We start from the raw sequence: 225989 nt of genomic DNA, 5'->3' as shown, positions 1-225989 counted from the left end.
AATTAGGTTCCCTCAGGCTTTCCTGAGCATTTTTTTTTTTTTTTTTTTTTTTTGGCAGTTCCAGGAAACGCAGGTTTTTGTTACATCACAGGGTGCTCCGCGCGGTGTTCCTGGCATTACTGGGAAGCTGCGCTCCCCACCTCTGGCTGCTCTCCCTCAGGCCCAGAGGAGCGCATCTCTGTGCAGCACCCGCGGAGCTGAAGGCAGCAAAAGCCCCAGATACCGAACCAGCCCCTCACTCCTTCCACGGCCGCGCTGCTCCGGCCTCGCCAACGACACCGCCCGTGCTCATCTCCTACCCCGGCAGGTTGCTGCGGCCGCTGGTCCCCAAGCAGGGCAGGGCTGCAATCCACAGCACCACTGCCCTGTGGCTCCTGGGGCAGGAGGGGAGGGCAAACGAGTGCTCTGTCCCCCTGCCCGCCGGCTCTGCCCTGCCAGCGCAAGCCCAGCCCCACGCGAGCGGCCCAGGGGAGGCCCGGGACCCTCCCGCACAGAGCGCAGCTTTCAGCTGCTTCCATCACACGCTGCCCCATCCCCGGTCAGGCTCCACACACCTGCGCTGAACAGCCCATAGTGTTCGGGCCTAGGGAGTGTCTACCTGGGCTTGCGGTTCCTGAATTTGCTGAATTAAATTTCTGAGGCACATTCTTCTTCGCAGCAAAATGCCCCAAAGCCCCATTTCCTGCTCCCCTCTAGCACGTAGTGTTTACTGACACACCCTGAACAGCCCAGACCTCAGGCCTACCCACACCTCAGGGCACCACCAGCCTCTGAAGCTTCACGGGTCTTTCCTACTCACTCAGAAGCTGCTTAACGCAGCGGCAGCAGGTCACAGAAACTCTTAATGTGCAGCAGCTCCACAGTCCCCACCCTGTAAGGGACTCTCATTTCTTTCCGGCACTGTCTACGGTAACGCAGGGCTTCTTTCCCTGGACTTTGCAAATTAAATGCAGCTTAGCGGCGCTCGCTCACTCGACTACTGCAGCCAAGGAACTCGAACCCATGACTGAAATTAGGTATTTGAGATGGGTATTTTTTTTTTTTTTTTTTTTCTTTTTAAGTAACTGGCTCAACCTTCTCCCAGCAAACGAGCCTTTGAGGGGGCGCAGTGATACCCCAGGCCTAAGGCTGCTCTCACAGCCTCCTCCAATGCGCTCTGGCCATCTGTGGCCGTGTTGGCTCTGGAGGGGCACTTCCCTGGCGAAAGCAGGGATTCTGCAGCGAGCTCGGCCTGCAGAGACACTGGGATTCAGGAGCCGTCTCTGGAGGGTTTCATCGAGGAGCAGAGGACTGGGTTCATCCTTCCCACAACTGGGCTTGAAGTACCCTAATAAGCACTTTAAAACATTTGCTCAAAAAGGATGAAAAGGTGAGGTGCTGCCAGCACCCCGTGCCGTGGCACCCCTAACAACGCACCAGGTGTCATCGGTCTAGGGTTAAATACGCCAACACTGCCATGGTCTGCAAGAGATAAAATGACAGTTCAGAGAAAGAGGCGTCCCCGCTTCTACTCTAAGCAAAAAAAGTGCTTCCTTAAAACGCAAAACAACCCCCAATTTGCCATTAATACTGCACTCTTTATCTCAGCAGCAAAGGATTTGCTTCCTAGACAAGGCATTAATACCTGAAGCAAACAAGATGAGTAAATTGCTACAAAATGCTTTCCCTCACCAGAGTTCACAAAACGTAAGCCAGCTGCCTCACCATCTTTCTAAGCAAAATCCTTGTTTTTTTTCCATAAAAAAAAATCACATCACCTCACTTTCAGTCAAGTTCAGGATTATAACATCAGCTACTTAAAAAAATAAAAATGATCTGGATTGTTATCCCCCTGAATGCACTCGAGTCAGAGTCACTGGCGTACGGGCCTCGGCGCCGGGAGGAGAGGCTGCGTGTGGCTGCATCTCCCCCCGCCCTTAGGATTTTTTTCCTACAACTGAGCTTTGTGGTAATTTCCCTTCCAATCCATCTGCTGAAATATTTGAGGTTAGTGTTGTGTTGGAGGTATGGGCCACCAGCCCTTGTGTTTTAAAATAGATGATATAAAATACTGGCAGGACAATTCCGATCAGGAGCATAATAAAAACTGCGTTCCACCACTGGATGCCACAGTCTGCACCATTACTGCTCTCCCGCTTCCCTGACTCGGGCAGCGGCCTCTCCGGTGTTTCCACGCAAAACTCCGCATTTAGCCGAACCTCCGCCTGCACCGCGTCCTGAATGCTCTTGTCAATCCCCTTGAAGTAGTCGCTCAGGTGTCCACCGTCAGCAGAGCTGCTGGCACCCTCATCAGGCTCCGGTAAGTCCACGAGCGTCAGGCCGCTCTGGGAGGGCGCAGTCGGGAGCGGCCTTAGTTCTCCGCCATTCTCCGTTAACAGCCCGTGGGTCTTCACGGGGATCTTGATGGACTTCAACGCGTACAAGTCCTGTTCCCGGATGAAGTTGTTGACGCGTTTGATATCCGCAACCTACAGAATCCAAAAAGGACACGAATATTACTGTCGGACAGCCCAGTACAGAAGCAGGCAGCAGCTACAAAAGCAGTGTGCAAGGAGCAGCCACAAAATAAAAGCAAGCCCCGGCTGCAAGTCGCTCAGTGTTTTGCAGAGATTTCCCAGCTGCTCCAGGGATGCTCCGGGTCCTGCAGGATAGAGACGGTCCCCGATTAAACCAGTCTATAACCTCCTCTAGTGCTCTCGTACCTCACAGGCTGTATTTCTCTCAATACTGGTTTTCCTTCCTTTTGCTTGCTTTACCCTTCTCTCACTTACTTTCTAATTCAAGTTAAGGCAAGAAGAGTCTTTATAGCAGATCCTTTTTAAAACAGTTTCCGTACCTTAAACAATGCACGAGTGTTTACGGTGAGAGGACAACGGCAGTACGAACAGGCAAAACCCTCCCCCTGCTCTGGAAGCGATTTCAGAGTGAACAGAGCTCTGTCTTCAGAGCGTACGGCAGCTTTGAAAGCAAGATCACAGCCTGGCAGAGCAGGCGAGCACCTCTCCCACACAGGCACCAGCACCCTTTGCTGGTGTTCCCGAGCACCCCCCCTCGTCTGCCCGACACCAGCCCCAAACAGCTCATTTCTCCACAGTCGGTAAATGCTCCTGCTGAAGGCATTCTTACGGCAACAATCTCTGTGCATCCGTGGTCACCTCTGGTGGTTCGTGTGTAGGGTCTCCATCTGTGACCAGCATTCCCTCCCAGCTCGGTGATGCAAACAGCAGTGAGAACAGCAAGAAAGAACAAACCATACATACGGTGCGAGTCACAAGGACAGCTGGTATCAAAGAAAAGACAAAGGCGAGGCAGCATTTCTTTATTTTATGTTAAATAAAGAGAAGACAGCTGAATACAGTGGGCACTGGCATCAAGTAAGTTCATGCGCTTCTCAGCTGTCCTAAATCCTCTGTCAAAGAAAATGAACAGGACCGTCAACGTGTGCGAGGAGCTCTCCAAAGCAGCCAAGGAGACATGAAAGAACCTCGAGGGAAAGGCTGGAGGATGCAAAACAAAGAAAAACAGCAGGACCCCAGACCAAAGAGAAAGGCCACACAAAAAGGTTAACCACCCCTGATACAGAAGAGACACAGTATGAGGACTGGGCTCGCAGAGGAGGTTTGATTTGTTCTTTCAGGAATCTCGTAAATGACTGTATGAACTGCACTCACAAGCTTGGGGCTACCAGTGAAACTGGGGAACTAAGAACTAGAAACCACTTTACTTCCCAAGCAAACACGTAAGTGCCATCAGTGGCAACATCATTGACAGTTCAGGGCAAAGATCTCCTTGTAAAAGCTAACACACCGGTACACCGGAAGGGAGCTGAACACCTCCTGTGCCATTCCAACAAACGTTCAGGGCTACTTGCAGGTTGTGCTGCTGCCAGCTGGCTGCCAGGAGCGGGCAGGCACCACCCCAGCAGCAGAGGAGGTGCCCAGGAGAAGGACATCCTCCTTCCCTGCAGGGAACTCCCATGGGAATTCCCAGCGGCTGCCTCTTTCCCTGCATCCCCCCTCCAGCCCCCCACGGGCTGTCAGGGAACCACACATCAAGCTCCTCTACCCTGCAGTCCCCAAAAGGTGCCACGTCTGCTATGTCCCAGCCAGGGAGCAAGACTCCGCTGAAGGGCAGAGATGAGCCAAATGCCTGAACCTCACACTTACCCTGCAAAGCCTGAGAAATTGGAAAATGGGACGTTTAATTTAGATCCTAATCTGGTGCCCCTGAGGCGAAGGGAATCCTCAGCTGCTGGTTCAGACTCCTCACAGCTTGCCCCAGCCTAACATCAGGACTTAAACCCTGCAAAATTATTTAGTTATGAAATAACAATCTCACCCAAAGCCTTCCAACTGAGGTGGTGCTTCAAGTTTTGGTTTTGTTCCAATGAAAGCAAATTATTGGGACAGTAAATATCCCCTGCAGTGTCTGCAATCAAACGCTGCAATGTTGTGCTAAGGCTCTAGAAACAGAAAGTGGAGCAGCGCTCACAGAAACAGCAAACAAAGCTGATGGGAAGAATGCAAGAGCACTCGGCTGCACAAACCATTTAGGCTTATTTTCTGTACTCATTTTTTTTGGCTGCAGTGAGCTCCTCTTGTCCCAGCTAAGAATGATGCCAAAAGCAGGCCAGGACTATAAATGGTCAAGAGTAAAAATGAGAATTTTAAAGTGCGTTGCATCTCTGCCAAGTTATCTGTGGCACACACAAAGCTAGTTGTTGCCCTGTTTTAATACTCCCACCCCAAATAGGCCCTGGCAATTTTGAAACCAATGATAAGTTCTCACTGATTTCAAGGAGGAGCTCATCCTGGATGTTTTCAAACACGGTCGCATATATTTATGGCTACAAATCTTCCTCACTGATGTCCTGGTAGCCTTTCAAGAGCTGCTTAATTGTGCAAGTAAAACAAAATACATTAAAATTGATCAGTGCCAGTCTGTCAACAGACAAATACGCAGACCTCCAATAACAAGGATTTCTGGACCTCTTCAATTTAACTGGAACAAGTCAGAGGTGCCCTTTCTGGAAGGGAGGGAGGCAGCAGGACAGTTTTTATCCCGTGGGAGGAGAACACTGACTACCTGGTCCCTCCCCATCAGCTTGCCTTCCCCACTGGGCAAGCCCAGTGCCCTTCATCAGGGCAGGCAGAGTAGATCTACCTGCACTCGCTGGGGCCGATGGGCTCCGGGCGCGGGGCAGCAGATGAACAGTCATGGCAGGGGCAGGACCAAGTCCTCCCGAGTTACAGTACAGGGGGCACAGCAGGATTTTTCATGCCATAAACCAAAAGAGTTGCTCAAAATCTTCCTCCTCTGAGTTCACCGAACTGCTGTGATTTGACATAAGTAGCAATAATGATGCAATTGCTCCTGCTTAGAGCTGAGCATATAGTCGTGACTACAAAGTCAACTGCTGCAGCTCTGAGTTTTCACGTTCTACCGGTGCCAATCAAGGCCTATTCAAGTCCTACCAGACTCGCTTCTTCACACGCATCAGGCTCGTCAGCAGAACCTCGAAGGGTTTCTTTTTTGTTTTGTTTTTGTTTCTAAGGGAATGGGAGGGGAGGAATTGTCGCAATTCCTCTAAGCCCTCTTGCTTCAGCTGCACCACACAGCTGTGTGGTTGAGCAAGACAGACTGCAATGGTATTGCAGCAGTTGAGCCAGTACCGTATCATTATCCCCATCCAGGTCACTGTCCAATGGTTTGCATCATGGAACTTTTTAATCACACTCTAGCTTGCAGATAAAGGAGGCTCTAAAAATACAGCTTTTACTGCTAAACAACAGGGTACTTCTAACGTTCAGATCAGGTAATTAAACTTTTCAACAGTTTTTCCATAAATTTCTCTGCTTTGGGACAAAGAAAAACGTATTTTGTAGTATGTTCCAACTCCAGAGAAAATTCTCTGTGCACACACGCTCCCTGCTGCCTGCGGATGGCTGAACCACACACATCTGGGTACGACAGCAATCAAACCCCACATACACCTGGACTCTGTGACCTGAATTTTAGCATTTCTCCTTCTCTAAGTCCACCTCTGTTAGACTTAGACCCTCCTTGCAATATCTAAGAGCATACCTTTAAAAAAATAAACACACACCCCCCAAACCAGACCTCATCAGACTGGCGCTTCTTTGCACTGTTCAGTTTGCTTCAAAAGCTGTATGATCCTTGAGAGCAGGGGGCTCTCACTCTCTTCTCTGTACTCCGGCTTCCTACTCTTTGCCGTCACTTAAATAATCAAGTACAAAGCATGACTGCTAAACTGCACTTAGTCACTCAAATTAAACAGGAAAGCAGGTCGTGCAGGGTGTGGGGTTGACAATATCTTCCTAGGCTGTGAGCTGAAGAACTCTTTGTTGTTGTTGTTGTTGTGAGTTTTTTTGCCTGTCTCCAGCTCATTTTTACCCAGATATTGACCATGGATGAAATATACAGGGACAACACTTTTCTAGTGTCAAAACTGTTAGCCAACAGCACACCCTCCTGTAATCCTGGAAACTAAGCTACACGTAAAACAACTCTAAAGTAATTAAAAACAGAGATAACTCTTACTTTACAACCATACTGCAGGGCTAGCTTGTTAAGATTATCCTCCTCTGTAATCTCTCGTTCCAGAAGTACCACATCTCCAACTCTGTCCCGAGAAGTGCTGCATCGCTGCTGCTCCTTGCCTCTCGGTCGCAATTCCATAACATTGAGTTCCTCCTCTGATGACTCCTCTGAATCAGATCGGCCATTGGGAAACACGTACACCTGCCTGCCTGGATAGTTGTGGATGGTGACAGGAGCCTGGAAGGATCTTGTCCGGCTCTCATTCAGCCTCATCTTTTATACCGGCACCTGGAACAAAACCGAGACAATTTCCTTAATACCAGTGTTTATTTCTTAGATCTAAGATTTGGGAGAATGGACAAAAAGCACGGTAGTTGCACGCATGCACACACACACACACAAAGCTTTCCTTCCACCCAGATCTTCTGAGGGGCAAACCCAAAAGATGCCACTCTAGCAATGACAGAACTACTAGAGACCTTATGAACACAAGCTTCAACAATGGGTAGATTATTTTCAAAGCTTTTTTTTTTTTTTGTCTACCTGTGGACAAACCACTATATAACACTACTTTGCTACATATCTTAAATATTATTTTTTATAACATAATAAAAAAAGCATTAAGGAGTCCCTTGAGCCAAATGTCTTTCATTATGGTAAAAAAAATAAATCCATGAACCACATCAGTTCTCCTACCAATAAGCATTAAAAACTGACCAAAATTATCCTTTATGTCACCTTTCCAGAAGTCCTTAGTTCTCTACACTTGTAAGAAGCCACATTTTAATTTCACGGGAGTGGACCTTTCTTTTTTTTCTTTAAAATACGGACAGCTCAAGCCACACTTAACTTCAACCTGAATGACAAGGTCATTTTGTTGTATAAAGGCAAGAACCTGCCTGAGCACTTTGTTTTAATTATTCCTAGGCCTACAGCAGCAAGTTGTCAGGGGCAGGCATAGCTAAGGAACCCCTCCATTCTCACACAACCCCATTGATCTTAGTATTTTCAGTCTACCCATCAGGGATTCTTATGGTGAAACCACTACCATTTTATGGGGTTTTATTAGTATTCAGCGCAGCACCCACGGGCTACCGGCATGGTCACATCTGTGCTAGAAGAGCTTAAAACTGAAGACCACGGTCTCCCTGGACGCTCCTGTGGGACACCTCTGCCCTTCGGGAAGCTGTAAACCAAGGGTGCATGGGGTGCTCTCCTGACGCTCTTCCCTTATGGCTTCTCCCCAGGGAAGGCCAAAACTCTTCCCCAGCCCGGTTCTGGCCGCCCCACACAACCCCACCCCCCCCGCCCAGCAGCCCTGGGTCGGTCGCCCCGGGTCCCGCCCCGCACCGACACACGTGGCGAACCGGGTGCCGGTAACCACCGGGAGGCAGGAGTCCTCCTCCCCGCGCCCCCCCCCCAACCCCGGGATCGGCGCTCCGCTGCCGGGCCCGACGGCGGCGCCTCCGCAGGGCACAGGGAGGCGGCGGCCCGCACGCAGCCCCGCTCGGGGTCGGCGCGTCGCTCCCCTCATCGCCTCAGGCGCCCCCGATCCCCCACAGCGCCTCAGGGGGGGCCCGATTCCCCTCAGCGGCCCCCGACCCCCCTCAGCGCCTCAGGGGCTTCCGCTCCCCTCATCGCCTCAGGAGGCCCCGACCCCCCTCAGCGCCTCAGGGGGTCCCGCTCCCCTCAGCGCCTCGAGGGGCCCCGACCTCCACCAGGCCCCGCTCCCCTCAGTGCCGGAGGGATCCGGGCCCCTGTTACACGCCGAGCCCGGCCCTGCCCCGCTCCCCTCAGCCCCGCGCCCCGAGAGGCGGCCGGGCCCTGTCCCCAGCCCCCCGCACTGACCCGCCGCTCGCCGGCCATCGGCCACACGCACCAACCTAGCCCCGGCTCTCGACCAGCTCTCCTCCCATTGGCTAGCAGCGCCGGAAGGCGGGACCTTCATCCCCCTCTGGCCAATGAGCGACGGGAATGAGTCGTAGAGCACGGTTGGTTGAGCGGTCAGCGCCGGGGCCTGTTGGCTGGAGGGCGGGCCCCTCTTAAAGGGCCCGCGCCCCCGTTCCGGGCGGGACCTCCCGGAGCGCTCGCGGGGAGACAATCCAGGTCTGCGGATGGTATCGTCGTAATTAGATACCTTATACTGAGGTTACATACAGCTATAATAAAGTTTCGGTTATCACCTTGTCAGCATGTTGATCACACACACACACACGCACACGCACGCGTGTATCCCATCCATGGTAAACTTGGGCCAGTGTTGGGAGCGTGAGGAGCTGCTGGGAGGTCAGCCCGGCCCTGGGGTGCTCGGCGGGACTGGCGAGGGACTGTGGGCACCATTCCTTTCCCCTTCCCCTTTCCTTTCCCCTTCCCCTTCCCCTTTCCTTTCCCCTTCCCCTTCCCCTTCCCCTTCCCTTTCCCCTTCTCCTTCCCGCACTGGTGTTTGGTGAGGCCGGTGCCTGCGGAGCGGCTGCCGGAGCTGGCGAGGGGCATTCTGCACTGGTATGTTTTCCTTGGCCCCTCCTGACTCGTGGCTTATGTTTAAAAAACAAACTCAGGACAAGCCTTTAACAAGTTCCACATGCAAAGCTTTGCTGGGGTGGGGGGAGAGGGGAAATATTTCCCCATAGCTGGCTGCAGGAATTAACCGGGCACCGCTCGCCCCAAGGGCTGGCGTGAAGGTCTCCTGGGAGGGACAGCCCTGGGGCTTCGCTCGGCAGCACGAAGGGCTGGTGGGTGCTCTTTGCCCCAAAGGAGATGGACAAACCTACTTCTAAATTAAATTAAAGCTGAGCGCAGTTGCTGGCTATCCCTTTGCCTTCTCTCCTGCAATCTGGGTGCCGGAGGCAGGGAAGGCAAGAGGGGAGAGTATTTCCTCTCCAGCTCTTGGGTCGGATGCAACATCAGTTGGGAAATGTCACACACTCCAGAGGAAGGAAGGCTCCCCCAGCTTGGACGTTTTTTTTTTAAGCAACAGCCATTGCTTCCTCACGGCTCTCGCTTGCCCACACGTCTTCGTGGGGCTGAGTGATGTCGGCAGGGCTGGAAGGGCGGTGGGAGAGCGGCCAGGCAGGACTGTGGCTGAGCCCAGCTCCTCCCAGCAGCCAGGACGCCATCCCCACGCAGGTATTATGATTTCCATCCCTCTAGCCCTGGGCCAGATTGTCTTCTCGTGAGCAGATGATTTTGGGGCTCAGCCAGCTTACGTACTTTTCTGACCCAACAGACGATGGATTTACTGTGCTGGAGAGGGCTCTACAAGCGTGGGGACTAGATGAGACGTGCCAAAATGCCTTCCCTGAGCCACTTATAATCTCTCTGTGACTACTGAGGTTCAAAAGTCACAAGCAATAATCACACTTTGTCAAACAAATACAGATTACTCAGGGTAACCTGCTCAAACCTGGAAAATACTGCTAAGGTGATCTGGAAACGGGGGGGAAACAACCAGACTTTGCTGACAGAGCTAAGTCTGGGTTGGCTTACTTTACCTAATTGTCATTTACTGCCTATTATTCTTCTAACTTTTAAATTATCAGGAAGAATTATTAATTAATCTCATAGGAAGATACCAGGAAATGTAGATGGGAAATTGCTTCATCCTCCAGCTGAAAGATCCTTACAGAATCCTTATGAAAAGGCAGTTTTCCCCCAACTGTTGGGGTGAAACAGCTGGTAAGAAAATCAAGCAAAAAAGTTTTTAATAGTCAGACTCAAAATCATTTCCCTTCTCAGATCTGTCTACACACATCGTAAACATGAAGCACTCGACCGGCATCAATTGATTGGGAACGGGTAATCTGTCACCGAGATTTAAACATCCCCGCACAGACAAATCTGGAGGTTTCTCTCTGTCTCTGACACGTACTGACCTCTTTCCTGTCTGTCCAGAACGTCTTCCAGCGGTCCTAAGGGAGAAAGAATTCAAGCCTTAGAACAAAACCTGCCAATTTAGAGCCTTCCAGGCCTTCGTTATCAAGTGGAAAGGACAGAAGAAAGGCCTGTTTCAGTTCTTTTTTTTGCCTTCATGGGCATTTACACTGCCAATTTGCTTCCTGCCTTTCATGGGAAATTCAAACAGCTCAGGACTTTTTTCTAACCGTCTGTGAAAGATTGTGCAGGGACCAATTCTGCACTACTTCATGGAAAGGTCCTTCACCTTACTTACTTCCAGGAACCTGACATACAACTCTAGTGGTGCCTAAATAGGACCTGGATGGATCTTGACAAATCCACTTCAAGTAGGACACGGAGAAGGTCCCAGTCTATTTTCTGGTGGTTTCTAGACTTAAGGCATTACATGGACATAAATCACCCCAGCACACTGTTTGCCTGGAGCAGTGGGACCCCAGGGACCTGCTGCTGTTGCGGTCCCATGAAATGACTCTGCTCTCCCTCCCAGCAGCGTGTCTGCAATAAATCTGTGCTGCAAAAGGATCACAGTCCCTGCGAGAATTTACAGCTTTAAATATGTATCGTTCTTGAGCTATAGGGCTTTACAAGATTCCCTTTATCTTGGCCTAAAATTCAAGTGGCCAATGTGATATGTTTTACCAGGAAAAACAATAGGGAAATGACTGAATTAGTGTCCATTCACTGGGTGCAGCCCTGCCCCTTCTGCCCTCTGGGACCTTCAAAACATCATCTTTTACCTTAAAATATTAAACTTGTTCTCACCTCAGCAAGAAAAGTGCTTCTAACAGAGTGTGATAATTTTACTATTAGGTAGTTAATCCAACAAGGATTTAATACACTGGAAAAAGCACCACAACGGGAAGCTTTTCAAAATGTTTTAGGTACCTATCTGCTTTTTCCAGGCTTTTTCAGTGTGAGCATCCCCCGCGGATCTTTCCAGTTGCAACAGCTGAAGTTCAGCCTTGTGTCACTTCCCGGCAGCTTTTGCTGACTCCCCGGCCTTTCCCGAACCACTTCACTGCGCAGCAGAATAGCTCAACTCCGCACCTCCGAACAGCTTATCCCTCCTGGTCCTCCAAGCTCAACTGCCAGGTTTGTTCAAACCAAAGTAGAGAGACGCGGTGGCACGTGAGCAATCAGCAGATAACATCATTTCAGACCTGGTTCCCACCTGAACTGAGGGACGCGTCTGCTCAGTGGCTTTGTTACTGCAAACGTTACTCCTTTCCAGTGGCCTTGCCGTGCCGCAGCTCCATTGATGCAAACTCTGGTCAGGACGAAGAATATGAGAATTCTTAACAAGAAATAAATGTCCGTTTTGTAGGGGAGCGGACGTTGGCTCTGGGCCAGCTGCATGGATGATGTAATCATTCCAAATAATTGGCATATTTTTGTTGTTAGCAGATAGGTTGTGAGAGCTGCAAAGCCCCGAACAACTGAAGTCTGTCTGGGAGCTGAATGGTTCAGTCATTACACACACTCAACCAACATAAGGGTCATACGTCCCCTGAATTTCAGGAAGAAGTCCCCCTAACCCTGACTTAATATCAACGCACAGGGCAAAAGAACTGAGAAAATCCATTCATTTTCACATAATCCAAAGCTGCAATGTGTCCAGTCAGCATTCACATGGATGCAAACTCCTTCCCAGGGAACATCAGAGTTAATCACTTTGTCATAAAGAGACAAAACTTTAATGAAGGTCTTGGTTTGGGCTTTCCAAAGAGGACATGATCTAGAACAGGGCTCTCCTCTTCTATCCCTGTGAATTCTCTTGCTCAGATCCAGAACTGTGGTTCTCTTCATCACTTTGGTTTTGCCCTTTTTTCAGGCTCACTTCAGAAGAGTTGCAAGTGTCAGACACATATTCCTTGTGCCTTTCTTTGCTTCTCTTTAAGCAGCCTTCTAAGCTCTGCAGTAAAATCTAATAGTTGGATTTCCGATCACTCAGTGATAGTCTGCTTTCCACCCTTGGGAAACTACTAACTTCATGTGCAACTCATAGAAGGCATTTCCAGTCTCTCTTGCACTGGTATTCAATTAACTCCCCTGCCCGGAGATGGGCCGTTTCACACATCCACGCACACGTTGCTCATCGGTGCCAACTGATGCTCAGGCTACAGCTGCTCAGGCTGGAATCTGATGGTTCCCAACTGTCCAGGACTAGCAGGAGTAAAAATCGCAATTCATAAATCACCAGGGCAATCATTAATTGTGACTTGATCCGTGATCTGGGATTAATAAAAGCAAGACAGAGTAAAATCATTCACCTGCTTCCTTTACCATATGGGCTATTAACAATAAAAATGTAGAATGTACAGTCAATAAAGGGTGAAGAAGAGGACCCTCACAAGTAGCGAACTGCCATCCTGACACTACAAACGGCACAAGTTAAAAAAATACTTCTTGAGCATCTGCTTCTTAGACCAACCAATTATGCCTGTTTAATTTAGCATATACAGGGGAAGGCTCCTAAGCACTGTGAGGCAATAGGAATCTGCTGATTTTTCTGATACTGCCGAATTATATATAAAAAAGGAAAAAGATGAGTATTCCTTTCCATCTTTATTTCGGTGTTTCCTAGTGGGAGACTGGGAAGGCAGCGGTAGAAAACCACATCCATGTTCAGGACATGGCATTATAGAAATTGCCTCTATTGCAAATAATTTATAAATGCTGGGCTTTGCTCTCATTTTTGGACTAATGTAGCATAACCAATTTCAGTGAAGTTACCCCCTGTGCTAAGGCAGAAGTATGAGCCAAATATAACAAAATAATACTCTCCCTGGTGTCTGCAGTGACTAATCTTATGTGGGTACTGTGTGTACATTTGATTGAATTATATACACAGCAATAAGTTTAAGAGGTTGATACAGTAGGCACACAACGCGGGGAAGAAAGCCTCAGTTAAATTAAATTAATTATAGGCATATACTTAATATAGTTAATTGAGCTATGGAGGTTACTCTGAGTGCACATTCGGTAGCATTGGGTTACACCTTGCCACTTCTAATGGTTTCTCCTGCTGGAAGCAGGATTGTCTTGCTCAGCAGGTTCCAAACTCAGCCATGGGCAAGTCCATAGAGGAGCGCTACCTGACTGCTCTGGAAGGGTTTTGGGCTGAAACTTAACACTCTCAGGAAAGAGCGTACGGTTTAGGTGGTCACGTCTGGGAAGAAGCACAAAGGAGCAGCCCCGAGACCCGGCCGACAGCCAGCTTCACATCTTACCTGCGGGGGCATCGCTGGCTCAGGGGTGACCCAACCTGGATATGGCCTATGCCTTCCTTATTCAAGGGTAACCCCCAATGTGACACCCAGCCCAGCAGCCCCCACCTAGCCCAGCTTTCCAAATGGCCACAGCATGTGGCAGACACTGTGGCTTCTGGCTCTCCCCAGGTAGGACCCTCTTGTTGCCTGCAACGAGAAGAAGGGTTTGTCATCCCTCTGAGTTGGTGTGTGAGGTGCTGGGTACCCTGTACCCCTGACTTCTTCCACAGCAGAAGCACAGCCCTGGCCTCCACCCTCGCAAGCTTTTCCTCCTGTTTGTAACACATCAGGTGTTATAATAAAGACGCAGCTTCATCATTCGTCTCCAGCTCAGACATCAAATTACTCCCACCTACGAGGACTACATTTGCAACGCTCTCACGTACGCTGCGACTCTTGGGAATGAGACTTTTATCTCAGGAACCAGAATGCAGATCTGAGCAGCGCTGCTGTCTCCTGGAGGAGATAACGTGTCTTTGCTCAGAGACCTAGTTCTGTGCTCGCCTTCTATCACGCAGCACCATTTGGCAAGGGCTGCCTGGTTTATGCGACAGCAGACACTGAATTACTTCAGAAAAATGGAGACTTATTCTTTATATAAAAACGAATGACTAATTAAAAGTGGTTTTAAAAATTTGCAGTTCACATTTTCTTGGGATTGTGCCAAATTCTGGAGCCCATACTCCACACCCTGTCCTTCTGGAGGAATTTGGCTGGGGAAAGCACTGTAAGATTTGTTCCCTTTCCTCTCCCTTACTCTTAAAAATCCCTCCCCCTGCCTTCTCCCTTCCTGCAACTGGTAAATTGTGAAGAACAGGAATGTTCCTGGGAAGAAACCCAGGCAGAATCGCATTCAGAACAAGTCAAAGATTTCTTGCATAGCTGAAGCATGTGTTTGCAATCCCCAATTGCCGGAGCACGTAAGCCCTGCCAGCGCATGTTGTTCCTTTCAGATGTTCTCAGAGAGCTCTAGGCAGCGTCCAGGGCACTCTGTGGACAACGTTTAGCTGAGGCATTGCTCCCTGGCCCATCTGTTAATGGTGCCAGAGCCAAAACGGCTCTCGGTGAAAGGACAGCAAACAGCCAACCCCACCTTTCCAAGAAGCTGTGTTAGCGATGTTCAGAGCCATTGGTCTGCACGACCCCCCTGAGCCACAAACTCCATTTGGGCCAGTGAGAGTTTGGTCACTGCTACCAACCTATCACCCCAGGCTTCGGGCAGCTTCCAGGACTGATGAACTCCGGAATAATTAGCATGTGCAGACCCAACAAAGTACTGCCCAACCAATAGATGTCCAAAAGGGAAATTATAACTGTTGGGAAGCAGCAGATATAGTAACTATAGCCTGTTCTCCCTTCTGCTGGACAGGTGCCGCTGATCCAGAGGGAATGTAACTCTTCCAAGAGGTGCCATTTAATGGTTCAAAACTGGAACCTGACAGGGCCAAGAAGGATAGGCGATTGGGGCTGGGACACTGGTTAGAAAAACACAGCTTCTATGTATTTGTGAGGAAGCTTTTGTCCTTGGCACCACGCGGAGCGCGGTACATTACAGGAGCACAAAGTGAGTTCTTGCTCAAGCTGGTGCTGATACTGGGGAAAGGCAGGTTGATGAAAGCATCACTTGTCTTTCCAATGACCTTATCATGTGAGCTCAGCCTGCCAAGAGCTGTCTTTTGCTCTGTGCTCCTCGTGGTCTGAGCCAACAAGCCTGAACGCGCTGTGCTGATATCTGATATCGTTCAGCGTTGCATGGCAGCCTCTGAGTGCTGCACACGCATCCTTTTGGAACGGGACGATGACGCCTCCGTGCTTTGCTGCGTATCGCATGCCTCCATGCTGTCTCCAGCTTGTCTCACTTCCAAACATGTCCAATCTGAATTTGCAATTTTTTGAATATAAGGTGCCCCAGGGAAGGCCCTGAGCTTGAGGGAGGATCAGAAGAGCCAGAAGGGTCTTCCAATGCAAGATCTTTGATCTCAGTAGTGGAGATGCCGTGCTGTGCTTGGCCTGGCTCTCCTTCACTCCCAGATAGGGTTCCCACATCTTTACCAGTGCTTGGCAACAATAATGAGCAAGTAACACGTGGGGGCAGCAGCAGGCTTTGCTTTCTTGTCAATCTGGGAGCCTGTGGTTGTAGCATCCTTGCAAAGGTCTTGCAGAACTGAGGTGCTCCAAGATTTGAGGGTCACTGCCCTGGGCACAAGCCCAGAGTGACAGCTACAGCTGATCAAACTATGGGAAAAGCATGTCGTAGGAGAGAGGGGCTTTGGGGCCCCATGGGACAGGATGTCAGCCCTGAAACCTGTGCTTTTGTCATTGCATCTGGTCCTTCTCCAGTTCCTGCAGTCCCAGCCTAAGCAGTCCTGCGCTCATGTTACAAAGCCCATTAAACAGGCAGACAGTTACAGCATTGTCTGCAATAGCAAATATGGCTGGAGTGAAAATCCCAGGTCTCAGTTCAGATTCCACTGCATCCCACTGGACAAGCCTTGCTGCACTTGATGCACTACAGGCAGGACGGAGCCCTGCATGTCCCTGTCAGCGAGGGGAAATGAGAAAAGATGCTCTTATCTGACTGAACCGTGAAGAAAGATGCAGGGTTCATCTAATATCATTTCTTCTCTTGGAGACTCTGAATGTTCAGGTAGTGGGAAAAAGCCTTGATAGCTTGGCTGTGAAGGTCTTAAAAGCCAAGTTTTCAGAGTAGGAACATTTCAGTCAGGGAAGTGGCCATAATTTACACAGCAAGGCTCTGCGATTTTCTGGCAGGACTATTTCCAGAACAGGGTGTCTTTTTTCCTGCTCTGGGTGAGCAGAACTTCAGGAGTTACTTGTGTACCTAATATTTGCCTGGTCGCTCACATCCATACTCTCCATTGTGTCAATAATCTGGCATCTGAGTGGTATTGGCCCAAGCTGATGCTGGAAATGGCAAGAAATAAAAAAAAAGCCAAACAGCAAAAGCCAGCACAGTCACCACCACTGATGATGGATTAATTATAATAAGAGATGGGAAACAAAACAGCCCTGTGTGCCATGAGTAATTAAAAAAAAAAGTCAGATAAATGCCCAGATAGGAAAAGGATTTTTCTGTAACTGAGGCTGCTACTTTAATTGGAAAATGCTGTTAACACAACTGCCTGACCGAGACGAGTGCAATAACACAGCAGGGCTGTTGCAGATCTGCAAGTAAACAGCCGAATTGCATCTCTCAGCTTCAATCTGTGGATTTCTGAACCCAAAAGAACAGCTTTAAATTTAAAACTTCTGTTGGAGCTCATGCTTCAATTGGGCTAGGTGCCAGAGCATGCAAAGTCTTAGGGCATTAAGAGTCTCATGTAGATGAAAAGACAGTGGGGAGTCATTTGAGTTGGCTGGTGAAGCACTAATCTATAGCAGGATCTGCCTTCATCCCCTTTAAACCAACTTGTGGGAAGGAAAATTGGGAAAACCGACATTTTCTCACTTGTAATTGTTACAGCAAAAGCTAAGGCTAAGCATGGCCCTGAGCGAACACCTGTGTCCTGCACACACCCCGAGCTGGCTCTGCCCTTTCAGTAACTGGGCTGTGAGGTAGCTCCTGAAAATGCCCAAACCCACTAACTGACCACCATTAAGGACATCCAAGCTGCTCTGTTGGCAGTTGTTTTCCATTCACTTCAAACCATAATCTCAGGCAACCTTTAACCACGGGAAAACAGGACAGGTTTGCACTTAACCTTGTTCTTCCAAGGACCTTCCAAGTGCTTTATAAAGCTGTAGCCAAGCAAGGCCATAATGGCACCTCTGCTACTACACAGTGGTTCCCTGAGTTACAGGGAAGTGAACTGATTCACCCAAGGCTGCACGATGTGTTGGCATGTTTGGCACAGCTCAGAATCCCAGCTTTCTGGGAAGCTGGGGTGAGCACGCATTAAGCGAAGAAAGATGTGTCTGGCTGTCAGTAAAGACTTAGAAAAGCTGCAATTGCAAACTGTGAACAGTAGCAAAGTCACACAAACAGTAGGAGCATAATCACCAGGTACCAAACAAAGCACAACTAGCCAATTCAGTTTCTTGCAAGGAAAAGGAAGAAGAGCAGAACAATGTCTTTTACTATATGGGTTGTGTCCCTGCTGGTTAATGCTGCAGCTCCCTGTGCAGGCAGGCCTTAGATGGACAGGCTGAGAGTAATTACCAGGAGTCTATGCAATTCTTTTCTGGGACTCTTCACTGCCAGAAGCTGCTTTACAATATTCCCATCCATTTCCCTAAGTATCCAACAGATTTGACAAAATTAAAGAAACATGGGTCTTGGGCTTCAAGGCCACTGGGAATTCACTAATCAGGTTCCCAGCTGAGCTGAATACAAGAACATTGTCAGCAATAAACACAGACGTATCTTCTCGAATTGGAGCCATGGAATGGGTATGTGCTGGTGGGGAAACCTTCGCCTTCCCTCTGGATCTAATGGAGGTGTCCCTGCCCATGACAGGGGGGTTGGAACTCGATGATCTTTAAGGTCCCTTCCAACTCTAACTATTCTATGATTCTATGATCTTGTTCACCATAAGAAGGGCCCCAGTGGGCAGTGGGGGCTTTTATCATAGTGCCAGGGAGGACAGAGCTGGCCCTCAGTGGCTGCGGGAGCCCTTGCCCTCTGCATGCCCACACAGGTGGTGGGCAGGCAGCCTGAGGAGCTGCAGAGGTCCTCTCTGAGGCCAGGCTCACGGGCCCATGGACCAGTCTCACCACGTAGACACCAACCTCGAAGGGAAGACTTTGTAGGTCCATGGCCTGGATGTAAGAAGGGAGTTTCACCATAGTCTCCTTCATGAGAAGTTGATTCTGGGGTCATGCCCACGAGGAGACTCTCAATGTGGTATGTAGGTGCATGGGAGCATGTTGGCCACGATGCCTGGCCTTTAAATCTGCCAGGATCCTGGGAAAGCTGTGCCAGGACCTTGTGCTGCCTCCTGGAGTGCTAAAATCAGAGCAAGTGAAACAGAAAAAAAAAAAAAATAAAAAGAAGGGGGAAGAGGAACTATTAGAATTAAAGAGACAAATGAGCAGATGAAAGGTACAAGGTGTCATCGTTCTTTCGTGCTCCCAGGTGGGACTTGACCAGCAAAAGAATGAGTATCACAGACAACCAGGTGGCAGTGGATCAGGTAACCCCCCCTTGCCCCACTCCTTAAAATTCAAAACACGCAAATGCTGAGGTCTTGCTAAAAGCAACTGACTGTCCCCTTATCTCATCGTTTCGTGTAGCCCAGAGCCTGTGGATAGCAGCCACAGTGAATTAACATGAGCAAAAGTAGCTAGTTTGAATTTGCTAACGGGGTAAAAAAATTACAGGCATATCGTTAAGAAAGAATGAGCACTAATTCTCTCTGTTTATTCTGATTCATTTTGTTTAATTGTGTTTGTCTAGGAAATATGAGAGCTGGCGGGGATCATATTAGCCAAGAAAATGGAAGAGGAACAAGTCGATAGTTTAGAGTTCATGCAAACATTGTGCCAGTCACTGAACCAGAAAAAAGAAGTTGGCTCAGAGGCAGTCACTAAGTTAAGAAAGGATCTATTGATAAGATACTCTTGGGGAACACTCTCAGAATGATGTGAAAGGTAGATGGGAAATGGTGCTGCAGAGCTCAGCTAAGCAATCAGAAGAGAATACTGCATCGTTTGGGTCTTCTTCTTTGCTTTCATCCCCATTCTTCGCCCTTTATTACTAGAAAAAAGAGTATTTTTGCCTCTAAAAATCTTTGTGCCTAAAGAGGTAACACTGGAGTGCGCTCCTGCACCAGTGCTGAACTTCTGGGTAGCTTTGTTTCAGCTTGCTGGAGAAAATCATAGTAAAACTATTAGCTATGGACCTCTATTTAATCAACATTATCTTGACTTTAAGCATCTACACTTACAAACTCCTTGCTTATGGGAAAAAAATATATCACAATGGTTTCAACTTACCAGAAAGCCTCTCCCACCAGCTACTCTTTGTGGAAATATCAAAGGAACGAGATCAAGTTGCAGATGGCCAGAGAACACAAGCTATGGCTAGCCAGGGGGAGAAGATGCTGTCAAACGTGGCATCTGGAGAGGTGAGAAAAGCCAGGGCAGCTTCTTGGTCCAGGAGATAAACCTTCATGCCTTTTTTTTTATAGATGTGATGCATTTATAGATATTCCCAGAAAGGGGCAGTAGAGACCAAACCCATACAATGAATAGAAAGAGATGTCCTGATCAGGGAGAAATATAAATAACAAGTAAGAATTATTTGCAATGTTTCTTTTCCTTGGCATACAGAGGCTCCACCATGTGTCCATTCAAATAAAAACAACGGGACCTGTATAGGCCAAAATGGGGCTGCTTGGTATAACCCAATAATTTCAATCCACTCTGAGATGACTTCCTTACCTGCTTTTCAGAAGAAGGCACTAACCCTGCCCAACCATGGACACTGTGTGAGTTGCAAGAGCTGGCACAAGGGTGTGTAACGCATCGGGGAGCACTATATCATGCACTACTGAACACTTCTGTCACTACAGCAGCATGTCGACCTTTGAGTTGGCTTATTAGCAAGGGGAACAATAATAATTTGGGAAAGGTTTACTACCAGGCTCACGAGTACCTAAACCACAGCTCACACTAACCAATTTGGCTTCCATCTAACCTTGAAAGAGAGGAGACAAGAGAAAAAGGGGTGCTTATAGCATCAAGATTTTCAACAGTTCATGTTGGTATTAGGGTGTAAAGCAGGGAAGATCAACTTTACAATCTCTTCAGGCTCTCTTGAACCACTCAGAGTTAATTCTAGAGCTGATTCAAGCTGCTGCCCGAAGGAAAAGGCACAGTTATTTACCTGGAGCAAATCCCATGTGTTTTACTTCATTTAAACCACTTACCCCAGCCCTGTGCTTTATGCCATTCTCTTGCCCTGCTGATAATCCACAATGAAGGGGATGATTTTGCTGGTGGGGATGTCCCCGGAGCTCCAGTCATGGGACAATATAACAGGCATAAACCGTGCAGCCAGTCTGTTTCTCAAAGAGTTTCTGGCCTAAGAATAAGATTTGAAAAACATGAAAGCAAAAGGGGGCAATGTGAGGTGAGAAACCAGCTATCTGCAGCAGAGGCGCTGAGGCAGTAACAGCTTTATCAGGAAACCAAGGACCCTTTCTGGTCCTGCTCTCAGCTTAGCTCAACACACCAGCAAATCTGGCTGCAGAGTGAAATCTTGGCTTCCCCTGAAGCCAATGGCAAACATCCCACTGGCTTCAATGGGAGCAGGACTTCATGCCAGATCTCGTGCTTCCCATTCCTTTGCCGTAGCCATGAGAGCAAACTTCCCTTCCAAGGCTGTGTCTGCAGCTAGGGCCTTCAGGAGCAGAAGAATGGCTCTCCTTGCAACCTGAGAAGTATCAATGGGAAATGAAAGGCTTCTTTTTAACAGAAATGGCGATTGCCGAAGTGAACAACTTGCTTAGAGTTATGGGGCTCTCTGGAGCCCCATTTCTTTCTCTCTGAAATCTTTCCTTTAGGCTTTAACTGCCCACAGGGTGCACAGCAGCTCAAGCACACAGCTTTTGGCTGTGACGAAATCACAAGTGAGAGAAATGGTTTGAGCTGGGTTATGCAGCAACAATCTTTCCCAGTCTTAACATCCCTCATTCGATACCTGCTCATGTAGCAGGACCTATACATAGGGTGACTTACCGCAACACAGCAAACAGGCAGGAGAAGACTTCATTGTCCCACTTCTGCTTTTATCACAAGGGAGCTGATGCCTGTTGGAGGAGGTAAAGAAAGGGATGCTGGAAGAGCTGTGCACTGACCACACAGGGCTCGACGTTTGCTCTGGCACGAGTATCTCTGCTGAGATGAGCATCTTGAGATCTCCAAGCTATTTGTGAGGTGGTAAGGTCATGGCTCTCATTTCCTGCAAAACTTTGCTTTCCTTGGCAAAAAACGAGAATTTTGTTAGGGAAGTCTTGGTGAGTGTTTTGTGATCAGTCAAGCACAGCAGATTACATTACTGGAGGGTGTACACAGGACCTCCCGTCTTCTAGACATAGTAAAATGAGTCTGTTTGCTCCAGAAATTCAGGAGTCACCAGCATGGTGCTGACCACCTGTATTATTTCTTAGCTCACACGGCATGTCTACTGGACAGATTGATGTCTGTACAGCTGACTGTTTGCATATCAATTCTAGAGGCAAAGGAAATTCTTCAAATCCCAGAGCACAAATGTGCACTGCTACAGAAAAGCAGGTGGAGATGTGCCAAGTTACAGCTCCTCAGTTGCTACCCCTGTAAAGAATGCCCTGCAAGGAAAACTGGAAAATATTTCATGAAAGAGCAAAGATAACACAAGACTATCTGGCAAAGGGTAGAATTTAATATTAATGGCTTTCCTTTAGTCACTCTATTTCCTGTTCCTAACTTAACCCTCTACAATCAGCAATGGTCAGAGAAGGGCTATAAGCCTTTGCACATCTACAAGGCCTTTCATTGAAAGATCTCAGAGCACTTTGCAAATATTAGGGACTGTTGAGGGATGGCTATCCCCTGAGGAGACTGCACGTGTAGCCAACGGGCAGATGCTCCTTTGGCTGCAGAGGCCAACACTGAAATTTGGCTTCTGCCCACCTCTGCAGGAACACCTTCCTGCTTTGTCTGCCACTTCATCACAGGAACTCACAAAATGGTAGGAGCTGGGCTCCCCTGGAATTCCCATTCCAGACTCAGTGTGAAAAAGCCCTTCCCCGTGGACAGATGGGTAATAGACACACAGCAGTGATGTGACTGGTGTCATTTCAGCCCTTCAGCCGCTTCAGGATCTTGTCCCTGGAGGTCCTGAGGGTTACATGGAGAGTGCTCATGGCTGTGCGTGGCTCAGCTGGTGGTGTATTTCAACATTTCCACTAAGCAACAGCACACTGAAGCTTGCTTTGAAAGTGAGCTGGACTAGCCCCTTTTCCCCATCCTTCCCTGCCAACTGGGAACCTGGAGGGGTCCAAGTATTAGCCAACATGGATAAGAGATGTACAACGCCGCTCCTCTGAGTCCCACGGTCCTTTGGTCAGAGGAGATCCTTCTGTGCCACCCACATCTTCCTTTAACCTGGCAAGGTACCTGAATTGCTGAACTGACTTGCCAGGAGAGATTTAGGCTGGAAACATCTCTAGAAAGATGGCTCTCATTAAAGGCTGAGGCCTGCAAAAACAATGCTGGCGGGGGCACAGAGCTGGGGAGAGAAGCGTTAGTCATCGCCTGCCTCGTGTTCGGCCCTTCGGACAGTCTCCTCTTTTGGAAGATGCACTCTTTTGCCCGTGTGACTGTTAGCAGAAACTAAACGAGCAGAGCTGGTTGAAAATTTTCCATCAAAACAATATTTCTGTTTTGCCAGAAGATAGTTCAAAAATTAAGTGGAAAAATTAGAGAAAAGAGCCTGGGTTTTGGCTGACGTTGTTGGTCAAAAAAATCCCAAACTTGAGATTTTTCAGCCAAAAATGGAAGTATTTAGGGTAAAGCAGTGGAGGAGTCTGGCAAGTGCTAACGATATCCTGAAAAACATCTAAGAAAATTTTGACAAATAGGAGGATGTTCTTGTCAATTTTTTTCCATAGTGAAAGACACTTCTGCTTTTAGAACCATCCTGTGGGGAGGCTGGAAAACAAACAAGCAAATATGCTTTTTCTTTCTTATACATATGGCTATAGATAATCCATAGCTTGTAGTATAAGCATAGGCAGTAATTCCTCTAGAGATACCTAAGAAAGAGCAGGTCTCTTGTAGGATCTGCCCAAGACCTACTACCCCAAAAACTGTAGTTCTCAGAAAGGGACACACACAGAGCTGATTCTGCTGTGAGTTTGTACAGCTGATGGAAAGCCTCGATAACCTCGCAGTTGCCTTGCATACAAATAAACCCGAGCCATGGGGACAGCCAGGGAAAAGGCATTGCTTGCGAAGGAAGGTACTGTGCACACAGCTGTTGCAAAACCATCCGTACTCAATAGTCAGCCAGCCACAGGCAATGTTGTTGCTAATAACATTGCAGAGAGAATGGCACATAAATACCTGGGAACCCGCAGAAAGCTGTTTTCCATCTTGCTTACACAATAATGTGGTTTTTCTTTTTCCCCTTTAAAATTGTTTCTTCAGCAAAACATGGTTGGGAAAATAAACAGCTGGAATCTTCCTTACCCTTTGGGAAATGCGACTGACAGCATTTCTTGGGCTCAGTGTCACCGACCCCTCCTCAAGGTATTGTTGGCCAGTATTGTGAAACGATGGGGGGAAGAAGCTGTGAGCGAGAGCTTGCCAATGTCTGAAGAGAGCAGCAGTCTGTCAGCTCAAGCAGGGCCCTCCTTCCTTGACACAAAACCGGGCATCAAGCAGATCTGATGGTGCTGAAGCCAACGCTGCACAAGCGGCAAAGGAGGTGAATCAGCTCTGTGAGAAAACCGAGATGCGACGTGATGTTATTAGGCAGTGGGGAGCAGGGTAGGTTCGAATTATAGTGATTTCCTAAGGAATTAGACCAAGATTCTGGACACGATTTATATTTTAGACAACACTTAATTTTTTTAAAGGTCGAATTCAGTCTAGATGTGGATTTCATACCTTTTCCTTAACGAGAGCAGCACTGGGGGAAGCACGCTCAGAAGTACTGACGTGTCCTGGCAGGGGCTCCGACTGCTGCAACTCGCCTTGCTGACAGCCTGAGCTTGACTCTCGTCCCACGACAGCCCGGGGTTACAGTCCCAGCGACTTCCACCACAAGCAGCCCTGGCTTAGAGCCGCCGAAGTGATAAAAGACTTCTTGTGCGATCATCTCAGGAGGAAAGTTTGGTGCCAAACAAAGCTGCAGTCTGGTTGGGTCTTTTTGCCATTAGAGACAAAATCAAGGGGAAAAATACAGAGCTGGGGAAAAAGATGGAAGCTGCAAAACGTTCAAATAATGCCTTTTCCAAGAAAATGAAAAAAAAAAAAACCACCCAAGAATGGCTTGTCTGGCTTTGCTGGCCAGGCCATGGTTGCACTGATATTTGTACAACCTAAAGGCCCTGTTAGAGGATACCCCTTTTTCACCGATTCATCAGCAGTCTGAATAGTTTCAGTGCCTGTCTCCAGGACGGCTGCACAATGATGCTGGAGTGTGCAGTGACCTTACAGAAACTGTCGGTGATCTTTCAGCAGCTGATGCTTTTTGGGGTAGCGGAGCCAGCCCTACAGACTGGTGTGCTACCGGTGCTCTCCTCCTGCTGAACAAATGAGCATTTCCCTCTCTGCCAGCCCACACTTTGAGCAGTATCCAGGCTTGGGGCTGGATCTTGCAGCCCCGTTTCTGCAAGGGGCACCTCCGAAGTGATGTGAATTTTACCCTTTGCTACTTCCAATAATAAAAAGTGTGTATGAGGATACAAAACCAGTGGGGAATATCCCTTTCCCTCCCCTGCCAGTGTGGTAACCGCAGTACAGGCTCACTCACTCGGTTCAGAAGCAGCCTCTGGTCATCTCCGTGCCTTTCCAGACTGCTGCTGCCAATAAATCTAGCAGCATCAGCCTTTTCCCCAGGACCACCTCTGGTCTGCAAGCTCTTGGGAGAAGGACCATTTCTTTGGGCATAGTCTTCCAGCATCCTCATGTCTGGGTGTAGCTTCTAAATGCTGCTGCACAAAGAACATTCAATCATTATAAAAGACCTCAGAACAAAACCCAGCCAGAAAGCAACAGGGAGGGGAGACATAAGGCTACTACAAGAGTACGATGAGAAAAATATTTTTCTTCAGAGGGCTGAGGGAGGAGATGAAATCTGCTTGAGCAGATGAGGGGAGGTATTTTGTATAGACTGCAAAGGTGGTAAAGCTTCTGGTGGGTACAAAGCAAGTTTGTGGGAGACAAAGCAGCCGCAAGCAGAGCAAGAGGGGAAAGGGACAATGATCATGCAGGGAAGGGAAGGCCATGAAGCGTGTCTGTGGGGAAGAGAGGAGGAAGGACAAGGCAAGCATCTCTTGAGTTACACTGAGACTGCTATAAATCCCTGAGGCTTGGGAGAGGCTGGAGATGCCAAAGATGCAAGGGCTCACCTGGAGACTGAGTTGTGCCAGCAGCCGGCCCCACACACAGACGTCTTGTAGGTTCCACCACGGTGAGCGTGCAGAGTTGCTCTCTCCCGAGGTCGAGGAGGATGCCAAGGCCTGTGCCATGACCCAGACAAGTCACACTGGAGGCTCCAACTCCACCCAGGCCACAGAGGGATGAAAGGATGAAACACCCAAACAGGAGCCTTTCACAGCCAAACAAGAGGAGCCGAGGGAAACCACAACTTTCAAGAAAGCCCAGCTGCTTCTCTCCAGCCCAGCGGCCGAGGTGGATACCTACCCCAGGCCATGTGGACCCAGCCAGCGTCTCGGCTGTGGTAACACGCAGGGAACATATATGCAAGCTCCAGACATCAGCTGCAGGACTCTGTTAATTGGGAAAGTCTGTCTGAGTGTCTGGCCACCATTTGGCAGACACAGCAGCTCTGACAAAATAATGAATGTGGTACAGTGCAGCCTCCAGGCACTCTTCGTGGGGTCTGTCACATGAAAGTGGCATGAAAGGAGACGACACGATGCAAGACACATGGAGGTCAGCTTTGGAGACTCTTCAATTACCTTTGGGGTAGTTACTGCTAAGGGGAGTTTGTGGTCGCTCTCTGCTTACTCTCCTGCTTAAACTCTCCTTTTATAAACCGACAGTTCTTCCCATGCAAAGTGAAGGTGCTTCAGTCCTGTTTGTCCAAGGCAGTTACGCTGTTAGAAAGTCTCTCTCCAGGCAGACCAGCCCATTTCTAAAGAGTGTGAAGAGAAGCCATCATAAAAGGACAAAAAAAAATGCACACAGAAAAGATAACTGGTCTTTGTGCATAAGTAGTATTTGAGGAACTCCTGTCTTCCTACTGACCTGCCTCCAAATCAAGATAAACAGAAGGATGCTGAAGTGCAAGTTGTATGGAGAAGTATTATCAAGCATGTTCAGCACAGGTCCAAGTATTTGCAGAAGAAATACTGTTCAGGAGCAGTTCCCATAGCCTGCCTGTTTCTGGGTGCACTATATTCATACAACAGCAGGACAACAAGTGAGGCAAGTAACTTGCCAGCAAGTAGGCAACCAGGGCTTCCTTTCTTACACCATCAGAAGTGTGAGTGCATTGAAGGTGAGTGCATCTGGCAGGATTCTTCTCTGCCTGGAACTCCACAGCATATTGGTGTTTGTGCTGACACTCTTCAATAAGAAGAAAACATACTTTTCCTAGTGGACCATGTGGCATTGGGGAAAGCACAAAGGAACTTGCAGTTTTCACTCCACCAACAGAGCAAGGTCCTCCAACATGGTGATGGCACAGGGTTGACGCCGGGGTATAGTAATCCATGTTGAGCTTTTTTGGAAAGAAATTTCCTTCCAGAGAAAGCAGGGTCCTGCTAGCTTGCTGCAAGGGACCAAGAGACAGCTAAGGCTGCTGTGTACACCAGGACTTGTAAGGTGGAACCAGGTGGAGTTGGTGGAAGTAGAACTGAACTCTAAGCAGCTGAGGAGAGATTATACTTTCCTTCTGATACTCCTATGCCAGAGCACCAGAGCCATCTGACCCCACCTGGCTTTAACGATCTTGGCTGAGGTGTCTTGAATAAAAAGACAACTCAGATGACAGGGAAGGACAACAGCTTCAAATCATCTGGTTTCTTGGTTAGAAGATGGGGATTAGGAATAAGAGAAAACCAGCAAACTGCTACATGCAAAATAGGCAAACTAAGTATATAAGCCTACTGGATTTATAGAAGAGATATTGGAACATACCAGGAAAATTTCAAGCCAAATGTATGACAACATTCCTTACACCCCTCCCACCCATTGCCATATCCCAGCTTAATGTAAAGCCTTTTGGCTTCCAAAGGCTTACAGCTATGTTTTATTGTTTAAACAGGTCAACAATTGCAATCATATGTCGACTCCAGGCAATACACAAACACGATGATGTGTTAATACACAGCAACACTTGGATGGAGTTTCTACAATTTTGCCGCTGTTAACGGTACGATGGCAGCTGGGCTGGTATCTCCTAAGGCTGCCTCTGAAAACTAGGAAGCCTATCAGTGTTGTGCCATTGCCAGAAGCCAGCGTGAGACCAGTAAACGACCTCTATTTTTAGTATAAACTCCCTTTCTGGAAATCATTTGGAGAGAAGGACTCTCACACCAACCGTACTTAAGGCTGCTTTAGAAAGGTGCTGCTCCCATCTCCAGGAAGTGTCCTTTTAACAAGAATTGAGCTGGAATGGGATACGGATGATGGCATCTTTGTAAGACAGGATGGGAGAGGATCCTACAGGCATATCTGCAAAAAACAGCTTCACCATACTGAAAGGAGAATTAAATAGTACAAAGATTCTGGCTAGTGCCTACAACAAAGACATCCAAAACACTTGGCTCTGAAGTAATTCTGTTTATTTCACACCAGGGAAGTGTGCAGCTAGGTTATGTCGATACCTTTCCAATGGATGGGATAATTTTGCTCCAATATAAATTTCCACATGCTCAGCAGCCTTTATCGTCAGGTTGCGCCTGTGGAGCAGCTACCATTAAACATAAAGCAAGCTGTCACTTCATCTCAGCTCCAACATACATTGAAAGCAACCTTTCTCAAAAGCACTTGCAAAATGTCCCTCCTGCCATGCATAAGCTTTATCTTCCCGCAGCCTGCTCAGGCAGCGATACCTCAAACAGAGCCCGGCTCACATTTTCCAGACAGGCATTTTCTACTGTTGTGTCACTGACCACAGACCTTGCAAGGCATTAATCAGGTATTAACATTCCCTGCGCTTTATTTTGCAACCCGACCGGGACAAGACCCATCATTTCTTGATTTGTTAGCACACTGGGAATTCTGAGATGCCAGAATTTTAGTGACAAATGACCCTTTACACCTACCACAGCTATCAAACAGTTGGCCTAGACTTAACCGAATCCCAGTCTCAGTCCGGTATTAGACAGATGCATAATGTACTACTTACAGCTTAACTCCTTTCTCTTAGTTTTCATACTAGCTATTTTGTCCTTTGTATTTTTTTTCAAGTTCAGAAACCTTATTAAAGTTGTTATGGAAAAAATAAATTTATTATTCAACATACTCAATTTTTTCAAAATGGAATGATCCTCTTTTGTTCTTTTTTTTTTTTTTTTTTTTGGTTTTCATTTACAACTGGTTCCATTCAGTTTGACTGTTTTTATCTTTTCTATTTATAACCAGCACCAAAAAGAAAATTACCATGGATACAGTACATATGCAAATTAGCTAATGGAAAAATATATACATTTCACTCTGTAATGAAAAACTTAAATGATATTATTGCCATGGAGAATATATCCCTGTATTATAATAAAATATCAAGCAATAATCGACTGCTAAGATTCTTTTCCACCAACAAAAAATAGCACCATACATGAGATAGTGAGAATCTACACTCAAATAACACAATTGTGCAACTAGAAATGTACAGTACTTTAGTAACAGTACAGAGTATTGTTTACAATATGGAAATACCACCACTGTAATCAAAAGAGCGTCAATCTCTTACGAACAACTAAAAAAAGTATTGTCATAGATACACGGAAACAAACAGCTTTCTTTTCACCAGTATGTAGTAACTGAGGGCAGAGCATAGCTGTAAATTCATAGTAAAGCTCCTATAAAATAAAACAGAAGTGCAGGAGTATTGAACAGAATTAAACTTTTTTATTATTGTTATTTTTCTGGCTATTATAAAATGGGAAGGTTGTCACCATATGAAGTAAGAGAATGTAATAAAGTGGAGCTGTGTCGTGCCATTGGTTTTTAATTAACGTTGGTTTCTGATTATAAAAAAGAAAAAGGATGATGCACGCTAATCTGTGGGCTGTGAGAGCAAGCGAAGGGGTTTTTTTCAGTGCTCAGACATTCAAAAGAATTCCTTGTAAATTCATGTTTCCTTAGGTAGGACCGAGAACTTGGACTCAAATGTCTTTAAATCCATGACCTAGCATACTGGGACAGGCCACAGGTCTAACTAGCCTAGTATTCTGTTCTGGACAGTGGCCAGTAGTGAATTATTAGTGAAAACCATAAGAATTAAAATCCTTCCTCTCCTATGCACCTTTCTAGGAGCCCACATTTTGCCTAGAGAGGGTGACAGATCAGCACCAGAAGGAAAAATGAGCCCTGCTATTTAAAAGCACCTTTGATTCCCATTAATAATAAATGCACATACTAGTCTTCCAAGATAAGAGAGAAGCGCGGTGGCAAATCCTTCAACAGCCCAACGTCACTATTAGTAACGCCAAAAATGATCAGGAAGGGGGTGGCATTTCATCAGGCCAGGCCACTTCATGGGCAAGAGTTGCCCGTTAAAAGAAAAACAGCAAACTCCAAACAAGCGAAGGACGTAAGGGGACTCATCTCAGTCAAACTGCTGGGAGGTGGTGTGGTGGTAGGGAGGCAGCAAGGACAGTCGCAGCCCCGCTGTACAGGGTGTCACTGTGGTATTGGCTACATCTTCCCTGTCCCCCCTGCCAGCAATATTTTCCATTGATTACTTGCTAAGTAGTTACACAACCTCTGCGTTTGGACTACAGGGTGGGAATAACAGGAGGAGGAGGTTTGATCCTGACTACAAGATGCCAAAAGAACAGCCAGTATAACAAAAATACCAAGTTGGAATCATTTCCCTGATAGAGAAAATCATCTGGGGCGCTGGAAAGCAGATCCGTTTGAGACAGGCACTTGAGAAAAGGTTGTGTGCAAATGTGCCTTTGTGCACACAGGCCAGCCCTTGTGTGCACACAGGCCAGCCCTTGTGTGCACACACGCTCAATTTGCACTACTAAACACAGATGCGGATGTGGAGCCCACACAGTCTGTTGATGAACGTTAGCTCCTTGTGCTTGAAAAACTTAGCCCTTAATAAAATGCTAATGAGTTATTCCAGTGAGGTCCTGGATATTGAAAGGATTGTAATAAGCAAAAAGTTGCTTTAAATCTATGTTAGGTACTAAGAGTCTTTATCCCTCCTTGCATTGAAAAAAAAAAAAAAGAGGCAACAGCAACAAAGACAACTTGAGGACAGGTATGAGCTGCAACCCAGACTGGCCCGGGGACTGGGGGCAGTAGCTGGGGCTCGTCCCGTGCTCATCTCCAAAGAATAAAACAGTAACACGCAGTTCTAGAGCGAGTACAAAGCTGCAATTCATCCAAACGGCTCTGTTCGTATCATGAAGAGTGGGCTGTAACTTAACCACTGCACAACTGGCCTTGGACCCTGGCAAGGAAAATGATACGTGTTGGAGCAAGATATGATAGAGAGACATTGATCTGTAGGACTAATGGAGGGGACAAACTCTGCCCTGGGTAGAGCTCCCGTTTCAAGTCTCACATCTCAGAGAGGAGTTTGGTTTAAAGTGCAGAGACGTGGAAGGGAGTATCATCTACGCAGCACTTGCTAAGTGCTCTGATAGCACCAATCTGATAGCACCAAACCTGATAGCACCACGGAAGTAAGACAGGAAACATTAAAATACAGCGAGTAAAATCCTAACCCTTACTGAAGGCGATGGAAGGCTTAGCCTTATGGCTTCAACAAGCTCAAGATTACACTTTGAATGTCTTGTATCCCTGACTACTTTTGACTCAAAAGGCTACATAACCTCAGATGTATGCAAGAGCCAAGAGAGAGGAAACCCCTGTTCTGCTCTCCACTCTGTCCTTCATACAAAGGCTGTTCCAAATCCTGTTTCTGTACCAACCCTATCCAGTTTCATGGTCCTCTTAAATAAACCACATTCAGTCTCATTATCAGATTGACTTCTAAAAACTGTAGAGAGATCAGACCAAGCGATCCCTCAGTAAGCTCTACTGGATGAAATGATTTCTGGCTTCTCACATCTCATGTAAATGGTTCTTGCTTAAAAATAACTATCTACCGCTGTTAATAAGCTTTCATTTCATTAAGCTCAGATAAAAATTAAGTTTCATAAAAGAAACTATATTATTCTGGGGAAAAGAGAGAGAAGATCATTATTTTAAATCAGAAAGAAGAGCAGTCCCTATTAGTTGCTCTAAAAATACGACTTGGAATGTTGGATATAATTGTACTGAGTTTTCTGCAGGAATTTCAGAGATGTCCATTCTCTGCTATCAGTTTTCACAAGCTTTTAACAGCAAATCCTCTCTTTAAATTAAGCCTTTCATTTATGTGTCACTCCAAGCCCACTCCACAGTGGGAGAACTGCTGGGAATTGAAAACATCAGATGAAAGCCAAGATTAAAAGATTGAGTAATGTCTCTACCTTTGCTGAATTATTTTGCCAGAGGCCTTCCTCCATGGAGGTACCCATAACCTTAGTCACTGTAATCACTTTGCAACTCTTGTCCTGTAATGGTAGCAAGCCATCCAGTGGCTGGTGATTTAATATATTAAAGTAAAAAGCATTAATGAAAAATGTAAGGATGTCGAAATACGATAAAATGATTGGCTCCTTGAGATGACTCTTTCTGTTTGGTTTGGTTTTTGGTTTTTTTTTGTTTGGTTTGTTTTTTGTTTTTGTTTTTTTTTTTTAAGGTGGATGAGTGGATTACTTTGGTATCCAGTCTGTAGAATTAGTTTCAAGTCTTATTAGGTATGCTTTGGAATCCACCACATTGTAGCAACTCATGAAGTTCCAGTACTCAGACCTACTAGTCCGTGATTTACATACAAATAGCTGTAACACCCTAAGAAGTAGCACAGGTTCATTAACTCTTCTGCTGCATCTTGTTTGCATAAAAGTCTCTGCAAGTCTGGCAACAGCGCTGATACCACCGCATGTCTTGGCACAGATTCTTCTCCCGGATCACCCTGCAGTACACTGTCCACTGGTCGCCTGTGCACTTGTACGTGAGAGCAGCTTTGGACGAGAAAAGAAAGGAGAAACTAGCAGATTAGCCAGAGAACAGCATTGCGGGTGTGATCAAAATCACTGCATATGAGGGAAGAAAGGGCCAATCTCGCTGTCAGCACTGGAGATCAGATGATGTTCTTCCTACCGAAAATACCAGGCTCCTGGAAGTGCTTTCTGCAAGGGTGTAGCTGGACATGGCGGGGGAGCGCAAATCTCCTCATGTTGTACTTATTTTGCCTCAGTGACAAACAGGCCCAGATGAATAAAATCTCTAAGGCATCGGCCTAGATTTAAGCACACGAACAGCTCACAGCGATCAATGGGAAGCTGCGTGCTCCCAGGGAGAGCACTCGCGCTGTGCTGAGGAGTAGCAACCATCCTCTCGGGGAAAAAAGCTTTTACAGAGGAGCAAAATCAAACCCAGTTTGATGGAGGTGAAGCTAAATTAATAGTAGAAATAATACTTCTTAGTGTAGCAAAAAGAGTAGGACAAGAATTAGTTATTGGGAGGGAGGAATGGACAGCAGAAGCTGCCTCAGACTGACAAAAGGTTTGTGCAGGGTGAGAAAGCAGCACGAAGACACTGGTGCGGAATTCGTTGACAACATCATTAAAGGGTCACAGATGCTTTTATAAAAAAGTCATGGTAGCGAAACCGTGCACTTGATAAAAATGCACACATACAGTGAGTGCTTTTTATGGTGTGTGATTTATAAACTGTATGCAGGATTCTTAGAAATGCTGTGGTAACTGGAAAATCTTTTCAGTTAATATTGTGGCCTCTGAGTTTGGGAAAAATGGTCTAATTGAAGAACATCAAAAGGTGCTGGCCCAGCAGCATCCTGAGTCCCCTGTTCTTCATCTCTGCCTGATGAAACCGGGAAAGGCTCTTATCCTGTATTTAGCTGTGAGTCTCAGTGCCAAGCACCAGAAAATGATGGCAGCAAAACTGGTAGGTTTGTCACTTCATTCAGTTGGACAAGAAACAAAAGTTTGACAGAATCTGATGAAATGAAGTTGCACTGTCCCAGAAAAAAAAAGGAACATTAAGCCAATTTAAAAAAGCTGATAGGGAGAAAAAAACCTTTGAGTGGAAGCGACCATCCTAAATGGGAGGAGGGTAGAGCTGCTTCTGAGTCTGCCAGCAGTGGAAGGGTTATTTGAGGGGGTCTGATCTGCAGCACCCCCCACTAGCTATGGTTCCAGCCAGGCACAGCATTCAGAAAACGTGATGCAGGTGAATAAATCACACATCTTGCAAGAACAGCTAAGACAGACCTTATGAATCTGAGATGAGAGGCTTTATATAATAGAAAGACACTGAGCCACAGCCAAGGCTAGGCCTCCAGTATTTCAGAGGTCCAAGGTCCCTCATGGGTTGTGAAGTAAGATATGTAGGAGTAAGACATGTAGACTTACATGAAGTAAGCATGTCTAGGAAACGACATGGGTCAGGTGCCTGAGGAACAGAATAAACCCTCTCTGAATTTGTCACCGCTGAGGGATGCTGGACACAGATGTAAAAGCCAGTTGAGGTGAACCCCACACTTACATACTTCTGAAAATGTTACCTGGGATGAAAAACATTCCGGAGTGGACAAGGCAGCATGGGTTTTGTAGACTACTGGAATTTTTTTCAGTATAATTTTTTTTGGTGAGGTTTCCATTGCAGAAAACAGAAAATTTTGTTTAGAGATAATCCAATGAGAATTTGTTTATAAGCAGGAAGAACAAAACACTCAATGATACATCTTTCTGCTAATATTAAATATCATTGTTTCTGGCCCTGGTAATTCCAAACCCAGTTTAGAAACAAAAGCATCCCAAATTACTTGCAGATTACTTTCAGCAGGGACTTGAGCCTCCTCAGTCTTCTAAACACGTGAGCTTTTTATTGCTTTGTCCTAAAATGTGAATTAGGATGGATTTCTTGTCTCATCAGTGTATCAAGGGCTTACATCTCAAATGAAATGTTTTCCTTGCACTATGCTCTTAGTGCAAAAATATCTGGGAAGTACTCTCATATGTTCTTTAAACAAAAGAGGTTAGAAGCTCCCCAGTACTTCTTGCATTTGCAAGAATAAAATTTCCCATATTCTTCTAAACATCTGTTAAACTTTTGGGAAACATATTTCAGTTCAGAAGCTTCAAGTCCAGTCCTAGTTGGAGTGTTATTTAATACTGGACAGTGCTATTAGAAAATGGTTCTCTATTACTTAGCAACTCTGCCTTTTCACGTGTATTAGAGGCTTCTTAGCCTACAAGACTGGCTCTTCTGGGAGGGCGGAGGCTGTTCTTTCTGCTAAGCTCTTAGAAGCATTGTTTACAACCCAGTCTCTTGTACTGGAAAGTAATGGGAGGCACCGATGAGGCTGTCAGTGTAGCTGATGGCTTAGTTTAGCTTCATCTTACTGGTGATGATGTGTGAAATGTAAAGAAACCAGCTTGGTTCTTGGAGCTGTGGCTGAAAACACAGGGCTGAAGTTTGGAAAAATGTATTTATATCCCCTTATAAACTGAACAAATATGATGTGGAAAATCATGGATTCCCACAATTTTGTATTAACAGGAGTATTCTTAACTAGAGCCATTTCTTAAATACAGTGTTAAGGTGTTTCAGGAAACAGGTGGCTTATCACCATACTCTCATCTCAGCCAGGTACACAGGGGATGCAAGGAGGGTGAGGAGGACAGTGACAGAAAATCAAAGGTTCACAGAGGCTGGATGCTCTCTTCCCACCCTGGACAAATTAATTCATCAAACCACATTCTTGTGGCAGCAAATGAAAAGAAAAAAGGAAAACCAAACAGCGATGCTCTACTTGTCAAGGTCATGTACTTTTCTTGGGGCACAGATGAATAAATTATCACTTTACACTGGCCACAGTGAAAACAGGGTGTGAAGGTGTTTGTGACAGCAAAAGATAGGCCTGGCAGCTCCCTCACCTCGCTGATCAATCAATCAATTACCCACCCACCATTTGTGTGCTCCTGTTGGTCTCTGAGTTGCTGCTCCAGCTTGGACACTCTGAGGCAGAGACTGATGGATAAGAGAGGACCTATCCACACTAGACTCTTAGTCTAGAGTCTGACTTGGGAGGGGTGGGTCTGCTAATTTCTGGCCCTGGGCAATGCTCCGAAGCCCCACTTTTATCACACTGGGCACACTGGGACCCTGGGCTTTATCTGGTTCTTTGCAGGTGGCATCTTCCCCTCTCCCCCCCTCCCCGGCACCCCTCACTCACCAAGTCTGGGCGAGGTAATTGTGTTGACATTTATCTTCTCATTGCAGACCTCTTGGTGGCACTGCCTGTAGGCCGCTGGCTTGGACAGGACAGGACACTCATTGCCGTGGCGCCCGGTGACTTTGTGCATACACTGGACCACGCGTGACTGGAGGCCCTTCCCACAGGTTGAGGAGCACTAGAGGAGAGAAGGCACTGAGACGTGGTCCAAGCAGAGTAGCTTCGAAATCACATACAAACATACACCCGAAAAATCACTGCTGGAGCTGAAGTCTGCAGCAGGCTGGCAGCTCACTGTGGTGCTGAGGACTCAACAACAGGCACATCATGTCAGCCAAGGACTCTTCCTACAGCTGTTGCACTTGTCCATGATGATTTTGCTGTGAGCAGAGGAACTGTCCTGTTGTCTTTCTGTCTGGACTTGCCCTGAGTTCATCTATACTGACTGTCCTTGTGGATATCCACGAGGTTCAAGCAGGCAAAAATGCAATTCCCTCCACAAAGAGGCAAAGCTGGAAAACGTATACTGCTTAATTATGGACGAGCAGCTTCCACCTCCTTCTATGTGAGGAACCCAGTGGTCCTGGTTGCCTTGTTTTAAAAGCTCTCTCCGAGTCTTGGGTGGTCTAACAAGGCTTCCTCCACAGACAAGATGACCACTGCCAGGCACTGATAGAAGATAAAACCAAGGATTACAGCAGAGGCAGGCAGCTTCTACTGTATGCCCAGACCTCTAGAGAAGCTCTGTTCCAGTATTCGGGAGAACACATCAGGTATTCAAGTATTCACTCTCATCTATCCCTGCTAACTGTCTGGCACTTGTCTGTCCTCCTGGGAGCAATTGCAAATCGTACTCCACGAGTTTTGGCTTCTATTAGCCAGGAGGCCCTGCCTGTTCATATGCTCTCTTTGTTGTCATACAATTGGAGTCCCTATCTCTCCCTCCCTCTTCCTCTGGCCCAGTCGCTTGTGATTTACAATGTCCTACTTGCAAGCTGTTCAATTTTAATAAAGCAAACACAGTGAACACAGTGAGGTGCACCAGCTGGAGTTAATAAAAGAACCTTGTATTTAAAATAAAGAAACAATGGGTTGCAGGACTTTGGTAAGGTTCCTATTTCTGCTAAAGCCACACACAAGCTGTGTGTGGGGAGAGGAGGAGGTGGAGGAAAACTCAGGAGATATAATTAGGATGATGTCAAAAAGATCATGTTTTCTCTCCTCTGCTGTTCCTGAACAAAGTCAGGGCAGTGGAGTTCTCTCCCTGAAAAACACTATCGCCTCAGAGCGGTACTTCTTAAAAACAGCAGGCCAAGCATGGAAGAGGCTCAAAAGATGTGTACCACCAAGGTTGGACTGAAGTCCTAGTACTAAGGAGGTGTATGAAGTGTGGATGCTTGTAAGACTGGGACCCAGGGGCGAAAGAACTCATGGATGTACATAGGCCTCCACCTCTCCCATCTATGGGTGAAAGCACAGCAAAGATGTGGTCATTTTGTTCTGGAAGTCACAAAAAAACCTGCTGCTTCTCAAAGATCATCTGATACAAGAAGTATCTTTATTTCCCCCCTATACTCCACCTGCTCTGTATTCCTATTCTTTCTCCTAGTGCCTTTCTCTAGGACTGAACTTCTCCATTCAGAACCACCTCTGGATCAGATTCCTTCTGGACTTTGCCACTGAGCCACCCTGGTGTGCAGTTTACCTCTGTGTTTCCAGCTACGCAGCCCCTCCCCGACCCGATTATTGTATTCTGAAGGTAGCAGTCATGCTATATTAATATTTTACATGTATTTTGGAACTTTTTTTTTTCAAATAAATAAGTGGGTTTTTCCTTTCCATCCTTCTTATTTCCACACACTAGTTTACGACAGATTTTTTGCATTTTTTCAGATGTTGACTTTACATCAAAACTTGGTCACTGTCTATTAATACCTCAACAATGGTTATGGTATTTAGGACTATGCTGAACGAGCCCTTCCCTTGTATGCCCTCCAGTGAGCTATTTCAAAAAGTTCCTTATTTAAACCCCCTTTATAACTTGAGCTCCTGCAGTGAAATGTAGGCATTTCATTAGTCTTGGGTGTCCCTCTGCTCTCCCCAGCACCATGTGCCCTCAGTGACTTCTACCAGCCTGGAAACCAGTCAGGCATGGCCATTACATTTGGATTTAAAGTTAAAAATTTTTATCCTGATAAATGCAACTATTAGGCCCTTCCACTTCACCAGTCATACGCAACCTCTAATCCTCAGGATTTCAAGGGCACTTTTAGTCTTTGGAGTGCTTTACTAATCTTAATCCTCACAAAACTCCTTGCAAGGGGACTGAATTGTACATCCATTTCATGAACAGAACAGCTCTTATCACACAGACATAAAATAACCCATTCAGGCCATGGGGTTCCTTCACGTGATTGTAATATAGCGAGTCTGAAACCTCTGCCTCTGCCTTTTAGGCACTCCTTGTGCTTATGAATGCTCTTAAGAGAGAGGAAAAAATAAAAAAAAAAAGAAAAAAAAAAAGAAGGAAAGGAAGAAAAAAGCATTTTTCTCAGAAGGTCAATAAGGTTTTCAGATACCAATATACAAACACTCACCTACCTTTGTCTGTGTTCCTGTCTCTGCATTTGTTAACCAGCAAGGAGGGCAAACAATGAAACTTTTTCCACAGACACTGCCAACTCCAATCCTTAGACAAATAACAGCAGAGTTTTTGCCCGAAGCAGTTTTATTCCTTCTCCTGGGAGACTGGGATCATCACCTATGCTATGCAATTAGTTTTTCACAGCCAGGAAGACAGATTTTAACATCTTTCTTGAACTCTTTTGGGCTTGGCAGCTAAAGGAAGGTTGGACATCTGGCTTATTTTAAGACGAAATTTTCAACTCTGTACTTGGATAGCCTCTTTCCTAGGAATTTCAATAGGAAATAGGAATAGATACAAAATACATACAAAGGGGGAATTGTTACTCACGCTGCACTATGAAGAAAGGACATCATTAAAAGAGGCATAAAAATCAAACTCCAACTGAACAGCAAATTCCCATAAATACCTTTCCTCCTGCTCTGGACAGCTAAATGCATTGCTATGGCCTCTCTGCTCTCAAATATTTTTGGAGCAAGTAAGTATATCTATGGAACAGTTTTCAGGGCTAGGTTCACTCTGTGCCCTCTGATATAGGACCCTCAGGCTTGGACCCAGGTTATGAGTCATAGAATCATAGAATCATTCAGGTTGGAAAAGACCCTTGGGATCATCGAGTCCAACCATCTACCCTACTCTACAAAGTTTTGCCCTGCACCATATCCCCCAACACCACATCTAAACGACTCTTAAACTCATCCAAGGACGGTGAACTCAACCACCTCCCTGGGCAGCCCGTTCCAGTGTCTGATCACTCTTACTGTGAAGAACTCTTCCTAATGTCCAGTCTAAACCTACCCTGTTGCAACTTGAAGCCATTCCCTCTTGTTCTATCGCTATTCGCTTGTGAGAAGAGACCAGCACCAACCTCGTTTCAGTAAGGAAAGGTGCTGGGGCCTTCTTGCAAACAGAGGAACTTCCTGGCAGCCAACACTGCCAGAGGGAATGTGTCGCTTGTGGCAGAGCTGGGGGGGCAAGACATATCAGCTTGTGGGCTGTGGGGGTAAAAATAACGTTACAGCCCAGCACCTCATCCAGCTTCTCCATAGCTGGTACGGTTTCACTGTGCAGAACACCAGGAGGCTCCAGTGCCACGTGGTGAAACTGCACTGGTTGTATTTGAAATGCTGTTGATGGAAAACTGACTTTTTTGGGGCAAATATTCACTTGTTGCATTGGTATTAACAAAAATACTCTGAAAATTGCAAGAGCCTTTACAAGTATTGATGTAACTCTCAAGATACGCCCATGTTTTGATGCCACGATGGGGTGAAGTGATCTGGGAATGTGGAGGACCGGGTTTGGAACCTGGTTCGGAGCTGCGTGGATCTCTGCCTGCCGCCTGAGCTGCTACGCAAGTACTGAGAGAAAACCCACAGGCCACTGGCCTACTTTTGGGGAGCTTCTCCAAGCTGGGGACTCAGAGAAGTTGGGAGAAGCTCGGAGAAGCTGGTTCAATAGAGACACCGGTGTCAAACAAAGAAGTGGGTTTTTTTTCCCTTCCACCCGGCATTGCCAGTGATATCACTATCAGAAAAATGCATACGCAAAATTCATGTAGTTTAACTATAATGCACTAAACTGACAATATAGCCATTGTATATTGGAAATCCACCCCCATGCACAGATCAAAGGATTGTTCAGCACTGTAAAAAAGAGGGGGTTAATGAACAGTTACAAAAAGTGACCCTAATGAGAGCCTTTGTAACTCCCAGTTCAAACACTGCTCGAGAAGGCAAAAGGAAGACAAAAATGCCTCCATTCACATTCTTTGGCAGTAACATGCAAGCCGGTGGGGATATCCAGAAGGAAATAAACTCACAAATTGTCAAGGCAGCAGCTGCATTCATCAGCTTAAAGAAGATTTACTTACTGAAAAACTCCAACCTTAAGACCAAGCTATGATTTTTCAACTGGAATGCTATTTCCACCTTAGGATACTGATAGGAAAGCTTGAAATCTACCAAAGCTGCTGACAGATGTCTAATTGCTTTGAAAGCAAATGCCTCAGGAGAATATAAGGTATTAAAATAGAATGAATTTACAGTAAGTGCTGAGATCTGTCAGGGTCTTCATCAACTCCTGATCTACAAAAGATAGCCAGAGAAAGAGAGGGGAATAAGAATGAATGAAGCCAGGGCAGGGCTGCCGTTGGGCAGCAGGAGAAATGCATAAGAGAGACCAGTCCAAAGAATCCCTGCGCTGAGGGCTTAATGGGGACAGAGAAAGGTACAGATTTACCACTGCAGAGGACAGGCTGTGATCTGTACAGGACTGAATGGGATAATGAAGCATTTCTTTTGCTTTAGCTGAGGGCTGCTGGCTGGGCATGGATGCATTCCGACCACGTCACCTTTAAAAACGTCACTTTTCTAACCTCTAAGAGATAGATGTTAGTCTTTTTCGTAAGAGACTTGCTTTTTCCAGCAGAAGGTCATAGCATCCCTTCAGCCGATCCTCAAAGTACTCCAATATTTAGAAGGCTGATCTGTTGGAGGGAGATATAGTTCAAGATGACTGTCATAACTAAGCTGAAGGCAAGATGTTTTTTTTCTTGATTCATCGGCCTGCAGTCATCTGATGTTTAGAGATACTGGTTTGTCCCCAATTTGCTGAAAGTTGCTGAAGCCAAGGATAACACTATGGCTAAAGCTCCAATATTCAGAGACAGAGTCCTGCTTTACTGACTTCAGAATTCAAGTATTTCAAGGCGTTAGGATAGGGTAGAGTGTTTTTTTCCCCCCAGGGGTCTTATTTTTTGCCTCTATGAAAGTCAGAAAGAAAGCAAGATAAGTTTCTATTAATAACATTCTAACACAGCATCTGAGATGAATGACAAATGTCCTGTAATTGCTCCATTCCTGAGACCTTAATAGTATACATGTGTGCGCTCTGAAAGTCAGTGCTCCGCACACCTTAACATCAGGCTTTTTATGAGCATCACTAATTTAAACTCTATAGCTCTAGCTGAAAAGCAGCATGCAATATGCTTTCATAAACACCAGGTCAATTTTCACCATGGCATCATGCTAAAGAAAGAAATTTGTGTCTTTTCACTGATAAGATCTAATTAGCCCAAAGCAAACCGTAGGCTGTTTTTCAAGCTTCCTTGTTCTTTTCTTTTCTTTCTTTCTTTTTTTTTTTTTTTTCCTTTTTTCTTCTTTTTGAACCCCAGATCTGTAAAGAGAACATATCTGGTCTTGCTTACAACAATCTTTCATTTGGAAACTTTTGTGAAATGACTGATTTGTTTAATTTGGCCAAGAAAAAATGCATACCCTTCTGACTCAGTATGGGAAGAAACAATAAATTAGAGCAGAAAATGCTCATGGCTGATATGACAGTATCTTAGACGGAAAAGAGAAAAGCAATCCTTGCAAACTGCCTACAGCTGTGCTTTCAAACAGCATGACCCTAAGGAACAAGACCTGACCAGTACATCCAGCATGTCTCACTGCATAATTAAGCTTGACTTTGCTATTCTGAAAAGTTCCATTGTGTACAGAGAGTTCAGAGATTAAGAGCTGAATACATGAATATTCTGGGTAGTGACAGTACCCCTAAGTACTTGTGCAATGCAGCCCAGGTGGATGCTAATGAAGAAATGCCATTTAATTCATTATACCAATCAGGCAGAATTTACTTCTCACAAGCTTTCAAACTGGATTTCAAGAACAGGATCAAGCAGAGACATGAAACGATATGGTATTGCCTATAGGGTATGATATTCTAGCATGGCACCTATAGCACATGGGCAATGTTTTCATCTGTGGCAGGTACAAAAGGGAAATACTCCATATTATTTATCCCACCCAAAAAACTGCATGGAAATGATACTGACTCCTGTCGCAGATGTTAGCCTGAAAGAGTATCTTGGGAACTGAAGCTCCACTGAACACATATTTTAGTTATTCATCAGTTAACGATCAATGCTACCTAAATGCAATTTATTAAAAAAAGTAATTAAACTAAGGACTCCATTAGGATTAATTAACTTCAGCAAGAGGCTGCTCATCTCCGTTATCTCAGTCCTGCCTTCTCTAGACAGGGAGCTACTCAGCTTTGAAATGCATGATGCTGAACTAACACTGCATTTCATCTCTGCACAGTCAAACAAGGGACCACCAACAGGCTGATACTAATTGCTCTTTAAAGATGTTCTGGAAAATTGTCACCTTAAAGCCTCAGTAGTCATTATAAATCTCAAAAGGCTATTGGAAAGACTGCAAAATTATAGCAGTCCCTGCTAGTGATACATATTGCATGTCATAAGGATTCAAGGGGCTAAAACCTCTTCAGATGAGTAGTACAAACTTTGAATGGTGTATTAGCTACCGTTAATATTTTTAAAAACATGATCCTAGACACTGTAACATCTCAGAGTAACTCAGAGAAAATGATGCCAATATTTGAACAGGCTTGTCTTTCATGCTTTCTTCTTTTTCACATTGAAAAAAAAAAAGAGTAAAATAGTCACGATGGAATTCCATTTCCAATCCACTGATCTTGGTGGGAGGCTTTAATTCTCCATCAAAAAACCCTGCACTTAATGAACAAGGCTTTTAAATAAAAAATATCAAAAAGGAAAAGTTATTCTTCCAATTAATAGGATCACTGGAGGCTGTATTGGAACACGAGACAATAACACTGTGACAGAACATGCTCCACTTCAAACAAAACACTGATGAATATGGTCTTTTTGCAGCACATTCTCCTCTACTAAGGAACCATCAAAGTAACTCGTACTATGGAAGTTCCCAGAAACTCCAGCAGACATGAGCTGTGCAAATTGTTGTGCAAACAAGGAGCAGTCATTGCCTCAAGGGCATGAGCAGGACTTGGTTTCTGTAGCTTACAGTCCCCAGGGTTATGACACGGCCAGACAGCGCTGTAGTCAGCATCTCTTCACTTTCCATGCCTAGGTTTCCAACTACGGTTGCATCGACCGGGGCTGGCAGTTACCTCAAGTCTAGGTAGAGGCTCAACCTTGTTTTAGTGCCATGATACAGTATTTACACCTCTGCCCATAGCCAAAGACATTTCACAGATGGGACAGAGACACAAAGAGCAAAAGGGATGGGATTCATCTTACTGAAGTAGCCCTGTTAGGTTCTCTTTGCAGTCAGCAGAGAGAGATCACCACTTCAAAGGCAATTCAGCCTTTCCTAAGGAAAGGACATAAAACTACTACCTGGAGCTGCTTGTGTTACAGTAACTATAAATGGAGCCTAACAACTACCTCAAACAAGGTACCTCCCTGTCAGATGGCAAGGACTCAGTGAAACAAATTCAATTAAGTGATGGACACATGACCATAGAGAAGCCAGTAGTTAATTACAAGCTGAACTCATAGGAATTTTCCTTTCCTTCCTAAAATGCGTATTTCCAGTGGAGGTATGAAAACTGTATTTCTAAGTTTGTCTACAACAGAGCAATCAGTTCAACTTGGCGGTGGCAAGACCATCCATGACTTAGACCAGGGAACTCTTTGATTGTAACTCTTGAAGGATGCATTACCCTGGCAGATTTTCATTCTTAAATCTGTAATTACCTTAAAGAGATGGAGATTCCACAAAAAAAAAGATACGCAGTTCTCAGCTCAGGAAACGGCTAGCATTTCAATTAAGAGACAACTTTCCTAAAAAATTCTTACGTAAAAGCTGTTCTTAAAGCATACATTTAAGAGCAAGGGATTACCTAAAAGTGATGCCCTGAGTACAACAAACATTCCTAGAAGCATCCAACCTCTTTTTGACATGCCACTTCATCAGCAAGGCAGTAGGAGGGCCTTGGGCTGGGCTTTAAGCAGCCCAAGGTGATAGATTTGGCAGCAGGAAGATGGAGATGTCTCCCCCCACGTTTCCCCTTCTGAGGCTTTTATTTCAACGATCCAAGTCTTTTTCTCAGAACCCTCATTCTGCGTTTAGGATGGTTCATTTCTCTTTCACTTCAGTTTGTGGAATAAACAGAACAGAGAAAAAAACAGAGAGAAAACAGAGGGGACAGAGAAAACTCCAGGATGCCTTGCAATGACAGTGAAGATGACAAAAAAACAACCAATAGCCTTGGAGCTCTGTCATGTGTAAACTGCAAGCCATGTGCCAGAATCTTCATTTTATGCTGAAATCCTTAACTCACTGAAGTCATTGGGAGTTGGCCATTGACTTTGGTGGGTCAGTGATTTGGCCCATAGCATTATAAACAAAATTAATCTCACTGCCGCAGAAGAGAGGGGTGGTTTCTGCTTCATGAAACAAACACTAGCTTTTTCTCACACAGAGATCTATTTTATTCCATGCGTTTCCTCAACGGAGGTTAAACTAAAGGCGATGGTTTTAGCTCATTGTAACTCAAGAGGGTACCATTCTACTTCAGAAATGCAGGGCTATGACTTTTCATCTTCCTTTCTAAAGGGCTGCATAAAATTTTTACTAGGATACTGGCAACAACTTTGCCAAATCGAGGAATGTGATATAACTGATATAACCCAGCTGATATAACTAACTTTGCGCCATTTGTTCTCATCTCTGTAGCCAGGGGTATTTTGAGATTAGCTGTTGGCAAGAAAGGCTGTGGTTTGCACACCAGAGATCACGCACCAGAGGAACAAGCCATGGAGAACCACAACTATCAGTACAACTTAGAGCGGTCCACTTAGAGCAGTAGTTAATTATAGGACACTCTGATGCTCTGGCTCCGGGGTCATGCCCAGGACCAGAGAAGCAGAGGGTCTGAACACTAAAGCTTGTTGGGTCCTCTCCTGTCACATCCAGCTCTGTCACCTCTGGGAGAACAACTTATTTGCATTGGTGAGGCCCGTAGACAATTTTCCACACCAGTTTCCAGCTACGGTGCTGAATGCGCACGAGCAGCCATAAATCATGAAGTTGTTGGCTGAGCCAAAGTGAGTAAGCGGCAGGAAAGGGTCTGTCAGCTGTGACGTGCGACTGCAGTTTTAAGTGACCATCCCTCCCGCAGAGTTTTCTCTCAACTCAGCAAAAAAAATTTATTTTCTCCAAGGTAGAAGAAGATGAACTTAGTTATGACCTTTATGAAGAATTAACAAGTTGTCCATATTTTATCATAAACAGATGGCGGGTCAAGCCATGAATTTGTAATGAATGTTAGAACAAAGGACAGTTTGCTTCTATATTTATAACAGCTCTGAATATACCTCTCAAACCACAGCTGTCCTTGATTTACTCTTCTTATCATGTAATGTGAATTAATCATTAAAACTGAGGCGTATAAAGGATTTTGTTGATGTTCCCAAACACTTGGAACTCGGAAAACACGCCTTCCTGGCACTGGAAGATTATAGAGTATTTTTTGAAAAAAAACCCACAACCAAACCCCAAAAAACAACCCCAACAATCTGCTGTAATCCTGCCAAAACAATTAATTTGCAATTACAAAATCCTTGTTACCACCCATTGTGATGAATGACTGCTGATCTTCAGTATGAAACACCTCAATGTCTGGCACAAACCCAGTATTTTTCTTGTAGGAAATTAGATTTTTTTCCTCCCCATTGTTAATATTCTCCTGGGATGAGGACCCATAGCCAGCACTTCATAGGCTGAGCGAAAGACTGTAAAAAAATTGGCAACTATCGATGTCCGGGGAGGGCAGGTGGCTATAGGTAATTTTTCAGATGTGCTTTATCACTACTGACAGTATTTGGCAACAAGAATATTGTTTAACATCACACTTTGCCAAGCTGATCCTTACGAGTACTTTCCAGTTCCTGGAGTGTACAATCTTTCTGGATCCAGTGAAAGTTGTGCCAGGTGGTTATACAAGATGTAAAATGATAGGAAAAGATTTCTCCTCTACTTTCTCTCCAAGCTGAAGCCCAGCTTGACATGTCATATAATTCTGTTTTCACCTGAGAACATGAATCTGTGATGGTTCCTACACAAGACCCAAAGATCTTGCGCAGTCCAGCAGGTCAGATTCTGATCTGCATGGCATTGGCATTAGCCTGCATTAACTTAAGTGGCTGAATTAATCTGGATTTACACTGACGTAAGAGAGACTGATACCCGACCCACTGTGCTGAGTGAGATCCTTGGCTTGTGGCCAGCGGGTTGTAGGGAAGAATGAAAGACAGTTACCCTGGCTTTACACCGGGTTATCCGAGATTAATATAGGCCTTAGTATTTACAGAGCATCTACTGTAACTGCAAAGAAAAAATATGGCAAAGCCAATATATTACAAGGCTTCTATGTATCTTTCTTCTTCTAAAAATCTTTTCATGGGGCTATGTAATATAATAGGTTAATGAGCTAAATTGTTGCCTGAGGACAGAAGTTGCATGTTTAAACTTCTACCCAGAAAGCTGAAAATGCACCCTTGTGAAAATCAGCACTAATGATGGAGCTAGTGTATCTTGCCTGTAATTCTACCTTCCTTGATATAATACCAGTTAAAAGGAGAATAGTGAAAAAAAAAGGAAACTGGGAACTCTGAACTGTGCTATTGGATAGAAATACAGTACTTCAGTCACAGGACAGAAACACAGTATGTCGAGGCATATAAAATAGTGAAACAATTAAGTAAAACTGGAAGTGAAGAAAGATCCATAAAAATCTTGTGGAGAATTGCTCCTGCTATAGAATCTTGCCTCTTCAATTACACCCTAGAAGAGTCCAAAAGCCAGTTGGAGAAAAGGAACTCAAACAATACAGCCTTGGCCGTATTTTGCACCTGAGTGCTTTCCCTGCTGGATTAATACCAGAGCAGAAGGGGAGAGAGCTGAGGACATGGGGGGAACCGTGGGTAGCTAAAAAGAAGTCCCTAGTGCTGTTCACCTTCAAGCACATCTGATCTCCATCACCACCATTGCTAGCCCATACATTAAGCCTGCATGTCCCTGCAGCAGGCCCGCAGTGCACCCCCCCCCATCATTTGGGCCATATGTTTTCACCTGTGTGAGTCACAGCAGACTTCAGGGGAAAGCCGGAGTTCCGCAGCTTTCCCGCAGCTGATCCCTTCGAGTGCAGCCCAGAGCAGGCGAATGGTATGGACTCGGGCTGCCTGTCCTGGAACCCTCCCGGGGAGCCACACACATAAAGACACATTCTGTTCACAAGCTGCCCGCATTCTTCACAGGAATGTAATCCTTGACATGAAGTTTGTCAGCAAAATACAATTCATCATGAAAGAATGAACTACTGTCTTGCTAAAGCATCGAGAGGCATATTTTCAACAGCCTAGGAGTCTGAGGCAAGCATTGGGAAACTGGGCGACCTATGTTTGTTCTTTCCCCTAGCACAACTACAACAAAAATGTAAAAACGTTTCCAGTGCTAGAACGCTTAACAGCTCAGATTTCAAACAAGGAGGAACTATTTCAAAGTACAAAGAGTGTATGAGTTGTTTGTTTCTTTAACTGAATGCAAACTGGATGTGGAATTTCCTTTTGGAAGAAAGGACTGAATGGGAGATGGCTTGGATTCCCATTTGTATATTGCATCATATATAAAAAAGGATGATATAATGAGTTGCAATTCTCAAGAATCCAGGCAACAATAAAATAGGATTTCAGGTTAACACACCTTGAGTGGGTCTCTCGCTGTGCAATCTGTTTTTCTCCAAGGTTTGAAGACTCCTGGGCCAGGAATAGCTTAGTTATGTATCTCATAATACCAGTGCTGCGTTTGTTTTAAATGCTAAAAATAATAATTACATCCCTTTAAGATAAGGGGTTTAAAAGAGAAGTTGCAGTAGTGCAGGGAGGTTGCAAGTTTAATAGCGGTGGTAACGGAGGTTCCACGCGGTTATGAGTAACAGAACAATATTACAGTACAAAGTCTGTAAAACTCAAGCACTGGACTAACAAAGGTAACTTCAAAGACATTTAAAATAACTTTACAGACCTGGCCCTATGTGTTTGCAAAGTGAATTAAATAGATCCGTTCCTCATGCAACACTTGAAATATGCTGCAAATACATTGGGAATACAGAAATATCACAGCCAAGATTACGCAATTAGCTCCAAATGCTTTCCACAGCTACAATATGCAGTAAGGAGCATCTCTGACTAAACTTGACAGAAAATGGAACAAAATCCCATGTCTTCAGAGCATGGACAGGTAACGGGGAGCCATTTCTAAGGCCAGTGGACAAGGTTTTGGCTGGTAGATGCGGGTTAAAGATCAGCACGGCCGTGTGTCCAGCCCTCGCCTCTTCTACACAGAGGTGGATCCAGGGTCTGAGAATATAGAACCACAACTTGCCTGGCACAGATCTGGAGCTTTTACTGCTGCCCACTCTTGTACCTTCTGAATGCAACAGGATCCAAGATCTTATCTAGGATAACCATGTACATTGCTGTCAGATGCAAGGTGAGTTATTTATATAGGGCTGGGAGCTCTTTAGGGATGTGATCTGTCTTCTCATGCACAGAGTCCACGTATTCTATAAATACTACTACTAAGAATATAAACAGAAGTCTGCCATTACCACCCAAACAGCCTGTTCTATTTATGAGTTGTATCTGGAACTTGACTTTTTAAATGAGGTTTTGCCTCTTTCTTACATGACTTCCTGGTATCTTCAAACGATCTTGGTTTGGGAAATTAAGGATGGGAGGCCAAGTCACCATGCAAGCTGTTTGCACATAAAGCATCAAAGCCCCTTGTTTTAATCTGTGATAATTACTACTGTTGGTTAAATCTTGCTTCCCTGATGATTCTTAGCAATAAGTAACAAATGCACAACGCATTAATTGCAAAAAGTTGTTGCTTGTTCTGAGATCAATTTGCATTAATAGAAAAAGTTTCCATCTTAATCAGCATAAAGCTCTCTCACAGGGATTTTTACAGCACCGGCAACAAATGTTTTACAATGGAATTTTACCCTGGAAGTATGAATTTTAAAGAGTTCACTATAATCTAACTGCCGCAGACTTCGTGTTTCTGCTTAAAGGAGGAACTGTTTAAAGCCGGACACCACCAGAGAGTAGGTGCTGATAGCTGTAAAGGCTCTCCACCTAAGCCTAAGCCTTGCATTAAAGCTTCTGGATTCTCATGATGAAAATCCTTTGCTCAGGATTTGTGAAGAATTGAATTCCACACCAAACATTTCAGCTATCTGGGCTTCTGAGACAATACATTTTCTTCTAAAAATTGGATCTGCCCATACCCTTTTCTAGCATTCCAGTGGTGCCTTTTGTTTACCCCCTCTACTCGGAGAATAAGAAGCTAATTGTGTGATCTAAGTGTCCAGTCAGAATTAACCAATACGTCTAGAATTTTAAATGCTCATTATAAACCAAATCTAAGTCCAAGAACATCCTGCTGGACTCGCACAGGGTGAAATTCTTGGGAAGCAGAGAGCTGGCACAAGCTCTCTGCAGACAGAAGCAGGCCACATATGCCGCACACAAGCTTTTGTGCCCTTCTGCACAGGGAGGATCCTGAGCCCGAGTTAAGAATTGCAAATAACAAGTGATTTTGCACTGATCCTGTCCCGTTCACATGCAGACACTAAATCCATCAACAACACTATTTATTGTGGCCAATGTATGATTGCAGCCTTTTTAGCAGCGAGCCAACATCTTTATCAGATTGGAACCATTCACACAATACTGAACTTTCAATCCATGTAATCAGTGAATACACAATTATTTCATATTCCTCCCTATAATGAGAATCCGGGTCAATTTGCATGCCAAAATGTTTTAAAATTCCACAAATAAATAAATAATGTTATTTCACCTGTTAACACACGGCAATTGTTTGTTTTGGCCAGCTTGCGTGGACTCTATGTGCCAGGTTATGAATAAAATAATGTTCAATACTCTAAACATTCTGTGATACAAATTCCTGGCTCAGCTTAAATACAGACCTTTTGTATGTGGCAGGTTCTTAATGCATTCCCCAGCACTGACACCATTAAATTAATGTATCTATGACAGAGTATATCTATAAATATTTGTAATTCCTAATCATAATGTAAAAAAAAAATAAAAATGCAATCCCAGATAAGCCAATTTGCCCATTATGGGCCTCTATTTCACTGGATTTTGTTTGCTGGAGTTTGGGTTTTTGGAAAGCAAAATGCAACTACCGTATCCCAGCGGTTTCTGCACATGCCGTACATTCCAGAACACAAAGTAGGCTTTCTGTTTAAAGCACAGTACAGTTACAAAGATAAGATAAAACTAAACTGGAATATAATATTCCTGGGAAATTTTAGTTCTTTATGCAAACGTGAAGTCAGTAATGTAAAGGATGCTTTATGAACAACACTGCCAAAGGCTGAGTTTCTCACACTGCCAAGCCTCCTTCCCAAGCAAAACTACCTGTTACTTTAAGATCAGAATGCAAATACAGAGCAGACTCTGCTCTGGTTTAATCCACTGCATTGAGGAATTAATTCCACTGATGTCACTGGAGAAACGAAGTTCAGACAGGCCTAAGTGAAGGTAAAATCCAGCCCAGAGGAAGGGACTGATGGTTTTGGCTCTGCTTTTAAATTCATGACTTGCTTTCCTTTCAGGTGGCTGGAATAAGTCTAGGAGTGCACTATGCTGTGTAGGTCTCAGGCTAGCATGAAATTCAGCTGCACAGCTCTAGTCTTACATCTGGGGTAATAAAACAGTGTGCTGTCAGACTCTGCATGCAGGACCCTCACGAGGCAGAGGAACAGAATTCAGCTGTGAGTGCTCTCAATTACCCTCGGTTTCTGTGCGAGTCTGTTAGGGCTTCCTCGTGCTTTCCCCCTGGTAGTATTCAGTTTAACAGCAGTTCTCCCAAACCTTCAGATTGACCACCTGTGGGATAAGAAGACTAAGGTCCAGCTCTCTTCTCAGCTCCATATTGATGCATTGAGGGAGACACCACAGCCCCTTTGTGAGATTTCCCTTTTTCTCAGTGACTAGGTTCCTAACTTGAAGTGCAAATTTTTAACACATATTTACTCTCAAGGAAAACAATCTTCTGCTATTTTCTTTTTAGCTTGCCCAGGCTGGGCATGGGACACTTCCTTAGTTCTCTGCACTCCTGGGAGACACTGCTAATGAACTCTTTTCTGTAGAATTCAACCTGCTAGCCAGAACTGTTCAGTTTGCTTTTTGAAATACAGGAAGCGCTTCAGCATCGTTTATAAAGTAGCTTTTTGACAACAAGAGTCCACCTGTGGTGGGAATCTTGTGTAGGTTTTGTCTTTGGATGGTTAAGCTGTCAATTAATACTCATTTCTATCCTGTTTGGAATACACCTCTCTAAAACTTGCTGGGTCATATCCATAAGCCTGTGTTGCAATGTTTGGGTTATAAATGGCACAAGGGGAGTTTAAATCTCAGCAAAAACTCCAATCAAAACCCATTAAACCATTCACTTCCAAATAACTAAACTGCAAATTAACACAGACAGCGCAGAGAAGCGCCGGACTCTGAACATCTTTGCACTTAGAAAGAAAACACCGTGTAGCGTTCACTGTTACCTTAGACCAATCGCCTGTTTTCCATTCGTAACAGCCTGTGTGATCCTCACACTCTTCCTCGTCTCTTGGCCTGGTGGCTGCATCGCATTTTCCTTGAGAATTTGTACACGTCACTGTTCTTTTCTGAATCCCCTTGCCACAGTCTGCTGAGCACTGCAAAACAACAAGGAGTTGTTTTCTGTTACACGATGCCTAGAAATGATAACTTTTATCTTGGTAACGTACCTAAAAGGAAAAGCTGATTGTATGAACACAGAGAAAAACTGATAACCCTAATTATTCTCCCAATAATTTAAGCTCCTTTCAAACATGACAGAGTAATTTGAGAAGTATAATATTTGCTTGTGAAATAGTCTACTTAGAAAAAATGGCAATTCTGAAAATTAACCTTCTTTGAAAAATATCAGCTGGCATTTTGCTAGAATTGGTGTTACAGATGAAAAAAATACTAACTCTTGTATTTAAGAGGTCATCCTTCATACTGAAAAAGGACAGACCGACATTCACAACACAGAACTGCCACATCCCTTGATGTATCATAGGAGTAAAATAGTGGCGATAAATGCATTTTTACATCACAGTGGCATGAGAGCACTGTTACAAACACATTTCTGCAGGACAGTTTGCATGTACCATGGCAAAGTCACAGTTCTCACACATGTTCTCATGTGAAACACATACATGACCCTCACTCTTTGTTTTGCTGTATCCTCATCACTATGTTAGTTCTGAAGAACTTCAAAGGCACAAAGGGCATAGCTCAGGAGAGGCAGTATTCAGTGAGCCATGGTGGTGTGATCAGCTTCCAGCCATGGCCAGCCAGCTAGCCACAGACATCAGCAGGGATGAAACGTAGACTTCTCAACACCAAAAGCATAAGCAGGGACTGTCTGAAGTCCTGTGAGGAAGCAGCAGGCTACTGGAGCTGCTACAATCAGTTGCTGAAGGAAGACTTGATTCAAACATTTGGGTGATCTAACAAATGTTCATGTGAGTGAGCACAAATTGCCCACAAATGTTTTTGTGCCTGGGGACTATGAAGGTAGCTTCTAAAGAGTAGGGGTATCTGGTCACCCGTCTGTTATCTCTACCCATGGTTGACTAGGAATTCCATTTTACTGGAGAATTTGTCCTGATTTCATTGACTGTACGAGGTGGGAAAGGGACACTGGCATGAACTGAAATAAGATTTCTGTTTTAAATAACTAGTTCAGTAAAAGAGTACCAGATCTGCTGATGCTGTCACAGCCATCTAAGTGCGTGCCACTACACAACAGCATAGTTAGTCTCTCTGCTCTTCATTTTCGTGCCATTGCAGTGGTTAAGAATGAGAAATTTTCTTGAAGAGCCACTGGGGACAGGTGGGTGGAAAAATGATATATGTACCAACTGAGATAAAAACTAACCTCCTCTAGCATGTCAAGTTCTCCCCTTCAGGGGATCAGCGTGCAAAAGACAGTTGATTTGACACTGAATAAATAGAGAAGATATGAGATATTCTGTGAGGTCTTTTGAACATATTCCAAGAAGCTTCTCCATCCAGGGGGTCTATGCTGAAAACAAGCGTCAGCTTGATATAAATTACATCAAATGGACAAATCTCAGCATGCCTGTCTAACTGTCTTAAAAACACAATCCAGGCAGTTCTGACCTGCTGGCCTTGTTAAGGACATGAATGACAAGCGTTTATGAGCTGGCAAGCAAACAGACATGCCTTTAAATACTTCAGAGCACTACAAAGTGACTTCTTGAAAATCTGGGAAACCTTCCACTTAATTTACTATGTGCTGCTCATGGCGTGACCTCCTTATGGATGTAACATCTTTGTAACAAGCACAATTGTATAGTTCTGCTAGATACAGGGATGAATTCTTCCAGGCTTTGCAGAATTGCAGAAACTGCTTTGCTGGACTCCTCAGAGCACAAGACTTGCCAGAGATCCCAGGCTGGAGCTCCCTAAATGGTACCTAAAAGCCATGAATTTGCCCCAAGTTGTATAGACTTTCCCAAATTATATATCATTTTCCTCAGTCCTCGGGGTGGACTCCTCAGGGCTGCACTTGTTCATTTCAAACTACAAAGCACAATATATAAAATCTTTCAAACGGTCCAATTTACTCAGAGTAAATCAAACTGAAGTGGGAGTATTTTTCACAGTAGGAGAAATCTCTAGGTGGGTTTTACAAGCAAGTCTGGGAAAAACACCAACTGTTTGTTCTTCCCACAAGCTTTCAAGTCATTCACAGATTAATACTGCATATACTTTCCTAGACAAAACAGCATTTGCAAAAGTTTTCCAACAGATCTTTGGTGGTCACATATAAATCAACCTCTTTAAGAGTTTTTTTTCTTTCCTCAAGTCCTCTGTTTTCATGAAGAATTTCTTAACACACAGATTTTACAGAGATTCTACAACAAAGCAGTCTGCTAAATAACATGCGCATTCCCTGAGTGTCCAGCTGAGATCATTAGGTCTTATTTTATTAACGAATTACTTAGTCAAATCCCACAAGGTTTTGTAAAGGAGCAACACAACTTTGCAGTTAAGATACAGCTCCTTTATTTGAAGGAAATCCATATTTTTTTCTACTCTAGTTCCCCAACAGTCGAAACATTCACCTTTTGCTGACAGTCTCTATTTTTGTCTTTAAAAATGGGTTGAGCAGTACTTTGTTCAAAACAATCTCAAGTGTTTGGCAATAAAAGGGGAACTTAATTTTTTCCACAATGAAGATTGTATTGGAATTTGCTTTGAAAACACACATTTTTGATTGGGGACCAGACATCAATGTGGTCAACTGTTTTTTGCTGTATAACAAAAAAGTTAAAAAACATACATGAGAAAATTGATTTATAAAATGATATCACTACTGTGATATTTATTCCACAACATGAGATTAAAATGCTACGGATTAAAGTGATTACCACTAAAGAAAGTCCTAGTTAGGAGCAGTGTTCAAACTGGCAGAGCACCAATGTGTCCTGGAGTCAACTGTGCTACATAATAGCAGAAATGTGCCAGAACAAGAATGAATTTAAAATCACGAGTGGGCAATTACAGACATGACAAAAGGTAAATAAATTTATCAAAGGAAAAGTAAACCAGGTATTGAAAAGATATTATGTATTTGCAAATGAGTTATGTGGTCACAGATATGGAAAATTTCCACTCTGGAAAAAGTCTTCTGTAACTTGACTTACTCCATTTCACAGAAAGGAGAGAGAAGCACCTGGGATTGTTAACAAAAGACCCCATGTAAAACTTCCCTGTGCAAAACAGGTAGGAATTGTGTCATAAGAACCGTCTCAGCTGTAAAGAGTTCAGCTGGTGCAGCTATAAGAAATAAAGGCCATCATCTGAAAGGATTATTTCTATAATAAACAAAAGACCTATCAGACAACTTATTAAAACTTTGGTGTGTTTCTCCACATCTTTTGAAACAAAAGAACTCAGAAAGAAAAGGAATCTCATGCAGTAGTGACCAGATACGGTGTCCTACTGAAAGGAAACACGACTCTCACTTAACTATCATCTCACTTGCCAAAGATTTCCTGTTCAAAAGGCAGACAATGGAATCACACTGTGTTTGTTAAGAGACTCTGTTCCTCAGTGCAAGATCTCTTGTATCTTGAGCTGCTGGGACTTTTAAGCACACTTCTAACAATAATATTTTGCAAAAGCTCTTTGACAATGTTTTAAACAGGAGCTCACTGTTTCAAAATAGAGATGAGTAACAAGGAAAGATCCTTCCTACAGAAATGACTGTTGCTGGACAGTCCCATAACACAGCCAGGCTGGAGTGAGACTGGTAGAGCTGTAAGCATTGCACCAAGAGGGAAAGGATCATCATTCAGATGAGCCTAGCACACACAATATTAAAATTAACACGGACATCCTATTAGGACTGTTACTCACAAGGTGCAGACAAAGTTGCCCTCCATTAGCTGGTCGTGATCTGTAGGCATACTCCCAGTTTACTCTGTCGCTAAACAAAATGCAGGCTGTCTAGGCCACACATCATTTATATCTGAAATGCATTTATAATATCTGAGAATAGTTTCTTAACTCTCTGCAGCTACATGGAGATCACCTTTCATACAAAGTATAACCAGCTTTTCCATATTCCTGGAATTACACAAAAGAAGGCTGGACAAGGCCCTAAGATTGTACATTGTCTGTAACATGCAGATGCTTGGTAAATCTGGTATTTGTTTCATACTGCATTTAAATGGAGCCAGAAGCCCTGATGGGTTACTGTGCTTCTGGCCTCAGGTCACTGAAATGTTTTTCCTTGCTGGTCAGAGATTTCAGACGGAAAGATACAGTTTCTATAGCATGATATCTGAAACACGCCTTAATTACTCATCTGGTATGAAATACAAACCTCAGTTTTAAACTGATTATCTCGACAAATGACAGTCCAACCCAGTGGCACTGATTATGCTGACTGTGACAACATTCTTAATTTTAAGCATTTAGCTGGATAAGGGAAAGTGTATCCAGAGCCGTGCGCAGTCTGGTTCCTTTCTCGAATCAAGTTCTTACCTTTGACCACTCTGATGCTTCCCAGATAGAAAGGCAGTCCCGTCCTTCACAGCTTTGTACCGTTGTTGGTTTGTTGCCAAGGCAGTAGAGGTCTCTTGTGTTAACGTAGGTGCCATTTTGCAGCTGATAAACACAAGTCACTTCCCGGTGCTGGACACCTTTCTCACAAGTAGCAGAGCAGGGACTCCAATGGCCAGTCACCCACCTGGGAAGGAGGCAGAGAAGGAATGGTAAAAAAACTGGTGAGATAAAACATTATGCTTCATTTTACTGCCAAGGCTCAAGTACTCAAAAAAGACAAGATTTCCCCTATAGAACGGATTCTACAATGTTGTTTCAAAGCTGCCGTAGCTCACAAGGATGTGCCATAACCCAGTCTGGATGTGGTCAGGGGGTATTTCCCTACACCCATCGTTCCTCTGAGCCTTCGGGATTCGTTTACTTTGTAAGCACGTATCAGTTGCCATTTCCTTCCCCTTTGATCAAAGTGTGCTGGGAACACATACATGGCCTTTTTTGCTGTTGTTTGCTTTGCTATGTCTTTAAAGGCTCTTTGGCAAACACCCAGCACAACGTTGTGAGATGTTGGGGTTCCTCCAAAGTAGGGAACGCACTGCTGCTGCGAGCACTCCCTGGCTGTGGACAGGCGAGGGAAATGAAGCTGTCTCACCCCACTGCCTTCTAGCTCGGTGTAAGGCCAACTGAAAGGCTCCTCCTGACTCCAGCAAGTTCTGGAAGCACCGCTGTGGTCAGAGCTACAAAGCAGTGAATAAAAAGTCTTAAGAAGAATCTGAAGGAGGAGGTATGCAGGGAGGGACATTTATTTTTTCCTAAAGACAAACTGCATCGATCTTTACGCTTCCTGCAATCTGTCAATGAGGAACGTGTTCTCTGTAATTATAGGCATTCCTGGATGGAGTGAAAGATTGGAACAATAACTGTGTAGGCGCTGTGCACCGGAAGGCTCTCATGCCTTTCTCACCAGGTAATTGACCTTCTAGCCTGTTATTCAGGACTATCATTTAGATCAGTACCCTTACACCATGAATCTTTTACTTGTCACCCAATCCCAGGTTGTCTATTATGATAAGTGGCTCAAACAAGGCTTCTCAAAACCAAGTCTGCTCAGAAATACTATTTCCTTTTGCTGAAGGCTCCCCTAGTCCAGGCAGAGCACCATACACGCCAACTTATTAACCACATTTCTTTTGAAGTTGCTGTGTAATTCTCCTAAACAAATCAAACAACTGTTTCCCGTCTTCCCATTCCCGAACAGGGAAAAATCAGTTCAGCACAATTTGTAGGAACATCTTCACTCGGTGCAATTGTCATGAATTCATTTGCCAAATGCTTTGACGGGTGACCTGGTGTGACAGCACTGATGACTGCATTGACAGTGAAGGCAGAAGCCAGTTGGTTTGAGCGGCACGGGATGGGGCAGACTGGCCAGCTGTCTTTTGTGGAACAAGGCCCCGCTCAAATGCTTCTGTGCATTAAAGCAGTTGACACATCTGTGAATTTCCGCTGGCTAAAACAGCTGGCAAGACACCAAACCTGTTTCTCTAGATAGTAGTTTTGGTGCATCTCTGTGGCTGAGTGCTTGGTATTTTGCTTATGGAATGGGAAAATGCCAGCTGGGTAATCGAATACTGGGACTGAACGGCTGACAAAAATAGCCTTGAAGTGCAGAAATCAGTGTTCATGAAAATTAATAGCCGGGCTCCCTTGATATCAGCTGGGCTCTGCCCTGTCAGAGCAAATGCGGAGCGAGTTGTCTATCTGGGTGAAGGAATCGCTCAACAAGGGCACGGAGGGGGAAAGGGTGAGTTTGCTTTATGAGCTGGATCTGAGTCACAGGGCCGGGAACGGTTTCTGTACAGGCTCCGCTGAACTAATATTCACTTCAGCACTGTACTCTCACTGTGATCTACAGCTACTGGCAAAAGAAAAAGGGAAAGGGACTGAAAGCAAAGGAGAAAGATAAAAATACATTCTTGGCAGAGGCTGTCCGTGAGGCTGCATTTAGGATGGGTAGCACGCAGCATGCCAACTGTTTCCAAGATGCCTTAAGAATTAAGGTTTGACTTTCCTTTCAGGAAGGAAAATACCTTTTTTTTTTTGGTTGCTCTGGTGGAGGGGAGAAATCACCTCATTTCTACGCTGTTTGGTGGTCTCTAGTTAGTGCCAGCACTGATAGGAGAGAGTGTAACTGGAAAACTGGCACAGAAAAAAAATATAATTGTCATCATCGTGAGAAGAATGATTGCACAGGGCACGAGCCAAAACCCAGGGAATCAACACAAAGTGGTGCCTGTGATGAAAACGCAGTCTCCAGCTTTTTGGTCAGAGTGGTATCTATATGGCCAGCTTCAGCTACTGACCCACTACATCCGCCCCTGATCCGAGCCCAATGGTTAAAATAAGATGGGGCTATACTGTACTGTAAGGGATCTCTGAAACCTCACAGCCCACTCTCTCCAACTTCTGACAACTGCTGCTAACACGGATCCAAAATACTTAGAAATTAAAGGCTATTTGTAGTAGTTATAGTTTCATACCCAAGAGACAAGTGACAGATTAAATGTTTGAATAATAATAATATCCGTAAAGTACAATACTTCAAAGGTGTGTAGGGGGATAATCGCTTTGACCACAAAACTTTGTCCTCTCAGTGAAGTCTCTGCTTGGTTCAACGACTCGTTAAAATAATCTGGCAAACAAGTAAATGTGAGTGCAATACCAGCAGTGCCCTCATCTGTCCCCAGTTTTGAACCCCCTTCCTAGGCAGCTGTAAGACACAGAATTTGCAACTATATTTCAACAACATAATATACAACCCAAGTGGAAAGACAAAGGACTTATGGATAAAGTGATTAAATATGAAAATTCCTGCCAGTTCCATATTTGGTAATGTGCAGGAGGTATTAGCATAATTACTATCTGTAAGTAATACACACAGGGAAGAAAAATGTGTTGCGCAAATAGCATCACATTACGGAATCACGGAATTGTTGGAGTTGGAAGGGACCTTCTAGAGATCATCTAGTCCAACTCCCCTGCCAAAGCAGGGTTGCCCAGAGCACATCACTCAGGACTGCATCCAGGCAGGTCTTGAAGATCTCCAGAGAAGGGGACTCCACAACCTCCCTGGGCAGCCTGTTCCAGGGCTCTGCCACCCTCAACGTAAAGAAGTTTTTCCTCCTATTTGAATGGAACTTCCTGTGTTCCAGTTTGTGCCCGTTGTCCCTCGTCCTGTCACTGGGAACCACTGAAAAGAGTCTGGCTCCATCCTCCTTCAACCCACCCTTTAGATACTTATAAGCATTAATAAGTTACGGTTACTATTACCGTAACCATTATGGTTACTATTAAATTACACTACAGACAGATTTTACTCTACACTGTCATCACACCTTTTGAAAACACCTGGATGTGTTTAAGAATGAGACTTACTTTAATTTTTTTTTTTAAATGGCAAATATGTTTCTTATGACAATGTAAAAAATAATTCCAGTGTTCTAACTCAAAACCCCAAGCCAGCTCTGTATTATTAACTAAGCTAATTAACTTGTACACTATGCCCTGTGTATATTGTATAGAACATTTGGCTTCCAGTTATGTTTTAAGCCTGTAAACTGATCGTAGGGATTGCTTGACACCACAGTTCTTTTCAGTTTGGTCTTTCCCTCCCAGGTTATAACCCATCTTCTTTTGGCCCACGTGAGTGCTTTAGCTGGAGTCCCTGGAGAGCCTCTCATTTTTCCAACAAGTCCTGATTTATGTGACAAACACACTCATCTTTCTCACAACCATAGGGATGGCTTTATCCAGGGTATTATTTTTTGTAATCTTACCTCTATAGAAGATTCAAGAGCCAGATGATTCCTGCTGGCGGTAAGATTTAGGAAGAAAGTGATAAGATTTTAAGCACAGATTTTTTAACCCAATCAGTGGCTGTCTTTCCAGCTAAAAAATGCCCAGAAGGGTGTATTTTAATATAGCCTCAAAAAGCTGGGATGGGTAGCACATGCAATCTGAGAGGGCTGTTTTAAATCTTTGTCTTCTGAGTCTTCCTCAACCTCTGACCTCTCAGTATCTCTGCTGAGGAATTGGGAGTTCTTCTTCTAATCTTCTTTGGCAACACTCATCTGGCAGGCCCCTGGAGCAAACTTGAAATATCTTTCAGAGGTTCAGTTCATCATTTGATCTTTCTATGGTCTGGATTAGTCATTAACCTTGAATTATCCACTCTACCTACTTGCCTAAGACTCCCACATTTTCTAGGAAAAAAAATGGTCTACAGCACTATGTACATAAACCCAGGGGAGATGAATGTCTGCAAATGAAGACTTGTAGCTAAGGATTTGGGAAAAAATGCTACAAAGATAAAATGGGTCAAGGCTGAAGGATGGGGTGGAGGAGTGCAATCAAAAGACATGAGGTCACTTTTCAGAGATTTGTAGCCTCTTATAACATAAAGCCATTACATGTTCTAGGGTAAATATTGCAGCCCATTAAATTTCACCTGGTTATTTCTGCCTCGAGCCCTGCAGAAGATCGGTGCCTGCAGGTTGGTTCTGTTCCACTAACTAAACATCCATGATTCACGCTCCTGCTATCTACAGGCACTGTGTTACTTTTTTGTTCCCTTCCCGATTCCCTGCTTTCACAATAATAGCTTGGATGTGACCAAAGACACATTTGTAACAACTCAAGTTTTTCTGGTTTTATTAAACCTGTTTTTTTAAGAACTGTCTGAAAAAAGCACTTGTGGCAGAACCTCACCTAAAGCAGTGTAATCTGAGGGTTCTGTTTCTAATAGATTGTATTGCATACCGTTTGGTTTAACATACATCGCTGCAGTAATGTACAGGTGAGGATAACTCCATATCTAGTTACCACTGGTTGTCTTTAGCACCAGTTTGTGATGCAAAATCATGTCAAAATTGCTCTTAGTTTTCTGAGGCACCTGGGTGAAACCGTGGCTCTACCGACGTTAGGCAAAACTCAGAGGAACTTGCAGAGGGGCCAGGATTTCACATTGGATAAGTTTAGCAAGGAGAACTGGAAAAGATTTCTGAGAATCAGTCGTGTGGAATTGACAGTCAGATATTTTTTGCTTACAGCTATCAAACGAAGTTCATGCTTGAATACGTAGAAGGAAGAAAACACTGTTTACAAATGGACTCCTGATTCCCATGCAATACCCACACTCTGCTATCATTATCTTTCTCTCCTTACACGCTTCTGAAACTCTCCGCCACACCTCTGCCATACTGGGGTCAAAATAATCAGGTGAATCTTGACTTTTGGGAACAGGTTGTGCCACACCCAGTCACTAGAAGGTGGGGGTTTTTTTTCGGGAAAAAAGTACAAGGAATCTAGTAGAATAATACAGCTGCTGATGTCGAAAGTCGGACTCCAAGACTAACATTCCTGTCTGATTGCCTTTATAAACAGTGCTCAGTAATTTTCCAGTACAGTAGTCATTCTGCTAACAGACTTGCCAACTTTCACTCACACAGGTTTCTTTTTCTCTTTAGTGATTATCATTTTGACAGCTTTATTTTTTTTAATTTCCCACCAATTGTAAGATCAACCACAGGACACTTTTATAATTTACACACAACTTGGGAAGTTTTTTTTTCAAATGGATAACTTTGTATTTTCCCTCCTCCCTCCCCGAAATTGAGCAGATCACTCCGTTTTGGAGGACTCGGTGTGGTGTTGGTGTGAGTAGGTGGCCTTCTTCCTGGCAGCTGCCTCGCTACACTACGGCACAGAATATCAGCACTCTCAGAGCCCTTTTGCAGCGCGTTACCCCTACCCTGATCCATGGCTGGTGGAACTTTGATGGGGCAACTGGTGTTCAGCTCCGTTCCCTGCCTTTCAAGGAAGGCAGCGCCTTTTCCTCAGCTCACACCACAGGATGCAAAGAGTGTGAAGGGCATTACAGCAGGCAGCAGTAGGAGCGAATTTCATGATTAAATATTTTGCTAGATTATCCTGCTAATCCTTCTCTGTGGGTAAAGACTGCGCTTGGCCTGAAGAACCTCAAACCAAAGAAGCACAGATCATTTAACGTTTTAAAACAAGGAAACGTCCAACCATAAGGCTGTTGAGTCAAACATTATAAATGGAAGAACTGTGATGTAAGCTGGCCTGGAGGATCACACCAAAGCTAAGAAACCTGTGTCATGACTTCACGTGAAAACTAATACCAAATTAACTTCTGCTTGAGCAAGTCATCTTGAATTATTTGATGTAAATGCATTTAGCAGTAGCCAATAAGACCTCCTCATTGTACTCTCTGCCTGTTCCCAAACCTTTTCTTACTTATCTTCCAGAATTGCTTCATTGAGTTGAGTTGCTGGATTTGCTTGAAAATATCTTCTTGTCTTCCAGTAGCTAATTACCTTCTGACTGCCTGTCGCTGTGCTTGATGAACTGCCTACAACCTGGAATGCATGTGATTTTGTCTCCTTCTAGTGGAGGGTGATAACCAGACGTGCCCACAACAGGACATCACAAAGGTGTCCAGAAGAGTCGCAGACCTCCTGGTCTACAGCATTTGGCTTCTCCTCCTTCAAGACCTGCCAGAGACCTGCTGCAGCCACCCACCGCCGGCAGCCCAGGATGGTCTCCCTGAAGAGCAGCCACCAGGGCGCAGCATTGCCCGCTCGCTCAGCCGCCTGCAGCCACCGTGTCTTGCACAGTGTCCAGCACAGTCCTGGCAAATTCATTAAGCTCAAACTGATTCTAGAGATCCCAACTCCAGTTTTGGGAAGTACTTCAAAATGAGCTCTTACGTGGTGCCTCCTTGGATCAGAGGGTGCTAACATTGCTATTTATGCCAGATTTCCAGACTAAAATGATTTGAAACCCTCCCCATGGCTGTTCCTTCTTTTCTTTTTTCATGTAACCAAATTCAAAACACACCAAAGGAGATGTTTCTTAGCACAAGGCACAGATAAGGTTTTGAACTCGTTGCCATTGGACCTTATGGACGATAAACATTCGTACAGGTTCCAAAAGAGTCTGACTGCATTAATGAAAGGACATACCCATTTGGAACCATTAAACGTCTAGCTCAGTCCCTTCAGTTAACAGACACTCCCAACACATCCCTCCAGTTTAGTACAATTTCCATACAGCCCTGCAAGTAATTTGCTAACATTCTTAAGGAGTTTTCCATCATACTGCTCCCCCTCAAATTCTACTATTCGCAAGACTTTCACATCACAAAATAAATTCAAAACTGTTCTGCTCCTTACCTCCCTGTGATGATAACACAAATAAACATGGTGCAACCAGAGCAGAATCAGGGAGACAGGGAGATTTCTCTATTCTTGGACTGTCCAGCAGAGCACGGTCACAGGTATATGGCGGAGTGTAGAGGGAGAGGTGGACTCTCAGACAGCAAGGGTCATACAGATAAGCACCGTGAGCCTAAATCAGACCAGGAATCAAAGCAATGGGCACTATCAACCTTCGCACACTGAGGCACCATGCTTTGAGTGGTCACTAGCCTTTTGGGCACGCCTGTAAGGTGCTGAGCCAGCTGGGGCCTTGGCTGACTCTTACAACTGGCTTTATTTTCTCCCCAGTGGGCATTACTGTGGTGTGTGAGCCCTTGGAGAGCACAGTGTTGGGTTCCAGTCCATGGATGGAAAAGTGAAAGGGGAATAGAAGAACGGAACAAAGAAGCAATCCATGTAACCACAAACCTGACCTCAACAGCGTGCCAGATTTAGAAGGAGACAATAATCAAGGACATAGTGGTAAATGGATGCAACATTGGTTTCCTCCAGGCAAAACTCATTTCTTTGATTAAAATAACTGCTTTTCCAGTCAAAGTAAATGTGGTAGATTTAATCTATTTAGTTATTAGTAAAGAGCTCCTTTTGCTGCACTGGAAATATGTAAGTTGGAGAAACTGGTGATATGCTGGGAAACAAGGATATCAATGCATAAATTGTGTGGTAGGCGAGAGCTGGCCACAGCTAGTGCTGTAAAGGACCATCAGGTATGAACGGAATGTAGGTTAGTTACGGGTGGACTTCCTGAAAGATCTGTCTTGCATTTGGTCTAATTTAGTATTTTCATTTATGACCTTGGCACAAAAAGAAAAAAAACTGCTGAAAAATGAGGAAAAATTCTGACAATACGACGTCTAAAAGCATTGTCAATGCAATGAAGGATTAGGATGTCATACAGGAAGAGCTGAATAACCTCGAGTACTGCAATAACAGAGAGAGAATGAAAATTAATAGCATGCAGTGCAAGGTTGGGTGCTTAGGGACTAATAACAAGCATTTCTGTTTTAAAGTAGGATTCATATGTTGAAACAAATGAGGAGGAAAACATCTAGCATGACTGTAAGCCACAAATACGATGCAGCCATGAAAAAAGCAAAGCACGTATCTGGAGAGTTACTGCCAATGAAGACGGAAGAGTACGAACCCAGAGAAACCAGGTTTCTCCATAAAATTCTGGTCACCTATGCACTCAAATTATGAATTTAAATAACAGAAATTAGAACACCGGTAGAGAAGGAGACCAAGGGAATGAAAAATCGATGCACAATCTCTGATCCAATAAAAAGTTAAAGAAAAGCAATGGATTTAGCCCAGCAAAATGACGGAAGGAGGAGAGACATTGGTTTGCTGTATCATATGGCACTTAGCCCAAGGCAAAGAGCTAGGGAGGGAAAATACTGTATAAGCAAAGGAACAGAGCTGATGCAAGAACAAATGGCTGAAACATGACAATGAATAATTAAGGCTAGAAATAAAAGATCCTGACCCAGATGAACAGCAAGGTCACAGAGGGGCCTTCCAGTGAGGGAAGGAGATTGTGGAGCAAACAAGAGTCTAAGACACGCTGCTGGTAGTAGCAGAAAACTAACCCTTGGACTCAGGAGATACTTTCAAGTCCTAAACAGTGAAAATAAGGGCTCAGGTCTCCTGTGGTTTGCTGTAGATGAAGGCAGGGATTTCTGGCTTTTATGCTGCTGTTAAGCATCTGTGTAGGAACATCACATATTCAGCAGGTCCCTGAAAGAACTCAACCTCTACTAAAATCTCTTACAGCAAAGAGGAGGAAAATTAACAGTGTTTGCATACAGACCATTACAAGTCTAACAGTTGGGAAAATTCACATGTTTTTGGTTCTCTTCCTGCATTAGAGGGGAGCAGATTCATATTCATAGACCCAACCATGCATGTTGAAGTGTGTGGCCACTGGCCGACCTATGTTTTCAGTAATAACAGCTGATGTGATCTGTGATTTCTGAGTCTTGTGCCAACATGAGTGCTGGGTTTGCCTATATATTTGGGTTGGTGTTCAGTGCGCTGGAAACAACCCATACGCACCGCATGCAAGAATCCAGATTCCATCTGGTTACAGCAGGGTTTTGTAAAAAATATCTAAAGAGCTAGGCAAAGGATTAGAATAAAGAGGTGCTAATAGGGTGCAGTTGGGACAGGAAAGGAAGCTGTAAAGAATTTAATGGAAAAAGAGGGTCAAGGAACATAAAAAATAAAATAGGAAGAAAAAGAGGCATTTTTTTAAAAGGTGAAAGAGTAACAATAATAAAGAATGAAAGATTCTTTTATTTTTGCCAGTTTCAACAAAACCTTTAAGAAAATTCTCTTCTCTGACGTTTAATTTTAAAACATGTCAGTGTATCCAACCCTTTTTTCAATCCTGCTTTGTTTTTTTCAGATGCTGGGTTGCAGTTGCAGAGCTCTAATCTTCTCCTTGGCCTCAAGAAAATACTGTCCCCTGCCCCACGTTATTTGGCTCTCCCAAGAGGTGGCTGAAGTTCAAAGGGATATATAATTTGCAAAGCACTTTGGGATCGTGCTGGAAGAAACACACTGTTATTAATATCATACCCTTTTTATTTTTTTTCTCCAGATCACTTTATATATATATAACGTGGGTTATTATTTTTTTATTTTCATTACAATCTCGACAGCAATAGCCTCCTCCTCTTTCTCCATTTATACAATATGATCTCACCCCATCCCAAAGAGTTTGCAATTCAGATAACACACGGATTGAGAGAGGAAGCAAAGGGACAGTGTGGGACAGTGAGTTAAAGTCACACAACCCATCCAAAAGAGAAACAGAGACTGAGTGTCCTACGACCCAGTCCTGTGCTGGCCATAAGACCCTTCCCTAGAGATAAATTCTCTGTAAGGTGATTCTTTTAAGTTTTGAGTAAAAGTATAAATGTAGGTTAAAACACACAAAACAGAGCAGGTTTACTACAGAAAGGAAAGCATTGTTCTTTCTTCTGCACTCAGGTGAAGGGCTTAGGTCTGAGTGGAAACGGGAAAGGACCTTATTGTAACAAGATGCTACAATAATTTTACTTGAAACCCTAAAACAAATTCAGGGCTCATAAAAAAGCATTGACATGGTGAAAGAGAACGGTTTCTTTAAGATGTTCTTGGTCAGAGAATATGCTAAGCATGCATTTCTAATATCTGGGTGGGCAAACGCAAGTGGAAATTTAAATTCTACAGAGGCACAGAGAATGTGCTTCTGAAAATGTTTCCAGTCAAAAGCATGTTAAGTGTGAAAGTGTGGTCTACACGGAGGGAGTGAGAGAGTGTGGTCTATCAGATCATCAGCAAGGATTTTGTGGCCTTTCCGGGTACTAAGCACATTTGGTGTTTGCTGTCATTGCTCTGACAAAGAAATGGACCAATGTGAGTGTCACTGTGCCACTGCTAATTACTCCTGGGGACCACTGTGGTAAATTGTGGTTATAAATTGCCTGGTAACTCCATACACAAGAAGAGAGATCTTAGAATAACATTAAGGGCTGGACCTGAATCCACAAAAGAACACAACCTGGATATAGGAAGAGAATATTCTGTTCTCAGAAGGTTTCGTGTGATTTAACCTAACCCACTGTCACTGCCCTGGACAGGTAACAATGTCATTGTGAAAATGTGCAACAAAAAGGAGACTTCAACCAGGGTTCAGGATCATGGAGATCCCATGGAGAAACAGCACTGCGGGTCTTACGGGTCTAATAGACTTGATGGCCAAGACGTCCCTTTGTTGCTCGCAACTAGGAGAGAGCAACAGGTCAGAAGGCAGAAGCTGACTACTTCTTCCAGAGCTTTGTAAGTTCCACCTGGAACCCCTCCATATACCTGCCTGGGCTCACTCCAGTCTCCTCCCAATGGCGTCACAAAAGGTCTAGAATAAATATTTCAAGCAGATGGTCCTTGTTTCTGTCTTTCTGAGAGAATGGCATGGCAGAAATCCCAGAATCACTGAATTTAGGAAACTTCCTCACGGAAATAAGAGCTGTTTCCTTGAAGTCACTGGGAGTTTGGCTCCCCTTACCCCACGTGCTTCTAGGTGTGTATCTCATTATACCTTTCCATACCCCTGAAAGCAGTATGGCCACAATATTGTACAGCAGCAATAACAGGCAGCGCAGACAGAAAACGAAACCTGAAACAGCCTGGCCCTACTGATGGATTACCTGACACTGGATTTCCCCGCTTCAGGGCACTTTGATTAAAGTGCAGATCTAATTAGAAGGAAGCAAGTTGTTTCTCATTTTCCCCATTGTTTCTGCCAGCAGGATTAGCTTTTTAGGTATGTTTCCCTGGCTTGTCTGATTATACAAGATGCAACTGCACAGGTTATTTTGAATATGCTTTTTTAGATATTGTTGAGCTTTATCCTAAATTGATGTTATGTTCTAAGTACTATCAAAAGTGGAGCGTCCACATTATTCCACAATGCAAAGTGAGAGCAAACTTTTTTGTTCGCAAACAAACTGAGCAAATTAATTTGCCTTTATGTGTTTTGTTATTTTGCCCAGAAATGTCTTTTTTTATATAATGTAGATCAAAATTAATTCAGCTAAAAGTGCTTGCCAAATTGAAGACAAAGCTTTCTATTATTTTTAGAACTTATTACTATTAGATTTCTAATTACTCCTATTGATGCAGAAAAGCACCCTTACTGAGGAAAGCATCTAAAATAAGTTTCATCATAATTTCTTGACTTCAGTGAGATCCAGGTATGTTTCCAAAACTATACAGGTGTTGCCAGACACTGTACAAACTGCACACGAAGAAGAGACACTTCTCGCCAAGAGATGCCCAGTCAGAACTACGCTAATACAGCTCAGGCACGGAACACAGCAGGTCAGCTGTAGGAACTTAAAGGTTGTGGGTCGTTTGTGAAGTTTTTTGTAGCACTGTTTGACAATTAATCAGACCCTACTCTGTGCTGATTAAAAAAAAAAAAAAAAAAGGGTTAGATATGCAGTCACTGAGTCACTGCACCCTTCTTTAGCTTTATACTGCAAGTTGCTCTGTCACCCAGGAGGCACCCAAGGGGAAAAAACCACCATCCCAGCTTGCATGGAATCTGGCCTTACTGGCCACAAATTAAATGGACTCAGAGGTAATGAAAATCTGACCTGCTCAACAAAAGGAAATGAATATTACAGCTGGTTATTACGGCTAACAATGTGTTCCAATACTTTTAGACATTTTCACCGTGTTCACCAGATGGAGGCTTTGGAAATGGGCGATTTGTGAAAGAAAAGGATATTGGGTTTTATTATTTTTTAACTCCTTACCGTGACTGGCAGGGGTGTGTGTTACATTTCCTGACCTGGGGCTCGGGGCGATTCGCTCGTTGGCAGTCACTATCATTCACCAGTGTCATGGTCTTGTTAATAATTCGAGTACAGGACACAATGGTTTTCCGTTCACCTACAAGTCAAATAAAAAACAACTCTGAGAAAGGAAACCAGTGGCTAAGAACAAAACTATGTCAACTCATTAACCAAAACTCAAAACCTAAGAGCTCCCTACTGTCTCTAAAAGTTGTGATCTACATAGACCTACCACCTCTGTAAGCAATCTTATTTCCCACTTCTGTCTTACCTTCACACTGTTCCTTTGAGTGTTTTTCAGAAAAGCTACAAATCTTTCCCCAATAATTGTGAAATTGACTGTTTCACAGGAACAACAGGCTGGGCTTTCTCTTTCTAATGTTTAATGTGAAAACGATCTTGAAAACAATTTGCTTTCATTTCTGGTTCCTCCTCCACATGTAGCTGTGCCCTGTAATCACCTAGGACAGATGCTCCAGCTATGTAAGCTGAAGCCACACAACTGTCCACCCCTCAGTGACTGATAGCGACAGGAGAGCTGCCTCTTGCTGCTCCCAGTTCAGAAAGAGTCAGGTTGAAAAGGAGTCACCAGGGTTTAAGAGTGACGAACTGGGTTTGTTTATATTTCACAAAGAGGTGAAATTGAGCCACCAAAATAAATTATTTCTTATCTTCTGGTCCTGCAGATATACTACCTTAAAAACCCTGCCAAGTAGGAGACATCTCAGGAGTAGTCAGCACTTCTTGGAGTTTCACCGAGATGCAGCAGTGTGGCCCTCAGGGTTCAGCCTTCCACTGTGTGACATCAGGAAAGCTGTGCCACAGGGTGGCATGACAATGACCAGATGTGACAAAGAAAATGCCACCCCTGCACCATGACTTTGCCTTACTGCTAAATATTTTGTTTCTCAGATCCTCTTCTTAACCTTGACTCTGCATCAAATTGAGTTTATGCATGATCTGCAGCAGATAATAATAAATAACTCAAATTCTGTTAATAAAAGAAATTATAAAAGTCTGTATGGAAAGGAAAAGGCTGTTCCCAACTTGGATAAGTAGTAAAATGTTGACAATGAAAATATAAGAGATCAATTGCCATCCAAGGTGCTACCGGTGGGAGCCATGTTGCCAGGTAGTGATTTGATTCCTGTATGTGGCTTGCAACACAAATCAAAAGAGTCACAAACAAGTTTCCTACTCGTTCATGTGAGGGTTTAATGGCTCTAAGAAATTATTGTTCTAAAACACGAGTAAAAGTAAGTGTCCCTTTTAAAATGAGACATATTTACAGAAAAAAATAAATCCATGTCAGTACACTGAGGGCAGTGAGCCTTCAAATGGGAAGGTGAGCACTCTTTGTGTCATATAATATGATAAATAATTTGGTCTGCTGGTGAAGAAAGACTGGCCAGAACACATGGAAATGATCCCTTTTCCTCAGGGAAAAAAACCTCCTTCTTGCAGCCCTGAAAATTCAATGGCCAGTGGCTGACAAACCAGTCTCTGGTTTCACAGACATCAATTCCCCCTCGGGTTTCAGCAAATCTGCCTCAGCACATCCTAGGGATCATCTGGAAAGCGTGATTTGCAGCGTGCTGGTGTGCTCCCAGAAAGCCCACCCCACATTAAGAGCGCCTGACGCAATCTCCAGGAGTTGTCACAGCAGCACTGCCCCCGTTTCATCCCTGGGGAAGGAACTGTCTTTCAGTGAACATGCCTGAACACCTGTGAAAACTCTGCTCCAAGAATGTGACGGAGCCTTGAGATATGGGGCTGCACACAGCGCCTTGAGCCATCCGTGGAGCACTAATCCAGGTGCAGTTCCAGCCTACGGTAACGAGCCGACAAAGCGGTGTCCCTGCCAAAATGCTGGGTGAAAATTAACTGTGGGGATGTGGATGATAGCTGGGAGAGCTGGTGAGAATGAGCTCTCATTTGAGTTCATTACAGCAACATCCATTCCCATGGCCAGTTTCCTTTATGCTTTGGCAACACTGTCTTCTGCAGGCACCTCTCTAATGGCTGGTGTCTGCAAACACCGTCCAGCAAGTCCCACCAAGCTTCCAAACGGCCTTACCTCCTCCACACTGCACGCTGCACCCTTCCCATCCGCTGTGCGTCCAGATGTACAAAGAATCCTGTTGCTTTTCTGGCTCGCTTCTGTTTTCAGCAGTATAGTTTACAGGAATGGTGTATTCATAATGAATTCCATAATTCTGGTCATGAAATAACAGCACCTGGTTCAGCAGGAAAAGAAAGGCTGTTACAACACACCGTGTACTGGGAAAGCCAACAGACTGCAGAGACAGTAACGCTGGAAATGCTGTCTCGGGCCAATTATTTCTAAAATATAAGTACCTTGTGAAAGGCAACCAAACCTTTATCTAGAAACCTGAAATTACAGTGGTATTGGTAAAACAGGGCATCTGCAGGAGCAATAACTGCCTATGATTTGTGAATATTTAAAACAGTCATGGAGATGTCTAAACCTGGAATTTGATGCATAACTTTGTTTAAGCCTCAAATGTGATGAGCAGGCCACTGGCTATCTAAACAGAAACAGTAAGACAACAGGAAGGATTAAATCAGCAGTTTTCATATAATAACTATTTTAATTAGCATCTAGAGTTAAAAAGTCACTCATCATACCTGTCCTACCCTTGTTTTCTAGAAAACAAGTCGTCTGCAAGCCTCATGCAGAGACTCAGGCTTGTGATTGGAGACCTTTGTAGAGAATAGGGAAGTTCTGGGTTAACACTGTGCCGTTTATGGACCACGGTCCTGGGCAGCCTGCTCTTTGCTGTCCTGCCTGAGCAGGGAGTTTGGAAGTGGCAACCTCCAGAGGTCCCCTTCCACTTCAACCATTCGGTGATCCTGTGAGCTGCAGCATTTACTGTTGCATTTGAGTTGGGTTGCAGCAGTCCATAGTTTGAAGGCAGAAAAGTTTATTAACACACCTGATGGAACAAGGTGATCCTTCTCAAAGCAAAAATAACTAATGCAAAAAAAAAAAAGTCATGTGCCTCCTGGGAAATGTGGCACTCAAAGTGAGGGTGACTTCCTGCTGACAAGCTGTAGGAGCAGGATTTTATTGTCTCAGAAACCTGAGGATGACAAGGAAGAGCCATATCATACAGCTGCTGTCAACATATATATTTTCATACGCTACATATTGCTAGAGGAAGGTGAAACCTGCTTCCAACAGCAGGCTGATTATTTCCCATGGAGTCACGTGTGATGTCTCTAGTGTTATTACTCCAAAATTCACTTACTATTAACAAAGACAGAGGAACAAAGAAAAATGCTTATTTTTTCACCACAGGCAGATGACAGTTCTGGTCCTGTTTAGATTTACATGTTGTGTTTCATTTGGCCCTCACTTTCACCAGCTTGAGTGGGAAGTGTCTAGAAGATACCCAATGGAGTATGAGGTCCATGGAATCTGAGTAATCACACTATGAACAAATGCCATAGAATTACTACTGTAATGCTGATGGTGTGGCTTTAGACTTACTTATACTTATTATCCCATAATCTCAGCAGCATTAGACAGGTGAATTCTGCTGACTCTTGTCACCTACTGAAATAGGAACAGCCCCTTATCAAATAAATTATTTTGAGTAGGGCTATCATAAGCAAAGCAAGCTGCCGCCTGATTAAAAGCAAATCTGCAAATGCTCTTTTCTCGCAACAATAATTGTTTCCCATTCAGATTTGCAGAAATCACTCCTACTTAATGAATAAACTCACTAAAGCTGTCATAAGCTCATTTAACCAAAAAAATAGCCCTATGTGCTGAAAGAAGGGGTCCATCTTGCGGCCACTGAGATCCTGGAGGTCTGTGAAGTAAACACTGTGGGGCTACACAAACTCAGCACCCATGAGTTGCTCTGCACAGTGCATAACCCTGGGCAGAAAAGCACTGTCCAGAAGATGAGGGGAACAGAGATATGATCTTGCTTCAGCTACAGAGGGAGCCTTACTTCCAGAACTCAATACCAAGGCTGAAACTAGCCAGCCAGCATTACAGCTTCAAAGATGAATGTTGTTTTTTTTTTAAACACAATTTGAAATACCAGGCAGTCAGAGGCAAAGAGCTCAAGTCCTGCTCTGGCTTTGTTTATGTGCATGAGAGACGAACAGCTTGTTCTACAGAATTGATCAATCAGTCTTGCCTAAAGCATCATTATGCTCTGGGAGTGTTTGGTTGTCCTCTGTTGCCGAGAGGAGGTCTAGCACAGGCCTAGTTACACAAACATTAATTTCTCCAAGAAATATACTTACAGCAATGCACTTGGAGAAATGCCTCAACTATTAAAAACCAGCTCCTAAAAAGAAATCCTTATTATCTCAATATGGGTGCAAGACTAGTGAATCTAAAGGCCCATATGAAACCAATTTCATGCAATTTCGTAGCCATATATAATTGGGGTGTGTGTGTATGTGTGTATAATTGGTTTCAAATGCAGGTCACAATGGATTGACTGAAGCTTCTGGCTCTTTGTCAGTCCAGTGTATTCCACCACTGTTTGAACAACAGTTTTCTATTTAGAGGTAACGGGTAACCATCCTGCCTCTCTGGCGTTGAAAGAATGAAACCCACTACCCCGTAACAAGGAAAAGATTAATATCTGATTTGAAGAAAAGACTTCACGTGTACTTTGTTTATGACTGGCAGTGATTTTAAGCCACATGTTTTTTTTTTTTAATGATCTGGTAACTTTTACTTTCCTCCTATTTAATCATTTCTGGGGGGAAGGTGAAGAAAGAAAATTTCCTCTGCTCATAAGTGCTGAAAATGCCAGTCTGTACGTGAAAAGGATACTCATGGAGAACCTCATAATCACTAGTTTCCCATGCTAGTTGCTTACTCCTTAATGAAGGGGAAATGAGTATTTCTTTAAAAACAAAGCTCTACTGATGCTGAAGGTCGCAAACTCTGGTACCAGATTTTCCTGCAGTTCACCTCAACGAAGTAATGCCCTGGAAGGTTCCAAGAGCTGGCAAAGGAACCCTACGCAGCATCTTCACAAGTGGTACCAGAGCAACTCCTTTTTCTTACACGAGGTTAGGAAGACCTTGCCAGTACAGGATAGTTCATCAGAGCCCTGGTTTCAGGAGGGAAGATGTGTGTTAAGGCCAAAGTCAAGCAGAAGCTGACTTTTCTGATCATGAAGATGGCTCCTGTATACACTTCCTTTGTGTGGGCAGACCTTGAATTACATGGTTGAGTCAGGAAGGTGCCGGCGTGCACAAACCTGCACCACTGACTATTTCAGTAGTAACCTCTTTGACTCCAGATTTACAGTGGTCTTTATGTGAACCTGGTAAACTCACTCATCTGTCTGAGAAAGCAAAGAAAAAACACCTCATGTTCCTATGCAGCATATTTTCACACAGGGAAAGTCCTGGCAACTGGAGCTTGTATTAGTTTTTGCATGTGTGTGAAAAGTTCAAGCAACTTTTGCGCTTTTCAAACTGGGCCATGAAACGTTGCACAATGAACAGCAGCAAGCCAAAAAATTCAGGTGAGAAAAGGGAGAGACTTCTGATTTTTAGGATTGCTTACAGATAGCCTTCAGTGAACAGACGTGGCAAAAAGTCACAAGGAAAAGAAACAGTACACACAAAAATGTAATTGGATAAAACAGTTACAGGAAACAATGCATACATTAAAATACTCTATGTTTGTACGCAAACCTCACTATAGAAACTGTAAAGATTTCTGCAGACTTTCAACTAGTAACACATATATGAGACAGGCATTATTACAGCTATCTTACAGATAGAAACTCTAAGGTTACCAGCAACGTTAAGGGACTGGCCTGTGAGTCACCCCATCACCCATTAGCGACAGGACTGGGACTCCAGTCCTGTTCTTCTCACCCTTGTGAACTTCTCCCTCATGTTCTCATATAGCAGCCATATGACCTCTTATAAAATGACATACCTGGCTAACAGGACTATGTGGAACATTAGGAAAAACTTTCAAGAACACCTTAAGATACATAAAATTAAAAAAACAATATAAAGAAAACACAGAACATTTCCATGTGCAACTAAGTCACTACAGAGTGTCAAATTCAAATGTAGCATCTGTACATCCCAAATCTACATCTCTTCTGCTACAGCAACAGTGTATTTAAATACAGAATATGCTCTGGCACCAGCTGAGAAAATTTTTCAGCAAATATGCTTTCCTGTGTGAGAGCAGGTATGTCCATGAAATAAAGAAGACCCCTGAAAACCTATGTCCACTAGAATGGACCTGTCACATTGTCTGTAACACACTACAGGAGTATCCTGTACTGGACACGAGCCTACTGGTACACTGCATGTTCTCCCACAATACAGCATCATTTATTTTTACACAGGGAGCTGGGTTTCTCCAGCCTTTGCGATGCTGCAAAAGAATGCAAAGAGAGGCACTACAGCAGTTTAAAAAACTCTGGTCAATAACCAAACAATCAAAATTTAACTTTCAGCTAGGATATAAACCCTTTATGTTGCATCACTTAAGAAACACAAACAAAGGATATAAAGTTACCATCAAGTGCAGTGGTATTTTAGTTGGTCCTTTGGCAGAGATTTTCTCCCACAGACCCCTTCGCACGTACCGGACAGTAGTGCCTGCGATCTGAAACTCACCAGGAAGCTCAATTTTCCAGTCGCTGTTAATGGATCTCTTACTGGAATCTTTTAAAGCTGGAATGAATCAAACACCATGGAATGAAATGTTAAGCAAATTTGTAAATACAATATACAGAGCTTCTGTCTCAGCCCACCTGAAGTACAAGATGCAGTAGCCTTGTAACGGACATGAGTTTAAAAGAAAAAAATTGGACTTAAAAGTAATACTTTTAGAAGTAATACTAAAATACTACAAGATAACAAGCAAGAACCATAGAGTAGAAGAGACTGACTAGGAAAGTGCAAAACTTACTAGCCCGTTTTCCTTATCCAAGCTGAGCGGAGCGCGGATTGTAAACAGAGAGCATAATTAGAGAACAATCAGTTAGAGCCAGAATTCTTCCTGGAATAATCTAAATAGTATTTGTCAAAGGTTACATGGGAAACATGTAGACATGTATGTAAAATGAACATGCCTGGAATATCTGGTATACTGGAAATTAAAACTTAGATCGCTTCAAGGATTATTCTCAAATCTAACTATTTAGATTTTCATCTTAGAAAAACGGAGGGTACCATGAGCTTGGACACATATACCAAATTGGCAGACATGGTGTAAGAATCTATTACCACAAAGTAGCTGCTTGAGTATGACCTGAAAATACTTCTGGTAAAACACTTAAATACTTGCAGTGTTACACTCTTACAGCTATTAAAACTGGTACTTGGAGTGAAACAGTATGATAGCAGCAGTGGCTGTAAACTGAAGTCTGGTTTGCAAGGCAGGATCTGTATATTTTTATGTAGACTGCTCATCCCAAGGCTGACTGAAGTCTGGCAGCAGTTGGGTTCAAAGATTCTCATTCAGATAGTATATAAAGAAACCTATGGTGATTGTCAAGCATTAACATAAAATTCATAGATCATTTACCTCTAAACTCTCCTTCCAAACGTAGCAAAACAACCCTCCTTTTTTTTTTTTTTTTTAATTTCCAACCAGAACCAGGCTTTTGAAACTGTATTTTCCTAAACTTTTCTTGAGAAAAAGATTGATCAAATCTTGACACACACACGAAGAATTGCGTGTGCAAAACAAAACTGTTCCTGAGTTTTTGTGCGCTCCATAATGCAAACATCAAACAAGTTAACATTTAGCTTTCATAGTTATAAAGAGAAGACAAGTTACAAAGCAGAGACTGGTCAGTGGACAGAATGTGACCTTGGCAGATCAGCTTAATGCCCCCTTGTGCTCAAGCCTGGAGGGCAGAATATTCCAACCAGCAATCAATACCTACAGGCACAACACTAAGGGAACCTGTGTGTTGTTAAAATGGTCCCTAGCACACCTTATGGCCCAGGTGAGCTTGAATTCTCCCAAACAACTTCTAGCATGGTCAGGATCCAGGACTATCCAGGGTCCCTTCTCAATAAGAAGTAGCCAGGCAGCCCCCCTCCACTGGGGCCCGAGAGCCCATACACAAGATGCTCCGTGACCTTGGTGCCCAGGAATATTTCAGGGCACATTCATTTTACCAACTGAGCATCATTTGTAGTGTTTAACCTCTGGGGAAGTCTGGAGCAGGTGGAGGTCACAATGTCCTCTGCATCTGTGTGTGCCTTTCTGAGGATCTGTATCCTGGGCAGTTACTGGAGAAAGGTGGAACATCCTTCTGTCGTGCTGCACACAACCTTCCCGACAGCTCTTATGGTCCCATTAGTGGCTCCAAAATCAGGGCGCAGGGAAACTGTAGGCATGGTTTCCCCAGGAGGAGTGGGATGTGTGTGTGTGAGTGTTTTTTTCTGAGGGAATTTCTCTTTGGCACACAGACTAGGCGTATGATAGCATCCTGGCATTTGCATGCTACAGGAATATAACTCTGTCTGCAGCTTACTTCTCTTCCTGCTTTGTTCCTCAATCTACAAAGTACCTTCTGCAAACTTCAGACAAAATTCTGAAGCGGGATTGCTTTCCTTTGCCAAAGCCTAGTGGCTTCCAGGCAGATCAAAGCAGCCATCACACTGGCTTTGAGGAGCCGTGAACATGACTAATCAAGGCTGTCAATGAGATAAAACTAACTCCATGCAGTATGGCTGCCTAGTAAAGATATCAAGGCACATGCTCAAAAACAGCGTATAAGAGCTTGAATGACTAAACCTGTGCTCTGGTTCCAGCTCATCATCAAAGGAAGATAGCTTGCTGATGAAAAGCAAAATGTTTAATCTTTGTGGACCTCTTCTCTGGGAAAGGTTTGATTTTGATTGCTGCAGGCACCGCTCCCTTAGTGACCGAGGAGACAGAGAGTTTGGAACAGCTCTGTTCCCAAAGGTGCTCCTTGAGGATTGCAGGAATTACACTGCAGACTCAGCAGAGTATGTGGGTCAAAGACCTTTTGCCACTGTTTGTCTTCATCGCACGCCAGTGTCCCATTGGTAGGGGTCATTGCTGCAGCTATAAAACCCCCGTGTCTCTTAGACACAGGGTACAGCTCCTTCTCCAATGGCTTTTGTCACACACAGCTCTTGCAGGTCTGGCCCTGCCAAGAGCCAGAGGAGATACTACTGAATTCAGTGGGGTGAATAGAGCCTTTTGCTCTTATTGAATGCCGTGCTCTCCATCCAAGCATTGCAGAACCACTTTGCAAGACTGCAAGTATCTTTACTGCCCTTTTAGAGAATAAGCAAAGCACGCAACAAAGAACACTTTCCCAACCTCCCTGAAAGCTCAGTGGTAGGAGCTGAGGAGACCACGATATATGCAGGATATATCTCTGAGAAAACTTGTCTAACTGTGGTGGAAAAGCCCATACAGTAAAGCAGTTGTGAGCCCTTTCTGCCAAACGGTCCTCACTGATTTAAGCTAGCACTCACAGGATTTATTCTGCCTTGGACAGCTGGTTGCAGTTCTCCTGGGACCCTATGCCTCAAATAGGGTAGCAAAGCATAGCTTTTTCTCTTCTCCCCACTCTGGGTGCATTTAGGCAGTAGCAAGAATCCACTGTTACATCTCTAAGCTTTTTCTGGCTCAAAGTAGAAGAGCAAAATAAAAAGGAACCCCAGCAACAACCCATACACCTTCTTTTTTTCTTGTTGGCTGGAAGACAGGAACTGACCAATCTATTTCTAAACCTGGCATCTACTCAGATCTTTATTTCCACCTTGGGTCCCTCCAGCTTGCTTCCCAGCCTGTGGACACAAACTGCCAAGGCATTTCCTGTTAAAGGTGGTTTTTAAGTGTTACAGCCAGCCAAAGCAGCCAGCGTGGGTTGCCTGTAGGTGGAGGGAAATTCTTCAGGCACTGCTCCCAGCACATGGAATAATGATTCCAAATTATGCTGGGCTCATTTCCAAAGTGCTGTACCCGGTTCTGAGTGGAAATAGGACCTGATTGGAGTCACCTTTGTCAGTGTAATTGAAATAGAAAATCCTTCCGTACTCAGACCTGGATTTACAATGCATTATGAGGCCTATCAGAGTGATGGGGTTTTCTTGGTCATCTTGTTTGTCCTATTGGAACACTCCTGCTCCCATTCTTCTGCTCAGGTTAGTGAGACATTGAGTTATCTTTTCTTTGTGTCCAGTTGTCCTTGATAGAGAAAACCCTGGAAAGCTTAGAGAGGTTCTGCTGGCTCCTGACCATGAAACAAAGAGCTAATAGCACTCAGAAGCTTTAAAATAGCCAGATTTCTATCTATCTTTATGTGATGCACACAGGACCAAGTCCTGCTGTCAAATACACACAGTCCTAATCTTCACCACCCAGTGGGAAAGTATCTGCTTTAGTTAAGGTTATGTGGTCACAATGAAGGGCAGTCACTAGCTCCACATAAGACTCTCGGTGCTGCAGATATCTGCCAAAGCCCAAGCCCCGGACAAATACCCTGTGCAAATCCCACCAAGACAAACAAAGAGGCTGGCTTCCAGAAGGCAGAGTATTTGCAAGACCCAAGGAAACACTGGCTCTCATTGTTCCACCAGTGCTTTGCTATGTCAAATATCTTACGTGTAGGCGTAATCCTCTCCCAACAAGCTGGATGCAGCATTAGAGGAAATACTAGCAATAGTGATACGTGCTTCCTATCAAGAAGTGGCACAAATGCCAGTGTTTTTGACCTAAAGGCAGCTGAATGACATGATTTACCCTCTTTTTTCCCCCTGAATCTGCAATGAAAGACAGAGAACAAAAGCATCTTTTCCAGTGATATTGCTGACTTTGGTAGCATCTCAAGACAGAAAACCAGTGGCAATAGACCTGAAATCCTAAGACACAATCACCATATAAATGTTTTCAGCGGCATCCTATACCCCAGTACTGGATGTTAATGTCTCCTTTCAGCTGCGGAGATGGAAGATTATAAGAAAAAGACATGGAAATCAGAAAACAAGGGTCCTGGTCCGAGATTTGCTACTGACTCCCTGCATAGCCACAAGCAAGTTGCAACACCTCAGTCTCCCCTTTCACAAAACAGAGAGCGACAGGCTTCGTAATTCTCTCAGAGTTCCTACCACAGGCTTTATAGACCTCTGGAAGCAAGTCCATCTTTCAGAGTAGGCTTTTCTATCCTAAAACCTCGTAGTGTCTCCGCTCTGAGAAGCTCACTTTGAGAGAACCAAGTGAGAACAGTACCCAATACTTCCCAGGCTAAGGCACAGCTGGAACACGCACCTCTTCCAACCACTGCAATGAGAATATCAGCACGTGGAAGGGCTGAAACACTGATATGGAAGGACAAAAATCATGTGTTAATAAGCTCATCAACAGCAAGAAGAGCTTAGGTTCGAAAATGCAGGGACCCATAAACTGCAAAAGTTCACTGAACGAAGGAGGAAGTTTGGGATTTTCTCTTTTTCTTTTGTTTTCCCACACAGCCTAAAGAACTTAAGAGAGACAGAAGAATTCCCCCATTTATACATGGCCATGCAGCTCTGAGTGTGCAAAGGATGTTTCAGTGTGCTGGGTATTCTTTCAGGCCTTGGACAATTTTCCTTCAGACAAACTCCCTGCTCTGCCCCAGACTTGCTGTGTGAATTCAGGGCAATGGGGCATTAGCACTCCTGTGACTCGGTCTCCCCAGGAGGAGATGGGAGATAAAGCCCTTCATCCATTGCACAGTAACGAAACAAAAAGAAACACCACTAACACTGGGGAGAAGAGATAAAAGACCAGACTGACATGTACATCATAGCTGACAGCTTTACAAATGCCCTTCCAATCTTTAATCTAAGCAATTAGTAACTGGACAACAAATGTATCGACAGACTCTGCCCTACAACAACCTCACATACAAATCTGACCCAACACCCATGTCTCAAACTTTGTTTCCAACATGGAAAAGAGGAGAGGAAGCCTGTTCCCCTCAAAATCAATGCAAAAGTAGAAATGACAAGTAGATTAAACAAATAGTTTGGCCTGAGAAAATAGAGGCAGGTGGACTAGAGGTTGCGGGTAGCCCATCTCAGACTGCAGGATCAGGTCTTGAGCACAGCGTCAAGTGAAAACCTGTTGCTGCAGGAACTGGCATGGGCAACCTCACGGTCAGGTTGTTGAGGGATATCAGTTACCCTGTCCTGCCTCTGCTTCAGTCTGAGCTGAGCGCCTTCCTATCTGTATCTGCGTCATTCCTTTCTCTAAATGCACTCTTCTCTTTCCCACTCTCTCCCAAAGCGTTCTGTGCTCCTGGCATCTATGTTCAACCCAGTGCCAAGTTTTGTTCAGGAGCTCTTCTGTCTATATAAAAGTATTTTCTGGTCCTCTCAGGTTGCACCGGGCCTGTAAGTGTCACATACTGTCACACGAAGCAAACGTCATGAAACGAAGACATGAAAGCAGAGAGAGATTGCAACAAGAATGAAATCAACAGCTGCTTCCTGGCAACAACAAACCTTTCATCTTACAGGTCATTTCGAGAAAGGTCATTTTAACAGAAAACAGAGCTCAGTTTTGAATTAAAACTTTTTTTTTTTCTTTTGTCTTTTTACCCAGAAAACTGTGAGCAGGTTTATCCTCAACCACTCGGATCCGTCGGGCACCTGCAGGGATCACAGCTGCTTCGATGTAACCTATGGCAACAAAAGAGCAGATGGATGAGAGCACGCCCCAGCCAGCCAGAGGTATCCATCATTCAGTGTCTCACCGTGAAAAATCAACTCCTGCCAGGTTGGGGAACGGGTGGGAAACACTTCAAATGAGATCCCTGAGTTGGCAGCCAAGTTTCACTGCTGTGACATGCATGGCGATGACTAACATTTCAGCCTGAGAAGAGGGAGAGAAATGCACGTGCGCTGCTTAATTGTGACTTAAGGCTTGCGCTTGGGCCTAATTAGATTTTCTTCCTTGGAATCACCCTGGTTCTCCCACGGTACTGACAGGGATGCATGAGGAGTGTTCCTGAGCTGACGCAAAGGGTCACTGTCGGAAGCAACACTGCACATCGCAAAACAGACCTCTGCGATTTGAAATGAAGTTTCCAATAGATGCTCCCACTTTCCCCTCCAAAAATAACCCTGCTCGAGGCTGTGGTACGTATCAGAAAGGACTCACTTCCACAAAACATTTTGGTGATTCTAAAACTAAACAAAGGGAATTAGTGGGACAACCTGGGGGAAAAAAATTTGTTTTGACTTACACTTCAGCTTTATACAAAAAATCTGGAGGATATAACGGTAACAGCCTCCTTGTATCGGGCTGCTAAACAGAATTCCACAGCTCAGATTTAATGCAACAACAGAGCTTAAAAGTTTCTCAAATACTGATCCCCAGTCACCTCTAAACACTGCCCGCAGCCACACAGGCCAAATTAGACCATCTGAGCATCTGACATGGCAGGGAAGTTTTTACAGTGCCCCATCATATTTTTATAGAATTCTCTTGTTTTTTAATCTTTCTGAAACTCTCTCCTTCTTTTTATGCTTCCTTCAACAACCAGAAATACGACACAATTATACCACTTCTGACTAACAGAGTAATAGAATAATTAGGAGCTACGAGGAAACATAGCCTATTTTCCCACACCACGGAGCCATGTGGAGTTACGGGGTGGAAGTGGTGCCTTTAAACTATAAAGCTGAGGAACATTAGGGCCCATTTCAGAGGTCTGGGAGCTAGGCAGAGTTTTTCCACTGACTTCATTGGAATCTGAATCAGGCCCCTGTAAATGACACTAATCTCATCACAACCATGACTTGATTCCTTCTAATTGGCCACCCAGTTTACTCTGCAGTGTATAACTTGGCACCTCTTTTTGGGTGATTGCTCTCCCCTTTCTTTTAGATGTTAAGTAGCTTATCCTGTGTGTTCTCTCATCCTCTTTTTTGTTTTAAAGGGCTGTGTGAAGCTGTTCTGTTTCAGCCCTGCCTTTAGGGAAATTGTGGGCCGTGTAGAGCACTGGGTTGGAGAAGTCCTGGCATAAAGAGCAGTGACTCCTCTAGCATTCAGCAATGTTTGGGGAGCTATTTTAGGGACAAATGCAGCTGAATGGCCACGCTTCTGCTACACTGATACAGGGAGCTCAAAGGAGGATGCTGACAGCCTCGTGCATCTCGGGACTAAGTGATCCTGTTACCACTGTGACATGGAGTGAGACAGAGATTTGGGGTCTCAGATTGGGGATTCGTTTCTACCTGTCTGAACCAGCGGAGTGCCCAACGCCTTTGCTGTGCTACAAATACGGCTTGAGCTCTTCGGTTTTATGAGGTGCATCGGGTGGGTTCAGCTCAGTTCTTTTTGCACTTGTTCCACCTTATTTAATTCTCCTTTACTCAGGATATCTCAGAAATGGTCAGTCATCCCTTGCAGGAAAAAGAGAAAGAGGGACAGCAGAGCTGCAAACCGTGCCTGTGTACAGCAGCCAGAGCAGTGGCTCTCCCACCTGCTATTACAGAGTGGGTTTCTCTGGGAAAAATCATTACTTCCAGGGTCAATTTTTTTAAGGCAACACTGAAATCTGTTATGAAATCAAAGCAAACAGATGTTGGATTTTATTCTAGACACTGCCAGGAGTTGGTTTTTCCTCAGCTGAGATACCAAATTACAGTCAAAACAGAGTGTTTCAGAAATCAAACATCCTCACTGCACCCCATGCATCTGCATATAAACCCAACCGACAATTACCACCAGACGTGAGCACACAGCAAAGGTGTGATTAATGACAGTCCGTCATGGGGAAACAGGCCCTATGACACACCTGAACACCCCTGTTAGGAAGCCAGTTTGGAACATGCCCAAGTTTCAGGTAATTTAATGTACCTACCGGAGGACTATTTCCTTATTTATTTTTTTAAATCACATGCCAGATACAAATGCCCAGAGTTAAATCATACTGGGGTTGGATACAAAGTTACACTGAATTTAGGGAAAAGCCAGTCACTAACTTCAGGGAACTCTGGATCCGTCCCCTGACCCAGCAGCAGCCAGGAGTGTGTCACACTGCTTCAGAGGTGAGCGAGCTGTGGAGCCGTGCTTGAGGTTCAGCTAGTGCCATAAATACACTCTCATTTCATCACTGTGCCATGAGAGAAACACCACGTGGAAAAGTTGACTTTTATGTTACTTTTTACAATAGTAAATAGCGGAGAGTAAGCTATTAATACCGTATTAGATCTGGAGACCGTTTAGTTTGGTCTTATACCAGATTTTTCTCCTCATGTAATTTCTAATCCTGATTGATGACTTTGGGGGGTTGCATTCACAGCTCCTGAATAAGAAGAAACATACTGTGCTACCTCACTGAGATCATGTGGCACAAACCTGACTCCTGACCTTCGCTCTTCGGCCAGTGAGCTGCGAATCACTTTGCAGTTGTATCTGACCTGTCCTTTCAGAGATGGTGCAGAATTCTTGGGTATGTCCCACCTGGAGTGTCTTGACACTCTCATTCATTATTTCCGGCAATATTGCGTGAGTTAGTGGTCAAATCCTATTGCAAACATACTATGGAACACCCATGCAAATTTCCCACAGGTAAAAACTACTACCACTCCAGTCTGATCCTTAAAGCTAACACGAGGCTTCTGGTCACAGAATATTCCTGATCTTTGAGATAAGTGCACCAGAAAACACCTCCATTGTTTTCCAGGCACATTTTATTAAGCAAGCTGTAACTGCAGATTGCCAGAAAGATTATCAAGTGTCAGCTAGTAAGACCAAAAAAAGTCTCAGAGTTGGCCCCGAGTCAAGGACTCTCAAAGATCTGTTAGGTCTTAGGATAATTGTCTGCAGTGCAGGGGTTTGCAAGGTTGGGCTTAAAGTTCTGCTTAAAATGAGGAACTGGTTAAAGACTGATGAGATTTGGCAACTATCAGGCAGTATTTCTAGTAATTTCACCCATAAATCAGCCTGTTAAGATGAAGCTTTGAAAGTACAACAGGAGAACTTCATTATTTGATAATTTATAGTGCTGTATGTAGTATACTCCACCTTGGGAACAGTTACTTTGGCACGCACCAATCTTTCTGGATAATCTGCATTACATCAGTGTCTCAGGAATGTAAGACTGTGATTGAAGCAAATCCTAGATACAAATTATATGGTGTAACTTGTATTAGGAGAGACACCAGAACAAAGAGGTGGCTTTGTCATCAAGGAGATTAATATGTGAACAGTGGCTACTGTATCTTCGTTTAAATGCTGGAGAGATTTGCAAGAGGAAAGCAGCTCACACAAGCAAATCCATTGTTAGCCATTGTTATTATTCCCAGAAAGAACAGAAAGTTTAGTGTGAACTTCAGAACTCCACTGGTCTACTACAAAACTGTTTTCCTGGTTCACATTGCAATGACAGACGGACTGCAAGGTAAAGGAAAAATTATCCCATGGCTGAAAGCACTGATCTGTGGGCACTGTACCTTCATATCTTATCCCTGTATACACCTGAAACTTAGGTGTGACAAAGTCAACAGTGCTCATCCCATTATCAAACTTCCCAAAAGTGCTTTGAACAAAGAGCTCGGGGTAGAAGCCATGGAAATCAGACTGCCCTGCCTACCTGCTGGTTAGGGCCAGCACAGCTTCCTTAGTATTTTAGGGATAAGTACCAGCCGGGCATCTGTTTCCATGACCCTTCCCACCTTGCACCTTTTGCTGAGTGCTAGTTGTTCCAGTGGAGTGGAAATACGTCCAGTGGTAACTACGTGTCCATCTTCTGAATGGTTGTGATGATTCTCACTTGCTATTAGCTTGAGAGTAATTCCTCCATCGGCACCTGTCCACTTCCAGCCATGGGATAGCTCATTTGGAAGAAAATCATTTCACTGGGGAGCCATGGATAGATTTCAAAGCCTCCTACTATTGCTGTGAAGTTGGTTTCTGGGACTTCTAACTTGTAAACATCCCTGAGTTAGCCCTAGGGTTCAATTTTCTCATCATTTAGATGTACACCCTATTGACAAAAAAAAGCGTTTCTTGTGTTGGCTAAAGATGCTCCTAGACAGCACTACAGGACAAATACCCTTTCTTTCTTTTAAATATGTGCTGGACAAGTAACATACACAATAAAAAGGCTGTTTTTTCACCATCTTAAAAAGAAAAATTCCTAGTAAAGATACACTCTTCATTTGACAAAATGATGGTTACAACAACTGGTATATTTCACCTTATTATGTTCTGCCATTAAAAAAAATCCAAGTATCTGTGGTCCTTGATATGGAAAGCTTGATATGACAGAAAAAAATCAAGAGAGACAAGTGTAGGTCTCATTCTCAATCCAGGTCTCTGAGCGTTACAGGCACAGCTTTGGAGTCTGGACAGGAGCGAGTGATAGAACAGCTACCCAACAGGTACGAGCCAAAGAGCTGTCCTTTATTTCTAGGCTCCCTGTACAGTGGCAGGGAGACAGAGAGGGACTTCAGAACAAGTCTGTGTTTGTTTTTGAAAAATTATTTTGTAGAAATAGGTACAGGGCATGCTGCCAGTCAAAAGTAAACCTCAGTACATTCAGTTGGCCTGCTGAAGACAGCCAGCTGCACACAAGTGTATGTGACGTTTAGCATCACAAATAAAGACTTTTGACCTCCTCCCCCAAAAAGAAATGGAATCCATTTATAGCTGGATCACACGTGGCAAGACCTGAACTGCTGGACCTCCTATGAGGCACTCTGAATGTTCCACCATCATGCCCCACCATGGTGGCAGAATCTCATCTGTGACATTAAGGTTGGAACAAAAAAGAAATAGGCCTGGTTCTTTTTACTTGATTAATGAAATTTGGCTTTCTTTCATGCAGATAGATTTTCTAAAAGGAAAGAATCTGTACTTGATACCTTTGACAAACCAAGCTAAACAGTAAAAGGACTTGAAATTTATCCATGGCTTTTGATACCAATCTCCCCATCTAATCCAACCAAAAGAAGACAAAGAACCAACACCAAAGGATGTCACCAACACCCACTGACACTGCAAACAGCATTCAAGTATCTTACACGAGAAACACTTGGGAACAGCCTTTGCCTTTGCCATCACACATGTGGAAACCTTCTTACAATGACTATTGGTTACTAAGAAACAGAAAGGAGTTGGCATGGATTTAGTTCAGTTAATAGGGCTTGACAACATAGTTTGCAAACACAGGACATTTGGGGACCAATCCCACAGTCAATGGAGTCCCACGTGCAGAGCAGTTGAGGATCTGGCCCAAAAGTCGCAGCTGCAATTCCCAAAATAGATACCAATCCAAAACAATCAATGTCTTGATATTTGAAGTGTATTCTCTTCTGAAATAATAAATCAACACACTTGACTCAGTGTGTTGGCCTTGACTTTGATTGCAGCAAGTTCATGGGGATTTGCCACCGATCTGTGGAATCACTTAGATATCCAAACCCCGAATCTGGTACAGAAGTCATATTGTGTATTGCCCCAACTTTTCTCAGATCTTGGTACATATTTGCTTAAGTGTCAATTTAAAGAAAAAAAGCCAATTATTTTCTTGTGTAACCTCATGTTCACTTGTGATACCTCAAACCCAACCCTGGGGCCTTGCCTGCTGCATAAGATTCAGTAAGTTAACCTGAGGACCTGATTCTGCAAAACAGGAATATATGAATAGAAATTGATGGGAGTAACTCACAATGCAGAAAATATTTGCAGAATTGGGGCTGGGAATCAACAAGTTTGTTTCAGTGTCTAACATAAAAGCAGGAGAGAACATGAAGACCATTCCCATTTTAGTCAGCTAGGATGCTCATTAAAAGAGCATAATTTACAAAACCAAAAAGCGAGGATGATTTTCAACTGCGGATGTCACTTTTTGAAGCTATTCCTACATAAAATTTAATTCCCTTTAAAGTTAATAAATCAAAACATCTAATAAACGTTTATAAGATTATAATTGTATAAATAATTATCTTATAGATTAAGTGAGATCAGTAAAGATGGAAACATTGCATTAACAAAGGACCTTTTTGACAGATTTGTGCTTCTGAGATGATCAGCAAAGTAAAAGGATCAATAAATGCTTGAACACTACAATTCAGCCGTCTCTTCTTATGAGGTTACAGGGCGCTGGGGGTGAAAACCCCCTGTAGTATCCTGGCAGCCAAACAACCAGTTAAGGCTGAAACTGTTCTGTTCCTACAGCCTTGTAAAGTTACCACCCTCAAGCAGCCTGTCTAGTTGGAACCGGGTACAACCTCCTGGCAGCGACCCAGAAATCTCTTATTTATCTGCACAAGATGTTCTGTAGTCTCAATGGAAAAGATAAAAGATAGTAACTCTTCAGGAGCAATTAAGAAGTTCATGAACAGCTATAAAATCCACCACAGAAATGGAGAATAGTTTTTTTCAATGGAAATGAGAAACTTTTCCCATCATTTCCATCAAAAGCAAATGCCTCGACATAAGTGGGTGGAAAATAACTGGGACAAAAGAGTCAAAGGCAAGAATGCAGGAAATCATTCAAGAGGTTGGCCTAGCGATGCAACGGCACAAACATGCTCCAGAAAGATGTGGTTGCAGGTGGGAAATCCCACCTGCATCCGAGAGGAGGTGACAGATCACATTTGGCTCCACAGATAAGGAGGAGGAGGGGGCAGGGGAATTGGTCAACGAACAAAATCAGAGCCTCAGACTTCAGCGCTGAGACCTTGATTCAAGAAAGTTGCTAAGCGCTGGTGCTGCTTTAGTAACTAAACAGAATTGAAGTGTGTGCTTAAAGGGAATCTTTATGTGCTTTGCTGAACTCTGTCCTGGAGAAGCACATGTTGAATATATTTTTCCATACAGAAATGGCAATTCTATATTCACTGAATGTGAAATAATTTTTTCTGGACAATTAATTCCTCTTGGAGCAGCTTGCAAGTGCTGAATCTGGCTTTCTCTCCTTTTGCCTGATTAGGATGTGCGATAACAGGTTTCTCAGAAGTGCAATACAGAAACTCTGGAACAAAGACTAATTCAAATACCAAGCTGTATATACATTAATGTTTAACAAGACAGGGGAAAGTCTTAACTCTGACCGGAAGCTCTTGTATCCTATACTGGATATTATTGCTGGCAAGGAATCAGTAAAAATATTCAGAGGGGAGTGCTCTTTCATTTAGCTGAAATAACCTGATTATAACATGAATCACGTGCAACATGCAACATTCTGAGCTCTCAAAGAGTTCAAAGATGGTGCTGAAATAAGACTTCCCTCTCACTGGAAAAGATACTGTGATTTTGTCTCTTATTTAAAATCAACAGCACCGGTAGCATTCAAAATGAGAAACAACTTCATTTTGAATTTCAGACAGAGGCAATGGCTGGTATCTGGGCAACTGAATAAGAAGCAGACAGAATACCACATTTGAATTGAGTTGGGTTTTGTTTTGTGCTTCTTATGTGTTTACTAGAGCAGATGAGTCCAATGCTATCCAAGAAGAGCTATTACTACCACTCTTTAACTCTCCTCAAGCAGTTAAGAGAACCTTCACTCCACTAAAATGCTGCTGAGGGTTACTCACCCATCCCCTTGGTGTGGTTGAAGTCGCCTTTCACCACTTTACAGGTTTTGCCATCACCACTGCAGATTCCACAGCGATCCTCTTTGGCAGCTGAGCCAATGATTCCATCGCAGCCAATTTTCTAATGACAACAACCAGAGGTCCCCATTATTTTGTTTGCAAGGTTAAAGTATCTCTAAACATTGAAGTCAAGACTAAGATAGACATCTGACTGAAAACCTGAATGGGAAGAGAACACTGTGAATCGGGGGAGCGCTCACTTGGAACCCCCTTCTCTAACACTAAGAGCATGAACTTTGATTCAGAAGATTTAACTGAAGAGAATTTCACAAACACTTGTTATTCCAGATATCATCACAGATTTCATACTAACCCACTCTAACTTCCTTCAAACACAACAGATTAAAACAATGTTTCACATTTGTATAGCAAAGTAGCATGTTTGTGTGCTGCTCCATGAATGAGCTCTGCTTCAGACTGGGATCTCAACGGGGAGCGTAACGTTCAGTTCTGATTACATTTTGCAATACCTGAAAAAAGACCTCATTAATCAAATGGCTCAAGAAACCTTAAATGCAAAACTACTTCAATAGAAGCAGGTTAGGTTCGTATTTGGCCAATCTGTACCATATGATTGTTTACACAATTATGAAATTTCCCAGATATTAAGCTTAGACATTCAATTGTAAAAAAAAAAAACAAAAAACAAAAAACAAAACCCCTAACAATTTCACCTAAAGCTTCATTTTAAATGGTATTTTTACAATTTTCTATACCTTCCTAAACTTTTTCCAGTAAAAATCTGCAGCTTTGCTTCTGCAGACAGGTATTACTAGAACAGTCACAGTATTCTCCCTGCAGCTATAGGGGCTGCCGTGGTAGTGTTCCTTATTTCCAGGTTATGATGGTGACCATTGCACATTGGTAGAACTTGAGGTTGATGAGACTTATTGTCATTAGTCTATGTAAATTGTTTTCTGTCCATGTAAGACCCTCAAAATAATCAGCAATTCAATCTTAAAACATAAATTTCTACTGCAATAAGAGTTGTCATTATGCAAGTTATTAGCAGAGATTCTACTATTAAAAATAAGTTGAAGATTTATTCTCCATAGATAAACAGTTTCTTGGCAAATGAGTTAGCAGGACTGTCACTAATAATACTTAGTTGAATGAGGCTGTTGGGTCTCTCCCTTCCTTGCCTTCTTATAATAAAGCCAGAGGAAAGTTGGAGAGATATCTTAGGGAACAATCAAAACAGCAAACATTTTGAAAAATAGGGTAAGCAGGGAAATATTAAGAGAACTCAGGCTGTTTATCTGAGACTGTCTGCATGTAAGCAAAGTAATTTGGACCTGAACTCAAACTTTCCCCTTGTTTCAGAAGACACTGGCCACTGCCTAAGTCCAGATGTATTACAGGCATCAAAGATTGCCAGCGCTCAGACGTGTTCTGATGCAGTGTTTGTCCGGGTAAATCATTAGAGAAAGACACATGCTAAGAAAGGGTTATCATCCTAACACACAGAAGGGAAAAGCTGCTCATTAAGTAGAACAGCATGTAAGCTGGTGGACGAGAACTAGAGGAAAAAACCTTTATAAATAAGAGTTAAAGGAAGGTACGAAGAAGAGCATGGAGTTTCTGGCAGTTAAAATTCTCAAGCCTAAACTTCACACCCATGTCCAAGAAATAATAATGGGATATTGAACGTGATTCTGTCCCCAAAACAGAAGGATGTCGCAGCAGTCCTCCTTCCAGGAAAATAAATATGATTTATTAATGGGGTTGCTGAAAGGCAGCTGGAAATATATGCCTGCCTGCCACCCTGCTGCGATACTGGAAAGGCTGCATTTAATTTAAGATTCTAGTGCTATCTTTTATTGTACTCCATTGTTATTAGCACTATGTGAGTGCACAAATGAATAAAGGGAATATAATGAGTGCTGAACCGCACTTATTCCCAGTGCTACATGAGGAGTCTGTAGGACTATAATGGAGGCAGGCAAAGAATGGGGAGTTAGCAATCACATGCTTTACATTTACGCTATAGTTTCTCAGATAATGTAAACCACCGCAAGCCAGCAAAGCCTCTGAAAGAATCAGTCCCCCCTTTTCTGACACTGAGGGTCAAGACAAGCTGTTTCCTCCCACATTTACTAGGTTACTGACAGACTTTTACTTGAGAGACCCTTTCTGATGGCATGAAAAGAACACGCACTGAATCCACAAATATACCTCCCAAAACCTTTGATGTTTTTTACCTTTTATCTTCACCCTATGAGTGGAGGAACTGGGAATGGCCCTTGCAGCCTTTCCTTCAATGGCACCATCCCTCCCATCCACAGGGCAGACCTTCCCTTCAGAGTCCAGGGCTTGAGAACTAAAGCCCCCATCGGATGTGGGCCAGGAAATGGCTTCTTACAAAGGAAAATCTTTAAGAGAATAAACCAGTTTTCTTTCTTGGCTTTAAGATGAAAATTGGTGTGTTCTTGCCACTTTCTGGGGGAAAAATACCTTGGAAGCACTTTACTCTCAGCTACATAAACATTAGGGTCCATTTCCCCCTCCCCAAGTCTTCCAATCATTTCTGAAGTAAAAGAGTATTTAATAACAGTACATAATGAAACAGCTTTTGTTAAGATTTGACAATTGATTCCAAAAGCTGCAAAGTCATTTAGAAACACATTACAGTGACCACCTCGGTCGCTCGGATCCTGTGAAAACTCCCCACGCTGAAAATACTGCCTCTCTTCAAAAAAGTGGCAAAGGGAAAGAGAGAGGACTGGAAGGGCGAGGAAGCAAAAGACAGTGAGCATCACCCTTCTTAGGAGGAAAGCATCTGCCAGCCATCCTTGGACTGTTAATTGAGAAATATGTCCAACTTTCTCCAAGGTGAGAAAGCCTCCGAGATTCCAGCACTGGGTGTCAGAGGCTTAAGCCTGAGCCCTACCAGACCAGAGGGAAGAGTCTGTACATCAGCAGCTTCTCATGGACATCGTGCTTTACGCTCTACGTATTACACCATCGGTTGTTAAAGTAGAGCTGTCCTCAACCTCCAGAAAGCTTTCCAAAAAAGTGAGGGCTTAATTAACTGTATGCGAAGGGAAAATCCCAAGTTTCACTGCTCAAAAGTCAAGTTTTCATAGTGCAGAAACAAAGCCGTAAAACCAAATAGTTCAAGTGTGTTATTTGATCTTTACCATCTCTAACTTTTTTTGTGCTGCTTCCTGTACAGTCCAGCACACCAACCAGGGTAAGGTGATTTTTTTAATTAAGAAGCAGAAAGGCAGAAAGGGGGAGCTTTACATTCTGAGGAAAGACAGACCTTGCAAATAACATCCTGTGTGTTTTCTGACCCAAGAGTTATCCTGCAGGTGAGCAGAATGAGTCCATGGACCATTCCGCCCAGCAACAGCTGGATACTTTCAGTTTCATCAGTCTTGAATGGTCCGGTGAGAAGGGAAGCAGTTTTGTATTTTTACCAAGATGTTCCATTAAGGAGTAAGCAGGGCACTTGGAGCTCGTCTGTCTTCAGAAGGAAGAATAAAAAGTAAAAAGCCAGCCTGGAGTTACCACTACCCTGTTAAGTAGTCTGTGGGAGTATTCGCCACCATCAGCCCTGTTTTTGGACTCTTGGAGCTTCCCTGTACCATCCAACATGGACTTGGACAGTGATATCCATAACTTTGGCAAAGGGACTGATGTTAACACCACCCAGGAGTTCCACCTCCTGCCTGTACTAGCTGTTGAAAGCCTGCAGTGCTGCATCACTGCTATTAACGGCATCAATTGGACAAAGAGGAAGTGGATTTTAACCAAAGCCAGACCCTCGCCCATACTAAAACATGGGAATGCTGGCAAGAAGCTTCTAGACAGTCTTTTGGGACTTCAAGTCCTCAGCATGGACAGTCACAACTATATCCACAGGTTTCTTAATGATCTTCAGCGCAGGCAGTCTCCTACCCTGACACCATTATTTTGGAACTACCCATGACCCTTTAAATTGGCAGGTAACTGCAGGTTTGCTGAGCCAAAGGCCTGAAATTCATTCTCTCTGAGCTGATATCTCAGTTCACCCTTCCTTCTCTCCCTCCCCCTTCTTCTCATTTTTATAATTAAACATCTGAAAATACTGCTTGTTGGGTGGTATTTCCAGCTTCAGTCACTGCTGGCTCCAGCATAGGAAAACTCCTCTTCTCTTCTGAATACACATCATTTGAATTCTTCTGTGTGAACTATTTTCTGTACTGCTGGGATATTTTTTAATGATATTTTTATTTGTATTTTCAATGGCTGTGCAAGAGCTCAATTGATACAGTCTGCGTGAGTATGTTTTGCTACATAAACACAATTATTTTTGCTATATACACCCACCCTGTGCAAAAAATGACATTGTAGGCTCACAAAACTGTAATGCTTCCCATATGCTGAACTAACTAGCTGTCTCAATGGATCAAATATAAATATTGATGCAATGTGTGCCATTTTACAAATTAATCATGTACAGAGCATGCTGGTTATGACAGATTCATCTACACTGCCAATTTTTTGTCCATAATATCCAGTGTCCATTGATACCTCCAGGGATGGACCACATGAAACAGGAATGTACATATGTGAGCAACTGACATTCAGATCTGAGGGTAAGACAATTCTTATTTCTTTGTTTTAAATACAACTGCCCTTGTAGAGGATTATGGGTGTCCATCAGGATTTGTACACAAGGGTGAGCCTAGATCCCTAATCAAGTAGTTCATCTCTCTTCCACAACAAATTTTGTGTGATGGATTGAAGTCCATGTAGAACTTAGTTCAGCAAATATCATGTCATTTCCCAAGCCTTCAGATTTTATCTGAACCAGAGCAGCTCTGCTCAAACAGGAGATATGCACAGCCTATTCTAAATTAGCGTTACTTATCTGCATTAGATATGCAATAACACTTGCCCATTGTCTTTGTGTTTAGAACCCTTAGCAGTTCATGGAGATGCTATATACAAATATTTTTGATAACCACTTCTTCTCACATAGAGCTTGAAGGTTATGTGTCACCACCCCTGTGTTCTGGCAGCAGAGCAGGCTGTACGAGCAAACTTGCAAATAGTACAAAGCCTTTTCCCACTCCAGTAAGTCCTTTGCCTCTGTTCTTTGGTTGCTTTCTGCAGCTACCCCTTTCTGATCCTTCCAAACCAGCTTCATCTGAATTGACATCCCTGACCTGATTCCACCATGCCTCTGCCCTGGTTTGTACAAATGCCAACAGGCTGCAGATACCAGGGGGTTTTATATCAAGCGCCCTTCATCAAAAGAGACACCTATCATGTCAGTTCTGGATGTGAAAATAATATGTATTTATCAGTATATGATATATCTCTAGCCTCCCTTCCGGTCGACTCTTGGCCGCCCAAGCCACACGAAAAATCTAAAAGCCTCCAAGGCAGACACCATCAATTTTCTATGTTCTCCATGGGTTAACATAGAAGAAAAATAGGGGGAAACAGCATGATTTTTTTTTTCATATCCCACTGTAAAGTATACTAAAAGGTAGTAAGATACCAACAGATTCTTGTGTTTTGTTGCTATGCCTTACTCATCAAAAGCCCTGATACTCTTTTTAGGCCTCAGATTACATTGCTACAGACCCAGAAATGGAACAAAAGGTAGTTATACAACAGGTTTTTGTAGTTCAAATAATCCTTCTGGATTTTGTGCACATATACTATATAATTTATCAAACTACAGTGCTAAGCCAAGTTGTTGTATGGAGACAAGCTACCCAGTCTGGAACATCTTGTACCACGGTTTGTAATGCAGGAATATGAATAATACATGGAAAATACTCAAGTGAGGAGGCAAAGCCAGAACTGAATGCATCAATCAAATGCAAAAAGTGGGTACTGAGTACATAGAAAACTGTTTGCCAGCAATAGGTCCAGTAGACAACTGCAATTTATCCTCTGCCACTTGTGGCCCCCTCCTGACACTCTGCCTATCCAATTTGCCAAAACTATTTTTGAAAATGTGTCCATTTTCAAACTTGTGCTCCCCTTTCATACTGTATGACAATCGCTTTTGGAAGGAAGTCGTTCTATAATATTTTTGTTCTGCCAGGACAGCCTAATGTGTGGCTTGTCATCATTGAATGTACTGTGGATTCATCAGCAAGTTAAAAGCTGTGACACGACAAAACATTCATGAGAAACCTGTAGATAGATAGAGCCAAAACATCTTCACCTCTTAAATTGTTAAATCACAGCAAAAACTGCCCTTGATCTCTAGCTTGGTTCCACCATACAGAAGGCCTCTCTTTTCAAAGAGACCTTAGATTACATGCTGAAGTACAATCTGTAGTCCCCACTGGAAAGTTCTCATGCTGTCCTGCATCTCAGATTAATCCTCCTTTGAGAAAAGCCAGCACAAAGTCATGTGCGTCACAAGAGTCAGCTGAGCAGCTTGTCTTCTCCCCACACCACTGCTGTGTGACATCTGACACCTTCTTTAGCTCTACTTCTGCCAGCAGATTTCTATTAACATCAGCAGCACAGTGAAGAACTGTAGGAGATTAGAAAGTGCACTGCTTCCCTGAGTGTTGACTCATGAAACATACACCAAAAAGTCTTGAGGAAGAACAAAACCCTCAGGGAATCCTCTCTCTGAAAGCCACTTGTCACTTGAAGAGAAATATGAGAAGATAAAAGCAATCTGAGCTGCAGGTTGCACATCTTCACCATGACCGCAATGTCCATGCTAGAGAAAGCAAACTGTGGAAGTAGGCAAGAGAGAGAGGCTGCAAAGCCCAGATGAGCACTCACCCTCCTCCTCCTCAGGTGCATCAGACTGCTCCAGCCTGCTACAGATTTTCTGTCTCTGAAAAATCGCAGGAGAAAAGAAGTTCTCCTTGCTAGATGACTATGTGAATGTCAAGAAGAAAAGACCGAAGACCTACACACACATTGAACAAGTAATCTAGTTTTGCTCAGAAGATGGTAAGGATAAGCACATTTGTTATTACTCCACAATGTTTCTTCTAAAGGCATAACTTTATAACACGCTCTTCTATATTTGACACCAACTACTGAAGCTTTTACATAGCTTTTATTTTGTCCTCATTCTGGCAAACTTCTATCACTATCAAGAATGAAATGTTCAGCCTCAAAAACAACTCTAATAAACAAGGGCAGGACAAAATTGAATGAAGACCTTATGATTAGTCTCAAAGACAAGAAGTAAGATTATTAAAAGTTTTATTTAGCATAAACCCCCTATGCTAAATTTAGGGCTGACTTTGCTCTCTGGTACTTCTATGCATGACCAAAGTTTTAACCAATTTTACTCACGCCAGGTGTTTTCATGTGTAAGTGATAAATACAGGGATGCTGCTGTTTATTATGATTTTGTTTCAAGGATAGTGAGGCTGACACCAAAAAACTTCATTCACGCTGGTTAGATTGGAGCTCAGCTCATGGCTTTAAAATGAAATAATAAGTTCAGAAAGTACAACTGAAGGAAGACTCTCCTCCCTCAGCGCCCAAATGCAGTTAGGGTATTTTGAGGCTTCAAAGAATCTGTTCCTGCTTATCTTCTCAAAACCCTCCATCTCCTTGCAAGAACAGTTTTTTTTCTTTGTCACGTTCATCTACATTCATTCATCATGCAACAAGGATGCATGTTTCATTTAGGAGCATCTACTGCCGAAGGGAACAGAGCTATTACATTTCCTGGACTAGATGTTCACAGGCAATGGTTACTGCTAATTTGTCTGTTACACTGTCAGTGTGTCATTCCTGCCTTTGAGAGCCTTCAACTAGAAGGATTACACAAGAAAATAAATAACAGTAATACCACCCTTTGATTTCAGCACTTATTCTTTTCTCCAGGCCCCCTGCAACGCTTGTTGCCAGGCTTTGTCTACACTGGGTAAAGAAATGAGTAGAAGAGTAATTAAATGAATATGCCGATTAAATTGGTTTAACAGGCAGCCAGTTAGACAAGTATCTGTGGCAAATGGGGTACACAGTCACATATGGCGATTCTCAGCACTAAACTGCATATAAGGCAGAAGAGTATTATAAATGAGTTCACAAGGCTTTCAAATCTGCTCGGCTTGAATTGATCATTTTGTATTTTCTCTCAGCCAGATGCAAATGGACTGAATGTTCTGCAGCTGTCATCACCTCTCTGCACAGTTAAAGGCAGTTGCCCCCGACTTAGAGCGCAATTTGCTTTTCATGATGTACCTCCAAAGCTCTGTGCTCATAAAGGTTTTCATTTGGAGGGGAGCTGGCTACTGCTCCTCACTGGAAGAAGAAAACGTACATTGCCATAATGTCTGATTTACCATTTGTGGCTGATCTGAATGTCTGGAGCAGTAAAGCTGGCTGGCCCAGGGTAATGGTCAATGGCACACAGATGGAGGTGCACAGCTGGCCTAACTATAAAAGGTTATTAATGGATTTTTTAGTTTTTTCAGATACAGCTGAAAATAGGGAAAAATTAAGTAACTTGGGATGCACCATGAACCTGACTCTATGCAAAGTACTTTGTATTAAAGAGCATATAAAGAATCAAACCCTTGCTGGCTCCCCAGCAACTTGCTGTTCAGAATCTTCATTTGAATAAATTAGAAGGACTGAATTAAACATGCCTCTTCAGCAGCATTTGGCAGGGAACAGTGGGAATTGTCTCCTGCAGCAGTGCAAAATTCAATCCAGGCAAAGATTCTTCACTTATCTCGTCGCATTGCTACTAGTAAATCTGCTTTATGTCCCCAAAGGCTCTCTCATACCCAGGTGAATATCGTGTTCATCTATCTCCCTGCCTGGAAGGCTCAAAACAATCAAAATTGGTAGTTCTTAATCACTGCTCACACAAATCAGAAATAATGCCAAATTTCGTGTGCCTCGTGCCCCCAGGGCAAACCAGCATATCTCCAGTGAAGTTAGTGGATGTAAAGGGTGATGCTAGAAAGCTGTTCTGGTGGATACAACAGGCTGGTTAATCCTGAGAAGAGGCACTCCTAGCATAGGATACAAATCTAGATGAGGATAAACTTAGAGGAAGAACAGCCAGGAAGATCCAGCACTGGGAAGGTTGCAGTAGCCAAATCAACTGTCTTTCACATCACTAACGTGTGTGCAGCAAACTTCGAACACACACTACATGATTAGGAGAAAACCCACTACGTGTTTGCCCTGTCATAGTGTCCATGACAAATGACTTGATTCCAACTGCAACACATTGCTAGAAGCAGCCATTCCAAATGACTTCCTGTAATTTATGATCTTTAAATAAACATTCTCTTCTCTCCTTTCCCTTGTCCAAACCTTAAATCTCCAGTTAGTATGGGTCTACACAACTCCACTAAACTTTCAAGTAATCTGAAATACCAGCTCTAACAGATGGCCTCCCTAAGCATTGAATGTGCTGCTTTATGAACTGTCTCATGGCCCAGCAAACCATGAAGAGTTGTATTACAAAGATCACCCACACCTAATTTTGGTTCTATATGTAATTTGGCTAGAGAGAAATAATCATCATTGCAACGGTTATAGGCCATCACACCTTCAGTCCAGGAAAAGGGAATGAAATCCGAAGACTCTTGAACAGAGTCCTCTTCATTTCCATTCTTGACTTGTCTAACCACAGACAGAAGGAAACAAACATGTTCACGGTTTGGCTAGTCCAGCCAGGGACAACCAAGGGGACATTGATTGTCCCCTTTGCAGGACAGCAGAAAGAAGCCTATCCTACATTCTCTCTGGTTTGCTCTTAATGTGACCCAAGCAAGACAATGCAGATGAGAGGCAAAAGAAAACTGCCCTGGGCTGCAGCATCTGTTCCTTTAAACCTGTATTTTCTATTGCGTGGAGCTTTAAAACCTAGTTTGTGGGAGGAAGGTAATCTTTTTCTTACTGCAAGGGAAAAAGGCCTTTCAAACAGTTTTGATGGGCCCCTACATTAACTCACCCTGGCGCTATCTAGTAATAAAGTTAATAAAAGTCACACGGGGAAGCTACTGGCTCGTACAGCTGCAGGAGCCAAGGAGCAACTGGTATTAAAAAGCTTCCTTAATATTTTTAGACAAGAATCAGGTGGACCTGAAAAGCATCATGTGACAAGGTAGTGACAATTTCTAATCCAGTTTGCAGGATCAGTGGTTTTTCAGTGATTCCTCTAATAGCCAAAATGAAGTAGTTAAGGAAGCCAGACTTCCAATCCCATCTGCTCCCCTCACAGAAGTCCCTTCCCACCCAAGCCATTTGATGACTACACCCAAGCAAATGTGATCATTGAACATTCCCAGCTGTTCAGTAATAAGCTCATACCCCGGGCATTTATCATAATTCTCAGACCAAGACACAAGGCTGTGGAGCTCTCACAATGGGTCTTATAAAATAGGGTTGCCCTCTCACCTCAGAGCCAGCCCCCAGCCACCCTGTTCTTCTAGGATCTACACAGCACCCCCCAGACGACACTTAACACTAGAAATAAAACAAGGGAACGTTACTCCACCTGGCACTTGCCATGTACACAGAGGTCGGTCTCATAAGGCCCACACGGAGTACCATCGAGGACTCTGTCTGTCACCAGCACGGGGGAATCCTTCCCCAGCGGAGAGCAGAAGAGCTCACATGGCTTATCTGGAAAGAGAAATACAAAAGTAAATGCTTTTAGGAACAGCACAAACAGGAGGTTTTGAGGCAACGGTGATAGAGTCTCTGCATGGACGGATTTGGAAAGGTATCTGTTGACATTCTCATCACTGAAGGAGCATGATCCTTTCAATTTAGGCCTGTCATTTCCCCACTTTATAATTTCAACATTCAATATTCAAAGGGTTACCTTGATGAGATTGGTCTTTTAAGACACAGAAAACCATTTAGTCGGTACATTTCTACGTACCTGTTTGTGAACAGAACATGTTTGTTACAGGGAACATTCAGTAGCCTGATATGAATGACCAAGTCACTGTGCGAGTGTTTTAGACAAAATTCAGGCCAGTGATTTAAGAAGAACAAGTTCTCCGGTCCATTTCTACTCTTGATGGACTGACTTTACATCAGTTTGCCAGTAAGAACAGTTGTATACATAAATTTAAAGTACTCTTGCATAAATATTACCTACTATTTCCTTAAACTGATATTTGTGGTCCTATAAACATTTCTGTCAGCAAATTACGCTGCTAGAATATCTAGAGAAAGAACCCTCAAATTAATTTGAAATACATCAGTAGAGAAAAGTTGAATTTTTCACCCATGTTAATGGAAATTGTTATATTATATATTTACACCTTTGGAAAAAGGTGTAAAGGCTTTGGAAAAGCTACTATTGTGTTTAGCTAGAGAAGGAACCCCTCCCCAATCTACAAAAAAATGAGTAAAGAACTGATAGCTCTGTATTTTCTGGTAAGAAGGCTAAAAGAACAGCAGGGCAGCACCAAGAACAACTAATTGTAGCTAGTGATTCAGATGTAGCTAAGGGGAATATACTGTAGCCTTCTCACCAACCAACGGGACTCCTGCAGATGAAGTCAAGACAGGTTGAGAAGTTGCAGTGAAAGAACAGCAAGGTCGTGCAGAGGAAGATGAAAAAACTTACCATCGATGATGACAGCTGTCAGGAGGCTTTTTTTCTTGTTGGTGTATCTGTCGTGGGCCTGGCACTGTTGGTCCCTGAAGCTTGGCACACCTTTAGGGCAGGGTAAGTTCTCACACACGGTGTGCTCCACGCTGGCTCCCCGGCAATTCTTGCCACCTGGTCCCGGGCTATCACAGGAAAGACAAACCAGGGTGAGCAGGAAGAGCACAGCTACTCACAGGCACACCTTCACCTAAGTTTTCCTGTCCGAGGCAGCTCTTGACATCGCAGGAAGGATCCTTCCTCTCAGATGTTGCTTGCTGAAGGTCCAGCCCTGCTGTTGGTAGTCCTGACAGAAAATTATTCAAGCTATTGGCTTATCATAACGGCTGCTCTGGAGTACTTCAGAAGCATGTTCTTTTGTTGTAACCCATACGCAGATCAATAAATAGGGGCTGCCTACACAGTGCACACCTCAGATAAGTGGTAATGCTATTCACCTGTGGGCACTAAGCAGCCTTCTTAGAAGATACAGAGTGTTTAACTGTTTGTATTCTGGTCACAAACCAAGGGATGTGACTAATTTTACTCTACTGACCTAAATTTCTTCATTGATTCCAACAGCAATTCATTGCTGTCCTAACCTATTTTCAGATGGAGCAGGCAAATGACTGAGAAAGAATGGAGAGAATGTGTGTGTGTGCACGCATTTGTGTGTACCAACAGTTTCAGACCAGGACTTGAAGTAAAGCAGTCCCAAACTTTGGGTTCTGCCGTGACATCAGGCCTGAGCTCTGATTAACTTTTTCTGTGAACTGGGACGAGTTTCTTTACTGATGGTGACTTGTGAGGGTTGGTCTTTGGAAGGTACACTAAGCGTGACACCTAAAGTCTAAGTATTATCTATATTTGCACAGTCAGGCAGTTCAGAAGAAAATTTGTAGTTCCATCGCAGACACCAAAGTTAAGTATTTATATTCTTAACGGGGAACCTAGGGGCACCATGGTGATATCACTGTGCCCTGGATCACACCAAATACCCAAAGCAGAGGCAGGCAACCCTGAACATTTCACCTTTCTCTTCCTACCATTTGCTTTGTCCCCTGCCTCAAACACTCTTAATGGGGACACAGCAAACGTCTCTTCAGCACACATCCTCTAAGGTTCTGTTTTCAGGAGTTTGAAACTAAAATGGCATAGAATTAGCTATAACCTGTACTGGAAGTAGAGTGTCCAGAAACAAATCAGTGCATCTGATAATCTCCATCCATGAAAAACATGCAGGAAAGGCCACTAATCCAACATCAGGATTAAGCACCTGCAAAACCTATTTGTTCTTATTTATGATTCCCCAGAGAAGAAGGAAAGCTCAAACTCTGAACAATAGCCTATATTTTCTTTGCAAAACAAAAAAAAAACACAAAAAAAACCAAGTAAGCAAAAAGCTTAGCCATCCTAACAGATAATGTCTTTAGCTACTTGCTGATACTCTTCTGAATTTGTCACATACCTATCTCCACAGCTGTAATCAGCAAAGAGGGATACGTTCTTACTTTTCTTTAACAGATGGCCATGAAAAGCAACTCCAGCCAAATTCCGGCTTCTAGCAGTATGGCATTTCATTCCAAAAGCCTCTTCCCCCCTCCCTCCCAGAAGAGCAATGAACATCAGGTTGTATCACTCAGCTAATTAGAAAGCAAGGCCCTCATTGTATATCATGTAGTTGGTCCTAGCAAGAGCTGCCCTGTTCATTTGCACGCTGGCTATAGGACTGGGTCTTTGATTTCTTAGCTGTGATGGACTTGATGAATTCAGCATTCCGTGGAAGAGAAACAGTTGATTCTGCATAGAAGAGCTTTATGCCAAATTTCAGCCTTGATCAATTTTTACAGTAGCTCCATAAATCCCAGAAAGAGTGTTTTGTTTTTTCTAAAATGGAAATGCTGGTCTCTAGTGACACTGTAACATCACAGAGAGTCACCAGAAGAACAGCCTGAACAAAGGCCTGCCTGCACTGCTAACACCTCTTTTCTGCCACGGACACGTGCAAGGCAGCAGATGTGCTGAGACTGACGCAGAAATCTTCTGGGAGGATTGTGTCTGCTGCCGTAGCCTGGATGAGACAGACACTCAGTTCAGATAACTAGAAGTATGATGCAGGCTTCTTCCCACGTGAACCCTGCACTCAAATACACAAACTTTGGTTTCAGCACCGTCTCTCTGGCTACAGCAAAAGAGATGTAGCCATTGAACGTAAGTGACTCTCTACATGTTTGTGTGTACATGCACAGGAAAAAAAACAAACCAAAAAAGAATGCAGTCAGAATACCCAAAGAGTAGCAGAGCACACTCTCAAGAGCAGGGTATCAAGATGATGGCCATGGAATAGGAGACACAGCAGGGCTAATATTTGCTGTGTTCATTAGCAGTTGCCTTGCCTTATAATCTTAAGATGTCATTAACTTGTGAGGGGCTTTCTGTGAGTTTGCCAATGCAGACTGGAAACAAGCAGCTCTCACTGTCGGTAATAATGGTTACTGGCAATAATAAAGTAATAGCCACATCCATTAGGAGAGGGACTTCCTGAGCACCCACCACTCCCGGGTAGTGGGAATTACAGGAACATAGTGCCTTTTGACCTGCACTCCTCCGCTTGGCTCTTCAGCAGCCTGACCTGTCTTCCCTTTCTAATTAAGGAGCAAAATGAACTGCCTCCTTATAGTGTCCCCCAAAATCAAAGAGTGGGATGCACTCATCTCATCAGCCACAAAACAACAGAGCATCCTACAGATCTGGGGGATGTTTTTACTCCCAGTAATTCACCACAAAACTATATACCAAAAAAGATGTTCTCACCTCAGCTTCCATCTGTCCAACAGCATCAGGCTTTACTTGGTAATATGTTACTGCTTTCTACTAGACTAACTCTAGTAAAACACTAGTAGAATATAGAGCATCTATTCCAAGGGGTTCAGGAACAAGTAGATAAACAGACATGGACAGGCAGTCAGAGGCATGGACAAGACATAGCTCCGCCCTTACTGTTTGGGTAGGGAATGCAGAATTACTGACAGTAATCTTTTACTTAACTGACCCCTGTAACAGTATTTTGGTATTACAGGCCTCTTGGCACATTTAAATGGGATACTGAAGGTTTTCATTATGTAAAATGAAGAAAAACGACAGTCAGTCTCTCTGGTCTCCCACAAAGAGTTACCTAGCACTTGGTCATATGCCTTTCTTTTCCTGCTTCACTTCATGTTTGAGGCTTCATCCCTGTGTCCCTTCCATCTCTCCAAATACTGAGGCCAAGACTCTGGGCATCGTCTCCATCAGATTCTGCAAAAGAATCTGCAGGCAAAGATCCCTGCATTCCCAGGTCCCAAAACCTGTATAATATGGGCTCTAGCACTGCCTGTGATTTCCAATAACTAGTATCATTCAAGCCCACCCAGACGCACGCCTGAAATGGTGACTGTGCCAGATCTCCTGGTAGACAACTTCACAGCCACCTTGCACTGTAGTTGTGCCAAGAGAATCCACCCACTAATTGAACTGAAGAAATCAAAGCTCATTTATACTACTGTGACCTTTTTACATGACAAGAGGGGACTGGAGAAGGGGTGGAGATCCCATTTTGATGTTCTGTTTAAGCCAGTGGTTTTCTCTCTATAATCCAAAGCCTAGACAAGAACACAAGGCAGTACAACCCGAAAGTCTGCATGTGCAAACTGGCTCACGACCCGCTGCCTTACAACCATTTGGAGGCAACACATGCAAATACTCCCAGAAATTACAGAGACGAAAACCCAAATCAAACAGTGAAGCAACTGGTTTAAAAATACTGATAGTCCCACAGGCTCGAAAGTCAGCTGGCAGGAGTAGAAATTCCAGTTTAAAAAAAAATCCCAAGACCAAATATATATAAAATAAAAGATAAATCCCTTAGCCAATATTTTTGGACAGTGAATAAACCAGCTGCAGAAGAAGTGGGCTGATGCCAGGAATTTGAAGCAAAAGAAGATCACGTGTGTATCCCCAGCCAAGAATGTATATGAGCAAGAGAATTTTAAAATCAGTGTGCAATCTTGGAGGGAGCATTTCCTGTAATTTAAAGAACGATGATGAATGGATTTAGGTTTGGTCAGCGCTGTGGTTAAAGAGACTTTTTTGTAGCTGACAGCAAAGAAACCAGCTCAGTCCCTTGTTCAGGAAGATGAGCTGGTAAAAACCAAGCCTGGACATTATAGACACGCAACTGCAGTTCAGCGTTATTTAAGGAGACAAATAAACAAAAATATCCCTTTCACATGAATACAGCTCAGCAGCCGCCAGCATGTGCCTATCCATCATCAAGGCATGTCTTGAAAGTGACTACTTTGCTAGCCAGAATTTCAGCCCCTATTTAAAAAGAAAAGTTTCCTGCACTTTGCGGAGAAAACCTTAAAATATGAATAAAGTTAGAGATACACAACTTGGAGGGCTGCTCTCAAGGTTGCGAGCACCCTTGTTCATCTCAGAAGTTATAATGCACACACACAGGAGTGGTCAGTTAAATGGCCACCATGGTAACCTGTTCAGGCCCCCCATGAGAAAAAAAAGCTTCCAGATGTGCCTCAATTGACCTGAGGGATGAAGGATGGCACACGGGAGATAACATCACTTACATTTCTTCCTGAATCAGAAAAAAATCCAAGCCAAGCAGAGAGGACAGGCTTATTTGTAGTCATTGTGCAGGAGCTAAACAGCACCCACTGCACTCTGTGTGCGGGAAAACTTCCTTTTCATATGGAGCCCACCCTGACGTACAGAATATCTCAAGGTGCTTTACCAACACAGCTCTCTGACACTATGACAACTGTCTGCCACTCTATTGCTTCCCAAGCCCAGAGCCAGCACCCGCTGCAAAACTAAGCTCTAAGACATATTGGCTCAATGTAGATCCAGATCAACATGTCCTCATTCACTGCATTGCTGGAGAGGAAACACAGCATCATTTTTTCTGCCAAACTACACGTCTTTAATTCAATTGTATCTATGTTTGAATAATTGCAATGGGTCACTTCCAATGGTAATGCTTCAAGCCACTTCCACAGAACCTACCAAGTCACGCCAGGATTTTGACCTGGTCCTTGACGCTTATGAACAAGAAATCTCTCATGTCCTCCACACAGCTCCGCTGCCCGTTTCTTCCCTGCACTCTTGCAGCAAGGATCGTCTAGGTGCTACATGCAAAAAGAAACCAGCATGATGTGAAGACTTACGGGGGATTGTCGCATTTCCGTTGTCTGAATCGCACTCCCGTGCCACAGGTCCGGCTGCACATGCTCCACTGGCTCCACATGCTCCAGTCTCCATCAACGTGCTCAGGGATGGGAGTTTTACTGACACACTCCCCAGCTCGGCACCACTGAAATGCAATCGTGTTAGCACAGGCCGGAAAGAAGCCCTGATCTTGCAAACATTCCTGCACAGGTGGACTTAAATGAATGTCTGAGAGATTACAACAAGCCCAAGTTTAAGCCTCTAGACATTCAAGGCTTCAGTGAGAAGGAGGTGGGAGGAAAAGAAAGGGAGAAGGTAAGACACAGAAATTTAAGTGTCACCCTCAATGAACCCCTGAAGGGAGTTCTGTCATTAAAAAAAATAATCACAGAACTGAGCCCCTTGCTTTATAAAGCAGATAATTACCTAAGGGCTAAGACTTAAAGCCACGCTCTGCACAGAAACCAAGTCCAAGAAATTATATCCCAAAGCAATGCCTTCATCAGCAGTATTCCCAGTATGTACAAAATAATTGAGGTATTTTGGACCTAACTTGGCTAAAGCCCCAAACAACCTTTGATTCTATTAGGTTGCGCTGGCTCCTGACCAAGCAGCAAACCTGGCGTGTTCTCCTGCTCTGTCCAGTATACGATACAGTAAGCACTGCTAAGCAGTCTTATGAAAGAATCACCAGGACTCCTGTTGTTAGAAAAACATATTTCTAAAAATCTTCTGTCTCAGTTTCCTTGTCATGTTTTCCAGGACCCAGCTTTTCTTGTCATGGTTTATCTTTATTTGCAAGCAAAGAAGTGGTCTTTAACCTTTGGTGGTCTCTAAACTTTTTAATTTTACCCTTTCTTACCTCCCCAGCCATACAACATACAAACAAAAAATATTAGAATCCAAACCCAGTAAGTAGGGGGCTGGCAGTTACCAAACCAGACAAGTTCCTTTGAAGCCTAGGAAGTTATCAGCCACACTTGGGACAATTACCCACGTGCATTTATGAACCACATCCCCACCTATCACAGTCCATCTCAGAGGTTAAACATGTTCACTGAAGACACCTTCTGTCAGCACAGCAGAGCAGCCAGGAGGCAGCAGCTGAGCCTCAGTAACTCCCCCTCGCAGTAAATCCCACTGGAATGGTGATTTTTACTGGAGGGAAATCCACTAATCTGAGAGTACATTTTGTGTTTCTTGTAACAATTTTCTACATCAATCTGGATTCTGGAAAGCCCATATATGCCTTAGTCATCTAAGTATATAGATAGAGTACAGCAAATGAGACTTCAAAAATAACTGAATATCACCGAATTTGAGCTTAACACATTCTGAGCTACTTTTAGAAACTACGAAGTTTTAAAATAGCCTCTTTTCTTTCCCCATCTTTCTCCACTCCCCAAATGTCAGCCTAAATGCTCTCCACGCTTTCTACTTCAAATATAGACAAGACAACTACCATCTTAGCTTACGCTGAAAAACACCTCACTTATGAAACACCACTGGCAGCAACGAGCAGGAGTGACAGGAGTGAGCTATATCTAACGTGACTCGCAGGGGACTCGGGCTGTGCAGAGTGAAGCATGGGGTTTTCCTGCAGTGTTTGACCACAAGAACTTGACTACTGAGGTCTCCAGAGGCTACTGAACTACACGTAACATAGAATCAGAAAGACTTAACCCAATCCAGCTGTTAATTGAGCAGTTTCTGTAACAGAATCAGTATAAAATACGGGTTTATGGTAAATACTGAACATCTTGGAAACATTATTCCACGGACAACGCTGGAAAAAACAAAGTGACTGCTACTGAGCATTTTGATTACCTTGTCTGCGCCACATTCAGTGCCATCCAGAGGGGGGTCCAACTTTGTTTTACAGGATGTATCTCCTTCCACCAGGCACCAGAGCCCAGCACACATCAAATGCTGTAATCACAAAGCAATGAGGTACAGTTATTACTTTTGGAGATGTCATCTATCATTATGGGATACACTGCAAAGCTCAGGCAGTCTTTCTCAAGTGAATCCAGAGGCATCTAGTTGGCTTGGGAGCAGTTATTTTTTAAGGATAGATTGGTATTAACTGGTGGGGTTAGAAACGTAAAAGAGATTGATGGATACCACTGTCAGGAACAAAACCTACCAAAAAAAAAAATGCATTATTTAAACAGATTTCTTTCCACAACAATAAAACCAGTCCATTAAAAAAGATGCTTTGGAACCATGACACATGCTTAGATGTCCAAACTGCTTAATTACTTCTGTTTTTTGAAAAGATACTCAAGTAACACAGTCAGCCCTGTTGGACCTGGTGGTTGCTATAATCAGCCAGCAATGCCCCTTGGGAGAAGATGATCTTAAGATGGAATGAGAAAGAGGAAAGGATTTCATGGTGTGCCAAGCAGCAGAGGAGGAGCTTGGTGACAGGCAGGGGCAAAGTCAATAAAGGTTTGGTGGTGAGAAGTAACTGCTAGAGACCAGTGTGCTAGAGAGGGTGAAAAGTGAGATGTGAGGGCAAGAGCAGCAAGAGGTACAGCACATCTCGCTACCAGACTTGAAACACATTCTGGGTATCATTACTCAACATTGCTGCTCTGCTCGGCCCAAGTGTGTTGCAGGGATATTAATGCTGACCACACTTGCGTGATCTGTCAGATCAATAACATTTTCAGAATTTGAGAAAAAGAACCAGGAAAAGGGGCCTTACATCGTTAACATTTTCCACAGCATCCACCGTGCTTTGCATTCCATGAAAGTGGATGATTTCAATACAGTGCTACAGATTTGAGTACCAAAAAAAAAAAAAAGAAGAGCTACATTTCTTTCCACTATTGTTCACATTTCAATGTAATGGTAAAAAGATGAGAAGCCTGACTCTACTGCCAGCTGGTCTTGTCAAGATTTATTGCACCTCATTAAATAGTTGAGTCAACACACTTCAACCTTATGGTTCTTTCACAATGTAATGTAAGAGACTGTGGGTGCATGTGTGTTTTGTGTACATGCATGTTGGTATGTCTATATAAATTAGATCTGTACGGCAGAGGGTGCAGATGAGATAAATCCCAATACGAAGAGTGATGATGTAGAATATACTGAAACAGAATAGTTATCGCAGCAGTATCTGCATCCTGTTTTATTTCTACATTTCTTTCTGGAAAGAGGATTTTGCACTATTTAAACCAGAAGAACACTCACAAAAACTAGAAGCAGACGGCATAATACAGCAACATCTGTATCAACCACAACACAGAAAGTCATCGTCAAACAAACAAACAACAGCAAATACACCAGGGAAGCCTAAGTCAATGAATTTTCAAGACATTTTCCCCAAACTAATAGAGCATATGGGAAAATATCAGACTTCAGTAATTTTGACTAAATGACTGTGACTAATTAGTGGTTTACCCACAGCTCTGAAAGCACTTAAGCACCAATTAGCCATAAGGACATCAAATACTGTTTTACAGATAGGTATACTCAGGCACGAAGAATTGACAAGCCAGAGATTTCAAAGCTTACTGAGAAATCAATTGTTCCACACCACAACTCCCAGATTCTCAAAACCCCACTTGCCCTGGAGAGGACTAAAATCAAAAAGTAAATCAATTAACTGCCCACAAGTGTCACAGAAAGAACACTAATCTGGGCAATAAACCATTTAAACTGAAAAAGCTTTTCCCCAAAATGCTTGTTTTGAGAGGATGCATTTTTTCCTAGTTGTAAAGCTACAGCACCCTTGCATCTGGTTTAACTCACTGGGATCTAAAGGTGATGATTCTTCACATTAAGACTACACATAGGAATGATTAAAAGGGATTCAAAACCAGTTAAGCTACATTAAAAGCATGTCACAGACCTAAGAAGAAGGTATCATAAGAGGTTCTAGCCACAGTGGCAGAACACACTACATGTAGCTACAGGACACAATTAAATACAGTCTTTGAACACGACAGACTTGCTAAACTCTTAACAGTTTCTTTGCCATTACAAATAATTGTATTAATGACTTATAAATGTTGTCACTGTTAAGCCAAGGTCAGGAATTAATTGAAAATATGGACTGTCTCTTCTTGATGATTGTGGACAGTGATCTTGTGAAAGCACTACCAGCAACGCCTCCTTTCAAACTGCGGTTGGGGAACACTAATACATAAAACGAAGGGGAGCTCGAGAGATGAAGGGTGGAGATGGCATGTATTTTCACTTTTCTAGGCTTCAGCCCCTCTCTTACACATAACCACAAAGCTTCAGAGCAGATTGTGACGAGAAACCTTTCATCCTGATCTCTTGAATGACCCAGAGAGAAATTTTGGCCCATGGTTCCAGAAGGAAACCCTCTGCTTCTGCTTTCTGTCAGAAAGACATCCTGGCTGAAGATGTAACGTAATTCACTACATCCCTAAAGAAGTTGTTTTAGACACATATAAGCACCCTTGCTAAATATCTGTGCATTTTGCAACGCCAGTATTTTTTAAGCTTCAGCTTCAAGTCCCTCGATTGTAAGCTGCATGTACGTTAGCCAGGGTTAAATTCCCATCTTTGATGTAAAACCGGGAGGAAGACGGAAGGAAACAGAAATTCATAAAAATGAAGCAGCTTTTTGTAAAACTTGGTTGCCAACCAGAATTCCTCCATAGCCCACAAGAACTTGGAAGGTGCTAAACCCAGCTAATAGGCCCAGGTAAGAGCTGTGGCCTGGGGGAAGCAATGGGCACAGACAACCTCAAACCGGTGTGGCTGTACCAGCAGAGCCACAGAACTGAGCCCACCCTACGGATACAGCGGGTGCAAATATTCACATACACGTGTGTATGTGTATATGTATGTATATATTTGTGAATATATATACATGTATACACACATGCACACACACATATATTTATAGGGAGATAAATAAAGGAAAAATCTCTCTTAGCAACACCAACCTTTCTGAAATTCCCCATCTCTCAGGTATGGAAAACATAGGATTTTTATAGTATCCCTGTGTTTGATTCCGAACACTAAATGCAAAGCATATTTCAGGAAACAGTTACAGAAAAATCTGGTAACTGCGCTTCAGCTCTGTGTTCTAGTGCCATACCACTACAAAGCTCCAACACTCGTTAGCGCAGTCCCCTCTATTTAATACAGCATTCAGATACCCCAGCAAAGATTAAACCATCAGCTTTAGGATTGTATGTTCCCAAGATGTTTTATCATGTTAATAGATCATTTCAAAAGAGATCATATATCCTCCTCAGCTACAACAGAAACCCAAACAAAAATCCCTATTAAACAGTCCTATAGCTAACCAGTCACAGTGACTGACTTTTTAAAAGTTAAATAGCCAGCTTTGTGGGGAAATATCAAAGTGAGAAATGGCAGGACTTGAAAGGAAGTTGCTTGTATATAAGTGGCAGTTCAGAGCTTACGCTGATATAGAAGAAGCCATCAAAAGAGCTGTATTGCTGCTAATTGTAATTCAGCAACCAGCTTTTAGAAGGCAGGTCTCTGCCTGCAAAGTCTTCCCTACAGCAGTGAAAAATTGCCAGTTAGGATTTTCCAATGATAGATATTTTTCACTGGAGAAATACTGATTTGTTGAAACTGTCCGTGGGGAAAGGTCATCTTTGGATCAGCTCCCAGCTTGAAATATTTCCAAGAGCAAAATAAAGTAAGTGAGATGTTTTTTGAAAAGCAGTATTTCAATAAAAAATTAAATTTTCTTTTTTTTAATTGAAATGCTTGTTCAACTGAAAACTTAAGGAATTTAAACAGGCAGAAAGTAAAATTTAAAAATTGAAATAATACCAGAATTTTTATAAAGGTGCAAATTTTAGACTCTAAAACTCCTGGAAGACAGGAAAACTTGTCTGCACATCTGTTAGAAACCAGTCCTGAGAGGGGTCACAGGCCGGAAACTCTGAAGCTGGGAGAGATCTGCTCGGCAGGTGAACGACGCTTCCGATTACAGGTATTACAATGGCATCTATTTGAGAAAGGGGCCTTACTGTGCCAGGTGTTTTCTCCTGCTCAAAGAACTTGCAATTGAAACAGACTCCTGGGAGCCAGGAGAGAAAGGAAGCTTTATCCCTCTGTTACAGGTGGGAAGATGAGGAACAGAAAGGGATTAAATGTCTTGCTGAAAGTCTGCTGGGAAACAAAGAAAAATGCTGCTGAGAGCTCTGGAGTCCTCTGCTCAGTGTCACAGCCACAGGCTCACGCTGCCTGCTCTGGCTGAACCTCAGGGCAAAACCAGAAACGACTCCTGGGATACTCCCAGGAACATGCCTGGCTGTGGGCCTTCCCACCTTTCACAGCTTTTCATACTTTGTCACAACACATACTGTTTCTGAAGACGGTGTTTACCTTACGTGTAACTCCATCCCACACGTGTGCCAGCACAGACTCGCAGCACAGGAAGCGCTACGACCACTCACACGCGGCTCTAGGGAAGTAATCTATTTTAAGTTCTTTAACTCAGGGCTGCAGCTGGAAATGAGAAGAAGCCAGAATTAATTCAGCCAGCTCTTTGCCCACAGGCGGTAAGTCTAGAGTCTGCTAGTTTCTGGGTTAGCTATTGCATCACCAACGTTACTAAAATCAGCATGATTCTGCCCGGTGACCTCATATGGTCTCAGTGAGAAGAAAGGGCTCCCAATACTGCCCTGTCTCAAAGACCCAGATTATTACCTACAGGGTGGAACTTCCAAATCTCCAAAGCATAAAGATAATACAATGAATAAAGATGTCCTTCCCCCATCAGGGAACAACTCTACAGAAACTAGTTCTTTCCCTACACACTTAGTCCCTCACCTCGGATTCATCCAAAAAAAGAAACACTTATTTCTTCTGAGAATGAATTTGTTCCTGCTGCCTTTTGCCCGCTGGAAAGAGGAACCTCTTATTTCCAGCAGCAGAATTAAACCACCATGAAACCAATTTTGCTGTCAAAATGAGGGGGTTATGAAGACAGACTTAGATTAAATATCCTTAAGGAAGAGGAGGAAGACACCACATAACACGCAGGCATGCTTATAAACAGGCTGGCTTTCAATGAAGTATCACATCTCTTTTCTTTTGCCAAGGTTTTGGCTTGGCATATAGCTAACTGTGAGAGCAAACATGCTTATAAACATAATGCTTATTAACACCTATTAAGTATAATAAACACACAATTTACACAGGCTTTCCTGTTCAAAACACTATGTGTATGTTCTCAAAGCCTCACAGCATGCTTCTGAGGAGGAATTATTTTACACAACAAGGTGAGAAAAAACAACGCCCCAATTTCTGCACTGTCGCTGCCTTTAATTTTGGGTGCATAAACAGCCAACAATCTACAATGGATCACAAGGGAGGCGAGAACTATTGTTTGCCACTGATATTAGATGGAGCTTCTCGCTGTTGAAAACCAGATGAAAAGCGCTCAAAATCAGAATCCTGTGGCATTGGAAGGCACTTTTGCAGAGGAGCCATGTGCTATCCCAGACAAGGTGACTGTGAAGCCTGGATACATGTAACGGTGCCAGCTGCTGACCTTTCTCTAGAGCTGATATTCCAAGGAACAAGTGGTAGGTCCAACAGTGGAAGTATCTGTCCTTCTGTCCAAATGACAGATTGGATCCAAAAGTCAAGGGAAGGCTTGGTAAAGAATGACAAGGACTATCCTAGAATATTCAGGCAATGGTCAATATCCACTAACTTCTCATTTTAACAAAACCGTGGAACAATCCCACAAACTCATAAGGTGTAATTTTATCCATTAATGACAAAGTAGAATGGATCTCTTTACTGTTGAACAGACAGTATTATAAAAAACTAACCATATAATCTTCTTAGATGCAACTAGAAAAGATTTCTTAAAAACATTTCCCTACTATCACTACCTGGTGATCACCTTGTTTCTTCAGAACACACAGATGGACCGTATGGCTTTTTTTTTTTTTAACGGATGGCTTTTTGGATGGACCACTAACATGCCTGCTTAGAGCCAACAAACAAATTTAGAGTTCATTCCCCTTTAGTTTTTCCACTTTATTAACTCAATGAATGGCCTCTTCACCAAAACTTGTGTGAGTGGAAAGTCACCGACATCAGACACAAGTGTATAAAATCAACAAGATTGTTTTAACTCTTGAGGAAATGGCCCTTGACAGTTAAAGAACTCTTAAGGAAATGGTCCTTGAGAGTTAACTGCTTTCCGGTGCTACTCTTTTCCTTGTAGAACAGTATAAAAAATTCACCATAGTCATTTCCGAGATTTGTTAATGTTCTGTATCAGAGAAAACAAAACAAACTGAACCCAGCAAACATCAAGTGTGTCCCGCTGGGTTTGGGTCTCTGAGCAAGACGGCTTGGTATGCATCACTCCAACTACCAACACATGGATCCTATAGGAAATGTACCCATATATATATGAAGTGGTACCAAGAGCTTTTGTGATCTACAGTTAAAACATAAGAATGTTTCCCTTTTGTCTTTCAGGGAGAAAGACAAAATCTCTGTCAGCTTCCAAAACACTAACTTACCATGACACACTGCTCACCGCAGACAGATTTGGATGTCTAAGGTCTGAAAGAAATTAACTGGTTATAATCTTCAGTCAAACAACCTTTCTCACAGCAGACGAAAGCCAAAGGACTAGAAAAATCCAGAGTTCTCATGTTTTGACAATGTTAGCAAAAGGAAAACCAGGCTCTTCAAGAGCTGCCCAAAACACACTTCCAGACAGGAAGATGAGCCCTGACCTCTCTAGAGCGGATGCAGCAGCGATCTTTTGCCAAGTGTGCCATCACCTCTCATAGTACAACTGCTCCTAGGGCTCCTCGAATGGCTCTGCGGGACAGATATAAGAGAAAGAGAAACATAAACATTCTTCTTTTGAGAAGGGTTTGGCCTACTGCAAGCTCTTCACCCTTTCCTGTGAGGAAGTTAAACTGGAATTATTTTTATACTGGAAATGTGCAATGCAGTATCTGGAAATTGTTCCAATCTGGGGGTGATACAAGAAACCAGTACTTTGAGAAGTGAATATTGGTTTGAGATGCCTGATTGGAAATACTTCAAGGAGGACAACCTTTCAAAGCTGGTAGAAGCTCAGGGCTTCTGGAAAACCAGGCAGCTTCCCAGAGACTCAAAGTCAGATGCTAAAAAATGGACACGTTCAAACCCATTACTTCATTTGAAAATTTAGGCCGTGATTGAACCTCCTGAACGTGCACCAGGATCAAAGAAAAACTAACAAAAGCAGCAATGGCAGGGACACTGCACAGAAATGCAAATATGAGGGGCTAGTAATGAAGCTGGTCGCAAGGAGCTCAATAAAGCAGAAAGGATCCTGCCAGAAGAGCAATGGAAGACTCCCAGGCTGCCAGAACAGGCACAAGTGAGCAGAAATACTTTTTTTTTTTTTTTTTTAACTGTACATTGGGAAGCAGACAATGAAACAGAAAATCACTGTCTCTAGTTTTAGCAATTTCTGGTGCTCTCAAGACAAACTAAATGCCTTCTTCCCTGTCTGAAGTATTTCTTTGCAAAGCACCAGTTCTATTTAGTCTTTTCATATACCTGGAATTAAAGTAATAGTCAGAAGAAAGAGATTGGAAAGATAGTATTAATGGGACCACAAACCAATTTAATGGCAAAGCAGCCTCACTAAATACTAATCTTTTCAGTGCCTATAGGGCATTCACAAAACTAGCTCCTGTGGGTCTATGATTCATAGACACATAGAAATCCAGGTAAAAAAGATAAGCTTTATCCACCTTCCTACCAACACAGAATTCTTTCTTGCTCTACGTGCTCTTCAGTTTTGCTGAGCCCAATTTTCAGCGTCTTAAATGAGAGAATTCCACCGTACATCTTACAGCAGCTGAAGAGATCATGGACTTATCTTGATGTGGTGAAACCTTGTACCACATGTGGTACAAGGCACTGGAACAGAGTCACTCCTTTGAATTAAATGTTAGAAATTTTGTACTTTGACTTATTACCAATTTCTACCTCAGTATGCTCAAAAGAGTTGTAGCTAATCACCTGTGTCACAACCAGAGCAGCTGTACGAACATGGTATTGTACATGCCATGTGTTAAGTGTTGTTCTGAGGTTCATACTACATGTACCCCACCAAGAAAAGGCTTATGAGTTCACAGTATTATGCTACCATCTACCTCAGGAGAAGACATTTGCCCACGATGAAGGAAGGGCAAGAGCTTCAGGCAAGTTTCATAATCAACCTGATGACTTCCACCTAATATTGTGTTTTCAACTTAGAGCCTGAAAATCTGACCTTGTGCTTTGCAACATCCATCTCTTACTGTCTTCAGCGAGAGTAATATTCACTCAGTAACTTCCAGTGAACTCCTCAAGCCTTAACACCTGATTGCAGGATAACAAAAGTATTGATCTTTTAAACAACAGGCAGTGTTGTCCATTAAAAAAAAAAAGGGGGGGTGGGGGGGTGGTGTGGAATTAAAAGAATAAAATCACAGATTGTGTTTCTTGGCCATGGGGAAAGAGAAGGAAGGGGCAGCAAAATAAATATAGATATGTACACACACTGTTCAGATGTGGTTGTGAAGATTATGGGAGTTTTCTCTTGAAGTGTTTTGCAGATGGGAAGTTCCCAGAAGGCCAATGGGAGAGGTCTGAATGCCCTTCAAGCTTGTTATACACTATTTTCGGGCTGATACTCAATCGCATTTTGGCTAATTTTGTTAAGTTCAAACTTCAGCTGTAGATGCCACATCACAAGGCTACACTAATTCGTTCTCCCTCCCCTTGTGTCTCAATAAGAAAGATAGGATTTCCAAGTTCAAGTGCTTGATTCTTAAGAGGCACTCGGTATTATTTTTAAGAGTTTATTATTTTTATATTCTTAAATTTCCACATTGTATTTTTATAATTTTATTTTGGTTCCCCTCTCTCTTTTTATTTTTCTTTAAACCACTGCACCAGAATGTGTTTTGACCATCTTCCAAACTGAAACACGTACAAAAATTTCTGAAGCATTCCAATAATTGTAAACTGGGCTGTGCTGCCCAGGCAGGAACTCTGCTTCTCTCTCTTTCTTTCTCTCTCTTAAACAAAAAGTATTTCCACTGAAAATAAAGAGAAAAAGGTCTTTTTGCAACATACAGCAGCAGTGAAATAGGACACTCCAGTTTCATATGAAACAGGCAACGCGAAAATAGTCTGAATTTTAACAACCTACATTAGGAAAACTATAAAATATAGTATGGCAATTAAGTAAATTGTTACCTTCAATTCTAAAAAAGAAAATCTTCTCATTTTATTTTAGAATTGCTAGGCTTCTGTCCTGCAAGAGTCAAGAAAACCAAACCCATCCTTTTCCAGATTTATTACTATTATTATTATATTTACAAAGAAGCTAAAGTGTGTAATGGAAAATTATGTAGACAATGTCCCTGGTTGTACAGAAAATGACAATGCAACCTATTATTTTCAGTATAAATCAGCTCTCAACCTAATTACCATGTTCTTGTAAATATTCTATACATTACTAAAGAATAGGGCTTACTATCGTCGTCTGGATCTTGCAAATGACTGCAAAGGAAAAACACACAGAGGCCCATTGATTCCCATGCATGGAGTCCAAGAGTCCACTCCGCCAGTCTCTTTGCGAATCAAGACCACAGAGATACCCACAATTGCTTAATTATATTCACCACCATACCGACAAATATGAAAACTTAAGGGATATGTAAAATCCATTTCATTATTACAATTGTTGCTCTTCCTTTACTTTGTTTTTTGGTTCCTCTCCTTTTCTATTTTAGCCCAGAAATATAGTTGGTCTCCTTTGGCTTACAATCAACTTTTCTCTCTTGTTCTGTGCTGCTGCTCCGTGGCTCATAGATAATGGGAGATAACTGTGTTTGTTGAAAAACAACTTCAACTTAAGAAGAAACAGTAGAGCCAATTCTAGCTGTTTTCATTTTTCTAAAAACAGTGTCATGTCAGAATTCACATTCCCAGTTACATCTGAGTTGACAGTGTCCCTTTTTCAGAAAAAACTCTCTTTGCAGCAATGCTAATCTCCTTCCACATGCCATTTCAGCCTAAGCACAGTTTTGACTCAAAACAATACTGAAAGATAATGGTTATGTAAAAACCCGCAAAAATGTGTTAATAATAAATAAGCCAAAAGGCATATAAAACATAAAGCCAAACACTGGATACAAGAGATAGAAATCACATTTTTTTCCATAAATATAATTTCAGTGCAAAAGCCGCTGTTAGTAGGCATGCCAGTCTGAAAAATAAATCCAGCATTCCAATTAAACACACAGCTTATTTTCATGTGAGGTTATGAACAATGCGTTTTTACGCAGTTCTGTTGGAGAAACACCATCTCTGCTCTGCGAGCGATTCAGCATAAACCACCTGTGCTTTTCCTCTCACGCAAAGGGGACAGCAAAGAGTTAAAGCCTGCTCTCTGCAGAAGCCTTCATCGCTTGAGTGGGATTGAAGCTTTTTGCTTCCTCTCACATAGGGGTCAAACGAATTCACAATACTCGATTCATAGAGCAGTGTGGAGCTGAAGAAGAGAGGTCAGACAGGTTCAATTTCCAGTAATTTGCACAACCAACCGTGTTAGCCCTGGACTCACGTCAACACTTTGCAACCAGAATCCCCAAAGATCTCTGCGTTTGGGGTACGCCGATAACGCCCTATGCGGTGCCAAAGCTGCATTGCTGTTTAGTTTTTTCCACAACTCACATCATGATTTTGCTCAGAGTTTGAGCATGACACCGTCACCTATTTAATTTCTGCTAAAAGCGACTTATCTCCCTCAGAATAAAGATCACTGTGCGAACTCTGAGGTGGGCCAAAAGCTCTTCTAGCCCTACAAGGGGCATGACTGTACAGCCTCCCACGTGAACGCAGGCAGCACGTCTGGTGTGGTAGAAGCACATTTGTATGTCCTGCTGGATAAGCGTTCTCATTGATCAGACAATAGCAACATTTGCAATGGAGAAGATTAACAGAAAGCACCGTGTGAAAGCACCTTCAATCCCTTTGCATATTACTAGAGAAAACTCTCTAACTTAGATACGAGGGGGAACTACTGAAGGGTCTTGAGATATTATCACATATGAAACCATCACACTTGAGAACTGCCCAACTTCTACTTTCTTATTCAGTTCCTCAGATCAAAACTAATTCTTCCACAGAGACATGAAAGCATTTACCCTCCTGATGACAAGCAAGGACTCACCCATCTAATACTCAGCCTAATGTTAATCCAAAACCAGCCACCTGCATGTATCTCAAACCAATAAAACTATGAGCAGAGCACGCACCAAAATGGACTTGCATTCCCTCAAGGAGCTGGCAGGTAATCTCTCCATTTATTATTCATATGGTACCATGATAGAAATGGTGCTTTTCAAATAAATAGAAATTTATTAATCTCTGCCTAACAAGCATCCAGTCCAAAAGCCTGATTCCACAGCTCCTTAAATAGGTGACTCGCACTAGTAAATCTTACCTCACATGGATGTTACAGAACCAGACGCTAAATTATAAATCTTGCAGGTCATAGATTACAACAACAGGCTATGATTAAGCTAATTATCATATACTCATGCTGTTAATTAGTTAATTTTTTAAAATTTTAGTATATGAAAACATAGATGCAATGTCCAAGCAAGCTAAAAAGAATGTCAAGAGGTATAGTCTATGTAAAGCTGAGCCTACCTCATGTGTTTCAATTTTTGTTGGGCAAATTTGGAGCAGAATAGCTGCAGGATACCTGGTTTGGCAAACTTACCATTCTGAGGGCTACTATTTTGCACTTGGCCATCTGAGTTATCATTAAAAATAAACATGGAAGCATAATTTTGGAGATTCAATCTGAAATATCCAGAAAAGATTGAATACCCATGGATTAACTATCTAGTTTGACCAGTGTCTGAGGTCCAAACACCGCCAAGCATTCAGGCACCTGACTCTATCTGAAGGCAAGGGAGATTACATTCCTTTAAAAACTTGAGCCTTGATGCCTTTAAGGGAAAGAGCTTACTGCACAGAAAGTTTCTGCAGTTTCTCAAAAATGTCAACATTTTGGATTCATCTAATCTCTGAAATTCACTCTACAATCAGATTATGTGGCATTTTTGAATATAGGTCCTCTAGTTTGCCTGATATAATTATGTAGCTCAACTATCTCCAATGAAATGTTATAATGTAAGTCTTTTATTCAATAAGAAAATAGACAGTAGACATATGTAATCATAAAAAGATTGAGCAGGCTCATTTCCTGAAGTTTATTTCCTTTTTGTAACAAATATTTACTGTCAAATGTTTATTACTTTTACATTTGGATTTTTTTAATACTTTATTGAATTAAAAATACCACATTACCATTGGCTAAAAGAGGAGACAGCTATATTTGCCAATAATTTCTACAGCTAATGCCAATGACTAGTGCCAATTTTTTTTTTTGGTTCATATTTTTGTAGACAGCTTTGAGACTTACGATACAAGTATTCTGCAGATGAAGCATGAGAAACACAAAGGTGAAAAGAACAAAAACTTCGAAGGCTTAAAAATTAAAGCTGGTCATTTCCTGTAAAGAATTTCCTTCTATAGCCTTCAAACACTGTTTCAGAGTAGCATAACAGGATGCAAATATTTATTTAAATTAAGGGCACGTGACAAATGACATAATTGATCCAAAGCTTCGCAGCATGAATACTAACTCTTAATGCATGTAAGAGAACAGAACAGAAAAATATTTCTAAATAAATGATTGCAAATTGTTTTTAATCTGCTGAAGTTCTACAAGGCTTTTCATGAGAAAGTACTGAAGTCCTTACAAAATATGCTTTTCTTTGGGATATACTAAAGGAGTGAAGAAGGGAAAGAGCACAGTTTTTATTGTGTTGTAAAGATGTCAAATAATAAGATCGGTGAAAAATCTTGGGAGACACAAACACCTGCTGTCTGTATCTTACAGAGAAGAACAGTGCTTCTTGGCTTGTTATTCTGGCAAGGAACTTGTCCCTGAAGCAATTCCAGACTGGACATGCAATTTCTGCCTGAGAAACGCTGACCACCTACCAATAGGCTGACATTCTCATTAGACACTGGACTATCCAGAAACAGAATGTTTTTTATCGCAACGGGAAATAGCAAATGTCTATTCCAACACCAGTCAAGCTGGGTGACACCCACACAAGTGGAAGAACTTGAGTCATCCTGGGTAGATCTGGGGTTTTCTTTACAGACCTATATTCTAACACTTTGCTTCCAGTACAGTAGTCTTGGTGGTCTGCATTTTCTCGATGGAGCTGGAAAATACAACCTACCCAGATTCTTTTCTTATTGTTTTATATTAGCTAGTTTCCAAATCCAAAATAAATAAAACAGCAAATGTGAAACAAAGAGCATGTTCCCAGGACTTACATGTGTTCAAGAGTTTTAGTAATTTGGCACTTAGAAACCCCAGTTATCACCAATTATTATTTTCTTTGTTAACACTGATTTAAAATCCCAAGATTGTTCAGAATGGGAATAAGAGACATCTAAAAAAAACAAATGGCTAGTTAATGACAGCAAGAAACCTGCCCGCTTCATGCCTGTCTATATAGGACAGAATGCTGCCAGCTGGTGCTGGTGACAGGACACAGTGCTTTATGACTTTCTTCTGAATACCTCCAAGGCCACACTGGAAGTAGTATTTCTCCAGTCCCTATCTAAAGTGGGATGCAGACAAGCTTTGGTCAGAATGAAGACGTCTAACTACATGCAAGACCTTAGGAAAAATTTAGCTGTCTAAATTCCAGACGACAAGTCAGACAGCCTCATCTCAAATACGATCTACTCCTAGAGACACTAAAAATCAGTGTTTCCATTTTGCCAACCAACTATGTGATATAAGCCATGTTGCACTCAAATCCTGACTAAACATGTTGCTTAGAAAACACACAGGAAGGGACCTAGTTCTGCACAAATCTCTAAATGGCCTTATCAAACAAGCAGTCATTAATATTTTCTTGGTACAGAGCTGAGTCAGCTCCTAAGAACACTGTAACGGTCTGAAGGTGAGGTTTACTGAAAGATTCAGACAGTCGCCTAAGCTGACTCTGTGGAAGCCGGCAAGCACTCACGAGAAGAGACTTTGACCTCAGCTGAACTGCCAGCAAAACAATCTCTACTGAGTACGTCAGCAAAACAGTGTAAAAAGGGAACTGTCCGTAAATTAAGACCAAGTACAAACACAAGTTTTTCTGCGTCTGCCCTAGGGGATTAATAAGACCAGTGTGGGGAAAGGAGGACTGCATACAAATGTGCTGTCAGCACGAAGGGAGTTTGACTACTGGTTTTGTATCAATATTATTGAACACGCTGAAAATCCCATTAAGTAGTTCTGAGGAAAGTACAGGCTCCTTTTCTTTGCCAGTGCTTGACAGCTTTATTTCCGCTTCCCACCTTGTTTCCAGGTACCCCCCACAAGCTCTTACCTCCATATTCTTACAGAATGTAGCATTGGTCCCAAAAAGTATCTGGCACTGTTCATCGGCACTGTAGTGCATTCCAGGCAGCTTGTGAGGGAGCCGCACCGCGTATTGGCTTCGGGGGTCTGTTACCAGCAAACAGGTGCTGACCTTGGACCTGTGGAGCGTGAGAATTAAATATGCCTTTAAGGGAAAGCACGTTTGAACTGGAGTGTTAGATCACTGCTGTAGAGAAGCTGCTGTCCTCTCTTTAACAGGGAATCTGATGACCTCATGTGAAACAGTGGCAACTTTTCCCAGTATATACCTGGAAGCCTTCTAAATCATTGAAAACTATGGATAGAAAGGTCCGTGGGAACTCATCCCTGGCCCCAGGCCTCAAGGCAGAATTGGCTATATTCATATCATTCTGGGTTAAACATTCGTCTAAACTACTCCTAAAAATCTGATGGAGACTCAGTTCTGCCCTCAAGATATCTCGTCCAAAGCTTCATGAGCCTGACAAAGACAGCTAGAAAGTCTTCTATCATGTCTCACCTGAATCCCCTTAGCTGAATTTTAAGCCCTTGACTTCTTTTCTTAGCCATTACAGACATAAAGGAAAGATTTTTCCCTTTGCTTTCACAACAATCTTTTACAAACTGGAATATCACTTTGTCATCTCCCCTCTATCAAGGACCAGAGTGAGCTCAGATGCAACTTCTTTTTCAACTTCACACCTTTAAAGTGACAGTAGATATCCCAATTTCTTTCATTATTTTCCTTTGTCTCCCACTTCTAATCCCCAGCGTGAGGAATTTTCCATGCTGAATCCATTTCTAGCAACAAAAGCACTGGCCACTGTGCCAAATGCTGTTTGTCAGAGAGCTGCACTGTAGGTTTAAGACCACAATTCCAGAGTTCGGACAATTCTAGTGCTTGCCATAGTACATGAGAGTTAACAAGCAGCAGGACAGAAATCCTTCCTGAACTGCTGAATATGATGAACTGAAATATGGATGCAGTGGGAAAGAAGTTTATAGTGAACTGTGTAAGACCAACACTCACTGAGGAGTGAAAAAACACGACCGCGTTATCTTCAGGCAAAATAAATTTTCCATAAAATAAAAGCTATTTAATAACAAGAGTGACAGTAAAAGCCACAGCATAAAGCTGGCAGTGGAGATTTTTTCAGGCCATCTAAACGCAGACTTTTTGTCATTGCAAACACAAAGGGTATTTTTTCTAAAATGAAGGTGATCTGGGATTGTTTTTAAGAAGCTATCAAGTACATTGACAACTGCACATAATTCTTCTACCTCTCTGCAAACCTCAGTTTTTAAAGGGGTTACCGTAATGGAGACAGATTGAAACTTGCACACCCTAATGACACACGCACACAATTTTTCTATAACACATGGAATTCTTGCCTGATAGGATTTTTGATAATCAGCAAAATCCTTACTTTAGGAAGTTTTCAAGGTCGTCTCGGCTGCATGAAGACCAGGAAAGGTCACTTGGGTTCCTGCCTTTCACCCATTCTCCAGACATAATATGAGATCTCCCTGCGCAGGGTTGATGATCATCATCATGGCTCATTCCCATGCTGTTTGATTAAAACAAAACAAGACAAAAAAAAAGCTGTCAACTTATGATGTGAGTTTCTCATTTCCCATTGGACTTAGTAATGACAGTCTCAGCAATTAACAAGTCGAAAACAGGCTGCACATACAACACAGAATCATTTACCTACTGTCCCGGGTACCTGCTTCATTAATAAAATACAGATTCCTTTAATTTATCAGTTTCCTTAATTTCACAAAGGTATTGGTATTTGTGTGCTTGAAACTTTTAAATGTGCTTCTTATGGACCTTCCTGCCAGGAAATGTAACTATTTGAGGGTTCCCGAGAAGTGAACCTGGAGAAGTGATGTAGCACAGCTGAAGGATATCTGCTAGAGTATCACAGCTAGTATTTATTGAAAATTTTGGATTGCTTTCTCAAATTTAATAGATATGGTCCCTATAATCATACTGAGAAAATGGTCAACAAATTAATACTAGAGATGGGCCAATTTTGTTGTTGTGTCAGTGTGAATTTGGAATAACTTTACCTTTAGGAAAAACATTTGTCTAAATTTGTGGTACTGTACAATCTCTGTCTCATCTGACTTTGAAGCTGATCCTTCTTTGAGCAGTGGGTTGGACCAGATGACCTTCAGTGGCCCTTCTAACCTAAATTAGTCTGTGACTCTCCACCAGCAATGCTCAGATAGGAGCCCGAGGCAGAATCAAGCCTTCATTTCTGCAAGCATTGTCCAAACAAGCACCAAGACTGTCCCATGCCAGCCTCAGCCAGAACAGAATGCGTCCTACTCAGCAAAACAAGCCATCTAAACAAACAGCAGATTGTGTAGTATAAACATACATGGAGGAATTCAAACATATTCAGTGAGGATTTCAAAAAGTATTCAGAAATAGAAAAGTATTACTTTAACCTCCATCATTTAACTTCCCACTCAGGACCCTTCTGTCACTAGTGGAATCTCTACCATTGGGCTGCTACTGTAAATCACTGTTCAGAATAAACCTCTGCTGCCACTTTAGGAAGGTGACACTGTGCTGCTGAAGCGTAGGTCCTCATGAAGAGCCTTCACGGTGGCAAAGGTGGGATAACCAATGTGACCAAGTTCACCTGCCAAATCGGTGAAACATCAGAAGTCCTGGCTGTCAGTCGTACACTCAGCCCATCGTAACATGCCACCTGGCAGCAAGAGTGAGTTAAGCTTCCCATCCTACTTTGAAATGATCATTAAAACCATTTTTTAATCACAGAATAATAATATTTTGAAATGTTAACATTCTTCCTTCTAGTCCAATGTGAAATGGAAAATGGCTTTCAGATAAAAGATGCCTTGTATGGCCAGCATCGCTTTCTAGCAAAATAACAGTCACCAATTTGGGGCTGAAAACACCGATTAATAGGAACTCACTAGGTCTCCAGCTGGCTGGACTGAGCAAGCCAGGAGCAGTCCTTTTAAATATGGTGTTGGACAATTTAATCCATGCTATTTCTCCACAAATCAGAGGCTCCTGTTTGCTTTCTGACTGTGCTCTTGGCTTTGCTTCTCTCCAGTTTTGGGACTCAACCATTCAAAGCCTAAACATGACATACATTTCGAGTTGCAATGAACCAAAACCGGCTTAAACAGTTTGATAATTATGGCTTAGATTAAACCACCATCTATGCTATTTTTAGCTTAAAGTGAAGATTACACGGTGGAGTCTATTATTTTAGGTTTATCTCCAGGGACATTATTATTTCTAGCAAAACTACATTTAACATAATTTTTCGACTCAGAAGTTCCTAGTTATTCTTGTTTTTAAACATTTGTGGGTTTTGAACACAGCAGAAACATTAAAATCAAGCCCATTTTGTTTGATGCACGCAGGAATAATTTAACAGTCTATTAGTAACTCTAACTTCAAAACAGTAAAGAGTGAAATTCCTGCTCCACTGAAGTGAATGGGAGTTTTGCCATTGACTTCAATGGAGCCTGGATTTCACCCCAAATATTTCACCCGTGTTGTTTCTACACACAGAGAAAACTCTTCACATGCTAGGAAGAAAGTTCCAGCAGTATTCCTCCAATGCAAATAAGTCCATCTAAAGTTTGTATTCCTAAAAGTCAGGAAAGGAAGGGCTAAGTGCCACGAAGCCAAGGTATGTAAGCTTGCTGGAAACCTTCCAGAGGAAAGCTTGCTCAAAAATGCCAGTTGAGAAGGCTTGTGGGCATGCAGTTATCCCTGTTAACTTTTCTAATGGAAATGAGGTGGGTTCCACAGTTTCTTTCAGCTTTCCTGCCTTGTGACTGCCACCATGCTGAGACTCAAAGTTGAGTCCTTCAGGTTTCTACTCTGTCAGAGCTTCTGTGGGACGAGACTTGGCAGCTCTGCCATTCTGACAGCTTCCTGAATGGCCTCCTGGTCGGCACCTCAGCTGTTCCACTTAAAAAGGGTGAAAACAAACCATCTTCCTGACTTTCAAAGTGTTTTAGGCTCCCTGATTTTATTTCTTCCACAAAAGACTAGTGTTTGGTCTAGAGTTGTTAATTAAGAAATGCCTTAGCTTTCTGATTTACTTCATTTATTCTTTGCTAAATTTCTTGAAAGTGGGATTTTTTGTTGGCAAACACCAAGGGTACCAGTTACCAATTAGTACATTCCTGCCCTTAATTTTATTTTAAACGTGACCTCATGAAAGATGTCTGCCTAGAAGAAGTGCTGAGGCTAACATTCATTACTCAGCTTTGATTTTGCAGAGGTGTCTGAGGCAGATAGAAAGTATTTTCTATAAAGACTGAGTCAGAACTCACATCTCAGAGCTATTTACAGGCTGCTTCTGAAATACGTTCAGTTCTTACATGTGTGGAAATCGACACCTTTCTGAATCATTCCTGATTTCTCAACAGAAATACTTCAAAAAAGTCATAAGCATAAAGGAATTGAGCCTGAGCTATTGGTATAAAGCAAAGTCAAAAGAACCATGCCAGTTTATATTAGCCTGGGATCTGGCCTCAAGGTACACAGGCAACCTCTACTGGCCTCTCTGTGATGAGTTTCTGGTAGAATGAAACCAGCAACACCTTTGGAGCCTGTTTTAATTGGCAGTACAGAACTTTTCCCAGCATCTACTTTACCTTACAATGACCCACTTGAGGAAAGGATTAAATGACCTGCAGGACTAAGGCATACCCTAGCATGCTAACACATTCTTTTCTAAAGTTCAAGGGTCTCCAGCTACATCAAAGGGATCAGTTTTTCCTAAACACATAGTAAATGTAATGCCACGCTGATTCTTTTCACTAATGAATAGTCCCCTTCCTTTTAAGAGAAATAAATCAGACACAGCATTTGTAGTGAACAGCAGTGCAAGCGCTGATTCAGTACTTTGCATTTTCTTTGTGATCATCTAATCTTACCTGCTATTCAGAAGTTCGCATGGAATTAGAAGCAGATAATCAGTCGCTTGAAATATTCTGCCATGGGAAGGAGTTCTATTCTTACATGAACAGATCTTGAAAAAAGAGCCGATAAGAATGGCTCTTAGATTAGAAGCAGGAATGTCAAAATGGCACTACATGACCCTGCAAACCCACTGTCCTCAGTGCTCTCCGAGTCATGACTATCTATTTTATCAGGAGCAGTAAACACATGCTTCGTGTTATCTTTTACACCACAAAGCCAGCAGAGCCATTACAGATGGGCAGGACCTGATTTCACTTTGTGCTGTTATTACCGCAGTCACTAGCTCCATTCTAAGCACAGGGTAGATTCCAGCCTTCGTTTCCTCACGTTCTCCTCCTGAAGACAATGAGATTGCACAAAGGCAAGCAAGAACAGCTTAGACTGTCAGCCCTTAAACTCCTTTCATTCTATGTTTATTCAGAGTAAGCACAACGGGACTCTGGTTTCACGCTCCAGCTTCTTTTCTAATATAAATAATGCATTAGTTATCAGTTAAAGACACTAAGGCGTCACCAAAGGAGTCCTGCAGCATATTTATTGTTGCTCATCATATGTGAGTCCAGAACCAAGCTGACTGACCAGTTTGAGTTCTGATCGTTAACATAATCACAGCAAGGCAAATTTTATCAGGAGTCACAGGGAGGCAGCAACAACAGATCTCTTTGATGCTGCTTTTTTGTAGAAGGAGACTTTAAAGCAGGATCGCTATGAATAAAAAAAAGAGCATGCAGTCTCTCAGTGGCCTGGTCTCTCTGAAGTCTGTGCTCCTTTCCAGGACACTATTCTCTGTCAGAGTCTACGCAGCAATCAGAAATGGGTCAGGATGCCAGAATTACACTCTGGGCCTGAGCCGGCCAATTTCTTGTGTAACCCTTTTTAGCTAAATACAATTAACAGCCGTTTGTTTTCTCACAGCAATGCTAAATAAATGCACTTGCTTTGTTTGTTTCAGTCATTAGTGGAGCTTCTCCTCTGGACAGTTAATGTAACTAAACTGCTTTGTTTACCCTCGGTGCATTTACCAATGTTTCCTGTTATTCTTTAACAGCCTGAGCCAAAGAGCACCAAAGCCTGTGGAAAGCCTCCTACTGCCTTCAATGCACTGTGCGTTGCACCTCCTAGTTCTTAAGGTCACGTACACAAATCTTCATCAGAATCACTACGACTCTCAATAGGTTTCCTATTAAAAGCCCCAAATCCGAGTTTGAGGATAACCCCAGGGGCTCGGGGAAACTGATTTAGGAGACGTTTTAAATTTTTTCAACAGCTGTAACTGTGGCTGGTAACAGACCATTTGAGAAATCCCAAGGATTATCATCGTGCGCTCCCCTGCTGGTGGGGAGAGATGATGAAGTAGGGGCAAAAGGCAAGTTTGATAGAAAATACCATGAACAGTAAAAGAAGGGCTTTTCTTCAGAAAAAAGCAGAAAGAGGGTAGCAAGTGAAAGGAAAAACTATGAAGAAGAGAAGTCTGAAAAAACCACACCCAGAAGTGGAAACACCGTGACCTTCTACAAACCCTCTATTCCAAATAAGCCCTTCAGCTGGCTGTTAGTAAGAGCTTCTCCATAGCTTCCCCGTGAAAGCCAAACCATTCCATTTGTCTGAAAATGATTGAGGGTGGGTCAAACGCTGGTTCACTTTAGAAACCAGTGACACTTAGGACTAGCAAGGCTACCCAAGACAAGCTGGCTCTCACCCCAGCTGCTTATTAAACTCCTGCACAACACACAATCGATTGTGTTCCACACAATTGGCACTAACCTCAAAGTCACCATTTCTCCAAGGAACAGCAAGGCTGTCCAGCTACCAAGAAAGAAATGAGGACAGTGGTTTGTCTCTCACTTCTACAGACAGAGAAATCCAAGGGAGAGTCTTTCTTTTCCTGAAGAACCAACTCACAAACTGCTGCTACGTGTAAACTCGGCAAGACATTAAAAAGAGCGAGCTCCTTGGGGCCACTTGCCCTGCAGACCAACATGGACTCAAAGAATTGAGCAAAGGGCCTTGTTACAGCAATGTCCCAAATACAGAAAGGGACAGAAGGCTGTGATCTCTCGCTCCAAGTGGAAGCTCAGTGGGGCCACTAAGGTATTTACATTCTTGGCTGACCTTTTTTTTGCTGGGAAGCATGTTTTTCTCTACCTGTGTTTATAACAGGAGGCTCTCAGTCGGCAGAAGTTCTCTAAAAGGCTCTGTTTCTGCAAGGCAACAGTGAATTGTTGAGAGCTACAATGCAGTACCAGGAGCTGCACATCACAGCAAGGTAGGTCACTACTGACCTTCTCAAAGAGCATATGGGAGAAGTCATTCCCTGTGACCCAGCTTGCCATGAACTCACCCAGAGCTAATCTAGCATTAACTGCAGAGCCAGAATTAGGCACAAGATTTATTTCTAAACCCCACTGGAGAAATATAAATGCAAAGGGAGGGCAGAATGGACAACATCATGGCATAGTGTGAGAGGGAAGGGAGAACTATAATTTATCTGCTCTGGCATTTCAGTGTGGGCAGGATGACAGTGCCCCATGAAAGCTGCTTATGTAGACATGTTGTGGGCACAAATGCCATCTGTTTATCTATAAGAAGGACATAACTGAAAGACAAAATTCCTCCCCCTTCCCACTTCCTATCGGGTCTCCATGAACGGTTGGGAAGGGAGTCCCGTCTCTATAGTCCATCCAATCTCAACCACAAAGGAAGATGGCGGTATGGAAGGAGGTTATGCGGGGTGTGTGGCTGACAGCTGAGAACATTAAACACGGCCATTAAACTCAAATCAATACAGGTCACTAAGCAGAGAACGTACGTCAACAGTTCTCAGCAGCTACTGACTTGGGCTGGATTTGAACCAGCAACTTAGAAGTGGGAGACAGTATATCACATAATCAAGCCTGTGAGCCGTCCAGTCCCAAATAGAATTCAATGTTAGGAATTTTTATTAACGTTTGAAATTGAAGCTGCATCACTGGAAAGATGCCTACTTCTGAACTGGTTCAACATGTTTAACATTTCAATATAAAATGCTGATATCTTGCAAGTTACGAGGTTTGCAACCAGTTGAGAATAAAGGCATAAGAGAGGCAGCAGTGAAATGGAGTTGCTCATTAGAGCTGGAATTATAATAGGAACTGCAGTGCAAAATAAGGATAGTAAGTTTAAGAGAGTGACCTAGGAAGGTCTGAATCTGCAAAGCAACCCAAGAGAGGCAGAGACAGACAGAGAGGTCAGGAGGGAGTCCAAGTGAGGCATGGATGAAGGGCAAACTAACAAATGCCGGGGAAATGTGCTGAGGTGAGCTGCGCTGGGGAGGAGGCAATGAAACAGCTTGTGTAACCGTCTTACAAAAACAACAGTCACTAATACTGTTGGATTAATGGAAAACAGGCTTTTTCACCTTGTGCTTTTCAAACATGTAAACACAGTCACTTAAATATAACTCAACTATTTCAGAAGCTGTCAGGAGGTACTCTGGGAAGCTGTGATGAAGAGAGGGAGATGACCCTACTTAAAACATCTGAAGTAATCAAAGATGGTCATTGTGTACATAACGTTATCTAGAACAGGAGGGCTGCTGAGCTATTGGTTGGTTTTTTTTTTTTATCAGAAGAGACAACATTTAAAGGGAGCCATGACTACTGGACTCTTGTTTTCATAACCAAGTTTATGTCACTCGCCAATAATGAAGTAACCAGATATTTTATATGGTTATCTACTCATCAAGCAGCCAAGAAATCAACAACAGCGAGTGAGAACACACGAATGCCTATAGTGAATAACAGGGTGGAAAGCGGTGGTTTATTCAGCTGCATGACAGATCCAGCCCTTTATGATATGGTTTTCATTTAAAAAGAATTAGTTCTTTTGCCATGGAATCTGGAAGGCAGCAAGTATGAGCCTGTGCCGCAAGGGACAGATAGCACACACGAGAGACTAACATGGCAGGAACAGGCAGTGTGGCCTTTTACTCGCTCCAACATTTCACCTAAAAGCTTGCTGCCCACGTGGTCCTAGACACCTGTCACAGAGCTGGCCAAACGCCACTGACATCAATGACAGTCCTTTTGATGGAAGTTAGACCAGGGCCATGAAGAATAGGGTGAATCACCTTATGATCTTCTCCCCAGCAATAATATCACATGCTCACACTACTGACTACTTTTTCCAGCGGAGATTTGCTCATGCGATTCTCTCTTGAGAATCCTTGCTGTTTTGCAGAGGGGCTGATTCAGCGCGGGGCAGGCAGTGCCTGATGTATTCCAAGACTTTTGGTAAGATGCAGGAATCCAGCTGCGATGCAACTGAACACTTACCGTCCGAAGGCCTGCCTCCACTGCATCTAATTTGTAGGATGTGGGCCCAGCATAGCAACCTTTTCCTGAAAAACCTTCAGAGTGTTTCTGGTAAGAATCAGCAGGTTCTGAGAATGCAGAGGGTAGTGTACCATTTAGCAAAAAAAGGAGTGCTCCACCAAACATAAAGTCCTAGAAAAAGCTAAAGTTGATCAATATAGGCACAAATAAACTTGGTGAAAAGTCCACATTGAAGAGGTAGCATTACCTGAAGAAAACATTCTTCTTCTTTCTGATCTTAATGCTCAGTCCTTTCCACGTCCCATGTAGTATCTAACACAAATCTCTAAATGTGAGAGCTGTCAACCTGAGTAGCTCCAGCAGTACGCATTCAGGATCAGAAAGGACTGTGAATACACAGCGTAGTGTAAACCATTCAGTACCAACTCTCCCAGCACAGACGGGGTCCTGTCCTGGTCAGAATCCTGTCACTCTGAAGGAAGACTTCTAAAGATGCAAAGTAAAGTATGAAGCTACCAATGAAGAGACGTTGGCTACTTGTCATGATCAGAGCTGAGCTGTGACCCTAAAGAAAGAATAAAGTTATCTGAGGGCCAAAGGGTAGCAACCCCATGAAAACGTATGCACTAAGCTGTTTCCTTGCCCTCCAGAAGATATAATCCACTTCTTGGACATAAAAAATGCTCTCTCACTTGCTTCAGTCTGATTTCAGAAAACAGGGAACTGTTGAAGCAGGAGCACAGTGACTATGAACGAAACAGTGGTGGGCAAAGAAAGACTGCTTATTTCTCTTTTCTGGTGAGCAGAGGCTGCTGTGCTCCATTGCTCCATCTGCAGCTCCTTGTATACAGAAAGCACCCTGGTGCGTCACACAAGTAAGATGCTGAAGGGTAACAAGCTGTTTGCTTTCAGCACTGCCTGGAGTGGGTGAGAACGAGACCACAGAAAATGTGACATGCATTTCCTCAGAAGATGAAAAGGGAATATAAATTGTAGGGTGGAAAAAAGACAAAACCCTGGGATAGCTGGGTGGGATTTCCCACCCACCAGGGAAGACAGACAAAAGCTCAGTAAGAACGGCTGACGGGTCTGTCACTCAAAGTGTCAGCAACCCAAGGGGAATCTCTTGCATGCAATCACTCGAGTGGGCTTTTAAAAAACTCCCGTGAAACCAGTGAAAGCCTCCAGTCAACTACATTAACGACTGAGGGTCAAACCTGAATGAAGAGATACAACATGAGACACCCTTAAAAGCAAGGAGACGGGAGCAACAGTGGAGCATATTTGCCAAATATGTGCAACACAAGTAACCACAGATGTCCCCCACTCTACCCCATCAGGAAGCCACCCACTGCTGAGCGTGGCAGCCTGGGAAATGCACTGTAGGAGTCAGGAATGCTGGCTGTCTTCTCCACACCAGGAGATGAATTCTCCATTCCCGGAGGTGGGAATGAGGAGATGGCCGATATCAAAAGGCAAAGAGGTGTGAAGTAACTGTAATATATATAATTCTATCAGCATCGAGGCTTCTGAAGTCCGCAGACAAGCCAGTGGATACAGCTCCCAGAGCAGCAGAAGTTATTTTCACAGAAACAAGTATTTTTCAGCCTATTTCTCTTATTCTTTTTTTCTTGGTCTGTGTTGCCAATCACTGCAGGCTTGCAGATTCAGTGCAAGAAGAAATCCATCCTATGTGACTCTCTTACACTGATTCACCAAAATAACAGGTGACTGTAGTGGACAGTAACAAACCTGTTGTGCTCTCTTTCACTTGCAAGAATTAAAAAAAAAAAAGCAGCTGTTTAGTAAAAATATTGCATAGGAAATGTATGATCCAATTGTATTAGTTGCAGTTATAATACAGCAATAGATCAGTCTGCAATAGTTCAGCTGAAGACATTTGCTATAAGGACACGGCCTTTGCAGCGGTATCCTTGTACAGTCACTTCCATCACTCAGGAGTGCTCCCCATCCTTACGGAAACTTTCTTTCGGTAATGCTCCTCCTATATTCCAGCTCCCTAAACTCTTGGGATTGTTCATAATGGTGCAGCCGGGAAAATAATTCATAATCTCAGAACCATCTGGCCTTATCTGTTCATAAATGAATTTAAAAGCTCAGCATGCTATCTTACTTAGTCTCACTCATTTGATCAGTAGGCAGAGACTGGATATCAAACAGGAACCTTGAAATTATGGCTTGGTATCAATGTAACCTGGTCTAGTGGAAGATGTTCCTGCCCATGGCAGGGGGGGGTTGGAACTAGATGATCTTTAAGGCCCCTTCCAATTCTAACCATTCTATGATCATATCTGGATTAGTATTGAAAAGGTGTCAATAACAGAGTGAAATAATGGAGAAAGAGGTAAAAAAATATACCCAGTAGAGAGGATGACACGTGAAATGAGAAGATGCGAGTTGATGTTTGTGCACACAAGCAGAAAAGCAGACGACGAAGTCATTATTATAATGTTCCTGTAGGAAAAGCCAGTTTGCCACATTACTTTAAAGCTACTAAACCCAGGCAATCCGCATTTTTATCAAAAATTGACTATTGATGACCATGGTGGCTCATGATGGCCACTAAGGAAGAGTTCTGCCCTCTTGGGCTAAATGTATCCCACGTTACATAGCAAGCAGCTTTTCTTGAGATAAAGGAAGTGCAAGACAGGAAAGAATTTACCCATTGAAAGGTGCTAGCAGTTTTGTGTTTTCGAGAGAGAAAGAGAAAGCTGTGCTTTTGAAGGACAGACTCTTTTTCTAAGTATAAAGACTACCTAAACTAAGAAGGAAACTGTTTCCAGGGAGCATTTCTTTATCCTGTCTAGTTTTAATGTGTATAATTAAAATGCCAGATTAGATAGCTAATAAAGTGCCAGGTATCTCCGGAGTGATGCCGGTCAACAGCAGGGTGGTAGGAAGGGAGCCCAGGTGGCAGCAGGTGGAAGAGACAGGTAGGCTTTGGACTCTCACTGGCAGGTGAGAGTCAGCTCCCAGAGGGTGGATATCAGAAATTTCAGAAAGGTCCAGCTGTCTCATATGTGGATAAGATCTGGCATACAAAATGAGCATCTCAGTGGACTTCGGAGCAGAGAAAGAAAGTATAGGAAGAAATACTAATTTTTAAGGCTTAACACTCTAAGCTAATTAGAGCCCAGCAGGAAGGAAATTTTTCAAGTATGTGAGAACAAACCATTATGATCAGATGCCTTTTGCTTTGATTTGTTTTACCTAAACAAGAACAAAAGCAGAAAGCTGAGAAAACTGTGGATTATTATTCTCTTTTTTGGAAACTGCGGGTTCAAGTAAAGACATAGATGACAAAACCCTGCTGGGTTGGATCTAGCAATGGAAAGAGGCCCAGCATCTCATGTAGGGAGGATTTTGCAAATGGAAAGGGATCAGTGAAAATAAAGAAAGCCCATTTATTTAGTTTGCCTAGTAAACTCTTTTTGCTGAATTTTATTCCCCAACACAACTGTTGGCCAAAAGGCAGCCAATCTTGTTCCACTACAGTGCAGCCTTCCACTGACATAACAGTAAAGGGAACCACATTTTTAGAGGCAACAACATTTCCACTGGTGTTGCTGCTGCTGAGTTACTATCAGAGGCTTTTCCAAGTGTCAGTCTGGGCTTTATCACCTTCCTCAGCTCTGCAGTCATTTTCACCTGGAACCTGTTGAACTCAGCAGGCCAGGCAGACAGCATAGGTTACAGGCTATTGGAACCCAACTGCTAGCGGAAAAGTAAATATTTAAGCTAGATTGCTGCCCTTGTATAAAAAAAAAAAAAGATTATTTGGTAAATGGCACTTGCGAACCTAATATTTCCTGTGTTGGTGTGTAGTGTAGCGGTTGCACAATGGGGATTTGTACTGTCCCTGTGTTTTAGGTCACTGGGTGCACAAGGCTGTTGCCAGCAAAGCCAATGAAGTGTGAAACCAGAACCCTTGTAGCAGGAAGCATATGCAAGATTTGCCAAATCATTATGGCCCAGCTATTTAACGTGGCCTTGGCTTACTCAGCAGAATAAGCCTTCAAAAAGAAAGACACAGCTGGCAAAGCCACAAAGCTATTGATTAAGCGAAAATTGTGTTGTCTGGGAATTTCTAAATGACTGTCGTTTGCCTGCTTGGTGCAGTTTTATTATGTTAAGTAACGCTGTACAAGATGCTCAAAAACAAAGAAATTAGAGGGACTGCAAGAGAATGTTGTCTCACTAGGGATTACACAGAAATCCTTCACAAAGCGTGGAGTAAAACCATAGAAACCCTTGCCCAGAACCACACTAATGCTTGACACCGGAGTCCAGAAAGCAATGGGAGGTGGACATTCCCACGCCCAGTTCCAATGTGGTCACATTCCAATACAGTAAATAAACTATTAAACTTGGAAGATACAAGGGTGAGAAAAGAAATGCATGGTAGAGGGATGGTACCCCACCACCATGCCAGGATTAGCAGGTTCAGTAACCACACCTGTAAATATCTTGCAGTTTTACATACAACTAAAAAACCTCACCCCAAACCAGGCCTATTATCCAGATTCTGGCACATAATACTACTTGAACCTCTCCATTTCTCCTTCCCAATCTTCTTTTTCTCTATATGATTTCTGTATGTGATTTTCTTTATGTGACTTTTCTCCGTGTGATATCCTACTGTCATTGCAAAACTAGCTTGTCCAGCCAAGGTTAATACAACAGGGATATTCTACTTCTGGGATTCAAATTAACTTACTCAGGTATTCTGTACTGTATTACGTCGGGCAAACACACCTTCTCTTTAGTGGTGCTCCATTACTACGTCTTCCCCAGGTCAAACCATCCATGCCTGAAGAAGTCTCCTCTGATTTTTTTGTTTACATATGTTTAGATTTATATCTGCCTTTGATCTCTGCTTCCTTTTGACTAACTTAGGACACAGTTTTCAGAAAGCTATTATCAAGCTACTTAGGTGCATAATTTTTTTTGTCTAAAACAGACCTCTCAGTATTGTTGCCAAAAGTGGAAGAAGCACATCCTGAGATTTTAGGCTATACCTACTTCTCTCTCTAAACCAGAATACATTATTAAAGAATACATGATGAAACAGTGTTCCATTATGTCCTTTTGGAGTTGTACAGAGAAGGGCAACTTAACTGTGAAAATGTGCTTGCAATTATCTGTGGAAGAAGAATGAAACCTGGGAGGAGGGGAACAAGAAAAGGGAGCCTGGGAACAGAGAGAGACATTCCACAACAGATTTACAACACAAATGGCAGAAAATAAAATTAGCAACTCCAGGGTGGGTACGGACTGTTGCCAGCATTTTTGGCCAGCCTCAGGGTGCATCTACACGGCAATCAGTCACTCCCAGGAATCCTGCGACTGCAATATACGGGAACAGTGACATACTCCTGCGAGACTTAAAATGGAGAGTGCTGGTACTAGTAGAGTATAGCTGAGGCAGTAACTGCCCAAATCAAACTACCCAGCTACTGAGCAACTCTTGGTGCAGCAACACAGTACCTGAGCTTGCTAGAGTAAAGCTTGCATGGGATTGCCTCTGGCTCCAGTCCTCCTTGGGATCCAACTGACCTTGATTTTCAACCCTTACAAATGTAGATAGATGAATTCCAGCACATTGTCTTTTGGCAGTATGGTCAAAACAGTCACACAGGGTTTTACAAAGGCACAGAGGGAACTGCACCACAGCTCTCCACCACAAGGCAGAGTCTACATCCAAACTGCCAGCAATGCCACTGGAGTGATATACCCAGTGACAAGACAGATCCTGTCAGCCACAGGCTGCATCCCTCAACCATCACGTAAATGGATAGTACCCTACAGGCTGACAGGATGGGCACCTCTTTGCAAGGTCTCTCTAGTAAAACATTCATGCACAGGAGTGAATATGATGCCTGTGGGCATGTGTTAAACCAGAGTCTTTAATACTACCCTGTGCATAGAAGTTTGGCCTCATTTGCAAGACAGAGGGACTAGAGTTAAAATTGAAGTTGTCCGGATAACCCTGAAACTGAGACTTCAGTGCTTCTACACGTTTGATTCCGCAACTTTAGTACTGTTGGTTTTAATGCCTTTTGGGAGGTAAAAAGTAATCTGGGGACAGATTGCTTCCTGGCAATTAATTCATGTACTTTTGCAATAGCAACGAAGAAAAACATGCCACAGAAATTTAGGTCAGGCAGAACCTGCCTGATAAATGCGGGACTAACTCATGCCTCTGCTACACTTCAAACCACAGTTGCAAGGTCTGCCTTCTTTTCTGTGACTGATCTCGCTGTCAGCACCACAACACTCTAGGATCCTACTGGTTTTTTTGCTCATACTCCTAAAAAACAGTTCTTTACAAAGGCTATGAAGAAATCCTTGCATTTGCCATCATTACAATGCAGGTGGTCAAAAGAGCAACAGAGAGCAGAAAAAGAAACCCACATATGAGCTTTTCTGAAAAATAGGGTTAATGTTTAAAGTTAGCCAGGATATGAACTACACTCGGCTGCCTACATCGGTAGAGCCGTGTGTTCAAGACTAGACTATGGTGAGCTGCTCTAAAAAAGACAGAGAGGGGGTTTGGGATTTTTTTTTTCTTTCATAATATTATAATCCCAGGATAAAATGAGAGCATTTGTAGCAAAGGTCCCTCCGTTTTTATATTGTTTCCAGAACTGTTCCCTTTGCACCCTACCATGATTTGGCTGGCTGGCTCCATCGCCACCAGCACTGCACTGACTGGAATCACAAAACAAACTGCTTAAGAGAAAGAACAGTTTTACATCAGCACAGTGTGTGCTCTGCAGCACTACCTGACTGCTCAGACTGGTCTCCCATTTACTCTGGTGGTCCTCAGCTTCCACATGAAACTTTTCGTTTTTAAAATGCATTATGACCAAATCTTTATAAATTGCAGGGCAGAGGAAAAGGGGGACTGTTAATTTCCTGTTTGGTTCTTAGCAATTAAGCTTGTGTGCCTGCACCACACTGACCTGGCTTTGCCAGTGTAAGTTGTCACAGGACATTATTCTGTACCTCTTGGATCTGCTCAAGACACATTCTCCCTCAGCCTGTGATATTTTCACATTCTGCTTTACAATTATTTGCATGACACAAACTCTCTGCTGGGTGCTGCACTAGCCAGATCAGGGAGGTAAGTTTATTCACTAGTCTATTAGCTTAAATATCAGGCCACAAAGGGAACATCCAGAGAGTGCTTTTCCCTTACCTGCAAGACCACTATTGCTTGAGACACACCACAAAGGCCATACTTAATTATGCAGCAAATAATTATGCACCATTTCAACCAAGCTACATCTATGAAGACTTAAAGTCTAAAGGAAATAATCATACTGGATAGAAATCTGCCAGTTCTAAACTCTTCTCTTGGCTGATTCCAAATCCAGAGCTCTTTGGTTTGTGCACTATAGGCTTTTTACCTTTGGACTCGTTTTTGTCCTCATCTGTTTCAGCTTCAAGTCTGAGGCCATGCGGTTTCAGGCTGTTGGCAACAGACTGAATCTTGCTTATTGTCAGTTGATTTTGATTCACTTTCTTAAGGGCATCTGACACGGTGTGGCTTCCAGCCATACCATCTCCAGCTATTCTCTCACCATCGAGGCAGTGCCAGGTTCTGCTAACTCATGAATGGGAATCTTCCCTACCCACCCAAGCCCTCCCCTCATCCCACAACAGGAAAGCCAAGGCTGTTGAAAGAAACAGGAATGGCAACAAAGCTGGCATTGTTGTGCGGAAAAACCACTGGCTACAGCTCACCCGCTTCATTTAGGGGATAACGGATATAAGGATGAATCCCAGCTTTTGTTTAAAAAACTTATTTGCCTTTTTCTTTGGAGAATGACTTGAAAATGGTAACAATGTCACTGCTGTAGGCAAAAAGCAAACTGGGGTGGGGGAGAGTGGCACTATTTTTCTGAAAGTCACAGTTGTTCAGGGTGGTCTTTGGGGTATGAATCTCAGATCAACTTCACACTGGTACATTTCATGGAGAAGGAGGAAAGGACCGTTCAGGATCCTGTTGACAACAGTAGGGCATTTTCAAGCTCTTACTGATGGAGTTGCCCTGCTAGTCTGAGGAAAAAGGAGAGTAAGGAAGCGTTGAGCATATTAAGCTGTTTATAGTATGAAGACCTTGGACTTACACTTTTTTAAGACTTCAGGGACCACTGTGATCATTGTGTCTTGCCTTTTGTGTAGGTCAGACACAGTACTCCACCCAGCAATCCCTGGATAAAAACCAACCAACCGTGGTTACATTGAAGTGCGTTATTTTAAGAGACATCCACTACTGACCATGCTGAATGAAGGAACGAGGCCTGATGAGGGTCCTGTGTTGTATGGTAAGAAGTTTGATTTGCAGCCTCATCACATATTCAGTGGTCTGTACTCTCCCTATAACCTTTTTGTAACAGCAAAATTCTTCTCCTGGACTCTTTATAGGAAAAATTTTATCTAAATACAAATGGATGATCCCTTTCTGTCCATGGACCAGAATTATTACTCCAGATTTGAAGATATACATACAACAGATAAAAGTTATATCACTCATCTCATCATCAAGCAACAACAACTCTATAGGTTAAACCTGAAGAAGAACTTTTATAGGACCTATAAGCATCACCCTAATGGACCCATTTAATGATGTCTCCATGTTTTCACAGTGCAGCTGTCTGTAATAGTGTTTTTTGCAGGGAGTCCAAATGACATTAGTGGCAGATTAGGAATCTGACACATCAATTAGTAATCCATTCACTTTTTCCAAAGTCTACATCAGAAGCTATCTGAATGCCAAACTGGGCTTGTGATCTCCACATACGTTTGTTAGTCTTAGGGCAAGAAGTAATAAATCTCAGCTTTTCAACATTCATAAGGAAATCAGCCTTCAATAAAGCTCACAGTTACGGCTCTCCAAAATTTATATTTTTTCTAATACGGATGTAAGTTTTGGTTGGATTTTTTTCTTTTTAAGTTAAGAAACTTGCACCTAGTTTTCCTTAGTTTTCATTTTTAAACCTGAAGCTCGTGTCAGCTTGTCTTCATCTCTGCAATGTATTTCCTTACATTTTACAGCCACTTAAAAACTAGAAGTTTGTAGGTAAAGCGTGAAAACAATCCTTCTATTTGCACAAGAACATGCTGAAACAGGACTTCTCAGAGCATCCTGTTGCAGTTCTAAAACAGACAAATAAGGAGAGATCTGACACCTAGTAAGGTCAATGAAAAGACTCCTGTTGACTTCAAGGCCAGAAAGGCACCAGTAAATTGACCTTTGAAATAAGTAACTGGGTCACTGGTGGATGACAGTAGAGAGGGATGATTTTGATGCTCAGGTTGGGTGAGGAGAGACAGATGGCATTTTTTCTCCTCTCTTTTGACTTGGCACACTGGAGTTTGATTCTGCATGGGTATGGCTGGGCTTAAGCAAGGGAAGAAGGGGCAGAAGGGCTGAGAGCTTGCTCCGGTGTGTGATAGAGAACTGCAGTCATTGTGAAACAGGCTAACCTGGAACTTGTCCCCAGAACACCTGTGGCAGCAGAATCCTGCCACCAGCTTCTCTAACTTAACCCAGCTGGCTCCTTCAGTTGGAGCCTTCCTGACTCACTTGCCCTCTCAGAGCTACGTTCCCCAAACACCTTAGATCTCTAGACTGGCTCTTACAGACCCTCCAAGCCCCTCCAGTACTCAAGTATTCTTCCCTGTCACTCTTGCCTGACCCTGTTCTAGTCTCTTCTCTCTCAGTAAAGCGGCTCATAAAGCATCTCTGTTAGAAAATGCAGTCTTCTTTGTCGTTTGTCCTTCTTCACTTGAATCCTCATTGAAGCTCTCCATCTCTCCCCACAATTGGATCTATGACTCTCCTGAAGCAGAAGATTCTCTGCACAATAGCACACTCACTGTCCAAATCCTCCAGGGTACTAAACCCAAGCCACCCTCTGTCAACCCCTTTAGACATCTCTTGGAAATAGTTTTCCAAGATGGAGGCAAAGAAAGAAAACCAGCAGAGAAAGGACATTATGTTCTTACCACCAAAATTACACTCAGAAAAGAAAATGGAGTTTGCTATTTTCTGCAGAGGTGAAGAGCTGTATCCGAAAGCATTATATTCCCTATTTATGTTGTGGATTTTTTGCAAGGCATTATTAGAAGGAAGCTTGACAGCTCTGCTGGGAAACTTGGCAAACACCAGGGCAAACCAGTCTCACTCTTTCACACAGCTGGATTTTCTGCAGCTCAAGTATTTTTCCCTCCTGCTCTTGGCCCATCCAAAGATGAGTGCTGAATTTCCCTTAACATTACCCACAGGTTAATTTGTTATTAAGTTTAGGCTCAGTTTAACGTCTTGGCATGCAATTTAAATAAAATCAAAACCAAATGTCCTTCATTTCTGCTGAAACCACCCTCAGTTTGGCTCAGCTGCCTTTGGTGTCACTGGAGGGTGAACAGGAGATTCATTTTCGTCTTGTCATTTTTGGTAGTAACCTAAATATCCTCCATGCAACTTTGAAATACATTGCCATAAAGTAATTATTTGTCATAGAATGAGATTGGCCAGAATCTGAACATGATACATTGGCTCCGACTTAGCTGTCAAGTACTTGTTACTGTAGGAAAGGAAGATACAGCAGACACCTAAAACAGTAGGAGTCCTGAAGGGTGCAGACAAAGCTTGTGCACAACTTCTTACTAAAGGAACGATGGTGGGATTTCCCACCTTCCATCCAGAGAGGCTAACGGAAGGAGGACTTGAAAATCACATAGGTACAGCCCTTGTCCCTGTATATAATTAGACCAGGAATAAATTTATATCTTACACAGTCTAACTGTGACACAGAGCAACCAGAGTGATGTCAATGGAAAGGGAAAAAAGCTCGTAAGTATTATGAGTAAGTGCATGTTACACTGAGCCTGGAAAGCAGTGAATGCGGATGCTGACCTTTGGGTTAACTCATTAACTGCACTAAGACGATGCAGGTGACTCTTCCAGTCAATTTTGTTTTCTTCTGTCCATGGGATATTTACAGACAGCTTTAAAAATTCTTCAAAGTCACCTGCAGAAAGTACCTGGTAATCTCATTCTGCACATTTGTGTCTGACTAGGAATTGTCATGTTATCTGCTGTTTTTTCCAGCCAGTGTTCAAAGTGTGTTAGTTAGCTGTGATTGAACTGATAAATCAAGTTATATAATTTCTTTCTGTTGATCAAATAATACTGCTCAAGAGCATTTCCAAAATACCGTTGTTTACAATTTCAGCCACAGTAGATTACTTCACATGCAGAGGTGAAGCCATTACCAAAGTACTTAACTATTAAAATCCTTGACGTAGACACCTGAACTTCAGAGAAAATTTATCAAGTTCAAAGATTTTTGAAGCTGATGTAGTTTTTGTGGATCTATGTTACAGCATCAACAAAAGCAGAATTTGTCCCTAACTATTACCATCAATCATTTAAGAGAATGAGGCCTCCTTTTGCTACTCAAAATCACAACATAGAGTGGAAAATAGGGGAGGAACAAATAGAAAGATTTGTGTGTGCTGAATGGAATATTTACATAAGCTTCCTAAAAATTAAGTTATTTATCAATCTGCTAGATTTATGAAATCACAGCAAACATGCCACACTAGTAATTGCACTTGTATAGCTTTAAGTAAAAGTATGCTACAGTGGTATCAGTGAAGAAAGACACAGGACAAGTTCTTACTTGTGCCCAAGCTCATGTGCAATTGTAAATGCCAGGTTGAGACCGTTGTCCTCAGCAAGAACACACTTTCTCTTGGCACTGCAGACACCTCCCAGGTAAGCAATTCCTGCAACAGAGACACAGAGAATCTTCCCATCAGAATCAGTGAAACAGCTCATTCACTCAAAGCACACAGCAGTAACTTAACCAAAATGATAAAAAATGTGCCCGGTATGAAAAACATTAGAGTAGTTTGCACATAAAATCATGTGAGTATTTTGTTCATCGTCCTATTGAAAAAATCGGTCTAGAATTTTTTCACACAGGAAACAAGTTAAACACACTTGCCTTCACTGCTTTCATTGGAAAATATATTTCACTGTCCATAAAGACTCAAAAATTCATCTAAGCTTGTCTATTAGTGTCCCGTACTACAATGTTAGAAGATGCAGTGAAGTAGCCTTAACAAGCATTTAAATGGAGTTCTCCAGATTTTCAGAATAAAGCTGGGGAAAGGAATAAAACAAAAAGAGCAGAGACTCTCTGAAAAGATCTTACATTTTCCCTTATTTTCATACTTAAAGAAAGCAAGAGTGGCAGACTCAGAAAAGCTGGCAAACTCCTCACAGTGAGTCACAAAGCCAAGGTAGGTGGCAGAAGTCTACTATGACTTAGTGGAATTTAGGATTTGATCCCATGGACAATTGCACAGTACTCTCTAGACCTGTTTGTGTGGGCACCACAAATGGTTGTAGGCTGAAGTAAAAAAGGAATGAAACTTTTGCTATGGAAAAACAATAGTCCTCATATGCCCTTCCTGCATGCAGACTGTCCTCTGCAGAAAGTGCCGTTGTACTTGGAAATGTCGTGATGGCATCACAGGCCACACGCAGGACAATCTGCTGCTGAGATTTTGTTTCATCTGCCACCTAGAAACCACTGCTAAGCCACTGGGAGTTATGCTCACAGATTAAAGACAGAGCCTAAGGACGTCTCTATTTATACAAGTCCTCCACTGCTAAACGGGCACATCTCAAAAGCCTCACAAACAGTTCAAGTGTGCACACAAAACAAGATTTCCAGATAGCATGCAGCGACCTAAATGCTGAGTTCATCCTGCCCCTTCAGACATCCTTCTGCCATGCTGCAAGAAGGGGAAGGGTAAAGACCTTCCACAAACGTCTGTCAATCTTTTCACAGCAGATATATTTGCTTATACTTAACAGAAACCAAGAAATCTGTTTCCTCACTGCAATACTGTTCTCGCAGAGGGGTAGCCAGGACCTAGCTGCCTTTAATGAGTAGGCCACAATCATGCAATGGAGACATGATCCCTTTGCCTTTTTGTTTTTCCTTCTGGCAGAGTTGACAAAACTGTGTTTATCAGGGTGCAAATGGTGTAAAACTTTAGACCTGGAAGAAGTGCAGTTTTGGTTTATTATGAGTTTTGACAATAATATGGATATGTACATTTGCTGCCATGGGGATTCTGGATGTGCTGCCATGGGGATTCAGCACTAGCAGCAGAGCGAAGGCAGTGCAGAAATCAGACACTAACATTTGCTTACTTTAGAAGTGCTGACTATGGAAGGCCAGATTCATACCACATGCAAAAAATGAAGTCAAGATTTAGACTTTTTAAATCAAGGATCATAGAAGGCTGGATTTCAGCACTATTCTTAAAATTACTTCATTTTTACTCACAGAACATTCATAAGGATGTCAAGGAATTGTTCAGGAAGTAATATGTTACTTTGAGAAAGAGTTTGCAACCTCAGTCCCCACACCTGATGGCCTAATGAACGGTTCACAGAACAGAATCTCAGCTGTAGGTGTCTGCAGCGTGTCCTGGGCTACGAACATACCTTCTGTTTCTTTTAAAGATCACAAAACATTTCTGGTTGATTTCTGAAATGAAAGCAGATATTTCTCCTGATTTATATGTGCTACCATGCACCTCTATGGTGACTTACAAATAATAATACCCTCACCAATAATAGTCTTTTGGTTCCAATTCTACTTGGGATCAGCAATTTCTGGGAATACTTTTGGCGGAAGGAAAATACTGTTTGGGAAAATGTTAGTTTATTGTAAAGCCAATAGCAGAAGGTCTGAGATTAGGAGGAATTCCCAGAGTTTGGTTAAAAGGAAGCAAAAACCTGAATATTTGAGTCACAGAAGATGAAAAGGAACAATTAGGTGACTCGGCCAATCTTCTGCTTCTTTAGATTTGTGCCTTTGTGCATTTTTGAGTTAAATCCTCTCCCTGCGTCCATACGTGAAACAGGGTACCTGGGAGGAAGGATGCTTCATGCCAAATTGCTAATCCACTCCATAGCTGCCTCTCCCCTGAAGCACACTGTGTTGTCAGAGGAGACAAAACTGTGATGGCCCATTGGTTGCTGGTAATCCTGATCCCCAGCTGTGAGAGAGGAAATCTAGTGGGGGCTGTTGAGTTCACCTTCGCTCATTAGTTTTGCTCAGCCCAGGCTCTTCCCACAGAAGTTATGATCCTGTGGCACAACTACCATCTACTCCAAAGATGCTCCTGGAGATCCTTCTGCCTCTTGGGGATGAGGCAAACATAGCTCATAATAAACTAACCAAACTCAGCTGAAATACACTCTGGTAATAACCAGAGCAGGGTTCTTACTGAAAGTGTTTCATTCCTACTACGAAACCTGATTATTCCGCCTTTATCTTCCAATTAACCAGTGCCAATACATATCTCATTTGTATCTGACACATGAGGTTTTAACTGAGAAGCAACAAACCAGTATTGCATCTCAAGCTCACTGGTCAACCAGGCAAACCAATTTAGCTTGAAATGATTCATGCTAATTTCCTTCCAATAAATTTCATAAAATGAGGGTGAGTCAATATTTGCTGTCACTTGGAGATGGAAGCGGGAAGTATTTCCATGTTTGGGAGACGTGGTGTTAGCAAAATAGTCTAGAGTTCTGTCAATATATTAAAAGAAGTTAATCATCAATTAAAATGTCAAAAACATTATCTCAAATGGCAATTCTTCTGAAGTCTTTGTTTAGTGGTTCTAATCCCCACTGCAACTGACTGGCAGTAACACTGCTCTGTGCTAAAAGTCTCAGTATTCAAAGGTGGAAAACCTAGGACTGAGGACTTGTATACCCACCAGTAGCTGGAAAAGTGACTGTGGCTCAGTCACAGACTCTCAGTCACCTTATTTTTATTAGTTATTTTCAATGCTTAATATGACCCCTGTGTGGCCATTTTATAATATTTGCAATGATCAATTTAAAAATGTAGAAATCTAAAATTAGTTTATTGTTACAATTATTAAAGACTTCCGTTGGAGTGGAGCCCAGGGATCAGACAATATAGGAACAGAAGTGGACTGGGGAGGAAACCCATAATCCTAGAAGAACAGACAGAAGAAAACTTTGCAGTACATGAGATGAACTCAGTAAGAAGTCCAGCTCACGAGTTGCTGAGTACTTATTAATGAAGAGTCATTCTGGAACAGCAAACCAGTTATAACAAATTGTCAAAACATTTTAAGCCTGAAAAAGCTTGCCTCAAAGATGGTTTTGTAGTATATATTTTCTATCAAACTATTTCCTAAGACTATAATTTTCTTTTGGACCATTTTATGATTACTTCTTTCGTTAAAACATAAATAGAGAATACGCTATCAATCTGCATATATTTTCTAAAGAACTGTTATGTATCTGAACCATTAAGATAAATGCAACTCTTTTGTAACTCAATACAATGACCCATATAATTGATATGCAGAGAAAAATACACCTTTAACGAACAATGATAGTAGTACAATGCTTTGGTAGCGGCATTAATATGATGTATTTCCTTCATTGTCATGAATGGAAACTGCTGTTAGCCTTGTAAAATTTCAGATTTTTATCTGAACCCTACAAGCCTGCAGAACTGGAATTGAAACTTCATGAATTCAGACATCTTTGTGAAAATCCTGGCATGCTGTGGTTCTGCCAGACTGGGACTAATGTCAGAGGAACTTCTCTTATTTGATAATTTTGCTTCTAGCTCTGTCTGGGAGACAAGTGTGTAAAAATGAAAAATCGGGAAGAAAGTTGAACTGGTTTGGGGTTGGTTGGTTTGGTTGTTTTTTTTAAACAACAACAACAAAAAAAAAGCCCAACAAAAAACCCACCCAAAAATGCACTTCTGTGCTCACGGAAATACATAGGCAGTGGCTTTCTTCAGGGGAAAAAAGTCCTTATCTTTCCAGATAGACTCCTTACTGCCAGCAATTACCACAAATCTATTTTTAATATCAAAAAAAAGTCAAGTAGGAGCATCAGTGGTAGAGAGAAAGGAAAGCCAATTACTATTTTTACTATTACCAAGCGTGAGGGTTTTTTCCTTTCTCTCATGAGAAATTGCATAATTACAGTCCATAACTTCTGTGCTTGGGTTTGAACACGCAAAGCTATCTGCACTTCCACAGCAAACCTTAGGACACAGGCAACTGTGTAAACTCAGATTTATCCAAAAAGTTGTCATATATAAACAGTTTGCAGCTGTTGGCCTTTCTGCCAGCTAATGAGCCCTCTGCTAGCAGTATCTCTAAGGGGAATGATTACATTTATCCTACCAGCTCAGCTAGGCATTAGGATATTACATACTTGCCACAGCGATAGCCAAAGCTGGAAGAAGACCAGTTCTGGTGCGTGGGTTCACATTTCATCCTATTCGAAACACACGGGGCTTCCTTCTGACGACTGTGGAATATTCACTCAGCAAGTGGTTTATCCAGGTACTCCAGCTTTCAACTCTCTAATGTCTTGTTTTCATTGCACTCCTAATACTTTAATCTCTTCTTTTGCCAGCCACCTCTGGATACAGAACTTTTACTTGATTAAAACTTGGCTAGCTTTCCTCTTCTCAACGTATTTGCTGTTGGGAAGGGAGCCAAACTTGAAGTCCTGAAGTCTGCTTGGCACAGACGGAGACTCACCGCATATCCACATGCACAGAGCAAACCACCCATTCCCCACCATTACTAGTTTGGTGATGTTAGCTGATGTTTTTCTCATCCTCCCACGATTTTCAATTTTTGCAGCTCACACATTGCCATCAATTACACTCCCGTAGCCTCTCTTAACATCCTACATAAGTAAAATCAGGAAAACCTAGAAGTGATTCATGCTCTGCCCCCCTGTTCAATTGCAATGATATGTTTGACAGAGATGCCTTGCCTGTATTTACACATCAAGTCAGTCACCAAGGGAGTCTTTCGGTGCTTATGATACTTAAAAATGAAAAATACTTTTCCTTTCTATAAAGCCTACATATAAAAGGTTCCAAAATTAAAAAAAACATTAAAGAAGTACCCACTAAACTCCCTCCAAGATAGGTAATAACACAATCCCTGTTCTACAGCTGAATAAACAGAGGTCCCAAGAAGTCAGCAGTATCCAGGTGAAAAAAGAACAGTATCCATGGAAGGACCCTCTCCAGCCCGTACAGCACAGAGAGGCCAAAGTTGTTACCATGACTGTCCTACTGAGCCTCTGGTTCCAAGTTTGGTTTACAGGGATTATCCAGAAGAAGCTAACAGGGTGAGCTGTTCCTTCATTTTATGAGAATGTGCAAATTCAAAGCCAGGCATGCAATTTTAGTGGCACAGATTAATTTGGCTTAATGCTAGATAGTCATCTAGATGCCAATTTCTGTTCATCTTGCAGTAACAACATGGTTTCCATTAGAATTTAATATTCACGTATGGAAACTGTTTTCCTTTAGCAGCAATTTTCATTGTCACTGTATTTAATGAAATCCAAGCTGGAAACAATACACTCATTATGAATCACAAGTACAGGAATTATAGCACAACCATCCAACGCATGAGAGAGAACTACAGTCAGGTACAAAAACAAGTTAAGAATCATGCCAAGTGCTGTATCCAGTTCAAGTCACAATAGTTTGAACTCAAGTCTTTATATCAGAAGAGCTTCTGATGCCATGAACCATCGGATGGAGGGGCATCTCAGGCACTGCAAGAAGTCAGCCATAGCCTATTTCAGATAGGCCTCCCCATAGGTATGCCTTTACCCTTAAAGGCGTTGTGAAATATGAAATAAGCTCAATCTCTACGTGCCTGAGAAAGAAATCTACACTGACATTAGGGACATTGTTTTTCGTCTGTTTGTACTTAATCAAAGGACAGAGAATATAACCTACTGTCTGTCTCATTCTCTTGGTGCCATACAAGAGACAAAAATAAACCCAGGGAAGAAATCAGTTCACAATTCTCTTGATCTTGTTGAGTGGCAGAACATCCACCCCCTGCTGAGGGCTTAAATTCTCTCCAGGGTATAAGGTGGTTGAACCATATTGATAAAACAAGGCAACATACGACTGGTCCAAATACAACTCTCTACACAGGACTGCGTAGGCACGCAGATAACAAGAGAATGGTCAAAGGAACAGCCCTCAAAAGGAGTTTGCAATTCTGCAGAACTTAAGTTAGAATACCATCCAGGCAGGTGTATTGTGTATACAACTCCCCTACTTTTAGCTGGTGGAGGAAAGCAGTGGAAGTAGTTTCCAGTGTGAATTTTTTTGAGCATTGGTAAGCCCAAGCGATTTCTGCAGGCAGAAGATGATCTGGATTCCTGGGAATCCCAAGAAACCTCTAGCTAAGGGCACATGAGGTTCACTCCTCCTTCCTACGAGGTTTTCAAACTGGTATGCAAGTCCCCGTGTATATTCCTCCCTGTCTCACTGAGAAACTGGCAAGTACTACACCAACTTTACAGAAAAACAAGCTAAGACACAACATTCAAATAACTGGTAAGATCACACAAGAAGCCACCACCACTACTACTGAGAATACACATCAGACCCTGACTTTCTCTACCTACCCAACTTGTTGCAAATGTGCCCATCATCACAGAATCCTCTTCTTTCTTTGGAGAATCGACCTTATCCTGAATTTCAATGTGACCTCTATAAAACTCTGTTCCTTGCCTCCAAACCAGCATGACCTGCAGAGGCGCAGCACGCTTTCCCAGAACTCAGTGTACTCTGTGGCTGGACACCTCCCCTACGGGACTGACTCTTGTCCTGTAGTGCCCAATAAAATCTCATCTTCCCTGTAACTCTGAAAACACTGTCACTTCCAGTATACACAACTGCTGTCAGAATCCCAAAAGCCCAGCAAGAAAAATAAATAGCTGAAACACAAAGCATAGCTACTTTCTGAATCTCTTGATTTTCACTACACACACCCTGAAAGACTAACAAATAACACCTCACCGTGATATTCACAACGTGATGTTTCTAGAGCTGATAATGTAATTAATACTCCTCAGAACACAAGGTCCTAATAGCACAAATGAATTAAGTACACAATACTTTTTATAGGGGATACTTTTCTGAACACTGGGAATACTTAAAGATACTTGGTACTGAAATCTTGCTATGGCACCCACTGGTCTAGCAACTGGTCCCAGATAACATTTCATAAGACCAGAGCTGTAATTGTGAGAGCCAGATTCAAGCCTCAGTCTTTGTGAAACGACAGTGATTCATGCAGATATACCCAAACCTTAGCCATGGCACCACTGAAGCTCAACAGAACTTCTCAGCTGACTCTTTCAGCCCACACTGAACTCTCCTGCGCAGGAACGTGCTGCTCTCATTTTCACACAGATTAGCTGACACCTCACCAGGGTTTGTCTGTGCAAGTCGCCCTACTCTACACCTTTCTGATAAAAAGGCCTTTGTGAGGTTATACCTTTTCATGTCTGGAAACCTGCAAAGAAGGCAAGATTCTGCAAATCATTAGACCTTAAAGGAGCACTTCTGCTATCTTCTTTTTCTCTTTGTTTAATTACCCTGCAGGACAGCAATTAATGGAACATGGCCAGCGTGGCCAACTCTCAGCTTTAGCTTTCAGTCTTTCTACAGGGCTTTTATGTTTCCTGGGAACCCTCCTGTGGCTTTCTAAGTTTAATAGATTAATCATTTATCTGCTCCTTTACTGATTTGCCCCCACACAGACGTTCCTCAAGACATCAAGAGCCTTATTCTAATGCTACTTGCAGTGGATTTACACTGTGCTAATTCACTGATTTAAGAGAACCTCTCCCCATGTACAAGGGGCTGCCCAGACAGTTGAAAAACCCTAGAGATTGTGACCTCTCATGACTTCAGGGATAATAGTCCTCACCCGAGCTAGTAAAAGCTCACTTCTGATACCACATGATGATAGATGTTCTAACATCTTTTTGGCCTAGAAAGGCTTTAACCAAGGCCTACAAAACCATGCCAGACAGGCTATTAACACTGAATTATGCCAACAAAGAGCAGACAACCTTCAGAAACCCCCAGAGGTTTGGAATGGGCATCTTTGAAAACCACATTCCTTTGTGGATTTGTGATCACAAGCATAAATATTCATCACACTGACCATATCTGAGGAGAGATATGGTGCTCACAGTAATTCAAGGGAAGCTGGAAACAAGCATATTGGTTAGCCTCATAGAACAGATATCCATCAGGAGTGACACGGGTATCACTGATCTTGCCTTGGAGCAAGGGAATGCATTAAAAGACCACCTGAAGTTCTTTCTAGCCCTAATTTTCTAAGCTTTTACAATAAAGCACTGGGATCTAAGACCTCAGCAAAGAAGGAGATTAAAAGAAATACCCTGTTTATTTGACATCTGCTCTTTGTTCAGCATGACATCCTCTATGCCATTAACGTGACTCCTCCCTTTCAGCAAACCCTTGCTTCCCTAGATGACAGCACATTAATAAATCCTCTCCATCTAATGTGACATGAGGAGTGGCTTAATTAACTGGAGCAGAGGAAGCAGGGTATCATCTACATGTTTACTCTACTTTGATATGCTAACAGCCACATTCCAGAGAGCTTCTCCTGCATACTCCCCAGCGACAGGAGCCTGGGCTGCTGCTGGATGCAGATCTCAAACAGGCAGAAACACAGTTCCTTTCTGCATTCCTGTTTCTCTAGTTAAATATGAAGTTTTGGATATTTAGTCCAAATCAAGCCACCATTCCGGAATATAGATTCCCAAACCCTGGCAGCTAATTCACCATCTGTTTGTAGGCATCATTGCACAGCATTGAAAGTCTCCATGCTCATGCACACACATAGAAATACATGGGCTTAATTACCCAAAGTAAGATATATTACAACAGCTGTACTCCTGTTAAGAGGAAAGGCAGAGGAAGAGCTAGCTAAGTGCATCTGAGAGAAGTACTCCACTTGGGGAGGGATTGATTGACTGGATGAGTCAACACATAGTGCTGGGGAGTATACAGAAGCCTGGCATAATTCAAATTTAGTGAACAAGGGGGAAAAGACAGATGAGAAGAGATTAGGGATTCAAAGGAGACGGGGACAGAAATGTAGCAAATGGAGATAATATGGGTTTTCCAGAAGTCTTCAGAAGCATAACTTTGATCTCATAAGCAGTGGGGAGTCAGTCACTTCCATGGGAGGCAGGGGTCAAGGAGGGCAGGAGATAAGATCAGAGGGGAAGATGAGCTCTCTGAGAACTTCTGTCTGTACTTACTGCTGGAAAAAAACAGATCTACAGCCCTGTGTCATATGTTTCTGGCATCATGGGTTCACTTAAGGAAAGGTAGGAGCTGGACTGCAACAAGGCCTGATGAGTACATTGAAGTATTCAAGCAGGGAGGCCTGAGCCTTAGTGTGGGTAAAAAAAAATGGCACATAGCATAAGGACAGCTGTTAGAACCGTTATAGAAAAAAGCAATGGAAATCAGTGGAGTACAAGCTATTGAAAGAAAAAGACACAGGCACTGGGGACAAGGTTGTTGAAACGTATTTTACACCAAAAAGGATGAGATTCAGCAGAAATCAGGAGAGATCTGATGCTTTTGAAAGACTACAGAAACATGTGACTGTGAACTCAAAAAAACCATCACCAAACAACTGTGAAACCAAACCATAAATCAGGATTTGGATTCTGTCCCTTGAAAGTCACCTTTGCCTGGGTCTCAAAGGCATTTGGATTTGAAAGTCTTCTGTTGGCCTCATTTTGTTAAGTGGATGTAGACTGCACTGCAGAGGTGAACCTGCTGGTCCTTTCTACAAGCTGTTGTAGAATCAAGCAGGATCTTCCCTTCTCACATGCAGGCAAATATTGGCATTATAATATGCAAAAGACAGGCAACCTGCCAACGCAACAGGAGAACTCAGGAGCACTGGATTCAGGATTTGTGCAGCTGTGTGAATAACTGTCTTTCTCTTCAATGGCTGAAGGAGTGAGAGGATAGAAATGAATCCATATCGCTCACCTGCTGTATGGCTTGACAAGAAGAGAGCGCTCCACCTGTTCCTTGTCTAAGCAGCCTTCATGAGTCTCACCCTTCACTTTCTTGGATGTTATTAAAAATCAAAATTATTTCAACATTCCATTTTTTTCATTTTACCTGCCCTATTTGGTAGAATAGGCCTGAACTCAAGAATTCCTTCAGTGTTCCCTAAGCTGCATCTTTCAAGAAAAAAATAACTCACAAAATTAAAAAAAGAAAAAACAACCAAAACCAACTCTACCATCAGAAAGGAGAGTGCTCAAGGGCTACCATGTCCCATGCTCACCACTCTCCCACATGCCTGTGTTAGTCCCTTAACACCCATTCTGTTCATGGGATGGGTTCCCATCTCAAGATTATAATCTTCCAAGAAATGGAAAAACAGCCCTGGCATTAGCTGCAATAGCTACAACTTTGCAAACTATGTAGGTTTCCAAAATCAGCTTTGAGACCACTTTCATCTTGCTTTTTCAGATGAGTTCTGTGACTTCCAGTTTTGAATTTGTCAGTTTGTCTCTGCAACTCATCTGAGCCATCTGCTCAGAGGGCCTGAGTACAGAGAGAATGAAGGGGAATGAAGAAGACGACCAAATCAGAGCTTTTAATGAAACTGCTAAACAAAGAGGAACACGGAATTCAGCAGCAGGGATCCTGGAGCCTTCAAATTCCTCAGTATCTCCCTTCCAGAATGAAGAGAAAAGGTCAGACTTGGCAATAAATCAGAAAAAATATTTGGAGTCTTTGTACCAAACAGCATCTGCTTTAAGAGCTAACAGTCAGGGTCCAGCGTTCGGTTCCAGTTCTTTTTCGTAATTGCAAACACTAAGAAACTCATGAAGCTATTCAAATAAATTAAAAGCTACTTTTAACAGTTTCAAGAGCTTTACTGAGCCATGCCTATCTCAGCCTACCGTGGTGTTAGTTGGGGTGGGTTCAAGAGCAAGGATCAGGCCTGCAATCGTTCAACAACATTCAGCAATGCATCGCGAACAATGTTTCAGTGTCTGGAGAGTTTCAGCAGAGTCTGCTGAACCGGACAGTTTTGGAGATGGCTGAACACCTGTGCTGCTGATGAATGGCATTCTTCCACGGCTCTCAATTAAATTCTTTCCATGTTCCTTAAGAATGACTAAGCAATTGTTACTCTGAAAAAGTGAATGAATCTATACTTTTGAAACATGTTAATATTTAAAGCGTATTTTATTTTTAGGCGCTGTATGCGTGTCAAGCTGTTCTCTTGGCAAAATAAGAGCAGCTCAGGCGACTAGCAGAGCAGGCCAGCAGAATGGGATGATTCACAGAAATCAAACTCTGAACAGATGCTTTTCCAAATTGCTTCTGTGATACTTCTCAATTACAGCTCCTACATCCTGCCTTACAGGGCTGTCTAAGCTCCTGGCTTCACTTTGTCAAGCTGCCAGCCAGCACACGCACTGATAAACTTATTTAGCAATTCTTGGTTCAGCCCTCTGTTTTAATTCTTTGCTGGGTGCCTGACTTGAGAAAACTGACAAACCCAGGGTTTGTGCCTGATAATGTTAATGGGGTTGAGTTACTCTGCTGAAGTCAGAACTTGGGCTGAAAAGCTTGTACCATGCAAGAGAACGAAGCCGGTCCCTAATACCTCAGCACTGGCTACTACCTCTGCTCCAGGAGCAGCGAGGGAAAACGATCCTTCCACATCTGTAGGCAAGAAGAGGAGACTAAGGTGTGCCATGGCTCTGCTTCTCTCCTCCTGAAGTACCACAGTCAGCACATTAGTTCTGGCAAAGCATGATGGTGTGGTGGAAGGGGAGGTAAAAACATAAAAAAACCCCAAAACTTACCGTGAAATTAATGGCTTGATTTCCTACACATTTGCATTTCCACTTGGGGTTTCTGATGTAAGTGTGGGTGATGCAATCTTTCCCTCAGTGGCAGCATCAAAGGGAGATGGCTTTCTCCTCTACTTGGTTTCCTAGTTTTCAGAAAACTTCCAAAAGCCTAATATTTCTGAGATCCATATCCTCAAATTTGACTTAAATTGGCCAACGGGTTAAAAAGCTATTAGGGAAAGACTGTCATTGGGGTAGACAGACACAAACATTGCACACACACACTCACCAAATCAAGTTAAAATGACTATTAACCTAAAGGGCCCTCCTCTGGGCTCCCAAACAGAGCTGTCCGTTTCAACTTCCACCCCATGGGAAGGGAAGGACCCACATGGTACTTTATATAGACATAAACACATCACAGAGCCAGCCTGACAGAAAAGAAGTAATAGCTAATTTCAGAGGTAATGTACCTGGAGGTGTTTTTAATATGTCCTGAATCTACTTTCTTTAGCACTTCTTTCTCTAAATTACTCAAAAATAAAATGTCACCTTTAAAGTAACACAAGTTAGTAATTTTCACTAAGACCAGCGTGAGCTTTTCTCACACGTAATAAAAAGAAATCTCTCATGTTCAAACTCGAGCTCCTGTGAAAGAAAACAGAAATTTGGATGAATACCACTGAGCTCCTTGCAATGATTGACAGCAGCCAGAAGAGTCCCTGGTGCCTCACGGACACAAGTCAAGGCACTGTCCTAGTCCTGAGGCCTTTACGGTCTGAATTCAGAAATGACAGCACACGAGGCTCGTGGGGAGGCTGCGCCTGCAGGCAGCACTGACGAAACTTACTGTCACAGTATCCTGCAGAAGCCAACAGGACATTTCCATGCACGTGTGTTCATGTTATTGCTCTAGGTCTTTGTACTAAAGTATCAGGACCAACAAGGGCAGAACTGCCTCTTCTAGTCTCATGTGCTTCTAAATAAAACACCCCTGGAAAGTGCAAGAAGCTTCTACATACTCGTACGCTGTCTGGGTGACACTTCCAGTTCCGAATCAAATCTGTGCATCCCTGATTAAAAACTATGTGCTGAGTGCGCACCATGGTTTGTAGGAGTTTTCTCAGCTGTCAAGCCCCACTCAGTAAGTGGCTCATGGAGACAGTTTGCAGCGGTAACAGCTGTACTTCCCAGCTATGCAAACAGGGTATTTTTGTATAAGCCTGCTTTGGTGCCCAGTGGCAGTGGCCTCCTGTCAGCTGCCATGTAATGAGATGCATTTCCCAACAAAGCCACCTGATTAATGAGAGCATATAATCAGCTTCATAGCATTCACAGAAAACAGGGTGAATATGTATCACATCTGATCTATTTGTATCAACTACCATAATCACCATGGGCTTGATCAAAATCTTACTGAAATCAACAGGAGTATTACCACTGGCTTTGGGGAAGGCACATTAAGACATTTCCTGACTTCTTTTACTTAGTTCCCACCCCCAGAAGGTTGGTCTTTTTTTACTTCAATGTCAAGTCAAAAAGCTTTATTTACTTCAGTGTTTAGACCATGTTGTGGCTCACAGACACTGGTGCACAAATGAGCATTCTGCATCTCTGTAAACGCACCAGTTCATTGAACAAATACGGACTACAGTTTTCCCATGTTTGAAAATGAAACAAGCAACAGAGATAAAGATAAAAATAGAAAAGAGAGGGATCATTCTGATATACTTAGTCAAAAGTTATTACTTTTAAAACTGTGACTTGGACAAGGAAATCCCAAGTATCTAACCATCACAGCAAACACACCTCTGCACTGCATCACAAACTGCAACAGTCAAGAGTCAGGGCCCATCACAGCAAAGACCAAATGACCTCAGAATCCAGAACCTTTGCTCTGAGCCAAGAGCATTGCACCCTTCTCCATTTCCCAGTTTCAGAGAGACATCACAGAGAATGCAAACATGTGAGGGCTGTGCCAAGACTCTCTTCTCCTCACTTTGCTCCACAGAAGGGAAATAAGAAGATTGAAGTGAGACAAATAAATGCATAGGAAGAAACCTGGAGCAAGTCAGAGAAGACTAGTGAGACACAAGGAGGAAGAGACAGGAAACTGAAACATAATTAAGTTATCAAGCTATCAGACTTTCATGAGGCAACTGACATCTCAAAAAGAAAACTACAAAGCTTAGGACTTCAATAGTCCTAAGCAATATTTTTAACTTGCAGGATCTGAGGCCGGTTCAGGAAAGCATCTCTATTTCAGATGCTGCTTAAGTATGCGTCTGGATACAGAAGGTCAGGCAAGAATCACAGGGAAAGCCATCCGGAAGGACAGAGCAATTCCAGTGAACAATGCTGCTCTGCTGAAGTCCAAGCCAGCAGACACTTGTAAGAGGTCAAAGGGATCCAAAGGAGCAGCAGTTCTTCCCCAGAACTGATCGGAAGTCAAGACATAGGGCAAGCGAGGTGTAGACAGGAATTTCATCCATCCTCAGACCCAGACAAGATCAAGGTGGAGATAGTACTTTCTCTCTGACCAACAGACATAGCTAGGAGAGAAGACAAACTAGGGCATAGAAGATAGGAAACATGAGTCTACAGATTTCTTAAACAGATATAAAATATAAATTCTAAACAGAAATTTAACTTCAATCTTTTACTTTCCTCTCATTTCAAGAACAACAAAGTCTGATTAGACTGATGGACTCATTTTAGAGCATCGGTTTAACTTTCCAATAAATAAAAACATCCACACAGAGTTTCCTAACTTACTGGCCAGTTTTCTTATAAATAACTGCAGTGTTTACTCTATTTGTCTACTACAGCACAAATATTGCTGTACATGCTAGAGCTTGATGGATGACATTATTAAAATCAACAAGTAGATCCTCAGCAGAACATGAATGTGTACCCAGCAGTCTAATTATGGTCAGACAGAGCCTTAATGCAAACAGATCAGGCAAAACGGCTACACAAAAATGTATGACACAACTACACAAAACCAACAAATATCTTCAACCTGCTGACTGCTCATGACCACTAACTAAAGTAGAAATACAAAGCTAATTCCAAGCTAAGCAAACACAGAAATCCTTAGCATTCTACAAATCATGCTGAAAGAGTACAGAAGGAGAAAAATATTTGATGGGTTGGGCCTAGCATTTTTTAATTTTTCTTTTAAAATGAGTTCAGCAGATTTCTATCAGCTGATTGAAAAGGTAAAAAGACTTGTCAAACTAATTCAGACAAACACCCTGCAGATTACAGGATTCTGAACCTGAAATTTAAAAGTGTATATAGCAGAATGCCTGCCCGAACAAAATCCAGGGGTTCAAAGGACAGTTTATATATATAAATACGTACATATACAAACACCTCAGTGAGAATTAGGCTAAAATTTCACCATCTCCTACAGTCACCTTCCTACCTAAATTGGTAAGAACTTGATAAGGAAACCCCAGTATTTTCTACAAGGAAGATCTGGTCAAAATCAGGTATGTAAAATTCAAACTACTCTGCCATGCGTTTAGAGACAGTAATTTTTTTCCAGAATGGGCATTATCAAAAGGTGTATACATTCACATGAAGGGATATAGAAATGCAAACACATGCACAGATATATTCACACATTCTTGCATTGACCTAAGCAGGAAGCAAAACTAAACAAAGAAAGAGGACCAATTTCTCTCTAGTCTGTATCCCAACCCAGAGAATTATTATGCCTCTTCAAAATAAATAATTGCTCAGAGGAAAGAGAAATCTAAAAGTTAAGCCTATCAGAGTCACTGATCAGGAGTGCCACATTGTATTCACTCAGGGTTAATGAAGATCGGTGTAATTTCCCAGCTAGAAATCCATACAATCCTCAAGACAGCCAAAAAGCAAAAAGATCCTACAAAATCTAAGTCTTTCACTGTATACCAGCACTTTTGATTATTAATTCCTTCTCCCTCCCTAGGATGTGCAAAAACACAAAATCTGATTTTTGACCTTATCAGTCTACCCGTTTCTGAAAAGACACAAGCCCAGGGGCAACCTTTGTTCCCTGTAATATCTGCATACAAAATTTGTATTGGCAGAAATATAATGGACCTTTTATCAGTACTTTTTTTCTACTTACTCTTCAGGCCACTGAAACCAGTTATTTCTCATGTTCCATGACCACAAACTTCAGACGCTATTTACTGCAATGAAACTCCACCATAAGCTTTTAGAAAAAGCTAAGAATGTGAAACCCACTGCATCTCTCCCTCCTGCTTGTCTGTTCTGGCAGGAAGAGTCTTCAAGAATTCCAACAAGTCACTGAGCCATGATCTTGCTTCCTTTCCTAGAAACCACGTTGGCTTTCTTTTATTTCTTTTTATCTGTTTGGCCTGTTTGCTCACCTCTACCCGTTTAAACTTTCCCAAGAAATGAGGTTAAAAGAACTGTTCTGGATTTTCTGGACATTAAACAGAGAAATGTGAATTTGCTGATTCAGCAGGCCAACCCTCAGCTGAGCATTATCTCCACACCAGATGTTCTAACGTAAGGCCAAAAGATGACCAAAGTTATCCCAAAGACATAAATTCTGAGCAAATTATGAAGTTAGCATTTTATCTTTGTGAACACAGTCTCCTGTGGAGTAAGGGAATCAGCTGAGATGGCTGACGTGGTTACTACCTGTTAATCTGCATCGGCCCTCTCTCCAGTTTGCTGCCAGGGAGCAGCTGAGGCAGGCGCTGCTCCAAAAGGGAAGGGCAGCTGAAGTCGAGCATGATAAGGCACGTAGAGGCGGTGGCCTCACTGACAAAGGCACGGTCCCATTACACCCAAGCAGGACGAGCAGAGAGGTTCTTAGCAGAGCTTTCTTGAAGTGCTTTCCTCAAAACTGGACACCTGAACCATTACCTAAGGTGGCACAGGCAGCCAAACTCCAAGGAGGAGTTTGCCATCCCTGTAATGCAAACACATCCTATATCCCCCTGAGCTTCCATGGTTCACAATCCTACATGTTAATGCAAAATTATATGGTAAATCATCTTAGAGGACGAAGCAGTTACAGAAGACTTCTCAACTTCCTAGGTGCTTCTCTAAATGTCTTTTCCACTTCTACAAGCAACACCTACTGAAGGAAGTTTAGCTCCTTGATGACTCATTTTTTATGATCTACCATTTAATAAACCACAGGATTCACAGTGTTGGCATACAGAATCCTTGTCCAACAGTCCAGCATAAAGGATTAAATAGAGGGCATGCTGAAATATGATGGATTTTATTTACATGGCATGAATTTTCAGGTGTAGGGTATCAGTTGTAGGTATAGATAAATTTGCATTGAAAGTTTAAGTTCACTTCCTCTACAGGCAACAGAGCATTTGTATTCTTTTCAATGGCCTAGTTGAGACCTCCAAGTAGGTGGAATTTACTCACTTTTTTATTTACAACTATAGCACAAAACAGTCACAGCTGATCAGCTTGGAGTCAGGAAACTATTAAATACAATTATATCACTTACACTTTGCTGTATTGTAACCATTACTCAAGTGTGGGACAGAACTTCTAAAAATAAGACTCTATTTTTGAAGTGGTGCAAAGTCCTGTTAATGCCCAACTCCTATCTGCATTATGTATAGCACAATCACAACTGAAAGGCTTGGAGCTTGTGCCAAGGCAGTGGAAGTGCGAGAATTATTAAATAAAAACCAACAACATTCCAAGGACTTAAATTGACTTTCAATCTATTGAGTGTATTTGATATAGCAAAAATCCTTCAAGGACCAGACACCCCGCAAAACAGACTAAGTATTGTATTAGGTCATGTTACCAGACAGTTAACCAAAGTTTTAAAAAAAAAAAAAGCAAAAAAACAAAACAAATGAAAATCAGTGCAGGTCAAGCACCCTTCTTGGGGACAGAGGGAAAGTTTTATGCAAACTTCCCAGTGCTGTTTTATTGGTTATCACTAGTAAAATCTCATCTCTACGTTATTTAAAACTTGCTCTCAAAATTGCATTTAGTCTTGGCAGCTGCAAGACAAAAGAAATGTAAAAGTACAGTAGGCAACTGTCCTTCATTTCCTTCCTTTACTCTTACATATCCTGTAACTGGAATGCTTCTATTTGATTATCCAGTGGAGCAAATGCTACAATGAATGCAATCATGCCTTATTACCCTACGTGTCTGTAGCCTATTGCACAGCTATGTACAGATGTTTTTACACAGCTTGGTTTTTTAGCTACAGGGTCTATAAAACAATAGAAACTATCTGAAATGTTTTCAAGCCAGTAAAGGATAAAGGCACTGTAAAGCAGTCAACTGGATAAAAGCCATCTATGTCTGACAGGAGGAGAAGAAAAACCTCAGAGGTTTCTCAATTATAAATGCATCAGCTTTCTTAAACAATATGTGGCTGCAGTCTGCAGCAAGCTGACCAGGCTGGAACACATAAACAGAGGTAAAAATAAAGACCCAGGCAGTGGAAAGAAGAAACACAAACCTCTGGCCTGTTGAAGGGTTGAATCGGTGTTTTACTGACCTGAAGCCCTGGCTGCTGCCCAGAGAACCTGAGCTTCCACGGGGAAGGTCTGAGAAGAGGTAGCATTGCCTCCAGCTGAGGGGCCTGGACTGAGACTCAAGAGTTGCAGCTTTGCTCCCAGCCAGCCCTGTCCTTTGGCATGTCCCATCGCATCTCTAGGCTTCATTTCCTCACTCAGTACAATCGGGATAACAGTTCTGATCTCTTTGGTAAAGAGATTTGAATTTTACTGAAAAAAAGACCTATTTACAAATTCGTTTCCTTCTCCTCTCAATAAATCCTTTTTTACAAATAAAATAAATGCAAAAAACTCTCACTGTATTGTTTAATGGCACAGGTCTATCAGGGAGGCACCATGAATTAATGGGTAAGGCAACGGATTGGAAGTCAGGATGTGCAAAATCTGTTCCCTGCTCTTGGATAAGAAACAATGAACAAATGCTTTTATGACTCCCATGTTTTCCCTGTCCACCTGGGTCTGAAAGCATGTCATTGCAGAAAATCCTGTTTTCTGCTGCAGAGAATCTTGGGTTGGCATTTCTAGCACAGATAACAATAGCAAGCGATGGGTTATTTATAGCATAATGACAGCAGGTTTGACACTGTAGAAAACAAACATTATTTCTCTTTCCACAGCCTTATATTATAACAGAGGAGAAAGCAGGATGAGCTATGAAAGCAGAAGAGATGACTTTACTTGTTTAATGTTCATTCTTGTGAGAATCCTCCAGAGAAACAAATCCTCAGCAAAGGGAAGTGATGGAGTTTGGGTATGAAGCTGGTGAAGCAGTGCAGAAGGCATGTAAAATCTGCAAGTCTCCATTTACATGGACGAGGTGAGAGACAACAGCAGAAATACTATAAACCCCAAAAGACAGAAATAGTCTGTCCACGGACCTAACGTAATGAGATTGTTCTGCTCACGTCTGCCTCAAAGGCTTCTCAGCTTCACACACACAGTAGCAAGGAGCAGTTCCAGAGCTTTTCTTGACAGTTGTTTGGCAGTGTGTGCTTCACTGGACATCAATTAGGCTTCTGCCTTCAGCTTGTCTGTTTGCAAATACAATGACCACTTTCAGAGATAAACAGCAGAGATTACTTTAAATCGTGATTAAATGGTATTTAGCCATAAGCAAAGCCTTGGTTCTTAGGCAATGTCCCATAAGTCATCCCCAATTTAGAAAATAATCAAGGCAGAAAACTGTCTAGGAGATAAAACTATAATTCAGAAGTTCTAGCATAGTATATTCAGGTGAACAACAAACATAAGAACTGCCTGTCATACAAAAGAAAAAGAAATATTAAAAAGATATGTTTCTGATTGTTTTGTACTCCAAGCTAGCAAGAAAATCTACTGTATTTCTTCTGAGGGACACTATCATGTAAATTCATCGGGAACTGTTAGTTAAAACAGTAATAACGAGTGGTTTTCCCCACAACGATTGCATGTCAAAGCCCCAGACCTACGAAGGGGGTGAGGGGTAAAAAGATGGGGAAGGGAACATCTTATGCAGGTATCTGCCCTTTGAGCTGGGAGACTGAAATTCCCAGGTGCTTTGTGTACGTCTCTATAATTTCACACAGACATAAATGGCTCTGGAGTGGAATGCAGTACATGTTTGCACCCGTACCAGTCAAACTGCACAATGATTTAGTGCATAAAGTGAGTTATGACATGGAGCTGAAATGAAAGAATAAAGTCAGAGTATCAGAATAAATATCAACAAAGTCACAGCAAATATTTTCCCTCATGACACGCTCCTTTTAATAAAGGCAACAGAAAGGAGCTTAGTTACACACCAATTTGGCATTAGGCTAGGATTTGATTTGGAGTCCTAGATGCCTGATGGGAAAGTACCATAGCACAGTTCTTGTAGCCAGTGAGTTTTCCGAAGGTATCTTTCATTCAAATAGTAATCAGCACCCACCTTGTACAACAATGAGATGTGATGGCCTGAAGGATCTTTACTCAGAAATAGGTTCCCTGGTAAAGGAAAACTATGGTTCCTCTCCACAGCATTTTAGAGACTTGTTCTCTTGTATTTATCAAAACACATTACTATGAACCATTAATAAAACCATGGGAGAAGGTAAAGTTTTCGAGCTAAGATGAGCTTAAACATCCTGCACCACCTTTGGGGCAAGTCACAATAAGGAAGAGAAAAGCTCTGGCATAAAGCCTGCCTGGAGGGTCCGAGTGAGCAACCACAAAAGCAAGATTTAAGACCAGCGAAAATACTCTAACAAACAAAAGCAGGGTGGTAAGCTGATGAGAAGATTTTGGACATGCGGTCTTACAGTTGACAAAGACTATGTATGTATTTCAGCAAGCCAGCTTAAATATCTATGATCATTAATTACCAATAGCAGTTTGATGGTGGAGGAAATGAAAGGCCAGGTACAGAGCAGGAAGTGTGTTATTCCTCCCCACTGACAGTGTTTAGTTCCAAGTCGCTGAGAACAAGCGAGCTTCAAACATACACCACCACTGCAAGGCCTATTGTTTTATCTTGTGGGATGGGTGCTTACTAAGCAGACAGACAGACAGATAAATAATTGGAAAATAAAAGTGCTTGAAACACATTTTGGGCTACAAAAGGAGAATGATGTATGGAGAAGAACTAATAAGGAACTGCTGGAGGTTTACGAAGAACAAAATGTAGTAAACGTAGGGAAATTCCATGACCTCAGTGGGCAAGCCATGCGGTTAGAGTGATGGAAGACAGACCGTCCAGGCCTCTCCGGGGAGAGCAGCCTCTTGGTGTCCAGGCCCAGCTGAACAAAAAGACGACGAAGGAACAAAATTGAGCAAGAGCTTCTAAGAGCTCTGAACTACCACCAAAGAGACCCTTAGCAAAAAGGCAAGGGAAGGGGGTTAATCGTGAGAGCAACCGAGGGTCTGTGACACTTCAGAGCTAGGGACCGGAGACACATGGAAGAGGGAACAATGACAAACATACAGAAAAGCTGTCACTAACCTCTCCTCCACTAAATGCTTTCATTTATTTTAATTACACAAGTTAATTCTTGCCCCCAAGGCATGAAACAACAGAGAGAAGATGTGAAAAAAGTTGACATAACTAGAAGCATCAGTTGATAGCACTCACAAGTTAACAAATTTTAAGAACAGAACAGACTGATCAATCACCTCTTTTCTACAAAAAGACCTTGCAACAGGACCATAAAAGCTCTGAACTAAGGACAGTATCTTGTGCTTGGTTACTGCGTCTCTTCCAGAAAGACAGTAATTTTTCATCAAAGGAGACCAAGAATCCACCACTGCCCTTAGTATATGAAATGAATAAAGACAAACCTAAACAAGGCTACTGAGCTGCAAAACAAACCCAAAGGCAAATGAAATTCAAATGTTCTACTTTCTGTAACAATAAAAATCGAAAATAAGTCTCCATAAAATAATATCAGCACTTCACTCAACCAACTACTTTCCATATATTGTAAGTTTTCATATAAATCAATGGTAAAGTTGATGTATTTAACAATAAATATGTAGTCCGTTAAAACTGGCAAGCCCACCTTTTTATTTTTACAGACTGGATGGAGGGGATACATGCGTAAATACGGCCTTTGTTTGTATTTTCCGTTGTACTTGTCTTTCCAAAAGCAGACTGGTCAGCTTCACTGTGGTTTCTGCTGGGTTTCATTTTCTGGCTCTCACAACCTACTGGTTTTCATAAGATTTTCAAACATTTCAGAGGTTTTGAAAGCTCAGATAGCTTAATAGACATGTCAACTGATTTTCAGAAAGTACAAGGCACCATCCTCAGGATATCAGACTTTCCAAAGATGTCTCAGATACCCCAAACCAACTAGTCTCTCTAGAAAAAACCTCAGCCAGTTTTTTGACAGAGGTTCAAAGGAGGGTGTGCGTGTCTCAGACAGCAGGACCAGGATCCTGACCCCACTGAAATCACTAACAAAACTCTCACCGAGTCCAGTGTAAGCAGGATTTTCCTCTGGTCTGTAGCTGTGAGCCTGCAAACAGCTGTGCACACGTGAAGCAGCCTGGCTGAAGCCATGTCCCTGAAAGAAGGAAAAGCACACCCGGGACACTGAAGTGAGGAAGAGCAAGGGTTACGGCAGCAGGAATTCCTGATTACTTGAGTCGCTGTGCTCATCCCAGGGCTTCTATTAAAATTTATGCAATCTTATATTACACTCACTTGGCACACAAATTTTTAGTGGGAATTTGGAAGAGGAGAGATTGCTAGCTGGTGAAAAGAAATTGGAAGGCCGTTGTGGGTAGGGTGGGGCCTGAGAGATGGTAGTGATGAATATGCCCAATAGCACAGTTCTGCACTGTCTGGGTTGTGCAGCCGAGCATTTATTCCCTAGCAACCAAAAGGCAAGGGAAAAAGTCTTCCACTGCACTGTACCATGGCTCCATGTGGTTTCATAAAGCCAGCAGCCTGACTCGCCGTTGCCCTACGCAGCCACAAGTGACATAAATTGCAACGCTGTGAGGTCCCTTTCTTTCACAAACAGCAAATCAACTTGACAGTATTTCTTTAAGGGACATTTTAGCCTACAGTAAATTCACTTTAATGCATTAAAGTGTGTTTGATTTTGGTCCGAAGGACAGTCCCAGCAAGGCTTTTGCTAAAGCCAGGCACTGCTTCTCTAATGAATTGTTTTAAGCAGCAGGTATTTCTATTTATTCTGGCATCAAATAAAAACCCGCCCTGGAATATACAGAAACATTCAACACGAACCACTATGGAAAATGTTTTTAATGTGAGAATTCCTTTTCTTTTCCACTCACAGCAAACCAGCTAGTCTTTTCCCTTTCCTTGGGGATTAATTCTCTGTTGTGACACTGTTAGGGGACTAGAATCAGTATTACATAGGGAAGAAGATTTAAATGAACAGTACCTGGTACCGACAGGACCAACCAGAACTGTTCCTTGCTGTGGACAGGAGGCCACCCGACTGCACAAGCAAACAGCCAAGGCAAAGGTAAAAATGTGCTGCCCTTTATTCAGGTGTTTTACATGGAATAAAAAAAGATCAAATCTACTTGGAGACATAGACCAACGTCTCATTTGCAATACCTGGACAGATTTTAAAACACTTTGCTATGATAATCTCATAAGAAGAAAGCAGGGTGTAGCTATAAAGGGAGGGACATTGGCTAATAGCACAATAATATGCAGCTCTTTATGCCAGCACTTTTCACCTTTGAAAGAAGGAAAGGACTAAGGTATGAACACACAAGGACAGCAGAAGGATGTCACCTGTGCAGTCACCCAGCAGTGCAGTGGCAAAATCAAAACCCGATTTCCCTATTCACATATCAGTGTTTGGAAGACTCAAGACAAAGGACAGAAATTATGGAAGGGCTTATAATCTTCAGGACTCTCAACAAGTTATCTTTGAGCCCTCTAATTAAAGCCAGCCAGGAGATGGGAATGTTTTTCACAAAACATTTATTCACTTGTGGAAACAGTCTGGAAAACTGTGTTTCTCAATCACCTCCGCTCTGATGCTCGGTTTTCTCCAGGCAGCTATTCCTTCAACTAAACCTGCCCATCTGCAGCGTATACACTATACTCTGCTTTCTTTTCCCCGACATCAAGCCACAGAAAAGCACATGTGACTGCAGCAGAGGTAAAGACATTTTTTAACCAGGGCAATTTAAGGATATTTAACACACATTCTCATTTTCCATTTCCCAATTCCACAGTGCCCCCACTTTTATTATTAGCTGAATAAAGGGAAGCTTCAGCTTGGATCTGGGGTAACATGTACACTGAGGAATCAAGGCCAAGCTTTGCCTTGAAATATGCAGGATCATTCCTAACTAACCGTAAAGCTGCTTATTTGGCACTAGCAGTGGAAACATTGAACGAAAGGGGCATTCTCAATCTGCTTATGTCACAGAAAGGTTGGATTCTGACAACGCGCAAGGCTCCAAGCTGCAGCCTGATATTAATAGCTAGACATTAAACTCTCAATTTGGCTGGCTTAGAGGCAGCTCAGTTGGAACAAAGATTTTTCTGCAGGAAACGGCAGATCTGGTTAGAGTCACATCACGAGAGATGAGCCTGAAGCAGCAGCAGACTGCAAACTTTTTTTGACTGCTGTGTGACGAGCCTGTGCCACACAAAGCAAAGCTTCCCTGCTCAAATCGCAGAGCATATCGGAGGTCCCGCAACTTAGGCTGTCGAAACACAATTGTTGCAAATGTATTGCACACAGGCATATTGTTTGCCTTCTGTCCACCTCCTCTTGAATTCATTCCTTCTTAGGGCTAACTTACACAACCGAGTGGGGCAATAAGCATTAACAAACTTTTCTTAAACAAATGAGGTTCTGTTTCTTGATGCAGCCAGTGGGGTATCACCCCACAAAGACATACCTACATATTTTCACCATTTTTGAGCTTGTTTCAGCCATTATGTAACCTTCCACACTACCTTGGCAGCTGGGCCAAGAAAATTTGAACGAAGTCCCCAGAGCAACTGGTTTGAGCGAGGGGCCCCTGCCAGAACACAAATACAAACCTCCTGCTGCTGTTTTCTCTCTGTGTCTGCATGGCAGGCAAAGATTCCAGACAGGTTTTTCAATATGGATCTTTTTGAGCACAAATGAACACCTCTTATAAGCCATTTAAACTTCATAATCCCACTTCCGAACAACAGCTGGGCCTCAATACTTCCACCAGGGAAAGTTTTGCTTCCATATTTCTAACAATGTAAAGAAAATCAAGGCACTGTCACTAAAAAACCCGTTAACTACAGCACTCCGAGTCCTCTTATTTCAGTACACTTAATCTAATAGATTCTTTATAGTCTCTTAAACATGACTAAGCAACATCAGATTCTGGACTTGTATTGCATCATATACTCAAGGACATCACACTGCTTTATATGAGAACTTCTTAAGCCATGCAATCTCCCGTAGCTTTGCACTCAAAATCCTCATTTCACAGAGGTAGACAGAAGCATTCAGAGTGTGACTTGCCAAATGTCACACAATGAGTCAATGCCAGAGCTGGGAATAGAAATCAGGAGTCTAGAGTCCAGATTCTCTGCCTTTTATAGAGCAGTAGCCTCAGTCTCCTAGTTTAGGAGAGTGCCTGCTCACCACAAAGATATTTCTTCCTTTACAGGATGGCAGTGTACCACACTGCAATGGCCAACTTCATCCATAAGCAGGTATAAAAACACATATGCATCTGCTGAGACTGCGTTCTTCATATATAAAAGCAAAGTATAAGGCAAGAAATGAAAGCAAGTTGCTGTTAGAGAGAACTTAGGGGAGTGCTATAACCTTAGCATCACTGTCAAGACCAAAGGCGATGTCACTCTTCGGGCTAGCTTCTTGCTTCTGCAGGCAGTATTGATGATTTGGAGGGACTACCCGTGGGAGCCGGAGTGAGGAATAGGAACTTGGCAACAATAGAGACTGCTGAAACATCTATTACTCGATTCTTCATAAGCCACTAGCGTATACCAATAGGCATCAGCCTACTTTGATTGCTGCACTTATTAAGTCCAACTAAGTATCATGCTACATTGCTACTTTTATAACCCATATATATGTGTGTGTATTTATATATATATACACACACCCAGGGAGGGCATGGAATGGTGGCTATTAAAACCTATTTCTCTGCAATTGACACCTATTTTTCCCTATTCTGACCAAGAAGGAAAACTGGAGAATCTTTCACACAGTTAAAATTTAGTACTGCTAACACTAACCACTTTATCAAACCAGAAGCATATTCCTTAAATCACTCTTTCTCTGCTGTGACACATATGCAAATGACACCAGGCCAAATTCCCTTCTGGTCTAACATCTGTAGTATGAATGTGTTACATGGGGACTAACTTTCATCAGTAAAGAAAAATCACATAGTTATATCACCAGTACAATACCTTTGGCAGAGAAAGGGAAATGAAGCTAATATAGTGCTATACCCATGAAGGCAGAAAAAATGAACTCTATGTAAATCACAAATATCTGATATATTCAGGGATCAGACACATTGTCCATAATTATCAGATACTGTCCTGTGGGTTTAAGACACACATAAGGACTCAGAAACAAAAAATATCTGTTTTATGGATAGGAATCCATCAAAATCCAGTATTCTGCAATTTGATATTGCACCATGTCCTTAGCAAGCTGATGACCAGAGGAACTGGTTATCTTCTTCAGGCTCTATCTCCAGTCATTAAGCATAAGAGGTATTTCTCAAGGCAGGGACAGACGAGATATCAGTGTGTGGTGTAACTTGGATGGACTTCCTTCAGATTGTGGCCCTAAAGGAATAGTTCCTCATCTTACAGTTTTGAAGAAAATGTTCAAAATATGTTCCCAGTATATACAACACAGAGATAAGGGCCTAAATTTGTAGATGATCTGAGATGACTGCAGTAACTCACCAATTTGGGTACAGGCAGTAGTGCTTGAAAATTGATGTTATCAAAATATTTGCTTATTTCAACAGTATTTAAGAAAAGATGGTATCATATGATGGAGGATATTATCTGTACTTAAAGACGTGGCACACTGCCTCTGGGTTCAGATAACAGAAACAGTGGAGCACAGAAAATGCCTAAGTGAAGATGCTAGTGTTTTGCTGCCACATAATGAAACTGTCAGGGGAGAAGGAAGGAAGAGGAAGATTCAGGAGAGCAAAGAGGCCAGACTGGTTTTGTCCCAGGAACATCCACCTTCTAAATATCTTGGAAAAACTATGCTAGAAAGAATAACAAAATCCACTTTCTCCACGGAAGCCACAGCCTGCAGCAAGTCGCAGCACAAGAAAGCACTTGGGTATTGCAGGAGCAGAAAAGAAGTCATAAAAATATTTCCTTAGTCATGCTGTCTATGGTAATATCATTCCCTGAATAGAGTTCTTCAACAATACTGTCTTTAAAAATGGAAAGAGCTCTGACCTTAGACAGCATGTGTCTTCCATCAGCTTTGCTTTATTTTTTTCCCCCTACTTCTTTATTGTGTCTTACCACAGTCATCTCCAGATGCAGGTACACATAAAAACCTCCCTCAGTGGAAGCGTGTTTTCCATTGGACACAGAATAAACACATTTTGAGGGATTCCCACTGGAAAGAAAACTTGGACGTAAAGGCCAGTCCTTGCTCATGCTTGAAAAGAAAATGTATATATTTTTCAGCTCTTTTTTTTCCACTCCTTTCACCTGATCAGTCCATAAAACAGAGAGAGAAAGGCCTGCATTCTGAGGTGAGACTTCTGTAGGTAGTCTCAGAGCTCCCGCAGGGCACTTTCCCCCATGCTCTTCATCATCCACTGTCATCAGCATAGTGAATCCTAGTCTGTGAGCATCTCTCTGAGCATTAGAATGTAAGCTCAGCTGAAAATCAGGATCCATTCCAAGTTTACATAGAATGTAGGATAAGGGGCCACTTGACTTTGAGGAAAGTCTTAAAAAAAAAAAAATCATGCAAGCATCATAGAGAGGATGTTGAGCTATGCCTCCAAACACTGCTGCTACTGCGGTGATTGAAAAAAATACCAAAGGAACAGATACAGTGAAGGTTACTGCTACGTAAATTAAATAAATAAATAAACAAACAAAGTATTTAATGTGTAGGATGTAAAGACCCTGTGTATCCAGGGTTTGGTTACGATTAAAGGCAGTTAGGAAGTAGGAGGAGTAGGAGGCAGAAGAGAAGATTTAACTTGGCTTTCGTACAATGAGGTATTCTTCTCTGGTGTCTGAGTGCCAGTTTGATCTGGGAGTATTACACAGGTTCTTACAATTGGAAATACATTCATTAGTTAGCAAATTCTTGGTTTCGGTGAGAGAGCACTGAAAGGAGCATTATACAGACACACCAAAAGACAGTTTCTTAATCTCCAAATATCTAATCCTACATCCACTCTAAAGAAGTAGAAGTGCTTGACATTACGTCCTGAACTCAGAGACCTCAAGTGCTTGGAAAGGGTTAATATTTAACGGCTTATTTATAGTTCATATCCTGCTCAACTAGTCCCTATCTGCATCACAGAGGTATACAGAATAGAAAAATCAACACTACAGCAAACCAAAGAATGAAAGATTGCCCAGAAAGCTCTTCTTAGCAGAGTTGGCTGTCAAAATACTCTCCCCGACTTCTTTGACTTACCCACAGTGTCACAAGGCTCGTCTTTGTGTACGCAGAAATCTGTCCTAGAAAGAAAAACAGAACAAAAGTGAAATATATCCTGTGCCTCCAGACTTCAGGCAAGGAAAAAGCCGTGATGCATGACTCACATATCATGGGTGTTGAGGTTTGGGTTGGTTTTAAAACTGCTATGCAGTCTACATGATGACAACACAGATAGCAGCATTGATTGCTACCGCAAGATTACAACCAATTATGTGAATCAGCTCCATACTTAACAGTCCAATTTAGTAGACTTAAGATTTAGCATGTGAAAGAGTCCTGCCTCACTCTACGATGTCAGACTTCTTCAGCAACTGGATTAAAACAGAACCTCTTCTTTTCACAAAAGAACTGTAACAAAAAGGAGCAGACACCCTGTGATGCAACAGCACCGTCAAAAGTGGGAGGAGGAGATACGGGGGGGCACACTGCCTGGAGACACAGAACTGATCACGTCTACCCACAAATTCTCAGTTCTTCCGTTTTTTTTCTTCTTCCACTGAAATAGAAAAAGACAAGAAAGAAGCAGGACTAAACAGAGCAAGACAGAGGTTGAAAAGGAAGAAAGAGAATTTCAGGATTTGCCAGGTAACAGCTAGGTGAATTGGCTTCAGCTAAACTTATTACAGTCAGATTTGCTATCTTATTATTTGAAGTCAACACAGAGGTTTAAGAGACTTCATTTGGTCTCTGTTACTCCCCCCCATCTCATGCAGTCTCCCCAGAACTCATCAAGGCAGGAAGAGATACTACATATGCTACTGGCACCCGCAAATCAACCAGGGATCCGCACAGCTGTATTAAACAGAAACACAATAAAAGGCCTTGAAGCTCACCATCTCAGTGCTGACATTTCATGTGACATTTTGTAACTGAGATTCCTCATGACAGAAAAACAAGTGTGGGAGGAGAAGTATTTTATAACTTAAATTAATGGTTTGAATACATTTCAATAAGCACTTAAGACCTAAACTTTAGGAGCTATCTTCACCAGACCTGCTTTGCAGTGCTATCCATTATGAAGAAGAGCTGGAGAAAAACATCACATGTGCTAAAACATTTCAGAAGTTCCTTAACCCAAGGGAAGCCGAGGAACCATAATCTCTATCATTATGGCTTTCCTCACCCTGTGGGGAGGCTACTGCGAGAATCATATTAGTACATTTGAAGTGTGTCATTTGAAATGCCTGAGTCCCTGGTGGGATTTTGAGTTTAAAAGTTTGGCAGGGGGAAGATTAAAAATACTTCGAGAAAGATAATACTTAGAAAAAGAAAATACTTAGAGAAACATAATATTTAGAAAAAGAAAATGCTTCAAGAAAGATTAAAAAAAACTTCCTTCTTGAAGAAAAATATGAAATTAGGGTTTATAGGAAAAGGAATTTAAGGCCCAGCACTGTGGCTGATGAACCCAAACCCTTCACACCAAGCTCCTTTGGAAGTTGCAAATCAAGTTGTCAAGGGCTTGGAAGGAAGGAAACAACAGCTATTACCAGCTCTCGTTAAGCAGGCATTGAAAACTAACCTGCTTTAATGCAGAAAAACATAACAAAGTGTTAAAAAATCAGATAGAAAGAAAAGAAAATCGGAAGCTACAAACACACATCAGCCCCAGCTTTCATTTTTCACCACAGCCTTACTGTGTCTCGACACCTTGGCATTCCAGCCTTTCCAAAGAAGACTAATGACAGTCTCCTGACGGAGCTGGCACAAGCGCGCCTGCTTGAGTTCCCAGAGCCAGCTTGACGGAGGTTTATTTAAGGACTTATTATGTTATATAAACTGGTAAATCAAACAGATGCTTTTCTTGTGACAACAGATAGCTGAACTGTTAGTAGATGGCAGGAGGCCATTGCTAGAAAAGCATCTTTCTTCAGGGCCTGGCCAGCTCTGCAAATAAAGCACAGCAATTTTGCTCCTTGCACTCTGTGTTCTACACTGAAAGGTGTCTGGCACTTTCAGGCAGCTCCCTGGAGGAATTACCACCATGTTATAAAATAAAGGGTCCTGCAAACGATCCAGCACGACTTGCAGACTGTCCTACAGAGGTAGAGCAATCCTTGTCTGTAAGGAGAGTGCTGTGATGCTGTCTGGTGAGGGAAGGACTTGAAACAGGTCAGCAAGAACCGAACACAGCTGCCCAATTCACTGCATGTGGGCCTGCAAGTATGAAACCTCCTCAGCCCATCTTTTAAACTGTTATAAACAAAAGTCCAAGAGACGCCTTCCTTCTATTCAAAGATCTTGTACCAAAATGCTAGGCTTTAAATCATCCAGACCTATTGTAAGCATTTTACCCCCAAATTCTGTGGCCAAACAGAAAAGCACATCCAAACCTTTAGTCACAAGTGAGCTTGGCGGGTCTCAGTCTTCTTCCAAAGGCAAGAAGCCACCCCATCACAAAGACTCCTTTGTGAGACTCCTACAGTCCTTTCCTGGCAATCAGAGGGGAGCCAAAGACTGAAAAGCCATTAAGAAAGATCTGTGTCACCTGTGGATCAGTCACACCAGTGAGGTAAGATGGCCCCATCATGGCACTGAAACTAATCTACTTTTAAAAGATTTCAATCACAGGTGTCTCTCTGGAGCATTTTTGAGCTTGACTGCATCTATATTTTTGAAGTGAGAGCTTGACATGAATGATACTATAATGATACTTCAAGGATATAAAAAAACATATCTCAATATACATTGCATGTGCAGAGGTCTCTTATCACAGAGACAGAGTTTTGTTAGCAGAATCTTTTATAGAGCTATGTTGGAATAAAACTCTTACTCCAGGAGCTGCAGTTCAAATCCAAGATCTGACCTGATCACACTAAGTCTTGGATAATATACTGAAACCACACGCTGTAGCTGTGAAGCAAATTTACTCTTCACTTTTAGCCACTGACTGAATCAAGCAGGACATTTGTTCTCATCTTCCAGGGACCTGTGAAATTCTTGGTCGTTATCACTTGTGGTACTGTGCAGAGCATTCCCATTAGCAGACTTAAACAATTCTTCTAAAAAAAATGACAACAAGTCAGTTGTTTTGTTCAATGAAAACAGCCAGAAAAGAAGAGCTCAGAACTCCTCCTACAGTCACTCTTCCATCTGGCTTACACAAACTGGAAAAAAATACCTAACTGTGCTAAGCTAAATTCTGCAATTCAAGTCCTTCCTGTAAGAAAGAAGGACAGTAGTTGAACTGTACAAATTGAATAAGAAGTATTCTGTTTAACGGCCACTTCCCAGCATCCTTCAAATGACATCTTTTGACCAGTTTAACCCCACAGAGTCATAAAGCTAAAGGACAGAGGAAACTGGCACAGTCAAAAATCTGCCAAAAAAAAAAACCCTTTCCCCATCCATATATATGTATAATAGCACTATGCGCCCAGTTTCCTTGATGCACATTGAATTGCTTCATTTGCCCACTTAATGTAAAGGCAAAGAGCTGGAGAAATGTGGAAGGGAGGAGCAGGCTGCAAATGGAATAACTACACCAGTGTGTCAGGAAGAAAACAAGTCTTTGCTTAACGACAGCTCTGAATTCTGTTCCCATCAGCGTTGTATCATTCCTCGCTCTGCTGTCACATCACATATAATCTAGTAAGTGACCCAAACACCTACAGCCAGGAGGTGGAGAGAACATCAGAATGTCTGAAGATTTCCTAGGGAATGCAAAAGACAGAAGATCAAGAGAGGGAATGTGTTTCAAATGAGACATGCTTCTAAGATCACTAAGACACAGATTCTGCAGACAGAAGTTATTCTGGTCAGCTGCCCATTGAAATATGAAGTACATTATCCATAGATGCCAGAGATCTGAATTTCTGCAAGTTCAAGAACAGAATTTGAACAAGAAAAACCTGATGATTATAGAGACCACAACACTATACTCAGACCTTCAGGGCTACAGCAGATTATTCCCACTGTCTCATTGAGATACTGAACTGGACAATGGTACATCATATTTCACAGACATAGTATGCCTCTTACCTGGAATTCAATCGGGTGGATACTATTAAAATCCCACAGGATTAACCTATGTAATCTACTTTTGCATACAACTGAGTATAGAAGGGCAACGAAGCTGGTGAGGGGTCTGGAGCACAAGTCTTACGAAGAGAGGCTGAGGGAGCTGGGGTTGTTCAGTCTTTGGAAGAGGAGACTGAGGGGAGACCTTATCACTCTCTACAACTACCTGAAAGGAGGCTGTAGAGAGGCGGGGGTCGGTCTCTTCTCCCAAGTTACAGATGATAGGACAAGGGGTAATGGCCTCAAGTTACGCCAGGGGAAGTTCAGGTTAGATATTAGGAAATATTTCTTTACTGAAAGGGTTATCAGGCATTGGAATGGGCTGCCCAGGGAGGTGGTTGAGGCACCATCCCTGGAGGTACTCAAGAGAGGAGTTTACATGGTGCTTGGGAATATGGATTAGTGTTGGGTGGTGTGGTGGGGTGTGTGTGTGGTGTTTTGTTTGTGGTTTTTTTTTTTTTTTTTTTTCATTGGTTGGACTAGATGATCTTAAAAGGTCCCTTCCAACCTAGGTGATTCTGTGATTCTGTATATGGGGAACATCAGTTAGAGGTGCAGTTTCAAAAGGCAAGCGTGTCTTGGTGTTTCAAATGAACATAGCCAGACTGGAACCAGAGGGATTTCTTCAGAGGTTGACCCCAAAGAATCTGTTTCTAGTCCTAAAGCAGCTGCAGCTGCTGAAAATTCAGCTTCTGCTTTTTCTGGCACAATTGCTTGTGCTGGACATGCTGTTGCTCCCATATCCTCTACCACTGGTCCATCTGTACAGTCTGGTGAGGGTCCAGGGACACACACAAATGCTTCTAAAGCCAAGAGTAGAAAACCTCATTTTCCTGACGCAGAAATTGGGCTGCTGGGCCAGAAGTCTTCTAAACAATGCGGCATCCTCTATGCAGCAGAAGCAGGATGGGTTAAGGATGACAAGACACAGCAAGAAGGAAGGAAAAAGACTACATGTACCTTGGGGTCAACCACTGCTGGTGTATCAAACAGGAAAAATGCTGCTCTTATACACAGCAATGCGTTCCCTGGCCTGAAGTTTCTCATAAAATCTGAATCTAGTTTCTAACCCAACCAGACCTGTACTGAACCAGCTATTCTGACTGCAAACCCCTGCAAAACTATTGAACAATTCTTCCTACAAATTCTTTTTACCATTCTTCCTCAGATGCCTGAGTCCAACTCATTTAGCCTGACATTATGCATTCAATTTTATAAGCTGCAGAGAGACTGCACAGATGAAATGTTCTGCTCATTCCCTCCACCCCATGCTTAGAGCACATCAGAAGAGATTCTGTATGCCTCACTTGTCATGCAGGACAACTGGATGCCCAGATGAGTTTAACAAAAATGTTAGTTATTTATTTAGGCTCTGATCCAATGAAGCACATGCTTAACTATAACCAGGATGTGCAGCCCATTGACTTCAAAGGAACTATTCACCCTGTCTAAAATGTTAAATATCTGCTTAAGTGCTTGGTTGGACTACACTGAATACAGAGGAGAGAGAAGGATTTGGGGGAACTGCACACATGTCTGTGAAGGTGCATTCTTAGAAACTTTGCTGGCCCTATGCCCTGCTCACCAGCTATTTTAGTGAACACTCACCAAAATCCCATGGATAGTTTGCAATGTGACTATTTACACAATAGATTACTACAATCAGAATGGCAGTTCATGCAAAATCATGTATTTCTACTTACACTGTTGTCCGAGAAAAAAAAAGTGAAAGATGTGAGTAATATTGAACTGCAGTACAGTACAGACATTTCCTGTCTCAAATTGGGGAAGGAGGAGGTAGGAAGTGCTGTTTTTTCAGCATGTACAGCATCCATCTTACACTATATTTTTGTGCTCAGTTTAATTATTCAGAGATCATTTCTATAACAATGCATTCTTCATTTACATCTTAAAGTACGCAATCAACTTAAAAGACCATGGATTTGCTGCTCCAAAGCCTCACCCGTTTTTTCCATTTATACTAGCTGGTGTTAGAAAAAAGTATCTGCTGTGCGACAGCCATATCTTGCCTGTATCCCGACTACAACAATGCTCTGATTCAGGAGGAGAGATGCTTTTGCACAGCCTTGTTAAGTATACACAGAAACAAGACAAATCACTTTCATCGGAGTCATCAGAGCCATCCAAACAGCATGGAGGTAGCAAATGTATCATCATCCACAGATCTTTTTCTTGGATTACTGCTAGACCAGACAACCCCATCACTGACTGTGGGCCATTATTGGTTGAAGTAAACTGATAAACCAGACCTCACTATACCTGGTTACAAAAACAGCAGCATCCACAGGAGGGGTGTCATCCCTTGCACCAGGAACCTGGTTGTTACCAAGGTATTTTGCCCCACCATATTCTTCATTTTGCCATTGACAAAAGCTCTCCAGAGATCTCTCTCCATGATGGCCAATAGACAACTTTGCCTTTTGGAAAAAAAAAAAGGGATAGAAAAGAAATATCAGTCACAGTCTTTACATAAAGCATTAGACCTCTGATGAAATACCACAGGCTCAAAGATATAGATGTGATAGAATAAAAAGTGCAAAACCAGCTTCATCTGAGCAGGTGAACTAGGGACTTTGGAATCCGCACTGACTTCTGTCATTTGATCTACAGAACAAACTCCATCAGCTGGCAGCAGTCATAAGCTTCTAATACAGCACTACATTCAAAAGTCTCGTAAGTCTGGGAGTTATATATTCCATACCAGAGCCATATAATTTTTAATCTTTGTACCAATTAACACCTGAGACTCGTTTGCAACTATAAGCGGACAAAGATTTACCAGGAAGGATAAATAAAAGAATTGGAGCTCCTTTCACTCCCACAGCCCCTTGTACTTCCCACCTTTAATACTGCCTTGTGTAGCACGGCATGCACCGCTTACAATTTGTGATCATGTGGCCAGACATGCCCCACTGTCCCCCCATCCCAGCACAAGGATCCTGCTCTGCCTGTGAGACTACCACAGTACAATCATAGCAGCAGGGTAAAAATGAGTTAGAACTCACAGGACGGTTCCGGAGCAGGACTAGTTTGGTCACTCGAATGCTGACTTTAATTCCAAGACTTTGATGTTGAAACATGTTGTACACCTGTTAAAACGCAAAGAAAACATCCACAGTATATCAGAAACAATACCAAAACCTAGTAAGAGTTGAAGTGACTAATTGTGACTGAAGTTAGACATTTATCCTTCCAAAAAATTACCCAAAACAAACCTGAATGCGTTGGGCTACTACACTCAATAAACCATAGAATTTTTAAGAGCTACTGTGTTACCACTCTAACAGTTCCACATACTACAGTGTAGCTAAAATGCTTGCAATACCACAGTAGGTTTGCTCCTGGTACTGCATTTGGCTTCACCACCTGACCAATTTGTCACAGACTAATCTGAGCAAGATTCAACATTCAAGGCAAAAAACATTAAAAAACAAAACAAAACAAAACATACACAAGCTCTTCGCAGAAAGAAAAATCCTTTTAAATGGAATAAACAAGAGGAAAAGGGCTGCTGAGCAACAAAGGAAAGGAGAGAAATATTCCAAAGGATCTGTAAGCATAACCCAAAGTCTCAGGAACATGGACATACGTTATGAAGCATCCAAATAATATGGATCTTCAGCATTTAAATATCAGAGATATCTGAATGCAAGATGAAATAATGGTGTGTTTTAGACTTCAGGAAATAGAATGGAAAAGCAATTTCCCTCTGTTATTTTCATATCTTATATAAGAGAATAGTAATAAGGCAGCACATAATGACACAACCCTCAGGAAATACAAAAATAGCACCGGAAACTACCTTACTACTTTCTCCAGATTTTGCATTCCTGTTCAGATACTTCACCTCATTTTTATAGGTTAGAACATAAGATCTTAATTGATGCCAGAATTTTATTCCACCTGTTTTTCTATGTACAAATCCTTTAACTAGACTATATCAGAAAAGGTGAGGGTGGGGTTTATTTTTAAAAAGGTTTACAATATGCCATAATGACCTTTGGATGAATATTGTATTCCATACTCAGTCAAAAAAATAAAATCAATATCACTGAAGAGAGACTCTTGACTACTATGAGGCGGCATTTGGCCGCAGGTAAGCTATACTCCTTACTCACATCTCCTTTGGCTAGAAATATCACACAGGCTCAGCTAACTTCCTACAACAAACTCAAGACATGAACACATTTCGGATATTATGTTTTCAATGCTTGGTATTTTTCCTATTTGTGCAAATACTCAGGAATGTGCTCAGTATAAGAGTGTTCTTAAGCTCTTTAGTGTTTGGAGTTGGATTTAAGCACACACGTAAATGTTTCCTATAATTTAGGCACAGATTGCAAGACAGACGCTACTCAGTATTTGACCCACTGACCTCCAGTATGAGCACAATAAGCCGTTTATCTTCCCTGCGGCTGGTATACAAATGCATACAAGTGCTGGTACTATTTGCTTAGCTCGGGGGTATGTTGGTAGAGTAGCTAAGGCCTCTCACTACAGACCTGGGGGGATAAACTTGACACTTGCAGAGAAGGGCTCTGACAGTTGACCTATGTGTAAATGGAGACCTGGACATTCAGCTGAGAGGGTCAATGGGGCATCATGCTCATCAAGTCAGTCTCTCATGTACCACTACAGAGGGTAAAAACATTTGCCTGTGATGGATGCCTTTGATTTGCCTGGCTCACTGCTAGCTCTGACCATTCATTAAAGTTTCTACTCATAAAATGAGAGTACAGCAAACAGGTTCTTATCAGTGGATAAAGGTGCTTGCCTTTCCATCAGAGCAGACAAGCTGCCTGCCTCCAGACCCAGCACAGAGAGAACCAAACACCACTTCAAAAGGTAGTTTTCACTGGTAAAACGTGCATAGCAAGAACCAGCTGCTGGAGAGGTTAGCTGTCAGCCCCTCTTCCTTTTCTTTTGTGCTCCCCAAGCACAAGAGAAATAACTTTGACCGCGTTTGTATTTGCATCCATCAGTGATCTCAGAAGAGCCCAACCAAGCTAGCAGCAGCAACAACTGGATTCCAAACAAAAAAGACACTAGGCGTGCAAAAGAGGCTTTACTTTGCTTGTTTATTCAAGCTTTGTTTGCTTATTCTCTTAAATAGAGCCCAAAGAAGCCCCAGATTGATGGTAGTTTGTGTTGCCTAGTAGGAACAATAACCTTTCCCTCTGCTAAATAAGCCTGACTGGTACAAGTGGCTGTTCTACTTCAGCACAACTGAAGCATTCAAACACAATCCACCTGGAGAAGAGACAGACCCTTTCTCATCAGAGATCTGCTCCAGCTAGCTCCGCTTCCATCCCCCACTCCGAATGCCTCAGAGGCTGAACCAGACTTCTGAGTCCATGAGCTCTGACTGCATTAAAAGGGAGACACTTGCTTCAGTGCAGCCAGACTGGTTCCTTTGCACGGAAATCAGTACTTTTAACGTGTGTACAGGTAAACACACTGTAACTTGCCTGACACCACAGTGCTGGCCAACTGGACTCTGATAAGGACAGGATGCTGATTATCGCTGTGGCACAAATCCAGGTGTATAAGCAAGAAATGTTTTAGGATAGACAGTGTGCAGAATTTTGAAGATGTGGTGCAAACACAAGTGACAATGCATATTCTGGCCATGCTTACGAGTTGTTTAACTCCAAGGATGAATCTATTACTGACAAAAGGCAAGAAAGTATGATAGCTAACAATACCCACACACTGGGGTAAATAATTTCTTAATGAAGTTTCAAAAATTTTCCTCAGAGATGGATAGACAGTTGCCAGAGGAACAGTAATTTTTTGGTTTGTTTTGTTTCATACAAGTCTGCACTGTTTCTCAGGATTTAAAGTGTGATCATAAGCTCAGCTGAAGATGACATTAGCACTGTGATTTAAGATGGTCCAGCACCAGAACTGTAGGACACTGTCAAAATATCATATTTATAATTTCCAATCTTCTTTCATGAGCCAAGTTGAAGAGTGGAGAGACATCTCCAGCTACATCTGCCTTCACTGATTCTTCTATGTCTTTTTCTGTTACAAAAATTCCCCTGTAAAGTTTTATACAGAAAGGTCTACATAGATGTAGCTGGGAACTGTTCACACTCCACCCACAAACAAACTTGTCTTTCAAAACGAGCTAAGATCTGCAGGTAAATTAGCAAGAAAACAGACGAAAAGTGTGCCTGCAAATTGGTCTGCTCAAGCAAACACAGCTCTTATTCATCAACTGAGTACAGGACGTATACTCTCATCACTATATTGAGTTAAATAGGCCTTCTCAGTTAAAACAGAGTGCAAGACAGTTCTTCTGCACAAGTGATTTGACCTTGCATTTAGCCCAGACATAGGACTGTGAAATGGAGACATGGAGTCTGAGAGGGAACTAGCCACATGGCACTTGAGTTTCTCTGACTAGATGCCTGCCAGACCCCACCTCGCCGCCCTCTCACAACCCCTCCTCAACAGGACAGGGGGACAAAATAAGATGAAAAAGCTGGTGGGTTGAGATAAAAAGAGGGAGATCGCTTATCAATTACCGTCATTGGCAAAACACACTTGACTTGGGGAAAATTTAATTTATTGCCAATTAAAAGAATTTGTATTGAGAGAAACAAAGACAAATTACAAAACTCCTTGCCCTCACCTCATCCCATCACTTTTTCCTAGGCTCAACTTCACTTCTCCATTCCTGACTCCTCTACCTCCTTCCCCCTTACCCGGAGCCATGCAGGGGAATGGGGATTGTGGTTAGTCCATAGGAGCAGCAGATAGGAGCTGTTTTCTCCTCACACTTTTCCCCCCGCTGCACCACAGGTCCTCCCAACGGGCCATAGGCCCTGTCAGGAGAACCTGCTCCAGCGACGGCTCCTCTCCACAGGCCGCAATATTCTTCAGGGAATACCCACCTGCCCCACTATGGTCTCTCCACAGGCCGCAATATTCTTCAGGGAATACCCACCTTCCCCACCATGGTCTCTCCACAGACTGAGGGCAACACCTTTTCCCTCACTTTTTCCCTCACTGCCTACACAGCCTTTTCCCCTTTCACAAATGCGTTCTCACAGAGGCACCGCCAGCTTTGCTGAGGGGCTCGGTGGTGCCCTGTGGTGGGGCCATTGCAGAGCTGGCTGGAACCGGCTGTGACCGGCCAGGGACAGCCCCGGGTCTCTCCTCACAGAGGCCCCCACAGCCTCCCAGGACCAGGGCCCGGGCATCTGCGCCCAAAACACTGCCCTTTTAAATGAAAACCCAAACCATCTCAAATCACAGTCTTTTAGGCTAGAAGGAACCCCAGCGAGAAGACAACCAGACCTTAAACTACGTGATGAAAAACTATGAGATCGAGTTCAGCGCAGGTTATTCACAGCCATTTTAGCAGCACACAGCCAGCGTCAAACCAGTCTGTGACAGGGAGGTTGTGCCCAAGGGAAGTGTCATCCCAGAATCCAGATGTCTTTAAAATAAAAGAATTCAAATCCATAGGTCTTTCCTGCTGAGAACTGGATTCCATCTTGGCCCATCATGGCCCATTCCTTGTGCCCTTCTCACCCAGCCTACAAGGAAATCATCCCCCACAGACCTGGCGTGTCAAAGCTGTTCAGACCAGCTATCATTGGCACATGAGCTAACAGCGCCAAGCGAGGTGGCTGAGATAATTGGTACCAGAGGAAGAGGAATGGGATTTCCTAGAGCAGATGTTCTCAAGGTTTCCTGCTGCACGGACAGCAGGCATTAATAGAGAGACTGACTCACAGACACTCCCTTCCCACTCGCAATACCGTGGGCCACCCTCCCTCAAGCCTGCAATTGCATCACACCCTTGAGGCTGCTGTGACCACTTCCAACAGGGGAAAAAAGTAAAAATATTTGGGGTATTTTAGAACCTTTTAATAAAATAAGGCAGCTGGGAACACAAGCGTCAGCTACATGAAACCCTCTCACACGCTGCCGTGGAACAAAATGCAAAGGTTGCTGTTTTAAGACATCACAGTGCCAGAAAGCAGCTTGGCTGGAACAGCAATGGAGGTTTTTGGTCACTGGACTGAAGGGAAGGGATGTGAAAAATTGTCAGTGTGGCTGAAGAGTGGTCGGGATCTGTTGCCCTGTTGCAGGTGAACTTCTATGTTGTATTGACTTCCATTCTGTGAGGAGTCGTCAGAAGCAGAGAGAGTATGGTTTGGAAACAGGAAGAGGTACAGTAAAGAGTCACACAAAACAATTAGTAAAATGGAAGGGGAAGGCCAGAAGAAGACAAAGAATAAAGCTCATCTCTGACATCTCCCTCCTTCATCTGCACTTCCTTGACAAAGCCTTACTGCACAGAATGCCCTAAAGAGAACAGAAAAACTTGAAGCCTGGACCATCCTTCTCTTCCTCCTCTGCATTCCTCCTGCCTTTCCTTCTCCTTGTAGCTTTAACATGGAAGGGACAGAATAAATGCAGCTTTGGCATGAGCTGTCCAGGCCTGCCCCAGCATGCATAAAGCACAACCTAGACATGAGGAATTGGACTAAGAGACGAACTAAACGACATCAGTTTAATTTTTTTAAATTCTCAAGAGCTTCCTCTGCAGGTGCACGGTGGGAGGGAGACGTGTGTGTTTCAGATGTTTTGGAGTTCAGAACAGCAACCCTGAGGGTAAATTGACTTTTTTCTTTTTTCTTCCCTAAGCATTGCACTCAAGCAAGGGCCTCCCTGTTGCCTTGGCTGCTGGACGACGTTTGGAGAGCAGAAGCATTAGTCAGGTTACCGAGGTTGTCTTTCACTTGTTTTGAAAAGTGCTATAGGATTTCTAACACCCACCTAAAGCCAAGCTTTCAAATTACCCCATTAAACATTATGAAAAAGTACATATTCATGGCTCTTTATAAGATACAGTTGACATAACTCTTTCTCTTGGGGCTGCTGGAGTGAAAAGAGAAATCTGTAGACAGTGATCAAATATTTATATCATTTTCCCTTACATCCCTGTTCCCATCATGAAAATTCCAGATCAGGGCAAGGGAGCCAATTATCAGTGGCAGCTCTGGAGCCTTTAAGGACCAGTCCCCAAGAGCACAGAGATATAAATCCATCAATGCATGCATGATAAAAATGATTTTATCTGCTTCTTTAACATAGAAAAATCTCTCACAGGGGAAATCCAAAACGAAAAATGATCTGCAGAGTGTAAAATAAAGCTTCAGAGAGTAAACCAGTATTATTCCTAAAGAACAACATAAAAATTTTCCCTCTTAATGACATCCAAAAGATCACTAACTTCAAGTTACTGCTTGCTGCTGCAAAGGGTTTCCACACTAATCGCATGGCTTAGCAACAGCTGCAGGAGAACTAACACATACTAGAGTAACTTACCCCTGAATGCTGTATTCTCTCAGAAAAAGGCAAGCTCAAAACCAAGCCACAGTTGTGATTTATTCCAAAACCACAAAAAATGCACTTCGGGGAGAAAAAAAAAAAACCCTCCAAACAACTCTTTTTCGTAGGTTTTCAAACCCATAGAAAGTAGGCTTTAAATTATTATGTTGTGGTCTTGGAAATTCAGACATCTCTGTCCCTAAACACTCAGAGGGTCAGTCTGAGTCAGACTTGGTTTGCAAAGTAAGCTCTGCACAATTGCAAGGAGCCAACATTCACAACTTGCTGTTCAGGTACTAGCTGAAACCAGTCACTCCTCACCGTTAAAAACACTGTGGCCATGGACAGAACTTTCCAAAGGGTCTCATACCTCATTTATCATATGCTTCAGACTCATTTGAATCCAAGTTTTCTCCAGGAAGCTGAAGCCATAAGTCATGAAGACCAGCCACAGTAGAGGCCAGTGAAGTTTGCCTGGTCTACGAGAACAGAGAAATTCTTTTTGGCTTATTGGCCATTTCTCTAAGATGAAAACACAAGAGGAAACAAAAGCATAAAGCTCCTGCAAGAAAGCAGTACATGCCTTATGCTTCAGAATCTGCTCCTGAACCAAGGAGCTATTGTGAGCAGATACACAGGAACGCAGGGGAGAGGAAAAGAGAAAGCCAACGCACTGGTCTTCTAGTTGCTGGCTGAGAAACCTGAAGTTCAGTTTAGACAAAGCCATGACGTGTTGCAAAAGCAACACAGGACTTCATAAGAAACAGAACATCCATCCAAACAGCCTCCACGTAGATGAAATGCAATGAGAATTTACAGTGGCCAGATGCAGACTAAAAGAATGGGTAAGCAAAATAAGCATGTTTTACCACAAAGGCACTTTGTTTCGGAATTTAGAGGAAGTTCTAAGCACTGGTGGCTACTGAAGAAGGGCATGAACGAAGGCAGGAAACGGGTGATGCAGTCAAGCCAAAGGATGCAAAGGGAAGACAAGAACTGAAATGCAAACACTGCAATACTGTGCAAAAGCTCAATACCAAGTGAGTTTAACCTAGAAAAATAAATCAGCACATATATATTTAAGCAGATGGTTTTGCACTTCCATAATTCTGCTGAGATCTCTCTATGTCCAGTGTGCCCATAAACTCACTGCCTCGCTAAGGCTGCAGATGTAAATGGTGGCATTTGACAACTTCTTTATCAGCTTTTTTTTTTTTAACATTATCACAAAGCCATGAGGAATCGCCCTTAGGAAAATTGTGCTGAATCAAATACCTTCCCAGAAAACAAGAAAAGATTTAATTTTAGAGGTGGTGACTTAAAAAAAAGTGAACTCAAAGCCCTGGAGCCATGCTTGTTCCTACTCATACATTACAGAGTACCTTAGAGGGAAATTCTTCCATGATCTTGGAAAAATCTGTCTTACAACTTCAAATATTAGTTTACTAAATGGAAGAGCCTGCACCTCTACAATGGCTTTCAGAAAAAAACAAGTAACTTTAATGGGAATCTATTTTCTGTTCAGGGGGATGTCAGAACTACAGAGTATCATTAAAAACACAGCATTTGCTATTTGAAGTACTACCTGTTATTTCTGGGTTGAAAAAGGGGTTTGCCGTGTTTCTTAGCTGTTATTCTAGAGGAAGGTGGTGGGCTTTTTTCCCTAAGATTCTCATTTACCAAGGGAGCAATAAAACAGTATTTTGTAATGCTGACTTTTTTCCCTTCAGAAATTCTTGTAACATAAATAGATATTAAATACTTTAAGGCAGATCACTTTATTTAAAATGTCTATAAATATAAAATGCATTAATAAGACCTCTTAATGCTTGTTTTGTGGTTTGACAGTAAACGTAATGGCTTACAGAGAGGAGTTAAGTTAATATACCCCTGACCAGTAATGTTCTATTTGCTTAAATGCAAGCATCCAAGCCAAAATTAACATTCTGGTTTCTTTTAGAGGCAGCCCGCCACCCTGCAGTGTAGCTGAATAAGCACTGCCTAATATCATGGGGCAAATCCTGTCCCCCAGCTAACAGTCACAGAAGGCTGACAGAAGTCCTGTCGAGGTAGGCTAGAAACAAAGATCCCAAGTAGCCAAGAGGGTGTTCATTTGTGTGGTAACATAGTGCACAACCGATCCTGCACTAGAGAAGGGCGTAACAGACGTTGCCCGAAGGAGTTTGGGTTGTACTATTCCTCATACTCACAGTTTTACAGATGGGAAGCTGCCACACAGAGATTCATCATGGTTGGTTCAGACACTATCCAAAGAGCGTGGCTGAGTGACGAGCTCGGCTAAGGCCTACTTAAACCACATGACCATCCTGTCTCCCTGAAATTTATTTTCTGAATTATTCTTCTAGCCTTTTTTGCTGGGATGAAGATCAGCTTTCATTATAGCAAATGGAATGTTAAAACCACCTTCGATTTCCTTGAATTTCACCTTGTTTTATAGCCTCAGAATAAAGGACTTAGGCAATGATGCCATCTACATGTTTGCCTGTTATGATTCCTTGGTACGATCTGATCTTGCCAGCCACTCACAACCAATTTCCTCAGGTAAAGCCCTGAATATATTATGTTCCCACAAGCGTGGGAATGTAGGTGGCCAGACAAAGGCGAGAGACTCCGTTGGTGCTCCTCTGAAGGCTGAAAAGCTGAAACATAAATTCAAATCCTATCAGACATCAGAAAAAACACATGGGTGAGCCCCCAGGAGCAATGACTTAACAGTGGGAAGCATTTCAGCTGGACTTTGCACCTTAAGAGATGTCAGATAAATGTGTTCCTCAGCCAAGAGTCCTCTTCCATGTGCACTCTCTTGTGTCTAATAAAGGGGTGAGCTCACGCTACAGCATCAGAACCTAGCTTAAAAGTCCATCAGCCAAATCCATTGGAAACTAAGCTTCAATATTTGCTTAGTAAATGGGTTTAGAGAACCCAACCCATCTATCAGCACCTCCCCACACATATATATTCACACCTGGCAAACTGATGTTGCTGAGATGTTCTGCAGAACTCCTCAGAGTGGACAGACAACAGTATTCATGGCCATCTTTTGTTTAGGACTTGGTCTATCAATGTACATGTTACATCTGAATACGCACTTCTGCTAGTTCAAAAAGTGACTTGAGAAGCAAATTTGCTCAGAGCTGAACTTATGTTCTGCCCACTCACTGCAAAGCTGGTATGTGAATTTAAAGGTGGATGACCATGGCTTTGAGAAGGATAAGGCTCTTGTGCCCCCAGCAAACACATCCTTAAATGCAGGAAAGCCAAGAAGTAGACCCTAAAGTGATAGTGACATGAATGGATTTGTTGCAAGAAGACATTTCCGACAAACCCATCCAAATAAATGTAGAGACACAGTGAAGCCCTATTAAATGACTATTGTCACAGCATGGTAGAAGGCAAAAATAAAAGGTAGAGGAAGGGACACAGAAAAGCAGCTTGTTAATGGAAAAGACTAGTTAAACAAACTCCCTGATTAATCAGCAAAGCATTTCACTACAGGAGAGCTCCCTCACGCCGGTGCTTGATAAAAGACTACAAGACCTCTTGAAAAGCTGTTGTCCCATAGCAGGGTTATGCACTAAGCATCCATCACTCAGCTCGTCACTGGGAAGCATGACCAGTCAATTACTATTAAGAACTGGGTGGTTTTTTTCCAAGCCAATTTGCTGCTCATGAACAACAACAGAACAGTAGTCAGGAGAATGAGCTGTTCCTGGATGTTACAATAGCACGGGCAGACGAATACATGCTTCTTCCAAGGCTTCCTTGTGCAAATGCCTCTGGAAGGACCCCTGCCGTCTCTAAGCAAAGTTTTCAGTGTCCACATCCAATTTAGCCATTATCTCTTTATTGGCACTGCCAACAAGTGACTGAGTGAGCATTCATTGTGAGAGGCTTTGTGTTCCCTTATCAACTGAGACTGAAGGAAGTTAATCCTAGGACAGCTAACAAATTAACACCCACACTTCATAGGAGCTTGCAATTTCAAAAGGCTCTCCTCTCTCCTGGCAGATTCTCTGCAGAATTTCTAGAATGCTTCTAAAACCCAACTCCATCAACTATTCAGAGGTGTGACCAGCGCCACTTCATATAGCACAAGAGGCCCTGGGGTAAAGAGAATGGGATCAGCTGGCACTTTGGTGATACATTTGCCATGTTTTCTGCAGCAAGAGAGGCAGCCATTTTCATTATGTAAAAATCAGAGCTAAAAAGTGTTTCTCACTGACTTAAAGCCAGATTTTCTGCTGGAAATCAATATGACTGCTGTCTTCAATAACAATTTGACCGCCTGCTATGACAATGACCCACAGAGAAGTATCTCTTATGAAACAGGCATGCCATGGAAATCTTTAGAAGCCCAAGAAACACCAGTGAGACAAGACCGTCTCTCCACTCAGGGATACTCTCTTCCAAGGTAAATCACAACAGTGCAAAAACATGGTAGAAAACACCACTGCTGAACAATTATGGAATATTTCCTAACTGAAAACTTGCAATTTCGGTTTCAAAGAAGCATTTTATTGTGATGTCCTTAGGCAAATACAGGGAATCAGACACCTGGGGGAGAAGGGACACACAACACAAGAAAACCAAAACCTTTCCTCATACCTTAAGGTCAAAACTGTTACCCAGTTCACCTGTCAAGGAAGCCAGCTTTAACCTACCCTGGATATGATCTGTTTGTTCTTACTTCTTCTTTTGAGAGTAAAGCCTCTACTTACCATATTCATAACTGTGAGGATGAATCTCTGGGCAGCCTCTGCACCGTGATATTGGACCATATCAGCATCTGCCACCACCAGAGTTTCTACTGTGTACTCATTGGTAAGTCGAATGGCATTTCTTCTCTCCCTCCAGTCACTGGTTGATTTCATTTTCTTTTGTCTCTTCTTTTCTAAAAGTCAAAATACTTATTAAGGCTGGCAGATCATAATAAAACATTTATACTCTTGTCAACAAACGTTCTTGTGCACATTCAGATTGCAATGACCTTTAATTAAAGTGTTCTTGGCTGATTAAAAGAAGCAACCAAGAGGTTCCATTCCAAGTACATCTGTACCTCTGTATGCAGATTTACATAAGACCACCAGATTACACGCAAATAGGAAAGAGGAGGAGAAAAGAGAAGAAATCCAGACAGTAAAAAATTAGCTGTAATTCAAACCAAGAAGTCATACTCTTGCAAAAATTTCAGAAATCGGAAATCCTGCTTGTGAAAAGCGTAACATTCCACTCTAATGGAACAAGTGCTAATTATGCAAAAATCTGCTGAAGAAAACTTTAGGATAGGAGACCATGCTTTGGGATGCAATGTGCACTCTAGACGCTACAAGTTCTCCTAGCCAGGGAAGCTGTAAGATATTCCTGGAGTCAATATTTCCATCAGATGCATTTTTACTTGCTACCAGCGTTATTAGAGCAATGTAACAGAACACAAGACAGAGTCTCAAAAATTTTAAATGAAGTAAGATTGTTTTGGAACATGCATTATTGGCCAACTGCAGAAGTCTCTGGATGAAACCCAGAAGTGCAGAAGGTCAGGCTAGATAAGACCTTCTCAAGCTTTCTTTGCTCATTTATTGCTATTGGCATGAGCGCCAGCACCAGCAGCTGCAGTCACTGGCCACCTACGTGCAGAGCTCACATGCCTCTTTATTGTGGTACGTGTACCAAAAGCAGGGGACTCCCCAGACCAGCTGACCCTTAATGAACTTAAGTTACAAGAACTTGTGAAAAGGACCCATTCTAAGGACTATGAAGAGAAGCAGTGGTGAGCTACCATTAACACAAAAATTAAAACACAGAAGTTAAACCTCTCTTCCTCCAAACTAAGGGACTAATGTAATTTTTCCTCTTCTAAACTGAAAGGTGAAACGTGCTTCACAGCTCAAAGGCAGATGTGCAAAGCAGCTGAGGTATGAACAAAGGAGAAATTAAGTTCAGATCTGAAATTGAATCTGCTCACTTCATTGCAGTCACAAAAAAATGTATTCATGTTTTCAATTGTAAAATGAAAGAAAAGCAAATGAAGTCATTAAAACAAATTTAGTTTGCAATAAGAAACAAACTGCCAAGATTCACTGAAATCACATCTGCATACTGCTCAGCCTGCAATATACTACAGATGAGATACTAATGCTAATTTATTCCAATGAAAAAAGGATCAGAACACACAACAGGTCCTGAAACAGCATAAATACAACATTCAATGCAAAAGTGACACAGGATAGACTGTATGGGGTGATCAGACAGACACCTCTCCTGTCACACTACACATGATGCTCATTTCCCAGAGCAGAGAATCCCCTTCTCATTTTCTGTAGATTTAAATTGAGACCCTCTCCCCTAACAAAGCACCATCCTGCAGCAGGCAGATCTGAGTTAGCATTCACTGATGCTGTTTTTCCACAGCCTGTTTACCAGCTCCTTAACACAATTCAGCTTGAATTCCCCTTTTGTCCCAGGCTCATAAACGCACTCACAGTTTTCCCTGATCGTCAGTTTTCCCTCATGGACCCTTGTGTATTCAGGGTGATAAACTTCATCAGCTGGGAACCCCCCTAAAGCCCACCTGAAATGGACTCCCTGCCTTCTGCTAATTCACACATTTTCTGCCTTGTCAATACACCCATTTGCACATGTCCATCCCATATCCCTATTCCGAATTGTCTAGCAGTCATCCAGTGTAGCTCCGCACATGCTTTTCTGCCCAAGGCATCAACTGTCAACACTGGGTGCATATTTTAAACTGAGAAAACAACCATGAAATTTGATTTGAATCTTTTTTAAAAGAGTTTGGAAATCTCCCCCCTGGGTCTAAAAGGACAGACAGGAGCCCATGGACAAGCAAAAAATGAAAACTTGGGTGCTCATAAATAACGGAAGCTACATGCCAGCCACAAAGATGAAAATAGTTTCAAGGCTTGTTTTCACGTGGACTGCAGAAAAGCTACAGAAAAGCTACAGAAAAGTGCTCAATCATCACAAAGCTGCCACAGAGCAGGGAATCTGTATATTTCTAAGTGTTGTAGAAAGGCAACAAAACAAAACGGAGTGACTACACCAGAAAGAAGAAAAGATGAATGTACCTCTGATTGCCGACTATGAGATGGAGATGACTTCACTAAACTTCTGTCAAAAAGCTCACGTTTTTTTGTTTGCTTATTCATTTCATTCCATTCATCCACCCATCCCTCCCTCTGCACAACCATGCAGCTTTAGCTGCAGTACTTTCAAAGTTATCATTTAAATACCAGGGGAGAAATCAGAGAAAAAGGAAGAGAAGGCAAACTATTTCAGTCTTTCCGCTAGCAATCAGAAGCTTCCTGGAAGTAACAGCACTTTCCTATCAAATTCTTATTTGGGTAATTCCCTAATAAATTAAAAGTTTTCAGCTGGTGTAAACTGCCTACCTATATGTGTGTGTCAGAGGAGGAACCCACTACACCAGACACTCTGGGGAGAAGAGGTCATGCCATGGTCATTTGCCATGGGATTGCCCGGCGTGCTCTCTCCTCCAGAGGCAGATGAAGGAATTGGCGACGCTTTGCTGATTCCACTCAGCTCCTCTTTGCAGAAGGCAGCTGTACAAAACTCTGAAAGGTGTGATTTCTGGAGAGCAGCAGCGTAAAGGGACTCCTGGCAAATTGCTGGGTAGTCTCGGTTCCCACAAAGCCTCTGGCCCCCATTCCTTCGTGAGTTTTACTTGAAGCTGTGGATTGGCTGCTTTCCACTGGGTGGTAGGGATTAGAGGTTGTGTGTGGAAAACTACCACCCCATAGGCTTGCCTAGAAACACAGCCAAAGTGACCTAACTTAGAGAATCTGGGCTCCTACCCTCATCCTCTCCCTCACGTTGTCCAAATGTAAGCTTACAGAGCACTTAAAACAGGCAACATGTAATGGACTCAAGGGAGCCTACAAAGAACTCAGGTGGTCAGCGATGATCCACTATAGAAGAGGTAAAGCAAAGTAACCCAAACTCTTTGAGCAGAGGTATCATGTGTTGTGTCCCCCCTCTTGTTTTGTTTTTGGGTTTTTTTTTAAAGTTTGTAGCTACTTTATAAAGTAACTTTTCTTTATTCTTTTTGTCCTTGCAGAGGGCTACTTTCAGAGTGGTCTCTATTTGCATCTTCCTGCCTACCACACATGCAAACAATTTTCCAGCATAATCAAGCACATGGAGGAAACACAACTATCACTTGCACGGATGAACCATCACAAACAGAACAAAAGAAATACACACAACCTGTATTGCAGATATTTGATGAAGAGGAGAAAAAGATCCAAAACCAAAAGTAAAAATCCTCATTAAATGCATCTGCAACTCATACCTGAGGTGAGTCAACTTTATGGAGGTATCAAAAAAAACCCCATCTCTAGAGCCTCACCTCAGAAACAAGCCAGCCCAGAGAAGTCTCACTCCTGCCCCACATGATTTATGGACTACGGGCAGAGAATCCCTCCATGAGTCCATGAAACCTCACACTAAAATAAACATCAGCCATTAAAACAAGGATTAAATGCTTGGTGGATTCTTTATTTGAACAAACTGATGTTACAAATTTTGTGGTGCAGATGTTAAGTGTTAGTGTGAAGGCATAAGAGGCCATAAAACATGGGCAGGAGCCTGTCAAAGAGTTTACATTGCGGGGACCATACATAACCAAACTGCACACTATTTTAGGAGTCAGGTGTTCCCCGCTTAAGAGGTCAGACAATTTCATGTGAAATATGAGCTGAAACAGTCAATCTATGACACGGCACGTATATGCTGCGAGTGACTAAGCACAAGGGACATTAGTCTTTTGCCAGTCACTTTGACAGTGTGTTACAGAGTCTATCTGTCCAAGAATTCCACCAAATTCAGGACTGTTAGGTGATGGGAGAAGGGCAGTACACCCCCAGATCCTCAGTATAAAACAGATGTAACATTGCACAAAGTCATTAGCTGGCTTTTATTTACTGGCTTTTACCTCTCCTTGGCTAATCACCTGCAAAGCAACATGATCATACCACATTCTGCAGTCCAGCAGTCTTTGCAATCTTCCTCAGAAAAGCAAAAAAATAAAGTCCCTACTGTGATCAGAAGCACAACAAAGCTCTTCTGAAGCCTCAGTAGAAAACTCCTTATGTTCAGTGCTTTTTATGGCAACCCAACAGATGTACAATTCCAAAGCAACCGCCCCAAATGACCTTTTCCTATTACACACCAAAAGCCCTGTCTAGCACTGTCTGGTTTTTGGCACATTCTTGCTGTAGCTGCAGAGTCCCTTCCTGCTCCTCCTACCTCCCTTCCAACAGCATTTCCCAGACTCATATGAAAAGCAACCTCTTCTCTTCTAGCCTTCCACTTTTTTTTTTTTCTCCCTAATCTTTCCTTTTGTAATCTTAGCTACTTCATTCTAGTTAAACCTACTGAATGTTTTTGGATGCAGTTCAACAAAAGCCACAAATAAAAGTAAAATTGCAGAGTCCTTTCTGCAAGGCCAAATTTCTCCCTAGAAGCTCTTTACTATTGCTGCCTTAAAAATCCTCTCCAGTTCTTCCTCAGGAAGCTGCCTGCTGACTTCCCTCCACCCATGACCCCTTTAACATCTCTATATACCCTCACATGGAGGGCAAGCTCCGTTTTCCTTTATGCTGTTACTTCAGAAGCATAAAAGGAAGGAGAGAGCACACGAGTGCGGCAAACAGCTACCATTAGTTTTCCTTATGCCCCAGGAGCTTCTAGAGAATCTTTCACTGGTACTCACATTAGGCAGGTTTTATTAGTTTCACTTAAAAATAAAAATCATCACCTCTCCAAAGCAAAAGAGAAAGAAAATAGGAGATGCTGCACACAAACCAAGCTCAGAAATGAAATAAAGGAAGTTCTTGAGGTAAATGTTTACTAGCTAACCTGAAACCATACATCAATCAGAGGAAGGGCAAGTTTGCTGAATTATAAGAGGGACAAGATGCCACAACGTTTCTCTGGTACCAGACATAGGATATAAACACCTCTCAAAACGCTATCAATTCTGTGTTTAAATGATCTTTATACTGTATCTATGACTCTTAGACGTTGCTATTATTTAGTCTAGAAACTGCACTAATTTCAAAGAAACTTTCAACTCTAGCATAATGACTTGATTTCACTTCAAATCAAGAAAGCAAGGTGTAAGGTAAAGCCCAGGAGGGAAGTGAAACAGGAAGCAGAAGCGAGCTGTAGAATTTACATCCCCAGACCATTGCAAAAGCAAAACCTACACAGAATACAGGCAGGCTTCCTTCTTAGTTTGAATTAAGATCAAGGGGTGGTGGGTCAAAACATAGAGTAGTGCGTTTATTATTTAAAAACACCTCAAAAGAAATATGCTACAGTTAAATCAATCTACTCCTCATGTTTGGATCTGACAGCAGAGCTGCTTCCAAACTGTTAATTGAACAGCTTCATCAAAAGACTGACTGTACAGCATCGCCATGGTGGATGCACACAAGCTATAGAAGTCGGCAACTTCGTTTGCTTGGCCTGGGGATCAAGTTGCTCATGGTTAGAAGCAAGACAAATTTGAACAGATTTAGAGCTCTGAGACTTCCAGGATGACTAAACATTGGCTGCAGAAGTCAGCCCACTGAAGGATATGCGCTAACACAGCCTGAGCTAAAAGAGCAACCACAGAGCACGGGATGGCTCTGAGCTGTGAGATCACCACAGGCACATAAAGGGGGCCAGCTCAAAATTCACAGACACCACCAGAAGCATCATTTGACTGCTTCCTGTGGGCTTTAAATCCAAAGCTCTGTGCGTTGGTTACCTTGAAGCTGCAGTTTTCATCCATACAACAACAGAGAGATTCTTTTCAAAACACTGATCTCCTGAAGAGGAAAAAAAAAAACCACAAAAAAGAAACCACACTTCAGCTCCAGGGGCCTTGCTCCACACAGTTGCTTCCTTGACACCTTTCCTGTGGCATCCACCTTGTAGTAAACACAAGCAAGGATTGAAGAAAGAAATTAAGAGGAACAGACATTATTGGAGTTGCTGCCACAATCAGCACTTGCCAATCTATTTCCAGCCACAGGAACGTGGAGCTCCCTTCACCACTGTCGGGACACAACACAAAATTGTCCCTGTGCACTGGACTTTTATACCTCGATTAAAAGCATGGGATTTCAGATTTACCACAGGTAGCTGATGCCAGTGGGTAATCTGAAGCTCAGGGATTAAAAATGGTTGCTCACTCAGATCACAGCTGATTGCAGATTAAGAGCTGTCCTTTCATTTTTAATGCCTTGCCCTACAAAATGATTATGCACCTCCAATTTCTTTCTGACTAGAATGGCTGACAAAATCATGCATCAACTGGTAGGAAAAATCACTGCATAGCAGAATGATCCATTGCTCCCTAATCCACCTCCTGAAAATGTTTGGGGTTTTTTTGTTGTTTGTTTGTGGTTTATTTTCACACGGCCACTTTCACATCAAATCACAAGTTCATGACTATTTGTCTGACAGAGCAGCAAACGAGTTTGAGACAGAAGTCATGAACCCTGTGCTGCATCTCAAAACACCACAGACATTTTATTGCAAGGATTGTTATCCAAGCTAGTCTGTGGCTTGGACACATCAGTTAAAACCTTATTCTTCTGCAAAACATACTCAGTCGTCAAGATAACACATCAGGACTTTGTCTTTAATAGCAGGTTCTGTAAGACAGCACCGGGTAAGCACTATGATTCTCAGTCCTCTCTCTGGTTCAATTTGGCAGCAGGGTTTCAAAGATTACCACCTCCTGAACTATGTGCACTCATCTCCTTTTAAAAGCAGACCTTCATTGTAGGCTTTCCATCCAGCTAGGAACACAGACTCACTCATGTGAGACAGAGAAGACAATTTAATGGTGCAGAAAGCTGGCACAGTGAGCTTGGCTTAATGGTATGACTTAAACTGGGAATGGAAATATCTGCTCTGCTGCTTCCTCTTAGTCCTTGTGCCTCGGTTTCTCATCCTATATTTGATTTTCTCTGTTACTAGTTGTAAATTCTCTGAAGCAAAATTTATTTCCTTTGTTTGTGACAGACACACAAAGATTCCACCTTGCTTGGGGCCATGGGAGAAGATCCTGTAACACAAATATAATTAGGTCAAAGTGGTAAGGAGTGATGTACAAAAGACTCTGAATTCAGACTTCTCTGTTTTGACCGCTTAAACACAGCAGATCTGAGACCAATCACAAAACACAGTCCTAATCCACTTCAGGACTTCAGAGACTACAAGATGTTTGGCTGCAGTTATACTATGAAAAATGGCATCATTGGCCTCCAGATTTATTTTATTTTAATGAGTCTTTAGCGAATGTACTTAGTTTGCAAAGCATGTTTTTACAACTGCCAGCCTTACCAACTCATCCTGGGCTTTGGCAGCTCAACTCCAGTTACTTCTGCTGAGGTTGGAAGAGCTTAGGAATTTACCAAACCAAGGGCTCTCCCACTACAGTCTGACCTCACCATTACACCTATACCTTGAGGGAGGTGGCACAGACCTCCTTGAAAGACAGGCGATTTATTTCTGGTGATTTCCAAAAGCCAGTGAACAATACAGGCTCATTTACATTAACGGTGTTGCCTCAGCAGGTCAAAGTGAAGTAAAGAGTAGCGTAACAGTTATTTTTAATCCCTAATGTATACAGATATGTCAAACTACACAGGGAACAGATCAGCCGAGAAAGAAACTGGCAGTTTATTGAGCAACTTTCAGATTCAAAGGCTCTTGGTACTGCTGCTAGCTCAGAGGCAGTAGCCCAAATTTGCAAATAAAGAAACCTTTTGAGAGTCAGAGGTTACAATTTAAATGACCTCTAATTTTCTGTGCCTTCAAGACCAGGCTGGATGGTGCTTTGAGCAACCTGGTCTAGTGGGAGGTGTCCCTGCCCATGGCAGGGGGGTTGAAACTTGATGATCTTTAAGGTCCCTTCCAACTCTCACCATTCTAAGATTCTGTGATTCTATGATTCAGTCGTGAGTTCACAGTTTGGGACATCTATGACTGATCGTTCATAATTACAAACTACCTCAAAGGAAGCTTAGAGCTTTTGAATAGAGGCAAAACCTTTCCCAAAGTGTTCCCATATTGGCCACCCAAATATGTAGGCGCCCAATACTTGGCAGCTTTTGTAAGTGAGATTCCCAAGGGATCTGCTGAAGGTCCACTAGGAATTGAGGCCAACAGAGTACCAATTTCCAACTCCTGGCTCTAACCCTGAGCTATGATTTATGGTAATATGCAAAAAACAAAGACACCTGAAAGGTAAGTGAGGTACCTTAAGTCTCCTTGGAGCCACCCGGCTGCCTTTTTGGCCAGAATGACCAATGGAGTACCTGTGGACATCCCCAGACAAGGACAGCATACACCAGACAACCTAGTTCATTTCCACCTGCCAGTTTGGATTTCGTTAAATTTCAATGGAAACTAGCCCTACATTTTATTAGGAACCAAGTGAAGGAGCAGTGCAGCTCTACTCTGCAGCTGCTCTGGAAGAGGAAGAAATCCATAGGCTATGTGTATGTATTTGCAGGTCCTCTTTTTTTGTCTCTTTTGCACCTTGACAGTACAGGAAGAAGAAACTGGAGTCCCTCCTGCTCCACATTATCCACACTGCCCTCATGCTGAGGGCTTCATCCAGAACAGACCGGCAATAAAATTTCACTTGCCCCATGTGATAGAAAAGGACACTTCTGAATGGCAGACTGCTCCAAAAGGCTGCTGTTTATCAGCCATAAGGAAACAATCACACACTTACACAGAAAATCCAGACTCCCTGTTTGGAAGACCAGGGAGCTGGAAAAACCAAGGGATTTATCCACACAAGTGAGACACACTCCCATGGGTGAAGTGCTGAATTTCTGATACAGGGAATACTTCTACGCTTGCAAACACTTAATCACATTATATCTTCTGCATAGCCCACTGTTGAAATCCTTGCTTTAATTCTTCAACAGATGCTTCCTAATATGGACTAATACAGGTTGCATTACATCTCTCTATTTTTAGTGCACATGTTTTTTGGCCATAATAACTGCTATTTCAGGCCAAGTCAAACCTGCAGAGAAAACACAACTAAGAGACAATGATTAAAGATGAGGAAATGCAACGTAGCAGTAACATGTGTTTAGGATTTATACCTGTTCAGGGAAAGCATTCCCTACATTTGATACCTGCGTACTACCACTTCTTTAAATTATTACCAGCTTTGATCAATTGTTAAAACAGGTTGAGAAGTAACCAGACAGAGAAGCCACACATTGTTATTTGCGAATTAAAATGTTGGTCTTCCTGTTTTTCACTATATGCTTCTCTCCATGCAGCACATTTGCATTAAATGAAAACTCGTTCATTTAAACTGACAAAAGAGTTTAAAGCAAACCCACATTTAAGAGTAATTTATGAGGTCTGTATCATAAACATGAAATAACAACCTTCCCTCCAAAGACAAGCTATTCTCTCTCATGCTCCTGGACCATATTTTAATATCAAATCCCTTCTATGTAAGGGGACTTTAATACATCACTGGGGATGTGGAAAAGTTATAACAGAATTTACTTTTCCCAAATAAATAGAAAGTTTTATGACATGGTTAGAGGAGATTCCTATGCTTCCATAACATGGTTTGATTCTGTCTTTGACATTGGTATTTTCTCTCACCAAGAAAAACTGAAAAACTTTTCCCATCTATAGACTTTGATGGCATAGGAAACATGCAAAATATGTGACCAAATCTCAACAAATTAGTTAAACTACTGTTGTTCCATGATAATTAGCATAACGATACCAATTTACTGCAGCTGAAGGTGTGGTGCATATTGTCATGCAGAAGCAGCTTTATTTTATATATTATAAGGTCGCAGAAAGACAAGGCAATGAAAGAAGCCCTGTCTCAGGTGTCTGCTACCTCCACTCTTAGGTACAGGAGGTTAATAAGGGAGATGGTACAGCTCCCCCTCAGTCCTCTCTGGTCTGCCCATTTCCCCTCTGCCATGAGCTCTTCCTAAGGGGTTAGAGATGGGTGGGAATCACAGATAATGCCAACACACAGATTAGCCCTGCAGCTACCTCTTGTCCCCACAAATAAATTGAGAAGCCTATTCATGGAGGTCTAGGCCAAACCTGAGGGTGCTGCAAAAATCCTGTACGATGCATTAAAAGTAATCTTTTTCTCACCTCACTTAGCTCACCTGTAGCGCAATTCTTACTTACATGTATTAAAACCTAGAAAGCTCCCTATGACTCCATCCTTTCTCCAGAAAGGCCACTAGTCCAGGACCTTTGACAAGAAAGTTGTCAAATTCATTCTTTAAAATCAGAATAGCATGTGATAGCAGGCTTATATCCCAGATGCAGCCCAGTGTCTAGAGATGAGAACTGAAGAAGTGTTTCACATCACTGGTGTGAAGCTATTTCCCATGTTCCTAATGATGCCATGCTTCAGAGCAAATGAAACCCAACCTTTCCTTCCTTCCCTCTCACAGCATATGCACCTGGAAACCTTTTAATAGGTTTTCTGTTTGCCTCACAGGGGCTCATGTTCATGCCTGAGCAGAAATGTGCATTGTGACTTGAACTCCTTCTCCTGCTGGATGACAGGTGATAAAAATAATACGTATACACATATCATATGACTAACAATAGCACCTGGCCCATGGTGAGAGGATCCGTCCTTTGCTGCTGGAGCACTTCAGAATTTAAACAAAGGAATTAAAACATCAGCCCTGAATCCACAGGCCTGGGATTTTCTTTAACCCATTAATGGGCACTTTCAGATTCAAATCTCAAAGATCCAGTCATGCAAGACCCTAAGTACTTTCCCATTCCTGACTACAGCCAGATTAATCCTCTTACACAGATTATTCCAGGAGAAATTTGGCTCCCACAAACTCCTCCTGCAGCTCTAAAAATAATTTCAAGTGCTGTAGGACATGTTATGCCACTTAGACTAAAGGAGTTGTTTTAGAGATTTTAACAACCACTTATCAAACCAGACTGCTAGCATTACCTAGCCCCAAGGAACCGTGCAGCTCCATTTCCCTCTCCCACAGCTGAGAAGAAAGTACCACACTTCTGGGTGGAACACAGGAGGAATGCTCTTGGAAAGCTGTGCTTTCTGTCCCCTCAGTAGCGCTGACATATGGCACTTCTTGATTAAGTTCATTTTGCTTTCTTGAAATGCTTTCCTCCTCCCCCTACAAACACTCACACAAGCCATTACATCCTCATGCATCTCTTTTTTACAATCAATTAAGTTCATACCTCACAGGACCATTGCTGCCGGTAGAAATCTCCCATTGAGCAATTTAGCCCTGTTTAAATTCTTATGACAAGATCAATAATTAACAATAAAAATTCAGCCTTTGATACTTTGTATTTTATTTGAATCCCAAATAACCCCAGATCATGCCAGGTACTGCTGAATTACAAAATTTTAAGAGGAAAATATCTTTAGAGGTGATTCTTGTTTTTTCAGAAAATACAAGAACAGCAAAGGACTGGCAAATGCCCAAGCATGGCAATTCCGTGGCTTTGAAAAATACTTGGTTTATACTGTATTTACGCAAACATGTATTTTTCTGTTTATATTGTTTCACAATACAGGATGTATATCTAAAATGTCTAGCATGTGAATATTTCCTAAGTATTTACAACCGCCATTCTTTCCTGCCAAGTTTTAGCCTGGGTGAGCCAAATTACAAGCCGGTGAAAAATAACTTCTAGTACAAATCTGATCAGTCCTTCACTCTGCCGATGTTGGTGAGTACCATAGTAAATAGACCTATCCCAGGAGAAACTCTGGAAGCATGCCCCTAGATCATCATTTCCACACAATTTCATTAGGAATGGACCTTTGGTGTGTCAGACAGGATTAATTTTTTTGTTTCTAAACTCCTTGTGCACAAAAGTTAATCCAAACCAGACAGGAGTCAATTAGGTCGTTAACATGCTAAGCCTATTAACAGCCATGACTTACATTTCTTTCCCGCAACAATGAAAAACATTCAGGAGTCTGCCTTTAAGTGGCAAAGCCCATGAGCAATTTCATTATTTTATGACACGGCTACTTGAAGCGGTGGCTGTTTGCACGAGCAAGCAGCACTCCCCACTGTGCAGCTGCCGGGTGATTTGCTCTCTTTTTAGCACAGCCAGCCTGTGGTCAACACAAAGAATCAGCACCCAAGGGATATGAATTCTGTTCCCAGCTGTTTTGCAAACTCCTGTGAGATCTTGGGGCAGGGCAGGTAATCACACTGTCCCAGATTTTCCTCACCTACCTGCTGGTGGAGGGACTAAAGCCATCCTGGTTTCATGCAAGAGTCAGAGAAGCCCACACTTGCCATAAATCCAGTCCTAGCTTAGCCCCTCGATTAGCATCAGGCAGGAAAACATCCAGTCGCAGAACAAGATCCACAGCCTTAAATAAATTTGACATCAGATTATCAACCTCCCTGCTTCTGAACTCAGATACACACTCAGCCCATGTGGCCTGGCTATCACCTTTGCATAAGCTGAGCTATGGCAACTATGAGCTAACAGGTATGCAATTAATTTTGCTGACACACAATGCAACCATATCATGTTAGACCAAGGGTCCCCATAGCCCACGCCATGAGGGCCACCAAGTTCACAACCTGCCTGTCAGTCACCTCTGGAACAACCTGAGGAAGACAAAACTTGCAGGAAAGATCCCAGCAACTGTTGGGTCTACTCACATTCCCTTTTAGACAAAGCAGAGAAAAGCAGCATGTCCACAGAAGTCTTCAGGAAGCAGTAAGTGCTACTGGAAACAGTTTTTTTCAGTGTCTCCTTTCAGTTTCTTGTTTTTACAGTTCTGATGCCTTAGTACTCTCTCATCTACCTTCTCTTTCCCTTTGTGACCCCATATAATTACCCAGTGTCTCCCCAGTTTCCTTTCCTTTAGACCCTCTTCTCAGGGAGGGAATTTCAGTTCTTCCAAGGACAGGCAGCACCATGCCCCTAGAGAGAAGGTCAAAACGTTCAGTGGCAAAAAGGATGAGGTAGATTTCCTGGATTAATTTTGGTCAACTCAGCTTTTAACTAATGGCTGTCTTCTTTTACAGTATAGGAATTTTGTAATGAATTTCCTATGAACACAATGCTGCAGCACCTACAGTACTTGGCTAGGAAATCAGAGTGATGTTGAATTCTGACAATTCCTCTAAAAAGAGACATAAGGGATCTGTAACTCTAAGAAGAACCAAGATTTCATACTCAGAGAATCAGAAAGAAGATTGGCTTAGTCTGAACCCATGGAATGATAAACCCGCTGAGCTCAACTCCACACAAGAGAAAATAAAGGTCCTGGCTACAGGATTTAGCAACAAGCAGTGTCAGCTAGGAGGCAACCTTATGAGCAGAAGGTTCCTGACCACTCAACTGTTCCCATACCAGTGAGTCTCACTCTTGCACCCATTAAACTTGCCATCCTGCTTCCCATTTTGTCCCTTTGGCAGCCCAGTAGAAGACAGCATAGATACCTGGACCCGCTGCCTCCATTTAGTCCATCCAGTAGAAGGCTGGAATATCGGTAGGGTAATGGGGCAGGAGAGCAATAAAAGGAACGGAATACACAAGCACACTGAAACCTAAAGAAGAGATTTTGCAGAGTTCATAAAAAATACCTTCTATGCAACCCACCCACAGTGATTTCCAGAAAGGATAAAATTCAATTGTTCCAAAGCAGCCAAAAACTAGACCTGTTTATACAAGCTGACAATCTGATTGTTTGGCTTTAAAAATGGGAGAAGACAGGATATGATCAGTGAATAGGGGTAGCCATTTTCTCTTGAAAAATGATAGGAAATACTATTATCAACAGCTGTTTTATTATTAACACCAAACAAAAGAACCCCACCCAAACGAAAAGGGTGCAAGACGGCTATATCTTTTCAGGGTTTCAGCTGTTAGGCATTAGAACATCAGCAAGGTTTGCAGCAGCTCACAGGCACATGCTCTTATAATGCAAAAATATAGTAAAGCTACTGACTTTCCGTGGTGCCTTGACTGGAGGAAGGTGAAAGACAGGAGAAAAATATTGGCAGGAGGACCATGACCCAAGAATTGGATCTCCTTATTATTAGTCTCCCATTCCAATGGGGACTCTAGGGCTTAAAATGAGATCCACAAGCATCACTTTTTTTTTTTAATTTAAAAACCAACTTTAACATTGTCACGCTGGATCATAACTGAAGACTGACAAGTTGGAACACGCAACCAGCACCTCACATACCCATGGAGATGCATAGGATTTAAGACCAGGATCTTAACACTGGCAAGGTGTGTCAGCACGACACTGGAAACTGAATCCAGAGCATTAGGGAATGTCTACTGTTAACTGCCAGACACACAACTGAAATCCAAGTCATTGCCATTTCTCAGGAAGTCCCATTGAAACAATATACCTCATATTGCTAAACCGTTTAAGCACAAAAGCACTAGAAATTGCTTGAGAGGTTGTTGTTTGGTTGAGAATAGCTTCATACACACCAGGCACATCTGCATTTCAGCAGCTACTGTATCCACAGCCAGCGTAACAGAATGGCAGATAAGAACTGCTCAAGCACTCCACCACCTAATGCACGCAGGTTCCCTGCTGTCGCAGATGTAGTTCCTTCAATATACAATTGAGCTAGAATAAAGTTCGCCATGGGATATCCACACGATCACATTTTGGACTCGGACCTCAAACCTGGATTCACAGATCTCCAGGAAAACTAAAGAACTTAAAAGTTTCTTTGCTACCTCTGTGAGCTCCTTCCCTCTAACACAAGGCAAAAGATTAAAAAAAAAAAAAAAAGTTAAATTTATCTCACAAAACCTTAAAGCAAACAATTTAAAAGTTGCCACTCAAAGAAAAAAAAAATTCCTATGGCATGAGAGCTAGAGCTTAAGTTTGACGAGTCAAACACTAGAAAGAAAAAGAAAAATCAAGTTCCTAGTTAAAAAAATATTACCTTGCTCAGCTACATCTGGCAGTTTCAAATGCACGTAAGTCTATACAAAAGCAATTAAAAAAATACATACAAAGTTGACCGTATACCCTGATATACTCTATTATGGATGATGTGCTCTGCTAGACAGAAGTAAAAATGATGACATGTGAGAAGTTGAAAAAGAAAGTAGATTGTTTTAAAAAAGAAATGGTCCATCTCTTCCCCTCTCCAGTTATCTTTCCACGCTGTTATGAGCTGGATCCCTGGAGCTGGACTCCTCAGATAATACTTCAGATTAAATTATATGAAAGTATCTGCAGTGACCCTTTCCACATCCTGAAATGCAAGGATCACCAACCTGTCCATGACTACTTGGCACAACTCTAGAGGAAAGAGGAAAGGAAAACTCTAGAGATAAAAGAGCTCCCCTCACCACTGACTGCAGTTTCAAAATTTGGGCCTTTGCTAAAAACATTGTCAATGCCTTTCTGAGCAGTGGTCACATTGCATGGTTAAAGCAGAATTTTACTCTGACCCATCATAAAGTTTATCTTCCAATAAATTGAATGTAACAGCATATGTCCTAACAATCTACAATTTTAGTATTTGTGATGTGGCTCCTTCTGCCTGAAGTAGCAGAAGGATTCGCTAATGCATGCCATTTTTCACTAGCTCCAGCTGCCTGAACACTTGAATTACAAAATACAGACATATCTGGCAGAACAACAGTTAAAAATATAATTGCATACTCATGGCTGTTCTCTTGAGCCACTTCAAGCTCACCTGCTACAACCTTGCAGTGCTCATCAGGAATGTGCGACTTCGTGGGATGGCTTGATTTTGTGGATCGTCTACGCCTGATGAAGTGTTCTTTTCCACTAAATGAGGTCTCTGATGTATTCACTGGTTGTATTAGCATCTGCTCTGATCCAATTTGGATATAGCCAACCTGTCCACAAAAGAGAACAAAAAAAACCCCATCAGTTTGGTATCCTAACCTTGTCTATCAACCCCTAGACCATTTCCCTGCCATCACTATTTAAGTGTGAGAAAATGTAAAGTGACTATGATCATGTTCAGTCTGCATAATACAGACTAAAGAACTTCATCTCCTTCTCATATTTATTTTTTATGTCACTGAGTACTATTTAGAAACATTGTGCACTGTACAGGTACAAATAAAAGGTGGGGGTTCTTGTCAACACCTTTCCTTACTCTTCTTCCTCTCCCTCCAGCTACAGCACTCAAGCTGGAAGCATAAATAAGTATGTCTTATGAGATGCTCAGCTCACATGAGGACAAGTAAATTCTATTAACAGAAAAGCTTTCATAATCACCTTTCCAATTGCCAGCTAGAAATACATTGTTATTAAATGGCATTTATTATCTCAGTAAAGCAAAAGGGTGAGATTGTCTGCAAACAGGAGGCCACCTATGTATGTCACTCTGGCAGACAACACTAAGTGAATTGAAGTGATGTTGTAAGTGACTTGCAGAACCACCCACATTTTTTTGTATGGGGACCGAATACCTCTTCTTGACTACAACAGGGGCCACACAGTAAGCACTGCTCTCCCTGCAAGCCATGGTTTTCATAGGTCAAGCTGAGAACGGACTGTTGTACCTTCCCAGTTATGAGATTTTCCACCATCCCTGGAATAAGTAACACAAGGAAGACAGACCTTGTCTAAATAACAGTAGACTCCATAGACAACAGGTCAGAGTACTAAACCCCTGCCTTTCTTGCACCAAGTCCAGACCTTACACCAGGGCTGGCAAGAACATCTTTGGAAGGCAGCTTCTGCCCCAGGAGAGCCCTCCTCTAGTTGCAACCCAGAGTTTTAAAGGTTCTTTTATGCCTTTTCCACTCCTTTTCTGGCATGAAAAGGAGAGAGAGAAAGCAAAGATATCACCCTAAAACTTAACAAAGCCTCCAGGTTTAGTAATCAACACTGAGGTTATAACACATTGAGAATGTGAGTATGTACAATGAGTGCTTCTTTCTTACTTTTCATTGTACTAATCCAACGATTATTTATATTGCAATTAAAAGTCTCAAAATACAGCTCTTTGCCATATACTCCCCTGAGAGAACTCACTAGGTCTGACCCAACTTCTCCTTCTAGCACCAGGAAGCTTCAGGAGGCATCAGATTGCGCCTATGGTACACCTTAGAGGTAAAGAAGCTCACAAAGGGGTCCTGCTGGGTTGCAAGCTTCTAACACCCATCCTATACATACAAAGAGAGACCAGACGTTTTTTTGCCCCTCCCACTGTGTTCTGTGCCAGCCAGGCAACCATCCAAATAAATGCTCTGCACGTACATGCAAATACTATATATTCAACAGCTGACTGTACTAATATGATTTATAATATACATTACATACATACTGTATATTGTACATTTCCACACCTCCCTGCCAAATTCAGTCCTCACGTACACCCAGGAAATCCCTTTGGCCTAGTACTTCCAGCAAGAGGAATTTCTGCTAACAGAAATGAGAGCTATCCTCTTTTGACAGCCGTACTAACTGAATAACATTCAGGGGAAACCAGCGTCTCTCAGAAAGGGTCACTAATTTCAAAAGTGCACTTGGAAGGAAAAAAAAAAATAAGAAAATCAGTGTCTCTATTTTCTATGGCTGGAAAGCACAGTGGTAACAATTAGTCCCCTGCCTCAAAAGAGACAAGAGACACCTCTTTTGAGGTCTTTCAAAACAGACCTTGCCCTTTGGGCAAGGTCACTGATTAAGTATAAAATGCCTTGACGCCTCCCAGAAGGGCTCCCGTGTATGAAGAATAATTGACTTTATTTCTTGGCCCCACAGAATGCATACCTGTTTACAAGACCCACTCTGCCCTGGAGTTTCCCAAAGGGCTGCCTCTTCATTTAAATTACAAGTTGGGCTTTGTCAGAATGCTTCAGAGACAGCAAAAGCTCTAGTGACTTATTCTTCCAGCCTCCTTTATGATGCTCTCCACTACTTCCCCTCCTCGTTCCAATCTTCCAGCTGGGAGGTAGCCCCAGCCCCCCCTTTTAATATAGGTTTTAATTATTTAGAAGAAGGTTGTAAATCTGGTGCCATGGTACTAAAAGCCACACCAGAGCTCCTGAAAGACTGCCAACCATTTTTGTTGGTGCCAAAAATATATAAGAAGTAGTCAGTTTCATCACCACCCGACATTATCCCAACTTTCTGGCATCAAGTGTGAAAATAATTTAAACCATTGGAAAGGACTTATGTTTCACATTTGCTTTGGAATTGTGAAACCTATGGAGTGAAAGAGCCATGCGTCTTCACCCTGGAATAGGTTAAGAAGCAATCTCAAGTTTAATCTGACAAGCCAAGTAGAGTTTCAAGCAGGAAGGATTTGCAGGATTGGGCCTGTAAAGTATTCCTAGGGAGTTAAAATTTTCCCCAAACTTGTCAGTTGGGTTCTGAAGAGTCCTCAAACCTGTTGGCCCAGATGAGATCTTTTGGACCTGGTAACTTCAATACTCTGGTCATTATTTTGCTTTTTCTGTAAGAAATGCATTCCTCATGTTGCCTCCCTCAAATCCTCCAACCACCAGAAACTATATCGTGCTAATCTCAGCATGAGATAGATATCAGACATCAGCACTAGGCAAATACTCTGTGCTTTTATTCTCTAGTCTGTGTGATGTTCAGGGACAGCAGAAAGCTGGATTTTGAAGATAAAGAAGTAAAACAGAAGACCGTGTAACTGTCAGAGCTATTCTTCCCACATCTCTGGAAATCATTCCAATTAAATAAAATGTTTTGGATCTGCCAATTTTTTGCCTGGGGAGATGCATATCAAAAGCGGGGATACTCCCCCTCGTCCTTCTTTCACTGTGAGAGCCCGTACGAACAGGACCTGCCACTGTGCCAGACCCCAGTATTGCTTAGTGTCCAGGAAAGCGGCTGCTGCCCAGTCCTGCCATCCCAGAGCACCCAAGACACAGGAGTCATCAGGAGCACAAAAATTCAGAGGGGCAGAGAAGTTCATCATCATCTGCATTATTAATCTGAACTGGATTTTACAGCTAGTATGACAGAACCGTACAGCTGACAGAATCGCACAGCTCGGCTAACAGGAAAGGCTGGAATGATTTCAGCCTCAAAAAGGCAGGCAACCAAACTGACAAGCTGATTAAAATAAACAATAATCCACACTTCCCACTACAGCCCCACTCACCACTGTGCTTAACAGTGGCTGTAGCTTTCATATTAAGGATATTTCATATCCTTAATTCAGAAGTCAGCTTAGCATTGCTCGCTAGCAAAAAAGTCCCTGTTCTCTAAACCACCAAACCAAAATATTCTCACATGCTCTTATCCAGAGTTTTATACATACATTGGTCACGCAAGCAATCTGCTCACTCTCTAATCCACTCTTGTGCTACCAGTAGTTCACTCTTCTTGTACACGTTATCCTCCTCCTTGCCACTGGAGATTTTCCTCAGGAGGAAGGTCCTCACACCCTATCACTGGAATTACAACGGTAACAACGGGACTGTTAGTGCTGGCACTGAAATAGCATTTGTAATCACATCGTCCTGCTCCGCTGGCTTCACTGTTCTGTCTCTGTCCCCTGGTAGTTACTGGTGGAGCTACAACAGCTCGAGGGCTAACTCGGGACAGGAATCCAAATCTTCAGTGTTCTCTGCACATGGTTCTGGACCTTCCCACACGTTAATACTCTCCAACAGTTACACTGTTTTTCCAGCCCTTTTTATTTTCACAACATCTTTGAACAAGATCTGTGAAATGCTGAATCTTTAACAGATTTTTCTTTTGCTCCTAAGTGTTCATTACTTACATACATATGAACACGCTGAAAAGAGAACAGTTTTAAACATCTGACAAATTCCATTCCCTTCTCGATTTCTCAACTGTTACAATGTAAATCTTAGCTTAACCATTTCCTCAAAGTTAAAAGGAAGTCAATATTTAAAGTGAAGAACAAAACACAACACAAATACAGTTTAATAAACTTCACATGGCTTTTAGTCATGTCCTTATTAACAAGGCTTCAGCTCTAAGTTTGTTACCATTTACGAGTGCAATTCAAGCAAATTTAAAACAAGAGCTGTAACTGAGGTCCTGCTCCAGTGTCATTTCAGGTTTACACCCAGTTATGAGAGCAGATCATACCCCAGAATATCCGGCTGCACCTCTGCCCCAGTCTCCGAGTCTGCTAAACAAGAAGACCACAACGTGCTCTCCCTTTCGTCCACTGTGGAAGGGGAAAGAAAATCCCAGCACAAAGAAACCCAGCATGGTAATTTTAAGAGGTTTAACTTTTCAGCTTGTGGACCAGCTGTGGATAAATGCCAGACAGCTCCTCTCCCAGACAGGAGAATTCAGCAGAGCTGAAGGTTTCCTCAGGGGATATCGTATCATCTTATAATCCTAGCATGCCTGCACTGCCCTGCTTCCCACAGCAGCAGAGGCTCTTGCAGTCACCTGAAGGGCAGCACCGCCCAGTTGCACACATTAAACACTCACTACCACTGGACAGGGATTGACCTCACAGAGCTTCACACATCTGCTCTAAACCAGGCATCGTCTCCCTCTACAGTCAATGAAGAAATGCAAAGACCTCCAAAGTGACAATTCACCAATCTAAAGTAACTAAGCAACAGGACAGACCATCAGGGGAAGTGCCCTTTGAAGTGCCCATTTTTATCACTTCCTCTCCCCTTGATAACCAGAGTCAGGCTTAAAACCAACAGTCCGCGGCCTCTTCTGTATTATTCTTCTTTTTCCCCAAGGACAGAGCAGATCTACCATTTCACTAGGAGTCCTTTGAGTTATTGCTCGTTCCCTGGAGGCTGCAGTCCAATCTACTCAGTTCTCTTTGCCCTGACTGGCTTTCTATATCGGATCCAAAACCACACTGAGACATCCTGCATAGGCACTTACACCCACCTGGAAATCAGTGGCACTTCAGAGCCCCTAGAAGAAGTTATGCATCCAAATGTATTTCTTATGGTGTAGCTTCAATTACTCTATTCCATCCTATCCACGAGAACAGCACTGTGCTCATTCCGTGAGCCCTTGTACTGCGTATCATTCACTTCCAGTGATCCAGTTTGCACAAGGAAGTCTCACTGAATTCAAAGGAGATGAAAATGTGGTGTGAAAAAGCTAAATGAATGAGCCTGAACAAGAGGGAGCCACAACCTCTTCTCCTATCTCACTTAAGAAGGACAATCCACTTTGGGTTCAGGACTGCTCTTTGACCTGTCTCTACTTAAAGTCAGAGATTCCAGATTTCAAAATGAAAAAATAGAAGTTACTTAGAGTTAAACCTCTGCCTCTAAATGCATCCCGGAGATTTGCAGCTTTCAGATAAGGTTCCTGAACAGACAAGAGTTTTCAAGCTCATTTCCAAGTCAAAACCTAATGCTCATTTTAACAGGAATCTGTGACCCTCTTAAAACTGTAGCTGTTTCAAAAACTTTAGGTACAAGAAATATGAAAAGTTGACACCAGCTGTAAGGTACTGACATTGTGGTCCAACAGACCGGACAGCAGTCCAGCACTTCAGTGTGTGAAAGTGATCCTAGTACAAAAAAAAAAAAATTAAATTAATACATCAAACGAAGTCTTTGGGAATCGCACATTACAATTGGGGAAGAAGCCTGCCCAAAAAGGCACAGAAACCTGCCTATCTCTCTTACCTTGGGTCCGCAGGACTGATAAGACCTGCTAGGACTCAGAGAAAGCATTGTTGCAATCACATCACAAATTCATGGTGCTGAAAGGGCCTCGTCTACTATGCTCTCCAGGCTTCAATCAAAAAAGCTCTATGGAAGGTAACACTGCTCTGCCAAACTCTGTAGAGAGGGTAAGGACAGCACACAGAGAGCAGCCGTCACAACTTAACTGTGCAATTGCACCTGAAAGCAATGGATGAGCTGTTTGGAGATGTCTTGAGCAAATGGGAATCTCCTTGCTGGAGGGAGACCTAACAATATGTCATCCAGGAACTGATCTCCGACTTAGAAGCAGAGACCGTGATTCACTACACAACTCAACTCAAGGTAACACATACTGTGGCCTTACAAAACTGGAACTTTCCAAAATAGAGCCAATTTCCTGAACTGCCTACTGTCTTCTGGTCTTGGTCAGACGAGTTGCAGAACTTCGCTCCTGCCCGTGTCTCCCCAGCACCAGGGAGACAGTTCAGTCCTGCGGTGCGGTCAGAATCCAAGTATTTCCACAACTGCATGACCCAGACGGGATACAGTCCCGCCAAGCTGAAGGCAGTAACGCTTTTCAGGAACATAGTACCTCTTGTCTACGCTGCAACTCCCAGGCTGTCAAAAGGAAGAGGAGGGTTGGAGTGTCCTCACATGCAGTACTTTAACTGTGCAGGTGAGACCTTAGGAACACCAGTCCTAAACGCGCTACGGCCTGACATAGCTACAAGGGTATGGCCACCCTTCTCGATGCAATTGCAAGCTGTGGCAGGAAAACTACAACAGACCACACACCGGTTAACAGCAGCATCTGCAAGCAGAGTTTAAAAAACAAAACACAACCTTTAGGTGCCACACTGGGAACCCGGTATCACTACCAGGAAGCAATTGCTCAGTCCGGTTGTAGGTCAGTTTTCATGCCACTGTGTCAGGGATTTTGTTTTTATTAGAACCCCACTTGCCCTGATCATTTTATATCACTTTTTGTGTGATTTATGGCATAGTTGAAGCATACAATTACAACAAAGTCTGGGCCAGCTGGAGATCAGGATACAGTATTATTACCTACTCTACTTCTGAGCGACCAGCTTTTTCGAACGAGATGTCCTGACCATCCAGTTTGAGTCCAACGAGCACTCCCACGCTGGAGCTTTCAGGAAACTTCCCACTGCAGCACTAGCACCGCTCAGGAGACAAATGCCAGGATAAACAGGCTGCAAGGTTTCTGCTACCAAGGTCTTTCCTCTAGCCCAGCGTGCAGGCCTTGTCCACATCCCCACCTGTGAAGCTGTGCTGCTGATGAGGACAAAGCTTCAGCCTTCCTGCTGCAAGCACGGATTAAGGAAGCAATGGGAAAATTCAAAACCCTCTGTAGTGATGGTGTTGGTATTTTAAATCGCCAGAATAGGAGGCAACATATTTGGGCTCAAGAGTGACCCAATCTTAGTTCCACTTGTGGCAGATTCAAGACTTCTAGGTAATTTGAGGCAAACTCTTAATTCTTCTGATCCCAAAAAACACCTTACCATTAACTTGCGTAGCTTTCACTACAGGTACGCTGATTTAGTGTGGCCACTGAAAAAGGCTGCGTAAACACTGAAAGCAGGCTAAGATCCAGTACGTTTCACGTTTAAGAACAGACTTAAGAAGCCAAAAAGGTCCATAAGAAGGTCTGTCTACATGGTGATGTGGATCAATTTAATGAAACCATTTCAAACGTTAATGAGGTTCATCTTAAGTTTAGGTTCATCCTAAAGACACTTCAGTTTTCTGTTGTTCTCTAGTTTTGAGTTCACAAGGGTGTTATAAACCTTAACTCACTCATATGTATCACGCCCCTGCTTTTAGCCCTTTTCCCATTCCTGGTGATAATCTGAATGAAGAGTAAATGAACAGATTCCCCTAATAGAAAAGGAGTATCCCAACACGCAGAAACACATCTCTCTCAACACATCTGCCCACACCACTCTCAGCACTCCCAGGACCAGATCCACAGGCAAAGGTGAGCTGAGCTTTACCAACACTGTCACTTACACACATGGCAGTATTGGCCTTGGTCCCCAAGAGGTGCCACAAATGAGCAGCTTTGACACCTTCGACACTTTTTGATCCCAAGTTCATCTACCTGAGTTATGTCAATCTAGTTGCTTAGAATTCATAGGATACGAACAGATATCACAATATTGCGGCTCATATTTGCAGAGTAATGAACAAAGACTAACTAGTCTTGTTTCTTTTCCAACTTTTCTACTGGGAATATCGCCAATCTTTTCCACTCCCCCTCCTCCATTCCCTGATCTCAGGCAGTTAATACTGTGCCTACAACTACATTCCTCTTTTTAAAAAGGTTCCTTCTCTGCCTGTTTGTGCTTTTCAGCTCTGCAGGAGTAGGTAGCTTTGGAAGCCCAGCACTTCATGAACGGGATTAGCAAAACGTGCCTAGTGACAAAAGCGTAGAGCTGTTAGTGATTTAAAGCTTGAACTGGAGATATCAGTTTTAAACTCTGAGAAAGCCCTCGGTGGTGTACAGCTCAATTTACAGAGCCACTCAAACACTCAGCATCTCAGAACCACTTTTTTTTTTTTTTTTTTTTTTTTTTTTCCCCCAAACCTGAGGCACAGCGCCCTCAAATGGTTCAGGAATAAAGGCCAGAGCCCCAAGCGCAGAGCACATGAAATGCTTCTTACTGCAAAGTTTAAGACAAAATCTCTATCAACAGGTCTGTACTGAGAAGCTAAGCACACATCCCAGGACCACATATGCGTAACGCCCTGGTGACTTTCTGAAGTACTTTCAAGTTATCAACAATAATTACAAACTAGCCATCGTCTTAAGCATCTAAGTCTTCACCGCTGAGAAATGGAAACGCTGTCCCGTGCAAGATCATCCCTTCTTATCAGGACGCTCAGAGGAGAGCCCAGGCCCTGCAGAGCCACCTGAAAAAGTGACAACCTCATGTAGAGACATCCTGACCCCTGAGGTGGGAAAAGCATCCCTGAGCGGGATGGTTCCTCTGATCATGCCGGAGAACAAGCTGCCCCTACACTGCAGCTCCCACAAAACACCTTCACACACCAACACCGATCACACGAGCCAGGTGGAAAGGGCTGGATGAAGAGCCGTGGAGCTGCAGGAGCGAGCCGGGGAGGCAGGAGACCAAATCCCCCACAGCGGGACCCAGCCAACAACCAGATGGTAGGGGTACAGTGACAAGAGGAGGGTCCGTCAGCCAGGCCGCTCCTCCACAGCATCCCCAGGCCCTGCTGCCCACCCACAGCGGACTGTGGCTGAGGTACGGCTGAATCTGGGGCAGCTCCCACAGTGGAGAGCTGGGGCTGCCAAAAAACCCACAGTGGGTCAGCAGCCATGCTCGCCAGGGCCCGGAGAGGCGAGAGGCCGGGCAGGGCAGTGGGGGAGCGGGCAGGAGGGGCACCGCGCTGAGGTGAGGCCCGGGCGGGAAGGACAGCGCGCTGAGGTGAGGCCCGGGCCCGGGCCCTATGGCCGCTCCCCGCCTCCGCGGGGCAGGGTGGCTGGGGGCAGCTCCCAGCGCAGAGAGCCGGGGCTGACAAGAAAAGTCTTCCCGGGGGACACCGCAGACTCTCGCCGGGGCCCGAGGAGGCGAGGAGACGGGCAGGGCTGCGGGCAGGAGGGGCACCGCGCTGAGGTGAGGTGAGGAGCGGGGCAGGAGGGGCACCGCGCTGAGGTGAGGTGAGGAGCGGGGCAGGGACGCCACTGCCGCTTCCCGCCTCCGCCGGGTTGGGAGCCGGGCGGCGGGTCGGGCAGCTCCGGGGCTGACAGGAAAAGCCCGGCGGGGGCGGCGGAGGGTCCGGCCGCGGCCCCGGGGGAAGGTCGGGGGGGCGGCCCGCGCTGAGGGGAGGCGGTTCGGGGTGGCAGTACCAGCCCGGCGCAGGTGCTGAGGGAGGCGAAGGAGTCGCTGCGGTTCAGCACGTGTCCCGTGTAGAAGCAGAGCCGCTCCTCCGGGGGCCGCCGGGGGCCGGGCGCCCGCCGCCCCTCGCCGCGCCGCTGCTCCACCACGAAGCCCCGGGCGAGGAAGCGCAGGTCGCGGCGGAGGTGCAGGTAGAGCTCGGCGCCGGCGGAGGGCAGGCGGAGCAGCAGGGCCTCCGCCGCCGCCCGCTGCCGCGGCAGCGCCCGCCGGCGCCGGGGGCCGCCGCGATCCCCTCGCAGGGCGGGCGGCAGCAGGTGGATCTTCTCCAGCGCCACTCGCTCCGGGATCACCACTTCCAGCTCCGCTCCGCCAGCTGCAGGCGAGAAGGAGAGAGGGCTCAGGCGCTCGCACCCCCGCGGCCCGACGGGGCGGTCGGGGGCTCCCTGTCCCGCCAGCCCCCTCCCCGGTTCCCCGTCACCCTCCCCGCCGGGACGCCCCGTCCTGCCGGGGCAGGACAGCCCTGCGCTCGGATTTCAGTGCAGAGACTCATGCACTGGAAATTGTGAACAGGCTGCAGAGACAATGGAGCCAGCGAAGGAAAGGGATTTATTTCTCTCTATATATACACACACACATATATATTAGAGGCAAAAATGTGCAGGGAAGAGAGGAATAAAGCAAATGCTAAAGCTACTTGTATCATTAAAAAAAAATATATAGCTCAGACACAAGCATCGCATTTCACCAACCCCAATAAAAATCTGCAGGGAGAAGGGGAAAAGCAGAGCAAGCCGAAGCCGCAGCCAAGGACAGTCAGCAGCTTTCCACATGAAACGTTACAGCAGCAGCAGCAGCAGCGAGAGGACAGGAAAAGAAAATACAAAAGCCTGGAGCAATTCATCCTGCAGACTGGGACCGCGGCCACGCAGGGGATCCGGTGCATGCCCTGCGGTCCGCGCCCGCATGCTGCCGCCGGGGGCCGGCGCCCACCGCCCGCCCCGCCGGACCCTTGTCAGCGCCGCCGGGGAAGGGGGACGGCCGGGGGAAGGGAAGCGCTACCTGTGCCGGCGTCCAGTCCCCAAAGCAGCAGGCAGGGAAACACGAGAGGCAGGAGGCAGCCGTCAAACATTTTATGGCAGCGGCGGGGCCCAGCGCGGAGCGGCGGCGGCGGCAGCGCGGCCCGGACTGAGCCCTCCCCGCCCTCGGAAAAAGTAATCGGCGCCGCCGACAGCCCCGGCGTGGTGGGCGCCCGGCCACGCCCCTCCCCACCGCCCCGTGCGCCCATTGGTGGGAGCGCCAGTCGGGCCCCGCCCCTGCCCTCCCCCATTGGCTGCAGGCGCTGGGCGGAGGGCTGGGCTGGGCGGGGAGGGGGGGGAATGCACGTGGGTAGGGGCGGCCGGCAGGGGGCGCCCTCTCCTGCCCCCTCTACCCCCCGCGCCCGGGCAGGGCCTGGCCGGGGTCTGTCCCCCCGTGCCCCGGGGTGGCAATGCAAGGGAGGGGGGGGGCGGCTGACCTGCCACTGGGTGGGTGGCCACGGAGCCCGGCGAGAGGCATGGGTGGGAGGGCTGGCAAAAAGCAGCTGGCAGGTAGTCTCCTCCATGGTATCTTCTGCATATCCTTTTCTGCCTTGCTCAAAGGATTTATACGCTGCTACAGGAGTTCGCTTGAAAAACTCGCTGATCCCTTCATGTCCTGCAGGCTCTTCCGCCGCCATCCGAAGTGCTGACCCCAGGACTCAGAAGACCAGGAAAAAACGAGGTTGGCAATATATGAGCACACAAAGATTTTGGGCAATGATCTTTCATGCTCCTGGAAGCGCTCATCACATGGCTAAAAACAAGAAACAAGTGCACAAAGCTCAGGAGGTCTAAAAATTGTTTTTTACAGCGGTGGATGATAGGGAGGACAGGTTGTTCAAGCTAGTTAAGAGGGCAGTTTGAGAGAGGAAGAGGAGGAAGCTGCCTGCCAGCTCCCTTTCCCTCACCACTCCGTGCGGGGAAGACACGTCCCAAGTGCAACCATTTTCACTGAAATCCTGCAGCCATAAGAGCTCCTTCCTACCTGATGGTCTGGGCATGCCCTGTGTGTCCTCAGCTGCCCAGGGGTCAGGAGAAGCCAGCTTGGTCCAGGGGCTGTTGAAGGCAGCAGGGTGATTTCCAAGAGTAGAAAGATTTCCGCTGCATTCGGTGGGCTTTGGATCGGATCCTTGCGCTCCTGGCATGGCTGAGTTGTGGAAAGCAGTAAAGGCCCAACATGTTAGCAGCTTTAAATTGCTGTGGCCCAGCAAAGCAGTGTCCTGGAGTTTAAACTTCTGCAAAAATCTGCAAGTTTGTTACTGAAATCGTAGAAGAATTGAAAGGAAGACCCATAAAAGAGTGTGAATGACTCTGGCAGATCTCCGTGCAGCACTTACACAAGAATTGTCCAGAGTTGTACTGACAGTGGTAATGGCTCTGAGTCGCAAGAGAGGGGAATTAGATTTGGATGCTCATCCCTGCAAAGGCAGGCAACCAGGGTAGTGCTAAGAAAAGAGGTGGTAAGAGATGAGTGGGTTAACACCATTTTCTCTCTTTCAGACACTGGGCAGGCAACAAGAACCATGCTTTCTTTGCGATCTTCTCCCGTGGCAAGTAGAGAGGCTGTTTGAGAGCTGGAATCCTAGAACTGCCTCCAGCCCTTCACCCTGCCAGCTGTGCTCTTCCTGGGCACTGAGGGACACCCTGTGGCACACGGTGAGCTGGCGTAGCACCTCGAAAAGACCTATCTCGTGCAGGGCATCTGCAGCACCATACGGGCATGACTGCATGCAGACATTCCACCTCCTGCTCCAGTCTCGGGGAAGCTCCTCATCTCTCCGGTGGGGTGGCACTTGGAGGACCTTACCGGCAGTCAGCAGCAAGAGTGAAACTGAGGACCTGCAACCATCTCCCAGCAGACAAAATCTGAGTGAAGCCAAGACCTATGGCTCAAATTCACTTTCTTAACATGAGATCAGGTGAGATTTAATAGCTCTGTATTTTCCTGTCTCTTCTAAGGCTCAGTCTGCTCTCCAACAAAAAGTAAGTTACCAAAGCAAAAGGACTGGCCCAGACCCATTCAAGTGAGACAAAAACTCAGTTTGGGACTGCCTTGTTGTATGTCAATAGTGTAACATAACACGGCTAAAACAAAACCTCAGAGCCTGAATTTCCCTCCTGACCTGTTGTGAACCAACAATTTCAGTGCCTCCTTCCAAGGTCAGGGCCCCGGCTGGCACAGCAGCTCTAGGCAGCAGCTCCCCCATGGTTCTTCCACCCGTGGCAATCCTCCACTCCTGAAAACCAAGAGGCAGTTTGATTTGTGAGCTGCCAAATCTGGCCTGAGCCCTCAACAGTCATGTTTAAACCCAGACCACCAGCCGTCTTCATTTGCGAAGGGACCAAACCTGGTGCCTTGTCTTTTCTCTCAAACCAGTTTGATGAAGGGGCTTAGGTTTGCTTAACTTTTTAGAAGACCCTTTCTCCCACCTTCCAAAGTCCTTTGCCAAAATAATAATGACAATACACTGAAAGAATAAATTTAATAGTGTGGGGGAAGAGGGGCACTAATAAAGAGAAATCTGTAACTTACTGCACAGAAGGGCTTGCTTGGTGGCTGGGCTGGCCAGCATAGAAGGCATCGGGGTAGGGCTGGTCCCTGCTGAGCAGGAGAGAGTTGCAGAGCATCTGGGCAGGGACCCAAGAGGCTGCAATGCCCCACAACAGGGGCAACATCACAGGCAGGCCTGGGTGTTGGCAAGGGCTGGAGCCAGGAGCAAGGGACAAGCCCCCACAGAGGTACTCACACAACAAAGGAGGAAACTGTCTTAGGAGCAGCAGTGTTTTTATTGAATCCACATCCCAAAGCTCCAACGAGACACAGGCTTTCTTTATTAATTTAACACCATGGACTTTTCAGAAATGCCTCGAAATTGTTACTGATAAGGATAACGCATGCGGCAGGAGGGGGCTGTGGTCCTGTCGTGATGATTGCGTTTCTCCCCTGCCCCCAGCCCGGGGGGAGGTGGGGGTGTTTCTTCTCCTTTCACCATCACAGAGAGTGGATTTGGCCCCGCCGTTTCTAGGAAACAAGCCCTCTCCCCCTCTGAAATGCGTGTTTTATTTTTTTGCAATTTTAAATGTACGTCGAGGAAGCCAAGTTTCATGGCCATTATTGCACAGTTAATAACCCTTTGGAGACTGCAGACATGTGTTATATACATCTTCCCGAGCAGTCATTTGGCTCGCCGCCTGGAAAATGCCAGCATGCGAGGGGTTAACTTGGCCATTACTCAGCCTTCTCCCTCCTCTCCAGCCACCCTTCTCCAAACCTTTCCTGTCCTGGTCCTAAGCGGACAGTCCCAATCTCACCGGTGATGCTCTCCTGCTCAGGACACTCCAATGCCTTCCCCACCCTCCCTGCAGCTCCTCGCCTCCCTGCGCTCTCTGGGCAGCGGGGATTTCCCTCCCTGCCACGGGCTGTACCTGCCCTGATGCTGCAGAGTTTGGCCAGGATGGTTGGGCACGGACACGGCGGATGCTGCTGTTACCTGTGCAAATGCTCCCCCGGAGAAGCCAGAGACAACTTAATGACAGCTGGAAACAAGAAACGCTCTTTCATCACTTAAAACAATCAACCAAATAAATACAAGTGGTTCTGTAGGTGCCAGAAGTGGGTTTCTTACAGATTGGTTTTTCAGAGTGAGCTCGAGGTTTGATTAAAGCTGCTTCCCTGGACAGAGGGTGTTTAAGGCTGTGCTTCTTCATGTTGGACTCACTTCTTATGGTTGGACTTGATGATCTTAAGGGTCTTTTCCAACCTGGATGATTATATGATTCTATGCGGAGCCTCCAGGATCTAGTACCATTGAGGCAGCCCTCAGTAAGAGGCACTTACGAGGTTTTTCCTTCCAGCAGCCTGAATTCTCCGGAGCCTGCAAGAGGAAAACTCTCTCTGGGACATCTCTGTCAAGTCTGGCTGAAAATGGACGGCCTGCTCCTGAGCTCCTGGCAATAAGGAGCAGAAAGAAAAACGAACTGTGATACTGGAGGTGTCCAGGGACAGAGCTGAGCCACCAGCACCTGTGTCCTCATGGGAGCACACAGCCTGCTTCAGTTAAGGTAAGTCCGTGGCAGGAGACCTGTCCCTTTCTTTCTCCTAGCAGGGAGCTTTATTCGTGGGCTGACAAGGGTTCCCTTTTGTCAGAGGGAGTTTGCTTTGGTTGAGATGTGTCTGCCTCACAAGCAACAAGAGCATTGCATGGGGTTTTCCCTGGAGATCTTCTCTCCAAACACTTTCCCTCTGCCTGTCTCCAGGGGCCTCACAGCTTCACGCAGCTGCAATGGGAAAAAACATCCTATTTCCATGGAATACAGAGAAAAGAGAAGAAAAATACTCCTGTGGGATAAGTGCTGAGGAACGGACTTCCAAAATTCCAGGTCACTTCACACCTGCCCCCATGAGAGAAGAAAAATACTCCTGTGGGATAAGGGCTGAGGAATGGACTCCCGAAATCCTAGGTTGCTTCACACCTGCCCCCATGAGAGTGAAGATCTGGCTACATCCCCACACTGGTGCCACTACTGTCTGCACAACACCTCCTGGGGCACCTTGCTGATGTGGTGCAGATGTTTGGAGGGATCAGGATGCAACCCTGTCAGGAGCAGAAAATGACGTTGCACGCATGCCACTGTGGGTGAGAAAAGCCAGGAAGATAAGAGAACGTGCTCCCAATTCTCCCAACACAGCTGCAGGGTGCCGGGAGAATCCACTCCTTCCAGTGCAGGCAACACTTCATGTAGAGAGATCAGAAACCTAAGCGTACCACCACCTCCATCCAGACCATGCTGGGATTTTTAAACGCAGACGATGCCAGTCCCGGATCTGTTTGGTATCTGAGAGCTGCGCATAGATAGCCATCACCCAGGCAATAATAATCAGCCACACGTCACTCCCCAGGCATGCAGGAACAAATGGACAAAGGAAAGAGCTGTCGCTGTTTGCGGCTGACCCTAAAGTTCAGCGAGGCTTTTTATGAAGTCCAGTGTTGCCACCTCTTACGATGTTATCGGGAACCTGGGAATAGCTGGCACTTTCTTTTGTTCTGTTTTATGGTTTGTTTGGGTTTTTCCTCTCCAGGCCTTGGCTCCTGCAGTCATGAGACTGATTTCTCATTTAACTCCATCACTCCGTGTTCGACCCCATGACAGGCTGGGAAATGTGAGCTGTGAGAAACCTAGAGGCTTATTGTCCAGGAGCAAGTGAAGAGCTTCCCAACCCAAGGACTGTTTAAAATAATCCTTTCTCAAAAAACAATGCTGTTGATTTCTTTTTTGGTGTGGAGGCAGATTTTCTGAATGCTTGGACAACAGCAGAGCCCTTCCCGTAGGCACCACCTCCCTCTTTCCCTGGCACTGACCTGTGGGTCATATCCCACATCTGGTGTTCCCCTTCTTCTCAAACATCTCCAGTTGTGTCCAACAGCTGCCTTGGACGAGGATCACCCTCCCAAACCCAGTATTTCATGTAAGGCTCCTCTTCCTGTGCATATTCCTTGGAGCAGGGCACAAGAAGCCCAAGGAGAAGATTTGTCAGACAAGAAGGTAGTGCATGACTTGGAAGAGAAATAGAGGTGATGCCGAGGGGATGCATAAGACAGTACAGCCGTCTGCATGGATGTCCACAGAGGCCCATACGTGGTGGCCCAGTGCAACTGCACAGACCTAAAGTGGCTTCTTTCCATCATGAAAGTACTAATAAGGGAAACTGCCGACTTAAAACACTCTTAATAATGTTTTCCTATTTCTTTAACACCTCTCCCTTGAGCACTCTCTCCCCCCTTCACAGCGTCTTGGCCAATTACACTTGCAAAGCAAACAGAAAACTCAATATCCCCACGAGCAGGGATTACCAGGGGTCAGGGGCCCTCAGCAAGCGCTGTGGCGGGGGCTCCGAGGTGGGTCACGGCACAGGAGCCTGCTCCCCTCCAGCCAGCAAGGCACTTTCCCAGTCCTGGAGAGGGGGGGGGGCCACAACCAGACACTGCGGGGCTGGGGTACCCTTCCTCATGGCCCACTAGAGCTGCCGAGCCACGAGTGGGGAGAACGTGCCAAGGTGTAAAGGGCTGTCCTCCAAGTACAAGCACCACTGGATGGTGGCACAGAGCTGAGGAAGGACTGTGTCTCATGGTCCCCCAGCCCCACTGGCCCCCCAGCCTGGGTCTGTAAAACAGCCCTTTTCTCTTGTGGAAGTGAAACAGCACCAAACCCACGTGTTCGGGTAATTGTTGATCTGGACTTTTGTTGTCTAAACCTTCTTCTTTTGTGTCATATTCAGGCTGCTCCCAAGCTGCCCTCAAAGTTTGTTAAACTATTTGAACTAACTTTTACGCAAATCCATCAATCAAAATCCTCCACTTTTTATCCATGAGCAGTGACAGGACCAGCAATGCGACAGCATTCAGAGTTACTTTTCCCCACAGGACCAATACTTTACTCAAGTTTGTGCAAATTTTCCTGATTGCTCCCATTTTGGATGCAGAGCTGTGCAGAAGCATTACAGTAACGCCACTGTCAGAAGCAGTGCAGAGTTCACAGCCCAAAACCTCTGGCTACCTGGAGCTTTTAAAAATTAACAATACAGTTTTGCTAGCCTTCTCCCCAGACTTGGCTGCTCTGCCGTTCTCCCCCTCTAGACCACTAAGTCTTCGTGATCCCTCCCCATCACCCCCAGTTGAGTCAGCAAATTTCCCAGTGCTGTCCCAGGAGGACAAACGCCCCCAGCAGGGAGGGAACTGTGGGTACTCAGCATCCAGCACACGCCGTCCCACAGCCTTTAGTGTGAGCCCCACAGCCTGGAGATGCAAACTGGTACGTTTGGTCAACTGAGGGGTCACTTGGAGCACCTATTCGGGGTAAGAGGCCCACATTTTGGGCTCTTGAGCTGACCCAAAGCAGCAAAAGCATCTTTGTTCTCAGGGGGTAAAGGAGCAGGGCAGGCAGGATGAGCTGTGACCGCTGCACAGTCACATCTGTAATGCTGCGTACTTTGATAAGAGTTTGTGCAAGTCACTCTCTTCGAAGCGACAGCAAGGGCTGCCTTTTCCTCCACAGCCCCAAGGAAACCCGACTGCCCACGTCAGCAAAGTCTGCTCGGAGTCACTAGGTAAGAACGGGCCAGATGGAGGGCCAGCGCGAGGTCTGGAGGGAGCAACCCTTCTGGAGTCTGAAACACATCCTGCTCTTTAATCAACAACAGCCACCAATACCTCATCCCAGTCCACTTGGGGCCAATATTATCATTATTTGCAAGGTCGTACAGTGAACCAAGAGCAGAATCAGGATCCTCCTCTGATGCTTGATCCTCTCTCCCAAAAGAGCTGGCAATTGACTTTGGCTTGGATGCAAGTATTTGTTCAAAAAAGCAAAATATTAGCATCACTCTAGGACTCATAACTGCCTGCTTTCGGGCTTTCTGGGCTGGACACCCACAGGAATGAGAGAAGATGCGTTTCAATTAACCTGCCAGCAGTGAGGAGTCCCACCGGCACCGTCTGTGAGCTGTGATGGAGGAAACTGTGCCAACAGCTGGGTACCAGCCCGCGGCAAACGCCACACACAGCGAGTGCCAGACAGGCAACCTCGAGGCTTCAGCCTCTGCTGGGACAGTCAAGCCAAATCCAGCTGCCTCCTGTCTCTGAAAGAGAAACCTAGAGAAGAGCTGGGGTCAGATGGGGACCATAGAGGCTGCCACCCACAGTCTACAGCTCTGGAGCACCTCCTGCTCATCCACAGCTGTGCGTGGAGACACCTCGAGGAAACGATTTATCCCGCTGTCAAAGTATATCAGTTCCCAGCTCCCTGGACAGCCATAGCTGAGCCCAGGCTGACAAGGAGGGTTGTGCTGGATGGGATTAAAGAACCTTGTTTAGACCAAGAGACCTCTTTTTACTGCTGACGCTTGAGGGGGGTGTGAGGGTGCACAGGCTGTTTGCTTGGCTCAGTGGGGCATTTCAGCCA

The 225989-nt window shown here is 43.3% G+C and overlaps 2 protein-coding genes across 2 annotated transcripts; both read right to left on the bottom strand.

Annotated features, from left to right (window-relative positions):
• Window positions 1-1058: 1058 nt before the first annotated feature.
• LYSMD4 (LysM domain containing 4) lies at window positions 1059-6849 on the bottom strand. The gene is made up of 2 exons (XM_074156335.1): window positions 6562-6849; window positions 1059-2468 (listed from the first exon to the last, which is right to left on the bottom strand). The coding sequence occupies exons 1-2, from the start codon at window positions 6832-6834 to the stop codon at window positions 1917-1919; spliced, it is 825 nt and encodes a 274-aa protein (XP_074012436.1). The 5' UTR covers window positions 6835-6849; the 3' UTR covers window positions 1059-1916.
• Window positions 6850-32370: 25521 nt separating this feature from the next.
• ADAMTS17 (ADAM metallopeptidase with thrombospondin type 1 motif 17) lies at window positions 32371-218083 on the bottom strand. Its single transcript, XM_074155909.1, has 22 exons — window positions 218014-218083; window positions 216966-217327; window positions 207139-207304; window positions 191095-191267; window positions 180007-180090; window positions 179261-179418; window positions 172937-172980; window positions 144155-144260; window positions 124562-124702; window positions 123124-123274; window positions 108473-108574; window positions 106645-106790; window positions 101402-101568; window positions 100316-100443; window positions 89806-89926; window positions 75791-75948; window positions 71321-71480; window positions 69205-69340; window positions 56580-56784; window positions 52034-52186; window positions 35938-36115; window positions 32371-32698 (listed from the first exon to the last, which is right to left on the bottom strand). Exons 1-22 carry the CDS (start codon window positions 218081-218083, stop codon window positions 32547-32549), a joined length of 3261 nt encoding a protein of 1086 aa, XP_074012010.1. The 3' UTR covers window positions 32371-32546.
• Between the last annotated feature and the right edge of the window lie 7906 nt (window positions 218084-225989).

This window comes from Numenius arquata, chromosome 11 (genome assembly GCF_964106895.1).
Source record: "Numenius arquata chromosome 11, bNumArq3.hap1.1, whole genome shotgun sequence".
Taxonomy (NCBI): Eukaryota; Metazoa; Chordata; class Aves; order Charadriiformes; family Scolopacidae; genus Numenius; species Numenius arquata.
The sequence above is the reverse complement of the archived record's forward strand: the minus strand, read 5'-3'. Positions and strand labels throughout refer to the sequence as shown.

Coding starts and splice junctions, on each gene's coding strand:
- LYSMD4 (XM_074156335.1), bottom strand. CDS start 6,834: ATGAGGCTGAATGAGAGCCGGACAAGATCCTTCCAGGCTCCTGTCACC. Junction 2,469..6,561: donor CCCTGCAGTATGGTTGTAAA/GTAAGAGTTATC, acceptor TGGATTCTGTAG/GTTGCGGATATCAAACGCGT.
- ADAMTS17 (XM_074155909.1), bottom strand. CDS start 218,083: ATGTTTGACGGCTGCCTCCTGCCTCTCGTGTTTCCCTGCCTGCTGCTT. Junction 217,328..218,013: donor GGGACTGGACGCCGGCACAG/GTAGCGCTTCCC, acceptor TCTCGCCTGCAG/CTGGCGGAGCGGAGCTGGAA. Junction 191,268..207,138: donor GCACTGCAAGGTTGTAGCAG/GTGAGCTTGAAG, acceptor TTTGACTTTTAG/AAAAGAAGAGACAAAAGAAA.